Here is a 288,358-nt window from a genome sequence, read left to right as displayed (position 1 = left end):
TGTGCACATTTTCTGCTCCCCATTAATTAAGGGCCTCCTTATTGCCACCATAGAGCAGCGAGTTTCACAATACGTGGATGACACCTTGTTCTACCAGGCTGACACCCATGACTCGCTAAAAACGTTTCTATCCTAGATTAACATTTTTGGTGCAGGTTCACCCAGACTCCAGATTGCAGGTGGTGTCCTCTTTTAGATACCTGGGGGGGGTTATAGTGCTGTTACCCTTGTCCTCTTATATTAATAATAACCTGTGTCCCCTATGAACCCAGCTACAAATACAAACTAAGCAATGGATGGACCTACCTCTGGACCACATGGGAAGGGCTAATACCCTTAAAATTATATATTTACCCAAGTTATTATATGTTCTAGCCCACTCTCCTTGTAAAATCCCCAAATCTATCGTTAGGCAGAGAGATACAATCTGTACGGCGTTCCTATGGAATGGTAAGCCCCCTAGGGTGGCAATAGAAACGTTGAGGCTGCCGGCTCATCTGACGGGCTTGGCATTTCCTAACTTCTATTTGTACTATCTGGTCTCCCAATTGGTCCACAGTCATGACTGGCTGCACCCGTTTGTGGCGAACACCTGTACAACCACTGAGGGAGCTATTGACGCCTCTCTAGAGACCCTCATTAATATGATCTATAGAGGTCATGTCCCAGCTCGTCCGGGCACATCTATATTAGATAACTCACTTTCCCTAATCCAAATGATTGTATTAAAAAATTTCTAAAAAATCATGGTCGACCTCCCCTCTGTGATAACCCTCTGTGATTCAATCTCAACTTGAAAGAACTGTACTCTCTACCTGATCCACAACGTTGGTACTCCAAAGGAAATACCTATGTTACCTATATGACACGCAGGGATTTAAATCTATTCCACAACTGCGCATTGATTTTGACTTACCACGCTCAGACATGTTTTTTTTATTACCAACTCCATCATGCTATTTGTGCTCATTTTGGCTCTCTAGACAATCCTATCACAGTACCCCCGTTAGAGAAAATGCTACGACACCCTGACCCTACTAAGCTTATCTCCACATATTATGCTGCCCTCACGACTGATTGTAACCCTAGATTCCGAGTGGCCCAGATGAAATGGGACTCTATGGACATCCCCTTTACAGAAGATGACTGGTTAGAATTCAGTGACATATACAAATCCTCAGTGATATCTTCCAGGGACTGTATTATACACATTAAAATCTTTCATCTATCCCACCTTACTCCTGCTAGGTTACATAGAATGGGATTGTCTCCCACAGCTGAAAGTTTTAGAGGATGCGGTGAAGTGGTAGACTTCATGCACTGTTTTTGGCCCTGTCCAGCAGTCCAGGACTTCTGGGTGGAGATAGGTTCCTTCATGTTGTCGGCAGTAGGTCTCCCAAACATTATACATCCCAAAAACTGCCTCCTAGGCATTTTTTTGGTGACATACATATAGCATCCCATGCTAAGAGACTTCTTCGCATCCTGTACTTCTAGGCGAAGAAGTCCATTTTATGGTCCTGGAAATGATCACAGACACCTGTAGCACTTACCCCCGAAGGAGCTGCTGGTTTAGATTGGGCTTACCATTACCTCACTGTTACACTGTGTCCGTCAGAGGGGTCCCATTAAAAAAGAAAAGATTCATTGATGTCTGCACCAAACACTTAGTTTCTTTATTTTATTCTTCAATGTCAGGTAGAGGGAATGGAGGGATTCAGGCACCTTATATTGCGGATCAAGGTATTTCTTCTATCCAGAGGACAAATGGTTTCCTCAATTGGATATAGCATTTCCCAGATAGGTCTCTCTCACTGACCTAGCAGCCGGCGTAATGCTCGGACACAGTCTCTGCCACAGACTTAACGAGAAACAATCGTTGTGATCGTTACACAATCCTCTGCCACAGGATGGTGTAACCAAACTTTTGCTAGATTGAAAGCTTAGCTGCACAGTACCAGTTTCTTTCAGCCGATCCGGCGATATTGTGAGACAGGTGATCCAGGTTGCATCCTTCAATTGAGTTTCCGGGCTTCTCCTGAGATACCAGCATACTTTGCTCGATCACCTCCAGAAAAGTCCTCCCCTGGTCTCCTCCAACCGTTCGACTTCTCCCCGCAGGCAAGACAGCACAGGACCACCCTTTTGGATCAGCAGGCCCCAGAGCTCCTGGGCCTACTTCTGCAGTAGCAACACCTCGGGTCAGCCAGGCCCCATGGCAGCAAAGCTGCCACAACCCCCCTTTGGGCAGGAGGGCCTTCAGGTCAGAGACAATGATAAGAGACCCAAAAAAATGGCACCTGTACCTTAAATACCCTTACCCAGAATGCACAGCGAGTGAACCACTCCCACTGGGCTGTTTCTGAGTAAGAAGGGTACCCAATGCATTCAGCCTGTTGCATTTCCAACACTTACCGGCGGCCACAGCGACACCTACGGTCAAGTGGAAACTGACACAACCCAGCTGAACTGATACAGAAACCAGTAAATTTACCATAATTAATCTGAGCTAAACTACAGCTTCAGACAAACTTAAATTTACACAAATAGCACCTGCCCATCAGGAGCAGGGCGCTACACACATCTAAAATCCCTTTGATTAAAATTGATTAATGACTCTTTACCATTATATAAATTCACATTTGAGACTCGGAAGAGAACCAAAACCTTTCAAATATATATATATATATATATATATATATATATATATATAGCGCAGGTGGATTGATTGCCCTCTAATCCTTACCCCAGGGTAGGTACATTGTTATATACTATTTTTGATCATGCCATGCACTTCACCATTAGGGATGAGCCGAACACCCCCCTGTTCGGTTCGCACCAGAACTTGCGAACACCGTTAAAGTCTATGGGACACGAACATGAATAATCAAAAGTGCTAATTTTAAAGGCTTATATGCAAGTTATCATAAAAAGTATTTGGGGACCTGGGTCCTGCCCCAGGGGACATGGATCAATGCAAAAGAAGTTTTAAAAACTGACGTTTTTTCAGGAGTAGTGATTTTAAATAATGCATAAAGTGAAACAATAAAAGTGTAATATCCCTTTAAATTTCGTACCTGGAGGGGTGTCTATAGTATGCCTGTCAAGGGGCGCATGTTTCCCGTGTTTAGAACAGTCTGACAGCAAAATGACATTTCAAAAAGGAAAAAAGTCATTCAAAACTACTCGCGGCTATTAATGAATTGCCGGTCCAACAATACACATAAAAGTTCAATTGATAAAAACGGCATGGGAATTCCCCACAGGGGAACCCCGAACCAAAATTTAAAAAAAAAAAAAAAAAAAAGTGCGTGGGGGTCCCCCAAAAATCCATACCAGACCCTTATCTGAGCACACGACCTGGCAGGCTGCAGTATAAGAGGGGGGACAAGAGAGCGCCCCCCCTCCTGAACCGTACCAGGCCACATGCCCTCAACATTGGGAGGGTGCTTTGGGGTAGCCCCCTAAAACACCTTGTCCCCATGTTGATGGAGACAAGGGCCTCATCCCCACAACCCTTGCCCGGTGGTTGTGGGGGTTTACGGGCGGGGGGCTTATCGGAATCTGGAAGCCCCCTTTAACAAGAGGACCCCAGATCCCGGCCCTCCCCCCTGTGTGAAATGGTAAGGGCCTACCATTTCACAAAACAAGTGTCAAAAATGTTAAAAATGTCAAGACAGTTTTTGACAATTCCTTTATTTAAATGCATCTTCTATTTCTTCCTCCATCTTCTTCTTCTTCTTCCTCTTCCTCCGGTGTTCTCGTCCGGCATCTTCCTCCGCGGCGTCTTATCTTCTTCTCCTCGGGCCGCGCCACATCCATGATGGCATGGAGGGAGGCTCCCGCTGTGTGACGCTTCTCCTCTTCTGGTGGTTGATTAGAAGATACATTTAAATAAAAGGAATTGTCAAAAACTGTCTCTTGTCATTTTTAACATTGACAGTTTTTTTGTGGAATGGTAGGGGTACTTTTGTACCCTCTACCATTTCACACAGGGGGAGGGCTGGGATCTGGGGGTCCCCTTGTTAAAGGGGGCTTCCAGATTCCAATAAGCCCCCCGCCTGCAGACCCCAACCACCGGGCGAGGGTTGTGGGGATGAGGCCCATCAACATGGGGACAAGGTGTTTTGGGGGGCTACCCCAAAGCACCCTCCCAATGTTGAGAGCATGTGGCCTGGTATGGTTCAGGAGGGGGGGGCGCTCTTTCATCCCCCCTTTTCCTGCGGCCTGCCAGGTTGCGTGCTCAGATAAGGGTCTGGTATGGATTTTTGGGGGGACCCTATGCCATTTTTTTTATTTTGGCGCGGGGTTCCTCTTAAAATCAAAATAGATTGAGGGGGACCCCACGCCATTTTTTAAAATTTTGACCAGGGTTCCCCTTAATATCCATACCAGACCTGAAGGGCCTGGTATGGAATTTAGGGGGACCCACCCATGTCATTTTTTTTTAAATTTTGGTTCAGGGTTCCCCTTTAGGGAATTCCGATGCCGTTTTTATCAATGAACTTTTATGTTTATTGTTGGACCGGCAATTCATTAATAGCCACGAGTAGTTTTAAATGACTTTTTTTCCTTTGAAATGTCATTTTGCTGTCAGACTGTTCTAACCACGGGAAACATGCGCCCCTTTATAGGCATACTATAGACACCCCCCAGGTAAGAAAGCTAAAAGGAATATTACACTTTTATTGTTTCACTTTAAGCATTATTAAAATCACTGCTCCCGAAAAAAAACGGCCATTTTTAAAACTTTTTTTGTATTGATCCATGTCCCCTGGGGCAGAACTCAGGCCCCCAAACACTTTATGACAATACCATGCATATAAGCCTTTAAAATTAGCACTTTTGATTTCTCCCATAGACTTTTAAAGGGTGTTCCGCGGCTTTCGAATTTGCCGCCAACACCCCAAATTGTTCGCTGTTCGGCGAACTGCCGATGTTCTAATCGAACATGAGTTCAACTCAAACTCGAAGCTCATCCCTATTCACCATGTAAATCTGGAGAATTGTATGTTGGTAACTTCTCGTAATCTTGCATTTAATAATCACAAGAGGCATGTGTGTCGATATCGGTTTATTGAACATTCAAGCGTATTACCTGTTTATGCACTACTATGAATAACCAAAGTCTGGTTTGTTGATTTATAAAAACAGCGTTTTTTTAATTTTAAAGATATTTGAATAAATCTGTATGCATTGAAGATTTTTTTTCCCTTTAAACTTTAAAATATTGCTGTAGTCACACTAAGTTGCTGGATAGAGGCACAAAACACTGAAAGCACTGTTTTGTTTAGATAAAATATGATAAAAGTCCATCTTTAAAATTCCAGTATGCATAGTCAACTCAATTCATATGAGGTACATCCAATATAAAAAAAGTGCTCAGTAATTATATATATATATATATATATATATATATATATATATATATATATATATATATATTCTGATTTGTGGCAGATACACACATTACTATTTCTGTAGAGAAATTAATCACCAGACGCAAATTTTATTTCAGTTCTATTTTACTATTTCACAGAATTTCATATCCTAGCTAGCAAAGTACCACATCATTTTTTATTACCAATCCTTTATTATTTATTGGCTAATGTTAGCATTTCACTGTTTTTTTGTTGTTTTTTTTCCTTTTTGGCGCCTGGTGTTAATGACTTTTTTGAAAACAGATTTTCGGAAAACAGCTTCAAAAAGGCAAAATCTTAACAAAATAAGAAAAACCAATAGCTACTATTTTATCTTATCAGCCTATTATATTAGAAGCCTTCTGTACAGCTCCTATCTTATCGTTTCTTCAGGTTGGAGGCTCACAGTGCCAAAGATTAGATTTCATTTGTGATTAAGGCCGGGTTCACATATGTGTGGCCTTGGTTCCCAGCAGGGGGTCTGGTGCAATCCTGTTCACGGGTTCAGGAGCGAATCAGATCCAAATTTTTGCCTGAATTTGCACAGGACCCTTTTGGAATGCGGTCCGAGGCCGCTCCAGACCTGTGTGAACCGGCTTCATCTGGAGCCGGTCACACTCACAAGTCATGCAAATTGGATGCAGTGAAACCCGCATCCAATTTGCACATATGTGAACCCAGCCTAAAAAGGAGAACTCCAGGATCTAAAACAGGTAAGCAGAAGTTAAGCCTAGTACACACTATCAGCGTGGGAATAAAATCCATCACTTCCCTTAGTAAAAGCAGCACACTCTGCACATAAAAAATGGCTAGGCACTATGTTATCCCTTTGATGGCCCTAGATGTTTAACCCCTTCCCAGCCAGTGCCATTAGTACAGTGACAGTGTATATTTTTAGCACTGACCACTGTATTAGTGCTCGATTGCCTGCCGCAATATTGCAGTACCGTTATTAGTCGCTGATCTCCACCATTACTATAAATAAATTAACAAAAAAAACCCACATGAGATTATGCACACCTTTTTTTTTTTTTTGGCGCCATTATTGTAGCATAAGCCAATCAATATACACTTATTAGGATCTTTTTTTACCAAAAATATGTAGCAGAATACATATTGGCCTAAATTTATGAATAAATTTGACGCTTTAAAACTTTATTGTATTTGTTTTATAGCAGAAAGCAAAAAATATTGTATGGGTACAGCGTTGCATGTAATAAATTTTGTTTGGGTACAGTGTTACATGATCACGCAATTGTCAGTTAAAGTAGTGCAGCTGACCTGAATACATGCTCTTGTGTATTCGCATAATGCCGCATACACACGGTCGGACTTTTCAGCTACAAAAAGTCAGACAGCCTGTCCATGGACTTTCTAACGAACGGACTTGCCTACACACGATCACACCAAAGTCCGACGGATTCGTACGTCATGACGTACACCGAACTAAAATAAGGAAGTTGATGGCCAGTAGCCAATAGCTGCCCTAGCGTCGGTTTTTTTCTGTCGGACTAGCATACAGATAAGCGGTTTTCTGGGTTTGGTGGAGTTATGATGTAAAGATTTGAAGCATGTTCCAAATCTAAGGTCTGTCAGATTTGCGACTGGAAAGGTCCGGTGAAGCCCACACATGATCAGATTGTTCGCCGGATTTGGTCCGTCGGCGTCCGTAAGACCAGTCCGTCGAAAAGTCCGACCGCGTGTACGCCCCATAATGCCCCGTACACACGGTTGGATTTTCCGATGGACATTGTCCGATCGGAGCGTGTTGTCGGAAATTCCGACCGTGAGTGGGCGCCATCGGACATTTTCCATCGGATTTTCCGACACACAAAGTTGGACAGCAGGAGATAAAATTTTCCGACAACAAAATCCGATCGCGTCAATTCCGACCGCGTGTGGCCTGTTCTGAGCATGCGTGGCACTTTGTGCGTCGGAAGAAATTCCGACACGGGACAGCTCGTTCTGGTAAACTTAGCGTTCGCAATGGATACAGCACTTTCGTCACGCTGCAATGTAAAAAATGGTTTAATACAGCGCACTCTCTTCTTCTTTATAATGTGACAAGAATTAAGTAGTTTTGCTGCTCATATACACACTTCTCACAAAGTTTTATTTGTGTTTTTTTAGTGGGATTCCCTCAATATATTGTTATTAGATGTCACATCTGACAGTTTTATATTTTTTATGGTTTTTTTTTTGTTTTTAAGCCTTTTTTTTCTTTAATGGTTGGATTTTTTCCAAGGCTGATCTTTGTTCAATGTTATTTTTATTTTTACTCCAGAATATATTTTTGTCTGTGTTTTGTGTGTCAAGTTACCCCAACACCATTGATATCTTTTATTATTTAATCTCCAGGAGATTTTTTGTTGTTGGTGTACCTTGTTCATTTCACATTGTATATTTGAAATGTACCTGAATCCTCACAAACCAACTGTCATTTTTGAAGTAAAACACATAGGAGAGTATAATTCAAAACAAAAATCCTTTATTAAAGGGATCAGAACCAAACAAAGAGGGAGGCAACACTGGATCAACATGAGAAATTAGTGAAGCCTGGGACCCCCACGGCAGACATCAATTCTTAAACCTCAAAATTGGTGGCCTGAGGAGTCCATATGTAAGGGAGGGCAGTCTGGTCCGGGATTCACAGAGACTCGGATAGCAGCAGATGACAGTGTCCCCAGGCTGTGGTACCACAAGAGGCTGCATCTTTTGGCCGACCAGACTGGATCCAGGGCAATCACTCTCTGGTCTTCCTTCCACACTTCCTTCCGGGCTGTGGCTGTGCAGTTGGAGATGTGGGAGGAGGAGTAGGACCTGGAGGAGGAGTAGGACCTGCAGGAGGAGGAGAAGGACCATCCCAAAGCTGTGTGTGAGGTGCAATTTGGCCCCTCACACCTTTCGCCAGAGCCTCAGATATGAGGGCCTCACACATGGCTTTTTGGCCCTCCTCCATCCTCTGCATTTTATAGGCAATGAATGCAGCAATGTTCTCCTGCCTGGTGTGTGGTGCTCCCAGGACCTCTGTAGCCCTACAAAAAAAAAAAATCCGATAGCCGCCTCCTCTAGGGTACTCCTCCTACTGCCACTTTCTCTTTCCAGGGGGGGTGGAGGGACCTTGATATCAGCCAGCCGGCTCGGCCCGGCCACCTCCTGGCTGAGACTTCCCTGTGTATGAAAAAGGGACATGGTTTTAGTTTTTGCATCATCAATCACAATCATAAATTAGTACTCCCAACTAACACATAGTTCACATCATTGATTGGACAAGCAGAATTATTTAGAGGAATGCTATACCTGGCTCAATCTGGGCTCCTCTACATGTGGCCTGGAAGGCCCAGGTTGGGCGTCAGAAGCCTCAGCCAGGGTGGAAGGAAGCGTGGAAGGAAGACTTGAGAGGGATGGCCTGGGTTCATTCTGGCCTGCCAGAAAGTGCAGCCTGTCGTAGTACAACATCCTGGGGACATAGATATCTGCTGCTCCAGATCTCTGTGAATCCAGGACTTTATTGCACTCCCTCAGATATGTACTCCTCAGGCCACCAATGAAAATCTTTAAAAAAGTGATGTCTGCCGTGGGGATCACCTGCTTCACAATTTCACACAATTGCTCCAGTGCTGCCTTCCTCTTTGTTTGGTTCTTGTAATGGGGTGGGTAATCTCCCACAGACAGGGCAGCTCCCTTAGCATCTCTATGAAGACTGAAATGAAGTCCTGATCTTTCAGTACCATATCCATGTTCACTGCAAGACACAACACAAGACAAAGCCTAATGTCACACCAAACTCTCCTAATCTTGTTACAATATAGGCCTCAATCTATAGAAGCAGTATAGGCCCCAGTTTGTCTCTTACCTTCGTTCTTACGATCGGCGCGTTCAATGCTCCTTCCTCCGCTCACAGATCAAACGTAATACGCACGCGTGTTATGCTTTATATACACTGCACATGCGTGTAACTCCGCCCGCCCCTGACGTTCTTTCTAGTGTATTCCCGCCCCTTTTCGTTCGGCGCAGTGGGTGAAGAGCATGATGGCGGACATACAGCAGGTGCGGGCTAATTGTAGCAACGAGGAGGAAAGGGCGGATCCAGGCACGTCCCGATCCAGAAGGAGACGTTTTAAGGCCACAAATATGTCGTTTGGGGAGATGTTGGAGATGGTCGACATCATGAGGAAGTCCGACTATGACGGAAAATATGGGCCTTACCCCAACCCGAACATCCGAAAGGCCAAGATCATGGCGAAAGTGGTCAGGAGTCTAGAGCGGAATTTCGGGGTACGAAGGTCTAAAGATCAGCTCAGGAAGCGGTGGTCGGACCTGAAGTTGAGAGAGCCAGAGCAGTACCAAAAGATCCGGAGAGTGCTGCAAAAAAGTAAGTAGTTGTGCTGTGTTCATATTCTTTCTGTCTTTATTCCGTTCTGCTCCATATGCTTTTAGTAATTGTAACGTTTAAAAAGGTCAACTTTAATGTTCGTATCAAACATTTTTAAAGAAGAAAAAGAAGAAGAAAAAGAAGAAGAAGAAGAAGAAGAAAAAGAAGAAGAAGAAAAAGAAGAAAAAGAAGAAGAAGAAGAAAAAGAAGAAGAAGAAGAAGAAGAAGAAGAAGAAGAAAAAGAAGAAAAAGAAGAAGAAGAAGAAAAAGAAGAAGAAGAAGAAAAAGAAGAAGAAGAAGAAAAAGAAGAAGAAGAAGAAAAAGAAGAAGAAGAAGAAAAAGAAGAAGAAGAAGAAAAAGAAGAAGAAGAAGAAAAAGAAGAAGAAGAAGAAAAAGAAGAAGAAGAAGAAAAAGAAGAAGAAGAAGAAGAAAAAGAAGAAGAAGAAGAAAAAGAAGAAGAAGAAGAAAAAGAAGAAGAAGAAGAAAAACTGACACTTTGGCCCTTACCATTTCACACAGGGGGGAGGGCCGGGATCTGGGAGTCCCCTTGTTAAAAAGGGAGTTTCCAGATTCCAATAAGCCCCCCGCCCGCAGACCCCCACAACCACCGGTCAGGGTTGTGGGGATGAGGCCATTGTCCTCATCAACATGGGGACAAGGTGTTTTGGGGGGCTACCCCAAAGCACCCTCTCAATGTTGAGGGCATGTGGCCTGGTACGGTTCAGAGGGGGGCCACTGTCTCGCCCCCCCCCCCCCCCCCTTTTCCTGCAGCCTGCCAGGTTGCGTGCTCATATAAGGGTCTGGTATGGATTTTTGGGGGCCCCACGACATTTTTTTTAAATTTTGGCGTGGGGTTCCCCTTAAAATCCATACCAGACCTGAAGGGCCTGGTATGGAATTTAGGGGGACCCCTCCCCCGTCATTTTTTTTTTTTTTTTTAATTTTGGTTCGGGGCTCCCTGTGGGGAATTCCCATGCCGTTTTTATCAATGAACTTTTATGTGTATTGTCGGACCGGCAATTCATTAATAGCCACGAGTAGTTTAAATGACTTTTTTCCTTTGAAATGTCATTTTGCTGTCAGACTGTTCTAAACACGGGAAACATGCTCCCCTTTATAGGCATACTATAGACACCCCCCAGGTATGAAATTTAAAGGGATATTACACTTTTAGCATTATTAAAATCACTGCTCCCGAAAAAACAGACGTTTTTAAAACTTTTTTTTGCATTGATCCATGTCCCCTGGGGCAGGACCCAGGTCCCCAAACACTTTTAATGACAATACCATGAATATAAGCCTTTAAAATTAGCACTTTTTATTTCTCCCATAGACTTTTAAAGGGAGTTTCGTGGCATTCGAAGCAAATTCAAATTGTTCGCTGTTCAGCCAACTTGCGAACAGCCGATGTTCGAGTCGAACTCGAAGCTCATCCCTACTCGACAACAAAGAGTGCTAAAGGGGTGGCAATTGGATTTGCTGCTGGGGTAAGGTTCAAATTGGAGGAAAGGATGACTGACCCTGAAGGCAGATACCTCTTCTTGAGGGGCTGCCTAGGCGAAATGGAATGTACATTGGCAGATATTTATACCCCCAATAAAATACCTGAAAGAGGTCATGGAGAAATTAATAGATTTTAAGAAAGGTAATGTGATAATAACTGGAGATCTGAACTTTTGCATGGAACCCGGATTAGATAGCACGTCCCGTGTGCAGGGGACTTCTGTATCAACATCAATTGTTAGATGTATGGAGGATCATGCATCCTAAAACGCAAGATTACATGTTCTACTCCCCTGTACACGGGACGTATACTAGAGTTGACTACATAATGGTAAATCATAAAGCTTTGGAGTCGGTAACTGAAACAAACAAAAATATCTACGCTATCTGATCATTCCCCAGTAACTATTAAAATGAAAGTATCTGGAATACAAAGACCAACTTACACCTGGTGATTAAATGAATCATTAATACAAAATAAGAAAGTAGAAATAGTTCAAAAGGAGTTGGAGCACTACTTCCGGTCCAACGATACGAAAGAAATTTCATATGCTACTCTCTGGGAGGCCCATAAGGCCTACATTAGAGGTATCCTCATTTCCATAGGGGCGGGGGGAAAAAAAAAAAAAAAAAAAAAAAAAGAACAACAAAAAACATGAAATTAGCAATAGATGAAACACATAGACTAGAATAAGTACACAAAAAACATAAGGGAAACCACCAGGAAACATTTCATCGACTGGTAGTAAAGAGGGATGAATTAAAGGACCTTATGGCACAGGATACAAAAAGGACATTTAACAGAATCCTAAAAGATAGATATCAAAGGGGAAATAAAATGAATAAACATCTGGCCAAAATGTTAAAAAAAATCTCAATAAACTACACAGAAAAGATTCAAAACAAACACGGGGAAATGGTACACAAGACAAAGGAGATAGCGAATGTCTTCAATTGTTACTTTGAAGCATTGTATTCAGTAAACCAAATGGGGCAATGTGACAAGGATAAGGCAGGGAAAATAAGAGTTTTTAGAAAGAGCAGGACCTCCCCATATCTCTGAAGGTGATAGGGGAATGTTAGATAAACCTATAACTGAAGAAGAAATTAATAAAGCATTACAAGACTCTGCCCCGTGAAAGAGCCCTGGACCAGATGGGTTCACGACTTTTTACCTAAAAAAGTTTAAGGAAGTTTTAATACCAAGACTGTCAATACATGAACGGCCTGGGTGTAGAATATGACATGAGCAGAGAGGCTTTGTTGGCTTCAATAACAGTCATCTTGGAGGGGAAAGATGGCACACTCTGTTCAAACTAAATATATATATCATAGCATTACCGCACTATTGCTTTAAAACATTAAAAAAAAAAATCTAATAATGAAATTTGGCAAAACAAAAATCCTAGAATCTCTCTAGCAGTCCTGAGACAGGAAAAAAAAAAAAAGGGCGGCCTAGGAGTCCCCGATGTTAAAAATATATTACTATGCAGTGGTATTATCACGAGTGGTGGAGTGGGCAAGGGAGAAAAGTGAAAAACGATGGGTTAATATAGGAAGCAATCTGTGTGGAGCACGGTTAAATAGTTTAATATGGAATCCTTCACAACACAGGGTATTGGGAGCAAAAATGCACAAGATCACACGAAATGCACTTAAAATATGGGATTTGGCCCATAAACAAAGTGAATGGAAATATAATTCACCTTTAATTTCTTTGAAAGATAGTGATTATTTTACACCAGGGAAAAGGACAGTAGGAAGGAATTGGATAAAAAGAGATAATGCACAATTAAGGGATATAATCAATAAAGGGAAAATAAGCACATTTGAGCTACAACAAGACACAGATTTAATGTTGATTAATGAATGGCGCTACCTCCAGTTAAAGCATTTTGTAGAAAATTTGCCTCAACCAATAAGAACAGTTAACGAATTAACGCCATTCGAGCGGCTATGTATAGCTGGACATCCAAAAAAGGATATCTCTCGGCTTTATAAAATGCTACTGGCAAACAACGAGCTGGAGGTACCACCATTCTTTTAAAAAATTGGAAATGAAATGTATTATGTAGAGGAAAATTGTGTTGTGCAGTTTGTGATATACCTTTTGTACATTGTAATGTGATTTGATAAAATAAATATATAAATTACAAAAATAAATAAAAATGCAGTGAGGTTGGAAAATGGAAGCAAGTAGATAGAAAACGAATGCACGTGGGCTGAATGTTGGGAGACATCGACTGGTTCAATAAAAACCGGCCAACATTCTGCCCCTGTGTATGGCCGCCAGTCCGGCAGAAGCCGGACAAGCATGCTGGAAAACCAGCAGCTGACCAGCTCCCGATCAGCCCTCTCACAAAGTTCAGAGCATGAAATTGTCCAAAATGTCTTGGTATGCTGACGCCTTAGGAGTTCCCTTCACTGGAACTAAGGGTCCAAGCCCAACCCCCGAAGAAACACAAACACACACACAATTATCCCCCCCTCCACCAAATGATTTGGACCAGTGCACAAAACAAGGTCCATAAAGACCTATATTCATGCCACATTGGTATCTATGTGTTTTTTTGCAGATACGCACCTTGCATCTGCTCCTGAAGAAGTGGAGTGAATTCCACAAAATGCATGAGTCGAGCTTTTTTAGATGCATTATAATCATGCATTTACAGCTTAGATTATTATAAACTTTCTGCAATCATTAATGATTTTAAGATATATTTTATGATCTGAATTACAAGCCAGCCCACAACAATTAGGCTACTTTCACACTGAAGCACTTTACTGGCATTTTAGCACTAAAAATAGCGCCTGTAAAGAGCTTCTCCTGTCACTCCAGTGTGAGCCTGAGTGCTTTCACATAGGGGCAGTGCGCTTGCGGGATGTTAAAAAAAAACTCCTGCAAGCGGCATCTTTGGGGCGCTTTAGGAGCAGTGTATACACCACTCCTAAAACGCTCCTGCCCATTGAAATGAATGGGCACCGCTGTCAAAGCGCTTTGGCAGTGGCGCTACACAGGCACTATTAACCCTTTCTGGGGCCGCTAGCGGGGGGGGGGGGGTTAAAAGCGCCCCACTAGCAGCCAAAAAGCGCCACTAAAAACAAAGGTAAAGCTCTGCTAAAACTAGCAGTGCTTTATCGCTACTGCCCCACCCACCACCTCACTGTGAAAGTGCCTTTATACTGCAAAGTGTTATTTATGACATACAAATATTACATACATATTTTAACCTGGGGGACAGGTAGCAGGTACAAAGCTCCCTGGGATGGGCAGCCCTTCAGGCACAGATACCAAATCCAGCGAGGTAGCGACCAACAGTGCGGGGTTTGTCTGCGATATATACAAGTGCTGTACAGTGTTCCAAAAACAAATAGGAACAAAAATAGCCAAACAAAAACCTAGCAGTGTCTCAGAACCAACTATACAATATTTACAGGTCCTAACTACCAGGCCAAGCAAGCCTACAGCTCGTCAGCTTCCACATACATAGCTTTTACCAACCTGTTGCTCTCCTAGACAGAAGTTGTCTGCAGTTCTCAGGCCAAGAGCAAAGGCTGTCTGTCTCAGGTGAGTTTAAATTGGCCTGGGGGAGAGGACCATGGATCCGAACTGGACCATGGATCCGAACTGGATCAGAGATCCCTGAACATGTATGAGAGAAGCCTGGGAGATGTATAAACCCCAAACAGGACTATTCCTGGCTCTCTGTGGGATACTCTGCTACAATATATATATGAATTAGAATGATAATATGATATCATGATATCTATGTATATGAAAGAATGAATGTGCCATCATGCATTTGACCACGTTACCAGCTATATGTCACTTTAATCATTTAACGTCCCAGTCCTTTTCCTTTTGAATTTCAGATTCAGGGATGGAGGAGTATGGCTATAGCAGTGTTTCTCAACTCCAGTCCTCAAGGCGCCCCAACAGGTCATGTTTTCAGGCTGCCCATTATTTTGCACAGGTGATGTGATCAGTTTCACTGCCTTAGTAATTAGTTAGCTATTTCATCTGAGGGAAATCCTGAAAACATGACCTTTTGGGGCGCCTTGAGGACTGTAGTTGAGAAACACTGGGCTATAGAATGTCATGGGCCTCATTTAAAGTCCCAAAACCCCACTTGTACGACTTCAAAGTTGCGCTTACTTTGGAGTGCAAGTTTGGTGTGACTTTGATGCAACTTTGAATGGGTGTAACTTGGATACGACTTTAGCTTTGACCAATGATAATGGACAACTGTTGCACTCGAGCAGCATTGTATAGCATTCAAAGCCGCATGCAGAGCCTGCCTATGAAATGATTAGACATGTCTGCCTTCCATGTACATTTATAGTTATATATATATATATATATATATATAAAGCTGTACAGATAAAAAGGGATATTAAGACATTTTCATACGATAATAAGGTCATGCACAGCTGATCTCGTCCATTCATATTGTACATAAAAAGATAAAAGCATTACAAAGACTACAATTTTCTGTCAAGAGATCCTATGGAAAGCATGCACATGGATGGAAGTATATGTAATAAATGGTTATGCTCATCAGGAATTCAATTCAATGGGTAGAAGATACAGAATGATCGCCTCCAGAAGAGACCACGATCCTTACCTGCTATTTAATAGAAGAGGAACCTCTAAACGGTCAGTACTTTCCCTGTATCTTTACTGGTGACTTGGTGTGAATGATGCTGATTAGAGTCCAGTAGAGTTCATTCTAGATGACTGCTCGTTACAAATCCTCCCAATAGATCATGTTAAGGTTTAAGTCATCAGTACCTGTAAAAAAAAAAAGGTGTACGTGTTTCTGTAATATAGTCTTGTCTTACCTTATTTACCTGTCCAACTAGAACTTCAAGATCTAGGAATGAAGTTAATTGATTGTTCAACTCGTTTGTTGGGTATTTCATGTGATTATCGCCAGCGGCTATAGCTGCTACAGTGAGGGGAAAAAAATATTTGATCCCCTGCTGATTTTGTACATTTGCCTGCTGACGAAGAAATGATCAGTCTATAGTTTTAATGGTGTTTTTTTCTTTTTAACTGTGAGAGACAGAATAACAACAAACATATCCAGAAAAACACATTAAAAAAAAAAAGGTATAAAATTATTTGCATTTTAATGAGTGGAAGAAGTATTTGATTCCCTATCAATCAGCAAGATTTCTGGCTCCCAAGTGTCTCCTATACAGGTAACATGGAAAAATTGCATAACCCCCAATTGGGACTTTAAATTGGCAACAACACTATGGAATGTATAAAAAGTCCTTTTATTTATACAAAATGAAAAAATAAAAAATCACCACAAGATGATTGCTAAAACATACAAAAACATGAGACACGAATACAATAAACACAATGGGGGTCATTTACTAAGATGAATGCACTGTCCTGGAGAGATCCTTAATTCAGCATGTGAGCCAGTGCACACACAGGAGTACCTACACGTGAGAATGTTTCCAGCGTTATGGGATCGCGCTGGTTCTCGGCGAGGTACACCTCGCGCTCGCTGCAATAGGAAAAACACATCGTCCTATTAAAGCAGTGCGAGAAAAACCAGCATGGGTCCCCCCTCCGGGTGCATGCTAGGCCTTTCGGTCTGGTATGGATTGTAAGGGGATCCGCCTACGCCGAAAAAACGGCGTGGGGGTCCCCCAAAATCCATACCAGACCCTTATGCGAGCACGTAGCCCGGTCGGTCAGGAAAGGGGGTGGGGACGAGCGAGCACCCCCCCTCCTGAACTGTACCAGGCCGCATGCCCTCAACATGGGGGATGGGTACTTTGGGGAAGGGGGCACGCTGCAGGGCGCCCCCACCGCAAAGCACCTTGCCCCCATGTTGATGAGGACAAGGGCCTCTTCCCGACAACCCTGGCCGTTGGTTGTCAGGGTCTGCGGGCAGGGGGCTTATCAGAATCCGGGAGCCCCCTTTAATAAGGGGGCCCCCAGATCCCAGCCCCCCACCCTACGTGAATGAGTATGGGGTACATCGTACCCCTACCCATTCACCTGGGGGAGTAAAGTGTCAAAAAAAAAAAACAAACTACACAGGTTTTTAAAGTAATTTATTAGGCAGCTCTGGGGGTCTTCTTCCGACTTCGGTGGTCTTGTTCCGCGCTCTCCACATCTTCTCCCGGTGTCCGTTTTTTCTCCGTGCTGTCGGTTTCTTCTCCACACTGTCCGGCCTCTTCTCCCGGCCTCCCCCGCTATCTTCTTCCAGCTCTTTTGCTAGCATGGGCCCAGTCTTCTGCCGCTGTCCGGTTCTTCTCCAGTATCCTCTTCCGGATCCCCCGCTATCTTCTTCCAGCTCTTTTGCTAGCGGGGGCCTGCTCTTCTTCTACGTCGTCATCTTCTCACCTCTTCTCTTCTTCCGATATTGACACGATGCTCTCTCCAGCTGTAATGCCGTCTGCGCGGTGCGCTGCGACTTATATAGGCATGAGGCGTGGTCACCGTGTGATGTCACTGGGTGACCCCACCTCTTATGATGGCATAGTCCCGGGGCATGATGGGACTATGCCATAATAAGAGGCGGGGTCACCCGGTGACATCACACGGTGACCATGCCCCATGCCTATATAAGTCGCCGCACACCGCGCAGACGGCATTACAGCTGGAGAGAGAATCGTGTCAACATCGGAAGAAGAGAAGAGGGGAGAAGACGACGACGTAGAAGAAGAAGAGCCGGCCCCCGCTAGCAAAAGAGCTGGAAGAAGATAGCGGGGGATCTGGAAGAGGATACCGGAGAAGAACCGGACAGCGACAGAAGATCCGGACAGCGTCAGAAGACTGGGCCCCCGCTAACAAAAGAGCTGGAAGAAGATAGCGGGGTAGGCCGGGAGAAGATCCTGGACACCCGGAGAAGAGGCCGGACAGCACGGAGAAGAACCGGACACCAGGAGAAGATGCAGAGAGCGTGGAAGAAGGCCCCCGAAGTTGGAAGAAGATCCCCGAAGTCAGAAGAAGACCCCCGGAGCTGCCTAATAAATTACTTAAAAAACCTGTGTAGTGTGTTTTTTTTATTGACACTTTTCTCCCCCAGATGAATGGGTAGGGGTACGATGTACCCCATACTCATTCACATAGGATGGGGGGCTGGGATCTGGGGGCCCCCTTATTAAAGGGGGCGCCCGGATTCTGATAAGCCCCCCGCCCACAGACCCCGACAACCAATAGCCAGGATTGTTGGGAAGAGGCCCTTGTCCTCATCAACATGGGGACAAGGTACTTTGGGGTGGGGGGGCCCCGCAGCGTGCCCTCCTTCCCCAAATTACCCATCCCCCATGTTGAGGGCATGCGGCCTGGTACGGTTCAGGGGGGGGCGCTCGCTCACCCCCACCCCCTTTCCTGACCGGCCGGGCTGCATGCTCGGATAAGGGTCTGGTATGGATTTTGGGAGACCCCCCACACCGTTTTATCGGCGTAGGGGGATCCCCTTACAATCCATACCAGACTGAAGAGCCTAGCATGCACCCGGAGGGGGAATCCATGCCGTTTTTTCTCACGCTGCTTTAATAGGAAGATGTGTTTTTCCTATTGCAGCGAGCGTGAGATGTACCCCGCCGAGAACCAGCGCGATCCCATCACGCTGGAAACATGCGGCCTGGTACGGTTCAGGAGGGGGGGTGCTCGCTCGTCCCCACCCCCTTTCCTGACCAGCCGGGCTGCGTGCTCGGATAAGGGTTTGGTATGGAATTTGGGGGGAGATCAACGCCATTTGTTCGGCGTAGGAGGTTCCCCTTAAAATCCATAACAGACCGAAGGGCCTGGTATGATCTTGGAGGGGAACCCATGCCGGTTTTTTATTTAAAATTTGGCGTGGAGTTCTCCCTCAAGATTCATACCACAGTGCCTGGTATTGGTGGGGATCCAAGTCGGATCCCCGTGTTTGTCGCTCATTGGGAAAGGAAAAAACATTGCGCTGCGATTACCTGCGGTTATGTGCGGATAGCTGCACTAAATCGCTCCTGGATGCAGTCAATTCGATTTTTTTCTATCTGCACAAAACCACATGTAATCAAAACGCAGTGTAGGGGCCATAGGAAAGCATTGCGTGTGTTTAGCTGCTGTAGAAAATGCAGCTAAAAGCACAATTCTATCCATCCATGTGAAAGGATAAGGCCCCTTTCACACTGGCGCATTTTTCAGGCGCTAAAAATAGCGCCTGAAAAACGCCCTAAAGTAGTGGCTCCATTCACTCCAGTGTGAATCGGGCTTTCAGACTGGAGCGATGCACTAGCAGGACAGTAAGGCCCCTTTCACACTGGGGCGGTGGGGGCATCTGCAGTAAAGTGGTGCTATTTTTAGCGCCGCTTTACTGTCCTTTTAGCGGCATTATTCGGCTGCTAGCAGGGCGGTTTTAACCCCCCTGCTAGCGGCCGAAAAGGGGTTAAATACACCCGCAAAACGCTGCTGGAGCAGCATTTTGTTGGCAGTATCACAGCGCTGCCCCATTCATTTCAATGGGGAGGACCGGTGAGTTCACCGCTCCAAAGAAGCTGTTGGCAGGACTTTTTGTGACGCCCTGCCAGTGCACCGCTCCAGTGTGAAAGGCCTCATTGGAGTGAATGGAGCCGCTTCTCTAGGGCATTTTTCAGATGCTATTTTTAGCGCTGTAGCGCCTAGAAACACCCCAGTGTGAAAGGGGCCTAAAAAAAAAAGGCCTGCTAGCAGCACCTTTGGAGCGGTGTTTAAACCGCTCCTGCCCATTGAAATCAATGGGACAGCACGGCTATACCGCCGGCAAAACGCCACTGTGTGGCGTTTTTCCAGCGGATTTATATAAACCCCTTTTCGGCCGCTAGCGGGGGTTAAAACCGCTAGCAGCCAAATACCGCCGGTAAAGCGGCGCTAAAAAGAGCGCCGTTTTACCGCTGACGCCAGCACCGCCCCAGTGTGAAAGGGGCCTAAAGGCCCCTTTCACACGGACGGACCTTTCAGGACCTGCGGACTTGAACGGACACTACATAGACCTCTATGGAGGGTCAGATGTCAGTAGGGTTGCCACCTATCCGGGATTCACCCGGACAGTACGGGTTTAGAGTAATTTTGAATCACGTGTCCGAGGCTCCTGCCGCCTGGAACCAGGACACATGATCCAGACTGCACTGTGGCTCAAAGCTCCATCTGTTCAGCTGGGGGCCGGGCAGGAACATTACTGCAGGTTCTTATGCTAATACAGCTGTTCGGACTATTTAATCAGTCCCGACCCCCGCTTCTATACTATCCGCCGGGGATGGTAATTGAATCGCAGCTCACATGACTTTCTCAGACAATGCACAGGAGGAGAAGAGGTGCCCGGCAGACACTGAGGGCACTCGCACCCTGGACAACTTTACAGAGGATGAATTGCTATAGAAGAAAGAGTCTGTCCAGCAGTGCCCTGTCAGTATCCGGGTGTCAGTGGAATTGGAGGACAGCGCGCTGGATCGGGGATAGGAGCTCCATGATCGACCGATCAGTATGTAGTTTATCACACAGACAGTTGACCGGGAACAGACGTGCAGGAGACCAGCCGCAGAATCAGCTACTTCCACAATACTTGGCTGGGGAAGAAAAACACTGACCCAAGGAGGAGGGGGGATTCTTAGCTATCACCTCTGTGTTATATGTGCTGATCGGCAGTCAGGGCCGGTGCCAGCATAACACAGTGTCCTGTATATGACTAGTGTGTCCCCTCCACATGTCCCCCTGTCACTCTGCCTTTCCCCCTCTGTTATCCTGCCCCCCTCCTTGTCACTCTGCCTGCCCCCCTCCCTGTCACTCTGCCTGTCCCCCTCTGTTATCCTGTCCCCCTCCCTGTCACTCTGCCTGTCCCCCTCCATGTCACTCTGCCTGTCCCCCTCTGTTATCCTGTCCCCCTCCATGTCACTCTGCCTGCCCCCCTCCCTGTCACTCTGCCTGCCCCCCTTCATGTCACTCTGCCTGCCCCCCTCCATGTCACTCTGCCCCCTCCCTGTCACTCTGCCTGTCCCCCTCCATGTCACTCAAGTGTACATCCCCCCCCCCCCTGCTGCCTTTTCAGCTTAAGGGGAATGGTTGGTTAGCAGTTAAAACAGAACTCAAACTCTAATTTTTACTGTCCCCCAGCCACAAGTATAAACGGAGTCACAGGGCACTCTGAAAAGTGATACATAGTGGATCATGTTTTGAAGGTATTTGACAGGTGGAGCTCCTCACCACCTGTTTTAAATCCCTAACAACCCATGCCACTGTGCTGTAGCCATGTGCATTGCACACGGTGGTAGCACAGCCTCATTCAGGTGAATGGGTTGAGTTAAGCAAGCACAGGGCCGTGCACCACAAAAATGTTCGGGTTTGGCTTGAAGAAAAGGGGGCAACCCTAGATGTCAGTGGTGACATGTCCGCTGACATCCGACCCACTCGAATCCGAAAAAGTGTAACGGAGGAAACACCTATTTTTCCATCCGTCTGCGGATCGGATCGGGTGACGATGGACTCTACGGTCCGGCATCATCCGATCCCCCATAGAGGAGAACGGCACTCTGACAGGTCTGTCCCTGCACAGTGTGCAGAGACAGACCTGTCATCTGCCTGCCCAGCGGGGATCCACGGAGCGATCCCCCGCTGAGCAGAGTGGGCTCCGTACACGGACACGTCCGTGTGAAAGAACCCTAAGGCCAACGCCCTTTGTACAAAAGTCCACGGGAAAGTTTGTACAAAGTCCCATTGTGTGTGTGAGGCTTAAACACCAGAAATTCAACTTTTCATATCTTTAAAGGTCACCATACACTGGCCAATCAGTTAGATCTTCCATAAATTAGATTCAGTGCAAGAGCCTGTTTGGTTTTCTACAATTAGAAGTAATTCTTATGCCACGTACACATGGTCGGACTTTTCGGCTACAAAAGTCCGACGGCCTGTCCAACAGACTTTCAACAGACTTTTGGCGGACTTGCGGCGGACTTTCTAACGAACGGACTTGCCTACATACGATCACACAAAAGTCCGACAGCCTAGTACATGGTGACGTACACCAAGTCCGACGAGACTATAAAACGGAAGTTCAATAACCCGTACGACACCCTTTGGGCTCCTTCTGCTAATCTCGTGTCAGTAGAAGTTTGGTGAGAGACGATTTGCGCTTGTGAGACTCGTATTTTTCAGTTCGTTTTAACTGTTGTTCAGTCTGTGCTTGTGAGGTTTGTATCTGCTTTTCAGTGCGTTTGGTCAGTTGGCATTGAGCAATCTTTGTTTTATTGTCCTCTCATTGCTGATTTTCAGGTCGCTCTTCACAGGCCTTGCTGTTCTTCAGTGCGTTCTGTTAAGTGCGTTCTGACCAGCCGACCGTTTTGAAGCCATGTTGCATGTACGTACTCGTCGTAGAGCTCATGCATTGTATGTGCTAGGTGCTGTAGTTCATTCTTCAGCCCAAAACCAGTCCATGAACAGGGCGAGGAGGAGTTCATTGACAAAGAATTGGTTGCTCCAGCGTGACCAATTCTGTCACATGCCATTGCTCCGTGAGATCCGTGAGAATAATCCTGATGCTTTCAGGAACTTTCTCCGGATGACGGACCCCGTATTTCACCATTTGTTGGCTTTGCTGACCCCCTATATCAGCAGGCAGGATACCTGCATGAGGCAAGCCATCACTCCGGAGCAGAGGCTAGTCGCCACGTTGTGGTACTTGGCGACGGGGAGAAGCCTGCAGGACCTTAAGTTCTCGGCAGACATCTCCCCCCAGGCTCTAGGGGTTCATTATCCCAGAGACCTGTTCTGCTATAATTCAGGTCCTGCAGAAGGACTATATTAAGGTAAGAATTTTATCCTTTATTAGCATCACGTGTCATTTTATTTAATGTTTGATAATGTAACGTATTTCTTAACTCAAACACTACTTACCATCATTGCAATATAGTGTGAATGTCCCCTTTTTGTCCTCATGCATGCTGTAATTTTTTCATGTTCTTTTTTGTCCTGCATGTATATTTGCCTTCACTAACCTCCCCAGCATGCAATGCTGGGCCCATATCCACCTAGTCTACTCACTTTGAATGTATTTTGTCAGCTGCATTGTAGTTTTTTTCCCCTAAACTCCATCCAAATAGTGTGTGTCAGTAACTCTATTTCCAATCGCCTCCCCCCCCCTAAACTCCACCCAAATAGAGTGTGTGTCAGTAACTCTATTTCCAATCCCCCCCCCTAAACTCCATCCAAATAGTGTGTGTGTGTGTGTCATTAACTCGATTTCCAATCCCCCCAAACTCCATCCAAATAGTGTGTGTGTCATTAACTCCATTTCCAACGCCCCCCTCTAAACTCCATCCAAATAGTGTGTGCGTCATTAACTCTATTTCCACTGCCCCCCCTAAACTCCATCCAAATAGTGTGTGTGTCATTAACTCGATTTCCAATCCCCCCCTAAACTCCATCCAAATAGTGTGTGTCATTAACTCGATTTCCAATTCCCCCCCCCCTAATAATTTGCTATAATGTTCTGTGGTGTTGATTTTAAAAAAGCAAATATATGTTGCACTTTGTAAAATGCATTTGCACTCTGCAAGTGCATTTGCTCCAGGGCTTTAGTAAATGAGCAGAAGCTCTGCTGATTTCCATCATCCAATCATGTGTAAGCCACAAAGTGTTTGGATTAATTGCCCTTGCATGTGATTGGGTACTCCTTGCAACATGAAGCCTTTACCTTACCTCATTTACTAAGCTGTGGAGCAACTGCACTTGCAGAGTGCAACAACTGCACTTTTCAAACTGCACAGTCTTGTAGCCTTTAGTCAATCAAACCCTGCGTGTCCTTAAACCTAATTTCTAATTTCACCACCCCCTAAAATGTAACAATGTGCCATCAGAGGGGGTGAGCAATCTGATAAGTGTGACTTTCCATATTACCGTATTTATCGGAGTATAACACGCACCGGCGTATAACACGCACCCCAAGTTTAGGAGGGAATTTTAAGGAAAAAAAAACTTTTAGGAGGGAAGTTGAAGGGAAAAAAACTTACATTTAAATGCCCATCATTACAGCCTTCTCAGTGCAGCCTTGCCCCAGTGCAGCCATGTCAGTGCAGCCTTCCCCAGTGTCCAGTGCACCCTTATCCCAGTGCAGCCTTGCCCCAGTGCAGCCTTACAGCTCGCAGTTTGAAAATGGCCTGCGATCCCCTGCGATCCTGAGCTTCAAAATCGCCGACCACAATTTGAAAATGGCGCCGCCGGCGCCAAAATACACAGAGCCGGTCCTTGGCTCTTCTCGGCGGCTCTCGTTCACTTTCGGCTCCACTCATAGTCCTGCCCGGTAAGGCTATCCGAACCTATCCGAACCTAGCCGAGTACACTCGGCTAGGTTCGGGCGGCGCTCGAGTGAAGCTGAAAGTGGACGAGAAGAGCCGTGGACTGGCTCTGTGTATTTCTGCGCCAGCGGCGCCATTTTCAAATTGCGGTCGGCGATTTTTTTAGATCTGTCAGCTCAGGATCGCAGGGGATCGGCGTATAACACGCACCCGCGATTTTCCCCTGATTTTAAGGGGAAAAAAGTGCGTGTTATACGCCGATTAAATATGGTAATTATTCAAGTAGATTTCAATTATTTAATGTTATACTGATGCTGGGCAATAATGTTTTAAGTGTAATGTTCTTGCAATGTTCTTTTCCAAATTACTGATTTTTGGTTTCTTGTTTGATTCCCCAGTTTCCTTCAACACCACAGGAATGGCAGACTGTGGCATCCCATTTTGCCACCCGTTGGGACTTTCTCAACTGTGGAGGGGCTATAGATGGGAAACATGTCCACATCGTGCCACCACCCCATTCGGGGTCATACTATTTTAATTATAAGGGGTTCCATAGTATTGTCTTAATGGCGGTGGTGTCAGCACAATATGACTTTCTGTATGTGGGCATGGGGAAGAATGGCCGGATGTCAGATGGAGGAGTATTTGCCCAGATGGAGTTCTACCAGCGTCTCCAGAGTGGTGGCCTGGGATTGCCACCTGATGCGGATAACGTGGAAGGACTCCCCTTTGTCTTCATAGCAGATGAAGCCTTCGCTCTGAGCAAGCACCTCATGAGGCCATTCCCCCCAAAGGACCCTCACCCCAGAGAGCGGGGTTTTTAATTTCCGGCTGGCCAGAGCGAGAAGAGTTGTTGAATGCTTTTGGGATTCTGGCCAGACATCGATAAACCTTGCGGAATACAAACTTAATTACATCATTTTACCGTGCTGCATCCTGCACAACTTTTTGAACAAACATTCCCCAAATTATATTTTGCCAGTTGTGCCTGAGGCCGGACTTATTATTAGTGACATCCTGACGGGCCTGGATACTGACCGTACTGGCTTGGCCCCCCAAAGTGCCCGTCAAGTTCGTGATCAATATGTACCGTAGATTATTTTATGGGTAGGGGGGCCATTGCAATGCCCCACAATATTTAATTTGTTAAAATAAAAAATCTTGATCAAATCTTGAATTATATTTATTGCTTGCCTTTCTTTTTGGCTTTCTCCTAGGTTATTGTAGAGCACTTGTAGTGCCATGTGTATTTTCCTTTAGTAAATAAGCACCATTGCCACTGTAACCAACTATTAACTTTAAACAAACTGATACTAAGTATTGAAAGAAGAAACCACACATTTTGTTTTAATTACTAAACAGATTTTTTAATATTCGGTGTACATTCACTTATGCGTTTGTAAAAAATGTTGATAGTCAAAAATATATCTATATTTAGAAATGTTCAACAATATAATTAGGTCATTTTTTTTTTCATTATTTTTGTTTCTTTTTGTTTTAACAAACAGGCCTCTATTTTTTTTGTTTTTTTATTTTATAAAAACAGGCCTCCTATTTATTTATTTTTTTTTAAGAAAACAGGCCTCTATTTTGGGGGTTTTTTTTATTTTTATAAAAAACAGGCCTCTATTTTTTTTTTTTTTTGGTAATAAAAACAAGCGTCCTTTTTTTGGATTCTAATTTTTGGAAACAGGCATATAATTTTAAGAATAGAAAAGAGAAGGCCCAGAATGGGGTCAGCAAACAAGGAAATGAAGAACATGATCGATGTTTGTTTTTTTTGGTGGAAAAAGGGCTTTTAGATTCTCCCCAAAACATCAATCATGTTCTTCATTTCCTGCTGTATACGATCCAGCCGATTCCGTATTAAATCAATCTCCCCATTCCAGGCCATTATCTGACCAATTAGGCGTTGTGCACTGTCTGTGCTAAAATGTTCACCCAGACCTAAAACTGAATGAAAAAAATATGTGTTTAGAAATATGCAGCCATACATAGATTACCTTACCATAAGCTGGTGTCACAGACACTGACCTGGTGGGGTGCCCATGTCGCATACTTCTGAAACATCCTCGGGGGTGGCGCTGTTGCTTGATTCAAGCACAACCAGATCACCTAAAATAGAGTTGAAAATGTTATTTTCAAAATATGCAGTCATACATAGATTACCGTAAGCTGGTGTGTCAGACACCCACCTGGTGGGGTGCCCATGTGTGTATGTGTGTGTATATATAGATATAGATATAGATATAGATATCTATATATAATCTATATCTATAGAGATATATATAAAATATATAGATAGATAGATACATTAATAAAAGATATAGGTCTGTATATATGTAACGAGGTTTATTAAGATCGTTTCAAACTATATAAACTCGTACATTAAAGAAAAGCACATGGAGCAGTATACATGGTAATAAACAGAATATGAACACACGACAAGTACTTTACTTTTTTTCAGCACTTTACGGATCCGTCTGTACTGATCCGGCTCCCAGAGTTTGAGGTCGGACCATCTTTTCCGAATCTGATCTTTTGAGCTCTGTACCCCAAAAGAAAGATGTAATGACTTCACCACCTTCGCCATTATTTTGGCTTTTCTAAAATTAGGCCGGGCGTACGGTCCATACTTCCCATCATAGTCATTTTTTCTCAGAATTGCCACTATTTCCACCATCTCTTTAAAGGACATATTGGAGGCCTTGAATCTCTGCTTCCCAGATCGGGACGTTCCAGCCTCCGGGCTTTCGTCGCTACCTGAGGTAGTACACACCTGCTGTGTCTCCGCCATTGTTCATCCCACTACGCACCGTAGAAAGAATGGGCGGAGAATATTCGTTAAACTAGAACATCAGGGGCAGGCGACGCAGGTGGAGTTTCACACATGCGCAGTGTATAAAGAGAGGTATTACGCATGTATCGTACATACGTTCTGTGCGTAGAGACAAGGGGCGGAGAATATGAGTTAAAATAGAATGTCAGGGGCGGGTGACGCAGGCGGAGTTTCAAACATGCGCAGTGTATAAAGAGGTATTATGTATCATGTGTCATACATACGTTCTGTGCGTAGAGACAAGGGGCTGAAAATATGCGTAAAGAAAAAGAATGTCAGGGGCGGGCAAAGCAGGCGGAGTTTCACGCATGCACAGTGTATAAAACGTTATTACGTATTGTGTCGTACATACGTTCTGTGCGTAGATGATAGTGGACCGGGACGCTAGAAAACGAAGGTAATTTTACATTTTGAAATTTGGTAAAAACTTTGTAGCAAGCAGCCTATATGGCTTGACAGATTGATGAGGCCTATGTTGGGATAAGATGAGGGTTTAGCAGAAACATAAGTGTTTTTTGTCTTGTGTCTTTATCTTTTACAAAAATTATGAATGCAAAATTTAAGGAGCCTGAATTTGTCGGCTTTTATTGATCAGTACAGAGAGATGAGGAATCTGTGGGAGGTAAAACACCCTCAATATTATCTTAAGCATGTAAGGAAGTCAACGCTGGAGAGACTTCTGACATTTGTCCAGACGTACATCCCAGAAGCAACAATGGAGATGTTGTTATCGAAAATTGGGATCTTGAGGAACATGTATAAGAGGGAGCATAACAAGATCCAGAATTCCCTGAGATCAGGAGCATTAGCAGATGATGTATATGTACCCAGGCTGTGGTACTACAATAAACTACGTTTTCTTGATGACCCGACTGAAGCCAGGGCATCACTTTCAACCCTTCCCTCCACCCTTCCATGCACTCTTCCATGCACCCTTCCCTCCACCCGAGCAAAGGCTGCTGAGGACCAAGCTGGATCTTCAATCCTGGAAGAACCGGATGTGACCATCTGGAGTCAGGTAAATTAATTTAAAAAATATTTACTGTCCTAATATTAATGATGTTAACTAGATGTTATAATTGATTAAAAGAATTTTATCCTAAAAATGATGTATACATATCAATTGACAGTAGTAGCCAAATATGTTTGTCACCTGCTTTAAAAAGTTATGGTGTCTGATTTCTAGACTCTTTTATTAATAGATGTATTAACATTGAATTTGCAAGTCATGAGAAGCAAATTGTGTGTCATTGTCAACCAAAAACAAACAACTAAAACGATGTCCCTTTTTTATACACAGGATGAGGTCAGCCAGGGGGAAAGTGGGGAAAGTGGCAGGCAGGAGGAGGCTGGGCCCAGGGACAGCCAGGAGGAGGACGGACCCTGTGTCATCCAGGAGGAGGCAGGACCCTGTGTCATCCAGGAGGAGGCAGGACCCTGTGTCATCCAGGAGGAGGCAGGACCCTGTGTCATCCAGGAGGAGGCCGGACCCTGTGTCAGGCAGGAGGTGGCTGGGCCCAGTAGGAGCCTGACCCAATCCCAAGTGGCTCCCCTCCGCCTTCCTACAAAAAGGGCCAGGAAGGGGACGGTGACACAGGAGGCATCCCTGCGCCTCATGAGAGAGGCCTCCAATTTTTTGAAGAGCCCCCCCAAAGCTGAAGAGGTATATGGGTGCTATTTAGCAAGCAGGCTGCTTCAAATGGAGTGGGGCCAATGCCTCATTTGTGAAAAACTGTTTGCTGAAATGATACACAAGGGGCTGAATGGCGAGCTAACTGCCAACACACAAATAAATGAGGCAGCCCCCCTCCTCCTCCTCCTCCTTCTCCTGCCACAACTCAACCACCAGAGCCACAGCCTCCAAGGAAGGCTGCAGGGCAGCGTAGAGGGAAGGCTGCAGGGAAGAGAAGAAAGTGATGACCTGGGTTCAGTCTGGTCTGACAGAAGACGCAGGCTGGTGTAGTACCACAGTCTGGGAACATCTATGTCATCTGCTGCTGCTGTTGATCTCTGGGATTCCTGGACCAGATTGTGCTCCCTATTATATGGACTCCTCAAGATCCCAATTTTCTTGTCCACAGACTTTTGCTAGTGTTGACTTCCTCTTTATTTTCTTTTTACCATAAATAAATGGATATTTTAGTTTATGAAAAGACTTTATGGGGGTCATTTACTATAGCGCCAGGAAGTACTAGGCACTATGGCAAATAATAGCTCCCATTTTAGCCAAATAAAATTTCAACAGGCGAATGTGCAAATGAAAATTAGCGCTATTGTTGAGAAACATACATTGGTAAATTCCAAATCGGCGCTCATTAGCGCTTCCGCGTATATGCAAATGCCAATTCCTACCAAGTTATATAGTACTGCACTGTAACCATAATCCATGTATGTGAAAGAAACATTTTTATGTTAGATGTGCTCTACCTCGTGTGCATCTATTGATGTATGTTGCAATTAGTATTCCTAGTTTTTTTCCTTCTTTTGCTAACGAATGCAGATATGAATGATTATTACATAGTAATGTCTGCTATTCTGTAAAGTTACATGTATTAAACATTTAGGTTACCTATTTGTTGTATGTTGTTTTTTATTTTTTAATTTAGGTGACTATAAAGCGGTAATTATTTATATTCATTCTTTAAACAAACTACACTATTATGCAGGTTTCGTACTTAGCACAATGGCTTAGTGGTCTGCTCAGATGTCTCCACAGCACTCACGGTACAAGTTCAAATACCATCCACAAATAAACAAACAAAAAAATGTAATCTGCCTGTTAGTTTGTGTGTGGTGTTTGGAATTTCACACCATAACAGTATTGAATACTTACATATCATTGCATGCATTTGAAGAGTTAAAATAATAGAATCAGCCAAACTTAAAGTGCATTGGCTAATTGGCATTCACCTATTTTCAGCATATGCTGCTTTGGCTAATTGGCCAATAGTCATTTGCCTTTTTATTCACCAATTCAATCTTTTAGTATTTCTCTGTGGGATTTGAACCCATGAGTTCTTCAAGGTAGAAGTGCTGACCACTAGCCTATTGGGCGTAGCACAGTCATACATAGAAAATACATTCACTATTGTTGGATGTTTCTTCTCCCCGAGCTGTCTCTCCTGCTGCTGCCATCTTCTCCCGCTGATGTGTTCTTCTGCGCAGCCGGTTACCCACTAATAAAATAAAAGCCGCTCTTCTTGTGGCGGTCTTCTGTGGCCATCCGATAATGTCACCCGGAGAGTCCGCTCTATGGCTTTGTAAGAGACGCCACACAGCGGGTGACAATACAGCAGAGGAAGACCGCCATGGAAGAAGAGCAGCTTTTTTTTTTTTATTAGTGGGTAACCAGCGGTGCGCAAGAACACAGCAGATGGAGAAGATGGCGGCCGAAGGAGAGACGGCTCTTGGAGAATACAGCTCAGGGAGAAGATGGAGGAGGGAGAGACAGCGTCTGGAGAAGATGGCTCAGGGAAGAAGACAGCTCAGAGCTATTTTACAATAAAGGACTTGTCAAAAACCGGCTATTGATTTTTTTACATTTCACTGCTTTTTTTGGTGAATGGGTAGGGGTAAAATGTACCCCATACCTATTCACATAGGGGGGCAGGATCTGGGAGCCCCCTTTTTAAAGGCTTCCAGATTCTGATAAACCCCCTGCCCACAGACCGACAACCACCGACCAGGCCCCCTGTCCCCATTAACATGGGGAAAAGGTGCTTTGGGGTATGTGGCCTGGTAAGAAGGGGAGGGTGCTCACTCGTCCCCCCCTATCCTGACCTCCAGGCTGCATGCTCAGATAAGGGTCTGGTATGGATTTTGGGGGGCCCCACATCAAATTAATTTTACATTTTGGTGTGGGGTTCCCCTTAAAGTCCATACCGAAGGGCCTGGTATGTACTGAGGGGACCCTATGACATTTTTTTTCTTTGAATTTTGGAATTCCATACCATAATATTATTGAATAAGTACATACCATTTCATGCATTTGAAGAGTTAAAATATGGAATAAACCAAGCTGATGTGCATTGGCTAATTATGCTGCTGAGTACAATGCACACTTCCAGGAGGTGATGCTGTCAGTGGGATTTGAACTCATGGCTTGAACATTTGGGGGCAGCAGGGTATACCACTATGCTACAGAGCTGAGCACATACCTACAGAGAAGATACATTTACTAATGTTTGATTTTATACAATAATGTTTTGCATTTCAGGCATTAATATTATAGTAACAACCAGGCTTATGCTGATGTGGCATTGGCTAATAGGCATTCGCCTCTTTTCAGCATATGCTGCTGAGTCTAATGCAATCTTTCAGTAGGTGATACCATCTGTGTGATTTTCAGCCATTTGAGCACAATTATATTGAGAACATACGTTTACTAGTGTTTGATGGTGGGACTACTTTATATTCTGGGTATAATAGTACTCAGCACAGTGACTTAGGCCCCTTTCATACTCGTGCGACCTGAAAGTTGTGAGATTTTGATGCCACTTTAAGCAATGCCTGTGTAATCTTGAGGTCTATGGTCGCAGGGAAAGGCTTTCCTGCGATTTTGCATCAGCAATTTTGCAGCAATTCCAGGGAATGCCTTGTAAACTTGAGGTCTATGGACCTCAACTCGCATCAAAGTCAGACCAAAGTAGTACGGGGACTACGTTGAAGTCAGTGTTACTTGAAGTCGCACAGATATGAATGGTACACATTGAAAATCATGGGGTATGACTTGTCATGCAACTCTAATGTCCAAAGTCACACAAGTGTGACCCAGCCCGACTTTGTGAGCGATTTCAGAGACATCACTGCACTTTCATGCACAGATGTCTAGTGAAATCACATAGGTCCCAACTGTTCTCCTTTAAGAAGGTGTCCTATGCCTACCTACTTTTGCTAATAGGTGTCCCTTATACCCATCTCAAAAAGTTGGGAGGTAAGAAATCACCCCATGAAGTCGCCCAAAGTAGTGCAGGAACTACTTTTGGGAATCGTTGTGGCATCGCACCAATTCGGACAGTTCCATTGCCATCAATAGGCGCTGATTTGGCCCGCAATTTGACATGTCAATTCAGAGCTATGTGAACATGGGTGAAGTTGCATATTAGATATTAGAGCTGCACGGTTCTGGCCAAAATGAGAATCACAATTTTTTTGCTTAGAATAAAAAGATCCTGATTCTCGCAACGTAAAATCTTTCACATTATCCCCAAAAAAATTGGGCTAACTTTTTTTTTTTTTTATTCATTAAAGTAATTTTTTCCCAAAAAAATTGAATTTGAAAGACCGCTGCGCAAATGCATATATTGTATTATATTATACAAATATTGTAACAACCACAATTTTATTTTCTAGGGTCTCTACTAAAAAAATATATATATAATATTGGGGGGTTCTAAGTAATTTTCTTGCAAAAAAAAAATTATTTTAACCTGAAACCAACAAATGTCAGTGTTTAGTGTTTAAGTGGTTAAACTTTCCTTTCTTAGGCCCCTTTCACAAGATCAGACCGTTCAGGTCCGCCTGTCAGTTTTGACGGCGGACCTGAACGGGCGATCCATGTTAGCCTATGGAGCGTCGGATGTCAGCGGAGACATGTCCTCTGACATCCGATCCAGTCCGATCCGCTAAAAGCAGACGGATGGCTCTACGTCCAGGTCCATCGCTCGCGGATCGGATCGGGTGATAGCATAGCAAGAATCGTGAAACGCTTTTTTCAAGATCGCAAAGGGGAAAAAATCACGATGACGATTAATCGTGCAGCTCTAATAAATATGAATGGAAATCATGAGGGACAACTTTTCATGTGACTCTGAGGTTCAAAGCTGCATGAAAAGTCACCCAAGTGTGAAAGTAACCTAATGAGATTAATTGATAACACCTTTGAATAAGGCCCCATTTGCACTTGTGCGACCTTAAAATTGCACAGCTTTGCCATGACTTGAAGCAATGTCTGTGTAATCTTGTGGTGTATGGACCTCAAATTGCATCAAAGTCAAACCAAGGTAGTGCAGGGATGAATTTGCTACACTTTCAGTATGCACAAGTGACAATAGGGCCAAATTCAAAGGTGTTATCCTTGAATCTCATTCACACTTCTGCGACCTGAAAGTCACACTATTTTGCTGCCACTTTGCCACTGCAACTTGGCCCCAACTTCTGGACATGCATGTGTAATATTGTACCCGATATACCTCAAGTCACATGAAAGTCACACCAAAGTAGTACAGGGACTACTTTGAAGTTGGTGCGACTTAAAGTAGCACAGATATGAATGGTTATCATTGAGAATCATGGGGTACAACTTGTCATGCAACTCAGAGGTCCAAATTTGCTGGAAAATTCGCCCAACTGTGAAACAAGTCATAAATATTTTAATAAAAGGATTTCCCATTTATACTTGCATAGTCCTTACTGATTTACATCAGCAGAACAAATGCAGGAAGTGATGTGTGCACATGGGACGGAAGCAAATGTGTGGTGATGCCAAACAAATCAATGAACCCCACCCACACCAAGTCTAACTACCACATCCACCCCCACATTGATTAAATACAAGTACATATCCTACACTTACCCGGCCAATGAGCAGCACCTCGTCTTTGCTAAAGAGACCTCGCCATGTCCACCTAGATGGAGATCCTGACCAGCACAGGAACTTCCGGGTGATTACAATGACTAATTTCCGGGTCAGAAGGTGAAACCACGCTTTTGATTGCAGCTGCGAATATTTGATCTCAACCACGATTAGTATTTTTTATTTTCTGATATGCAAATCTGTATTTCTACATATATTTGAAGGTAAACTTAAGGGAGTTTGATAAGAAATGGTATCCCTGGATTAGCAGCAGGTGAATTACAAAGACAAAAGGCCCAGTTTGAGCCCTGGTTCACACTGACAGAGGGAGGAAAGCGTTCAGCTGAACTCACAAAATTTCATTCCTGCATGTCAGTCCCGACTGCAGGGGCAACATCAGAGACATTGGTGCAGGTTTCTGCACCAATATCAATACAAATCGCACCAATTAGAACAGTGCAATTGCCACCGATTTGACATGTCAAATCACACCAATGTGAACCTGCAATTCTCCACAGCTGTTATATATAAAGATTCCACCTTTATCACTTACTTGCAGGTGTGCTGAAGCCTAGGTTTACATTGGAGCGATTTGAGAGATCAAATTGCATGACAAGACACAGCCCATTAGCTGCAATGGCACTGTTCCAATCGATGCAACATCAATTTTGTGGCGCCACACCAATTTGCTAAAGTAGTTCCTGCACTATACTTTTGCCGATTTCAGGTGCGACTTCAATAGACATTTGTGTATGAAGCCACACGGATGTCTATCAAGTCGCACCTGAAATCACGCTGACCTTGCTACTTTGAAATCGTGCTACTTCAAGTGAAGTAGCGCGATTTCAAAGTAGCATCAATGTGAACCAGAGCAAAGATATTAGTTTTTTGGTGCACAAATACATATTGAAATAAAATCTAAGAGATATTGCACTTTCCCAAAACCACCCCCCACAAAAACTAAAGAGAAAGAAAAGTAGAAGAAAAAAAAAAACACAACAAAAGCTCAATAATGTACTTTTATTTTACCAGCAGAAAAAAAAATTACATTCATTTACTAATTTCAAAAAAATTTGGACAGGATATATGGTGCTACATTTAGCAATGGGATTTTAAGGGCCCTGCTCATAGGAGCTTACAATCTAAAATTTGACAAAACCTTAGAGTGGACACAGCTTTAATTTCAGTGTATAATGGGCAACACATCACATTGTTATCTGCAAGATTATAGAAACATACATAACAGGCGATCTTACAAAGCATTCCCACATAATATTACAAAAGACTTATTCAAAACACCCACCGCCAGCCCACAATCCACACATACATTGGTGACTAGGGATGAGCCGAACACCCCCCTGTTCGGTTCGCACCAGAACATGTGAACAAGAAAAAAGTTTGTTCGAACACGCGAACTCTGTTAAAGTCTATGGGATACGAACATGAATAATCAAAAGTGCTAATTTTAAAGGCTTATATGCAAGTTATTGTCATAAAAAGTGTTTGGGGACCCGGGTCCTGCCCCAGGGGACATGGATCAATGCAAAAAAAAGTTTTAAAAACGGCCGCGGAGGAGATGCTGGACGAGAACACCGGAGGAAGAACCAGAAGAATCAGAAGAACCAGAAGAAGATGAAGGAAGATAGAAGAAAGAAGAAGCATTTAAATAAAGGAATTGTCAAAAACTGTCTATTGTCATTTTTAACATTCTTGACAGTTTTTTAGTGAAATGGTAGGCATTTCACACAGGGGGGGCTGGGATCTGGGGGTCCCTTGTTAAAGGGGCTTCCAGATTCCGATAAGCCCCCCGCCCGCAGACCCCCACAACCACCAGCCAGGGTTTTGGGGATGAGGCCCTTGTCCTCATCAACATGGGGACAAGGTGTTTTGGGGGCTACCCCAAAGCACCCTCCCAATGTTGAGGGCATGTGGCCTGGTACGGTTCAGGAGGGGGGGCGCTCTCTCGTCCCCCCTCTTTTCCTGCGGCCTGCCAGGTTGCGTGCTCGGATAAGGGTCTGGTATGAATTTTTGGGGGGACCCCACACCGTTTTTTTTTTAATTTTGGCGTGGGGTTCCCCTTAATATCCATACCAGACCTGAAGGGTCTTGTATGGAATTTAGGGGGACCCCCCACATCATTTTTTTTTAAATTTTGGCCGGGGTTCCCCTTAATATCCATTCCAGACCTGAAGGGTCTGGTATGGAATTAAGGGGGACCCCCACGTCTTTTTTAAATTATGGTTCGGGGTTCCCCTGTGGGGAATTTCCATGCTGTTTTTATCAATGAACTTCTATGTGTATTGTCGGACCGGCAAGGCAATAGCCGCGAGTAGTTTTAAATGACTTTTTTTCCTTTGAAATGTCATTTTGCTGTCAGACTGTTCTAAACACGGGAAACATGCGCCCCTTTACAGGCATACTATAGACACCCCCCAGCTACGAAATTTAAAGGAATATTACACTTTTATTGTTTCACTTTAAGCATTATTAAAATCACTGCTCCTGAAAAAAACGGCCGTTTTTAAAACTTTTTTTTGCATTGATCCATGTCCCCTGGGGCAGGACCCAGGTCCCCAAACACTTTTTATGACAATAACTTGCATATAAGCCTTTAAAATTAACACTTTTGATTTCTCCCATAGACTTTTAAAGGGTGTTCCGCGGCATTCGAATTTGCCGCGAACACCCCAAATTGTTCGCTGTTCGGCGATCTTGCAAACAGCCGATGTTTGAGTCGAACATGAGTTCGACTCGAACTCGAAGCTCATCCCTATTGGTGACCATGTTCTGCTGGAAGCTGCGTTTCGGTGTAGATGATTAAACGAGATAAAAAAAGAGTAGGTCAGCAGATGCTTCCAAATGATGTTTGCATGATCAGACAGGAACAATACACACACAACATTGACAGCATGGCCACATAAACCCACTTTTGATTGAAAAAATGCACAAGAATTTCATCAAATCTCCCAATATCATTCCGTCTCCCCCACAAATCACAGCAAAAAAACCTGACCTTCTCAGGCCAAACGAACCCCCTACTGCAGGCCTTTATATAAGAGAGGTTGTATTGTTAGCACACTGACACACCCAATAGAAGTACACGCCCACCAGTATCTTTCAATCTGTCACTTCATGTATGAATAACGTGATTGCACCTGATGAGCAGGAACACATAATAGTATTCGCAACTGTGTTAGCCTTGGCTATGTGCATCAAATATCCAACTACAGGCCAAAGATCAAAGTCTATTTGCATCCACATAAACAAAGCAACAGTTTTCTAAGCATATGTACCCATACAGTGTAAACCCTAAATTTTGAAATGTCCAAGTCCCTGGGCATTATTAGTGCTAATAAACATTAACATCAGTCCCTGGCTGCAATGAGCTTCCAATCTAAAGTCCAAAATTAACTTTCTTACATTAGAACCTATTTCGACAGGAGACAAATAAAATGCCAGCATGTCTTTGGATTGTGGTGAGAAACCCACACAGGGAGAACATATAAACTTCAACACAAGTATTAGTATGTTGGGGAATTGAACCAACATCCCAGGTGCTGCTAGACAGAACTGCTACCCACTTAGCCACCAGGCAGCCCCACACATGTTCTCTGCATCTCTGTATCTCTGTGGTGTGAACCAGCCCTAAGTCCATAGCCATGCTCAGTGTCACAAGCAATATACAATATATTGGCCTAAGTATTGGGATGCCTGCCTTTAAATGCACATGAACTGTAATGGCATCCCAGTATTAGTATTGGGTTCAAACCTCATTTGGCCCACCCTTTGCAGCTATAACAGCTTCAACTCTTCTTGTCCACAAGGTTTAGGAGTGTGTCTATGGCAGTGGTTCTCAACTCCTGTCCTCAGGACCCACTAACAGGCCAGGTTTGCAAGATAACCAAAATAAATCACAGGTGATATAATTTGCTGCTCAGTGATTGCAGTATTCTAGTCTGCATCTCCCCAAGGTAATACTTAAAATCTGGCCTGTTGGTGGGTCCCGAGGACTGGAGTTGAGAACCACTGGTCTATGGGAATGTTTGACCATTCTTCCAAGTGCATTTGTGAGGTCAGGCACTGATGTTGGACGAGAAGGCCTGATCTACAGTCTCCTCTCTAATTCATCCCCAAGGTGTTCTGTTGTGTTGAGGTCAGGACTCTGTACAGGCCAGTCAAGTTCCTCCACCCCAAAATCACTCATCCATGTCTTTATGGACCTTGCTTTGTGCACTGGTCCAAATGATTTGGTGGAAGGGGGATTATGAAGTGGGGTTGTTTTTCAGGGGTTGGGCTTGGCCTCTTAGTTCTAGTTAAGGGAACTCTTAAGGCGTCAGCATAACAAGACATTTTGGACAATTTCATGCTCCCAACTTTGTGGGAACAGTTTGGGGAAAGCCCCTTGCTGTTCCAACACGACTGCACACCAGTGCACAAAGCAAGGTCCATAAAGACATGGATGAGCAAGTTTGGGGTGGAGAAACTTGACTGGCCTCCACAGAGTCCTGGCCTCAACCCGATAGAACACCCTTTGGCTGAATTAGAGTAGAGACTGCGAGCCAGGCCTTCTCATTCAACATCAGTGCCTGGCCTCACAAATGCACTTCTGGAAGAAGGATCAAACGTTCCCATAGGCACACTAAACCTTGTGGACAGCCTTCCCAGGAGCTGTTCTAGCTGCAAAGGGTGGGCAAATCAAATTTTAACGCTACGGACTAAGACTGGGCTGCCATTAAAGTTCATGTGTGTGTAAAGGCAGGCGTCCCAATACTTTTGGCTAAAAAGTGTATCTGGAAAAGACTTTCAGTGATGGTGGAACCCTCCTACACATAAATACTACATTTAGACATAGTTATAGGACCTGGGAGATTAGACAACTTCTCTACATGACGCAGCATGGTTGGGATTTGAACTCAGACCCTCAGGGATGCTAAGCAGAAGTTCTAATCTCTAAGACACGGAGCTGGCACAGGTGAGAACCTCCTACACATAAATACACATAAAAACACATAAATACTGCATTTCTATGGACATACAGGTGATGGAATTACATTACTCAAGAGTTATTCTTCTTGATTCATTCTGTGATATTTGGTGTTTTTTTGTGGGTGAGAGTAGAATATTACCCTCAAATTTTTGGGAATTACATTTTGATTTCTGATGTTGGTACACATATCACATTTTTTGGGCTCAAATTATGAATATTTGGAAATAATAAAAAGCACAAAAAATTGTCATTTTAAATTTGCATCAGCAATGGTATTGTTTGTGGATTATAAAGACACCTGTGTGAGTTTGGGGTGAAGATGGTTGTGAGATGAAGAGTAACGGGGGCGCATGCGCGGCAGCCTGAGGCGGCGGTAATGTCTCCCTAGAGCTCCGCTCCTCAGGATTACGAACCGGAGGACTACAGGTCCCAGCGCCACTCTCATTTGTAAGAAACGGGACACTGCTCACCCCAACACAGCCAGCGACCAAAATAATGGTCCTAAGAGGTCAGAAATCTAAATTTGAAACTGGTATTTCAAAGGAAAAGCTCCACAGACTGACGGCCAAGATGGCGGCATCCTCCTCTCCCTCACAGCACAGCAGTCCACACAGGACGCAGCCTCTGCCTCACAGAAAGAATACACAGGCTTCTATGGGTGAGTCAGCTTGTGACCACAAAGATTCCCAAATTACTACACAGCCTGAAATATTCAAACAATTTGAGTATATGCTCCAGAAAGCCCTTAAGCAGACCTCTGACCACATTACAGACATGTTAACTAGAGAAATTAGAGAACTAGGTCAGAGAACTGCAGATCTAGAATTGAGAGTTGATGAAATTGACACACGCACTCATAATTCTATGACTGAAATAATGACCCTGAAGGAAGAAAATCTCACACTTCAGTCACGTTTGGACGATCGGGAAAATAGAGATCGCCGATCGAATTTGCGTATCAGGGGGATCCCTGAATCTTATCTAGACTTGCAGACAACAGTCACAGCGTTGTTTCAGGAATTAATACCTGATATTCCCATTGATAGATTATGTTCCTCATGCTCCTCCTTAATGGTGTTCACAAACCAGCATGCTTCAGTTCTCTCCTGTGACCCCCCCACTTGTGCTTGCGCTCACCTCTGAGCTTGTGACACGGTAATTAAATGGTGTCTAAACACGCATTGGAGCCACCCCTTGGGCTCATACAGGGTATTATGGTATAAACTCCACCACTCTCAGATGTCATCAGATAGTCTCACATACAAGAAAGAAAAAGCTCCATAGTGTGATACAGTAGGGATTTATTTAAAATATATTAAAACTTCCCTCCAGAAGGGTACTCACAATATGTAGGTGCGTGAGTGCACCAATCTTTCCAGAGAGTGTTTGTATAAAACAAGCGTTTGTATGGCGTGCGGTGTGTCGTTCCTCATCTACCTCTGTTGCTGACAGCTCTGTCCTACCCCTCCCCGACGCGTATTCGGCACAGGGATCACGTGCCTTCCTCTGGGGGATCTAATTCCCATTGACAGGCTTGAATTTGACAGAGTACATAGAGCCTTAGCTCCACGCAAATCCAATGGCCCTCCTAGAGATATCATTACTAAACTGCACTATTACAGAACCAAGGAACAGCTTTTAACAGCAGCCAGAGGCAAAGAATTCCTCAGCTTTCAGGGCCATAGTTACCAGCTTTTCACTGACCTTTCCCCACTTACGGTGGCTAAGAGACGTGCACTCAAACCCCATTTACAGATTCTTCAGTGCAATCAAATTGTCTATCGTTGGGGATTTCCTTTTTGTCTTCGTTTCACACATCTGGAAACTAAATACGTTTGTCGCTCCTCAGAAGATTTACAATCGATCCTAATCGAAATAGGTGTAGCTGAAGAAACCTCGACAAAAAACCAGCCTCGCAGACGTTTCACCTCAAGATCATCACAGCAAAATAAAGCTACAGGTCCCAGTTCTGCAACCAGTGGAGGAATTATCAGGGTCGACTGGGCCCCTGAGTTCTGCCACTGTGGGGGGGCCCGCCGCCGCCCGGGAGATAGTCATTGACCTGGAGTCCCGATCATCCCGCCCATCCTCTCCTGCTGCTCCGCCCATCCTTCCCGCCCATCCTCTGCTCCCTCACTCACGGGGACAGTCCCCGCCCGCTTCGCCCATCCTCTCCGCCTGCACAGTCCCCGCCCATCGTCTCTATCCCGCCCGCTCTGCCCATCTTCTCCACCTGCACAGTCCCCGCCCATCTGTCTCTATCCCCGCCCGCTCTGCCCATCTTCTCCGGCTCTGCCTTCACTTAAGTCCCCGCCCATCTTCTCTGTCACACCTGCACTCACGGGCACAGTCCCCGCACGCTCCGCCTTCACTCACAGGCCCCGCCCATCCTCTCTGCTCGCTCAAGCAAGACGGAGCAAGGAGGGGGACCAAGTGATCTGCAAGTGAGTGGCACCCATCCCTCCAATATCAATACTGCCACTGATCCCCCCACACCACTGATCCCCCCACACCACCACTACTGCCACTCATCCCTCCCACACCACCACTACTGCCACTCACCCCACCCCCCCACACCACCACTACTGCCACTGATCCCCCCACACCACCACTACTGCCACTCACCCTCCCCCACACCACCACTACTGCCACTGATCCCCCCCCACACCACCACTACTGCCACTCATCCCCCCCACACCACCACTACTGCCACTGATCCCCCCCACACCACCACTACTGCCATTGATCCCAACCCCCACACCTCCACTACTGCCACTCATCCCCCCCACACCACCACTACTGCCACTCATCCCCCCCACACCACCACTACTGCCACTCATCCCCCCCACACCACCACTGCTGCCACTGATCCCCCCCACACCACCACTACTGCCACTCACCCCCCCACACCACCACTACTGCCACTGATCCCCCCCACACCACCACTACTGCCACTGATCCCCCCCACACCACCACTACTGCCACTGATCCCCCCCATCCCCCCCACACCACCACTACTGCCACTGATCCCCCCACACCACCACTACTGCCACTGATCCCCCCCACACCACCACTACTGCCACTCATCCCCCCCACACCACCACTACTGCCACTGATCCCCCCACACCACCACTACTGCCACTGATCCCCCCCACACCACCACTGCTGCCACTGATCCCCCCACACCACCACTACTGCCACTGATACCCCCACACCACCACTACTGCCACTCTTCCCATCCCCCTCCAACCATCACCCTTGCCACTGATCCCACCCCCCACCACCTCTGCCACTCATCCCATTCAACCCTCCCACCACTGATCTCACCCCCCAACCACAACCCTTGCCACTGATCCCATCCCCCCTCATCGTTGCTACTCATCCCATCCCCCCACCACCACCGCTGCCACTGATCCCATCCCCCCACCATTGCCACTCATCCCATCTCTCCCTCACCACTGCCACTCATCACATCCCCTGCCACTAATCCTATCCCTCCCCAACCACAACTGTTGCCACTCATCCCAGGGGCGTAACTACAGGGGTAACAATTGTAATAGCGCACATGTTGCCCCTGAACACCTGGATGTGGGGGGGGGGCATTTAGTAGAAAAAATCCCCTCAGTTTTTCTCCTGCAGCCACTAAAAGTCTGCTTCTCCTCCTCTCCCTCTGATAGGCATTAAGTGATTGCAGGAGGAAAATGGGGGGGATTTGTTCCCCCTCCTATCCAGGTCCTGCTGCCCCCACGATCAATGGAAAGGGCCCTGGCTGGAGGTCAGGGGGGCCCTCCATGGTTTCTTGCACCAGGGCCCTGAAGGTTCTAGTTACGCCACTGTCTGCAACATCATCATATCAAAATCTCAATAAGCACAGTCGTTATGAACATTCACCTCTCAATATTGTGGACTCAATGGACTGACTTTCCAGCTCAAACAATTTCCTCACACTATCTACAGGTTCCCAGATTTTTATGCTGGTTAATTCCCTTTTAGTGCCAAGCTCATGAATAAAATGAGCTCTTACTATATGGTTTAGTTATGGCAATTGTTTGGGGGAGGAAGAGGAAAGGGAAAAAATATAACTATTTTTTTATTTTTTATTGAATTTTTTCCTTTTTTCTTTTTCCTCTTTATTCCACCTTTTTTTTTGTTATAAAGAAAGGAAAAAAAATGAAAAAAAGATATCAGTTAGTTAACATTATATTAGTATTCTAATAGCTCCTGTGGTCCTCTGGTGTTGTTAATCCCATAGAAATTCTTTGCTGCCCTTTTTACCACCTAAAGGGACCCTCTAATTTTTTTATGGGGGACTCTGCGGGTGGTTCAGGATCCTCTCAGGGAGTATTATATACTCACCTGAGATACTCCCATACCCTATACTCTAGCTTTTGTCTAATGATACTTAATCTTCAAATGGGGTTATTGTTTTTGTACTGTCTTACTTCTTCATTTTCTAACTTTTTCTATTCCCCCTTGACCCTCCGGCTGGTCGTCCTGGCTCTTGGTAAGTACTTTATCTACTATGATATAATGTTTACTTTACTTGGTTTATGGCCCCTATAAATGTTATGTCATTAAATGTGCAAGGGTTTAATATTCCGCATAAACGAACAAAAGCATTACGCTCTTTTGCATTAAAGAAAGCTAACATTATTTGCTTACAGGAAACCCATTTCACTGATAAGATTTATCCCAAGTTTCTTTCATCCTCATATCCACAATTCTATACAGCCTCTGCCACAGTTAAACGGCGTGGAACTCTGATTGTTTTTCACCATTCCACTCCGTTTAATCTAGTATCACAATTATCTGACCCTGAGGGACTCTATATACTTCTAACAGGATTTATTTCTGATAATCCCATTACAATTGTTTCAAATTATACACCTAATAAACACCCAACTGCCTTCTTGTCTCATCTTTTACATGTAATAGAAGCTCATAGGACTGGTACAGTTGTTATTTGTGGAGACTCCAATGCAACTATTTTCCCATTTCTGAATAATTCTCCCCCAAAACCTAACACGGGTATTAAAAATTTGACTTTTCAACACTTACTTAACACACATGGCTTAGTTGACACTTGGCGAGAGATGAATCTTGCCAGTAGACGTTTTACTCATTATTCATACCCACATAAGTCCTTCTCACCAATAGATCATATCTTTACTCCATCCAGTATGTTACCAGAAATCATTTCACCCAAAATTGTTCCTCTTCCGTGAACTGACCACTGCGCAGTAATCACTACTATTGCCTCTACAATTCCCAGATCACATGACACCACTTGGTGTATAAACGATTCTATACTGACTCATCCCTCTCACCGTGTTGAAATTGAGAAAGCATTATCAGATTATATAATATCTAATGACACAGGTGATATCTCTGCTCTTACATTATGGGAAGCCCATAAAGTGGTTATTAGAGGTAGATTTATACAACAAGCTACTATTCTCAAAAGAGAACATAAAGTTATGTTTGCAAAACTTGAATCCACCTTTAATGACTGTTACCAGACTTTTCAATCCTCTCCGAATGCTAACAACAGCACTAAACTTGAAAGAGCTCGCCTGGATTTAGATCTCTTTTTGACCGATTCAGCAGACAAACTCATACACAAACGCCAGCATGTCCAATACCTTAAGGCAAATAAACCCGATACGCTTATGGCTAGAATCTTGAAGAATTCTCAACACAATCAAACACCTATAAGGCTAAAAATATCCAGAGAAGCATATACTAGTAATCCAGTAAAGATTCTCGAGATATTTCATTCTAATTTGGCTAAATTATATTCCTCATCTCCTAATTTTGATAAGTCCAAGGCAGATGCTTTATTTTCTAATATTACACTTCCTAACCTTGACCAGTTGCAGAGAGTTCATCTTGAAAACACGATCACTGACAATGAAGTGTTGAATGCTATAAAATCCTTAAAATTATGCAAGAGACCGGGCCCGGATGGCTTTTCAGCAGCTTATCATAGACAGTATTCACACATCCTAACACCAGTCTTAACCAAAGCCTTCAACTCGATCCTTGAAGGGCATTCTTTTAGAACAGAGACGCTTACTTCTATTATAGCAACGATTCCCAAACCACACTTTGATTCTACCTCCTGGACTAATTACCGTCCTATATCTCTTCTCAATCTAGATATACAACTATTGGCTAAAATCATGGCCACTAGACTAAACTCTATTATAGGACATCTAATTCATAAAGATCAGACAGGCTTCATGCCAAAACGTCAGGCAGGTAATAATATTAGACGTGCACTTTTACTTATTCATGCAGCTAAATCTAGACAGATCCCAGCTTGCCTTGTGTCTCTAGATATAAGGAAAGCATTTGACTCTGTCATATGGCCATACATGGAATATATTCTTCAAAAATGGGGTTTTGGTAATCACTTTCTAACATGGGTTTCCTCTTTATACAATAATCCCAGAGCATATATTAAATATTCAGGTTATAAGTCAACAATGTTTGACATCAAAAAAGAGGTACCAGACAAGGTTGCCCCCTTTCCCCATTACTTTTTGCCTTATTAATTGAACCTTTAGCACAACTAGTTAGGAATACCCCCGATATCAAAAGTATTGAATTAGGTTGCCATCATTATAAATTATGTCTCTTCGCAGATGATATTCTTGTATTTTTGTCACGTCCCCATATATCTACCCCTAACTTATTACTCACACTTGAAATCTTCGCTCAAATTTCAGGTTTATACATCAACCCTACAAAATCTAATGTGTTAAATATCTCTCTATCACAAACTGAACTTCAACCAGCCCAAACTTCCTTACCTTTCAATTGGGTTTCGAAACAACTCCCATATTTGGGAATACAAATCACAACTTCCCTTAAAGATCTTTTCGCAGTTAATTACTTACCTCTTCTGAAACAAATTACTGCTCTCATGAAACAATGGGCTTCTCTTCCGTTATCCTGGTTGGGAAGGATTAACGCTATTAAGATGTCAATATTACCAAAATTTTTATACTTATTTAGGGTACTTCCAATACCAATACCATCTTACTTTCTAAGACTTACTCAACGAAGAGTTATGTCATTTATTTGGGGTAACACCAAACCTCGCATATCTAAATCTACACTATATTTGAATAAACTGAATGGAGGTTTGGGGATACCCAATTTTTCTTCTTACTACAATGCTGTGCAAATTGCTCTTCTACCCAAATATCACGCTAAGGTTGAAACACCCCTTTGGGTAGCTGTTGAATCTGTAGACAGCGATCCTATCTCAGTGGCATATATATTATGGCTTAACCCAGCTGATAGGGTCCATCTTTCTAATCCAATAACAAAACATACCTTGACTATTTGGGATAAATTCAAGTGTTTACATAATCTTAAATCTCCACATAATCCTCTGCTTTCATTCCTCAATAATCCAGCCTTTTATCCTGCTTGGAAATTTCCAAAATCATTCTCTGCATGGTCCATGGTAAATCTTACCCGTTTGTATAATCTATCCTCCCCATCCAATATTCATACCTTTCCTGTATTATGTGAAACTTATGGCTTACCTAAAAAATAAATATTTCAATATTTACAGATTAAAATTTTTTATGAATCATTACTTAATACAGGTTCTATTCTCAATCAAATGACTCAATTTGAGCGTATCTGTATGAGTGACCCACACATCAGAGGACTTATCTCACTACTATATCATCAACTCAATGTGACTTCCGGAGAAACTCTACCCTCATATGCTATTAAATGGGCACAAGATATTAACCAAAAACTGGATGATAAAGATTGGTCTAATATATGGTTAGCCACTAAAACCTCCTCTCCTAACTGTTTTGCTGTAGAAACTAATTATAAGGTTTTAACACGATGGTACATGCTACCAGCTAGAATAGCTAAATTTGCTCCCTCATATTCTCCTAATTGTTTCAGAGGATGCGACATGCCAGGTACGCATTATCACATATGGTGGCAATGTCTTATTGTTAAAGTATTCTGGAAGAACATATTTCTTATGGCCTCTAAAGCCCTAGAAATCACAATTCCTCCAGATCCCACCATGGCTATTCTAAACCTAAAACCTACCAGGCTCACTCACACTCAGTGGCGTCTCCAGCTTTCATATTTAGGGGGGGCACATGGGGGGACAGGGACAAAAGTAGGGGGGCAACTATAAAATGCATATATATATATAGATATATATCTATCTATATATCAATCTATAGATCTATATATCTATATATAGATATATAGATCTATATATCTATATATCTATAAATATATACTGGGGCCCTTTACTACGACCCCACAACTGCCCTTTCACATGTTCTGCAGTGAGCTCCCTTCCTACTGTATTGGGGTCCCCCAGGGTGGCAGAAAACAAGATATATATGTCACCAGCATACCAAGAAAATATAAGGATCCAAAGCAGTGGGAGAACTATCAGGGTTTCAAAGGTTGTCTTGCCACCAGGCCCTGGTGTTCTGCCACTGTGGGGTTTCCCAGCCTCCTCTTGCTGTCCTGCCCCTGCTGTTGACTGCTCTGGTCTGGCATCTCTTGGAATTTACAGGCTGGTTCTCCTGTCCTAAGGATGGGAGAAATCAGTCTGTTTTTTCAGTAACTGAGAGTCCTGGTGGAGTCCTTCCTGCAACTCGCTCTTCTCCCTGCCAATGAGGATGCAGGGGAAGGAGCAGATCGGGCGGCCATGGTTGTGTGAGCACTCGCATTATGCAGTGTCAGCAAGCAGAGGGAGGGGGGAGGAATCACCCGCAGGAGCTGACTTGGGACTCTCTCCCTCTTAGACATTGATTTTTTGTAAAAAAAAAAAATTTTTATTGGGGGGGCACATGGTGGGGCACAGCATAATGGTGGGGGGGGGGTCAGGGCCCCCTCTACCCCCCCCAGGGACGCCATTGCTCACACTCAATTTCTTTTGTTTATCCAACTAAGTACTGCAGCCAAACAAACCATTGCCAAGGCATGGAAGTCTCAAACTCTAATTGTGAATGAAGCTAAACACAGAATGAATAAAGCACTCATACAAGCAAAGATGACAGCTATTGAAGACAATAAAATCGATAAATTTAGTAAGATATGGCAACCATGGGTCAAACACTACTTCCCTGCCGACTTCGACCAATCTTTGTTATTACCACACTAGGTTATATATTATATAATATATTCACTAAATATAACTGTATGTATGCCGTGAGTCAGGACGTCACCCTGGGTTCCCCTTTCCTTCTCTCTTTCTTCTCTCCCCCCCCCCTTTTTTTTTTTTTTTTTTTTTGGTAACATTTTCCAGGGTATATGCTGTTTGTATACATGAAATACTTATTCTTTATTATACTTTTTTATTGCTCATCTTACAACTAGGCAACTATATTCAGTCTAAACATTCCATGTTTCCTTTTATTTCTATGCCTTACTCAAAATGTGTATAGCATAACAGCAATTGTAAGATGGCTATATATATAATATTATACTGTAAAACATCTGAAAATATGCGATATGTAACCATGTATTATATTCTTTTGTTTTTTTTTTGTTTTCTTTCTTTCTGAAAACTCAATAAATACATTTAACAAGAGATGAAGAGTAACAAGTGAAAGTGACAGAGAAAAATATATTTTACCAAAACATCAAAACATTTGACATTGTTGCATTCTTAAAATCAAAATATTTTAAGTAGAAGCAACAATGTTGCAAAGGAAAATTTATTTCACAGAAATATACATTTCATCTCAACATTAAAAGGTTTTTTTTTTGTGAAAGTTAGAATTGTTCCATTAGAATCAATGACTGAAACTTCATTTGGACTAAAATAGAGCAGATTTTAACTTTCAAAAAAATGCTCTCTAATTAGCTGTCATTTTGGTATTTACTATAGCTCTGGGTAAAAAAGACACTTGAGTTAAAATGAGAGCTATTTGCAGGTCTGAGCATGCTCAGTTGTGTTGGCGCCTAGTTGTCCAAAACAGGGAATTTTTCACTTTTCAGACTTTTAAAGATATTTCAGTGTAGAAATCACTTTTTCACACAGTTTAAAAGCAGATTATCTTTAAATATTATACCACATAATTCAGGACTATTTAGGCAATTATATCATGCTCTAAACATTATTTCCATGTGCAATTCTCCAGATTTTAGCAGAGTAAGGGCTTGGGAGCTATTTGGTTTCAGGGAACTATAGTAAATTAGATTTTGGGAGTATTTTCTCACCAGCGCTATAGTGAATACCATTTTAGCGCAAATTAGCTATAGTAAATGACCCCCTATGTGTTTTAACCCCTTCCCGCCGACCGTACGCAGATATGTGTACTCGGCTTTCCGGGGTTATACCGGGATGATGCCCACAGCTGCAGGCATCATCCCGGTACCATTGTTCACAGCGGGCGATCGGCTACCCAATTATAACAACCGATGCGGCTAAAAGCCGCTCGGCTGATTATACCGGAGGAGCGGGAGGGGACTCCCTCCCGCAGCCTCCCGCCACCTCCCGCCGCTCTTACCGGGCCTCCCGTGCGATCGGAAGGCCCGGTGTCCAATCGTGTGCCTTCGGCGGCTGGGGGCGGGCTGGAACGAAGCTGTGGGTGGCTTCGTTCCAGCTTTCTCGTTGTAAACGCGGAAGCGACGTCATGACGTCACTTCCCGTTTACTCGGCTGTCAATGGCGCCGAATTTTAAAAAAAATACAGTATTCAGAATGGACGTTTTCGGCGATCTGAATACTTTGAAGTGCAAAGGAGGGATTGGGGGTCTTTTAGACCCCCAAAGAGTACCTGTCACAACCTATTACTGTCACAAGGGATGTTTACATTCCTTGTGACAGCAATAAAAGTAAAAAAAAAAAAAATTTTTTTAAACACAATTTATAAAGTAAAAAAATAAATAAAATAAATTAAAAAAAAATTTTTTTTAAGGCGCCCCCGTCCCCGCGAGCTCGTGCAACAAAGAAAACGCATACAGAAGTCACGCCCGCATATGTAAACGGTGTTCAAATCACACATGTGAGGTATCGCTGCGATCTTCAGAGCGAGAGCAATAATTCTAGCCCTAGACCTCCTCTGTAACTCTAACCTGGTAACCGTAAAAAAAAATTTAAAGCGTCGCCTATGGAAATTCATAGGTACCGTAGTTTGTCGCCATTCCATGAGTGCGTGCAATTATAAAGGGTGACATGTTTGGTATCTATTTACTCAGCGTAACTTCATCTTTCACATTATACAAAAAAATTGGGGTAACTTTACTGTTTGGATTTTTTAAAATTCATGAAAGTGTCCCTTTTCCAAAAATTTGCGTTTAAAACACCGCTGCACAAATACCGTGCGATATAAACTATTGCAACAATCTCCATTTTATTCTCTAGATTCTCTGCAAAAAAAATAAATAATGTTTGGGAACTCTAAGTAATTTTCTAGCAAAAAATACAGATTTTAACTTGTAAACACCAAATTTCAAAAATAGGCTTAGTCATCAAAGGGTTCATTAACATCATTGATTTAGAGAAAATGTCAAATTAACAAGGGACAACAACCTCCTTGAGGTTGCAAAAACACCAACAAAAAAAAAAAATATAATGTTCTAGTGGTAACTTTAAATAAAAAAAAAAAACATAACCAAAAAAGGTTCTTTGTGTTAACTTTATATACAAAGAAAAAATCCAAATAAACAAAAAAAATGGTTCTTTGTGGCAACTTTACAAACCCAAAAAAATAAAAAATGTAGATAAAGATAAAATAATTTCGACAATAATCATAAAAAAAAAATCTTGATGAAATCTAAAATAAAAGATGAATCCCCCCAAAAAAAAGTGTAAACATTGGTATTAGTATGGAGATATGGCTTTAAAAAAAAAAAAAATATATCATTCATGAGATCAAAGAGAAAAAGAATCCAGAAATCAGTTTGGGAGAACTCTGTGTGAATAGGAACAGCAAAACATCTTCGTTCTTATAGCATTATTAAAGAAGACATCAAATGCGCTGCATTCAACGATCACAGAATTTGCAGCGTGAGGAATGTGCTACCCACAATACGAACACTAGTTTTACTAGACCGAGTGCTTCCGTTTAGTTTTTGCTTCTGAGCATGCGTCATTTTTTTGTCCGCCAAACTAGCATACAGACGACCGGATTTCTGGGTCCAGCAGGGTCACGACGTAAAGATTTGAAGCAAGTTCCAAATCTAAAGTCCGTCAGATTCGCGGCTGGAAAAGTCCGCTAAAAGTCCGGGGAAGCCCACACACGAGCAGATTGTCCGCCGGACTTGGTCCGTCAGCGTCTGTCGGACTTTTGTAGCCGAAAAGTCCGACCGTGTGTACGCGGCATTACAGTGCATTTTCCTATTACCGCTTTAGCCTAATGCTCTCTTTCCACTATTTCAACCCCAAAGTTTGAGTGATTTACAATGTGCTTTTTCGCCTTGTTTTCCACTATTGCAACTTGTCATGCCACTAGGGACTGAAAAGTTGCATCACAAGTTCTACCCCATGATTTACAATGAGTACCATTCATATGTGTGCGACTTCAAGTTGCAGCAACTTCAAAGTAGTCCCTGCACTACTTTGGTCCCACTTTGATGCGACTTGAGGTCCATAGACCTCAAAAATACACAGGCAAAGTTGTGGGAAATTCGCGGCAAAAAACACGCAACTTTGGGCTTGCAATAGTGGAAACCGTGCCTTAATGCCATGTCATGCGACTAATTCAAAACATCGGAGAAAAAGTCGCACTGAAGTTGGTACAAAGTAGTGCAAAGACTTTTTTTTGGAGTTGCACCAGTTAGAACGGGGGAACATTGAAATACATGTGTTTTGACTTGTCCTGCGACTTCACATGTGTCAAGTCGCACAACAACTCACAGTAGTGGAAAGACAGCCTAAGGCCACTTGGGACTGAAAAGTTGCATCATAAGTTCTACCCCATGATTTACAATGGGTACCGTTCACATGTGTGCGACTTGCTTATGCCCATGCTGTATACACAGCAGGCACACATCTTTATTACAGAAATCCATATTTGGCATGGAAATTAACCACTTGCTTACTGGGCACTTAAACCCCCCTGCTGTGCAGACAATTTTCAGCACTGATGCACTTTGAATGACAATTGCGCGGTCATACTTAGCCAAATGTTTTTTTTTTTTAAGTTCCCACAAATAGAGCATTCTTTTGGTGGTATTTGATCACCTCTGTGGTTTTGTTTCTTTTGTTCGAAAGAAAAACAAAAAACAAAAAAAAGAAAAGACAGATTTTTAAAAATAATTTTGTATATTTTTGGATATTTTGATATTAAATTTTACAAGCAGGTAATTTGTCTCCTTCATTGATGTACGCTGATAAGGTGGCACTGATTGGTTACACTGATAGGCAGCACTGCTTGGGACCACTGGTGGGCATTGATAGGTGGCACTGGCAGTTGGTACTGGTGGGCACAGATGAGGCAGAATTGCCTCTTCGGGACCAATGTCCCTTGCACCTAAGCCAGTGATCAGCTTTTATTGTTATCCTCATGCTGTCAGCGTGAGGAGAAAAAACGGAAAATTGTATCATACTTACCGTAATTTTCCTTTCCTGCTGCCAATCCATGGCAGCATACTAGTGATAGGCTCCGCCTTTCTCCCCTCCCTCAGGACCAATGAAATAGCATAAATTAAAGGCCAGTTAGGCCCCTCCCCATTCTTCGTAATTAGCTAGATACAGAAACGCACAAGGGTGGGTCCGTATGCTGCCATGGATTGGCGTCAGGAAAGGAAAATTACGGTAAGTATGATTCAATTTTCAGTTTTTTTCAGTTAACAAACCAAAATAATTATATAATATATATTTTATATATATATATATATATATATATATATATTTATTTATTTATTTTTTTATTTATTTATTTATTTATTTTTTTAAATGGGACAGAAGACTGAACAGTCAATCCTCTGAAGCCCACTGATGACAAGGCACCCAGATCTATATCCTACCACTGAAGGAGGCTCACGACCTATTTGCCATCTACACAATCAATCTTGCTAAAGTCCAGAAGGCTTGCCTGATGAATTCCATCTGGAACAGTGAAAGACTTATCATATGAACTGAAAAGAGCAATTGTGGACAGAAACTTCTTTCAAGCTCTGGGAATGACCAATTTGTGTGGTCTTCTTGCTTGAACGTCTGGAAAGTTAGGCAATGGACAGATGATTGATAGATGGAGGGCTGTCGCTACCTCTGATATAAGCTGAACTACAGGATGCAGCTCTGCTCCTGTAACAAAAGCAAAAAGGCTTTTCTGAAGCTCTAAAGGGCTTGAAACTCAAACCGACTTCTGTTTGACGATTTGTACTAAATACTGGTTAGTAAGCGATGTCTTAAACCGAACACTGCCCTGTTGGAGTAAACAATTGAAATAAACCCCAACAGCATCGAAAGATTTTAATTGTGAAAGATTCTCTCTCGCGCGGTTGACGAAACCTCCTGACTGTCTTCAAAATTTTGCAAACTAAAGGGCCTTTGGCCAAATTAAACCTTGTTCTTGCTGACACCTGCAACCTCAAAAGAGTATAGGGTAAGGTTCATGTCCAATCTGACCTACAAGAAGACCAGAACAGCTGCCACCAGAGGTGCAGTAAGAATAATATCTTGCCATGCAAAATAGAAAAAATAAAACCAGTTTGTTCCAGATCTTGGCATAGGGGGCAAAAGAAATGGGACGTGAGGGAAGGTTCACGCCCCCATCCCTGGCAACATGAAAATGAAGGGGGAGGTTGGGACTTTAAATGAGGTGTGAAATGGTGGAACCAATCAGATTCACACAGGTTCAAACATGGATATGTTTATTGGTGAACCAATGATCAGCAATAACAACAAACAACGTAGCATAAGCAATGTATAAAAATAGAGCAAATAAATACCGGTATATGCAAAAACCTGGCATAAACAAATAAGGCATTACAACATAATCCCTCATGGCAGACAGCTCATGTAGAGCCAATAAAAGATGGTCACGAAGTGTTGGATGCCTCAAGGTGTATATAAAGTATATAAAATATAACACATGTAAAAATGCATCATTCGATCACATTACCGGTTGTATGTAAGTAAATCCTGGCATCTCCAATTATTTCATATACCTATCCCTCTACTCTCCCTATATGGGTGAATACACCAGATAAAATGGATCTTATATACTTTTTTATAGAACTTGGATGTTTCCTGGCTCCTGACGAGTGGATATGAGTCCACGAAACGCGTCGAGCCCACCTTGAGGCATCCAACACTTCATGACCATCTTTTATTGGCTCTTATGAGAACATTCTACATGATCTGTCTGCCATGAGGGATTATGTTGTAATACCTTATTTGTTTATGCCAGGTTTTTGCATATATTTATTTGCTCTATTTTTATACATTGCTTATGCTACGTTGTTTGTTGTTATTGCTGATCATTGGTTCACCAATAAACATATTCATGTTTGAACCTGTGTGAATCTGATTGGTTCCACCATTTCACACCTCATTTAAAGTCCCAACCTCCCCTTTCATTTTCAGATCTTGGCATAGAGGCTGTTAGTAGAGTGCCTTTCGCACCCCCCAAAGTAGAGCTCACTCTTGGAGCAACTCTGGAGCAATCTAGGTTCTGCGGCTTCCCCTTCCTGCCATTATGCTTGCATCTCTGGTCTGTGCATGTGTGAAGGGGAATCGACTTCAGTATTCTGAAGTAGATAGCCAGGGAGCACCAAGACTCCTATGGTCAGAATGGAGGGGTGGTCGTGACTACCATGCTCATTCTTGACAGCTTCCAGAGGAATTTCATTACGAGAGACGTTGGGGAAAAACATATACAGTAGGCTTGATTGCAGTTTTATGGAGAAACTCAGCTTCTGTTCTCTGCTTTGGGGAGCGGAAATTGAGTCAGACCTCTTCTTAAATTGGCATTTGCTGTGAGAAGCAAAGAAGCCTGTCTGTGGTAGGCCACCTGTGGACAAGCCTCCCCCTCATGCTCTGGCAAGCTTGGATGATGGACAGTATGTCCATGTATTCCAGTCCCCTAGGAGGTAAATTGCTTCCGGAATTTGCTGGTGATCTTCCTACCCAGACATTCTGGGTTCTATATCTCTCAATAGCATATTGCCGCGAGATCCTCTCTGGAGCTGAAAATACGCAATTGCTGTCCTGTTGCTCAACCACAAGATGACTGGTCACCCTTGATTCTGTGTAGCAAGGTCAAAGTGATAAAAAAGGCTGCCTGACCTTCCAGTGCTTTCGAGACTACCTTCCTTGGCTAGCAATCTCCGCTTGTCTTGACCGACAGACCCTCGCAGTGCACCTTCCAGGCTGTCTTGCCTCTATGATTCATCACATTGATCCAGTCAGCTGGTTCGTGACATCCTCAAGGTCTTTTCATCACCGCGGACCGCTATACATACTGCGTGACACTGATCATAGCTGCACCGGATCCGGTTTCCCCTGTTGTAGTTGAAACTAGCACCGGTGCCCATGCACCCAAGGAATCATCGGTATGAATGACAACATTACGGTCAGGAGGCTGAGACACCTAGAAGTCTTCCAGGAAGTAGAGGCATCTGATCTCAGAATTCTCCTTATGACCGTCACCATCCTTTTCTGATGGAAGCAAACCAGAGGAACCAGTAGAGCCCACACAGGCACTTTAACTGTTGGAAAGCAAAATTTGGCTTTTTTTTTTTTATGTAGAAAGGAATGACGCCCAGGTAGTGGCGAATCTGGAGACCTCGTTCTCCAAGAGGAACTGACACGGCACTGAAACCTCTGTGAATATTCTTATAAATATTCATAGGATAAAAGGCAGGCTGATAAAGGGGAGATGTGTCCAACCAATCGCCAAATTTACTTACTTTGGATTAAAAAAGAAAGGAAAAAATTTTGGCATGTAAGGCTAAGAATCCTGACGATCTAGCGAAAGCCTCCAGTCATCTGCTGCAAGCGAATGCTTCTATCCAACCCCTGCGCCCTACAAACAGGGGTGGTTAGGAAATCTACAATCTCTCCTGTGAGATGTGACCAGGACAGCTCCCCTCTGAGTCTGAAGTGTAAGTATTGTAAACACCGTGGATCTGGCAGCTCCGAAGGGGGAGAAAAAGGTCCGGAGAAGGAACAGCGAGGAATCCACTGAAGTGACCATGAGTGCCTATCCTCCAAGGATCTGCACAATCCACTGTCCAGTAAGCCGTGATGCGTGCCCACTGGGACTTACCTTAAAAGCCTGGGGATAAGCCCGGTAAAAGGGTTTTGTGGGTACCTGCGGTACACCCAAAGATTTTCATTTATGGACCTTATGAAAGGTTGCCCCTAGAGGAGCGGAACCTAGTGGGAGAAACATATTTCTCCCTTTATTTATTATTATTTATTTTTAGTTATATATATATTTTTTTACTTTCCTGCTTTCTGTTATGGGAGCCTCCTCCTGTCACTTCCGACATGGCTGTCTCTGGTTTCATATCAAACAGAGATCTTGCACTATAAAGTGACTATTCCAATTTCGTTTCTAGGAAGCCAAACACAGCCATGGGTCTCAACCATAGGGTACCCCTAGCTGTAACTGAGTATAGCATTGCCTTGGCCAGGCACTAGGTTGAGACTATTGCTGCTTCCCCAGTGAAATTTGCCAATATATCTTGGTCCCAAGATATCAGCCCTAAGGATTTCCTTCCCAACCATATCCTGGGAGCAGAAACACAAAGTACCCATCACCAAGCTAAGGGCCTCTGTTGAGTGGCAGGCCCTTCCCAGCCGCCACCCTATTGGACAACTAATGGAAAAGTGATTGCTCATTGAAAGGGTAAATATGACTTTGTCTTTTAACCCATGTAATGGTCTGCATGACTGCCTGGATACACAGTTCTCCAAAGAAAATCTGACACCAAGTAGCTCCAGATCTTCCTCTGGTGCAAGGGAGCTAAAATCATTTGCAGGCTGCGCCCCCTCATCAGGAGTACTGAGAGGATGAGTGATCCATGAGGCAGGTTGTTCTGCTAGTGACTAGACCCTCAACAAGGGGGCTGACTAGCTAGAGTAATTCCAGCGAGTTTAAAACAGAAGTTTCGTGCCACCTTTTAAGTAATAAAGACATTCGGTATTACCTGTCAGCTGCAAACTTCAACCAGGCCGACTTCACTCACCAGCCTCCTGGGCATAGGCACTGCGCCACAGGTCCTGCAGGACTCTTGTTGGGTTGCTGGGTTTGGGAAAGAAGAGCTAAGACGATTTCCTTGGAACCTCTCTCCTGAGTGGGAGCAGCATCCGAGCTATGCTTCTCTGAAGAACGTCCGCCTTTCTATGGCCTCTGGCTCTGGCCTTTGAGAGCGTGGGCACGCGGAGCTGAAGCAAATCAAAGCAATCCGCATGAGAGGACACTCTTTTCCTGAAAACTTACCGACACGGTGGTCCCCACCCTAAGTGTTGAGGGTCTTTTGTATGGGTGGTGACTCGAACCGTGGAGAAATGGGACGACCAGCTGAGAGAAGGACAACCACAGAAAGACAGAGAAGAGCAAAAATAGATAAGGCAACAGTGACTTTGCTTCTCCCTCTAATAATGTATATCTAAATATATACATCTACACACTCTCTCCTTTCCCTTTTTTTTTTTTAAACAATATGCATGCATATCTAAATACATGCACACACAGCTCCATATAACCCCCCCCCACATACATACATACCAACCAACCAACCAACATAAGAACACACACATCTATACACAAACATATATATGAACGTATATACATACCGCAGAGGGTCAGCCTGGGGCAGGGTCAAGAAAGGGTTAATCGAAGAGGGCAGGTATTTCCCCTTCAGACCTGCTTATTGTCAGCTGGGCTAAAAGTCTCAGAGAGGAGCTGTTTGAGTAGGGGAGAGAGAGAGAGACACAGCAGCATGTTGTGTGAAAATGTCCATTGCTGGATGGTGTGTTGGGTGAGCTTAACCACATAAAGACTGTAGCTCTGATTGGAGCCATGAACGATTATCTATAAGCCTGTGTGCTGCTGAACTGTGAGCTGTACCTGTGTGCACAACCATGTGACAAGACAAGTCTGTCTTATCTTATGTTTATTTTGCTGCAAAAAGCCACTTTTGCTTTAATGGACTGTCTCTGAGCCAGCTGTCCACCCCTCTGATCCCCAACAATACACACATCCCATATATATATGTATATGTATATATATATATATATATACAGACATACATACACACACACACACACACACACATACCCACCTGCCCCAAACCTATACATACACAACCTACAAACATAAGCTATACCTACAGCCGGCCTAGGACAGCAAAGGACAGAGAACCTGTCTAGGGGGAGTAATGTACCCAGACCAGTGCCACTGCAGGAGGAAAAAAACAGGAGGTGCAGAAAATGACAGACAAACAAAGGCAAAGGTAAGAAAAATGCAAAGCTGGCCTCCCCAAACCCAACAAGCGTTGCAGACACCAACCTTAAAGGCAAATTTCATTCCTAAATAGGAAAAACTGCTCCATCGAGACCCACAGAAGGAGCTCCCAAGCTACTCTAGCGCTTTTAGCAGCCTGATACTGGGACTTCGCACTGGGAGAGGCTTAACCCTGGAGGCAGAGGGGGGAACATAGTACTGCTTACTCTTCACTGGTGCGTGGAGGTATGAGGACAAAAAGAAGAATGGGGCGGGGCCTTTCTGGCCTTTAATTTATGCCAATTCATTGGTCCTGAGGGAGGAGAGAAAGGCAGAGCCTATCACTAGTATGCTGCCATGGTGGCGTCAGGAAAAATAAACAATTACAGAGCTTTAGTTTACATCATGTGATCAGCCGTCATTGGCTGACAGCTAATCGCGTGGTAAGGGGCTGGGATCGGCCCCTTACTCGGATCTGTGATCACCCGAGTCTCAGAGATTCCGTCCTATGACAGCCTTCCAGAAATTCAGGTCCATGCTGTGGCCGTCATTTGGCTATAGTACAGACACCAAGTGGTTAATAGAAAAACAGATGCTGATTTCTGGCCAAAAATAATGTTTAGAGTCAAAGGCAACTGATGACTTTCTATTAAAGGTCTAAATTGGGCCATTAACATGCATCACAATTGAACTTAGAAATGTGTCTTTGCAAAGTTAAACTAATTAAAATCCTTTCTTATTTTTGCTTGGGGATAGACTGCAGAGGGATTCGAAGTTATGGGGGATGTCTACACCCCTGATAGGGTGAAGACACCTCCCAAATTTTGCCAATGTCTCATTCAAAATTATTCACTTCCTGTCACATAGCCAAAGAGGAAGTGAGGGTAAAACCCCACCAATGTATGTCCTTGGGGACACACAGGTCAATCCAAATAGTTTCCCCATTCGGGAAATTGCACTCTAGCATTTTGCCATGTACATCCCAAATTATTATGTATCTTGGGGTTTAGTTACTAAAAGGTAAATCCACTTTGCACTACAAGTGCAGTTGCTGGAGATCCGAGGGGGACAAGCAAGGAAAAGAAAAAAAAAAAGCATCTTTGCCTCTACATGATTGGATGAGAAATCAGAAGGGTGCTACCCTTCTGATTTTCATCAACTACACTTGTATTGCAGAAAGGATTTGCCTTTAATAAACCCCAAAATACCTAATAATTTCGGGTGTACACAACAGAGTTCTAGAATGCAATTTGCATAATGGGGGCACTAGTTAGATTGACCTGTGTGTCCCCAAGGAAAAATATTATTAGGGTTTTACTCTCACTTCCTGTTTGGCTATGTGACAGGAAGCAAAGCCAATTTTAACCACTAGGCATCCACGCTATAGCTGAAAGACGGCTACAGTGCGGACACCAATTGCCGGGAGGCCGTCCCTGGACGGCCTCCTGTTTACTTCCACGTTGCGCGCTCCCACGGGCGCGCATCGGGGAAGTTCTGTGCTGGCCGTGTTTCTTGGACACAGGAAGTTCTGTGCTGGCTGTGTCCCTTGGACACAGCCAGTCACAGATCGCTGAAAACAGCCAATCCTAGCGGCCGTTTTCAGCGCGATCGGTGGTGCCAATGAGAGATGATCTCATATGTAAACATATGAGATCATCTCTCATCGCTAGTGTTCTGCGGCTCTCCCTCCTCACATAGAGACAGCGTGTGAGGAGGGAGAGCGAACCGCTGCGACGGTAAGTGAAAAAAAAAAAACGAAAAAAAAGTGTTCCCACTACCATCTGTCCCTGTCATCATGTCCCTGCTGTCACGTCCCTGCCATCTGTCTCTGCTGTCATGTCCCTGCTGTCATGTCCCTGCCATCTGTCCCTGCTGTCATGTCCCTGCCATCTGTCCCCACTGCCACGTATAAATTCCATCTGTCATCAGTGCCACATAGTGCCATCTGTCATCAGTGCCACTTGTCAGTGTCACGTGCCATCTGTCATCAGTGTCAAGTATCAGTGCCATCTGTCATCAGTGTCATTAGTGCCACGTATTAGTGCCATCTATTAGTGCCACGTATTAGTGCCATCTGTTTTCAGTGCCACGTATTAGTGCCATCTGTCATCAGTGCCACATAATAGTGCCATCTGTCATCAGTGCCACGTGTCATCAGTGCCACATATTAGTGCCATCTGTCATCAGTGCCATGTGTCATCAGTGCCACATATTAGTGCCATTTGTCATCAGTGTCATGTGTCATCAGTGTCACTGCCACGTATTAGTGCCATCTGTTTTCAGTGCCATGTATTAGTGCCATCTGTCATCAGTGCCACGTATTAGTGCCATCTGTCATCAGTGCCACATCAGTGTCAGTGCCACGTATCAGTGCCATCTGTCATCAGTGCCACATCAGTGCCACGTATCAGTGCCATCTGTCATCAGTGCCACGTCAGTGTCACATGTCATTGTCCTGGTGCTCCAGGGCCTTCAAAAATGGAAAATTGAATACTTACCTTTCTGTAATTTTCCTTTCCTGGTGCCTGCCCATGGCAGCATACCCATGGTTGGTTGCTTCGCTCCCTACCAACCCACAGGACCATTTTAACTCTATAAAAAAAAGAGTTCCTCCCCTTAGTCAGTATTCTTGTAACTAGATCATAACGCTAAGGATCATTGAAGGGAGGGTGTATGCTGCCATGGGCAGGCACCAGGAAAGGAAAATTACGGAACGGTATGTATTCAATTTTCCGTCTTCCTGGTGCCTCCCATGTCAGCATACCCATGGTAAATAACTCGCTTACAGGGAGGGTACTGCAATAAAGCAATTTAATTAAACAAAAAAGCTACAGTACAGATGACTGCAAAGTCCTTTCCCCAAACTCTCGGGAAGTAAGGACTGCTGGGTCCACACTATAGTGGGACATGAACGTGCTGAAGGACGACCAGCTGGCCGCTCGACAAATTGTCTCAGGGGAGACCCGCGCCAAAGCTGCCCAGGAGGAGGCTATTCCACGCGTTGAGTGCGCATTTACCGCATCTGGAACTCGGAGACCACTAGCCCGATATGCTCTTTGGATTAACCTTACAATCCAGCTTGCCAAGGTCGTCTTAGATGCTGCCATTCCATTCCTGGCACCCTTGGGGATGACAAATAGCCGTTGATCTTTCCTGAATTGCTGCGTCAAATTTAGGTAGTGACTTAGGGATCTGGCTATATACAACTCATGCAGTTTTGAGGAGGCTGGATCCTCCCCGAATGCTGGAAGAACCCACTCTTGGTTCAGATGGAAGACTGAAGGTACTTTAGGGATGAACTGATGAATAGGTTGCAACACCACCCTGTCCGGGAATGTAGGGTTCTTGTGACCCTAATGCTTGGATCTCTGATACCCTGCGACCTGACGTGATGGCAACTAGAAAGACTGCCTTCAGAGAAATATCCTCCAAGGTGCATTCTTCTGTGGGAGCAAACTGAGGTTTTGAAAGGATATTAAGCATGATAGTCAAATCCCATTTGGGGTATAGCGTCTTTCTAGCGGTCTCAATCTTAGAACTGCTTTCTAGAAACGTTCCACCAGAGGATCTAGCGCCCACCGGGTGTCTGTTAGAGCCGAAAGGGCTGAAACCTGGACCTTAAGCGTATTCAGGCCCAAACCTAAGTCCAATCCACTCTGTAAAAAGAGGAGTATGTTCTGGATTCCGGGGTTTAAAGGATCGAAATGGATCGGTTCTGCCAATTCCGTAAACTTTCTCCAAACTCTATAGTATGTGGAATTCGAAGATGCTTTTCTGGCCTGTAGTAGTGTTTGAATGACATTATGCGAACATCTAACTCGCCCAACAATTTCCGCTCAACTTCCAAACCCTCAAGTCTAGGATCTCCGGGTGCGGGTGACAGAACTTGCCTTGAGACAGAAGGTTGTCTATACGTGGAAGGTGAAGCGGTTTGCACAAGGTCATCTTGATTATCAACGTGAACCATGGTCTCTTGGGCCAGTATGGAATCACTGCCAAAACTGTGATCGCTTCTGTGGTTAGACGTTGGAGAAACCTCAGTATCAGTGGAGTTGGTGGGTATGCGTATGCCATCTGAAAGTTCCATGGCTGGGTTAGGGCATCCACCCCTGCTGATTTCGGAGATGGGAACCTTGAAAAGAAAAGCGGTGTCTTCGCATTGAGCGGGGAGGCAAATAGGTCTATTTGGGGAGTGCCCCATTGTTGGCATATGCAGGAGAAGACCCTCGGATTCAGAGACCACTCGTTGTTGCGGCTGAAAGATCTTGAAAGCTGATCGGCTAACTGGTTCTCTGGCCCTGGGATATATGAGGCCCGTAGGTTGACTAAATTCCTCTCGGCCCATGTCAGAATGGGTGTCACTTCGTTCAGAAGGGACCTGCTGTGCGTTCCTCCTTGATTCTGAACATAAGCTACTGCCGCTTTGTTGTCCATCTGGAGAAGGATGGATTTTCCCCTGAGGAAGGTGGCCAGAGACAGGATTGCTAACCAAGCCGCCCCTAGCTCCAAGGTGTTTGATACTACCTCTGTCGCATTGAATTGCCATCTGCCCTGTACCAACTGGTCTTGGTAATGTGCACCCCATCCTAACTGACTTGCGTCTGTCGTCAGAACAGTCCATGGGATGGGGCCAAGGGGACAGTGAAGCAGAAGGTTGGATGGTCTTGTCCACCACCAAAGACTGGATTTCGTTGTAGGTGTAATCAATATTCTCTGCTCTAGGCGATCTTTCTTCCACTGTGATAAGAAGCCCACCTGGAAAGTCCATAGATGCCATCTGGCCCATTTCACCATAGGTATGCATGAAGAAAGGGAACCTAGCAGGCTCGGACAGTCTGATGCTGCCATAGAATGGCTCGCTAGCGCCCTTTTCACTTTCCCTATCAATGAAGGGATTTTTTCTGCCGGGAGTGAAACTGCTCTTCCTGGAGTATTGAAGAATGCCCCTAGGTAAATTATCTCCTGTGTGGGCGTAAGTTGACTTTTGGCGTAGTTGATTAGCAACCAAACTTTATCAGTGTATCTAGGACCAACTGTACATGTATCACCAAGGTCTGCTTGTGCTGAGAAAGAACTAGAATATCGTCCAAATAGTGTAGTACTCGAATCCTCTTCTCTCGAAGAGGAGCCAAGATCGCTACTAGCACTTTGGTGAAAGTTCTGGGCGCTGTTGAAATCCCGAAGGGAAGGCATTGGAATTGAAGATGTAAGTCGCCTTTTCTGAACCGAAGAAAAGGTTGACACTGAGGGCGGATAGGTATGTGCAGATACGCATCCTAAAGGTCTATGAACGCCATCCAATCTCCTGGCTGAACAGATAGAATGACCGTGTTTAAGGACTCCATCTTGAAATGTTTCACCCGGATATACCTGTTCAGCCTCTTCAGGTCTAGCACTGGCCTCCAACCTCCCGATTTTTTTAGGGACCAAGAAGACTGGGGAATAAAAGCCTAAGTGCTTCTCCAAGTCTGGAACCGGTACTACTGCCTGCTGGAGAACAAGCATTTTGACATATTGAAGAAGGGCCTCCTTCTTCTCTCTGGAGGTTGGAATCTTGGTGGCCTGAAAGGAATAGAGGGGAGGCTGCCTATTGAATCCCCAGAAATGACCTTGACTGACCGTGGACACTGCCCACTGGTCTACGCAACCTTCCACCCAAACCCAGGCAAACGCCTTTAGACGGGCTCCTACCGAACCAGTTTGGGTGGAGAGGGCGTCAAAAGGACTTCTGGCCATCAACTGTGGATGTAGAGGCTTTTGGTTTAGCCGACCTCAGAAAGGTAGCTTGTGAACCTTTCCAGCCCCTTCTATACTCCCTTCCCGGATGGTAGGATCTGGAGTCCTTCCCTCTTAACTGGCCCGCTGGGCGGTTTGCAAATCTCTTCCTCCTGCTTCTGTCCTGGGGAATTAGCCCACTTTTCCCCCCTGTGACTCTGGTAATTGCCGTATCCATTTTTTCGCCAAACAGGGCTTTCCCAACGTATGGAATACGACACCATGATTGCTTAGACTTTAGACTTTGGGTAATTCATCCAGTGCCTTAATGATTTCTTCTGAACCTACCCCTTGTCTGAGGGCCGTTTCCACGTTTTCTGACCATACTCTGGTGGCCCTTGAGATCGAAGTCAGAGCTACCGCTGGCTTGCATGCTCCTCCAGCCACCTGATATGTTTTTTTCAGGTCTGAGTCAATCCTTCGGTCAAGGACATCTTTAAAGGAGACTGCGTCTTCTAGTGGCAAGGTCGAGTTTCTAGCCAACCTCATAACTGAGGCGTCCACAGTTGGTACAGCATCAAAAAGTTGCGCATCTGCTTCTGCCAGTGGATATAACTTAAGAAAACGATTATACGCCATAGGTCTTCTGTCTACCTTCTGCGATTCATCTGTTACCACCTCCTTGATTTCTTCCATCAAGGGAAAAGATGATACCTTCTTTTTCAGATGTAAGAAATATTTCTTTGTTTTAGAAGGTGGCTCCGGATTTTCCTCCCACTGGATTGCATCCTTGACCGTGGTCATGAAAGGCTCAACTAGAGCGAAGTCAAAAGCTGAAATATTGCTATCCACCCCTTCCGCCTCGTCTTCAGAATCCACCTCTGTGTCCGAATGTGGAGTGGACACGCTTACTGCTGCTTCAAGTGAGGGTGGGTTAATTTGGTCTTGGGAGAGGGCCAACTCCCTAATTGAATCCTTGATCAAGCTCTTAATTGATTCCAGAGACTGCTGCTTATCTTTCTCTTTATCCCCTGTAGCCTCTAGTAGACACTTCTCGCATACCAATTTTTCCGGCAGCGCTTGTCTTTCACATACCCAACAGGTCTTCTCTTTTGGATACACCGGTCTGTGGGATTCGTGTCTGCTAGGGGTATGTTGGGGTGGCCTCTGGCCACTGCGGGAGGCATGAGCTGAGGATGAGTGAGAGTGTCCTGAGCTCCTATGACCTTTGGATCTCCTATCTGAGGAGCTACGGTGAGATGATCTGCGGGATGATCCCCGGTGCGGACTGTAGAAACAAAAAATATGTTCTAATTTGCCCGTAGTGCTCTTTTTTTTTCCTTTAAAACTTACCTGATTGTTGCAGCCCTTACCTAGTGGTATGATGAGGATCTTTTTGTTGCGGTATCACATTACTAGGGGCAGCTTGGCAAGAAGAAGAAAAAAAAAGGATAGATTTCTTTCTGCTTTCCTTTTTAACCATATACATACATATACATATATATATATATATATATATATATATACATATATACACACATATATATATATATATATATATATATATATATACACACACATACATAGATACACATACCTACACAATACATATACATAACCCCAAACAAAAGTACCCATTTGCAAGCCCCTAAATACTTTGGCCAGGCTCCATTGCAAAAAATAGGGAAGACACTTAAGGAAGATGTCTTCACCTTGATAGCTGGCCCTGTAATGAATCCCAGGCTCTCCATTTATGCTGAGAGCGCTTTGGGAGTACCAAGATGGTGTGCCAACAGCTTCAGTTTGCTACTGGGCATGCGCCGTACTGCCACATGACGTCACGCTGTGACTCCGCCCCCCCCCCCGCTGAGTAAAACAGAGCCGATCGGCGCGCGCGGAGCACCGCACACTGCTACAGGAGGAGGGGGGGACATAATCCATGGAGGGATGCTGCAATGCAAGTAACAGCCTGCTCACATACGGATAAGAGACATACTATCAGGGAAGAGCATATAGGAGAGGCTAAGCTCCTGTTAATCTTCCAATATGGCCCAAAAAAAGATCCACAGAAAAAAACGGCCTCCCATACTTATCTGGCGCCTTTAGCAGCCCAAGCGATGGGACTCCATACTGCAGGAGAGCATGAACCTGCAACGGTTAGATCATAAAGCGGTGAGGTAAGGCTGATAATGATCCTGCTGGCATGAGGACAAAGTAAAGAATACTGACTAAGGGGAGGAACTCTTTTTTTATAGAGTTAAAATGGTCCTGTGGGTTGGTAGGGGGCGGAGCAACAACCATGGGTATGCTGATATGGGAGGCACCAGGAAAGTGTAATAGGTAATCAACAAGTTAGATGTGTAATTTATGCTCCTAGAACACCCGATGGAGCTCCCTGCACATTGGGCCTCTCTATGTGGCCAGGCTGTGAAAAAGTCCCACACATGTGGTATCGTAATACTCAGGAGGAGTAGCAGAATGTATTTTGGGGTGTTATTTGTGGTATACACATGCCATGTGAGAGAAATAACTTATTACAATGACAATTTTGTGGGGGGAAAAAAAATCTTCATTTTGCAAAGAATTGTGGGAAAAAATGACAACATCAAAAACCTCACCATGCATGTTACTAAATACCTTGGATTGTCTACTTTCAAAAAAGGGGTCATTTGGGGGGTATTTGTACTGTCCTGACATGTTAGGGTCTCAAGAAATGAGATAGGCCACCAGTACATCAGGTGTGATCAATTGTTTATGATTTGCACCATAGTTTGTAGATTCTCTAACTTTCACAAAGACCAAATAATATACACTAATTTTGATTATTTTTACCAAAGATATGTAGCAGTATAAATTGTGGCCAAAATTTATGAAGAAAAATTAATAATTTGCAAAATGTTATCACAGAAACAAAGAAAAATGCGTTTTTTTCTACATTTTCTGTCTTTTTTCATTTATAGCGCAAAAAATAAAAAGCCCAGAGGTGATCAAATACCACCAAAAGAAAGCTGTATTTGTATGAAAAAAAGGACACAAAATTTATTTGGGTACAGTATCACATGACTGAGTAATTGTCATTCAAAGTGTGAGAGCACTGAAAGCTGAAAATTGGTCTGGTCACGAGGGGGGTTTAAGCGCCCAGTTGTCAAGTGGTTAAGAAAAGGGACACAAAGCCCAACCTTAAAAAAATAAATAAATGAAAATAAAAATCTTGATTTCCCTCAAAATGTCCACAATTAGAATAGGATGGTCTTCAGCTTGATTTTAGTTCAGTGCTTCTCAACCCTGTCCTCAAGTACCCCCCAACAGGCCATGTTTGCAGGTTTTCCTTCATCTTGCACAGGTGCTTTAAATCAAAGTCAATGGCTTTGTATTTTGGACAGATATTTTAAGGGCCGTACACAGGATCGGACTTTTTGACAACAAACATGCAAATTAGCTGTTTTGGAGCAACATCCGACCGTGTGTACGCTCCATGGGACAAACTTTTTCTGTTTTCATCGGACTTTTGTTGGCTGTGCCAACGGACAAACTTTCCGGCAACAAAAGTCCAATGGAGCAAATTCCGATCGTGTGTACACAAAAACCATCGGACTTTAGTCCAAAGTACAGACGCATGCTCGGAAGCAAGGACCAGCACGAAGCGGTGGGTCTTGTAAAACTAGCGTTCGTAATGGAGATAGCATATTCTTGATGTGTCAAATTCTGAAATTTCTAAATGCAGTGCACCATTCTCTTCTTCTTTTTAATGGCTTAATAATAAATCTGCTTTGCTGGTGATACTGACAGAGTACAGACAAACATACATGTGTTCTAGTGATATAAATAAAAAAATGTTGTCTTTTTTTTGGCCATTTTGTTTATTGTGCATTCACAACAAATAAAATTACTAAATTATTAGACATATTCTCTGTCATCACAATTAAAAATGATAAATTATAAACAAAAAGAGCAAATGATACACAGAAAATAAAAAATATAGCCTATTAAATCATACTCAAATCAAAAAATACAACATGCTAAATTAGTAGCCCCTAAACTCCCCAGACCACTGGCCTTGTTATGGATCCTGGGGCTGATTTTGCCACTGACCACCATGCTGCTGAGGTGGGTGGGCTTGCTGGGGTGGGTAGGTTTGCTGAGGTGGGTAGGTTTGCTGAGGTGGGTAGGTTTGCTGGGGTGGGTAGGCTTGTTGTGGAGGAGGTGGAGGTGTGTGGTCCAAATTACACACATGGGATTTACTGGTTAGCTCTTGTTTCCTGGCCTTGCTGAAGAGCTGGATGATTAGCCCCTCACATAGCTCCCGTTGATCTACGTCAAGATCACGGAGCTTATTAGCAGTAAAACACTCAAACCCTTCAGCATTATCGGGTGCTGTGGTGATCACAGAAGTAGCCCTAGTTAAGAACTCAGCTGTGGCCTCATCCAGATGTTGGCTCTTCCTGACCCTTTTTTTGGGAGGATGCAGGGGAGGGATCCTGCACTCAGTTGTCGTCTGGCTGCTGGGCCCAGGCTCTTCTTGGCTCCAAAGTTCCTGTGTGTGTAAAACCAACATCATTTTAATTTTTGGACATCAGTCACAAACACTTTTCAGGTCATGACTTTTTAATTTGGAATGTGTCCAAATAGTAAAGACTATCATTCTGACTCCAGCATTTATCATTCTTGTCCTAATCCTTTTTGGCCACTACTGTCTATTGATATGGAACTCACTTTTTTAAGACAACAAATTACTATGCATTACTACCATCTAATTAAATCATTTATATTTTTAGGCAAGCTTTTAAACCATGCTATACCTGGGTCAAGCTGAGCTCCTCCTCCTCTTCATCCTGTGTAGGATCAGGCTCAGTATCGGTGGCCTCAGCTAATGCAGAGGGTAGTGTAGAAAGAGATCTGCGTGGTACAGTTTGATCCGCCAAAAAATGGAGGCTGTTGAAATACCACAGCTTGGGAACATAGACATCTTCAGCTGCTGCTCCTGATTTTTTGGAATCGTCAATCTTCTTTCGTTCCCTGTTGTACATACTTCTGAGACCCCCAATTTTGGTCTTTATCAAACTACAGTTTGCTCTGGGGTACACAGTCTTTGCAAATTCCACCAGTTTATCAATTGCTGCCATCCTCTTAGCTTTATTGCAATAATCTTTATTTTTTACTTGCCACAGACACGGGAGCTCTCTGTATTGTTCAATAAACATTCATGTGAATTCAAAGCTGACTTCATCATTTTGGTAACAAGTATCAGATGTCTGCAATACAGAACACAAGACAAACCATAATGGGTGGCGTATAGCTCATAATCTGGTCACAATATAGGCCTTTATTTAAGCAGTAGGGATGGGCTGTATGTTCGGGTCGAACATGAGTTTGACCTGAACATTGGCTGTTCGCCCGTTCGCCAAATAGCAAACCGTTTATGTTTTTTTATGCAAATGCTAAAGCCAGGGAACACCCTATAAAAGTCTAGGAGAGAATTCAAAAGTGGTAATTTAAATGGATAATATGCAAGCTAATTGCCATTAGGGATGAGCCAAACACCCCCCTGTTTGGTTCGCACCAGAACATACGAACAGTCAAAAAATTTCTTTGAACACACGAACACCATTAAAGTCTATGGGACTCGAATATGAATAATCAGAAGTGCTAATTCTAAAGGCTTATATGCATGGTATTGTCATAAAAAGTGTTTGGTGACCCGGGTCCTGCCCCAGGGGACATGTATCAATGCAAAAAAAAGTTTTAAAAAACGGTCTTTTTTTTTTGGGAGCAGTCATTTTAATAATGCTTAAAGTGAAACAAGAAAAGTGTAATATTCCTTTAAATTTCGTACCTGGGGGGTGTCTATAGTATGCCTGTAAAGGGGCGCATGCTTCCGGTGTTTAGAACAGTCTGACAGCAAAATGACATTTCAAAGGAAAAAAAGTCATTTAAAACTACTCGCGGCTATTAATGAAAAAAAAAAAAGTTTTTCTTTGTGTGAAAATTTTTAGTAAATAAGTACGTTTTCTTCTTCAATGACGGGTACTGATATGGCTGCACTGACGGGCACTGATACGACGGCACTGATGGGCACTGATGAGGTGGCATCAATGAGGTGGCACTGATGGGCACTGATGATGGGCACTGATAGGTGGCACAGATGGGCAATGACAGGTGGCATTGAACACACTGATTGGTGGCACTGATAAAACATATTGGGGGCATTGCTGGGCAGATCTGGAACATAATGGTGCCAATCAGTACCCATTTGTGGGCACTGATTGGCACAGATTGGGCACATTGGGCACATGTGGATGGCCATGGGGTACATACCTGGCCATCCACATGTTGCCCCTTCCCTGGTGGTCCTAGTGGCGATCCCTGGTGCTCCAGTGTGGTGATCTGAGGGGGGCTGCGCTGATAAATAATCAGCGCAGACCCTCCCTGTCAGGAGAGCACCCGATCGGCTCTCCTCTACTCGCGTCTGTTAGACGCGAGTGAGGAAAAGCCGATCAACGGCTCTTCCTATTGACAGCGTGATCAGCCGTGATTGGACACGGCCGATCACATGGTAAAGAGCCTCTGCTGGAGACTGACACACCGCTCCACCGCTCGCCGCGATGCACGCCCCCGCGGGTGCGCAGCGCCATGTTATCCTACTGGACGTCATAAGACACCCAGTCAGGATAACGGAACCACTTCCTGGACGTCAATCCACTATAGGGCGGGCGGGAAGTGGTTAAAGTCTTCTTTTTTACATCTTATTTCTTCTATGTTCCTTTGTTTTCTTCCTCCATCTTCTTTTTGCTCCGATCCTCTGCTTCTTGCTCCGGTGTTCTCGTCCAGCATCTTCCTCCGCGGCGTCTTCTTCCCTTCTTCTTCTTCTTCTCAGGCCGCTCTGCATACATGATGGGAGGCTACCGCTGTGTGACGATTCTCGTCTTCTGACGGTTCTTAAATAACGGAGGGCGGGACCACCCAGTGACCCCGCCCCCCTCTGACGCACGGGGACTTGATGGTGAATTCCCTGTGGCCTTCCCGGTGACGTCAGAGGGGGTCAACCGTTACGTAACGGGTGACCCCGCCCCCCTCTAACGTCACGCAGAAGCGTCACACAGCGGGAGCTTCCCATCATGTATGCGGAGCAGCCCGAGAAGAAGAAGAAGAAGAAGGGAAGAAGACGCCACGGAGGAAGATGCCGGAAGTAGAGGATCGAAGCAAGAACCAGAGGAAGAAGAAACCAACGGAAGAAAGAAGGAGGAAGACCCGAAGAAAATGGAAAGAAGAAGACTTGAAATTAAGGAATTGTTCAAAACTATCTCTTGTCATTTTTAACATTTGTGACACTTTTTTGGTGAAATGGTAGGGTTACTTTTGTACACCATTACCATTTCACACAGGGAGGGCGGGATCTGTGGGTCCCCTTGTTAAAGGGGGCTTCCAGATTCAGACACCCGCCCGCAGACCCCCACAACCACCGGCCAAGGGTTGTGGGGATGAGGACCTTGTCCTCATCAACATGGGGACAAGGTGTTTTGGGGGGCTACCCCAAAGCACCCTCCCAATGTTGAGGGCATGTGGCCTGGTACGGTTCAGGAGGGGGGTCCGCTCTCTCGTCACCCCCTCTTTTCCTGCGGCCTGGCAGGTTGCGTGCTTGGATAAGGGCCTGGTATGGATTTTTGGGGGGACCCTACGTCATTTTTTTTTTGGTTTGGTTTGGGGTTCCCATGTAGGGAAATCACATACAGTTTTTAGCAATGAACTTTTATGTCTTTTGTTGGACTGACAATTCATTAATATCCGCAAGTTCTTTTGAATGACTTGTTTGCCTTTGAAATGTCATTTTGCTGTCAGACTGTTCTAAACATGGGAAACATGCACCTCTTTACAGGGATACTATAGACACCACCCAGGTACGAAATTATAAGGAATATTACACTTTTATTTTTTCACTTTAAGCATTATAAAAATCACTGCTCTGGAAAAAAACGGACGTTTTTCACAGTTTTGTTTGGCATGTACATGTCCCCTGGGGCAGGACCCAGGTCCACAAACACTTTTTATGACAAAACCATGCATATAAGCCTTTAAAATTAGCACTTTTGATTTCTCACATAGACTTTTAAAGTGTGTTCCGCGGCTTTAAAATTTGCCACGAACAATCAAAAATTTTTGCTGTTCGGCGAACTGGCGAACAGCCGATGTTCGACTCAAACTCTAAGCTCATCCCTAATTGCCCTAAAAAGTTTGGGAACCTGGGTCCATGGACTTTAAAAATGTTCAAAAGTTAAACAATAAAAGTGAAATATTCCTTTACATTTCATAACTGGGTGGGGGTGTGGATGTCTATAGTATGCCTGTAAAGTTGTGCATGTTTCCCGTATGTAAAACCAGTTCAAGAGCAAAATTACATTTCCAAAGCAAAAAAACTGACAATTAAAAGTACTAATGGTAGCAACAGCATTTTTAAACATACCTTATTCTCACGGGTACTCTCGTAATGTTCGTCTCATGCCAAAACAGAACGTAACATTACATCACACGCTCATTCAATTTATATACACTATCTATAAGTGAAATCTCCGCTATCCGAACGTCATGACGCATTCGTTCGTACCGCGTGTTAACTTGACATAGACGGCGCATGCGTGAAACTCCGCTGGCGTCGTCCGCCCCTGACGTTCTTTTTGTATAATATTCCCCGCCCCTTCTCTCTTCTGTGCGCAGTGAGGAGCAACATGGCAGAGACACAGATGTGTGATGTGTCATCATCCAGTGGGGAGGAAAGGCCAGAGGCACAAATTGCACAATCCAGGAGGAGGAGGAGATGTAAGGCCACCAACATGGCCTTTGCTGAAATGGTGGAGATGGTGGACATTTTAATTAGGGAGGATTATGATGGGAAACATGGTCCATACGCCCATCCCAATTTAGTGAAAAACAAAATCCTGTCTCATGTCGTGAGGACTCTGGAGCGCAAGTTTGATGTAAGGCGAAAGAAGGACCAACTGAGGAAGCGCTGGTCCGACCTCAAAAACAGGGAGCCAGATCAGTATCTAAAAATTAGGAAGGTTCTTCGAAAAAGTAAGTACTTGTCATGTGTCCTATTTATGATCATTCACTTGCATTGCTGCTCCATGTGTTTTTCTTTTACTGTTGTACTTAATGTTCGTAGGTGGGAAATAACGTTCGTAGCTATGAAATAACGTTCGCAGGGACAAAAAGGGTCGTTTGCAAATAAATATGATGATTGTAGCAGATATAGGCTTATTACTGATTTGGACATGATAATTTGTCTGATTGAACGAAGTTTAAGACATTGTTGTCTAGATGTCTTTGAAATTTGAATTAATTGCTAAATAGATTCAGTGGAATGTAAGGAGAGGACACTCAGCAGCTGTTTACACATCTGGACTCAGGAGCACTAGTGTGGGACACCAGAGAAACTTGGCCAAATAAGGTAAGTATTGCATTTTGGGTAAAAGGGAATTTTAATCATGTCTTCAACTTCGTTCTCTTCCTAAACAGACAATTGTACACCACTTGAAAGCAATGTTTCATATTCCTATTTGTGGCCACAAATATGTGTGTGATAAGTATACCTTTTGTTTCTTTCTCAAAGGGGATAAAAGACGCAGACAACAGGGTCGCCAGGAACCCCAAACTCACCGGGACACCCAACCTCACCGGGACACCCAACCTCACCAGGACACCCAACCTCGCCAGGACACCCAACCTCGCTGGGACACCCAACCCTGCCGGGACACCCAACCCTGCCAGGACACCCAACCCTGCCAGGACCCGCTACCTCTATGTGAAACAAGCCCAAGCGTCACAGAGGATGTGGAAGAAAGAGAGGTGGAGGAAGTGGGAGAGTGTACCTCACCAGGTGAGTGTCTGACCCCCCAGCTTCAGGTAATCTATGTATGCCTGCATATTTCTAAATACATGTTTAACACAGTTTTAGGTGATGTTCTGGTTGTGGAAGAAGAATCAGACCGTTTCACGTCAGACAGCGCCCAAAGGCTAATTGGGGAGATCATGGGCTGGAACGCTGAAATCGATGCCATGAGGAATCGCCTGGACAGAATGCAGCAGCAAATGAAGAACATGATAGATGTTTTGGGTAGAATATAAACCCTTTTTACGTCACCAAACATTTATCATGTTCTTCATTTGCTGCAAAATTTTCGAAGTTGAACCTTGTAAGTTCCCTAGTTGTGTGTTATTTTTGTAAATATAGTTATTTTTAAAATATTTAAAAAAAAATAATTATATAATTTATTAAAATATATATATATATATATATATATATATATATATATATATATATATATATATATATATAATTAAAAAAAAAATCATCTATATATTTTCTTTAAAAAAATAAAAGAAACAACAAAACAAAAAAATAAAAATTATAATATATATATATTTATTTATTTGATAAAAAAAAAAAATAGATATATTTGCTTTAAAAAAAAAAAAAAAAAACGTGTGATATTTGCGGAATTTTGTCAAAGTTGAACTTTGTAAGTTCCAGTTATGCAAGTTCTGTTTTAGAACATGGCTGTTTGTTAAAAAATAAAAAATAAAAAAACGCACATGAATGTGCACAGATAATAAAAAAAATTTAACAAAACAATGTGTGGTTTCTTATTTCAATGCTCTATACCAGTATATTTGTTAAGTTGGTGTAGTTACATTGACAGTGTACTCTAAAATGTGTGTAGCCGAGACACAGCACAATATAATAGTTAGCTCAAAGCGAGATTGTCACCTCATGTTGCACATCAGGTTGGTTTGCACTAGTGGCAAAAATTATAAAGATCAAGGCTATTTGCAAAACTAGTAAACACACACAACAGTAGTTCAAAGGAAATATTATTTTATTACTAAGTCAAATAATTAATCAGCAAGTAAATTTTGCTGCCAAAGCACTGCCCCTCTACCGACAAAGTAGTCCATATATTGTTCACGGACAAGACGGTCATTCTGGGAGCCCAAACCAGCACGTGCACTTTCCAGAGCTGGCATCACAGCCTCTTCAGCTGGTCGGGAAAAAGGCTCATCACTTTGCCCTGAGGCAATGTAGCTGGAAGCATTCCTCCTTAAAAAATTGTGGAGGATGCAGCAGCATAAAACGACATGATTCATTTTATATTCTGCCAAGTTAATGGCAGTTAAAAAGAGCTTAAACCTACTTGAAAGAATGCCAAATGCATTCTCCACGACCCTTCGGGCACGGGAGAGGCGATAATGGAAGATTCTTTGTTTGGGGTAAGGTTCCTCATTGGAAACGGTTTTAGAATATGTTCCCCCAAAGAAAAGGCCTCATCTGCCACAAAGACAAAATTTAGTCCCTCAATATTGTCCTGTTCATTTGGCAAATGTAAGGTCCCTTTTTGTAGACGGTCATAAAATTCTGTGTGCATCATCACACCTCCATCAGAGTGGCGTCCATTCATCCCAACATCAACATAAAGAAACTCATATTTGGCTGACACCACAGCAAGTAGAACTATGCTGCAAAAACCTTTATAATTAAAATAATATGAGCCCGAGTTTGGCGGTGGGACTATCCTCACATGTTTGCCATCAGTGGCACCTCCACAGTTGGGGAAATCCCATAAATTGTAAAACTGGGCCGCCACATCCTTCCATTGCTGGGTGTTTGAAGGAAACTGTGGAGTCAAACAAATAAAAAAAATTAAGACTTGAGCACATACAATTGCAACCATATTTGACAGAAACATTGTGGGGCAACATAATATTATAACATTTAAATGTGTGTTTACAAAAAAACGATAAGTTATAATTATATGCTCCCTCACCCCCTCTGGTGGCACATTCTAAAAATGTTAGGGGGGGGATTGAATGGGTAGCTGTTTTTGACAAGTAAACCTCTACACTTCCATGAGAGCTAAATGCATTCAAAATTAAGTGTAATTTTACCTGACCATCCATCTTTAGAAGATTGTCAGGCCAGTGGACAGGTAAGAAGTGGCATAATACACAAATAAGAATGCACATTGTCCAAATCTATACACATTTTGAGATACATTGGACAAAATAATAACAATGTTCGTGAATTATGATTCTTCGTTATGATAAAATTAAAAACCCAGGAAGTCAGCACAGCACAGGGATGGTGGGAGCCCCTCATAATGAAAACAGCACAGGGATGGTGGGAGCCCCTCATAATGAAAACAGCACAGGGATGGTGGGAGCCCCTCATAATGAAAACAGCACAGGGATTGTGGGAGCCCCTCATAATGAAAACAGCACAGGGATGGTGGGAGCCCCTCATAATGAAAACAGCACAGGGATGGTGGGAGCCCCTCATAATGAAAACAGCACAGGGATGGTGGGAGCCCCTCATAATGAAAACAGCACAGGGATGGTGGGAGCCCCTCATAATGCTAAATAGATCCTAACAAATGTATAATTTGGACCTTTTGAAGGTAATCAGGCAGGCCCTTGCACTACATGCTTTCGAGAATTTAGGCAGCAATCTTAACTCAAAAAATAAGGTATACTGGGTATGCGTTTATCAAAATCAGCAGATAGAGTAGTTCTATCGGTTGACTCTGTTTTATTTTATTTTTTTTAGGGGGGGAATAAGTGTTTGCACCACCAAAAAGGGACTCTTGCACTCTGCATTAATTTAAAGGACAGGAATAAGATTGGGACACATTTTAGGGGGTGTTTGGGGTAAACATAAAAATGAAGCGTAAAAAATACAGTGTTAAGTTACTAGGCTAGGTGTGTATGGGCCCAGGGTAGCATGCTGGGGAAGTTAGTGAATAAAAATATGCATGTAGGCCACCAAAAACTTTACAGCATGCATGAGGACAAAGAGGACATTCATTTACAGCATATTACAAAAATGGGAAGGATGGAATACAAAATTAAGAAAATACATTAGAAAACATGAAGGTGATATTAAAGCAAAACACTTACACGAATATAGTCCTTCTGCAGGACCTGGATAATAGCACAACATGTCTCAGGAATAATCACTCCCAGAGCCTGGGGAGAGATACCAGAGGTAAACTTAATATCCTGGAGACTCCTCCCTGTCGCCAAATAGCGTAAGGTGGCTATGAGCCTTTGCTCTGCTGGAATAGCAGCCCTCATGCAGGTGTCCTGCTTCATGATATAGGGGGACAGCAAGGACAATAGTTGCTGAAAGCAGGAGTCCGTCATCCGGAGATAATTCCGATAATCATTAGGATTATTCTCCTGCAGCTCACGCAGCAAGGGCATATGGCTAAATTGGTCACGATTAAGTAGCCAAGTTTTTGTCCAAATACTCCTCATACTACTACTCCGATTATTCCTGGACCGGGCTGCAGTCACAGCAAGAACTCCAAGCCCATAAACAGCACGCTCTCTCCTAGGATTGAGCAACATGGCTGGTTGCCCACAAATGGTCGGAAATGCTAAGTAACGCACGGAACTGGAAACCGCGAATCTGCACTGACTAAACGTATACTAATTACAAATTAGCAGAAGGAGCCCGGAGGGTGACGCCGGAGAATTGAACGTCTTCTTTTGTGTCGTCAGTTCACACCAGTGCTTGCAGTTCCAGTGCGTTCCAGTTCCAGAAAAAAAGTAGAACATGCTGCATTTTTTCTGCACTGGACTGTACTGGAAAGCTGTAAAAAGCATCAAAAATGCACTGGAACGCACTTGTCCTTATTTAAGGTTAAGAAAAAAGAGGGGGGAAAAAAAGCACTGGACTGCATCAAAAATGCACCAAAAACGCACTGGAACGCAACCCAGATGAAGGCTTTGTAGCCGAAACATGTTGGGTGGACCCCTTACGATCACCGCGATTGATCTTTTTTGAGCTGTTTGCGATCTCCTATCATGTGAGTGTTTCTCTTATTGTTTTAATAAATTGATGTTTTTAAACAATATCATGCCATGTGAGCTTTATTTCTCGCATGGTATTTGAAACATCCGTTCGGCCTGTTGGCCCGTTTGGGGACGTTTGTAGTTGTGGTGAGACCCCTCCCTCTATTGGAAGCTGAGGATATCTGACGATTCATCTTGCCAGACCTGGTGGTCAATTAAGCTTCCTTAGACTTGGAAGACGTAGGTCTTTACAAGTCACTTGATTCTGGTAAGCCTCTTTTGATGCTCCGGTGATGGTCCCACCACCTATTTAGACCCTCCATCCATCCGTGGTTCCCTATCTATCCATCTATTCATCTGCCAGAAGTGATTAATTCTGTCTACGTGGGAGCTTGGGAGTTTCATTTTTCAACACACAACCCTCATAGACTTTTTGGTGGTAGTCTTCTACTCCACTAGTCACTATTAACTTATAATGTATGTATGTCACGTATGTATGATTTTTCAGATTTACCACACTATTTTTGTGTTATTGGTTTATTATATTCACTGGATCCCAAATGCGATTTTGAAGCACTTAGTGTTGTTTTTATATTTTTTTATATTATTCTAGCCCTGTAAGGGATGACTAGAATTTTGCTCACTGTCTAGTTATGTCAGATTTATCATTTACTTATACACATAGTGCTACACTATTATATAACAAGTTTACCCCAACCTATGTCTAGAGGTGTGTTAGCTGCTAATTGTATAACTATTGTTCTAGCACTTTCTGGCGCAGCGCTGTACTCATTTCCCCACGCATCAAAAACGTGCATGCAGAAAAGCACCTGGAATGCATCCAGACTGCGTTTCTATGGTGTGAACTAGCCCTAAGGGCCAGATCACACTATAGAAACGCAGTCCGGATGCGTTCCAGGTGCTTTTCTGCATGCACGTTTTTGATGCGTTCCGGTGCATTTTTGTTGCGTTTTTAAAGCAGTCCAGTGCTTGTTTCCCCCCTCTTTTTTCTTAAGCTTAAATAAGGACAAGTGTGTTGCAGTGCGTTTTTGGTGCATTTAGGTTCATTCCAGTGCATTTTTGATGCATTTTACAGTGTTCCAGTACAGTCCAGTGCATAAAAAATGCAGCATGTTCTACATTTTTTTCTGGAACTGCAAGCACTGGTGTGAACTATGCCATTGAAAATCATATAACCTACTTTCTGTGCGTTTTTGATGCAGAAAAAAAATGCACTGGACTGCATGTGGTGTGAACTGGCCCTTAAGGAATAAAAGTTATTTAAAAATACTCGCGGCTATAATGAAATGTCTATCCGGCAATACACATAAAAGTTCATTGATAAAAACAGCATTAAGAAAAAAACAAAATTAAGAACAAAAATATGTGTGGGGTTCCCCTGAAATTCCATCCCATACGCTTCAGGTCTGGTATGGATATTAAGGGGAACCCCGCGCCAAAATAAAACAAAACATGGCGTGGGGGTCCCCCTCAAAATCCATACCAGGCCCTTCCGGTCTGGCATGGATTTTAAGGGGAACCCCGCACCAAAATTTTTTTAAAAATGGCGTGGGGTCCCCCTAAAATTCCATACCAGACCCTTATCCGAGCACGCAACCTGGCAGACCGTAGGAAAAGAGGGGGGATGAGAGAGCGGCCCCCCTCATGAACCGTACCAGGCCACATGCCCTCAACATTAGGAGGGTGCTTTGGGGTCCCCCCCAAAGCACCTTGTCCCCATGTTGATGAGGACAAGGGCCTCATCCCCACAACCCTTGCCCGGTGGTTGTGGGGGTCTGTGGGTGGGGGGCTTATCAGAATTTGGAAGCCCCCTTTAACAAGGGGAACCCCAGATCCCAGCCCCCCTGTGTGAAAGGGTAAAGGGGGTACCCCTACCATTTCACAAAAAAAGTGTAAAAAATTTTAAAAATGACAAGAGACAGTTTTTGACAATTTTTTTATTTAAATGCTTCTTCTTTCCATCTTCTTTCTTCTATCTTCCTTCGGTTTCTTCATCAATCTTCTTCTTCCTCCGATCCTCTGCTTCTTGCTCCGGTTTTCTCATCTGGCATCTTCCTTCGCGGCGTCTTCTTCCCTTCTCCTCGGGCCGCTCCGCATCCATGGGAGGCTCCCGCTGTGTGATGCTTCTCGTCTTCTGATGGTTCTTAAATAACGGAGGGCGGGGCCACCCAGTGACCCCGCCCCCCTCTGACGTCAGGCTTTCCCCATGACGTCAGAGGGAGCAGTCAAGGAAGTCCCCGTGCATCAGAGTAGGCGGGGTCACCGGGTGGCCCCGCCCTCCGTTATTTAAGAGCCGTCAGAAGACGAGAAGCATCACACAGTGGGAGCCTCCCATGGATGCAGAGCAGCCCGAGAAGAAGAAGCCGCGGAGGAAGATGCCGCAGAAGAAGATGCCGGACGACCACACCGGAGGAAGAACCAGAAGAACCAGAAGAAGAAGAAGATGAAGGAAGAAACTGAAGGAAGATAGAAGATAGAAGACAGAAGATAGAAGATGGAAAGAAAAAGCATTTAAATAAAGGAATTGTCAAAAACGGTCTCTTGTCATTTTTAAGATTTTTTACACTTTTTTTGTGAAATGGTAGGGGTAGTACCCCCTTACCATTTCACATGGTGGGGCGGGATCTGGGGGTCCCCTTGTTAAAGGGGGCTTCCAGATTCCGATAAGACCCGCAGACCCCCACAACCACCGGGCAAGGGTTGTGGGGATGAGGCCCTTGTCCTCATCAACATGGGGACAAGGTGCTTTGTGGGGGACCCCAAAGCACCCTCCCAATGTTGAGGGCATGTGGCTTGGTACGGTTCAGGGGGGGCGCTCTCTCGTCCCCCCCTCTTTTCCTGCGGCCTGCCAGGTTGTGTGCTCGGATAAGGGTCTGGTATGGATTTTCAGGGGGACCCCACGCCGTTTTTTTTTTTTTTTTTTTGGCGTGGGGTTCCCCTTAAAATCCATACCAGACCTGAAGGGCCTGGTATGGATTTTGAGGGGCACCTCCACGACATTTTTTTTTTTTGGGGCGTGGGGTTCCCCTTAATATCCATACCAGACCTGAAGGGCCTGGTATTAAATTTTGGGGGAACCCCACGCATTTTTTTCTGAATTTAGTTTTTTTTCTTAATGCTGTTTTTATCAATGAACTTTTACGTGTTTTGCCGGACCGACATTTCATTATAACCGCAAAGTGAACCAGCGTAAAAAAAAAAGTCTAGTGGTGCACCCGTTCAACCTATGCAAATGCATTTACCTTGCTTGACATTTACTAAGATTTTGCCGGCGCACTGAACCAAAGCATTTGAACAAGCGCAAATGCCGTTTGAGTGTGTATGTGCAGTGTATAAATTCACCTCCCGCAGCTCTAAATGTATTTGCCGGCGCTGCTGGCTTGTTCAGAGAAAGTCACTTTCTCATTCTATTTTGGCCATATTTGTTACTTGGACAGTTAGTACTACACTTCCTACATCACCCCACATCACCCCCATATTATTGGCACTTCCAAATTGTTTAAATTTTAAGTTAAAGATGTCGTGCGCCATATCTAAAGATGTCGTGTGCCGGGAAGAGAATAGTAAATGGGGGATCGCGCTGTGTTACCGGCGCAAATGCATAGTAAATACGAAAATGTAATTTGCACATTGGCGTGCACCGCAAGTCATGGCGCAAATGCTTCGTAAATCAGCCCCACAGTTTCGGAGGCCATGAAATGCCCAGATAGCACAACCCCCCCAAATTACCCTATTTTGGAAAGTAGAAGGCGGTGATTGGTTTTTGGGGTCCTGTATGCGGCTAGACTGCCAAAAAGTCTCACACATATGGTATCCCCGTACTCAGGAGAAGCAGCAAAATGTATTTTGGGGTGCAATTTCACATATGCCTATGGCATGTTTGAGCAATATATCATTTAGTGACAACTTTGTGAAAAAAAAAGATATTGTCATATTCCTGAAACTTGTGGCAAAATATAAAATATTCCATGGACTCAACATGCCTCTCAGCAAATAGCTTGGGGTGTCTACTTTCTAAAATGGGGTCATTTGGGGGGCTTGTGCTATCTGGGTATTTCATGTCCTTTGAAACTGTGTAAGGTAGTGAAGAGCGAAATCCAAAATTTACACGCTGCGTACACATGAGCGGACTTTACGGCAGACTTTGCCCGGCGGACGGGATTTTGTCGGACAACTCGATCGTGTGTGGGCTCCAGCGGACTTTGTTTTCTCAAAAGTTGGACGGTCTTAGATTTTAAACATGTTTCAAATCTATCTGACGGATTTGAGTCCGGTCGAAAAGTCTGCTCGTCTGTATGCTAGTACGACGGACAAAAAGCCACGCTAGGGCAGCTATTGGCTACTGGCTATGAACTTCCTTATTTTAGTCCGGTCGTACGTCATCACGTACGAATTCGACAGACTTTGGTTGATTGTGTGTAGGCAAGTCCATTCATTCAGAAAGTCCGTCGTAAAGTCCGCTGGGCAAAGTCTGCCGTAAAGTCCGCTCGTGTGTACATGGCATTAGAAATCCTGAAGGCGGTGATTAGGGATGAGCCGAACACCCCCCTGTTCGGTTCGCACCAGAACATGCGAACAGGAAAAAAGTTTGTTCGAACACGCGAACACCGTTAAAGTCTATGGGACACGAACATGAATAATCAAAAGTGCTAATTTTAAAGGCTTATATGTAAGTTACTGTCATAAAAAGTGTTTGGGGACCTGGGTCCTGCCCCAGGGGACATGGATCAATGCAAAAAAAAGTTTTAAAAACGGACGTTTTTTCAGGAGCAATGATTTTAATAATGCTTAATGTCAAACAATAAAAGTGTAATATCCCTTTAAATTTCGTAGCTGGGGGGTGTCTATAGTATAACTGTAAAGGGGCGCATGTTTCCCGTGTTTAGAACAGTCTGACAGCAAAATGACATTTCAAAGGAAAAAAGCCATTTAAAACTACTCGCGGCTATTGCATCGCCGGTCCAACAATACACATAAAAGTTCATCGATAAAAACGGCATGGGAATTCCCCACAGGGGAACCCCGAACCAAAATTTAAAAAAAAAATGACGTGGGGGTCCCCCTAAATTCCATACCAGGCCCTTCAGGTCTGGTATGGATATTAAAGGGAACCCTGGCCAAAATTTAAAAAAAAAAATGATGTGGGGGTCCCCCTAAATTCCATACCAGACCCCTCAGGTCTGGTATGGATTTTAAGGGGAACCCCATGCCACAAAAAAAACGGCGCGGGGTCCCCCCAAAAATCCATACCAGACCCTTATCCGAGCACACAACCTGGCAGGCCGCAGGAAAAGAGGGGGGGGACGAGAGAGCCCCCCCCTCCTGAACAGTACCAGGCCACATGCCCTCAACAATGGGAGGGTGCTTTGGGGTAGCCCCCCAGAACACCTTGTCCCCATGTTGATGAGGACAAGGGCCTCATTCCCACAACCCTGGCCAGTGGTTGTGGGGGTCTGCGGGTGGGGGGCTTATCAGAATCTGGAAGCCCCCTTTAACAAGGGGACCCCCAGATCCCGGCCCCCTCCTGTGTGAAATGGTAAGGGGGTACCCCTACCATTTCACTAAAAAACTGTCAAAAATGTTAAAAATGACAAGAGACAGTTTTTGACAATTCCTTTATTTAAATGCTTCTTCTTTCTTCTATCTTCCTTCATCATCATCTTCTTCTTCTGGTTCTTCTGGTTCTTCCTCCAGTGTTCTCGTCCAGCATCTCCTCCGCGGCGTCTTCTATCTTTTTCTCCTCGGGCCGCTCCGCACCCATGGCATGGGGTTAGGCTCCCGCTCTTCTCTTTATCTTCTTCTCTTCTTCATCTTCTTCTCCGGGCCGCTCCACACCCATGCTGGCATGGAGGGAGGCTCCCACTGTGTGACGGCGTCTCCTCATCTGACGGTTCTTAAATAACGGGGGCGAGGCCACCTGGTGACCCCGCCCCCTCTGACACACAAGGGAAGTCCCGTCATGTCCCGTGCGTCAGAGGGGGGGCAGGGTCACCGGGTGGCCCCGCCCCGCCCCCCATTATTTAAGAACTGTCAGAAGAGGAGACGCGTCACACAGCGGGAGCCTTCCTCCATGCCAGCATGGGTGCGGAGCGGCCCGGAGAAGAAGATGAAGAAGAGAAGAAAAGAAGCAAAGAAGAAGATGAAGAAAAAGATGAAGAAGAGAAGAAGATGAAGAGAAGAGCGGGAGCCTCCCCCCATGCCATGGGTGCGGAGCGGCCCGAGGAGAAGAAGATAGAAGACGCCATGGAGGAGATGCTGGACGAGAACGCCGGAGGACGAACTAGAAGTACCAGAAGAAGAAGAAGATGAAGGAAGATAGAAGAAAGAAGAAAGAAGAAGCATTTAAATAAAGGAATTGTCAAAAACTGTCTCTTGTCATTTTTAACGTTTTTGACAGTTTTTTAGTGAAATGGTAGGGGTACAAACCCTTACCATTTCACACAGGGGGACAGCGGGATCTGGGGGTCCCCTTGTTAAAGGGGGCTTCCAGATTCTGATAAGCCCTCCGCCCGCAGACCCCCACAACCACCGGCCAGGGTTGTGGGGATGAGGCCCTTGTCCTCAACATGGGGACAAGGTGTTTTGGGGGGCTACCCCAAAGCACCCTCCCAATGTTGAGGGCATGTGGCCTGGTAGGGTTCAGGAGGGGGGCCGCTCTCTCGCCCCCCCTCTTTTCCAGCGGCCTGCCAGGTTGCGTGCTCGGATAAGGGTCTGGTATGGATTTTTGGGGGGACCCCGCGCCGTTTTTGTTTTTTTTTTTTGGTGCGGGATTCCCCTTAAAATCCATACCAGACCTGAAAGGTCTGGTATGGAATTTAGGGGGACCCCCACGTCATTTTTTTTTTAAATTTTGGCCGGGGTTCCCCTTAATATCCATACCAGACCTGAAGGGCCTGGTATGGAATTTAGGGGGACCCCCACGTCATTTTTTTTTAAATTTTGGTTTGGGGTTCCCCTGTGGGGAATTCCCATGCCGTTTTTATCAATGAACTTCTATGTGTATTGTCGGACCGCCAATGCAATAGCCGCGAGTAGTTTTAAATGGCTTTTTTCCTTCGAAATGTCATTTTGCTGTCAGACTGTTCTAAACACGGGAATCATGCGCCCCTTTACAGGCATACTATAGACACCCCCCAGGTACGAAATTTAAAGGGATATTACACTTTTATTGTTTGACTTTAAGCATTATTAAAACCACTGCTCCTGAAAAAACGGCCCTTTTTAAAACCTTTTTGCATTGATCCATGTCCCCTGGGGCAGGACCCAGGTCCCCAAACACTTTTTATGACAATAACTTGCATATAAGCCTTTAAAATTAGCACTTATGATTTCTCCCATAGACTTTTAAAGGGTATTCCGCGGCATTCGAATTTGCCGCAAACACCCCAAATTGTTCGCTGTTCAGCGAACTTGCGAACAGCCAATGTTCGAGTCGAACATGTGTTCGACTCGAACTCGAAGCTCATCCCTAGCGGTGATTGCTTTTCGGGGTCCTGTACGTGGCTAGGCTCCCTAAAGTCCCACAAATGTGGTATCCCCATACTCAGGTGAAGCAGCAGAATGTATTTTGGGGTGTCATTTCACATATGCCCATGGCATGTTTGAGCAATATATCATTTCAGTGACAACTTTGTGTAAATTTTTATTTTTTGTCATTTTTCAATCACTTATGACACAAAAATGAAATATTAAATGTGCTCAACAAGCCTCTCAGCAAATTCCTTGGGGTGTCTACTTTCCAAAATGGGGTCACGTGGGGGGGGGGGGTTGTACTGCCCTGCCATTTTAGCACCTCAACAAATGAAATAGGTAGTCATAAACTAAAAGTTATGTAAATTCCAGGAAAATGTACCCTAGTTTGTAGACGCTGTAACTTTTGCGCAAACCAATAAATATACGCTTATTGTATTTTACCTGAGACATGTGGCTGAATACTTTTTGGCCTAAATGTATGACTAAAATTGAGTTTATTGTTTTTTTTTATAACAATAAGTAGAAAATATCTTTTTTTTTCAAAACATTCGTTTTTTTTTCATTTATATTGCAAAAAATAAAAACCGCAGAGGTGATCAAATACCACCAAAAGAAAGCTCTATTTTGTTTGGGTACAGGATGCAGATTTCGTTTGGGTACAGCATTGCAATTAGCAGTTAAAGCGGCGCAGTGCCAAACTGTAAAAAGTGCTCTGGTCAGAAAGGGGGTAAAACCTTCCGGGGCTGAAGTGGTTAACCTACCTCTTTGGAGTGTGGGAGGAAACCCACGCAGGCACAGGGAGAGCATGCAAATTCCAGGCAGGTAGCGCTATGGTTGGGATTCCAACCAATGAACCCTAGTGCTGCCAGGCAGACGTGCTAACCATTAAAGAATATTCTCCAAGTGGATCTCAATACCAGCTGATACTAGACACCAATTCTATCACCTTGAACTGAGGAAGTGGCAATTTAAAGCCACGAAACACGTTTCATTTTCGTAAAATAAAGTAATTGGATGTTTTACTAAAGCAGACGACTCACGCCTATCCTTTGAACAACCACATCAGGTGCCTCTGTCAATTGAACTACCTACAGGCCCTTTTTTCTCTTTCTACTAAATCTCCTGTTTGAGAATAGTTGGAAGTTGTCAAATAGCATCATGACAACAATATACAAAATTCTAAGTAAACGTGTTTAGATTACATTTTCAGCTCTGGTGGTCTATATTTACAATGGTCTATGAGGCAACATTTCTATATTGATCCAACAAGATAAGATTTTAGGTGACATTACAATATAACACATGGGGTGGGGAATCTGTTTGCACCATATTTCTAATCTGGTTGAATTATCCTTGTAGAGTTCTATGGAAAATTTTGCTTATACAGGTCTTTGGATGGTGATTACCTGCCGTTTGATGTACATAACTTAGACTGAACATTTCACTAATAACATTTTTGTCTGGTCAATGGGCAAATTCCGAAACATGTCCATAATTTGTCTCTCGAGTAGAAGAGTGTAAAGCAGCTTTGCTATTACTTGTTCATGTATAAAACATAAATTGCCGCGCTATACAAGTGATAATGAAGTGCAACAACACATAAAATGACAAAAGTCAATCCAAAAAAATGTCCAAAGGAAGGTAGGTGATAAAGTCATTAAAATCGTGTCCAAAGGATGATAAACGTCCATACACCCAAGTGCACCTTTCACCATGATAATACAAGATGTACTGTTACTGAATCTATAGGCTTTACATTATAGGAGTCTAAACAGACATGGATTCACAAAACATGGAGGATCAAAGATGAGGCTGGTATGGTGTAGTAGAACATAGACTCCCCCCTACATATTTTGTCATATGCGACGTCATCGGGGGTATCATGGAGTCTATGTCCTACTTCACCATGCCAGCCTGGTCTTTGATCTGCAGAGTTTAACCTGAGAAACTTTTCATTTATATGCCGCATTTTACTGGACTTGTGTAAGTTTTCAGCAACGCTTTTCTTAATAAAACCACCACATGGTTTTACACTATGTGGACATTCTCCCTTTTCTTTATATGACACCTATGAGAAAGAATGAGAACCAGCACAGTCAGCCACGACACTATCCCCACCCACCTATATCCAATCAATGGATCCTCCATGTTTTGTGAATCTTATAATGTGGAGTCTAGAGATCCAGTAAGAGTACATCGTGTATTATCACGGTGAAAGATGCACTTGGGTGTATGGTCATTCAGGTCATTCATCATCCTTTGGACACGATTTTAAAGACTTTATCTTTATCTATCTTCCTTTGGACTTTTTTTGGATTGACTTTTGTCATTTTATGTGTTGTTGCAGTTCATTATGAATGAATGAATGAGTGACTTGTATAGTGCTACCTATGCAGTCTGAATTGCCTCAGGGCGCTTTTTTGCTGCCGGTGTCCATCTGCAGTATAGCACGGTCCTTTGCCCCATGAGGTCCTGACACGCTTACAAACACATACACATACAACATACACATATATGGCCAATTTTTCGACAGGATCTAATTAACCTACCAGCATGTCTTTGGAGTGTGGGAGGAAACCGGAGTACCCAGAGGAAAGGCACAGAGAGAACATGCAAACTCCAGGCAGATGGTGTCGTGATTGGGATTTGAACCAGCGACCCTATTGCTGCTAGATGAATGTGCTAACCACTACACCACTGTGCTGCCCTTATCACTTCTATAGCGTGGCAATTTATGTAGTATATGTTTTTTACACAAACTGTTCTGTTGTGTGATTGCCAAACGCTTTTTGGTCACTTGTATTTATTGTTTTCACCTGTGCAAATACCAATGTCCCACATACCACTATTAATTGTTAATGACAGCACATGTGTTTTGTATGTAACTATTTGTATGTGAGCGGGGCCCAACAAAATTCATTGATATTGTTTTAATTAGACATATAACAAAACATGCTAAAGTTTTAAATCATTATACTTCTGTATTGAGGTCCACCACAAAGAACCCCTAAGATGCTCTTTTCATAACAAGTTACTTAGTGGGTAATGCTCGGGGCACGCCACACAGCTGAGCATTAGACATAATGTCATGTTTATTAGCATTCAGCCATTTGGAGTCCCGACGTTCAGATCCCGGGGGCAGCTTGAAGGTGAATTTCTGGAGCAAAGCAGAGAGACAAAGGAAGAGCTCCATTCGGGCCAAATTCTCTCCGGGACAAACACGCTTTCCTGTAGAAAAGTTGAGGAAAATGTTTTACTGCATTCTGTAATATTTTGTCAAACACATCAAATGATTTACCTAGCCCAAATCAGTAACACTTATTTATAACTAGCATTATTCTGTTTTTTGTCAGTAATATTTTGCACAAGGTTAAAGATCAGTGCAGGACGAGAACTGAGGAGTGAATTCCTGGATCTATATATGGAATCTGGATCCACCAATCTTGGACAAAGCCCCCTTTTGCGCTGATCCTCTGGTTTCCTGCACAGCAGTGTTCTTCACTTATCCCACACCCACCTAACAACTATCCCCGAGCCACCCCCCCATCAAATCATTCCTTGCATCTATTACCTTTTGTACCACCACCCCCTCCCTTTAGAATGTAAGCTCTACAAGCAGGGCCCTCCTGCCCCTTCTGTATTGAACTGTACTGTAATTGTGCTGTCCCCCCTCTACATTGTAAAGCACTGCGTAAACTGTTGGCGCTATATAAATCATGTATAATAATAATAATCAGTCTCCAGTAAGGTTACAGTTCTGGAAATGAAACTTTCAGATAGCATCAGCCAGCTTTATGGAGGCCACTGTGAATCACATACTCGTGGCTTGAATTCTATGGAAACTGTTTTGAATCGGAGAGTGGGGATTGAATTCTACGGAGGTTACTTTGGATCGGAGAGTGGGGATTGAATTCTGTGGAGGTCACTATAGATCATTGTCTGGGGACTAATTCCATAAATCTATTCCATAGTTTGTAGACACTAATTTTTGTGCAATGTACCCTTACTGGGATTCTTTTTACCAAAAACATGTAGCAGAATAGATATTGGCCTAAATTGATGAAGAAATTCGATTTTTTTTTTCCCACTTTTTTATAGCAGAAAGTAAGAAATGCTTTTTTTTTTTTTTCAAAATTGTCGTTCTTTTCTTGATTATAGTGCAACAAATTAAAACCACAGAGGTGATCAAATACCACTAAAAGAAAGCTCCATTTGTGGGAAAAAAAGAACATACATTTTATTTGGGTACAGCGTCCCACGACCGCACAATTGTCAGTTAAAGTAATGAAGTGACGTATCACAAAAAATGGTCTGGTCATGAAGGGGGGTAAACCTTCCGGAGGGCAAGTGGTTAAAGAAGAATTCTAGGAGAAAAGAAATTTCCTCCCATTCAGTTGGGCTGTGCCCACGCTGCATGTGTTAACTTTTTTTGTCTAGGGGTGAGGAGAGCACAGCTATACTTACCTAAACCTCTGATCCTCCAAATGCAAGACTGGTCCCTGACATGCTTGCCCCCCCCCCCCCCCTTCCCCCGCATGCTAGTGGTCTTGTACATGGCTAGTTCCTGATGTCCTCACACCCATAGACCAGCTCTGGATGTGAGGATGGCCAAAAAAATTCTAGAGACAACACTTGATGGAGAAAATAGACCGTCCCTTATCACCTCAAGTTCTCTCTGTCATGCCTTCTCCCAGGAAAAACCCTTATCACCTAATGATCCCACAGCCTATAACAGAGATGGCCATCCTTGGCACCCCAGATATTTTGGAACTACATTTCCCATGATGCTCATACACTCTGCAGTGTAGTTGAGCATCATAGGACATCTGGGTTCGCCATCACTGGCCTATAACATGGAGATACAGATGGCCATAGATGGCCTAAAGGCTCTTCCAGAAGACTTTAAAACTCCATTTCCTGAAACAACCAAGTACAGTTATAGGTTTCTTATCCTTTCCCTTCATGGCGTTATGTTTACTGCAACAATATAGATGGACTTTCAGGATTGTCTCTGTTTTACCCAAATGTACAAACAATGACAGTCAACAAGGAGATTTTTTTGGTGCAAGTGGCCTGTAACATAGTTATATAGTAGGTGAGGTTGAAAAAAGACACAAGTCCAAAAAGTCCAACCTATGTGTGTGATTATATGTCTGTATTACATTGATTACCCCTGTATGTTGTGGTCGTTCAGGTGCTTATCTAATCGTTTTTTGAAACTATTGATGCTCCCTGCTGAGACCACCGCCTGTGGAAGGGAATTCCACATCCTTGCTGCTCTTACAGTAAAGAACCTCCTACATAGTTTAAGGTCAAACCTCTTTTCTTCTCATTTTAATGAGTGACCACGTGTCTTGTTAAACTCCCTTCCGCAAAAAAATTTTATCCCTATTGTGGGTTCACCAATATGGTATTTGTAAATTTCCCCTCTCAAGCGTCTCTTCTCCAGAGAGAACCTTTCCCCATTTGGCCGGGGTGCCTTTGGCCAATTATGGCTCAGGGGGTTAAGTACACCCCCCACACTATATAAGGCTGCCTTCACGTCGGCCCTGTGTAGTGTGTTGCTGGCATATAGAGAGATATATAGAGAGAGAGTGTGTCATTTCATTTACTTTGAGCAGTTTATTCAGTTACGTAGATCTCACTGCAGACCGTTCCTGCTGTACTATTTGTAATCTACTTCAGGCAGGCAGTTGAACCAGTTTAGTTAGATCTCACTGCAGACCATTCCTGTTTTTCTGTTCCTAATATACTACAGGCAGGCAGTTCATTCAGTTAGCTGCAGTATATTAAGTACTGTATCCTGTGCAGCTAGATCTCGCTGCAGACAGTTCCTGTTCTCTTCCTAATATACTACAGGTAGGCAGTTCATTCAGTTAGCTGCAGTATATTCAGTATACTGTATACAGTTTAGCTAGATCTCGCTGCAGACAGTTCCTGTTGTTCTCTTCCTAATATACTACAGGCAGGCAGTTCATTCAGTTAGCTGCAGTATATTCAGTACTGTATCCTGTGCAGCTAGATCTCACTGCAGACCATTCCTGTTGTTCTCTTCCTAATATACTACAGGCAGGCAGTTGATTCAGTTAGTTGCAGTATATTCAGAATTAGTATATATATATACATCCCAGATTTATCTCACTGCAGGCCATTCCTGGTGTACCTATTCAAATACATTACAAATAAATCAAATACAGTATGTCTGGAAGGCCAACAAGGAGAGGCAGACGCTCACAGGCCACTAAAAGAGGGCAAGCAGCCTGTGTGTCTGCAGCCAACATTGCTGGTCATGGACACGGTGCATCCTCAGCACATGGCTGTGGGGCACGCTTGTCCTTTTTTTGGCAGCTGGCCGTGTTGAGCCACAACATGCAGAAGAGTTGGTAGAGTGGATGGCCAAGCCGTCCTCATCCTCTGTCACCCAGTACTTTGGCTGCCAATGCAGCTGTCAAAGCGGCCTCTCCCATCTGCTCAATGTCATCAGTCACTCCTTCCCTAGCCCCACCATCATGCCCTGAGGAGTCCCCCAAACTGTTCAACCACAGTGTTGGGTACATGCTGCAGGAGGATGTGCAGCGTTTTGAAGGCTCTGATGATGGTACCCAGATTGAGGAAGGCAGTAACGTGAGCCCAGAGAGGGGGTGCCCAAGAAGGACAACAAACTGGCAGTCATGTTCCCCCAGCTGCAGCATACTGCCAGGTTTGCTCCAGTGACAAGGATGGAGGGGGATGATGAGGTCACTGACTCTATGTGGGTGCCTGACAGGAGAGAGGAGGAGGATGAGGAGGAGGCACATCTCCAAGAGGCAGGATGGCCTCCAGGGGCCAGCTTAAGGGCAGCCAACCAATTGCATCACACCGCAGAGCTCCGCATGTGCAGGGCACTGCTGACTCTGCACGTTTTTCCAAAAGTTCTTTGGTGTGGGCCTTTTTTGAGACGTGTGCAGCAGGTCGCACCGTTGCTGTTTGCAACATATGTCTGAAGCGTATCAAGCGTGGCCAAAACAGCAGCCGCTTGGGCACCACATGCTTGACTGCACATATGTCGAACTCCCATGCAGTCCGTTGGCAAGCGTACTTAAAAGACCCACACCAAAGAACAAGGCGGACCTCTCCTTGCTCCTCATCAGCTAGGATCTGCAACCCCACTATACCTTCAGTTCTCTCAGAAACCTGCACTGAGAGGAATGAAGGTGTAGAATTAGGTGTTCCAAGTTTTACTACTATCTACTATTGCTACACCAATGTCCGATTGAAGCAGGCAAATTTCCCTACCCCAGTTGCTAAACCGGCGAAAGAAATTTGGTCCCAGCCATCCACATGCCCAGCGGCTGAATGCTAGCTTGGCTAAATTGATAGTAGAGATGAGCTTCATATTCGAGTCGAACCCATGTTCGACTCGAACATTGGCTGATGATTGGCCAAGCATGCACTATGACCCGCATGCTTGGCCAATCATAGCGCCGTCAGTAGAGAGAGCTGTAATTGGCCAAAGCCAGGGTGACTTTGGCCAATTATGGCTCAGGGGGTTTAGAACACGCCCCACACTATATAAGGCCGCCTGCACGGCGGCCCTGTGTAGTGTGTGTTCCGGCGTTGAGATACATAGATAGACAGAGAGAGAAAGTGTAATTTCATTTGAGTTAGCTAGATTAGGCAGGACAATCAGTGAGTTAGCTGCATTTACAGTGTATTGTGTATATATATATATATATATATATATATATATATATATACATACATACATACATACACACATCCCAGGTGTTGCATATATATATACACACTGTATTCAGTTTAGCTAGATCCATTCCTGTTATCTTCTTACTGACAGGCAGGCTTGTCTTGTTACAGTATTTACAGCTACCTGAAGAAAATTGCTGGTGTTCTTTTGATCCTATTAGTACCACAGGCAGGCAGCTAGACTATTTACAGTTAGTGCAGTGCGTCCTGCTCACAGTGTTCAGCTAAACCTGCAAGTTAGTGGGGTGTGTCCTGCTCACAGTGTTCAGCTAAAACTACAAGTTAGTGTAGTGCGTCCTGCTCACGGTGTTCAGCTAAAATAACAAATTAGTTTAGAGAGACCTCTGCACAGTGTTCAGCTAAAACTACAAGTTAGTGCTGTGTGTCCTGCTCACAGTGTTCAGCTAAAACTACAAGTTAGTAGGGTGAGACCACTGCATAGTGTTCAGCTAAAACTACAAGTTAGTGCGGTGCGTCCTGCTCACAGTGTTCAGCTAAAACTACAAGTTAGTGTGGTGCGTCCTCCTCACAGTGTTCAGCTAAACCTACAAGTTATTTTTTTGCGAGCTCTTCACAGTGTTCAGCTAAAGCTACCTGTAGAAGGTTGGTGGTGTTTTCCTGATCCTATCACTACCGCAGGCAGCTAGAAAAGCTACAAGTTAGTTTTTTGCGAGCTCTGCACAGTGTTCAGCTAAAGCTACCTGTAGAAGGTTGGTGGTGTTCTCATACTACAGGCAGGCAGTTGATTTTGCTAGCTGCAGTATCAGTACATATATATATCCCAGCTTAGTGCAACTACAGGCCATTAGTATGTCTGGAAGGCCAAGAAGGAGAGGCAGACAGTCACAAGCCAATAAGAAAGGGCAAGCAGGCTCTGTGTCTAGTGCTGGTCGTGGAGATGGTGCATCCTCATCAGCACATGGCCGTGGGACACGCTTGGCCTTTTTTTCGGCAGCTGGCCGTGTTGAGCCGCAACATGCGGAAGACTTGGTCGAGTGGATGACCAAGCCGTCCTCATCCTCCTCATCCTCTCTCACCCATGCCCAGGGTACTTTGTCTGGCAAAGCAGCGGCCTCTTCCCTCGGCTCAATGTCATCAGTGACTCCTTCCCTAGCCCCACCATGTCCTCCTGAGGAGTCCCTCAAACTGTTTGACCACAGTGTTGGGTACATGCTCCAGGAGGATGCCCAGCATTTGGAAGGCTCCGATGATGATACTGAGATCGATGAAGGCAGTAATATGAGCACGGACAGAGGGGGTGCCCAAGAAGGACAGCAATCTGGCAGTCATTCTCCCCCTGCTGCAGCATACTGCCAGGTTTGCTCCAGTGATGAGGAGGGAGGGGATGATGAGGTCACTGACTCAACGTGGGTGCCTGATAGGTGTGAGGAGGAGGAGGAGGAGGAGGCGGCACATCACCTACGAGGCAGGATGCCCTCCAGGGGCCAGCCTAAGGGCAGCACATTGACTGCATCGCACCCCAAAGCTCCACATGTGCAGGGCGCTGCAGTCTGTGCGCGTTATTCAAAAAGTTCTTTGGTGTGGGCCTTTTTTGAGACGAGTGCATCAGATCGCACCACTGCTATTTGCAACATATTTCTCAAGTGTATCTCGCGTGGCCAAAACATCTCCCGCTTGGGTACCATATGCTTGACCAGACATATGTTGACCTGCCATGCAGTTCATTGGCAAGAGTATCTAAAAGACCCACACCAAAGAACAAAGAGGACCTCTCCTTGCTCCTCATCAGCTGAGATCTCCAACCCCACTATACCTTCAGTCCTCTCTGAGACCTGCACTGAGAGGAATGAAGGTGTAGAATTAGGTGTGTCACAGCCAAGTACTTGTGGGCAATCTGCTTTTGGTACATCGACGTCAGATTGTACCAGGCAAATTTCCCTGCCCCAGTTGCTGCACCGCCGAAAGAAGTTTGCTCCCAGCCATCCACATGCCCAGCGGTTGAATGCTAGCTTGGCAAAATTGCTAGCACTTCAACTGCTACCTTTTCAGTTGGTAGACTCTGCCCCCTTCCGTGAGTTCGTGGAATGTGCGGTTCCTCAGTGGCAGGTACCCAAACGCCACTTTTTCTCACGGAAGGCGATTCCGGCTCTTTACCGGCATGTGGAAGGCAATGTCCATACCTCGCTGGACAGGGCGGTCAGCAGTAAGGTGCATATTACTGCTGACTCATGGTCCAGCAGGCATGGACAGGGACGTTACCTAAGTTTCACGGCGCATTGGATGACTCTGCTGGCAGCTGGGAAGGATGCAGGACAAGGTGCAGTAGTGTTGGAGGTTGTTCCGCCACCACACCTCCAAAATGCTAATGATTGTGACACACCTCTCTCCTCCACCCCCTCCTCTTCTTCTTCCTCCATGGCCTCTTCCTGTGCTTTGTCCTCGGAACCAGCGGTGCTCCGTAGCTGTTCAAGGGGCTACGCAAGTACGCAGGCCAAATGATGCCATGCGGTGCTTGAGCTGGTGTGCTTGGGGGACAGGAGCCACACTGGGGCAGAGGTTCTGTCAGCTCTGCAGGGGAAGGTTCAGAGGTGGTTGACGCCACGCCAACAGGACGCAGGAATGGTGGTTTGCGACAATGGCACCAACCTCCTCTCTGCCCTCCGACAGGGACAAATGACCCATGTGCCCTGTTTGGCTCATGTCATTAACTTGGTGGTGCAGCGGTTCTTGGGCAGGTACCCGGGCTTACAGGATGTCCTGAGGCAGGCCAGGAAAGTCTGTGTGCATTTCCGCCGGTCATATAATGCCAGTGCTCGGGTGACGGACCTCCAAAAGGAGTTTAACCTGCCCAAGAACCGCCTAATCTGTGACATGCCCACCAGGTGGAACTCAACGTTGGCCATGCTGCAGCGGCTGCACACGCAACAGAGGGCCATCAATGAGTACCTGTGCGACTATGGCACCAGGACAGGGTCAGGGGAGCTTGGTTTTTTTCCCCATGCCAGTGGGCCATGATCAGGGATGCATGCACTGTCCTGTCACCATTTGAGGAGGCCACGAGGATGGTGAGCAGTGACAGTGAATGCATCAGTGACACTGTCCCCCTTGTCCACCTGTTGGAGCACACGCTGCGTGGAATAATGGACAGGGCACTTGAGGCAGAACAGAGGCAGGAAGAGGAGGACTTCCTTAGCTCTCAAGGCCCCCTTTATCCAGACAGTGTTCCTGCGTGCCCGCCGATCACACAGGAAGAGGAGGAGGAGGAGGAAGATTGTGTCAGTATGGAGGTGGAGCCTGGCACTCAGCATCAGCAGCAGTCTTTAAGGGATCAGTCCCAAGAAACACATGGACTTGTACGTGGCTGGGAGGAGGTGGCTGCGGACCATGTCGTCCTTAGTGACCCAGAGGACTCCGGACCGAATGCCTCAGCAAACCTACGCTGCATGGCCTCCCTGATCCTGCAAAGCCTGCGTAAGGATCCTCGTATTCGTGGTATCAAGGAGAAGGACCAATACTGGCTGGCAACCCTCCTTGATCTACGTTACAAGGGTAAGGTTGCGGACCTTATCTTGCCATCGCAGAGGGAGCAGAGGATGAAACATCTTCGGGAGGCCTTGCAGAAAGGTCTGTGCAATGCGTTCCCAGAGACTGGGAGGTTACAAACTCCTCTTTCTGGACAACGTGTTGCTGAGGCTTCGGTCAGTCAAAGAAGGAGCGGTGGAGAAGGTGGCTGTCTGACCGATGCGTTCAGACAATTTTTTGGTCCGCAGCCCCAAGGTATGATCGGTTCCAGCAACCATCGGCAGCGTCTGTTTTACATGGTGCAGGAATACCTAGGGGCAAGATCTGACTTGGACACCTTTCCCACCGAAAATCCTCTGGGTTACTGGGTCTTGAGGATGGATCACTGGCCAGAGCTTGCACAGTATGCAATTGAGCTACTGGCCTGTCCTGCATCTAGCGTTCTTTCGGAACGCACATTAAGTGCTGCTGGAGGCTTTGTAACTGATCACAGGGTGCGTCTGTCCACCGACTCGGTCGATCGACTGACCTTCATAAAAATGAATCAGTCTTGGATTACCACTAGCTACCAAGCACCTGATGCTGATGTAACCAAATGAGTAATTATCCTCTTCCTCCTCAATCATCACGCTGATAGCTTGTAAGAACGTTTTTGGTTCTGGGCGCCACCACCAGTGCCTAAGGCCCAATTTTTCAGCCCCTGTTTAACAGGGGCGTGTAATTACAATTTTTGATGCAATACTTTGCAGCAGGGCTCATTTCTGCGTTCCAACTAGAGTATCTGTGAGGGGTTGCAGTGTTGTGGCACCAAAACCAGTGCCTAAGGCCTAATTTGTCAGCCCCTGTTCAACAGGGGCATGTAATTACAATTCTTGATCTAATATTTCACAGCAGGGCCCATTTCTGCACCCACCAAGAGCGAGTGAGGACTTACAGTGTTGTGGCACAAGCACCACCACCACCACCAAAGGCCCAATTTTTCTGCCCCTGTTCAACAGGGGCATGTAATTACAATTCTTGATCTAATATTTCACAGCAGGGCCCTGTTAGGGCTTACAGTGTTGTGGCCACAACAACACCTAAGGCCCAAATTTCTGCTGAGTATATAGGGCAGGCCCCTACTTTCAAACATCTAACTTACAAACGACTCCTACTTGCAAAGGGAAGGAGACAACAGGAAGTGAGAGTTAATATGGGAAAAACATTTCTCCTTTCCACTGATGCTTTCCAATCCTTGTTCCACAAAAAATCCCACATTTTCAAAAACATTTGTCATTGGGACAAAAAGTGAGGTGAAATCTTCTGAAGAGGAGGACAGACAGCAAAACAAATGTCACAGGGGTGATAACCCTTCCCTATGTTTTCCGAAAAGCTTAAAAAAGATTTTTTGGCTGGAGCTAAACACGTTAAAAATGTACCCGTTCAAAATTACAAACAGATTCTACTTAACAACAAACCTACAGTCCCTGTCTTGTTTGCACCGCCTGTATGCTGCTGTTCAGAGTATATAGGGCCTGGTGGCCCCACACATTTCCTTATTTAAATTTGGGTGCGGGGTTCCCCTTAATATCCATACAAGACCCAAAGGGCCTGGTAATGAACTGGGGGGTACCCATGCCGTTTGTCTCACTGATTTTCATCCATATTGCCAGGACCCGACATTACATTAAACCCGCAAGCAGTTTTAAATTAGATTTTTTCCTTTAAAAATGACATTTGGTGCAGGGACTGTTCTTAACACGGGAAACACGTGCCACTTTACAGGCATACTATAGACACACCCCAGGTAGGATATTTAAAGGAATATTTCACTTTTTTTTTTTTTTTACTTTAAGCATCATTAAAATCACTGCTCCCGAAAAAACGGCCGTTTTTAAAAGTTCTTTTTGCATTGATACATGTCCCCTGGGGCAAGACCCGGGTCCCCAAACCCTTTTTAGGACAATACCATGCAAATTAGCCTTTAAAATGAGCACTTTTGATTTTGAACGTTCGAGTCCCATAGACGTCAATGGGGTTCTAACGTTCGTTCGAATTTTCGGTCCGTTCGCAGGTTCTGGTGCAAACCGAACCGGGGGGTGTTCGGCTCATCCCTACCCCTGTCCAACAGGGGCGTGTAATTACAATTTTTGATCCAATATTTCACAGCAGGGCCCGTTCCTGCGACCACCAAGAGTAACTGTGAGGGCTTACAGTGTTGTAGCAACACCACCACAGGCCCAATTTTTCTGACCCTGTTCAACAGGGGCATGTAATTACAATTCTTGATATAATATTTCAAAGCAATGCCCGTTCCAGCACCCACCAAGAGTAACTGTGAGGGCTTACAGTGTTGTAGCAACACCACCACACCACCACAGGCCCAATTTTTCTGACCCTGTTCAACAGGGGCATGTAATTACAATTCTTGATATAATATTTCAAAGCAATGCCCGTTCCAGCACCCACCAAGAGTAACTGAGAGAGCTTACAGTGTTCTGGTACCACCAACACCTAAGGCCCAAATTTCTGCAGAGTATATAGGGCAGGCCCCCACTTTCAAACATCCGACTTACAAACGACTCCTACTTACAAACGGAGGGAGACAACAGGAAGTGAGAGGAAATCTAACCCTAGGAATGGAAATTCTCTCCTGTAAGAGTTAATATTGGAAAAAGGTGTCTCCTCCACTGATGCTTTATCACCAATCCTTGTTTCCCTAAAAAACCCAAATTTTCAACATCCAATTATCATTGGGACAGAAAGTGCACCTGTTCCAAATTACAAACAGATTCAACTTAACAAACCTACAGTCCCTGTCTTTCTTGGGACCACCTGTATACTGCTGTTCAGAGTATATAGGGCCTGGGGGGCCCACGCCTTTTCTTTTTTTTAATTTGGGTGCGGGGTTCCCCTTAATACCCATACAAGACCCAAAGGGCCTGGTAATGGGCTGGGGGTCACCGGGTGATGTTGACCACGCCCCCTAAAATGTCACAGTCCCAGCATGCCCAGGGACTATGACGGCATAAGGGGGCGGGGTCTCCGCCTATATCAGCCTATATCAGTCACAGCGGAGCGCTCAGAGAGCATTCCAGCCTGAGAGACCGTCGTGTCAACATCTGGAGAAGAGGGAAGAAGACAAGAAGACAAGAAGCCAGAAGTCCGGGCCTCCGCTGGCAAAAGAGCGGCATGAAGACAGCGGAGGAGCCGGCAGTAGAACTGGAACACCGGTAGAAGAGGCCGGAGAGAACCAAGCGGATGCTGGGAGAAGAGGAACTGGAGGGACCCCCGAAGCCGGAGGAAGACCCCCCGAAGCTGTCTAATAAATTATTTTAAAAACCTGTGTAATGTGTTTTATTATTGACACTTTTTCCCTAGGTAAATTGGTAGGGGTACCATGTACCCCATACTCATTCACATAGGGTGGGGGGCCGGGATCTGGGGGCCCTCTTATTATAGGGGGCTCCCGGATTCTGATAAGCCCCCTGCCCACAGACCCCAACAACCAACAGCCAGGGTTGTTGGGAAGAGGCCCTTGTCCTCATCAACATGGGGACAAGGTGCTTTGGGGTGGGGGGGCCCGCAGGGCGCCCCCCTCCCCCAAAGCACCCACCCCCAATGTTGAGGGCATGTGGCCTGGTACAGTTCAGGAGGGGGGGTGCTCGCTCATCCCCACCCCCTTTCCTGACCGGCCGGGCTGCGTGCTCGGATCGGGGTCTGGTATGGATTTTAGGGGGGACACCACGCCCTTTTTTTGGCGTAGGGGGTTCCCCTTAAAATCCATACCAGACCTAAGGGCCTGGTATTCCCCGCGCTTGCCGCAATAGGAAAATTTGTTTGTTCTATTGCAGCGAGCGCGAGATGCAATACCCTGTCCGTCGGACCAGCATACAGACGAACTGACTTTCCGTCAAGAACGGAATCCGGCGGACAAAGGTTTGAAACATGTTTCAAATCTAGGTACGGTGGACTTTTGGGAAAAAAAGTCCTCCGGAGCCTACACACGATCGGATTGTTTGGCGGACTCTGGTCCGCCGGACCAAGTATGCCAGAAAGTCTGCTCGTGTGTACGCGGCATAAGGCCGAAATCTGTCCTTTAATGGTTCCTAAGGACAAGTTTAGGTCAATTCCTGCTTGCAGGAAGGCAAGAACCCTCCCAATTGTATACTTGCGAGGGTGCCATCTTCTCTTCTCACACCATGAGATGTATGACTTCCAGACTCTATGGTAAATTTTTCTAGACACTGGCTTTCTAGCATTTATCAAAGTGGCAAGAACAGAACCACTGATACCACGGTCTTTTAGTACTCTGGTCTCAATAGCCATGCCATCAAATTCAGCGACCGTAAAGAAGGATGGTATATTGGACCTTGGGACAGTAGGCAAGAAAGGAAGACACAATGGGTCCCCTACTGCCATCCTCACAATCTCTGAATACCAAGACCTCCTTGGCCACTGTGGGGCCACCAGAATTACTGTTTTCTGCTCCATCTGTATCCTGCGTAACAGTTGCGGCAGCATCTGGATCGGAGGAAAGGCGTAAATTAGAGAATACCGATCCCAGGGAACCACCAATGCATCCGTCCTCACGGCAAGTGGATCCCTGGTTCTGGACACAAAGCTGTCCACCTTGGCATTGAACCTGGATGCCAGGAGATCCACCTCTGGCATCCCCCAATGCTGGCATATTTGAAGGAAAACTTTGGGGTGGAGGGACCATTCCCCTGGCAACAACTGCTGACGACTTAGGTAGTCTGCCTGCCAATTGTCCACCCCCGGAATATAGACTGCTGACAGATGGCACGTGTCTCTCTGCTCAAGTCAGTATATGATTTATTTCTTTTTGGGTTGCCCGGCTCCGGGTACCCCCTTGGTGGTTGTATGCCACCACTGTGGAATTGTCGGCTGGACTCTGACCGGAGACCCCCGCAGCCTGGCTGTCCAGAATATGAGGGCCAAGCGAGCTGCTCGGATTTCCAACAGATTGATCGGTAAGGTTTTTTCTACCTGGGACCATTTTCCCTGTACGGAGGCCTCTTCCAATACTGCTCCCCAGCCGAGACAACTGGCGTCTGAAGTTACCACCTTCCAAGTTACTGGTGGAAAGGACTTCCCATTTTTTAAGTTGCTGGTCTTTGACCACCAAGAGAGGTCCTGTTTTACCTTTGGGGATAGAGATATTGGATGATCCAAGGCTAGGACAGACTTGTCCCAAGCCTCCAGGATCATTCTCTGGAACAACCTGGAGTGAAACTGCGCATAAGGAACTGCGCTGAAAGTTGACACCATCTTCCTCAGCAGTCTCATGCATAATCGAATTGAGGGTCTTTCTACCCTTTTGACTTTCCTGACCAGCTCCACTATTGAGCTGACCTTCAAGGGGGGTAAAAACACCCTTTCCTGGGTCGTGGCCAGGATTAAGCCTAGATATGTCAAGATTTGAACTGGATGAAGAGCTGATTTGTCCATATTCAGAATCCAACTTAGGCATCTCAGAACATGAACTGTAGTTGAAACGTTCTATAATCAGGGTGAAATAGGACTGGTCCTTCAACAGAAGGTCGTCCAGATATCCTATCACCGATATCTTCTGAGACCTTAGAGAGGCCAATACCGGAGCCAACACCTTTGTGAAGACTCGAGGGGCCGTAGCCAGACCGAATGGTAGTGCTACAAACTGGAAATGACACTCTTCCACTGAGAAGCGTAGAAACCTTTGATGTTGTCCGAAAATTGGTACATGCAGGTATGTCTATGGATGCTAAATAGTCCCCTTTTCTTAGAGATGCTATTACTGAACGAACCGATTCCATCCGGAAGATTCGGACTTTTAGAAAGGAATTGAAGGATTTGAGGTCCAGAATGGGCCTTACTTCCCCATTTGGCTTCGGCACTGTGAATAGGTTTTTCTTCTTTTCTAGATCCAAAGGAACTCTTGATCTCAGAAATTGATTTGGGGTAAAATCGCGAAACTCTATTTTGTAGCCCTGCGTTATAGTGGAGATAACCCACTTGTCCTGCACCCACCCTGCCCTAGCATCTGTGAACCGCTGCAGTCTGCCCCTCACTTGTAAGAGTGGGGGCGCCCCTTCACAAGGAGGACTTGGCATTGGCCTTATTCGGCTTCTGAGTCCAAGTTCTTTTCTGACCCTGAGGTCTTTTAAAGGCAGGTGGTTGAGGCCGTCGATACTTCTTGGGAGAAGATGCGCCTGGCCCAGGAGCGTTCGGAATCTTAAAGGAAGGCTGCTTATTCCTTCTTTTCACAGGAAGCAAGGAGCTCTTTCCTCCTGAGATGTTTTGGATATACTTATCCAGATCTTCTCCAAACGTTCCCCATGAAAGGGAAAAGCCACAAGTAGCCTCTTGCATGGCATCTCGGCTGACCAGTTCTTTAACCACAAAACTCTGCGCATATGCACTGAGAGTAGCGCAAAGCGAGACATCTGCTGGATTGAGTGTTTTAATGCGTCTACTGCAAAACAAAGCTCGAGAAGGTTCTGTTAATTCATCAGAATATTCCTCCTGAATAGGTAGGTTCCTGATCAGTCTTTTAAAACGGTCCTTCAGGGATTGACAGATCCCAATAGCCGCAACAGCTGGTTGTACTGCTGATCCGGCCACCGCAAAGGAGGCCTTTAGCAAAGATTCCAGCTTTTTATCTGCTGGGTCTTTAAACCCTTGGGCATTATCTACTGGACAGGTTAAGCTTTTGTTTACTGAAGAAATAGCAGCATCCACTAAAGGTGTATCCCACCTTTTTTTGAACTTTTCCTCCATCGGGTACAAAAAAGAAAACCTTTTAGGAGGTAAGTATATTCTGTCCAGATGTTCCCAATCAGCGTAAATCAATTGCTCCAATAATGGATGCACAGGAAACGCCTGAGAACCTTGCAGAGGTCGCAAGGATCCCAATGTAGAACAGGAAATTTCTGGCCCTTGTACAGGGGGCAACTTGAAACCTGCTCTTACCATTTCGGTTAAAGACTGGATAAACAGCTTTTGGGATTGCAAAGCTGTCAACGGTTCCTCCGAACCTGAGTCCCCTGCAGAGGACTCCTCTGCTTCAGCATCTTTATCCCCTATGGCCACCTCCTCGAAATCCTCTGCCCATTCAGGATCCAAATCACAAGGACCCAATTGGCTAAGGGAGTCCTGGTGCTCAAGTGACTCAGCACTGGGGCTAGGCTCAGGAGAGGGAGATCTATTTCGTTTCCTCCCTCCCTGCGTTACTGAGGCAATCATACCCACTATTTTGCCTTCAAGACCAGCGAGAGCTGACGTTAAGTCATCCTTAGTAACATAAGTCGAAGCAGGGATATTGGTGGTGGCCACAATGCCTGACAAATGCAATGGCTCAGCCAGGCCAAATGCCACAGGTCTTTCAGGGGAGACAGGTGCTGCAGTAGCCTGAGGTTGATCTCCTGTTTTCGAAGGAGTCACTTTAACCCCTGGATTAATCCTGTTCCCTGCACCTCGTTTTCTGGAAGACATGCTGATTTTTAGGAAATTTACTGTGCTATATGGCTGTATACAAAGCCTACTATAACCTCCTTACAGAGTTTGCAAATGCCCGACTCACGTGCCCCGCTCTGTGTCCCACTGTGACCGGCTCCCGGCTCCTCTGAGCCAAAACGAACAGCAATGACACACGCAGGCGCCTGACTTCCCTATGCATGCGTCGTCATGGGACGTATGCATGCCCGGGACTTACTGCGCATGCGCACGCCCGCAGGGAAACACGCGGCCGCGATGCCGCCATCCCGCACACTAGTGGGCGCGCAGGAGGGAGTGGGTTGCGCACGCATGCACCGTCTGCACGTGCGCGCTACCCGCATGCACGCGCCCGCGACCCTACACGCGGTCCCCAACAGGTAACCTAGTCTGTGCAACCGCACTCTGGAACCACACAGTGGACACAAAAGGCACTACAATCTGGCATGCAATCTGACATAACATTACTTATATAAATAATGTAATAAAATGGGGCCTCCAAAGGAAGCACTCACCGATCCTCGCAGCAGAGCCTGAGATAGGCCCAATCTTCCCCATCACCGCGGGTAATGCCACTGAGGACCTTTAGAGACTGGGTCCCCTTTTGTTTTAGGGTCCACACCCCTGGACCTGTAAAGCACCCTTTAGGTTTCCTTGGGCAAATAAAAGACCAGGAATACCATATCACAAGGGTCCAGCTCCATAAGGAAACATTACAGGCAAGACCCTGTTCTTGAACCAGGGCTCGGGTACCATCCACTTTAGCATGATATGCCATCCGAATGGATCCGATTATAACATCCTCACTGGGACATTATTTGAAGCAAGAGCTTTCACAGCCGTGACCATCACCTTCAAGACACTGACAAAAAAACTAAGGTACTTCCTGTATGGGAGGGGTTATATGGGAGGAACCTTCTTACTATTGGTTGCCATTGTCCAATCACCTAAAGGTAGCATATAAACCCAGATAGTCATTACTATGGTGCTCTGTGTCCCGTGATGTACGATAAAGAAAGATTGGTTTGGCAAGAACGATTCTTCATGAATCCATGCTGATTACTGCTAATGATACCGTTCTCATTACTAAAATCTTGTATATAGTCTCTTATCTCCTCCGCTATGTGTCTTTCGTGTTCTATCTTAGCTGCCCCAATTGCACCCTTACATTTCTTGTTGCATTCTTTATAAAGTCTGAATGCTGATGATGATCCCTCAACCTTGTATTTTCTGAAGACCTTCTCCTTTTATTTAATATGCATTTTTACATTGGAATTAAGACATCCAGGACTTTTGTTCACCCTTTTAAATTTATTACCCAATGGGATGCATTGGCTAATGCCCTTATTTAATATGCTCTTAAAGCAAACCCATCTCTCCTCTGTGTTCTTTGTTCCTAAGATTTTATCCCAATTCATGCCTTCTAGCAAGGTTCGTAGTTTAGGGAAGTTTGCCCTTTTGAAATTCAGTGTCTTTGTATTACCCTTATGTTTCCTATTTGTGCGATTTATACTGAAGCCTATTGACCTGTGATCGCTGTTTCCTAAATTTCCCTGTATTTCCACATCCGTGATCAGGTCTGTATTGTTGGTAATCAGTAGATTCAGTAACGCTTTATTCCTAGTTGGTGCGTCTACTCTTTGAACCATGAAATTGTCCTGCAAGACATTTAGAAACTGGCAAGCCTTAGACAAATGCATGGTTCCCTCCGCCCAGTCTATGTCTGGATAATTAAAATCCCCCATTATAACAACACTTCCCATCCTCGCTGCTAATCCAACTTCTGATGGGAGATCCGTCTCCCCTCCTCCCTCAGGTTAGGGGGCCTATAGCATACTCCCAGTATTATTTTCCCCTTAGCTTCATCCCTTTGGAGCTCTACCCATAAGGATTCCACCTCCTCCATGGCTCCCTTAGCTATGTCATCTCTCACATTCACTTGTGCATTATTCTTGATATATAGGCATACCCCTCCCACTTTCTTACCCTCTCTATCCCTGCAATAAAGGGTATACCCTTGAATGGTTGCCAGCCAATCATGAGAGGTGTTGAACCAGGTCTCTGAAATTCCCATAAAATCCAAATCCTCCTTGTACAACAGTATCTCTAGTTCACCCATTTTGTTCACCAGGCTTCTGGCATTGGAGAACATGCCACCTAGTTTAGACCGGTTGCATACTATCCTCTTATTGGGTGTTCCAAGATTGCAACTAGACTTGATACTATACTTACCTTGGGTTTATGTGCTTTAGTCAACCTACCACTAATGCCCTCAATACTACCCTCTGGAATATGTTCCGCGCTGACTATCTCTACCTCTGGACCCCCCCCCCCCCCCGTCTCCTAGTTTAAAAACCCCTCTAACTTTTTGGCCATCTTTACTCCAAGCTGATCTGCACCATCCTCATCAGTTTCTGGATGAGAAATAAAAGGCCTGGGTTGGGCTCTTTGCCTATCAGTTTAATTGCTTATTTTTAAGTGTTTATTCAAAGAGACCCTGGCTCCTTGTCTGTTGAGGACAATGTAACAGGTCTGTTTAAAGCCCAACTCCCAAAAATCCAATGCCCACCTCTACACAGTCCTCCCCTGCTGCTCCTTCTTCTGTTGACTTCCACCACAAAATACGCAGTACTTCCAAGTATAAGGGAATACATGACCTGTACCTATGATGCAGTGATTGTGAATAGAGACTAGGGATGAGCTTCGTGTTCGAGTCGAACCCATGAACATCGGCTGTTCGCCCATCGCCGAATTGCGAGCGATATGGGCCATTCGCGCCAAATTCGCGTGGCGCGTCATGTCCCATAATTCCCTGCGGCATCACAGTGCATTGCTGGCTGATGATTGGCCAAGCATGCACTATGACCCGCACGCTTGGCCAATCACATCACCATCTGTAGAGAGAGCTGTAATTGGCCAAAGCCAGGGTGGCTTTGGCCAATTATGGCTCAGGGGATTTAGTACATGCCCCACACTATATAAGGCCGCCTGCACGGTGGCCCTGTGTAGTGTGTTCCGGCGTTGAGAGACAAAGAGACAGTGTCATTTGATTTAAGTTAGATAGATTAGGCAGGACAGTCAGTCAGTTAGCTGCACTTACAGTGTTGTGTGTATATATATGCATCCCAGGTGTTGTATGTATATCTATATGATATATAGATATATAGATATATCTATATATATATAGATATATCTATATATCTATATAGATATATAGATATATCTATATATATAGATATATCTATATATACACTGTATTCAGTTTAGCTAGATCTGTTCCTGTTATTATCTTCCTACTGACAGGCAGGCTTGTGTTGTTACAGTATTTACAGCTACCTAAAGAAAATTGCTGGTGTTCTTCTGATCCTATTAGTACCACAGTCAGGTAGCTAGACTATTTACAGTTTGTGTAGTGCATCCTCTGAACAGTGTTCAGCTAAAGCTACAAGTTATTTTAGTGTGACCTCTGCACAGTGTTCAGCTAAAGCTACAAGTTAGTGTGGTGCGTCCTCCTCACAGTGTTCAGCTAAAGCTACAAGTTAGTGTAGTGCGTCCTCACAGTGTTCAGCTAAAGCTACAAGTTAGTGTAGTGCGTCCTCTGAACAGTGTTCAGCTAAAGTTACATGTTAGTGTAATGCGTCCTCCTCACAGTGTTCAGTTAAAGCTACAAGTTAGTGTAGTGCGACCTCTGCACAGTGTTCAGCTAAAGCTACCTGTAGAATGTTGGTGGTGTTTTCCTGATCCTATCACTACCAGAGGCAGCTACATTATTTTAACGTTAGTGTAGTGTGTCCTCTTCACAGTGTTCAGCTAAAGCTACCTGTAGAAGGTTGGTGGTGTTTTCCTGATCCTAACACTACCGCAGGCAGCTACATTATTTTAACGTTGGTGTAGTGTGTCTTCTGCACAGTGTTCAGCTAAAGCTACAAGTTAGTGTAGTGCGACCTCATCTAAAGCTACCTGTAGAAGATTGGTGGTGTTCTTCTACTACAGGCAGGCAGTTGATTTTGCTAGCTGCAGTATCAGTATATATATATACTTAGTAGAGCTACATCTCACTGCAGGCCATTAGTATGTCTGGAAGGCCAACAAGGAGAGGCAGACAGTCACAAGCCAATAAAAGAGGGCAAGCAGGCTCTGTGTCTAGAGGCAACAGTGCTGGTCGTGGAGACGTTGCATCCTCATCAACACGAGGTCATGGGACACGCTTGGCCTTTTTTTCGGCAGCTGGCCGAGTTGAGCCGCAACACGCGGAAGACTTGGTCGAGTGGATGACCAAGCCGTCCTCATCCTCCTCATCCTCTCTCACCCATGCCCAGGGTACTTTGTCTGGCAAAGCAGCTGCCTCTTCCCTAGGCTCAATGGCATCAGTGACTCCTTCCCTAGCCCTACCATGTCGTCCTGAGGAGTCCCTCAAACTGTTTGACCACAGTGTTGGGTACATGCTCCAGGAGGATGCCCAGCGTTTAGAAGGCTCTGATGATACTAAGCTAGATGAAGGCAGTAACGTGAGCACGGACAGAGGGGGTGCCCAAGAAGGACAGCAATCTGGCAGTCATGCTCCCCCTGCTGCAGCATACTGCCAGGTTTGCTCCAGTGATGAGGAGGGATGGGATGATGAGGTCACTGACTCAACGTGGGTGCCTGATAGGAGAGAGGAGGAGGCACATCACCGAGGCAGGATGCCCTCCAGGGGCCAGCCTAAGGGCAGCACACTGACTGCATCACACCGCAAAGCTCCGCATGTACAGGGCACTGCTGTCTCTGCGCGTTTTTCCAAAAGTTCTTTGGTGTGGGCCTTTTTTGAGACGAGTGCATCAGATCGCACAGCTGCTATTTGCAACATATGTCTCAAGCGTATCTCCCGTGGCCAAAACATCTCCCGCTTGGGCACCACATGCTTGACCAGACATATGTTGACCTGCCAGGCAGTTCATTGGCAAACGTATCTAAAAGACCCACACCAAAGAACAAAGAGGACCTCTCCTTGCTGCTCATAAGCTGAGATCTCCAACCCCACTATACCTTCAGTCCTCTCTGAGACCTGCACTGAGACGAATGAAGGTGTAGAATTAGCTGTGTCACAGCCAAGTACTTGTGGGCAATCTGCTTTCGGTACACTGACGTCAGATTGTACCAGGCAAATTTCCCTGCCCCAGCTGCTGCACCGCCGAAAGAAGTTTGCTCCCAGCCATCCACATGCCCAGCGGTTGACTGCTAGCTTGGCAAAATTGCTAGCACTTCAACTGCTACCTTTTCAGTTGGTGGACTCTGCCCCCTTCCGTGAGTTTGTGGAATGTGCGGTTCCTCAGTGGCAGGTACCCAAATGTCGCTTTCTCACGGAAGGAGATTCCGGCTCTCTACCGGCATGTGGAAGGCAATGTCCATGCCTCGCTAGACAGGGCAGTCAGCGGTAAGGTGCATATTACCGCTGACTCATGGTCCAGCAGGCATGGACAGGGACATTACCTAAGTTTCACTGCGCATTGGGTGACTCTGCTGGCAGCTGGGAAGGATACAGGACAAGGTGCAGTAATGTTGGAGGTTGTTCCGCCACCATGCCTCCAAAATGCCACTACTAATGATTCTGACACACCTTTCTCCTCGAACCCCCTCCTCTTCTTCTTCCTCCATGGCCTCTTCCTGTGCTTTGTCCTTGGAACCAGCGTTGCTCCATAGGCGTTCAAGGGGCTACTGTCAGGAAGATCCTGCCAGTAATCCGCGTCCCAGGCTCACTGGAGCGCGGACGCTACCGTGCACTGGCGCGCACACGCACATCCCTGTTGGCGCCAGGCGGGCTATTTAAACCTGCCTGTCATACTCAGTCCCCGCTGTCTGCTCTACAGCATTCTGTGTGCCAAAAACCTGATCTGATCCCTTCTATTACCTGACCCGGCTTCCTGTTTTGACTATCCAGCTATCCGCCTGCATCTGACCCTCCGGCTTGCTTAGACCACTCTCCTGTCTGATCCCTGGTACCTTTACTGTCCGCCTGATATCGACCACTGGCCTGTCTGACTATCCTTCTGCTTGATCCCTGTTACCAGTCTGTTACCTGCTGTTGTTCCTGGTTCCAGTCCAGCGTTCCAGTGTCCAGCCTACTACCTGCTGTTGCTCCTGGTTCCAGTCCAGCATTCCAGTATCCAGCCTGCTACCTGCTGTTGCTCCTGGTTCCAGTCCAGCGTTCCAGTATCCAGCCTGCTACCTGCTGTTGTTCCTGGTTCCAGTCCAGCGTTCCAGTATCCAGACTGCTACCTGCTGCTGTTCCTGGTTCCAGTCCAGCGTTCCAGTCGCCAGTCTTCTCTTCAGTTCCTGGTTCCCGAGTTCCCTCCACTCCTGGACTTCTGGGTGACTGTTGATCCTGCCAGGCATCCATACCACTCCTCACTCCTGTGTCCTCTGTCTCCATTCCAGAGGGCCGTGAGTGGGAGCCATAGGGGAAGTCTCTCTCTGCACTTCATGCTCAAAACCTACCAGGTACGTGACAGCTGCTCAAGTATTCAGGCCAAAAGATGCCATGCGGGGCTTGAGCTGGTGTGCTTGGGGGACAGGAGCCACACTGGGGCAGAGGCTCTGTCAGCTCTGCAGGGGTAGGTTCAGAGGTGGTTGACGCCACGCCAACTTAAGTCTGTGTGCATATTCGCCGGTCATATAATGCCAGTGCTCGGCTGGCAGACCTCCAAAAGGAATTTAACCTTCCCAAGAACTGCCTAATCTGTGACATACCCACCAGGTGGAACTCAACATTGGCCATGCTGCAGCGGCTTCACACGCAGCAGAGGGCCATCAATGAGTACCTGTGCGACTATGGCACCAGGACAGGGTCAGGGGAGCTTGTTTTTTTTCCCCACGCCAGTGGGCCATGATCAGGGATGCATGCACTGTCCTGTCACCATTTGAAGAGGCCACGAGGATGGTGAGCAGTGACAGTGCATGCATCAGTGACACTGTCCCCTTGTCCACCTGTTGGAGCACACGCTGCGTGGAATAATGGACAGGGCACTTTAGGCAGAACAGAGGCAGGAAGAGGAGGACTTCCTTAGCTCTCAAGGCCCCCTTTATTCAGACAGTGTTCCTGCGTGCCCGCCGATCACACAGGAAGAGGACGAGGAGGAGGAGGATTGTTTCAGTATGGAGGTGGAGCCTGGCACTCAGCATCAGCAGCAGTATTTAAAGCGGGGTTCCACTCAAATTTTTAACTTAATCTTACCCCCTTCAGTTAATTGCATAGATGTTCAAATGCCACACAAAAATTTTTTTATCGCTGCAATTACCTTTATATTGTACTTTATTGTGGCACTTCCTGTCTCTCCTCCCATGGTAGTAGGCGTGTTTATTGCCTTTCCCCGGCGCCGCACTGTCTCCTGGGAGCTTAGTGTCAGGCTTCCCAAGATTCAGTGCGGGAACAATGATCATGCACGTGAACAAGCTGTGAATGAACAGCATTCACCGCATCCAGGAAATCAATGCTTGTGGGCTTCACATGCCCACAAGCAAGATGGAAATTGCCAGCATCACATTTTTTAAGTTATTCTTCAGTACGAAAACAGACACCCAGACTGTATTATTTTGGGGTTAGCAAAGTGTCTCAATGACCTAAAAAAAAAAAAAAAAAAAAAAGGATTGGTTGCCTGACTCCCACTTTAAGCGATCAATTACAGTCCCAAGAAACACATGGACTTGTACGTGGCTGGGAGGAGGTGGCTACGGATCATGTCGTCCTTAGTGACCCACAGGACTCTGGACCGAATGCCTCAGCAAACCTACGCTGTATGGCCTCCCTGATCCTGCAAAGCCTGCGGAAGGATCCTCGTATTCGTGGTATCAAAGAGAAGGAACAATACTGGCTGGCAACAATACTGGCTTGCCGTCGCAGAGGGAGCAGAGGATGAAACATCTTCAGGAGGCCTTGCAGAAAGGTTTGTGCAACGCGTTCCCAGAGACTGGGAAGTTACAAACTCCTGTTTCTGGACAACGTGTTGCTGAGGCTTTGGTCAGTCAAAGAAGGAGCGGTGGAGAAGGTGGCCGTCTGACCGATGTGTTCAGACAATTTTTTATTCCGCAGCCCCAATGTATGATCGGTTCCAGCACCCGTCACCAGCGTCTGTTTTACATGGTGCAGGAATACCTAGGGGCAAGATCTGACTTGGACATCTTTCCCACCGAAAATCCTCTGGGTTACTGGGTCTTGAGGATGGATCACTGGCCAGAGCTTGCACAGTATGCAATTGAGCTACTGGCCTATCCTGCATCCAGCGTTCTTTCAGAACGCACATTCAGTGCTGCTGAAGGCTTTGTAACTGATCACAGGGTGCGTCTGTCCACTGACTCGGTCGATCGACTGACCTTCATAAAAATGAATCAGTCTTGGATCACCACCAGCTACCAAGCACCTGATGCGGATGTAACCAAATACATTTTTTTGAAATGTCAAGTCCCTTCAAAGACTGCCTATGCTGATGCTGATTGACTATCCTGTTATACTGAGTAATTACCCTCTTCCACCTCAATGATCATGCTGATAGCTTGTAAGAACATTTTTGGTTCTGGGCGCTGCCAGTCCCACCACCAGTGCCTAAGGCCCAATTTTTCAGCCCCTGTTTAACAGGGGCATGTAATTACAATTTTTGATGCAATTCTTTGCAGCAGAGCTAGTTCCTGCGCTAAAACTAGAGTATCTGTGAGGGGTTGCAGTGTTGGGGTACCAGCACCAGTGCCTAAGGCCCAATTTTTCAGCCCCTGTTCAACAGGGACATGTAAATAGAATTCTTGAGCTAATATTTCACAGCAGGGCCCGTTTCTGCGCCCACCAAGAGTATATGTGAGGACTTAGTGTTGTGGCACCAGCACCACCACCACAGGCCCAATTTTTCTGCCCCCTGTTTAACAGGGGCATGTAATTACAATTCTTGATCTAATATTTCACAGCAGGGCCCTGTGAGGGCTTACAGTGTCGTGGCCACAACAACACCTAAGGCCCAAATTTCTGCTGAGTATATAGGGCAGGCCCCTACTTTCAAACATCCAACTTACAAACGACACCTACTTGCAAACGAAAGGAGACAACAGGAAGTGAGATGAAATCTACCCCTAGGAAGGGAAATTCTCTCCTGTAAGAGTTAATATGGGAAAAACATTTCTCCTTTCCACTGATGCTTTATCACCAATCCTTGTTTCACAAAAAAAAACAAATTTTCAAAAGACATTGGTCATTGGGACAAAAAGTGAGGTTCAATCTTCTGAAGAGGAGCACAGACAGCAAAACAAATGTCACAGGGGTGATAACCCTTCCCTATGTTTTCCAGAAAGCTTAAAATAGATTTTTTGGCTGGAGCTAAACATGTTAAAAATGTACCCGTTCAAAATTACAAACAGATTCTACTTAACAACAAACCTACAGTCCCTGTCTTGTTTGCACCGCCTGTATACTGCTGTTCAGAGTATATAAGGCCTGGGGGCCCCACACCTTTCCTTTTTTAATTTGGGTTCCCCTTAACCACTTGCCGCCCGCCATATAGCAGAATGACGGCGGCAAAGTGGTTTCAATATCCTGACAGGGCGTCATATGACGTCTGCAGGATATTGAGCTGCTGCGCGCCCCCGGGGCGTGCATCGCCGCGATCGTTGTTGCAGGGTGTCAGTCTGACACCCCGCAACACTGATCTAGGTAAAGAGTCTCTGACAGAGACTCTTTACCATGTGATCAGCCGTGTCCAATCACGGCTGATCATGATGTAAATAGGAAGAGCCGTGATCAGCTTTTCCTCACTCGCGTCTGACAGACGCGAGTAGAGGAGAGCCGATCGGCTGCTCTCCTGACAGGGGGGTCTGTGCTGATTGTTTATCAGCACAGCCCCCCCTCGGATCCTACCCAGGACCACCAGGGATGCCGCCCAGGACCACCAGGGAAATCAGCTACACTGGACCACCAGGTATGCCCCCTAGACCCCCAGGGAAATACTAATCAGTGCTGCGGCAGCTGCCAATCAATGCCCAGGCAGCTGCCAATCAGTGCCCACTCCAATGCCTACCACTGCCAGTGCCACCAGGAATGCCTATCAGTGCCACGTATCAGTGCCACGTATCAGTGCCCATCAGTGCCACATATCAGTGCCCATCAGTGCCACCCATAAGAACCCATCTTTGCAGCCTTTCAGTGCCCATCAGTGTTGCCTATCAGTGCCCATCAGTGCCCACCAGTACCACCCAGTGCCACCCATGAGTGCCCATCAGTGCCGCCTATCAATGCCAATCAGTGCTGCATATCAGTGCCACCCATCAGTGCCCATCAGTGCCCGTCAGTGCCCGCTCATTGGTGCCACCTCATCGCTTCTGCCTTTTCAGTGCCTGTCAGTGACACCTTATCAGTGCCCATCAGTGAAAGAGAAAACTTACTTATTTTCAAAATTTTTAAACAAAAACAAAAGCAAAACTTTAAATTTTTTCAAAATTTTCGGTCTTTTTTTGTTTCGCAAAAAATAAAAACCGCAGAAGTGATCAAATACCACCAAAAGAAAGCTCTATTTATGGGAACAAAATGATAAAAATTTAGTTTGGGTACAGTGTTGTATGATCGCGCAATTGTCATTCAAACTGCGACAGCACTGAAAGCTGAAAATTGGTCTGGGCAGGAAGGTGTCTAAGTGCCCTGTATTGAAGTGGTTAATATCCATACAAGACCCAGAGGGCCTGGTAATGGACTGGGGGGTACCCATGCCATTTGTCTCACTGATTTTCATCCATATTGCCAGGACCAGACATTACATTAAAGCCGCAAGCAGTTTTAAATGACTTTTTCCTTTAAAAATGTCATTTTGTGCAGGGACTGTTCTAAGCACGGGAAACACGCGGCACTTTACAGGCATACTATAGACATCCCCAGGTATGATATTTAAAGGAATATTTCACTTTTTTTTTTTTTTTTTTACTTTAAGCATCATTAAAATGACTGCTCCCGAAAAAACGTCCGTTTTTAAAAGTTTTTTTTGCATTGATACATGTCCCCTGGGACAGGACCCGGGTCCCCAAACCCTTTTTAGGACAATACCATGCAAATTAGCCTTTAAAATTAGCACTTTTGATTTCGAACGTTTGACTCCCATAGACGTCAATGGGGTTCTAACGTGCCTGCGAATTTTTGGTCCGTTCGCAGGTTCTGGTGCGAACCGAACCGGGGGGTGTTCGGCTCATCCCTACTAGAAACCAATCACTAGGCTGAACACTGTCACATGATTAAGGGGTGACATCAGCATCCCACGTAAACTCCAACACCGGGTATTCTATAGCGTCCATGACAGTGGAAGGATTGTCAGGGGAGCACTGTAAAGGTGATATAAGGTGGCAGAGGGTGTCTCTTCCGGAGTGAGCAAGGTGACAGGGTCTCTTTAAAAACTCTACAAGAAGTCAGATCTGTAGACACATTTGTGAAAGAATATTTCTATGTACACTGCCTTGAAAAATATTCATACCCCTTGAAATTTTTCACATTTTGTCATGTTACAACAAAAAACATAATTGTATTTTATGTGATAGACCAACACAAAGTGGTACATAATTGTGAGATGGAAGGAAAATGAAAAAAATGGTTTTCAAAATGTTTTACAAATAAATATGTGAAAAATGTGGCGTGCATTTGTATTCAACCCCCTGAGTCAATACTTTGTAGGACCACTTTTCGCTGCAAATAAAATCTTTTTGGGGATGTCTCTACCAGCTTTGCACATCTAGAGAGGGACATTTTTGCCCATTCTTCTTTGCAAAATAGCTCAAGCTCTGTCAGATTGGATGGAGAACGTCTGTGAACAGCAGTTTTCAAGTCTTGCCACAAAGTCTCAATTGGATTTAGGTCTGGACTGGGACTGGGCCATTCTAACACATGAATATGCTTTGAGCTAAACCATTCCATTGTAGCTCTGGCTGTATGTTTAGGGTCGTTGTCCTTCTGGAAGGTGAACCTCCGCCACAGTCTCAAGTCTTTTGCAGACTCTAACAGGTTATCTTCTAAGACTGCCCTGTATTTTGCTCCATCCATCTTCCCATCAACTCTGACCAGCTTCCCTGTCCCTGAAGAAAAGCATCCCCACAACACGATGCTGCCACCGCCATGTTTCACGGTGGGGATTGTGTGTTCAGAGTGATGTGCAGTGTTAGTTTTCTGACACATAGCATTTTGCTTTTAGGCCAAAAAGTTCCAGTTTGGTCTCATCTAACCAGAGCACCTTTTTCCACGTTTGCTGTCCCCCACATGGCTTCTCATATGCTGCAAACAGGACTTATTATGGTTGTCTTTCAACAATGGCTTTCTTCTTGCCACTCTTCCATAAAGGTCAGATTTGTGGAGAGCACAACTAATAGTTGTCCTGTGGACAGATTCTCCCACCTGAGCTGTGGATCTCTGCGGCTCCTCCAGAGTAACAATGGACCTCTGGGCTGCTTCTCTGATTAATGTTCTCTTTGCTGGGCCGGTCAGTTTAAGTGGAAGACCAAGTCTTGGTAGGTTTGCCGTTGTGCCATACTCTTTCAGTTTTCAGATGATGGATTGAACAGTGCTCTGTGAGATGTTCAAAGCTTGGGATATTTTTTTAGAAACTAACCCTGCTTTAAACTTCTCCACAACTTTATCTGTGACCTGTCAGGTGTGTTCCTTGGCCTTCATCATTCGGTTTGTTCACCAAGGTTCTCTAACAAACCTCTGAGGGCTTCACAAAAAAGCTGTATTTATACTGAGATTAAAGGGGTTGTAAACCCTCATGTTTTTTCACCTTAATGCATTCTATGCAATAAGATGAAAAACCTTCTCTCATGCTGCAGCCCCCCAGACCCCCTGTTTTACTTACCTGAGCCCTGTCTCTCACCCCGGGGACAAGCACACCAGCTATAGCTGGTGTCTTGTGACCTGATTGGATAGATTTATAGCAGCGCAGCCTTTGGCTTCCGCTGCTGTCAATCAAATCCAATGACATGGGTGTCGGGGGACAGGGCTGAGTACTGCTGTCTGTGTCAATAGACGCAGCAGCAGGACACAGGTGCGCACCCACACGGATGTCCTGAAGGAGAGCACTTCTCCGACGGGGCACTCGAGAAGAGGAGAAGCCACCAGTGCCACTGAAGGACCCCAGAATAGGAGGATCGGGGCCACTCTCTGCAAAACCAACTGCACAGTGGAGGTAAGTATGACATGTTTGTTATAAAAAAAAAAAAAAACAACTAAGGTTTACAGCCCTTTTAAATTACACACAGGTGGATTCTAATTACCAATTAATTAGGTGACTTCTGAAGGCAATTGGTTCCACTAGATTTTAGTTAGGGGTATCAGAGTAAAGGGGGCTGAATACAAATGCAGGCCACACTTTTCACATATTTATTTGTAAAAAAAAAAATTAAAAAACATTTATCATTTTCCTTCCTCTTCACAATTATGTGCCACTTTGTGTTGGTCTATCACATAAAATCCCAATAAAACTTTTTACGTTTTTGGTTGTAGCATGACAAAATGTGGAACATTTCAAGGGATTAGAATCCTTATTTAAGGCACTGTATTAAAGAAGAAGAAATTATTTCGTTTGCCTCTGAAGACATCTGTTATGATGAAACATGTCAGGCAGGCTGACATCCGTACGCTGATTGCTGCAGCCGTTTCTTCCTATCATTGATGCATGCTGTTTTAAGCTTCAACTGTAAGTTACTACAATAAAAGTTTTTTTTATCCATCATTACGGGCTTCACTATGGGTCCTTCATTTTCTTTTCTCGGATATATGATGACTACATGCCTGAATGCCTAATTCTGAAGTGACCATTGGGAGATGTTTATATGTAAAGGAAATCCCACAGATGTTGTGGTCTGATGAGGGGTTCCAATGGGCTGGATTTGCTGGATGCTATTGAGAATTTATCTATGCCTAATCCTTAACACCTTCTGGTAAGCAGACTACATTACCACGTGGTGACGAGTGACTTTCTACATCTGCACAATATATTTGGTGATTGGATTCCTCCCACTCTTCAATTTCATTTTGAACTTTTCAGCGCCGCAATCATTTTTATGCATGTGACTTTTTGTTTGTTATCTACGAACTTTGCTGGCCGCTTGCTTTTTCAGTTCAGAGCAAATTTTTACTTGTTTTATGAAATTTTTTAGTTCACCCCAGTCTGACACTAACAGAATAATGTTATGGATTTCTCACCTGCTGAGAATGGCACGAAGGCCACCCGTTTGCGGAACTTGCCCTCCTCATCCAGGAAGTGCTCAGGATTGAACTGTTCTGGAGTCTCCCATTGAGAAGGGTCATTAAGCACTGATGTCAGGAATGGGAGGATAGTGGTACCCTGGTAAAGGAGAGAGAGACATGAACATTAAGTAAAAGCACATCATACAGGCTCAGTGCCAATTAAATCATGCGAATGTCTGTGACAAGCTAAATAGACAAAATTTAACTTATTTATCTGGCAGTAAATGTTGGAACAACAAGGAAGAGTATAATAATGCATAAATAGGAAGTATACAGGTGCCCGAACAGGACACTTGTTCCTTATTGGCTTTTGCACACTGTAGAACACGGGTTGGCAACCCATCGATCGCAACTGTTTGACAGGTAGACTGTGAACAAGATTGCGCCCGCGATGGCAACCACGCGACGTCGTTCCTGACTGCCCCTGCCACATCTCAGATCACAGCAGAATTCTAGATTACAGTCAAGTGCTAGGTAAGGGGCGGGCCAGATGGGAACAGGAGAGACCGCACCAATCACTGAGCAGAGTCCCTGCCCAGCAGATCCCAGAGCTGTGTCTATGTTAACCACTTCACGCAAAATCACGTACCTGTACTTCATTTTGTTGAAGTGGTTGTACCAGGGTGATGTCTGCAACCACAGGCATCACCCCGGTACCCCTTTTTTATAGGTGGTAGTTGGCTTAGAAGTGATAACAATGAGGACCTCCTCCCCCTCTCGCCACTCCGCCTGGGTCTCCCGTCCCACTGGGTAGACCAGAGCAACCAGCCGGCACGTCCACTGGCTGGCCTGAGTCCCGAACAATGCCGGAATCGGCTTCGATCGGGTCTCCGGTGTAGTAAGCCGGTAGCGATGTCACAATGTCACTTCCGGTTTACTCAGCAGACAACAGCGAAGATTTTTAAAAATCTAAGGTATTCAAAAACACAGACTTCGGCGTTTTGAATACTTTGAAGTGCAGAGGAGGGGTTTGGGGTCTTTTAGACCCGAGACCCGAGTACCTGTCACTGTCTTTTAGTGTCACAAGGGATGTTTACATTCCTTGTGACAGCAATAAAAGTGATCAGTATTTTCTAAAGGAACAAGGTAAAAATAAAAAATTAAAAACAAATAAGGGAAAAAAAATGTTAAAGAGCCCCGTCCCCGCGTGCTCGCGCAAAAAAAAAAAAAAAAAAAACGCATACGCAAGTCGCGCCTGCAAATGTAAACAGCGTTCAAATCACACGTAAGGTATCGCAGCGAATATTAAAGTGAGAGCAATAATTCTAGCAAAAGATCTCCTCTGTGACTCTAACCTGGTAACCGTTAAGAAATTGTAAACGTCGCCTGTGGAGATTTTTAAGTACCGTAGTTTGTCGTAGTTAAGTACTGTAGTTTGTCGCCATTCCACAAGTGCGTACAATTTTAAAGCATAACATGTTAAGTATCTGTTTACTCGGTGTAACATCATCTTTCACAGTATGCAAAAAAATGGGCTAACTTTACTCTTAATCCAAAAAAAAAAAACCCATCATGTTATTCTCTAGGGTCTTGGGTAAAAAATTATATATAATGTTTGGGGGTTCTAAGTAATTTTCTAGCAAAAAATACAGATTTTAACTTGTAAACAAATATCAAAGAATGAGAGATAAAAAACTATGTTCAGTATCCCTCCCTCAGCGCACACAGAGAAAATATTGGTAAAACAATAGTCAGCAGCTGCTATACTAAAATGAAATGCATCAAATATATGTCTAAAACATTAGCAGCGCTAGTGCAAAAATAGCAAATATTTAAAAATATCAATGAAATTACTTAAGAGTCCACTTAAAGTATCAAATAGTGATCCACTCAGTGAAAGTCCATTAAGAAAAGACAGGCGAGTATAAACTAGACGATCGTGGAAGAAAATATTAGCAGCGATCCCAAGTCTCCATCACCACACCACTTGTGCCACAGCCCTGTAGGTAATCCACTTACCAGACCCTGCTGGTTAACACGCTTATCAATCCAAGGGATAATCGCTGTTCACTGGACACTTTCCATCTGTATTTTGCTCATTGCAAGCAATAGATAAAAAAATTCCACATAGCGTAATCCAGTACAATAATGATTTATTAATTTAAAATTATCCCGCAAAAAAACACTCACAATGTTTGCATAATATAGGGGCATGTAACATCAATACTATGTCAGCCGTGCATTCCCCTCTAACCTCTCGCGCAGTGTTCCTGGGAAGGACAGACAAGGATAAGCCGACTCTGTAGATAGCTGCGTAGCAACGCCCTGACGCGGACGCTTTTCTGTCATCACTTTCGTCAGAGGGAAACGAGACGCCCTCTGATGAAAGTGATGACAGAAACGCGTCCGCGTCAGGACGTTGCTACGCAGCTATCTACAGAGTCGGCTTATCCTCGTCTGTTCTTCCCGGGAACACCACGGGAGTGGTGAGAGGTTAGAGGGGAATGCACGACTGACATAGTATTGATGTTACATGCCCCTATATTATGCAAACATTGTGAGTGTTTTTGTGGGATAATTTTAAAATTAATAAATATTGTACTGGATTATGATATGTGGAATTTTATCTATTGCTTGCAATGAGCAAAATACAGATGAAGTGTCCAGTGAACAGCGATTATCCCTTGGATTGATAAGCGTGTTAACCAGCAGGGTCTGGTAAGTGGATTACCTACAGGGCTGTGGCACAAGTGGTGTGGTGATGGAGACTTGGGATCACTGCTAATATTTTCTTCCACGATCATCTAGTTTATACTCACCTGCCTTTTCTTAATGGACTTTCACTGAGTGGATCACCATTTGATAACTTGTAAACAAGTGTCAAAAATAGGCTTGGTCCTTAAAGAGGAGGTCCACCCACACCTAGAGAAATTGAAAGTCAGCAGCTACAAATACTGTAGCTGCTGACTTTTAACATATGGATACTTGCCGATCGACTGTCTGGTACACCACCGCCATTAGCGGTAAGGGAACCCAGCAGTGAAGCCTTTCGGCATGAACTGCACGTTTGAGATCTCCCTAGAGTGGCTCAATGATATTGAGGTCAGGAGACTGAGATGGCCACCCCCAGAACCTTCACTTTCTTCTGCTGTAGCCAATGACAGGTTGACTTGGCCTTGTGTTTGGGATCATTGTCATGTTGGAATGTCCAAGTACGTCCCATGTGTAGCTTTCAGGCTAAGGAATGCAAATATTCCTCCAGAAATTTTTGATAACCTACTGCATTCATCTTGTTATCAATTTTGACCAAATTTCCTGTGCCTTTGTAGCTCACACATCCCCAAATCATCAGCGATCCACCTCAGTGTTTCACAGTAGGAATGGTGTACCTTTCATTATAGGCCTTGTTGACTTCTCCAAATGTAGCGTTTATGGTTGTGGCCAAAAAGCTCAATTTTGGTCTTGTCACTCCAAATCACTTTGTGTGAGAAGGTTTGAGGCTTGTCTCTGTGCTGTGTGGCGCATTGTAAGCGGGATACATTGTGGCATTTGCGTAGTAATGGCTTTCTTCTGGCGACTCGACCATGCAGCCCATCTTTCTTCAAGTGCCTCCTGATTGTGCATCTTGAAACAGCCACACAACATGTTTTCAGAGAGTCCTGTATTTCCCCTGAAGTTGTTTGTGGGTTTTTCTTTGCATCCCAAACAATTTTCCTGGCAGTTGTGGCTGAACTCTTAGTTGGTCTACCTGACAGTGGTTTGGTTTCAAAAGAACCCCTCATTTTCCACTTCTTGATTAGAGTTTGAACACTGCTGATTGGCATTCTCAATTCCTTGGATATCTTTTTATATCCCTTTCCTGTTTTATACAGTTCAACTACCTTTTCCCACAGATCCTTTGACAATTCTTTTGCTTTCCCCATGACTCAGAATCCAGAAATGTCAGTGCAGCACTGGATGAAAGATGCAAGGGTCTGTCAGGAGTCCAGAAACTCATTGACCTTTTATACACACACTAATTACAAGCAAACAGATCGCAGGTGAGGAAGGTTTACTTTTAATAGCCATTCAAACCCCTTTGTGTCCACTTGCGTGCATGTTATCAGGCCAAAATCACCAGTGTATGTAAACTTTTGATCAGGGTCATTTGGGTGATTAGGGATCAGTTTGCACCAGAACATCCGAACATGCAAAAAAGTTTGTTCGAACACACGAACACCGTTAAAGTCTAAGGGACATGAACATAAAAAATCAAAAGTGCTAATTTTAAAGGCTTATATGCAAGTTTTTGCCCTAAATAGTGTTTGGAGACCCGGGTCCTGCCCCAGGGGACATGTATCAATGCAAAAAAGAAGTTTTAAAACTGGCCGTTTTTTGGAAGCAGTGATTTTAAGAATGCTTAAAGTGAAACAATAAAAATGAAATATTCCTTTAAATATCTAGCCTGGGGGGTGTCTATAGTATGCCTGTTAAGTGGCACAGCTTTCCCATGTATAGAACAATACCACAGCAAAATCACATTTCTAAAAGGAAAAAAAGGAATTCAAAACTGCTTGTGGCTGTAATGTATTGTTGGGTCCCGGCAATATAGATGAAAATCATTATGAAAAATGGCATGGTCCGTCCCCCCCAGCCCATTACAAGACCCTTAGGGTCTGGTATGGATATTAAGGGGAACCCCGCACCCAAATTTAAAAAAAGATAGCGTAGGGGGGCCCCCAGGCACTATATACTCTGAACAGAAGTATATATACACTATACGGCCTGCCCTATATACTCTGCAGAAAATTGGGCCTTAGGTGTTGGTGGTGCCAGAACACTGTAACCCCTCACAGTTACCCTCGTTGGGTGCAGAAACAGGCCCTGCTGTTAAATATTATTTTAAAATATGCAATTACATGCCCGTGTTAAACAGGGGCAGAAAATTTGTCCTTGGGTGGTGGTGCCACAAAACTGTAACCCCTCACAGTTACTCTTGGTGGGCGCAGGAACAGGCCCTGCAGTGAAATATTAGATCAAGAATTGTAATTACATGCTCCTGTTAAACTGCTGACTTCCCGCTGATTTTGAAAAGTTCCTTGGTGTGGGCCTTTCTTGACACATATGCAGCAGATTGCACTGTTGCTGTTTGCAACCTATATGTCTTAAGCGGATCAAGCGTGGCCACAACAGCAGCCGCTTGGGCACCACATGCTTGACCAGACATATGACAACCTCCCATGCAGTCAGTTTCCCGTATACTATATTTGAGATCTAATCTCTCTCAGATATGATTTGGGTTAAATGAGAGTTCTTTGACCATGAGTGAAAGCTTTAACACAATAACAACATTTATTGGTGAGTAGTTGAAAGTATAATACTAATACTAATCTAATACACAACCATCTATCTATAGTCTACACCAAGGAAGAAAATATTAGGTTAAAATAAGAGAATTACATGAAGGAATACAGAAACAATTTGTGAAATTCACACAGGAATTCTTCAAAGGGGACAAGTCGGTGGTAAAGCTATAAACCATTTATTGATTATCCTTTTTAGAAAAAATATATCTTAGCCAAGATGATTAGCTCAAAACTTACAACAATTTAATAATACAAAATTACAAAAAGCGTGTACCTCTAATTCCAATACATGTTAAAAAGACCTAGTGTCTTGGGGGGGACAGCGGTGGCCACCATTAACAAAATCCACCTTTCAAAAACCTCACTTTCACATACACACACACACAGATCGCAATCGATCGATCAGATGTGATTACTGATATGGCTATCCTGAAGTACAAAAGAAAACACCAGTAATAGTATTAAATAGACCTCATAGTCAATGTATAAAGTATTCAGGGTAATTTGTCTTCAGTGTAGATTTTAAAGGATGACTAGAGACTGGTGCTGTTGTGATGTGAGAGTTCCTTATATATCCCGTTTTGCTAGCTTGTTGCAGAGACAACTCCCATGTTAGGAAATACACATATGGAAAGTTCGAAAATTAGTGACACATTGTATCAACTTGAGTGTAACAAAAATATTGTGTTGGTTGAATATAACTGGTTAGATTAGCAGCAGTGAAGGGACATCATACATCTCACCGTATCCTGTAGTTGAAAAGCAATTACCGCCGCAGGCATCTAGACAGGATCATCGTGATCCATTGATTTTCGTCACAGCCGCTGCAGGGGATCCACAAGTGGTGGGTGCATTAGTCAACCATTCCAGGAGATCTTAGTCTCAATAAAGCTGCATTTATATCTTCCACAGTAGTAGCTGCAACAGTCAGTCTCTGATATTCATTATCAGACCGAAGGGATTTAAAGGAAGGAGGGAGAAGAAAGGAGCCGTGGAAGGCTGTATGAACGGATGGCCATCCCGGTGTCCTCCTCACGGTTACCATATAGACCTGATGCTTACATGTTTTGTTTTCTAACAAACTTCTTCAGAGCATACTCTGAGGAAGTTTGTTACAAAACGAAACATGTAAGCATCAGGTCTATATGGTAACCGTGAGGAGGACACCGGGATGGCCATCCGTTCATACAGCCTTACACGGCTCCTTTCTTCTCCCTCCTTCCTTTAAATCCCTTCGGTCTGATAATGAATATCAGAGACTGACTGTTGCAGCTACTACTGTGGAAGATATAAATGCAGCTTTATTGAGACTAAGATCTCCTGGAATGGTTGACTAATGCACCCACCACTTGTGGATCCCCTGCAGAGGCTGTGACGAAAATCAATGGATCACTATGATCCTGTCTAGATGCCTGCGGCGGTAATTGCTTTTCAACTACAGGATACGGTGAGATGTATGATGTCCCTTCACTGCTGCTAATCTAACCAGTTATATTCAACCAACACAATATTTTTGTTACACTCAAGTTGATACAATGTGTCACTAATTTATGAACTTTCCATATGTGTATTTCCTAACATGGGAGTTGTCTCTGCAACAAGCTAGCAAAACGGGATATATAAGGAACTCTCACATCACAACAGCACCAGTCTCTAGTCATCCTTTAAAATCTACACTGAAGACAAATTACCCTGAATACATTATACATTGACTATGAGGTCTATTTAATACTATTACTGGTGTTTTCTTTTGTACTTCAGGATATCCATATCAGTAATCACATCTGATCGATCGATCGATCGCGATGTGTGTGTGTGTGTGTGTGTGTGTGTGTGTGTGTGTGTGTGTGTGTGTGTGTGTGTGTGTGTGTGTGTGTGTGAGAGAATGTGAGGTTTTTGAAAGGTGGATTTTGTTAATGGTGGCCACCGCTGTCCCCCCAAGACACTAGGTCTTTTTAACATGTATTGGAATTAGAGGTACACGCTTTTTGTATTTTTGTATTATTAAATTGTTGTAAGCTTTGAGCTAATCATCTTGGCTAAGATATATTTTTTCTAAAAAGGATAATCAATAAATGGTTTATAGCTTTACCACCGACTTGTCCCCTTTGAAGAATTCCTGTGTGAATTTCACAAATTGTTTTTGCTATTATATTTTCAATTCAGTGGACAACCAATCTGGGGGTCCCCCATAATCAATTAAGTTCTTGGAGACACCCCAATTAGACAGTGGAACCGGGTGAATCTCGGCAGGGCAAGGCTGATTTATAGCCAATTAGTGCCCATTAGAGAACACCGGATGCTATAAAGGAGGAGTTCTCTACACTCTCCTTTCTGGTTTTTGTTTATGTGAAGGAATACAGAGCATATTCTTTAAAACAATTATCTACAAATAAGGATGAGCCGAACACCCCCTGGTTCGGTTCGCACCAGAACCTGCGAATGGACCGAAAATTTGCACGAACGTTAGAACCCCATTGACGTCTATGGGACTCGAACGTTCGAAATCAAAAGTGCTCATTTTAAAAGCTAATTTGCATGGTATTGTCCTAAAAAGGGTTTGGGGACCCGGGTCCTGCCCCAGGGAACATGTATCAATGCAAAAAAAAAACTTTTAAAAATGGCCGTTCTTTCGGGAGCAGTGATTTTAACCGGTTCAATACCGGGCAATTTCACCCCCTTCCTTCCCAGGCCAATTTTTAGTTTTCAGTGCTGTCGCACTTTAAACATCAATTGCGCGGTCGTGCGACGTTGTACCCAAAAGAAATTGACGTCCTTTTTTTCACCACAAATAGAGCTTTTTTTGGTGGTATTTGATCGCCTCTGCGGTTTTTATTTTTTGCGCTATAAACAAAAGAAGAGCGACAATTTGGAAAAAAAACACAATATTTTTTACTTTTTGCTATAATAAATATCCCAATTTTAAAAAAAAAAAAAAAAAAAAAACACATTTTTTCCTCAGTTTTGGCCGATACGTATTCTTCTACATATTTTTGGTAAAAAAAAAAAAAAAAAAAAAAAAAAAAAAAATCGCAATAACCGTATATTGATTGGTTTGCGCAAAAGTTATAGCGTCTACAAAATACAGGATAGATTTATGGCATTTTTAAAAAAAAAATATTTTTTTATTTTTTTTAGCGGCGATCGCGATTTTTTTTGGTGACTGCGACATTATGGCGGACACATCGGACACTTTTGACACATTTTTGGGACCAATCACATTTATACAGCGATCAATGCTATAAAATTGCATTGATTACTGTGTAAATGTGACAGGCAGTGAAGGGGTTAACCACTAGGGGGCGGGGAGGGGTTAATATGTTTCCTAGGGAATGATTCTAACTGAAGGGGGAGGGGACGCTCAAGGGGAGGAGACCGATCTGTGTTCCTCCGTTCTGGGAACACAGATCGCTCTCCTCAGAGCTGGCAGGCTGTGGATCTGTGTGTTTACACACACAGATCCACATGCCGGCCCGGTTAACGGGCAATCGCGGGTGCCTGGCGGACATCGTGGCCGCCGGGCACCCGCACCGGGTCCCGAGGAACGCGGCGGGCGCGCGCGCGCGCTCCCCCTAGACGGCCGGGAATCCCAGGATGTCATATGACGTCCACCCAGGATGGGAGATCCCATCTGTGGACGTCATATGACTATGGGCGGGTAGGGAAGTGGTTAATGATGCTTAAAGTTAAAAAAAAAAAAAAGTGAAATATTCCTTTAAATATCGTACCTGGGGGGGTGTCTATAGTATACCTGTAAAGTGGCGCGTGTTTCCCGTGCTTAGAACAGTCAATGCACAAAATGTCATTTTTAAAGAAAAAAAAGTCATTTAAAACTGCTTGCGGCTTTAATGTAATGTCGGGTCTTGGCAATATGGATGAAAATCAGTGAGACAAACGGCATGGGTACCCCCCAGTCCATTACCATGCCCTTTGGGTCTTGTATGGATATTAAGGGGAACCCCGCACCCAAATTAAAAAAGTAACAGCAGTATACAGGCTCTGTACTCTGAACAGCAGTATACAGGTGGTGCAAACAAGACAGGGACTGTAGGTTTGTTGTTAAGTAGAATCTGTTTGTAATTTTAAACGGGTACATTTTTAACGTGTTTAGCTCCAGCAAAAAAATCTATTTTAAGCTTTTTGGAAAACATAGGGAAGGGTTATCACCCCTGTGACATTTGTTTTGCTGTCTGTGCTCCTCTTCAGAAGATTGAACCTCACTTTTTGTCCCAATGACAAATTTTTTTTGAAAATTTGGGTTTTTTTGTGAAACAAGGATTGGTGATAAAGCATCAGTGGAAAGGAGAAATGTTTTTCCCATATTAACTCTTACAGGAGAGAATTTCCCTTCCTAGGGGTAGATTTCATCTCACTTCCTGTTGTCTCCTTCCGTTTGCAAGTAGGAGTCGTTTGTAAGTTGGATGTTTGAAAGTAGGGGCCTGCCCTATATATTCAGCAGAAATTTGGGCCTTAGGTGTTGTTGTGGCCACAACACTGCAAGCCCTCACAGGGCCCTGCTGTGAAATATTAGATCAAGAATTGTAATTACATGCCCCTGTTTAACAGGGGCTGAAAAATTGGGCCTTTGGTGGTGGTGGTGCTGGTGCCACAACACTAAGTCCTCACTCGCTCTTGGTGGGCGCAGAAACGGGCCCTGCTGTGAAATATTAGATCAAGAATTGTAATTACATGCCCCTGTTGAACAGGGGCTGAAAAATTGGGCCTTAGGCACTGGTGCTGGTGCCACAACACTGCAACTTCTCACAGAAACTCTAGTTGGAACGCAGGAACGAGCCCTGCTGCAAAGTATTGCATCAAAAATTGTAATTACACGCCCCTGTTAAACAGGGGGTGAAAAATTGGGCCTTAGGCACTGGTGTCGGCGCCCAGAACCAAAAATGTTCTTACAAGCTATCAGCGTGATCATTGAGGAGGAAGAGGATAATTACTCAGGATAGTCACTCAGCATCAGCATAGACAGTCTTTGAAGGGATCTCAGATTTACAAAAAAATTATTTGGTACATCAGCAAGCATCAGGTGATTGGTAGCTGGTGGTGATCCAAGACTGATTCATCTTTATGAAGGTCAGTCGATCGACCGAGTCGGTGGACAGACGCACCCTGTGATCGGTTACAAAGCCTCCAGCAGCACTGAATGTGCGTTCCGAAAGAACTCTGGATGCAGGACAGGCCAGTAGCTCAATTGCATACTGTGCAAGCTCTAGCCAGTGATCCATCCTCAAGACCCAGTAACACAGAGTATTTTCGGTGGGAAAGGTGTCCAAGTCAGATCTTGCACCATGTAAAACAGACGCTGGCGATGGTTGCTGGAACCGATCATACCTTGGGGCTGTGGACTAAAAAATTGTCTGAACGCATCGGTCAGACGGCCTCCTTCTCCACCGCTCCTTCTTTGACTGACCGAAGCCTCAGCAACACGTTGTCCAAAAACAGACTGCTGCTGAGTGTTATCCTCCACCTCCATACCGACACAATCCTCCTCCTCCTCTTCCTGTGTGATCGGCGGGCACGCAGGAACACTGTCTGGATAAAGGGGGCCTTGAGAGCTAAGGAAGTCCTCCTCTTCCTGCCTCTGTTCTGCCTCAAGTGCTCTGTCCATTATTCCTCGCAGCGTGTGCTCCAACAGGTGGACAAGGGGGACAGTGTCACTGATGCATGCACTGTCACTGCTCACCATCCTCGTGGCCTCCTCAAATGGTGACAGGACAGTGCATGCATCCCTGATCATGGCCCACTGGTGTGGGGAAAAAAAACAAGCTCCCCTGACCCTGTCCTGGTGCCATAGTCGCACAGGTACTCATTGATGGCCCTCTGCTGTGTGTGCAGCCGCTGCAGCATGGCTAACGTTGGGTTCCACCTGGTGGGCATGTCACAGATTAGGTGGTTCTTGGGCAGGTTAAACTCCTTTTGGAGGTCCGCCAGCCGAGCACTGGCATTATATGACCGGCGGAAATGCACACAGACTTTCCTGGCCTGCCTCAGGACATCCTGTAAGCCCAGTTACCTGCCCAAGAACCGCTGCACCACCAAGTTAAGGACATGAGCCGAACAGGGCACATGGGTCATTTGTCCCTGTCGGAGGGCAGAGAGGAGGTTGGTGCCATTGTCACAAACCACCATTCCTGCCTTAAGTTGGCATGGTGTCAACCACCTCTGAACCTGCCCCTGCAGAGCTGACAGAATCTCTGCCCCATTGTGGCTCCTGTGCACCAAGCACACCAGCTCAAGCACCGCATGGCATCTTTTGGCCTGCGTACTTGCGTAGCCCCTTGAACGACTACGGAGCACCGCTGGTTCCGAGGACAAATCAAAGGAAGAGGCCATGGAGGAAGAAGAGGAGGGGGTGGAGGAGAGAGGTGTTTCAGAATCATTAGTAGTGGCATTTTGGAGGTGTGGTGGCAACAACCTCCAACACTACTGCACCTTGTCCTGCATCCTTCCCTGCTGCCAGCAGAGCCACCCAATGTGCGGTGAAACTTAGGTAACGTCCCTGTCCATGCCTGCTGGACCATGAGTCAGCGGTAACATGCACCTTACCGCTGACTGCCCTGTCCAGTGAGGCATGGACATTGCCTTCCACATGCCGGTAGAGAGCCGGAATTGCCTTCCGTGAGAAAAAGTGGCGTTTGGGTACCTGCCACTGAGGAACCGCACATTCCACAAACTCACGGAAGGGGGCAGAGTCCACCAACTGAAAAGGCAGCAGTTGGAAGTGCTAGCAATTTTGCCAAGCTAGCATTCAACCGCTGGGCATGTGGATGGCTGGGAGCAAACTTCTTTCGGCGGTGCAGCAGCTGGGGCAGGGAAATTTGCCTGGTACAATCTGACGTCGGTGTACCGAAAGCAGATTGCCCATAAGTACTTGACTGTGACACACCTAATTCTACACCTTCATTCCTCTCAGTGCAGGTCTCAGAGAGGACTTAAGGTATAGTGGGGTTGGAGATCTCAGCTGATGAGGAGCAAGGAGAGGTCCTCTTTGTTCTTTGGTGTGGGTGTTTTAGATACGGTTGCCAACGAACTGCATGGCAGGTCAACAGGAAGCCACTTCTGTCCAAAAAAAACATTGCTGCACGTTTACAGTTTGCACAAGGCACCTGGATGTTCCACAGCAGTACTGGCAAAATATTCTGTGGACAGATGAAACCAAAGTTGAGTTGTTTGGAAGAAACACACAACACTATGTGTGGAGAAAAAGACGCACAGCACACCAACATCAAAACCTCATCCCAACTGTGAAGTATGGTGGTGGGGGCATCATGGTTTGGGGCTGCTTTGCTGCGTCAGGGCCTGGACGGATTGCTATAATCAAAGGAAAAATGAATTCCCAAGTTTATCAAGACATTTTGCTGGAGAACTTTAGGCCATCTGTCCACCAGCTGAAGCTCAACAGAAGATGGGTGTTGCAACAGGACAACGACCCAAAGCATACAAGTAAATCAACAACAGAATGGCTTAAACAGAAGAAAATACACCTTCTGGAGTGGCCCAGTCAGAGTCCTGACCTCAACCCGGTTGAGATGCTGTGGCATGACCTCAAGAAAGCGATTCACACCAGACATCCCAAGAATATTGCTGAACTGAAACAGTTCTGTAAAGAGGAATGGTCAAGAATTACTCCTGACCGTTGTGCACGTCTGATCAGCAACTACAGGAAACGTTTGGTTGAAGTTATTGCTGCCAAAGAAGGTTCAACCAGTTAATAAATCCAAGGGTTCACATACTTTTTCCACCTGCACTGTCAATGTTAATTTGGTGTGTTCAATAAAAACATGGTAACATTTATTTCTTTGTGTGTTATTAGTTTAAGCAGACTATGATTGTCTATTGTTGTGACTTAGATGAAGATCAGATCACATTTTATGACCAATTTGTGCAGAAATCCATATCATTCCAAAAGGGTTCACATACTTTTTATTGCAACTGTGTGTTTGTAATTATATATATATATATATACATACATAAACACACACACACACACGCACACACACACATACACTAGACTGACTATATATAACTAACTATATATATATTTTTTAAATACACTGGCACTAACTGAATAACCTGCCTGCTTAATCTAAATCAAGCTATCTCGCTGTCCATGCCAACAACTCTACACAGGGCCGCCGTGTAGGCAGCCTTATATAGTGTGGTGCGTGGACTTGGTCCCCCTGAGCCATGACTGGCAAAAGGCACCCTGCCTGTGGCCAATTATGGCTCTCTTAGCAGAGGACGCTGGGATTGGGCAAAGCATGGTCAGGTGCATGCTTTGGTCAATCATCATACAGCAATGCACTGCGATCTCGCAGTGCATTATGGGGTGCTCGAATTGCCCGCGAATGCCCCATAATGTTCGTTCTTCGGCGAACGGGCGAACACCCAATGTTCGAGTCGAATTCATGTTCGACCTGAAAATCAAGCTCACCCCTAGTTGTGAATATGATTTAAAAGAGTAAATACAGTTGACTGATAATAAATGGCTTCATAGCCATATACCTTCGGGATGGTGTATCCATGGAACTCGATGTCTTTGGTCACAGCGTGAAAGAAAGCAAACGGTGCCAAATCTAGAACTCTCTGTATTTCATGGATGACGGCGTTGGTGTATGCCAGTTGTGGTCTGTCTTCAATCCCAGGTAGATGCAATGACTGCGTTACCTCATCAATTTCTTGTTGGACCTTTGCTGAAATATAAAAGGGAGTTACCTGTGAATTCCGAAAACTTCTATGTTAAAGGGAATTAGGACTTTTTTTAAATGTACATTGTGAATGTGTGCTTCCAGCATGGAGTTTGTTGGCCAGTGCACATCACTACTAGCTGGAGTCTGGAAAGAGCAAGGGAGCACAATATTGTAATGTTAGGAGATTATGGAATAATTGAATTATTGGAACAACTTGGGGTATTAGGAACAACTGAGTAACTTGGGGTATTGGGAGCAACTGAGTAACTTGGGGTATTGGGAGCAACTGAGTAACTTGGGGTATTGGGAGCAACTGAGTAACTTGGGGTATTGGGAACAACTGAGTAACTTGGGGTATTGGGAACAACTGAGTAACTTGGGGTATTGGGAACAACTGAGTAACTTGGGGTATCGGGAACAACTGAGTAACTTGGGGTATCGGGAGTAACTGAGTAACTTGGGGTATCGGGAGTGACTGAGTAACTTGGGGTATAAGGAGTAACTCAGGGTATCGGGAGTAACTGTGAGTAACTCAGGGTATTGGGAGTAACTGTGAGTAACTCAGGGTATTGGGAGTAACTGAGTAAATCGGGATATTGGGAGTAATTTGGGATATCGGGAGTAACTAAGTAACTCGGGGTATTGAGAGTAACTGTGAGTAACTCGGGGTATCGGGAGTAACTGAGTAACTCGGGGTATTGGGAGTAATTTGGGATATCGGGAGTAACTAAGTAACTCGGGGTATCAGGAGTAACTCTGAATAACTTGGGGTATCGGGAGTAACTCGGGGTATTGGGAGTAACGCTGGGTATCGGGAGTAACTGAGTAACTCGGGGTATCAGGAGTAGCTGGAGTACTGGGAATATTGGGAGTAACTGAGTAGCTTGGAGTATCAAGAGTAATTTGGAGTAAGTGGAGTACTGGGAGTAGTTTGCAGTGACTCAGCAACTTGAAATACATTGGAGTAGTTCAAAGTTAGAGTAGTCTGGGGTAACTTGAATTACTGGGGTAAATTGGAGTAAATTGAAGTACCAAGGTAATTTGGAGTAGCTTTGTACTGGGGATCAGTGAGACAGGAGCAAAGAGGAAGAAAAGGATTATCCCCATTAGAGTAGCAGGTAAGATGTCCAACAGAATTGATAATGCGACCCAGTGCACATCTTGCTTCATGAATGCTTTCCTTGAAGAGTTGTTCGAGAGCGAATACTGCTGTGCGAGATGTGATCTAGTCGTTTCTCTGGAAGCCCCGATCCTGGATCAGATCAGGTGGCAACGGTGAGAAGCATCGGCAACCTGGAAAGGAGCTTGGACATTATCCAATAGGTGCTGGCGGGTGGCCAGTATAGAGGGTAGGGTAGAGGGAAGAGCCTTAGGAAGGCTAGTTCTGAGTTGGTACATCCCAACAAATATGCCAAGTTGCGTGATGTTGGGGATATCAGCTCGGGTGTTGCATTGCTGGAGAAGCCTCCCACCTCTAGCTGCCAGAGGAATGACTGGTAAAGAGGGGAGCAAGGATACAGGCAAGGTTAGGCAGATTCTGGTGGTAGGGGACTAAATTATCAGAAGGACAGATAAGGAATCACGGTCTTTGTGACAGATTGCCCTAACGGTATGTTTACCAGGCACTCTGGTTTGGCACATCACGGATCGCATGGACAGATTATTGGTTGGGGCTGGGGAGGACCCAGCTGTCATGGTAGATATTGGTACCAATGACACATTTAGAGGAAGATGGAGTATCCTAAAAAAATATTTCAGGGGCTACATTGAAGAGAAGGACCTCCAAGGTGGTATTCTCAGAGATACTACCTGTACCTCGAGCCACACCAGAGCGCCTGGGTGGCGGAGGGGGAGGATTTAGAGGAAGCACTAGCCAACAGTGAGCGGAGGTCAGAGGGTACTAAAAGAGGCATCAGTGGTAATATAATACCTAAACCCTGGGTTAGTGGGTTGGCAATACATACTTACAGGCACGAAAAAACGAATAAGGAAATCATTTGTACCCATACAAGACCGAGAGGCATGTTCACAAATGCCAGGAGCCTAGCTAACAAAATGGACGAGTTGGAGCTGCTGATACACAAGGAGGATTTGGACTTATACCCACTTTGTGGGTATATCAGAAACATGGTTGGACAGCTCATTATTGCTTAGCATCTATCCAGGGGTATTCATTGTCCAAAGGGACAGGGAGGGTAGAAGAGGAGGAGGAGTTTGCCTCTATATCAGAAATGATTTGCTAGTGAACGTGAGGGACAACATTGCAAATGGCGAAAGGGGGGAGATGGAATCCCTGTGGGTGGAGCTTTAAAGGGAAGACAAGCAGGAAATTAATAGTGGGGTGTATGCTACAGGACCCCTAATCTGAAAGATTACAAGGAGTTGGCCCCCCTATAATGCCCCGTACACACGATCAGAAATGCCACCAGCAAAACTCAGATGAGAGGTTTTGGTCGGAAAATGCAACCGTGTGTATGCTCCATCGGACTTTTGCTGGCGGAATTCCAGCCAGCAAAAGATTGAGAGCAGGTTCTCTATTTTTCAGTCGGAAAAAGTTCCTATCCAAAAATGCGATCGTCTGTATACAATTCCGACGCGCAAAAAATCACGCATGCTCGGAAACAATTCGACACATGCTCAGAAACATTGAACTTCATTTTCTCGGCTCGTCGTAGTGTTGTATGTCACCACTAGGGATGAGCCGAACACCCCCCTGTTCGGTTCGCACCAGAACATGCGAACAGGAAAAAAGTTCGTTCGAACATGCGAACACCGTTAAAGTCTATGGGACACGAACATGAATAATCAAAAGTACTAATTTTCAAGGCTTATATGCAAGTTATTGTCATAAAAAGTGTTTGGGGACCTGGGTCCTGCCCCAGGGGACATGGATCAATGCAAAAAAAAGTTTTAAAAACGGCCGTTTTTTCAGGAGCAGTGATTTTAATAATGCTTAAAGTCAAACAATAAAAGTGTAATATCCCTTTAAAATTTCGTACCTGGGGGGTGTCTATAGTATGCCTGTAAAGGGGCGCATGTTTCCTGTGTTTAGAACAGTCTGACAGCAAAATGACATTTTGAAGGAAAAAACTCATTTAAAACTACCCGCGGCTATTGCATTGCCGACAATACACATAGAAGTTCATTGATAAAAACGGCATGGGAATTCCCCAAAGGGGAACCCCGAACCAAAATTTAAAAAAAAAAATGACATGGGGGTCCCCCTAAATTCCATACCAGGCCCTTCAGGTCTGGTATGGATATTAAGGGGAACCCCGGCCAAAATTTAAAAAAAAAAAATGACGTGGGGTTCCCCCTAAATTCCATACCAGACCCTTCAGGTCTGGTATGGATTTTAAGGGGAACCCCGCGCCAAAAAAAAAAAAAAAAAAACGGCGTGGGGTCCCCCCAAAAATCCATACCAGACCCTTATCTGAGCACGCAACCTGGCAGGCCGCAGGAAAAGAGGGGGGGACGAGAGTGCGGCCCCCCTCCCTCCTGAACCGTACCAGGCCACATGCCCTCAACATTGGGAGGGTGCTTTGGGGTAGCCCCCCAAAACACCTTGTCCCCATGTTGATGAGGACAAGGGCCTCATCCCCACAACCCTGGCCGGTGGTTGTGGGGGTCTGCGGGCGGGGGGCTTATCGGAATCTAGAAGCCCCCTTTAACAAGGTGACCCCCAGATCCCGGCCCCCCCCCCTGTGTGAAATGGTAAGGGGGTACATAAGTACCCCTACCATTTCACGAAAAAAGTGTCAAAAATGTTAAAAATGACAAGAGACAGTTTTTGACAATTCCTTTATTTAAATGCTTCTTCTTTCTTCTATCTTCCTTCATCTTCTGGTTCTTCTGGCTCTTCTGGTTCTTCTGGTTCTTCCTCCGGCGTTCTCGTCCAGCATCTCCTCCGCGGCGTCTTCTGTCTTCTTCTCCTCGGGCCGCTCCGCACCCATGGCATGGGGGGGGAGGCTCCCGCTCTTCTCTTCTTCTCTTCTTCTCTTCTTCTCTTCTTCTCTTCTTCTCTTCTTCTCTTCTTCTCTTCTTCTCTTCTTCTTCATTTTCTTCTCCGGGCCGCTCCGCAATCCATGCTGGCATGGAGGGAGGCTCCCGCTGTGTGACGGCGCTCCTCGTCTGACAGTTCTTAAATAACGGGGGGGCGGGGCCACCCGGTGACCCCGCCCCCCTCTGACGCACGGTGACTTGACGGGACTTCCCTGTGACGTCACGGGGAATGCCACAGGGAAGTCCCGTCAAGTCACCGTGCGTCAGAGGGGGGCGGGGTCACCGGGTGGCCCCGCCCCCCCCCGTTATTTAAGAACTGTCAGACGAGGAGCGCCGTCACACAGCGGGAGCCTCCCTCCATGCCAGCATGGATTGCGGAGCGGCCCGGAGAAGAAAATGAAGAAGAAGAGAAGAAGAGAAGAAGAGAAGAAAAGAAGAAAAGAAGAAAAGAAGAAGAGAAGAAGAGAAGAGCGGGAGCCTCCCCCCCATGCCATGGGTGCGGAGCGGCCCGAGGAGAAGAAGACAGAAGACGCCGCGGAGGAGATGCTGGACGAGAACGCCGGAGGAAGAACCAGAAGAGCCAGAAGAACCAGAAGATGAAGCAAGATAGAAGAAAGAAGAAGCATTTAAATAAAGGAATTGTCAAAAACTGTCTCTTGTCATTTTTAACATTTTTGACACTTTTTTCGTGAGTTACCATTTCACACAGGGGGGGGGCCGGGATCTGGGGGTCACCTTGTTAAAGGGGGCTTCCAGATTCCGATAAGCCCCCCGCCCGCAGACCCCCACAACCACCGGCCAGGGTTGTGGGGATGAGGCCCTTGTCCTCATCAACATGGGGACAAGGTGTTTTGGGGGGCTACCCCAAAGCACCCTCCCAATGTTGAGGGCATGTGGCCTGGTACGGTTCAGGAGGGAGGGGGGGCCGCACTCTTGTCCCCCCCTCTTTTCCTGCGGCCTGCCAGGTTGCGTGCTCGGATAAGGGTCTGGTATGGATTTTTGGGGGGACCCCACGCCGTTTTTTTTTTTTTTTTTGGCGCGGGGTTCCCCTTAAAATCCATACCAGACCTGAAGGGCCTGGTATGGAATTTAGGGGGACCCCCACGTCATTTTTTTTTTTTAATTTTGGTTCGGGGTTCCCCTTTGGGGAATTCCCATGGCGTTTTTATCAATGAACTTCTATGTGTATTGTCGGCAATGCAATAGCCGCGGGTAGTTTTAAATGAGTTTTTTCCTTCAAAATGTCATTTTGCTGTCAGACTGTTCTAAACACAGGAAACATGCGCCCCTTTACAGGCACACTATAGACACCCCCCAGGTACGAAATTTAAAGGGATATTACACTTTTATTGATTGACTTTAAGTATTATTAAAATCACTGCTCCTGAAAAAACGGCCGTTTTTAAAACTTTTTTTTGCATTGATCCATGTCCCCTGGGGCAGGACCCAGGTCCCCAAACACTTTTTATGACAATAACTTGCATATTAGCCTTTAAAATTAGCACTTTTGATTTCTCCCATAGACTTTTAAAGGGTGTTCCGCGGCATTCGAATTTGCCGCGAACACCCCAAATTGTTCGCTGTTCGGTGAACTTGCGAACAGCCAATGTTCGAGTCGAACATGAGTTCGACTCGAACTCGAAGCTCATCCCTAGTCACCACGTTCTTGACGGTCGAAAGTTCAGAGAACTTGTGTGACCGTGTGTATGCAAGGCAAGCTTAAGCGGAACTCCGTCAGAAAAACCATCCAAGTTTTTTTTGATGGAATTTCTGATCGTGTGTATGGGGCATTACAGTTTGAAATGGCAGCAAGGCAGGGCAAAGTCACCATAATGGGGGACTTCAACTATCCAGATATTTACTGGGTGGAAGGGACAGCTAAAGGCTCGTCATTTCTTAACCCCTTCCCGACCAGCTCCCCCTTTTGACCACTAGGGGGCGCGTGCGCGCACTCGACATGACGCTGGAGCGCGTACCCGCCGGTCACGATGACTGCAGGGCACCTGCGATCGCTCCACACAGAGACAGATTGGAGATCTGTCAATGTAAACAGACAGATCTCCAGGCTGTCAGGGGTGAGGAGAGCGATCTGTTGTTCATACCAAGTATGAACAACGATTGGTCTCCTCACCCAGTCAGTCCCCTCCCCCCACAGTCAGTCCCCTCCGCCACCACAGTTAACCCCTTGAACGCCCATAACCCCTTTCCTGCTAGTGACATTTATACAGTAATCAGTGCATTTTTATAGCACTGATCGCTGTATAAATGCCAATGGTCCCAAAAATGTGTCAAAAGTGTCCAATCTGTCTGCCATAATGTCACAGTCCTGATAAAAATCGCTGATCACCGCTATTACTAGTAAAAAAATAATAATAAAAATGCAGTAAATCTTTCCCCTATTTTCTAGGCGCTATAACTTTTGCGCAAACCAATCAATATATGCTTATTGTGATTTTTTTTACCAAAAATATGTAGAATACATATCGGCCTAAACTGAGGAAAAAATTAGCTTTTTTAAAAAAAAAAAAAAAAAAAAAAAAAAAAAATGGGGATATTTTTTATAGCAAAAAGTACAAAATATTGTGTTTTTTCAAAATTGTCGCTTTTTGTTTATAGCGCAAAAAATAAAAAATGCAGAGGTGATCAAATACCACCAAAAGAAAGCTCTATTTGTGGGAAACAAAGGACGTTAATTTTGTTTGGGTACAATGTCGCACGACCGTGCAATTGTCAGTTAAAGCGCTGCAGTGCCGTATCGCAAAAAATGGCCTGGTTATTGAGCAGGCAAATCTTTCAGGGCTGAAGTGGTTAGAGGTCTTACCGGACAACTTCATGTCCCAATTGGTGGATGCCCCAACTAGAAAGAATGCTTTGCTAGATCTAGTAAATTACAGATAACACAGATCTGGTCGCAGATGTGGAGATACAGTTCAACTTGGGATCCAGAGATTATAGAATAATTACATTCTGCATAAATCAAAGGAAAAGAAGGCACATGACCGGTACAAAACCACTGAACTTTTCTAGAGGCAACTTTTCTAAACTGTGCTCAACACTACAAGATATTAAATGGAATCAAATCCTAGCAGCAGTGAACACTGGGGAAAAATGGGAGTGCTTTAGGAACATATTAAATAAAGGTATCAAGAAGTGTATTCCAATGGGTAATAAATATAAAATGTAGCGCTACCCCAGTGAGGGCCGCTTGTTGAACCTGTACCCCATTGGTTGCCCCGACCATGCAAGTCCTCCGACACCTCTGACACTCTGGGTTCAGACATTTTCAATGATATTCAAAGAGTTAAAGACACACACAATGTAGGTGCAAAAGTTGAACAAGGTTTACTGAAAAGGTATGAGCATAAATTCCCCGTGGTCCAAACTTGACCCCTGAGGAAGTTTCACAGTAGAAAGAAAACAATAATAGCAATGATTTAAAACACAGACACAGAAGCAATACTGAGTGTAGAATATAAATATTTCTTTCAGTTACACTCTACTCAGCTGAAACCTAGGGATAAGTCAAACACCCCCCGGTTCGGTTCGCACCAGAAGTTGCGAACAGACAAAAAATTTGTGCGAACATAGTTAAAGTCTATGGGACACGAACGTGAAAAATCAAAAGTGCTCATTTTAGAGGCTTATATGCAAGTTATTGCCATAAAAAGTGTTTTGGGACCCGGATACTGCCCCAGGGGACATGTATCAATGCAAAAAAAAGTTTTTAAAACAGCCATTTTTTCAGGAGCAGTGATTTTAAGAATGCTTAAAGTGAAACAATAAAAATGAAATATTCCTTTAAATATTATGCTTGGGGGGTCCTCTTAGTCTGCCTGTAAAGTAGCGCATTTTCTCCATGTTTAGAAAAGTAAAAAAAAAAAAAAATTTCGAAAGGAAAAACGTCATTTAAAATTGCTCGCGGCTGTAATGTATTGCCAGTTCCCAGCAATATACATAAAAAAAAAAAAAAAAAAAAAAAAACACTGCCTTGCTAAAGAAGCTGAGGGTAAACGTGATGGACTGGACAAGCATGTCTCCAGATCTAAACCCTATTGAGCATCTGTGGGGCATCCTCAAAGGGAAGGTGGAGGAGCGCAAGGTCTCTAACATCCACCAGCTCTGTGATGTTGTCATGGAGGAGTGGAAGAGGACTCCAGCGGCAACCTGTGAAGCTCTGGTGATCTCCATGCCCAAGGGAGTTAAGGCAGTGCTGGAAAATAATGGTGGCCACACAAAATATTGACACTTTGGGCCTAGTTTGGACATTTTCACTTAGGGGTGTACTCTTTTGTGGATGTATGTTGAGTTATTTTGAGGGGAAATCAAATTGACACTGTTATACAAGCTGTACATGCATTACTTTACATTGTAGCAGTGACATTTCTTCAGTGTTGTCACAGGAAAGGTATAATAAAATATTTACAAAAATGTGAGGGGTGTACTCACTTTCGTGAGATACTGTGTGTGTGTGTGTGTGTGTGTGTACATATATACACATTATCAATCAACTCTTTTTAAATCATAATGGCAGAAACTACCCAAATGACCCTGATGAAAAGTTTACATACCCCAATCCTTAATACCATGTATTGCCCCCTTTAACATCAATGACAGCTTGAAGTCTTTTGTGGTATTTGTGGATGAGTCTCTTTATCTTCTCAGATGGTAAAGCTGCCCATTCCTCTTGGCAAAAAGCCTCCAGTTCCTGTAAATTATTGAGCTGTCTTGCATGAACTGCATGTTTGAGATCTCCCCAGAGTGGCTCAATAATATTGAGGTCAGGAGACTGAGATGAGATGGAAAAAAGGTATGGTTGGCGCTACCCTATTCAGCAATATGCACAAAAGATAGTGACTATATATCTTATACCCAATAGGCCTATAATGTGCTAGATCTATAAGCAGTGGCTAGTGGGTATATAAATGTACCTCTCTTGTGAGGACTAAGTGTGTGTGTGTGTGTGTGTGTGTGTGTGTGTATGTGTGTGTGTATGCGATTCACAGACTTGGACCAACTTGGGGAGCGATTTTCAGGACATATGCTGACCAAGTGCTTTACCCTCGAGCGTGTGGAGCCAGCCTCGGAAACCTGACAGTGTGGAGCCAACTACGGGAACTGATTACATCACCAGATAGGATACCGAGTTAGCTGAAGAGGAGTCTTATCCTAAGTTACCCACACATGCCTACTACCCCTGTAGGGGTTACTACGTCTGGTGAGTGGGAATCTGACGGGGGGAGCACTATAGTCACCTGACTGACGAGCACTGAAGTCACCTCAAGCAACTTTTTGTGGCTGCTTTAAATATAAATAACTTTTTATATATATATATTTTTTTTGGGAGTCGCACGTTGTTTTCATCACTTATTTGCATTTTTTTATATACTTTGAATCACTGTTGGACAGTTGGATAACCACATTTGCGTACACCTGCTACGCCTCCAGTCAAGTGTGTATAGCTTTACTGCGGACACTCCTTGACCCGATGGACATTGTTATGCACATTTATGGTTTACCTTAATTTATTTGCACAATTTTCTGTGTATACTAATTGTATTATCTATATTCGCTTAGGACCTTCTTTTATGGTTTAGCATTTGGTTTAATCAAGTGTGTAAGCAGGGTCATACCCATTACTGGAAGGTATACACACATACACTTAGTCCTCACAAGAGAGGTACATTTATATACCCACTAGCCACCGCTTATAGATATAGCACATTATAGGCCTATTGGGTATAAGATATACATTCACTATCTTTTGTGCATGTATATTGCTGAATAGGGTAGCGCCAACCACCCCTTTTTTCCATCTTTACTCACTGTAAGTCCTGGCTGGAACCTAATAGGGGGGCTGCAACTCGTTATCATCCGTAGCGCGGAGCACACGATATATTCAGGAGACTGAGATGGCCACTCCAGAACCTTCACTTTATTCTGCTGTAGCCAATGACAGGTCGACTTGGCCTGGTGTTTTGGATCATTGTCATGTTGGAATGTCCATGTACGTCCCATGCACAGCTTCCTGGCTGATGAATGCAAATGTTCCTCCAGTATTTTTTGATAACATACTGCATTCATCTTGCCAACCAAATTTCCTGTGCCTTTGTAGCTCACACATCCCCAAAACATCAGCGATCCAGCTGCGTACCTTTCATCATAGGCCTTGTTGACTCCTCTCCAAATGTACAAAAAAAAGGGGTCACTGTCCCCACCTAACTGGTCTTCACAGCAAGGAGCACTGGCAGGGCAAACACATGTAAAATAAAACCAAAGAATTTCCAAGCTCACCTTACCAACCAGCCTGCGACCAACTGAATTAACCTACCTAACAGTTTGAGTTAAAAACAGGGGTTTAGTTGCACACATTTGCAAATACATGCATAAGCTGCAGGCCACGGCAAGGCACCCTGTATCCTGCAGACCCTAACTCTAACTTTGAAGAGTCTCCACAGTGGGAGAACATGTATTCTAATGGATAGATGAAGGGCAGATGACTGGAGGGAGCCAAACTCTCCTTAAAGGCGCAGGAGCACACTGAACACCCAGCACATTGGCAGCAAAGGTGTCAGTGCGCTGCCTGACCAATATGTCAACAATACAAAAAAGGGTCACTGCCCCCACCTATAACTGGTCTTCACAGCAACACATCCTCTCCAAATGTAGCATTTATGGTTGTCGCCAAAAAGCTAAATTTTGGTCTCATCACTCCAAATCACTTTGTGCCAGAAGGTTTGAGGCTTGCCTGTGCTGTTTGGCGTATTGTAAGCGGGATACTTTGTGGCATTTTGCGTAGTAATGGCTTTCTTCTGGCGACCCGACCGTGCAGCCCATCTTTCAATTGCCTCCTTACTGTGCATCTTGAAACAGCCACACCACATGTTTTCAGAGAGTCCTGTATTTCACCTGAAGTTATTTGTGTTTTTTTCTTTGCATCTCGAACAATTTTCCTGGCAGTTTCAGCTGAAATTGAAGTTGGTCTACCTGACCGTGGTTTGGTTTCAACAGAACCCCTCATTTTCCACTTCTTGATTAGAGTTTGAACACTGCTGATTGGCATTCTCAATTCCTTGGATATCTTTTTATATCCTTTCCTGTTTTATACAGTTCAACTAACTTTTCCCGCAGATCCTTTGACAATTCTTTTGCTTTCCCCATGACTCAGAATCCAGAAACGTCAGTGCAGCACTGGATGAAAGATGCAAGGGTCTGTCAGGAGTCCAGAAACTCACTGACCTTTTATACACACACACTAATTACAAGCAAACTGATCACAGGTGAGTAGGGATGAGCTTCGTGTTCAAATCGAACGCATGTTCGACTCGAACATTGCCTGTTCAATCATTTGGCGAATTCCGAAAGATATGGGCCGTTCGCGCCAAATTCAAGTGGCGCGTCTTGGCCCATAATTCACTGCGGCATCGCAGTGCTGGCTGATGATTGGTCAAACATGCACTATGACCCGCATGCTTGGCCAATCACAGCGCCGTCTGTACAGAGAGCCATATTTGGCCAAAGCCAGGGTGGCTTTGGCCAATTATGGCTCAGAGGGTTTAGTACATGCCCCACACTATATAAGGCCGCCTGCACGGTGGCCCTTTGTAGCGTGTTCTGGCGTTGAGAGAGAGACAGATAGACAGAGAGACAGTGTCATTTGATTTAAGTTAGATAGAGTAGGCAGGTGAGTCAGTTGGCTGCACTTACAGTGTATATATATATATATATATATATCCTACGTGTGTGTGTGTGTGTGTGTGTATATATATATATATAGTGTGTATATATATATATATATATATATATATACACACACACACACATACACACACACACTGTATTCAGTTTAGCTAGATCTGTTCCTGTTATTCTCTTCCTACTACTGACAGGCAGGCAGGTGTTTTTACAGTATTTACAGCTACCTGAAGAAAATTAGTGGTGTTCTTCTGATCCTATTGGTACAGTACCACAGGCAGCTGCAGTATTTACAAGTTAGTTTAGTGCGTTCTCTGCACAGTGTGCACCTAAAGCTACCTAAACAAAATTAGTGGTGTTCTTCTGATCCTATTAGTACAGTATCGCAGGCAGCTGCAGTATTTACAAGTTAGTGTTGTGTGTCCACTGCACAGTGTGCACCTAAAGCTACCTGACGAAAAATAGCTGTGTTCTTCTCATCCTATTAGTACAGTACCACAGGCAGCTGTAATATTTATAAAGTTAGTGTAGTGCGTCCTCTGCACAGTGTGCACTTAAAGCTACCTGAAGAAAATTAGTGGTGTTCTTCTGATCCTATTAGTACAGTACCGCAGGCAGCTGTATTATTTACAAGTTAGTGTAGTGCATCCTCTGCACAGTGTGCACCTAAAGCTACCTGAAGAAAATTAGTGGTGTTCTTCTGATCCTATTAATACCACAGGCAGGCAGCTACAGTATTTACAGTTAGTGCAGTGCATCCTCTGCACAGTGTGCACCTAAAGCTACCTGGAAACAATTGCTGTTGTTTTGCTCCTATTAATACCAGAGGCAGGCAGCTACAGTATTTACAGTTAGTGTACTGCGTCCTCTGCACAGTGTGCACCTAAAGCTACCTGAAGACAATTGCTGGTGTTCTCATACTAATAATACTACAGGCAGGCAGTTGACTCTGCTAGCTGCAGTATCAGTATGTATATACATCCCAGCTTTGTGCAGCTACATCTCACTGCAGGCCATTAGTATGTCTGGAAGGCCAACAAGGAGAGGCAGACAGCCACAAGCCAATAAAAGAGGGCAAGCAGGCTGTGTCTAGAGGCAACAGTGCTGGTCATGGAGACGGTGCATCCTCATCAGCACGTGGCTGTTGGACACGCTTGTCCTTTTTTTCGGCAGCTGGCCGTGTTGAGCCACAACATGCGGAAGACTTGGTAGAGTGGATGACCAAGCCGTCCTCATCCTCCTCATCCTCTCTCACCCAGGCTCAGGGTACTTTGTCTGGCAAAGCAGCTGCCAACGCGGCCTCTTCCCTTGGCTCAATGGCATCAGTCACTTCTTCCCTAGCCCCACCATGTCCTCCTGAGGAGTGCCCCGAACTGTTTGACCACAGTGTTGGGTACATGCTCCAGGAGGATGCCCAGCATTTTGAAGGCTCCGATGATGGTACCCAGCTAGAGGAAGGCAGTAACGTGAGCCCAGAGAGAGGGGGTGCCCAAGAAGGACAGCAATCTGGCAATCATGTTCCCCCAGCTGCAGCATACTGCCAGCTTTGCCCCAGTGATGAGGAGGGAAGGGATGATGAGGTCACTGACTCCACGTGCCTGATAGGAGAGAGGAGGAGGAGAAGAAGGCACATCACCAATGAGGCAGGATGCCCTCCAGGGGCCAGCTTATGGGCAGCACACCGACTGCATCACACCGCAGAGCTCCGCATGTGCAGGGCGCTGCTGTCTCTGGGCCTTTTTTGAGACTAATGCATCAGATCCCACCGCTGCTATTTGCAACATATGTCTCAAGCGTATCTCTCGTGGCCAAAACATCTCCCGCTTGGGCACCACATGCTTGACCAGACATATGTTGACCTGCCATGCAGTTCGTTAGCAAGCGTACCTAAAAGACCCACACCAAAGAACAAAGAGGACCTCTCCTGCTCCTCATCAGCTGGGATCTCCAACCCCACTATACCTTCAGTCCTCTGAGACCTGCACTGAGAGGAATGAAGGTGTAGAATTAGGTGTGTCACAGCCAAGTACTTGGGGGCAATCTGCTATCATTACACCGACGTCAGATTGTACCAGGCAAATTTCCCTGCCCCAGCTGCTGCACCGCCGAAAGAAGTTCGCTCCCAGCCATCCACATGCCCAGCGGTTGAATGCTAGCTTGGCTAAATTGCTAGCACTTCAACTGCTGCCTTTTCAGTTGGTAGACTTTGCCCCCTTCCGTGAGTTTGTGGAATGTGCGGTGGCAGGTTCCCAAACTCCACTTTTTCTCACGGAAGGCGATTCTGGCTCTCTACCAGCATGTGGAAGGCAATGTCTTGGCCTCGCTGGACAGGGCGGTCAGTGGTAAGGTGCATATTACCGCTGACTCATGGTCCAGCAGGCATGGACAGGGACGTTGCCTATCTTTCACCGCACACTGGGTGACGCAGGACAGGGTGCAGTAGTGTTGGAGGTTGTTCTGCCACCACGCCTCCAAAATACTACTAGTGGTGATTCTGCCACACCTCTCTCCTCCACCCCCTCCTCTTCTTCTTCCTGCATGGCCTCTTCCTGTGCTGATTTGACTTCGGAACCAGCGGTGCTCCGTAGACGTTCAAGGGGCTACGCAAGCACGCAGGCCAAAAGATGCCATGCGGTGCTTGAGCTGGTGTGCTTGGGGGACAGGAGCCACACTGGGGCAGAGGTTCTGTCAGCTCTGCAGGGGCAGGTTCAGAGGTGGTTGACGCCACGCCAGCTTAAGGCAGGCATGGTGGATTGCGACAATGGCACCAACCTCCTCTCCGCCGTCTGACAGGGACAACTAACACATGTGCCCTGTTTGGCTCACGTCCCTAACTTGGTGGCGCAGCGGTTCTTGGGCAGGTACCCGGGCTTACAGGATGTCCTGAGGCAAGCCAGGAAAGTCTGTGTGCATTTTCGCAGGTCATACAATGCCAGTGCTCGGCTGGCTGACCTCCAAAAGGAATTTAACCTGCCCAAGAACCGCCTAATCTGTGACATGCCCACTAGGTGGAGCTCAACGTTGGCCATGCTGCAGCGGCTGCACAAGCAGCAGAGGGCCATCAATGAGTACTTGTGCGACTATGGCACCAGAACTGGTTCAGGGGAGCTTGTTTTTTTTCCCCATGCCAGTGGGCCATGATCAGGGAGCGTGGGGGTCCCCCCAAAATCCATACCAGACCCTTATCGGAGCACGCAACCCGGCAGGCCAGGAAAGGGGGTGGGGACGAGCGAGCGCCCCCCCTCCTGAGCCGTACCAGGCCGCATGCCCCCAACATGGGGGGTGGGTTCCTTGGGGGAAGGGGGGGCGCCCTGAGGGCCCCCCCACCCCAAAGCACCTTGTCCCCATGTTGATGAGGACAAGGGCCTCTTCCCGACAACCCTGGCCATTGGTTGTCGGGGTCTGCGGGCGGGGGGCTTATCGGAATCCGGAAGCCCCTTTTAATAAGGGGGCCCCCAGATCCCGGCCCCCCACCCTGTGTGAATGAGTATGGGGTACATGGTATCCCTACCCATTCACCTAGGGAAAAGTGTCAATAATAAAAAAAACACAGCACACAGGTTTTAAGAGTAATTTATTAGGCAGCTCCAGGGTCTTCTTCCGGCTTCGGGGGTGGGAGGGTGTTTTCTTCCGACTTCTCCCGGTGTTCCGCCTCTTCTCCCGGGCCCCTCCGCTATCTTCTTCTAGCTCTTTTGCCAGCGAGGGGCCCGGTCTGCTGCTGCTGTCTTGTCGCCACTGTCTCGCCACTGCTGTCTCGCCGCTGACACTTCTCCCTAGGTGAATGGGTAGGGGTACTATGTACCCCATACTCATTCACACAGAGTGGGGGGCCGGGATCTAGGGGCCCCCTTATTAAAAGGGGTTTCCGGATTCCGATAAGCCCCCCACCTGCAGACCCCGACAACCAGTGTAATCAGGAAGAGGCCCTTGTCCTCATCAACATGGGGATATGGTGCTTTGGGGTGGGGGGGCCGCAGGGCTCCCCCCTTCCCCCAAGGCACCCACCCCTCATGTTGAGGGCATGCAGCCTGGTACGGCTCAGGAGGGGGGCCACTCGCTCATCCCCACCCCCTTTCATGGCCGGCCGGGCTGCATGCTTGGATAAGGGTCTGGTATGGATTTTGGGGGGACCCCCACGCCGATTTTTCGGTGTAGGGGGGGTTCCCCTTACAATCCATACCAGACCTAAGGGCCTGGTATGCCCCTGGGGGGAACCCACGACGATTTTTTCATTTAAAATTTGGCGCGGCGTTCCCCCTCAGGATTCATACCAGACAGCTGTCAGGACTTCCTGTCACTCATGGGGAAAGGAAAACAAAGTTTTCCTTTCCCCATGAGTGAGCCAGCGTGACATGCACAGTACCCTGTAGCCGAGAACCAGCGCAATGGTATCGCGCTGGAAACACAATCTCGCGGTCAGGTACTGTACCCTTTAAAATTAGCACTTTTGATTTTGAGAGTTTGAGTCCCATAGACTTCAATGGTGTTCTAACGTTCGTGCGAATTTTCGGTACGTTCACAGGTTCTGGTGCGAACCGAACCGGGGGGTGTTCGGCTCATCCCTACAGGTGAGGATGGTTTACTTTAATAGCCATTCAAACCCCTTTGTGTCAACCTGTGTGCATTTTATCAGGCCAAAATCACCAGGGTATGTAAACTTTTGATCAGGGTCTTTTGGGTAGTTTCTGTTTAAATCGTCATTACGATTTAAAAAGAGTAAACACAGTTGATCAATAATCACGGCTTCAGCGAAACACTAACCATGAGTGAAAAATGTTTGTGTTTTCATTTATATTCTCTGAAAAATGGCCAAGAAATCATAAATTCTGCCAATGTATGTAAACTTATGAGCACAACTGTATATATCAAACACACCGCCTGAATATAGAGTTTACACTGTATATATAGGCTATGCTGAATGCAGAGTGAGATATAGATATAGATACACACAGTTGCAATAAAAAGTATGTGAACCATGTTTTTATTGAACACACCATGTAAATGTAGCAATAACTCTTGGTGGAGCTGCTGGTTTAAACGGGCTCAACGAAGGAAGTAGCAGGAAAGAGGCAGAAGGGAAACTGCAGAGGAAAACTCAAATACCTTTTTAGTAAGATTCTTGACAAATGTTCTTTGGGGTTGGATATTTCAGTAGAATGCACTCCCTTGGTGGGACACACTCCTTGCACGCCTGGATAGGCCTCTCTCACTAGCCTAGCAGCCAGTACGTAGCACGAACAAAAGTCTCTGCCACAGACTTGTTTGGGATGAACCCGTACGATCCTCTGCCACAGGATGTATTGGTTCTTTTGTGGTGAATGTCAGTCACAGTGCAACACTATGCCGTATAATCACTTTAGGATACGTCCTCCAACCGAGTCACCAGGCCCCTCTCCAGACCAGCACGTTGCATGATCCTTCCAAGACGGGTCCTCCCCTGGGATCTCCTCGGTTGTCCAGCTTCTTCACTCTGGATAGACAGCTCAGGACCATTCCTCGGCCGCTATGGTAGGCCCCAGACAAGCTTCTGGGCCCACCCCTGCACCGCAGCAACGTGGGCCTCCAGAACGGAGGACCACGAGATAGCTCTCTAACGCATACCTGTCGGCCAGGAGGGCCAGCAGGTGGCTGTAAAAATGAACCCCAAAATGTGGCGTCTGTCCCATAAATACCCTCGCCCAGAATGCAACTCGGAGGACCACCTCCACCGAGTTGTCTCCGGGACAGAAGAGCATCCATATGCTTAGACATGTTGCCTTTCCAACACTAGCCAGCGGTAACAGCGACAGCCACGGCTCAGTATGGAAGCACACGCAACGTCAGCCAAGCTGGAACAGAGGCAAATCTAACCTTCCTAACGAACAAGTTACTAAATTTACCGATCAGATGGTAGATCGCAAATCTACCAGCGATACGTACTCCCCCCACTACAGTAGACGTTGTCCCCAACGTCTGTCCAAAAACAAAGACAGTAACTCCCAAGCCTGGGAGTAGGTATTTGAGCTTTTAATAACTTGAATAGACAAAGAGAGAAAGAAAGACAGTGAAAAGATGTTATAAAACTTACATCTATAAAACATTATGTTTACATCTGCAAACAAAACCATCCTACGACTGTACATAACCTCACTATCTATCTAGCTGAAAAGCGTCCCAGCTGGATAGGAGATCCAATAGTTCCTGAAAAGGAAAACATATTAAACACACAAATATACTGTACAATATCAATATCAGGAGCAAAGCCTCATTTTTAGAGGAAATGAGCCTCTCTTCCCATCACCTAGTATCAAAAAGAAAAAGAAAATCTTAAGGAGTCCATCCCTGTATAATAATCTCTTTAAATGAAGAAAATCCGGCTAGCATAAAAGAAGTCCTTGGATTTGAAACACTGAACAGTATATGCAGATCTTGACCACGAAGACTGACACTAACTATCTAACTTCAAAGTACTTTTGTCCAGAATCACCAATAAAACCGGGGATCCGGCAAGGTCAATGTCTTTCCCATTTTATCCACTGTGGTAATGAAATAGACAACGTTATCTTTTCCGAGCCTGCAGATGACTACTTTGTCAGCATAGATGTGCCGACCGAAGTTCCAGTGCAGGTACAAATAGTCCCAAACAGCTTCACTGTACCAAAGTTCCCGGTTAAGTTCAATTACTTGCATTATATCCTGAGGCACATAAGGGAACTCCAAACCATACTCTGCAGCTACACGCTTGTTTAACATTCACTGCAAACGTGCAAGTTTGGACAAAGATCTGTCCTTCCCCATACCAGGCGGCACACAGGAATCCAATGATTTGCTCACAATAGACCCAGCCGGTGTCCGTAGTGAACTAGCAACTTTCGATAAAGCCTCGGTAACAGTACTGTGCAGCTCCACACAGGGTGACGTCTTCCCAGAACTCAGGGCTGTCCATTCAGGGAAAGTCATAGCAGAGGCGACATCTTCACCTTGTGACCATAACAGCTCTTGTGACATAGTCTCAAATAAGTCATCATCACCAGAAAGATCCAACATGGATTCGATTTCCGAATCTACTAACTCTTCCGCTGGCAGATATTTATTTACAGTCCCAGAAACATTCCCCATCAGTGGTTTACCCGTTCTCGACGTGGACTTTGGTAGCTCTGGTTCAGGTAACCTCTGGGGTAGGCCTCGACCATGGCCGCAGGAAGCCATCACATATCCCACCTTCCTTTGAACAGGTACAACAGGAGTAGGTGTAGTGGATGCAGAAATCACTGTAATGTCCGCTGAGGAGACAGCAGCAGCAGTGTCTCTCTCTGGAACATTGTCAGTAACAGACGAAGTGACGGCCTGCCGTTCTCTCTCTGTAGCAGTAGCAGCCTCTACTGTGGCGATACCTGTTGCCCAATCCATTCGATAAGCACGGGGCGACGTGGTAGGTTGCTCCACCACAAACAAGTACTCTCCACATTGCAGACATCGGCCAAATGGACGAAGATGTACAGCCAGTCCTTCACATCGGTGGCAGATCATGCCCAGTCCCTCAATATCCCCTGAGGTATACAGAACAAACCTCCCCTGCGGCTTCAAACGAACTCCAGTATCCGTAAGCAGGGCTCCGGTCAACACAGTATTCAATACAGTGCTTGCAGGGAACATTCTTGGTCCCATAATTGGCTGCATCACCGGAAAAGACATGGCCACACTCTGATCTTCTCAGCACGATCACGAGGCCTCTCCCTTCCTCTGGCACCAAACACATACACACGTCCCACGTGGTATCAAGTAGGGTAGGCTCCTCCCACTTGTTCTTCTGATCGCGTAGTTCCCGGGCCTTCACTGGCGCCCGCCGTCTACGCACTCAGAAATAAAGTCCTGCAGTTTAACCACTTCTCTTCCTGTAAGATTTTTTTTTTCAAAGTCCAGCTCTCACCATAAACTCCCGATGAAACACTTCTCTGGGTTGCGAGAATTGACAGTCAACAAATCCCGGACGAGCCCCCACGTGTAGCAATTACTCTCGGTGGAGCTGCTGGTTTAAACGGGCTTGTTACCTTTACTCTCCTTCCCTCCGTTTCACCGGCACCGGGTCTAGGGTTCCATTGAGTTTACCTCTGGACAACACACGCATCAACACTTGAGTACGTTTTCAATGCTTTATTTAACCATCAACGAAGGAAGTAGCAGGAAAGAGGCAGAAGGAAAACTGCAGAGGAAAACTCAAATACCTTTTTAGTAAGATTCTTGACAAATGTCCTTTGGGGTTGGATATTTCAGTAGAATGCACTCCCTTGGTGGGACACACTCCTTGCACGCCTGGATAGGCCTCTCACTAGCCTAGCAGCCAGTACGTAGCACGAACAAAAGTCTCTACCACGGACTTGTTTGGGATGAACCCGTACGATCCTCTGCCACAGGATGTATTGGTTCTTTTGTGGTGAATGTCAGTCACAGTGCTTGAACCTTTAAGCCAACCCGGCAACACCATGCTGTATAATCACTAGGATACGTCCTCCAACCGAGTCACCAGGCCCCTCTCCAGACCAGCACGTTGCATGATCCTTCCATGATGGGTCCTCCTCTGGGATCTCCTCGGTTGTCCAGCTTCTTCACTCTGGATAGACAGCTCAGGACCATTCCTCCGCCGCTGTGGTAGGCCCCAGACAAGCTTCTGGGCACACCCCTGCGCTGCAGCAACGTGGGCCTCCGGAACAGAGGACCACAAGATAGCTCTCTAATGCATACCTGTCGGCCAGGAGGGCCAGCAGGTGGCCGTAAAAACGAACCCCAAAATATGGCATCTGTCCCATAAATACCCTCGTCCCAGAATGCAACTCGGAGGACCACCTCCACCGAGTTGTCTCCGGGACAGAAGAGCATCCTTACGCTTAGACACGTTGCCTTTCCAACACTAGCCAGCGGTAACAGCGACACCCATGGCTCAGTATGGAAGCACACACAACGTCAGCCAAGCTGGAACAGAGGCAAATCTAACCTTCCTAAAGAACAAGTTACTAAATTTACCTATCAGATGGTAGATCGCAAATCTACCAGCGCTACATAAACATTCACAGTGCAGGTGGAAAAAGTATGTGAACCCCTAGACTAATGAGATCTCCAAGAGCTAATTGGAGTGAGGTGTCAGCCAACTGGAGTCCAATCAATGAGATGAGATTGGAGGTGTTGGTTACAGCTGCCCTGCGCTATAAAAAACACACACCAGTTCTGGGTTTGCTTTTCACAAGAAGCATTGCCTGATGTGAATGATGCCTCGCACAAAAGAGCTCTCAGAAGACCTACGATTAAGAATTGTTGACTTGAATAAAGCTGGAAAGGGTTATAAAAGTATCTCCAAAAGCTTTGCTCTTCATCAGTCCACAGTAACACAAATTGTCTATAAATGGAGAAAGTTCAGCACTGTTGCTACTCTCCCTAGGAGTGGGCGTCCTGTAAAGATGACTGCAAGAGCACAGAGCAGACTGCTCAATGAGGTGAAGAAGAATCCTAGAGTGTCAGCTAAAGACTTGCTAAAGTCTCTGGCATATGCTAACATCCCCAGCTAATCTACAATACGTAAAACACTAAACAAGAATGGATTTCATGGGAGGATACCACAGAGGAAGCCACTGCTGTCCAAAAAAAATTCCTGCACTTTTACAGTTTCCACAAGAGCACTTGGATGTTCCACAGCAGTACTGGCAAAATATTCTGTGGAGAGATGAAACCAAAGTTGAGTTGTTTGGAAAAAAACACACAACACTATGTGTGAAGAAAAAGACACACAGCACACCAACATCAAAACCTCATCCCAACTGTGAAGTATGGTGGTGGGAGCATCATGGTTTGGGGCTGCTTTGCTGTGTCAGGGCCTGGACGGATTGCTATAATCGAAGGAAAAATGAATTCCCAAGTTTATCAAGACATTTTGCAGGAGAACTTAAGGCCATCTGTCCACCAGCTGAAGCTCAACAGAAGATGGGTGTTGCAACAGGACAACGACCCAAAGCATAGAAGTAAATCAACAACAGAATGGCTTAAACAGAAGAATATACGCCTTCTGGAGTGGCCCAGTTAGAGTCCTGACCTCAACCCGATTGAGATGCTGTGGCATGACCTCAAGAAAGCGATTCACACCAGACATCCCAAGAATATTGCTGAACTGAAACAGTTCTGTAAAGAGGAATGGTCAAGAATTATTCCTTACCATTGTGCACGTCTGATCTGCAACTACAGGAAACGTTTGGTTGAAGTTATTGCTGCCAAAGGAGGCTCAACCAGTTATTAAATCCAAGGGTTCACATACTTTTTCCACCTGCACTGTGAATGTTTACATGGTGTGTTCAATAAAAACATGGTAACATTTAATTATTTGTGTGTTATTAGTTTAAGCAGACTGTGATTGTCTATTGTTGTGACATAGATGAAGATCAGATCACATTTTATGACCAATTTGTGCAGAAACCCATATCATTCCAAAAGGGTTAACATACTTTGTATTGCAACTATATATATATATATATATATATATATATATATATATATATATATATATATATATATATATATATATATATATACACACACACACACACACAGTGGGGACGGAAAGTATTCAGACCCCCTTAAATTTTCACTCTTTGTTATATTGCAGCCATTTGCTAAAATCATTTAAGTTCATTTTTTTCCTCATTAATGTACACACAGCACCCCATATTGTACACACAGCACCTCATATTGATAGAAAAACACAGAATTGTTGACATTTTTGCAGATTTATTCAAAAAGAAAAACTAAAATATCACATGGCCCTAAGTATCCAGACCCTTTGCTCAGTATTTAGTAGAAGCCCCTTTTGATCTAATACAGCCATGAGTCTTTTTGGGAAAGATGCAACAAGTTTTTCACATCTGGATTTGGGGATCCTCAGCCATTCCTCCTTGCAGATCCTCTCCAGTTCTGTCAGGTTGGATAGTAAACGTTGGTGGACGGCCATTTTTAGGTCTCTATAGAGATGCTCAATTCGGTTTAAGTCAGGGCTCTGACTGAGCCATTCAAGCAGTGGCGTAGTGTGGGTTGTCAGCACCCGGGGCAAGGCAAGTATTTTGTGCCTTCAAATACAATAGTACTGACCTACCTGATTCCTGTACTGACCACTACATTAACCTACCTGATTTCACACTGACCAACCTGATTCCTTTACTGACCATTACACACTACACTGACCCCTATAGTATACTGTCCACTACACTACACTGACCACTACACTAAAATGTCCACTACAGTGACCACTACACTGTCCACCATACTACACTATACTGACCACCATACTACACTACACTGACCATTACACTACACTATACTGTCCACTACACTGACCATTACACTACACTATACTGTCTACTACACTGACCATTACACTACACTATACTGTCCACTACACTGACCACCTTACTATACTACACTATATTGACCACCACACTATACTACACTGTCCACCATACTACACTGTCCACTATACTACACTACACTACACTGTCCACTACACTATAATGACCACTATACTGTCCACTACACTACACTGCCTCCATACTAAACTACACTATACTGACCACCATACTACACTACAATGACCACTATACTACATTGACTACTATACTACACTGACCCCTATACTGACCACCATACTAAACTACACTGACCACCATACTACATTGTCCACTATACTACACTATACTGACCACCACACTACACTGACCATTACACTATACTGTCCACTACACTGACCACCATACTGACCACTACACTGACCTCCATACTAAACTACACTATACTGACCACTATATTAACCACTATACTACACTAACCACCATACTGACCATTATACTACACTGTCCACTATACTACACTATACTGACCACTATACAGGCTACACTATACTGTCCTGCCTACAGTCTCTCTCTTGCCCACCCTCCCCCCCCCCAGGGCCAGTAACATGACTCTCACAAGGGAGTCTCACTCACCTTCTTGTCCTGGCCTGCATCGGTCGGGAGGAGGAGAAGACAGCGGCGGCTCACATTTTTGCTTCTCTCCCCCGCGCTCTGGCTGCTGCCATGTCCAGTGCACTGTGATTGGGCGTATGGGGGTCATGTGCGGAGGCGGGACTTCAGGAGCGATCGAGGACAAGCCAGCCCTACGCCTCACATGACCCCCATACGCCCAATCACAGGGAGTGCAGGGAGTGGCCCCGGGCGCGACATTTAGGGAGGCGCCAGTATGTGTCACTACTGGCTGCCTCCTCCTAATTTCAAGTTCCTGTGTCCCCCGCTCCAGCCGCCATGTTAAGTGTCCGGCGCCCTGTGATTGGGCTTATGGGGGTCATGTGCGGAGGCGGGACTTCAGGAGCGATCGAGGACAGGCCAGCCCTACGCCTCACATGACCCCCATACGCCCAATCACAGGGCGCCGGACACTTAACATGGCGGCTGGAGCGGGGGACACAGGAACTTGAAATTAGGAGGAGGCAGCCAGTAGTGACACATACTGGCGCCTCCCTAAATGTCGCGCCCGGGGCCACGGCACTCCCTGCACCCCCACACTACGCCACTGCATTCAAGAACAGTCACAGAGTTGTTGTGAAGCCACTCCATTATTTTAGCTGTGTGCTTAGGGTCTTTGTTGGAAGGTAAACCTTCGGCCCAGTCTGAGGTCCTTAGCACACTGAAGAAGGTTTTTTTGTCCAGGATATCCCTGTACTTAGCTGGATTCATCTTTCCCTCGATTGCAACCAGTCGTCCTGTCCCTGCAGCTGAAAAACACCCACACAGCATGTTGCTGCCACCACCATGCTTCACTGTTGGGACTGTATTGGACAGGTGATGAGCAGTGCCTGGTTTTCTCCACACATACCGCTTAGAGTTAAGGCCAAAAAGTTCTATCTTGGTCTCATCAGACCAGAGAATCTTAGAGAATCTTATTTCTCACCATCTTGGAGTCCTTCAGGTGTTTTTTTTAGCAAACTCCATGCGTGGTTTTATGTGCCTTGCACTGAAGAGAGGCTTCCGTCGGGCCACTCTGCCATAAAGCCCCGACTGGTGGAGGGCTGCAGGGATGGTTGACTTTCTACAACTTTCTCCCATCTCCCGACTGCATCTCTGGAGCTCAGCCACAGTGATCTTTGGGTTCTTCTTTACCTCTCTCACTAAGGCTCTTCTCCCCCAATAGCTCAGTTTGGTCGGATGGCCAGCTCTAGGTAGGGTTCTGGTCGTCCCAAATGTCTTCCACTTAAGGATTATGGAGGCCACTGTGCTCTTAGGAACCTTAAGTGCAGCAGAATTTTTTTGTAACCTTGGCCAGATCTGTGCCTTGCCACAATTCTGTCTCTGAGCTCTTCAGGCAGTTCCTTTGACCTCATGATTCTCATTTGCTCTGACATACACTGTGAGCTGTAAGGTGTTATATAGACAGGTGTGTGGCTTTCCTAATCAAGTCCAATCAGTATAATTAAACACAGCTGGACTCAAATGAAAGTGTAGAACCATCTCAAGGATGATCTGAAGAAATGGACAGCACCTGAGTTAAATATATGAGTGTCACAGCAAAGGGTGACCAGGCAGGAGAAGGGCAGAGTGGTGACCATTCTTGTGTCAAACCTCTCCCTTCTGTGCCTCAACACCACAGGCCAAATGGAGCAGCAAGATATAACAATGTCCTTACATTAATAGACTTATTAATTCTGAAATACTTAAACCCACTCTGTCAGCAAATAGAGTGCTGGGTGTAAGCACTTGTACTCAGGGCCGCTATTAGAAATCATGGGGCCCCGTACAGCCTACCTGACAGGGCCCTTTGGTCCCGCCCACAACCCCACCCCTGGCGCCGCCACTGACCCCATGCTGTCATGAAATCTGGGGGAATGGTGGCAGGAGCTGAAACATGTAACATGTTCCAAAAGGTGAACCTTTAATAACCATTATTATTCAAAGCTTTTTACACTATCATAAAGCAGCAGAGATGTCTTATTTTAGAACTTTTTTGACAACAACGAATTAGTTGGGATGAGCTCAGGCGTGTTCGGACCGTAGTCTAAACCCACCTTAGCTCTACAGCACCCCACCAATCATAACTGGGGCTGAATGGGAGAGATGTCAGTGTTTTGACATCTGTGCCCATTCAGTTTGTGTCCTCATACACCACAGACTTGTGCCCATTTAAATCAGGCAACCGCTGATCTGTCACATTTAGGTCTGGAAAAATATTAAAGAATGTTCTTTTCCATTTATTTTTTTTGACCTGAATGCCCACAAGTCAATTCATATCTGGACTCCTGTAGATCACATGGATCTTTCAGTCAGGTCCACATCAGTGGCGGCTGGTGCTCAAAATTTTTGGGGGGGCGCAAACAAACTGAAGGATTAAAAAAAAAAAAAAAAAAAAAAAAAACACATCAATTGCTGCCACTGTGCCATCAAACACAGCTACTGTGCCCATCAATTGCCGCCATTGTGCCATCAAACGCAGCCACTGTGCCCATCAATTGCTGCCACTGTGCCATCAAACGCAGCCACTGTACCCACTGGTCCACAGGAAAAACTGACAGGAGGACCATAGTTGCCAACATTGTAAAAAAATTCTCCGGACACTTTTTTGGCTGTAGGTGGAGTTTTGTTATATTTAGGGGCGGGGCATGCATTTGTGGGTGTGGCACAGGGGGAAAATAAAAATGTGGTGCAAATTATGGGCGTGGTTTATGCTAAATAGTGGGTGTGTCTTAAATGGGCGTGGCTCAAAGGGGTATGGTTAGAGTCTGAGATGAATGAGGGATGGAGAGGGAAAGGGGGGGAGAGGGATGGCGGGACAGCAGCCCCAGATCCTACACAACAATGGAAATATGTGTATTCTAGAAAGTTTAACAATCAGCAGATAAAGATACTCCAAACACCTGGTGTTAGTACTTCAATGATACTGGCACCATGGTTGTTATGGTGTCAGGATGATTGAACTGCATTATTTCTATTAATACATTGTAATATAAAATGAAATCATTCAACTCACCATAATGCAGAATCAGTGGGATCCCTGAGCGTGTCACTAGCCACGTCGCCTGCCACCAGCCGTCTGTCCTTGCATCAGGTGTCCCAGCAGAGCCCCCCCTCACATCAGGAGTCCCCAGCGGAGCCCCCCCTCACATCAGGAGTCCCCAGCGGAGCCCCCCCTCACATCAGGAGTCCCCAGCAGAGCCCCCCCTCACATCAGGAGTCCCCAGCAGAGCCCCCCCTCACATCCAGAGTCCCCAGCAGAGCCCTCTCACACCAGGAGTCCTCAGCGGAGCCCCCTTCACATCAGGAGTCCCCAGCGGAGCCCCCCTCACATCAGGAGTCCCCAGCGGAGCCCCCCTCACATCAGGAGTCCCCAGCGGAGCCCCCCTCACATCAGGAGTCCCCAGCGGAGCCCCCCTCACATCAGGAGTCCCCAGCGGAGCCCCCCTCACATCAGGAGTCCCCAGCGGAGCCCCCCTCACATCAGGAGTCCCCAGCGGAGCCCCCCTCACATCAGGAGTCCCCAGCGGAGCCCCCCTCACATCAGGAGTCCCCAGCGGAGCCCCCCTCACATCAGGAGTCCCCAGCGGAGCCCCCCCTCACATCACGTGTCCCCAGTGGAGCCCCCCCTCACATCATGTGTCCCCAGCGGTGCCCCCCCCCTTACCTCAGGTGTCCTAGGAGGATAATGTCTCCCTCCGCCGGCCGCATGGTTACATTAGAACCCCTGTCTCTTTCCATAACAGACTGGCAGCGGTGCGGGGGGGGGTAGGCGACGCAGGAGCTCCGTCTAGCCCCCCCAGCCGTCTTTCTGGTCTTCTTAAAAATGGCGGCGTCTCCACCGGCCGCGGACCTCTAGCGGCGACAGGCGGTGGCTAAAATCCGTGAAGAACCGGGATTTCTCGGGACATTTCCCGGGAAACAATAAAATCGGGAATAGAGTCTAAATCCTGGGAATGTACCGGGAAATCTGGGACAGTTGGTAACTATGGACGACCTGATTGGCACTTACTGAGGGAAGGGAGCCGCATTACAATTGAATCCATCCACGGAGGAAAGCATACAGTGAGCACAAGGTACACTGATGCAGAGAAGGGATTTATGCCTCCACCCGAAAATGGAGAAAAAGTCCCTCTCTTCTTCTCTCACCTCCTGGGCCCCTCTCTTAACCTGATGGGGCCCAGGAAGGTACTATATACCTTTCCAATCAACTAGGTGCAGGTTAATAAAGTTATTTAGCGAATTCATTTTTTTTTAGCTAGAAATCTGCTTAAGCCCCCCCTTCTGGCCGGGCCCGGTACAACAGGGCTGGTTGTACTGCCCTATCAGCGGCCCTGCTTGTACTTATGTTACTAACTGAAAAGTCCCTTAGAGGGAAGAGGATATGTTGTAGTCTCTCAGGGAAGAAAGAAGCCTTTGGACTTCAGCTAGCGATTTTTGAATAGACTACTTGAGATAAGAAGATGAAGTAGCCTGGTGACAACTTAAATGTGTAGCAAAGGGTATTTATGATGTTCTGTGGAAAAGGAGAACTGCGGTTGCTTTGCAAAATGTCACTGTACTAAATGCTTTCTTCTCCTCAGTTTTTACACAGGAAAATAGAGGGTTATAACACCCATGACTGTATTGATAGTACCATGTTACAGGATCTATCCTTGTGGCTAATAAAAGCCGGGGTTCAGAAAAAGACTAGAAAAGCTTAACACAAATAAATTACCAGGACCGGATGGCTTACACCTGAGAGTCCTTAAAGAACTCAGATTATAGCCAGATCGCTATTCTTACTGACAGGAATGGTACCAGCCGATTAGTGAAGGGCCAACGTGGTACCAAAATTGGGAAGAGGGCCGAAACATATACATGGAAACTATAGACCAGTAAGTCTAACATCGATCGTATGTAAACTATTGGAGGGGATGATAAGGAACTATATCCTGGAAGTTGCTGATAAAAACACTATTAGTAGTAATCAGCGTGAGTTTATGAAGGGTCATTCATGCCAAACCAACCTGTTATCATTCTACGAGGAAGTGAGCTGCCGTCTAGATAAAGGAAGACTGGTGGATGTGGTATATCTGGATTTTGCAAAAGTCTGTAGATATGTAGGTCTGTAGGCATGGACCATAGGGTTTGTACATGGATAGAAAACTGGTTACAGGGGCGTGTCCAGAGGGTGGTGATAAATAGCAAATACGCATATCGCTCTAGATTGATAAGTGGGGTGCCCCAAGGCTCTGTCCTGGCAGCAATTCTGTATTTTTTTCAGAAACGATATAGAGGTTGGTATAAATAGCTTAATCTCAGTGTTTGCTGATGACACAAAGCTAAGTGGGGAAATAACTTCACAGCAAGATTTAGAAACTTTACAATAGGGCCTCAAAATAATGGGGTGGGCAACTACATGGCAAATGAGGTTTAATGTTGAAAAATGTTAGGTAATGCATTTGGGAGCTAAAAATGCTAATGCAAGTTACTCGCTAGGGGGAGAACCACTGGGGGAATTCAGGATGAAGAAAGATCTGGGGGTCCTAGTAGATCACAGACTCAGCAATGGCATGCAAGACCAAGCTGCAGCAAGCAAAGCCAGCAGTATATTAGAATACATAAAAAAATAATTTACTCCAAAGACAAAACAATAATCCTGCCACTTTATAAAACTTTGGTTCGGCCACATCTGGAGTATTCCATCCAATTCTGGTCACCAATCCTCAGGAGGAAGGTGCTGGAACTAGAGAGAGTTCAGAGAAGGGCAACAAAGTTAATAAAGGGACTGGAGGACCTCAGTTACGAGCAGGGCTTTTTTTCAGCGATAACGCGGGGGAACGCAGTTCCAGCACCTCCAACAGTGAATGTATTTTATGGCTAGGTGTGCTGAAGGGTCTATTGATGTTGGCTGCTGAGGGATCTATTGTCGCTGGTTGTGATCTTTTTTTTTTTTTTGTGCGAGGGTCTGTTGCACGGTAGGTCTATTTATGTTGACTGGGGGTCTTATGTTGCTGTGGGGTCAATTGTTGCTAGAAGGGATCTACTATTGAGGAAGAGGTCTATTGTTGCTGGCTGCTGGAGGGTCTATTGATGCTGGCTGCTGGGGGATCTGTTGCTGCTGCTGGGGGTCTATTGTTGCTGGGGTGGTATTTTTGTTGCAGGGGGTTCATTGTTTCTGTGGGTAGGTCTGTTACGTGGGGGATCGATTGTTGCTGAAGGAGCCTATTGTTGCTGGGGTGAGGACTTTCAAATTTCATCCAAAATGATACTTGGTCCTGTATTCTCTAAAAGGGGCGGTACTGGGAGGTGGGTAGGGGGTGAAACCAAGAGACAATGCTCAGAGGTGGGTAGGGGGCAGAGAAAAGGGTGACTAAGAAGGTGGGGGTTCCTGGACCTATTCTCTGAGAAAAAAAGCCCTGGTTACGAGGAACGACTACAAGCACTATAGTTATTATCTCTGGAGAAGAGACGATTGAGAGGGGATATGATAGCAATATACAAATACCACAATGGTGATTCTGGCATAGGGACTAAACTATTCAGTCCCTGGGAGTGTAAGAAGACACAGGGCCACTCAATGAAACTGGAGGAGAAGCGGTTTAACCATTAACGGCAGAGGGGGTTGTTCACTGTCAGAGAAGTAAGGATGTGTAATTGACTTCCACAATCGGTGGTGTCAGCGGGAAGTATTGATAGCTTTGAAAAACTCTTGGATGTGTATCTTAGCAAGCACAGTATACAGGGATAAGGAAACGTACACCTACACAGGTTGAACTGGATGGACTGGTGTCTTTATTCAACCTTACCAACTATGTAGGTAAAAAATAAAGTTCTCAAGCTTCATTTAAAATGTCTTTTTAGAGCACCTCCTAGTATCAACTTAAAAGTTGAACTGCCATAATTTTTTATTTGTGGTGTAGTGTTGGATAAAGTGGGCAAATTTTCGAATATCTGACAGAAAAACAAAACATATTACCGTATATACTCGTGTACAAGTCAAATTTTTCAGCCCTGCTCGGCAGCAGCTCTCGCAGTTCAAAAGCCACGCCTCCTCGTCTGTGATAGGCAGTCAGTGTACAGCCTATCAAGGACATTCTCTCATCCCCGTCCATGGTATAAGGATTAGAGAATGCCCGTGATAGGCTGACCGCTGACTGCTGGGAAATTGAGTTTTCTGCCTATCATGGACGAGGAGGAGGCGCGGCTTTTGAACAGTGAATGGCCGCCGAATAGGAATAGCACGTGCTGATCAGTGCAAAACGGCACCTGGAGGCATGCACAGAACACAGGTAGGATGCACACAGACACATACACAGGACCAAATGCACACAGACACATGCACACAGACACATACACAGGATCAAATACACATGCACACATACACAGGACACAGGTACATATACAAATGACACATGCACATATACACAGGACACAGGTACATGACACAGGTACATATACACATGACACCGGTACAGGACACATGACACATGCACATATACACAAGACACAGGTACATGGCACATGAACAGGACACAGGTACATGACACATACACATATACATGACACATACACATGTACACAGGTACATGACACATGCACATATACACAGGACACAGGGAGGTATACAGCTGCAGATGGGCATTGTTGACCCTTTTTCCACTTACAGTAGCTGCTGCATTTCTCACCCTCTTATACTCGGGTCAATATTTTTTTCCCAATGGTAAATTAGGGCCTCGACTTATGCTCGGATCGACTTATACTCGAGTATATACGGTATTCTGAATTACGTATGCCAGGGTTAATATGGATCTTACCCTGGACATCAGGATAGTGAGCCAAGAAGACCAGGCAGAATTTCAGAGTGTTAGCGGTGGTCTCAGAACCTGCTGCTAGCAGACCCACCGTCACCGCCACCAGGCTGTCCTCACAGAAATCTGGGTCCTTCTCATGCTCCACCTGAGAAGACAGAGGGAGCAATAACAGCAGAAATTAGCAACAAACATGAGCCGAATGCTACGGGCATTACAGTATATATTTACATATTTATTTTTTAGAACCCTGCAAAAATTATGATTAATATTTACTTGTTCAATGGGTGGTGAGTTTTTCTTTCTATTGAAAAGCTATGAGCTGCATTAAGTCATGTGCCTGGTCCCTTACTGCATGCTGTGGTTCCTGCAGTAGGACTCTGGGCAACCAAAACCCCAGATGTGTGCCAGAAGCTGAGAATTTTGAGCCAGTGGCTGCAGTTCTTTAACGGAGTAAAGAAAGGACTCATTGCCCACCAGGCAAGTATTGATCTTTTATTTTATTTTGCAAAGTATTTTTAAAAAAGGCGACAAATTTGTGGAGAGAAGAAAAGGAAGGCAATTTGTTGACATGAGGAAAGGGGATAAACAGGTAGGAAATGGAAGAGAAAATGATTAGATGAAAGGAAAGAATAAAAAGAAAGGGGAAGATGAGGAGTGGAGAGTAGGAGAATTGGAGAAGGAGGGAAAAGAAAAGGAAAAGTAAGGAATGGAGAGGCAAATAGAGAAGAAAGGGGAGAAGAGGAGAAAGGAGAAGAGAGAAATGGAGAGAAAACAAATAAAAAGGAGGTAAGAGAGAGTATAGGAAAGGAGATAAGGAGAGAAGAAAAATGGGGAGGAGAGGAAAAAGAATTGAGAAGAGGAAGAGAGGGATAGAGAAGAGAGGGTGTTGGCAGTGCAGCAACTGAATTCTGTCAGACAGAATGTATTTGCTTGAATGAGAAGTGGGTTAGCAGCCCTTAGTGGTCAATAGGGATGAGCCGAACACCCCCCCGTTCAGTTTGCATCCAGAACATGCGAACAGGCAAAAACTTTGTTCAAACACCGTTAAAGTCTATGGGACACGAACATGAAAAATCAAAAGTGCTAATTTTAAAGGCTTATATGAAAGTTATTGTCATAAAAAGTGTTTGGGGACCTGGGTCCTGCCCCAGGGGACATGTATCAATGCAAAAAAAAGTTTTAAAAAGGGGTGTTTTTTTGGGAGCAGTGATTTTAATTAAAGTGAAACAATAAAAGTGTAATATTCCTTTAAATTTCGTACCTGGGGGGCGTCTATAGTATGAATGTAAAGTGGCGCATTGTTTCCTGTGTTTAGAACAGTCTGACAGCAAAATGACATTTCTAAAGGAAAAGAAAGTCATTTAAAAGTGCTAGCGTTAGTGCCGGCTATAATGATAAATTGTCGGTCTGGCAATACACATAAAAGTTCATTGATAAAAACGGCATGGAGTTTCCCCACAGGGGAACCCCAAACCAAAATTTAAAAAAAATAAATAAAAAAGCGTGAGGGTCCCCCTAAATTCCATACCAGGCCCTTCAGATCTGGTATGGATATTAAGAGGAGCCCCGCGCCAAAATGTAAAAAAAAAAAAAAAAAAAAAAAAAATGGCGTGGGGGTTCAGGTCTGGTATGGATTTTAAGGGGAACCCCGCACCAAAATTTAAAAAAAAAAATGGTGTGGGGGTCCCCCCAAAAATCCATACCAGACCCTTATCAGAGCACGCAATCTTGCAGGAAAAGAGGGGGGCACGAGAGAGAAGAACACCGAAGGAAGACCAGAAAAAGAAGATGGAAGAAGAAACGGGGAAAGAAGAAATTAATAAAGAAATTGTCAAAAACCGTCTCTTGTCTTTAACATTTTTGACACTTTTTTGTGAAGTGGTAGTGGAACATTTGTACCCCATTACTAATTCACACAGGGGGGGCGGGATCTGGGGCTCCCCTTGTTAAAGGGGGCTTCCAGATTCCGATAAGCCCCCCCGCAAACCCCCACAACCACCGGGCAAGGGTTGTGGGGATGAGGCTCTTCTCCCCATCAATATGGGGACAAGGTTCTTTGGGGGGCTACCCCCAAAACACCCTCCCAATGTTGAGGGCATATGGCCTGGTACGGTTCAGGAGGGGGGGCTCTCTAGTCCCCCCTCTTTTCCCGCGGCCTGCCAGGTTGCGTGCTCGGATAAGGGTCTGGTATGGATTTTTGGGGGACCCCACACCATTTTTAAAAAAAAACTTTGGTGCGGGGTTCCCCTTAAAATCCATACCTGACCTGAAGGGCCTGGTATGGAATTTAGGGGGACCCCCCTTTTTTTTGGTTTGGGGTTCCCATGTGTGGAAATTCCATGCCATTTTTATCAATGAACTTTTATGTGTATTGCCGGACCTTTTATGTGTATTGCCGGACCAACAATTCATTATAGCCAGCGCTAGCACTTTTAAATGACTTTTTTTCCTTTAGAAATGTCATTTTGCTTTTAGACTGTTCTAAACACGGGAAACATGCGCCACTTTACAGGCATACTATAGACACCCCCCAGGTACGAAATTTAAAGGAATATTACACTTTTATTGTTTCACTTTAAGCAATATTAAAATCACCGCTTCCGAAAAAAGGTCCATTTTTAAAACTTTTATTTTGCATTGATACATGTCCCCTGGGGCAGGACCCAGGTCCCCAAACTATTTTTATGACAATAACTTGCATATGAGCCTTTAAAATTAGCACTTTAGATTTCTCCCATAGATTTTTAAAAGGTGTTCCACGGCTATCGAATTTGTCGCGAACACCCCAATTTGTTCTAGGTGAGTAAAGTGATTTTGCGCAAATTGTAATGAAATGTTCTAAATAAATCGTCCCAAATGGGATATATAAAATAAAATTTTAAAAACGTGTATTTAAACCATCTATCTGAAGTGACAATATATAATATACAAAATTACACGTATAGGTCATATATTCTTAATCATGCCGTGTATATTCCAAATGTGTCCTTATATAAACTCATGTGAAAATAGGTGTGTACCACCTTGTGTGAAGGAAAAACAAAAATCAAAAACTAAAAAATAAAAATTCAAAATATCAAAAATCTAAATAAAAATAATAATATAAATGTCAATAAATGTCCAAAACCTCCTAAATTGAATAAAAAGTGATGAAATTCTGTGGCTGTTAGGATTGATGGAGATGATTAATCATACATGATCCTGCTATGGCTTCTTCAATATTAAATATTAATTATTAAATAACCCCAAATTGTTCGCTATTCTGCGAATGGGCGAACATAAATAAATATGTGACAGCAACGTCCTAACATGCAAACGTTGCAATTAGAGTGCTCAGAGTGGGTGACATCAAATGTGTCTTCCTGTGCATACACACAAGTGGGTAGTGGCCCCTTACCTTAGGGTAATAGGGCAAAAGCATATGACCAGAAAAGCCTTTGGGGTGTCCACCTAGGGGCTCCAACACATCCCTCACGGTCCTAGATCCGAGATATGGTTCCCTCAGATGTAGTGCAGGGCGGTATATAAGATAATAAAGCAGGAAGGATCCCAATAGTGTAATACCGTTTGGTCAAATAGTAAATTTTATTAGGAAATAAAAGTACTCACATCAGAGATAAAAAACAGCGATTGTATCCAACGAGCGGCGAGCTCGTAAGCCTCTATCAGTGTCTGCAGCCTGTCTCGTCCCTACGCGTGACGTCACACCACACGTGACTTCATCAGCTTCCTGTGAAGCACTTTGAATACAACTGTTTGGGACATTTTTGTTGTATTTATTTGGATGGACGTTTTTCACATTTGTCACTTTATATGTAGCATGGTGTATGGACTGATATCCATACAGGTCTGATTGGAACACACCATTGCACACTGTCACTTTTTTTGAGCAATTTTTGCACAGTCTAAATTATTTTTTATTATACTTATGAAGGAATATTTTTTCACCGATTGCGAGTTCACTAAATTGCTAGGAGGATATGGTTTAAATATTTGTGTGTCATCATGAATATGTTTTTCACGTATATGATATATATTTTCTAGTATTAGTATTTATATTTATTTTGATTAGCTATATTTGCTGGCTAGTGTCACATATCACGGTATTTGTTTTATTTATTATTATATCTGTTTTGTGATGTAATTTTTGACCATAAGCCCCTGACTCACTCTTAAGGCACATGTTTTTTAATCATTTATCTTATATTGAGGATTAGCGCAGCACCACCCATTTATATATATTTACTGTTAAGGTCAGGTGTGTACCCGAATCAGTGTAAGCAGCTTTTCCACTCTTAGCCGCCTTCCATATTTGATAGCGCGGGAATAACCTTATTATCTCCAGCTTGCCCAACACATTATCTTGTTCAAATCTTCTTGCAAGCTTTCCACATCCTGCAGGGAAATTATTGCTCTGCTTAGTTTAGTATCATCCACAAATAGTGAAATTGAGCTGTTTATCCCATCCTCCAGGTAGTTTATGAATAAATTAAATAGGATTGGTCCCAGGACAGAACCCCGAGGGACTCTGCTTTCCCTGGACCATTCCGAGTTCTCCCCATTTATCACTACTCTCAGAACTCGCCCCTGTAGCCAGTTTTCAATCCATGTACTCGCCCTATGGTCCATGCCGAGAGACCTTGTACAGTAAACGTTTATGGGGAACTGTATCCTTTGCAAAATCCAGATACACGTCTATGGGCCTTCCTTTAGATGGCAGCTCACCTCCTCATAGAAAGTTAATAGGTTGGTTTGGCAAGAACGATTCTTCATGAATCCATGCTGATTACTTCTAATGATAGTTTTCATTACTAAAACCTTGTATATAGTCCCTTATCCCCTCCAAGAGCTTGCATACTATTGATGTTAGGCTAACTGATTTGTAATTCCCAGGGATGTATCTTGGTCCTTTTTTAAATATTGGAGCTACATTGGCTTTTCTCCAATATGCTGGTACCATTCCAGTCAGTAGACTGTTCGTAAAAATTAGGAACAATGGTCTTGCGATTACTTGACTGAGTTCCTTAAGGACCCTAGGGTGCAAGCCATCTGGTCCAGGTGACTTATTAATGTTAAGTTTTTCAAGTCTATTTCTAAATCTATCCTCTATTAGCCATGAGGGTGCTTCCTGTGACGCGTCATGAGTATAAACATTGCAGTTTTGGTTACTGAAGTCCCCCCCGTTTCCTTTGTGAAGACTGAGAAGAATAAATTAAATACCTTCACCATCTCTCCATCCTTAGTAACCAGATTCCCTTCATCATTCTTTATGGGCCCAATATGATCTGACCTCCCTTTCTTTCAATTTATATAGATATTAAAGAATTTCTTGGGATTTCTTTTACTCTCCCCTGCTATGTGCCTTTCGTGCTCTTAGCAGCCCTGATTGCACCCTTACATTTCTTGCTGCATTCTTTGTAAAGTTGGAATGCTGTTGATGATCCCTGAAGGCCTTCTCCTTTGCTTTATATGTATTTTTACATTGGAGTTAAGCGACCCAGGACTTTTTAGCTCTTTTAAATTTATTTCCCATTGGGATGCACTGGCTAATACCCTTATTTAATATGCTCTTAAAGCATACCCATTTTTCCTCTGTTCTTTATTTCTAAGATTTTATCCTATTTAGTATCTTCTAGCAAGGATCGTAGTTTAGGGAATTTAGAGAATCATGCTGCCTGAAATTGGTGGTATATTTTGAAGCACCTGATTAGAGCCAGAGGGTGGGCAGCCACTTGCCCATTGTGGCTCTGGCACCCCCCCTCGGGTGCCAGAGCCATGATCCGCGCAGGGGGGTGCCAGAGCCACAAACTGTACGGGAGGTGGGGATGCAGCCAGAGCTGCAAACCCTGCGAGTAGGGGGGTGGTGGGCACATTGGCTGCATTTGGTGGGCACAGGTGGCTGCATTTGATGGGCACAAGTGGCTGCATTTGGTGGGCACAGGTGGCTGCATTTGGTGGGCACAGGTGGCTGCATTTGGTGGGCACAGTGGCTGCATTTGGTGGGCACAGTGGCTGCATTTGATGGGCACAGTGGCTGCATTTGATGGGCACAGTGGCTGCATTTGATGGGCTCAATGGATGCGTTTGATGGGCTCAATGGATGCATATAATGGGCACAGTTGCTGCATTTGATGGGCAAGTGGCTGCCTTTGGAGGGCACAAGTGGCTGCATTTGATGGGCTCAATGGATGCATATAATGGGCACAGTTGCTGCATTTGATGGGCAAGTGGCTGCCTTTGAAGGGCACAAGTGGCTGCATTTGATGGGCACAGTGGCTGCATTTGATGGGCTCAATGGATGCATTTGATGGGCCAGTGGATGCGTATGATGGGCACAAGTGGCTGAAATTGGTGGGGGAGGGGTTTCAGTATTTTTCAGTTTGTTTGCGCCCCCCAAAAATTTTGAGCACCAGCCGCCACTGAGTCATAGGCATACATATTATTTATTTTTCTCGGTTTTTATGTAGCCAGGTGCTGACTAAACTTACGTGTGTTATCATGGACTTTCAGTAACAACATCTGCAGTGAGCTTATTTCCCTCCAGTGCTCAGTCTGAGCATTGTGTCATCATTTCCTGAGGGCAGCTGCAAGCAGAGACCTCACATGAGAACAGAAGCTCTTGGGACCTGTAGTCTGAGGAGCCAGGAGATTCTACTACAACTTCCAGCCGGCTGGGAGGAAGAACAGAATGCTGGGAGAGGTGTTATATAGCATGACCGAGGAAGGAGTCAGTCTCTTGGGACCAAATCCTTCAGTTGTAGGCAGAGCCCCAGTCAATCAGAGGAGTACAAGCCAGCGCTGCAGCCTAGGCAGCGGAGAGATCATTTGGCGTGTGTATGGGTGCATCCATCCCTACCAGCTTCCTGTTGGTTCGGTGACAGTTGGGGGTTACCTTCATTGTCCTCAGTGCAGATCCTACTGCATCACGACGCATCAAGATGTGAGTCTCCATCTGAGCACAGATTCTGCAGGAGCCTGCTCCAGAATTCGTCCCTTCTTACTGCCTTCAGCCTGCTGTTTGAATTAGTAATGTGCAAAAGCCCACCCTCTATTCATTGTAAAGACACTGCATGAAGACACCTTTACCCAATTGTTTGGAACCAAAGTTCTAAAATGGAGACACTTTGCACATGCTATTTACAGTATTGGAACTATTATACCAGAGTCTCTTTCTGGGCCCTTGTTAAGCTAGCTGAAGACACAGAATCTCTACGCCACAGGGACTTGTCCACTCCTCCCCCGCTTAAAGGGCTTGGTGCAAAATGTCTGCACCCATTAAAGGGGAAACCTTCCCAAAAGTACCAGTGTTACCTTTTTGGCTGGTTCTATATTGGTGTCACAGAGTTTATTGGGCCTGTGGCGTCAGGGGTTGAAAGTGAGTAGAATATATAAAAAAGGTCACTCTTCTTCCTGTTCACACCTGTGGTCTCAGCCTCACTTCCAGATTTAACTGATTACATTTTTCAACTTAACATAATTTTACTTGCAATACATTGCTGTGTTAGTTGTGAGTGTAAAACTAGAAAAATATTATCTGCCACATTATTACACCGGAGCCCAAGTGACATTGCTATACTGGAACTTCTACGATAAATACTTGTAGCATATTCCTCTGTACAAACTGGAAGAGCTGGAGATCTGGGGAATTGGGTCTGAGAAATTCCCCTATGATAGCTACATCCCAATCAAGATCACCTTTGAGCCATCTGTGGCCAGGAAGACAGACATTTGACACATTGGCTGTGGTGTTCCCTCGACCCTTCCATGGGCTGAACAAAATTCTATGCTCATTGGCACCAACACCGACTTGGTGAGGAGGCTACTGATCCCGTTGGCAGAATGTCAGGGCTGGGCTCAGCCCTTCCATCTCAAAGCTGGCCGTTCAGCTGTCGGCTAATTGCCAGCTCTTTTCTCTCCACAGTGACTCACCTGTTGATAGTCTGCTCATCAGTCCTGACAACTTAAAGGGGTTGTAAAAGGTAAACGTTTTTTCAACTTAATGCATTCTATGCATTAAGGTGAAAAAACATCTAAAAATACCAGCCCCCCCCGTTTTACTTACCTGACCCCTCGAAAGTCCAGCGCTCACCCCCGACATCCTCTTCACTTCTCAGCCTGGCCGTTGATTGGTTACAGTGGATGGATTGAAAGCAGCGCAGCCAATCACATCCAATGATGCGTCGCGCTGGGGGCGGGGCCCGAGTGATACAGTGAGAGGCTATAGCCGCCGGCTGTATCACGGGAGCGTGCCCGCAAGCACTCGACACCATGCGAGGGAGTTTGCATGAAAGTGTTGAGTCCTTGCGGGGGGGAGCAGAGACAGCCGCCGAGGGACTCCAGAAGACCAGGTTCGGGGCCACTCTGTGCAAAACAAGCTGCACAGTGGAGGTAAGTATAACATGCTTGTTATTTAAAAAAAAAAAAAAAAAAAAAAAAAAAAAAATGTATCTTTAGTGATCCTTTAAGCCGTCCAGCCCAGATGATCTCTGCCTTCACCTTGGTCACATATCTAGAGACATCTCTAAAGACTTGCTTGGCTGACATTCCTTCTGGCAGCAGATCCTGCTTGCTGTTCTACTATGCTCATCTCTGGCTCCCTGACGTTTTGGCTTGCCTGACTATCCGTTCCGATTCCTGAACTTTGGCTATGTTTTGACTACGTTTACTCGATTTATTAATAATAATAATAAAAAAGGTAAACAAGTGTGATTTAACTGTACTTCTGTCTCGGTCTGATTCATGGTTTCTGACAGTAGGCGAAGGCCATACATTCAGAAGATGCAGTCAATCCACGGCTCACCTGGAATCTCCCACTGTGGCTGCTCTGGTACAACCTGTGTTGCAGGCCATCCCTGCTGCTGCTCCAGTCTCTGTGCAGGCACCCGCCTCGAGTATTACCTCTATAATAGGTATGTCTGGTTCTACTCCGCTTCCCCAGTGATTTTGGGGGCGATCCAATCCAATTCAGAGGCTTTCTCAACCAGGTTGAGACATACTTTCAGATGCTGCCCCAGGCGTTTCACAAACAGAGGGTTTTGTGATATCTTTGCTTTCTGAGAGAGCCTTGGCCTGGGCAAACCCTCTATGGGAGGCACAAAAACCTGTTGTCTTGAGTTACCCAGAGTTTGTGGCTTCTTTTAAAAGGGTATTTGACGTTCCCGCATGCTCCGCTTCTGCTGCCAAGTGCCTTAGGTCCATCAAACAGAGTACGAGAACTGTTGCTGATTACGCCATTGAATTCTGTACTGTGGCAGCAGAGGTTGCTTGGAACAATGAGGCCCTCATGGCTGCTTTTTCTCATGGTCTCTCGGATACCATCAAGGATGAGATAGCAGCCCGTGATATACCCACTGAGCTGGAGAAGTTGATAACGTTTGCCATCCTCATTGACTCCAGACTCAGAGAAAGACTTCCTTTTTTAGGAGCACTTGCGGAAGCCTCCTGTACATTTGTCTCCGAACTTTGCAGTCCCACCCTTGCCTCCATCACTGCCCATGCCTCCTGGTACAGAGTCGGTCTGTGAAGGTGAACCCATGCACTCGGGCTTCATGTGTCTCTGCGGATGAGAGAACCTTTAAGAGGAGGGAGAGTTTGTGCCTTTATTGTGGCCAGGCAGGTCACTTTTTGAAGTCTTGTCCTACCCATCCAGGGAACGCCCGAACCTTGAGGTGCTGTCACGGACAGACATTAGGTGGCGTTATTTCATCCCCAGTTATACAGAAGGATAAGTTCCTGTTTTCGGGCTGAGTCGTCTGCCGAGATACAGGCTCTAATCGACTCTGGGGCTGTAGGCCTGTTCATTGATGCTGCCTTTGTATCGAAGCACTCGATTCTGCTGCAGCTGCGCGACACTCCACTTGCCATTGAGGCTCTTGACGGGAGACTTCTACAGCCTGCCCATGTGACTCATGAGACTGTTCCGTTGTCCAGTGCCGTAGGGGCTATTCACCATGAGATAATCCAATCCAAGTTATATCCTCACCTAAGTTTCCGCTGGTTATTGGTATCCTTGATTACAGAAGTACAACCCCTCTTTTTATTGGCTCCATGCTGAGGTTCTCTCCTAGTTGCCACAATGCAGCAAGACATGCTTCCAGAAGGTAGCCAAGGTCCTGTGCACCTCTTCACTCTCCTCCCTATCAGAGTAGTACTGCCTAAGGTCAAGCCGGTAGTTTGCCTCCACACCGGTCGTATGATTGCGCAATTGACCTTCAACCTGGTGCCGTACCCCCTTGTGGCCAGGTTTACCCTTTGTCAGTCTTGGAGGATAGGACCATGGAGGAGTATGTTGCACATGCACTTTCTTGAGGTTTAATTTGCAAATCCTTGTCTCTTGCTGGTGCCGGTTTCTTCTTTGTGAAGAAGAAGAGTAGTGAACTAAGACCTTGTATTGATTATAGGGGTCTCAATCGTTTCACGATAAGAATACTTATCCGATTCTGTATATTACGGAGTTATTTGACCGCCTCAAGAAAACAACGGTTTTCACAAAGCTTGATTTGAGAGGGGCATACAATCTCGTGAGGATTAAGGAGGGCGACGAGTGGAAAACTGCGTTTAATACCAGAACAGGCCATTATGGAGTACCTCGTAATGCCTTTTGGCTTTTGTAATGCCCTGGCAGTTTTCCAGGAATTTATTAATGATGCCCTCTGAGATTTGTTGCAGTTATGTGTGGTGGTTTATCTCGACGATAACCTCATATTTGCCAAGTCCCTGGAGAGCCACCACACAGATGTCGGTCGTGTGCTTCAGAAACTAAGAGAACAAATCTCTATTGTAAATTGGAGAAGTGTGAATTCCATTGTGAACAGGTTAAATTCCTGGGCTATGTAATTTCCACGGCTGATTTTTCGATGGACCCAGAGAGACTTGCTATCACGTACCTGGTAGAAGAGCCTGAATGGACGAGCAAGGCCTCCCTTACCACTCTGACTTAGGGCCCCTGATAGAGCAAACAGAAGGCACCAAAGTACCAGCGTTGCACGAGTGCCAGAAAGTCTTTGGTGGCAGCAGGGCGGCTGGTTCCGGTCATGCTGGAGAGACACAGGAAAGCTTCCGCAGAAGACTAGCAGATGGCAGCAGGTGCAGATGACAACGACAAGTAGCAGGGTCAGACAGGCAGGGTCATACACGGCAGATCAAATCGGGTACTAGGTGCAGGCAGGATCGTAGTCAGGAACAAGCCGGGTCAAACCAGATCAGGGAGAAAAGGGAGAAAACAGAAGATTAGTCACAGGACAAGCCGGGGTTGGTACAGGCAGAGTTCAAGGGAAGGTTACAAGACAAGCCAGGAATCAGGATACAGGTTCACAGGGTGCTAGATACTCAGAAGCTGAAGACAAGGCAGCACCAGGCCAGGTACTAACTGGACTTAAATAGACTGTTTGGCACCAACGTGGGCACGCGCTGACGCACACGGGTGCGCGCAGGTGCCGATCGTGCACGGGGATGCGCGACGGCTACTGTTTGCACTCCTGTTCGCGCATGCGCACATCTATGTGCCAAAGCCCGGTTTCTGTGTGCAACAGGAATATGTCTTCTTCTGTGCCTTAGACATCTTCGAGGCTGTCTGCTGATGGGTGTATCCTGACACTTGCAGCAGTCCTACAGTGGCCCCGACCCATGGGTATACATCCTCTGCAGTGTTTTCTTGGCTTTGCCAACTATTATCCAAAGTTCATTCGTAACTTTTCATCTCTGGTCAAGCCCCTGACTTATATGACCAGAAAGGACGGTAACCCACAGAGTTGGTCTCCGGAGTCCATTAAGGCCTTTGAGAGTCTCAAGGCTGCCTTTGTTTCTGCTCCTGTGTTGGCACATCCTGATCCTATGTTACCTTTTATTCTTGAGTTTGATGCTTCTGAGACTGGAGTTGGCGCCCTTCTGTCTCAACGTCCTACCTCAGAGTGCTTTGCATACTTGTGGCTACTTTTCCAAGAATTGTCACCTGCGGAGTGCAATTACGAGATTGGTGACAGAGAGCTGTTAGTGATCATTTTAGCCCTGAAAGAATGGAGACATCTCCTCGAAGGTACCACTGTGCCGGTTCACATTCTTACTGACCATAATAATCTCACATTCTTGTATGAGGCTAAACGCCTCTCTCCCAGTAGGGCGCGATGGGCTCTTTTCTTGTCTAGTTTCAATTACATTGTCTCATTCTTGCCCAGCACTAAGAATGTAAGGGCTGACGCTTTGTCATGACAATTTTCCTCCACTTCCAAGATGGAGTCGGTTCCAGTGCCTATGATTCCACCTGATCGTATTCTGGCTTCGGTTCGCACCAGCCTCACTTATCCTTTGGGTGACAACATTCTTCCCGCTCAGGTCCATGCTCCTCCTGAGAAACCTTGTGACCGCTGCTTTGTCCCAGAGAGTCTCCGTACTGCCGTGCTCCAGACTAGGGATGAGCCGAACACCCCCCGATTCGGTTCGCACCAGAACCTGCGAACGCACCGAAAGTTCGCACGAACGTTAGAACACCATTGACGTCTATGGGACTCGAATGTTCGAAATCAAAAGTGCTCATTTTAAAGGCTAATTTGCATGGTATTGTCCTAAAAAGGGTTTGGGGACCCGGGTCCTACCCCAGGGGACATGTATCAATGCAAAAAAAACTTTTAAAAACGGCCGTTTTTTCGGGAGCAGTGATTTTAATGATGCTTAAAGTAAAAAAAAAAGTGAAATATTCCTTTAAATATCGTACCTGGGGGGTGTCTATAGTATGCCTGTAAAGTGGCGCGTGTTTCCCGTGTTTAGAACAGTCCCTGCACCAAATGTCATTTTTTAAAGGAAAAAATCTCATTTAAAACTGCTTGCGGGTTTAATGTAATGTCCGGTCCTGGCAATATGGATGAAAATCAGTGAGACAAACACCATGGGTACCCCTCAGTCCATTACCAGGCCTTTTGGGTCTTGTATGGATATTAAGGGGAACCCCGCACCCAAATTAAAATAAGGAAAGGTGTGGGGCCACCAGGCTCTATATACTCTGAACAATAGTATACAGGCGGTGCAAACAAGACAGGGACTGTAGGTTTGTTGTTAAGTAGAATCTGTTTGTCATTTTGAATGGGTACATGTTTAGCTTCAGCCAAAAAATCTTTTTTAAGCTTTTTGGAAAACATAGGGAAGGGTTATCACCCCTGTGACATTTGTTTTGCTGTCTTTCCTCCTCTTTAGAAGATTTCACCTCACTTTTTGTCCTAATGACAAATGCTTTTTGAGAATTTGGGTTTTTTTTGTGGAACAAGGATTGGAAAGCATCAGTGGAAAGGAGAAATGTTTTTCCCATATTAACTCTTACAGGAGAGTTTCCCTTCCTAGGGGTAGATTTCATCTCACTTCCTGTTGTCTCCTTCCGTTTGCAAGTAGGAGTCGTTTGTAAGTTAGATGTTTGAAAGTAGGGGCCTGCCCTATATACTCAGCAGAAATTTGGGCCTTAGTTGTTGTTGTGGCCACAACACTGTAAGCCCTCACAGGACCCTGCTGTGAAAATATTAGATCAAGAATTGTAATTACATGCCCCTGTTGAACAGGGGCAGAAAAATTGGGCCTTTGGTGGTGGTGGTGCTGGTGCCACAACACTGCAACCCCTCACAGACACTCTAGTTGGAATGCTGGAACGAGCCCTGCTGCAAAGTATTGCATCAAAAATTGTAATTACACGCCCCTGTTAAACAGGGGCAGAAAAATTGTACCAAAAATGTTCTTACAAGCTATCAGCGTGATGATTGAGGAGGAAGAGGATAATTACTCAGGGATAGTCACTCAGCATCAGCATAGGCAGTCTTTGAAGGGATCTGAGATTTCACAAAAAATTATTCGGTTACATCAGCATCAGGTGCTTGGTAGCTGGTGGTGATCCAAGACTGATTCATTTTTATGAAGGTCAGTCGATCGACCGAGTCGGTGGACAGACGCACCCTGTGATCGGTTACCACGCCTCCAGCAGCACTGAATGTGCGTTCCGAAAGAACGCTGGATGCAGGACAGGCCAGTAGCTCAATTGCATACTGTGCAAGCTCTGGCCAGTGATCCATCCTCAAGACCCAGTAACCCAGAGGATTTTTGGTGGGAAAGGTGTCCAAGTCTGATCTTGCCCTTAGGTATTCCTGCACCATGTAAAACAGACGCTGGCGATGGTTGCTGGAACCGATCATACCTTGGGGCTGCGGACCAAAAAATTGTCTGAACGCATCGGTCAGACGGCCACCTTCTCCACCGCTCCTTCTTTGACTGAACGAAGCCTCAGCAACACGTTGTCCAGAAACAGGTGTTTGTAACCTCCCAGTCTATGGGAACGTGTTGCACAGACCTTTCTGCAAGGCCTCCCAAAGATGTTTCATCCTCTGCTCCCTCTGCGATGGCAAGATAAGGTCCGCAACCTTACCCTTGTAACGTGAATCAAGGAGGGTTGCCAGCCAGTATTGGTCCTTCTCCTTGATACCACGAATACGAGGATCCTTCCGCAGGCTTTGCAGGATCAGGGAGGCCATGCAGCGTAGGTTTGCTGAGGCATTCGGTCCGGAGTCCTCTGGGTCACTAAGGACGACATGGTCCGCAGCCACCTCCTCCCAGCCACGTACAAGTCCATGTGTTTCTTGGGACTGATCCCTTAAAGACTGCTGCTGATGCTGAGTGCCAGGCTCCACCTCCATACTGACACAATCTTCCTCCTCCTCCTCCTCCTCCTCGTCCTCTTCCTGTGTGATCGGCGGGCACGCAGGAACACTGTCTGGATAAAGGGGGCCTTGAGAGCTAAGGAAGTCCTCCTCTTCCTGTCTCTGTTCTGCCTCTAGTGCCCTGTCCATTATCTCACGCAGCATGTGCTCCAACAGGTGGACAAGGGGGACAGTGTCACTGATGCATGCACTGTCACTGCTCACCATCCTCGTGGCCTCCTCAAATGGTGACAGGACAGTGCATGCATCCCTGATCATGGCCCATTGGCGTGGGAAAAAAAAAACAAGCTCCCCTGACCCTGTCCTGGTGCCAAAGTCGCACAGGTACTCATTGATGGCCCTCTGCTGCGTGTGCAGCCGCTGCAGCATGGCCAACGTTGAGTTCCACCTGGTGGGCATGTCACAGATTAGGCGGTTCTTGGGCAGGTTAAACTCCCTTTGGAGGTCCGTCAGCCGAGCACTGGCATTATATGACTGGCGGAAATGCACACAGACTTTCCTGGCCTGCCTCAGGACATCCTGTAAGCCCGGGTACCTGCCCAAGAACCGCTGCACCACCAAGTTAAGGACGTGAGCCAAACAGGGCACATGGGTCATTTGTCCCTGTCGGAGGGCAGAGAGGAGGTTGGTGCCATTGTCGCAAACCACCATTCCTGCCTTAAGTTGGCGTGGCGTCAACCACCTCTGAACCTGCCCCTGCAGAGCTGACAGTACCTCTGCCCCAGTGTGGCTCCTGTCCCCCAAGCACACCAGCTCAAGCACCGCATGGCATCTTTTGGCCTGCGTACTTGCATAGCCCCTTGAACGGCTACGGAGCACCGCTGGTTCCGAGGACAAAGCACAGGAAGAGGCCATGGAGGAAGAAGAAGAGGAGGGGGTGGAGGAGAGAGGTGTGTCACAATCATTAGCATTTTGGAGGCGTGGTGGCGGAACAACCTCCAACACTACTGCACCTTGTCCTGCATCCTTCCCAGCTGCCAGCAGAGTCACCCAATGCGCCGTGAAACTTAGGTAACGTCCCTGTCCATGCCTGCTGGACCATGAGTCAGCGGTAATATGCACCTTACCGCTGACTGCCCTGTCCAGCGAGGCATGGACATTGCCTTCCACATGCCGGTAGAGAGCCGGAATCGCCTTCCGTGAGAAAAAGTGGCGTTTGGGTACCTGCCACTGAGAAACTGCACATTCCACAAAACTCACGGAAGGGGGCAGAGTCTACCAACTGAAAAGGCAGCAGTTGAAGTGCTAGCAATTTTGCCAAGCTAGCATTCAACCGCTGGGCATGTGGATGGCTGGGAGCAAACTTCTTTCGGCGGTGCAGCAGCTGGGGCAGGGAAATTTGCCTGGTACAATCTGACGTCGGTGTACCAAAAGCAGATTGCCCACAAGTACTTGGCTGTGACACACCTAATTCTACACCTTCATTACTCTCAGTGCAGGTCTCAGAGAGGACTGAAGGTCTAGTGGGGTTGGAAATCTCAGCTGATGAGGAGCAAGGAGAGGTCCTCTTTGTTCTTTGGTGTGGGTCTTTTAGATACGCTTGCCAACGAACTGCATGGCAGGTCAACATATGTCTGGTCAAGCATGTGGTACCCAAGCGGGAGATGTTTTGGCCACGCGAGATACGCTTGAGACATATGTTGCAAATAGCAGTGGTGCGATCTGATGCACTCGTCTCAAAAAAGGCCCACACCAAAGAACTTTTTTGAATAACGCGCAGAGACTGCAGCGCCCTGCACATGTGGAGCTTTGGGGTGTGATGCAGTCAATGTGCTGCCTTTAGGCTGGCCCCTGGAGGGCATCCTGCCTTGTTGGTGATGTGCCTCCTCCTCCTCCTCCTCTCTCCTATCAGGCATCCACGTTGAGTCAGTGACCTCATCATCCCCTCCCTCATCACTGGAGCAAACCTGGCAGTATGCTGCAGCAGGGGGAGCATGACTGCCAGATTGCTGTCCTTCTTGGGCACCCCCTCTGTCTGTGCTCCTGTTACTGCCTTCATCGAGCTCAGTATCATCATCAGAGCCTTCCAAACGCTGGGCATCCTCCTGGAGCATGTACCCAACACTGTGGTCAGGACTCCTCAGGAGGACATGGTGGGGCTAGTGAAGGAGTCACTGATGACATTGAGCCGAGGGAAGAGGCCGCTGCTTTGCCAGACAAAGTACCCTGGGCATGGGTGAGAGAGGATGAGGAGGATGAGGATGGCTTGGTCATCCACTTGACCAAGTCTTCCGCTTGTTGCGGCTCAACACGGCCAGCTGCCGAAAAAAAGGCCAAGCGTGTCCCACGGCCACGTGCTGATGAGGATGCACCATCTCCACGACCAGCACTAGACACAGAGCCTGCTTGCCCTCTCTTATTGGCTTGTGACTGTCTGCCTCTCCTTCTTGGCCTTCCAGACATACTAATGGCCTGTAGCTGCACTAAGGATAGAGAGATAGAGAGATATAAATGTACTGATACTGCAGCTAGCAAAATCAACTGCCTGCCTGTAGTATGAGAACACCACCAACCTTCTACAGGTAGCTTTAGCTGAACACTGAGGTGGACGCACCCCACTAACTTGTAGGTTTAGCAGAACACTAAGCAGGACGCACTGCACTAACTGTAAATAGTCTAGCTGCCTGACTGTGATACTAATAGGATCAAAAGAACACCAGTAATTTTCTTCAGGTAGCTGTAAATACTGTAACAAGACAAGCCTGCCTGTCAGTAGGAAGATAACAGGAACGGATCTAGCTAAACTGAATACAGTGTATATATATATATATATATATATATATATATATATATATATATATATATATATATATATATATATATGCGCAACACCTGGGATGCATATATATATACACACAATACACTGTAAGTGCAGCTAACTGACTGACTGTCCTGCCTAATCTAGCTAACTCAAATGAAATGACACTGTCTCTCTATCTCTCAGCACACCGGAACACACTGCACAGGGCCGCCGTGTAGGCGGCCTTATATAGTGTGGGGCGTGTACTAAATCCCCTGAGCCATAATTGGCCAAAGCCTCCTTGGCTTTGGCCAATTACGGCTCTCTGTTCAGGCGGCGCTGTGATTGGCCAAGCATGCGGGTCATAGTGCATGCTTGGCCAATCATCAGCCAGCAATGCACTGCGATGCCGCAGTGAATTATGGGCCGTGACGCGCCACACGAATTTGGCGCGAACAGCCCATATCGTTCGCAATTCGGCGAACGACCGAACAGCCGATGTTCGAGTCGAACATGGGTTCGACTCGAATACGAAGCTCATCCCTACTCCAGACTTACCATTCTCCCAAGGCTGCTGGCCACCCTGGGAAGAATCAACTATTTTGGGCCATTTCCCAACAATTCTGGTGGCCTAGTCTATGTGCTGATGTAACCGAATTTGTAGCTGCCTGTTCCATGTGTGCTCAGAGTAAGACTCCACGACACCTTCCAGTGGGCCTCGTACAACCCATACCCAAATGGAGAGAGGCCCTGGACCCACCTGTCTATGGATTTTATTGTGGAGCTACCCAACTCCCAGGGCAACACAGCTATCCTTATGGTGGTTGACCGGTCCTCAAAAATATCCCATTGTATTCCACTTAAGAAGTTGTCCACTTCTAAAGGAATTGGCTTCCATTTTTGCTTGGGAGATCTTTTGCTTACATGGGCTACCCAAGGTCATTGTCTTGGACAGGGGTAGTCAGTTTGTGCCCCGGTTTTGGTGAGCTTTTTGTGCAGTTTGGGAATTCAGCTTGCTTTCGCCTCTGCGTATCACCCGCAGAATGAGCCAATCAGTCCTTGAAACAATTCCTACGTTGCTATATTTCTGACCATCATAACAACTGGTCAGACCTCTTACCGTGGGCGGAGTTTGCTCACAATAGTGCCTTGAATTCTGCTTTCTGATTGTCCCTGTTTATGGCGAACTATGGTTTCCAACCTTCCATGTTGCCTGACTCGATTGTTCCGCAGATTATTCCTGCGTTAGAGGAGCATCTCCGTGGTCTTCGTTCCCCTTGGGCACAAGTCCAGGAGGCTTTACAACATGCTAATGATAGGTACAGACTTCATGCTGACCGCAGACGACTGCCTGCACCTTCCTACCAGGTTGGGGACAGGGTCTGGTGGTCATCTCGCAACCTCCAACTTAGTGTTCCTTCTCTGAAGTTCACACCTCGGTTTATTGGGCCTTTCCTTATTCTTTGCAGGATTAACCGAGTGGCTTACACATTTAGACCTTTCTTCTAATATGCATATCTCAAATGTATTTCATGTCTCCTTATTAAATTGGTTGTAAACTCACTTTGGAAAAAAATAAAAAAACTAACACCTGCAAGACAAAGGCATAATGAGCTAGTATGCATAGCATACTGCCGCGTCCTGTCTAGGGCGCCATGGGCGGCTTTGTTTCATCTGCGTGCAGTACGTTTGGTGGCAATCGATGGGTGCCTTTGATGCCCGGGTGGTGGCACCTCCCTTCCCACATGCACGTCACGTGACGTTGGGGGTGTGGCTTGGCTGTGCCCATATAGTCCTCTCCTTACCGGCCCTGTGTCCTGGTCGGATTCACTTACACACATTGCACTCCACTGGATCATGACATCTACATTTCTAATTTGAGGTACTATCACTTGTTTTGGGTTTACTTATTTGACGGTTTAATCGTACATCCTTCCCTTTATAATTCCTTACATGTTAATGTAACTACTCATTATATCCACTTACTCTCAACTCCTCTGTTATGAGGACTCTGTCACATTTACTAGCACATCACATTTTCCCTATTCCCATTGTCAATATAAGAAATTCCGTTATTATGGAGGCTTATATAATTGCTATTACTGTTATTGTTTACACAGCCCTCAACAGATGTTATTTACACATATCCCCAGCCCTGAATGGATTTTGTGTCGATGGATGCCTATCCACATTGGGTGAGGTTTTGGTGTGGGTCGCGGTCATTCTACACGCTGACTCAGTTCCCGTGCCTGACATTACCGGTGAGCCTTCGGCATCCAGTGCCACACCATGCCTCCTATGCACAGCAGAGCATAGCAAACAGCACAGCACAGCAGTCCTGTTTGTAAGTACTACTATGGGATTGGTTTCATTCCAATATGCATATAATTTCTTTTGCTATATGCCAACTATTGGACAATTATGTATTTCATTTCAGATCATTATCACGGGCTTGCTCCTAAAGAGTGGTAACACCAAACCACGAAACGTGTCGAGCTAGTTTTTAATGATTATGTCATATTTTATATCAATTTTGGGGTATAGGATCCAGGGTCTCTTTCCCAATACACCTGGCAGATTAGAGAGTTCGGAGGTCATTTAAGTTATTGTAGTTATTGCTTTGATATGTTAATAACCAACATGTATGTGTATATAGATAAAACTTATGGGTTATACTACCACTATCAATTATTGTTCCTATCTTGCTAATCATGGTCCTATTGTACCCAAATAAACAGATTTATATTTTTACTATTGATAGTTGGTTATCCCTGAGACTGCATATTTTATACGTGTGTGTGTGTGTGTGTGTGTGTGTGTGTGTGTGTGTGTGTGTGTGTGTATAATATATATATATATATATATATATATATATATATATATATATATATATATATATATATATATATATATATATATATATATATATATATATATATATATATATATATCTGAATTTGTGGGTTATATTACCACTATCAATTACTGTTCTTATCTTGCTAATTATGGTCTTATCGTACCCAAACAAGCATATTTATATCTATACTATTGATAGTTGGTTGTCCCTGAGACTGCATGTATCATAGCAAGTCCCTCCTGGTCCCATTGTCCCCCTTTCCCTGCATTCCTCACCCTGTACAAAGCTTTCTGAGAGAGAGCCCGGTGAGTGCCACTTAGTGACCTAAAAGACCCCAGGGAGCAGCTGGCTGAGCTGAAAACGTCAGGAGTCATCTAGGAGTCCAGAAGCCCTCATCCTTCAACTATCATGGTGGTGAGAAAGAAGAAAGGAACGCTGTGCATTGACTTCCAAACCTTGAACAGAAGGACTATCCCTGATCAATACACCAACCCTCGTATTGAAGATGCCCTTCAGTGCCTGACCAGGGCAAGGTGGTTTAGTATGCTGGACCTAAAGAGCAGTTACTACCAGATCTCTATGCACCCCGATGATAGGGAGAAGATGGCTTTTATCTGGCCACTGGGGTTCTATGAAATCAACAGGATGTCCCAGGGATCATCGAGGGCTCCAGCCACATTCCAGCAGCTGATGGAGCATACAGTCATTGACATGAACTAGATTGAGGTCTTGGTGTACTTGGACAACATTGTCTTCAGGAGAACCCTGGAAGAGCATTTAGCAAGGCTTGAGAAAGCCTTTGAGAGGCTTCATAAGAAGGGCTGAAGTTGTCGTTAGAAAAAGTGCCAGTTATACCAAACCTCTGTCACATACCTGGGACATGTCATCTCAGCGGGGCATCGCTACAGACCTGAAGAAGCTGGAGGTGGTCACTACTTGGCTCCGGACGAGGACTGATGGAGCTGCGATCTTTCCTCAGATTCTGCTCCTATTACCAGAGGTTCGTGGTGAACTTTGCGAAGATTGCTCAGCCACTTAACGAGCTGCTCCAGGCTGAGGTGGAGAATAAAAGGCCGAAAGCTGAGTAAGGTAAGGCAAGGGGCTTGGAGGCCAAAGGGAGTCTATACAAGAGCAACGGACTCTCCACTGTGAAAAGCTTTTCAAAACCTCAAGAGAAGCCTCACAGAAGCACCAGTGTTGGCCTATGGAGACCAAGCCAAGCCCTATGAGCTTCATGTGGATGCTAGGGACTGAGTGGAGTTCTGTACCAAGAACAGGAAGGTGGACTCAGGCCCATAGCATATGTGAAAAGCACCCTTATGGACTCCAAAACAGTGCGCCTGGAATAGAACCGATTGCAAATGAAAGACAGACTGTTGTACATAAGGAGCCTCTCTGAGGGTCCTGATGAAAAGTGGCAACTATTCCTTTCGGAGAAACACCAACAGACTGTGCTGGCTGCACTCCATAATGAACATGGCCATCTAGGCCCAGATAGGACCTTTAGTTTTGTCAGGAATAGGTCCTATTGGCCTAATATGAGTACTAAAAGTAGAGAGCTACTGTCACCCCTGTCTGCCATGCATCCAGAGGAAGACTTTGCCAGTCAAAGCGGCACCCATGGGACACTTACAAAGTCTAGGGCCTATGGAGTTAGGTTGCATTGATTTTCTGTGCCTGGAACCCGATGCTGGTGGGAGAAGTAATGTTTTGGTGGTGACCGATTACTTTACTCGATACGCTTAAGCCTATCCCACCAAGGACCAACAGGCCACCACGGTGGCGAAAGTATTAGTGGAAAGGTTCTTTGTGCACTATGGCCTGTCTGTGCAAATACATTCAGATCAGGGCAGAGATTGCGAGAGCAAACTTGTGCACCAGCTATGCCAGCTGCTGGGCATAAAAAAAATCCAGAATCTCTCCATATCACCCACAGGGAGACCCTCAGTCTGGAAGGTGTAATCACACCTTACTGAACATGCTGGGAATCCTACCACCTGGGAAGAAGCAGCACTTGGGTAACCACATTGCTGCCACCTTTCATGCGTACAACAGCACAACGAGTGATGCCACCGGGTACTCCCTCTACAGACTAATATTTGGAAGAGAGGTCTTCCAGTTGACCTGGCTTTTGAAATGTCCACAGACCATACATCCCCAGCTTCCTACAAGGGATACTTTGACAGACTGCGGAAGAACCTGAAAACAGGCTTAGAAGAAAGCAGCAGAGAATGCTACAGTTCGAGAGCAGAGGAACAAAAATAAATTTTAACCTGAGAATGAAAATGTAGGTCCTCCAACCGGGAGATCGTGTATTGTTTATGAACCTGGGGGGTGCCTGAAAAACACAAGTTGGTAGATCGCTGGTGACCTAAACCCTATATTATCGTAAGAAACTTCCCGGGCTGCCAGTCTACCAAATTCGTCCTGAGGGGACAACAGGCTCTTTGAAGATGTGGCATCAAAATCATCTGCTTCCTCTGTCTAAGGCTGTCCGAGTACCTCAGTCCACAACCCCCCACCCTGGGTGCTAAAATGCCACCTCTTAGAACCCGAGTGCACCGGGGGAGTCAGAATAACCAAGCAGCCGTGACAGAGGATGACAGTGATGAGGAGGAGATAGTCCCTTGCTGGCTATGGTGAACCAGGAAACCAGCTCTGGCTGCAGGGTCAGAAGTAGAAATTCTACCTCCCACTGAAAAGGCAGGAGAGGTCAAAATTGAGACAGTCCATCTCAAGAGGAGAGCTATGAAGACCTGATCAACTTCAATGATGAAGATCTTTTGCAGCCCAGGTAAGACAGTTCTTTGGCAGCTGGAATCCCACTTGCAGAAGATGAGATAGACTCCCATGAAGGCAGGACTTTTACAAACCCTGGTGGCGATATCACGGTGCTCTTTCCCTGAACTGGATTTAATTCGGCCACCTTTGGACCCTTTCAGTCCTGATGATAATACCAGAAATATGGACTTGATAACTGAAATACATCACAGGTGATATAATTTGCTGCTTAGTCTAGTCTGCATCTCCCCAAGGTAATACTTCAAATCTGGCCTGTTGGTGGTTCCTGAGGACTGGAGTTGAGAACCACTGTTCTAGGGGAAAGCTCAGATGAACTAACACCCACTATTCAATGACAAAAGCTCATGCCAGATCCCACTACTGTCCATTGGGTAGGGGGTGACCTTAACCTGCCCTCTGACACTACTGGGTGGGCCACAGCAATAGCCCTGGTCTGTAAACAGACCGATTATGAGCTAACTCAAGGTATATATAAATGGTTTCAACAAAATCCAGAAGTATGCAAAAAGCTGTTGAGTTTAAGTTATGGGAAAGAAAAATGCAGCTCCAGGTTGAGTGATTCCAGGTGAGCTGGGGAGAGGACTCCTCCCACGGATGCAAGCCCCGGCTCGCCTGCCATGTAAATTATATAGAGGAAGAAATTGGTGGCTGCACAAACATGATGTAACATCACAGGAGAGTTGCATCGGGTAGACATGTATCACACAGTTACATTGTGCTTATTCATTATTCATGTATATATATGTTTCAACAAAATCTGGAAGTATGCAAATACCTGTTGAGTTTAAGTTATGGATGATGTTACAATTTGTGTGTGATAACTTTAACTTTGATTATCAACTAAGTAAATGTTCTGTGAAGCTATTGCCTCTTTGGAGGACCAAAGATTTTAAGTGGGGGGGAGGATGTAGCCAGGTGCTGAATAAACTTAGTTGTGTTAGTGGAAATTCGGTAACAACATCTGCAGTGAGCTTATTTCCCCTCTAGTGCTCAGTCTGAGCATTGTATCATCATTTCCTGAGGGCAGCTGCAAGCAGAGACCTCACATGAGAACAGAGGCTCTTGGGACCTGTAGTCTGTGGAAGCCAGGATTCGCACTGAAACTGGACTATTGGGGACTACAAGTTTCAGCCAGCTGGGAGGAAGAACAGAATGCTGGGAGAGGTGTTATATAGCCTGACCAAAGTCTCTTGGGACCTGGGCCTTCAGCTGCAAGCAGAGCCCTGGTCGGTCGGAGGAGTACGATCTGGCGTTGCTGCCTAGGCAGCGGGGATGGGCACTCGGCGTGTGTGTGTGTGGGTAGATGCATCCAGCTTCCTGTTGGTTTGGTGACAGTTGATGTCACCTTCATCGTAGATCCTACTGCATCACAGCGCAGTAATGTGTGTGGCCGGGAGTCTCCATCTAAGCACAGATTCTGCAGGAGCCTGCTCCAGGATGTGTCCCTTCTTATTTCCTTTAGCCTGGTGCCGTTTGGATTGGTGAGCTGGCAGAAGCCCACCCTCTATACACTCTAAAGACACTGCATGCAGATACCTTTACTAAATTATTTTGCACCAAAGTTCTAACAAGGAGACACTTTGCACTTGCTATTTACAGTATTGGAGCCTTTATACTGGAATCTCTCTTTATGAGCCTTTATTAAGCTATCTGAAGACACAGAATCTCTACATCACAGGGACCTCTCCACCTGCCCCACTTTAAAGACCTGATGCATAATATCTTCACCCAATGAAGGGGAGCCCTTCCCAAACATATCTTTTTGGTTGGTTCTATATTTGTGTCACTGTGTTTATTGGGCCTGTGGCGTCAGGGGTTGAAAGTGAGTAATTTGATATATAAAAAGATCACTGTCTTTCCTTTTCACACCTGTGGTCACAGCCTCACTTCCAGGTTTAACCAATTACATCTTTCAACTTAAAGTGGAGTTCCAACCATATTGCAGCCCTAAAAGGATATACATTTTTTTTTTATTCTGTGTGAATACCTTTATTTTATATGTGTCTGCGGCACTTCCGGTACGTAGGCATCGTCGTCAGACGATTCCCTTATCGTCATCATCAATCCCAGAAGTCCATGGATTATCTGATTCTCTTTTGATTGACAGTTCGCCACAACTATGGTGCAGGAACTTCCATCGCCATGGCAACCTGCAATCAGCAAACTGCACAGGCGCAACATCCCAGCATGCACCTAATCCCGGAAATAGACACAAGCGGGATTCAGATGCCCAGAACCGCGATGACCCCTGCCTGCTTCCGAGATCAGGTAATTTTTTACAGATTAAAATAAAAACCACACATAGTCACATTTGCAACAGTATCCAAATAGGACTGTACAATCTGTGCCAATCATGGGGGTGCTTTTAAAAAAAAAAAAAATGATTATTGTGACTGGAGCTTTGCTTTAATGTAATTTTACTTGCAATACATTTCTGTGTTAATTGTGATAGTGTAAAACTAGAAAATAGTATCGGCCAAGTTATTACTGCTTTATATGCTTAAAGATATCTAAAGTAAATCTATTTGGTAACTTTATTGCAGTTTGATCTGTGTGATTGCATTACTAACTTTGAAAACATGTCTGAACCCAGGGTGTCAGAGGTGACGGGAGCATTGGAGGGTTAGGACAATCTTTGGGGTCAAATAAATTTACAAAAAAAAAACAGCGCTGGCAACTAGCAAAAATAAAAAGGTGAAAAAAGTCGCTACATAAATGCGACTATACAAATTGCATTTGGTGAAAAATATGTGATAAAAATATTGTTTCTATTTATCATAAACCCTCTAAAAATATACAATATGTATAACCATAAACAATCAAAAAAGTGTTGGTGATGTTCACCTCAATAAACAAACCATTGTGAGTTCAAAAATGAATAGAAATGTTCTTTCAGAGAAACAAAAACAACAATGACGGCAGACTTCCACCTTCTCATCCAAAAGGTTGATTACAGTCACCTGGAATACTGCGGTGGATATAGAGAGATGGGATAAAGCTTGGACTGCTGATGCTATAATAGAATAACCTTGGGAGCCGCGGGCATCATTTTCCACCCAAAAAACAAGAAGAAATATATATGGTGTAATACTGTGAGATAAAAGATCAATTGCGCATGATAGCGCTACTCACGAAACGTATATGCAGAGCAGGCATTCAGAATTTGTCGGTGATCACCGCTGTGATAGCGTGCGCTCCACTGACTACAGGAAACAGCGTCACTGGTTTTCAGACGTGAGCCGGATATTGCGTCAACGCGTTTTACACCATATATATTTATTCTTGTTTTTTGGGTGGAAAATGATGCCCGCGGCTCCCAAGGTTATTCTATTATAGCATCAGCAGTCCAAGCTTTATCCCATCTCTCTATATCCACTGCAGTATTCCAGGTGACTGTAATCAACCTTTTGGATGAGAAGGTGGAAGTCTGCTGTCATTGTTGTTTTTGTTTCTCTGAAAGAACATTTCTATTCATTTTTGAACTCACAATGGTTTGTTTATTGAGGTGAACATCACCAACACTTTTTTGATTGTTTATGGTTATACATATTGTATATTTTTAGAGGGTTTATGATAAATAGAAACAATATTTTTATCACATATTTTTCACCAAATGCAATTTGTATAGTCGCATTTATGTAGCGACTTTTTTATTTTTGCTAGTTGCCAGTGCTGGGTTTTTTTTGTATATTCATTCTAAGTCACAGTACTTGTTTCTAGCAGCTGCAATAAGGCTTGTGGTGCACTTATTAATTTTGCGAGCGCTGCTTTTCTACATATTTAATCTTTGGGGTCAGTCATCTCCCAGTAGTCCTCATGGTGGTAGCGCTACATATATAACATTGGCATATCTGGCAGGGTCGGCTTATTATATTTAAGCACCACACAGAACCATTTGCAGCAATCCCTGAAATCTCATCCTCTCCACTACAACCAATTACATTCACACGGCCATTCTCCAGAGCAGTGCTGATTGTGATTAGCTGGGTTATGGAAATTTTGCCAATACTTATCAAGGGCACTTCAAAAGATGAGGGTCAGTGTATTTACCTCTTTTATCCTCAGCAGGAAAGAATCGATCAAATCTCGGGGGGCCTCAGGCTTCAGGGTGCGTTTGTGCTCCTTCATGTATTCTAGCACAAAGTTATACAGGTAGGAGGCTTCCTTTAAAACAATCTTTGGTATTAATGGCAGCTTGAGCAGGAACGGGAAAATGTTGCAGAACTGTCCGTCAGAAACACAAGTAGTAAACAAAGTTACAATGTATGTCAATGAAAAATAAAATTACACAAATGTAACATTTTCTATGTTTTAAAATAGAAGTTGGCTTTACATTAGTTAATTTACTTTAACCTTAGTCTAAACTCTAAACCTAGCCAATAAGTCTAAAATACGATATATTTCTAAAACTGGCATATCATTGAATTCCAGAACAACTATAAAATACAATACAGTAATAAAACTTTGCCAAAAATAGCACTGTCATTTTGAGCCAAGTTTAAGTCATTCAAGAAAACTTAGAAATGTACACTACTGGTTTCCTCCACTAACCATGTAGTAGACTATGTATGTAGTCTATGTGACCATGTAGTAATGTGACCATGTAGTAGGTGCTAGTGGTAGGAAGGAAGACAAATCCACCAATGATAACCTACCATGTGCAATAGGGATGTAATATTCTTATGGTGTCGGGAGGTGCGAGACAACAGATCATGTAACTTTGGGTCTTCGTAGTTAAAATGTTCGCCAAACAACAGTGAACTCATAATATTCCCAACAGCTCTGCCCAGGATCAGAAGTGGATTGAATGGTTTTCCTGAAAAAAGGAGAAAATGTTTTACTTTTACAGCTAAAATATATATTTCTTTTACAATTTCTTTACACTTTTGAGATTAAAAAAATTAGTGCCATAAAAGTTGTCTGAAAAAGGACAGCTGTGCCACTTGGCCCATTTGGGCCTATGGAGATAGACTTTGCCATCAGGCCTATAATTTTGAGGCTCTGTAATGCTTTTAAATGAGAAACCTCTAGAGCTAAGCGCACTTAGACTTGACTACTGCAATCTTTTTTTGTGGAAGAGAGATTGTGTTTAACTACATATTTAGTCTAGCTCTGAGGTAGACCAGATCTTGAGGATGATCTAAGGTTGACTATCAAGCCAAAGTCAATCAGGGTCCAAATGGTTACTTCTCTGGACATGATTAGATTTCTTTTGAAATGAGCCAGATGTAACAGATCGAGGAAATGATGGATTTCCATGTTCTATTTTAATTTTAAATTTCCATGAATGCCTCTAGGAAATAGTTTAGAGTACCCACAGTTCAGAAATGTTCTCCATCCAGACCTGCCTGAAATCTGTAAGTCTTGTCTCATCTTGCAGGCCTGGATGGACATCCCTTCAAATGAGCTTGGTGGATTCAGGCACAGCACAGTAGGTAGGTAGCCTTAGAAAGGTTTTCACTGGAATGCCTTTCCAGGTTTGTAGGATTTTCCAGCTTATTCTGGGGCTCAGAAAAATGGTATTCTCCGCACTCAGGATACTAGCGGGATGCAGCCTCCCCTAATCATTTTCCAAAGGGAACTTACAAATAATAAAAACAAAAAGTGGGGTTAGTGGCACTACCCTAGTAGCAAATGGGTAGGAGGGTAATGGGGTATTAGTGACCTACCCTAGTGTGTTACCACACCTGAACTGTACCCAAAAGAACTAAACAAACATGTGTGATAGATAAAACAATAGTGTAGCAGGTATACACATCAAACCATCAAATACCATCTAAATATAAGGGTATCTACATCTAAAAGGTTGAGATGCAGCACCACATGAACAAAGTGAATAAAGGTTAAATTCCAACACCACATCTGCAGAGTGAATAAAAGTTACAACTCGTGTGTATCAGTAGATACCAAAAATCAAATAGTGTGAGTCATATATATGTGCTAGAAAAAAAAACAAAAGTATATTTATGCACAAAAAATTCATAAATACGTTAATTGTCCCATGTATATGATGTAAAGAAAAAAAAAAAAAAAAGAGGGTTGCCATAGTCACATGTGTATAATGTGAAAAAATACGGAAAAAAATGCTGTAAAAGGATGTCAGAAATTCCAAGGTGACCACAGTGCTCAGCAGATCAAGTGACTCTTGTGCTCCCCCTTAAGGGTCCCCACTCACCAGCTCCCCGCACCCCTGCAGGGGTAATGGGCATATACAGATAGCCGAAGGGTTCAGTATTTCCTCATGTGTCCTCCACCCGATTCACCTAGCACGGTGTCTCCTCTGATCCGTCCTCCAAAATTAAGATCTCCAGGCACAATTTCCCAGTCAGAGCTCTCCAATGTCAATATCCAGGAAAGGAAATCCAATAGTTTTCCGGGGATTGATCCTCATGAAAAAAGATCTCCCATAGTGCAGTATAGGTAGTTTATTAAAAAATAATATTAAAAACAATAAGCTTCCCACCATGTGGGTAAGCCCTAAAAAACTGCCACAGAAAATTAATGCGTGCAGGGACCAGTTCGCAGTGTGCACTCCAACTGCATTCCAGCGCCCTGCTCGTATACCGGAAATAGCGTGAGTGCGTGGCTCCGTCTTACACGTTTCGTCATTGACATTCTCAAAGGCAGCGCCATCTTACTGCACCTCACGCCTAATAAGGCGAGCGGCCGTGCGAATGGAATGTTTAGTTATTTTGCTAACAACTCTGCTGCCATAACCCTTTGTGCACTTGATGATTTGTTTGTATATGCTAAAACTACTTTATGTCATATTATAGATATGGTTCTCCTGAAGAAGCGGTGTTAACCGCGAAACCGGTCGAGAAATAAAGTTGTACACATATCTGCCATCTTAAGTGTGCGGAATCCACTTGTTCAGACTATGTGGTACCTTCCCCTTTTTATGGTCATATGTAATGTTGTTACTTTTGTCGTTTACGATCGTAATTGTATACGACATTGTAATTTTTATAAACATTGTTTCTATTAAAATTGTACTTTTATAAAATATTTCAATTTTTGTCTTTCACTCCTTACCTTTATTGTATACCTATACTCAGTACCCTAATAGTCCCCTTCTTTCCCTTGCTGGGGGGCGGGGACGCTGGTTGGCAGTAGCAGCAACTGCGACCATCGCCCTACCCTCCCCTTTTTCCTTGATCTTGACATTTTGGGATGATGGTACTTATACTTACTGTAATCTTATTGATATCTTAGGCCGCTCGTTCTGTAGTATACATAGGGTGGACAACACACCCACTTTTGTTATGTATCCTTGGGTGGACAGCAACACCTTTCGATACATTCCCTTTGTGCCTTTATCTGCCTTTTGATTTTCTTCATTGTATTTACCCACTTTGCAATTCCTTACCCCTTGTCACCATAACATAACTTTAGGGTCTGCTTGTTGCAGTTAGACATAACATGGACGAGTTAGGCACGGATTGGACGGGCTTTATGTCCAATCTTAAAACCGCATGCTTGAATGAACATAAAACTGAAGATGACATCCAAATGTTCTTTGCCCGAATGTGGAAACTTCTTAAACGTAAGTCACACTTACATTGGCATATTGAATATTTCAAACTATACGTCAGTGAGAAAATCTGCCCCCTTGGTTTAAGGGGCCAGATATTCCCCACGTTAAAAGATCCTGCAGTCGACTTCAGGAAAGCATGGGAAGACATTTTGACAAAGAATAGTCTTGAATTAATAGGACTCCTTATTACGCAGTATACTCATGACATGACCCTCCTTGACAGCGACATCGAGCGACTTAACATAGAATACTCTTATCTAACAGACAATACGATCTTTAAAAATAAATGGAAAGAGCTCAGAGAGCGCTTGGAAAGCATGAACAAGGATATCATTATTAAGAAACAAATCAAATTTGGAAAGGATAAATCAGCCTTTGCGGAGGGCCTAGCCTACCATTGGCCCGGAAGGAGCCGGGGTAGACGAGGCCCCCCCCGGACCAATAATAATAGAAATTTCACCACGGATATTGAATCGGATTCCTCCCTTTCTTCTACTATATCCTCCTTAAGCACTACTCAACCAAATACTTCATCGGCACTTAATTCTTCACGTAAGAGACTTCGTTTTGGAGGTAACACTCCACCAACGAACCCTAAAAAAGATAAGAAAGGCCCAAAAGGCCCTAGATCCACACATGCACCCCCCACTAGAAACCACTAGATACCAACGCCCCCCTAGAAGGGGCAACTGGTCACTCCACACTGCACGGTACGATTCCAAAAATTCTAAACTCGGCTTTAATGACAAACAAATATACTAAAATTAATGAGGATGCTATTTTTTTAGATCTGAAAAAGCAACAAAGCAACCTAGATGCCTACGTCCTGAAACCCTCACTACCCCAACAGAATCTTCCTCCTCACGCCACACCAACCTCAATGTCATAAACCTCACCCCATATACACTCAATGGCGAGGAAATCTCGGTATTGCAGTTAGGATTGGGTTTTTGTCCCCTTGATTCATTAAAGGTTACTGAGGCAATTAAGGACTTGTACCTGCTTGCACGCAACCTAACTTTTAGATACATCTATGATAAGGATCACGTTAACCTCGGCCTGGAGCGTGAGCTCGCGGAGCGGCCCAAGGACTTCTCTATGGAGGAGTTTAGGGCGCTCCGTGACCTCATGCTCCTGTTCGATGAGTGTGATACCGGGGACCCCTTGTCATCACAGGATCATGGATCTTCTGATGATACCTTTCCTCTTGAGTCCGCTAAAGGACTGCTCCCCGTTGCATCTCCTTTACCCGATACGTCTGGCCCAATCGTTGCCCCTAAGCAAACAGCATTGCCCAAGTCGTTCCGCCTGCGATCACGCAGGTTTCCTGACCTCAATACCTGCCCGGAGATATGGGCCTTCCTCCGAGCAACAATCAGTGACCTTAAGAAACAGAAATGGCCTGATTTTCCTTCGAACCTTGACCCAAGCCAAACCCGAGCTCTCCGATCTTTGCAGCAACGTTCAGATGTCGTTATAAAACAAATCGGACAAGGGTGGGAACATTGTCCTTATGACAAACCACCAATATCAACTAATGTGCCTGACCATCCTCAATAACAAAAACTGGTATAGACCTATCACCCCCACCCACGTATCCTCCTTTGCACAGGAACTCCAGGCTCTTTGCACTGAGGCCTACTTCTCAGGCCTCATTGACAAAGACACCTTGGAGTTCCTGGTCCCCAAATTTCCTCACATCCCCACTTTCTATTCCCTACCCAAAACCCACAAGAATGTGCAAACCCCTCCAGGAAGACCCATAGTTTTGGGGATAGGCTCACTAACTGACAACGCCAGCAAATTTGTTGACGCATTTTTGATGCCTCATGTCCACAGCCTCCCGTCCTACATTAGAGACACCATGGACCTATTGCAACGTCTTGAGGGAATCCAGATTCCTTCGGACGCCCTGCTCATGGCTGTTGATATTGAGGCCTTATACTCTAGTATCCCCCACAAGCAGGGCGTACGGACGGCTGGTTCCTTTTTGTTTGAGCAGGGCACAACTACTTGGCCCTTAAATCAGTTTGTACTTGCATTATTGTATTTCATACTAACGAAAAATTACTTTACATTTAATAATCAATTATTTTTGCAAATACAGGGAGTTGCAATGGGGACGTCCTGTGCCCCAGCTTATGCAAACTTATATTTAGGCGGCTGGGAGAGACATATCCGTGCTCATGACCAATAGTCGGAATTTTTAAACGATATCCTTTTATGGTATCGTTATATTGACGACCTCTTTCTGGTGTGGACGGGTTCCAGAGACAAATTATTACAATTTCTTCGTGAACTTGATACTAATGATCTAAACTTAAAATTCACTTTTAAGATTGATGCAGAACAGATCTCTTTTTTAGATCTGAAGATCATTAAGCAACCGGATGGAACACTGGGTACCGACCTCTACAGAAAGCCAACTGCTGGCAACACCCTTCTATTCGCTACCAGTGCACATCCGCGTTCTCTGGTGCGGAGCATACCATATGCTCAGTACCTGCGTTTACGTAGAAATTGTACACGAGACAGTGACTTTAAACTTCAGGCCGGGGCATTACGGGAACGCTTACTATTGCGTGGTTATTCCCCTACAAACCTACGCAAAGCATACAACAAGGCCATGTCACGCTCCCGGACCTCCCTACTCTTTAAATGTAGGGAACCTCCCTCCTCAGAGACTGTAAGATTCATCACAACCTACTCTGCACATCATAACCTACTCCGTAACATTCTAACCAAAAATTGGCACCTCTTGGCTGAACACCACACGCTGGCCAAATACATTCGACCCACCCCGGAAGCTGTCTTTCGTAGGGCTCGGTCGTTACGGGATCAATTGACCTCTAGTCACTATATCCCCAATAGACCTTTGAGGAGTGGTCCTAATGGCACATTCAAATGCGGGGATTGTCCCCGGTGCCCTTGGGTCCACGAAGGTAGACATTTTATTTTACCTAATGGGGAAACTTTGGTCTCACGTACGTTTGCCAACTGCGGCACAAAAGGGGTGATTTATCTAATGAAGTGCTCTTGTAAAGCATTTTATGTAGGCAAAACTATCCGCGAATTCAGACAAAGAATTGGTGACCATCTCTACGACTCGGAAAATGGGAAGATGACCACCATTGGCCGACACATTGGCCTATACCACAGATTTGACAACTCCGTTGTCAAGTTCCTGGTATTGGAGGTAATTCAACCCAACCCCAGGGGTGGCGATTGGGATCGCTCGATACTCCAAAGAGAATCCCTTTGGATCGAGCGACTCAATGCCACTACTCCCCCTGGCCTCAACGAATCAGTATCCTATAAGGCCTTCCTGTGAGGTTTTGCACTTCTTTCCCCCACCTTTTCCCTCCCTTTTGTCCCCGTTGCCCTAGTTTTTCCTCATGCTTCCCTCCCGCTCCTTCCCTCCCTACCCTTCCTTGTCTCCCCCCCCTTCCCTCCTCGTTCCTCCCCCTCCCTGCCTTTCCCACCACCTTTTCCCTTCTTCTTCCCCCTCTTTTCCTCTCTAATTTTCCTCCCCCACCTTCCCCCTTTTCCTCTTTTTTTAGGAATATTAACATGTAATATGTCTTTTCTGTTAGCAACTACCCTTGAAGCTGTTACTAGTGATTTGTGTAATGAGTATGCACTGTAAATTTATTGCCCCTTTTTTTTCGTATGTTTATGAGATGTTCTTATGAGGTTTTGTATTCTTCGCTGTAAAAGGACAATCTCTCCCTCCCCATTCGGGAACTGTCGGCAACCAGCGGACCTCGGTTCTCCTTTCTGCGGCGGACGCATGTTTGCCCTGGCAGCCCCAGCGCTGCTTGTGTCTCTGTGTCTGGGAACTTGTTTCCCTTTGACAGGAGCGCACGCTTGCGCAGTAGCACGTGCCCGTGCACCGGTGCAGAGCGGGTGAACAGACCCGGTGATGGCAGGGACCGCCTATCTTGCCCTCCCTGACTTCCGGGTTGGGGAGCTCTTATAGCAGCCAGCAATGGCCGCTTTACAAGCCTTAGAGCCTCCAGACGCTGAGCCGGCTGAGGATCGCTGCATACAGGTCAGTCTCTTCCCTCCCCCCTCTTCCCCCTCTGTCTGCTAGCTGGTCGTCTCTCCTTCTGGATCCGCTGTCCTGCATGGCTGCAGCGCTGCTGGACGTCCCCTGCACAGCCATGTGCATGTGTTTCATTTAGACAATCTCTATCCCTGTTGCAAGTGCGCCTTCAACTTTGATATAGCTGCTACACACTCAGCTACTGTTTCCTTCTTTCATTAACCAGTACCCCCTGTAAGCGCCCTCTCTATTTTGATAGGGCTTCTTTTTATCTTTGCCCCTATATCTTATCATTTCTCCTTTCCACCTAAGTAGAACCCTCTGTTTACTTCCTATTGATCTTGATAGTTCTCAGCTGTTTTATCATCATCTTTATCATTATCCCTGTAAAACAACTCTCTAATTTTTACATCAATTTTTCTTTTAGCCATTGTGACTGCCTTGTTACGTATTCAGGATCCCAGTCTCAGGGATGCTTGAAATGCGAACATCTCTCATGGCTCTGTATGACCCTTTTGACCTACGGTCCTGTTAACCGGAAGTTTTCTTACATCCCAGCTCACGCGTCACATACTATTTTAATCTTTAGGCGGTGAGTGCCAGCCTTATTATTGGCAGTGTGCAGCCTTTCCACCTTATTTCTTTTCCTTGCACGGTATGGGATTTCCTGGGTTTCTCTCCTCCCCCCCCCTTCCCCCCCTTTTTCTCCTTCCCCACCCTTTTTCTCCTTCCCCTAGGCTTCCTTTCCCCTCCCCCCTCCTTCCCTCCCCTCCCCCCCCTGCCCTTCCTCTCCCTCCTCCTCTCCTCCTTTCCCCCCCTCCTCCCTCCTTCCCTCCCTCCCTTCTTTCCTTCCTTCCTTTCCCCCCCCTCCCCATTCCTTCCCCCCTTTCCTTTCCCCCTTCTCCCCCCTTTTTTCCCCGCTTTCCCCTCCTTCCATCACCCCCTCTCCTCCCGCGCCATTTCTTCCCCCATCCTCGCTCACACCTCCCCTCCCCTCCCATATAACCCCTCCCCCCTCTCTTCCCCCCCCCTTTCCTTCCCCTCCCCCCCTTTCTCCTTTTCCCCCCTATTCTCTCTTTCTGGTTCTCTTCAATAATTTCAACCTCACACCGCTCCCTCTACTGCACCACTACCCTGGGCTATCTCAAGGACATGGCGTTGGCACTTACACCCCTCCTTTCCTTATGATATCACAGTATGGTGATATATATACTTGATTAATCTAAAATCTATCTGAGGCTGTCTGTCATCCCCTGTGTCCGCCGCAGGGGGAATTTTATGGGGTTCCGCATGCCCACAGATCACTGGTGCTCATCAAAGGTAGTCTCCCCAGGTTACCTGATCACTTTTCACTTCAACTCCCCAACAACAAAAACGGTCAGACGGGTCAGGGTTTAGTTATCAATTATTACAAAACCAATGCTTTCTGGTTGTCCAGTTGATTTCTTGGACCAGCTCTCCTCCATGGTGGCTCCTCTTGACAGCCCATTACTCCCTTTCCCTATGCAGCCTCTTGCTTCCAGACAGTTCATCCCACATGTTAGAATTTTGCTTGGTAATTTGGAGTTAAATCCGAAACAGTTTTTGGATCATTCCTTCAGGATTGGGGCGGTGTCCGCAGCATCCAAGCAAGGGGTCCCATCCCGTGTCATTAAATACATGGGACGCTGGCAATCGTCCTGTTACAGTGGATATATTCCTGATCGCCATGTGGAAGTTAACAAGCTTTTGTAACTTTGCTGGACTAGTCGTTTCTTGTGTTCCTTTAAACTTCACTTTACTTTACCTAGTTCATGTGTTTTTTGCCCTCTTTGAAGCATACTGTTCTAGGTGACAATGGCACACCTCAGGTCGCTGTAGTTGGGGTAAAGAGTTTCCTCATTATTCAGACTCTGAATACAATTTAGAAGGCATGCCATTGGCTAGCCTGAGTTTGTAGGAGGAGTCTGGGGCTTATAATCCCCCCTCCTTCTCCTTACATTTGTCGGCTAGCATTTCCGGGTTCCCTCCCACTCATATATATAATATATATTATTATAAAGTATATATATATATATATATATATATATATATATATATATATATATATATATATATATATATATCTCAGGGTATGCCCTTTTTCAAGCATACTGTTCCATGCGACCATGGCTAACCTCAGTTCACTGTAGTCGAGGTAAAGTATCCAGACTCTGACTGAAAATTATTTTCTCTTTAATTTGCCATTTTTTTCCCCACGAAAGTGAGCTCACCCTTTACGAGTTCCCTTCACTGGAACTAAGGGGCCAAGTCCAACCCCTAAAATACAACCCCACACCTAACCCCCCCCCCCCCTTCACCAAATGATTTGGACCAGTGCACAAAGCAAGGTCCATAAAGACATAGATGAGCGAGTTTGGGATGGAGGAACTTGACTGGCCTGCACAGAGTCCTGACCTCAACCCGATAGAACACCTTTGGGATTAATTAGAATAGAGACTGAGCCAGGCCTTCTCATCCAACATCAGTGCCTGACCTCACAAATGTGCTTCTGGAAGAATGGTCAAACATTTCCATAGTCACACTCCTAAACCTTGTGGACAGCCTTCCCAGAAGAGTTGAAGCTGTTATAGCTGCAAGGGTGGGCCAACTCAATATTGAACTCTATGGACTAAGACTGGGATGCCATTAAAGTTCATGTGCGTGTAAAGGCAGGTGTCTCAACCAGAATTCCAATGGATTTGACACATTTTTACGATTAAATTAATACCTTTGATACCTTTATAATTTGATAGTTATGGGAAATCATTTTCCATGATTAATTTGAGGTTTTGTTATCTTTATTACCCTATTGATTGCTATGCGATATGATGTCAATCATTTTACAATAGTCTTCTGTTTGTTTAGTTGTCCTGCCCATTATTGGAAATCTAGGATGGGACATGAACGTATAATACATTTTTCATTTTCTTATTGGTGTGTGTCAGGGCTGGGCTCAGCCCTTCCTTCTCTGAGCTGGCCGCTCAGCTGTCGGCTAATTGCCAGCTCCTATCTCTCCACAGTGACTCCCCTGTTGATGATATCCTGCTCGTCAGTCCTGCCTACTTAAGCCGCCCAGTCCAGGTGATCTCTGCCTTCACCTTGGTCACATCTCTAGAGACGCTCTCCTGTGTTCCTGTTAAAAACTTGCTTGGCTGACATTCCTTCTGGCTCCAGACCCTGCTTGCTGTTCTACTATGCTGTTGTCATGACCTCGCAATAATACTTGACCTGTCTGTCTCTTACCTGGTCTGTGTATCAGCCTTGAGGCTTGTACTCTCACACCTGCATGCTTAAGTAATCTTCCCTCAGTGTGGCTCCACCCTAGCCTCAACAGGAACCACTATTTAACACCGTATTCTCCAAGCCTGCCTTGCCGCGCAATATTGTGTGTTTGGCTTCCTGTTTCCTGCTTGCCATGTGCTCTATTTATATATTTATTTATTTCAGGTACTTATAGCGCCGTAAAAAGCGCTTTACATATGCATTGTACATTCACATTAGTCCCTACCCTCAAGGAGCTTACAATCTAAGGTCCCTAACTCACATTCATACATACTAGGGACAATTTAGACAGGATCTAATTAACCTACCAGCATGTCTTTGGAGTGTGGGAGGAAACCGGAGTACCCGGAGGAAACCAACGCAGGCACAGGGAGAACATGCAAACTCCAGGCAGGTAGTGTCATGGTTGGGATTCGAACCAGCGACCCTTCTTACTGCTAGGCGAAAGTGCTACCCACTACACCACTGTGCCGCCCCTCTATGTTTGTCTGTTACCGATCTTGGCATGTTCCCGACTATCACTGTCTGCTTGTGACCCTGACCTTTGGCGTGTTCTCGATTATCCCTGTTTGCCTGTGACCCTGACCTTTGGCCTGTTCTCTGTTATCCTTGTCTGCTAGTCGCCCCAACATTTGGTTACCCACTTACTATCCCTTGCTACTGGACTGCTGTTTCCTCTCCATCCTCCTGTAGCCTACCGTGAGACCCTGGGGGCCGCGACCTAGAGCCAGTTGCAGCGCAGTCCATCCTCACCACTAAAGGCTCTGGTGAACACCTGCTGGCCCTTAGACTCCGCGCCCTGGGGAATCTATGTTCTAGCTCCCTGTGGTATCCGTGTTGGTGCTCCAGGGGACCTGCCTTCCTTAACCACCCCGAGTTCCATCTGCAGCAGTCAGCCTTAGGGTCCACTACCTTAGCAGTGCACTCCTGACCCCAAAGGGATGCATCTGTCACCTGGTCCCAGGTGACCTGACAGCTGTTCTCTGGCTCCCTGACGTTTTGGCTTGTCTGACTATCCGTTCCGGTTCCTCAACTCTAGCTATGTTTGACTACGTTTACTCTGTTTAACTTTTTTATTATTATTATTATTAAACAAGTGTGATTTAACTGTACTTCTGTCTCAATCTGATTCATGGTTTCTGACAGTGTGTTGGGTTTTAGTTAAGATTTTTTGTTATATATCTTTTTTTTATCTGGTTTTCGTTTTTTAGTTTTCCTTTCTTTTGTTATTAAATTTGTTCATAAGAATGTTTATTCTTCCTTTACAGATACTTCTTTATTTTCGATTTGAGAATTTAATGTTCCTTTTGACATGCTTGGAATTAAATGTACTGTATTTATTGGCGTATAACACTCACTTTTTCACCATGAAAATCGTGTGCAAAGAGCGTGTGCGTGTTATACGCCGATACTTTAATTTTAGCTGCCTCGGAGGGGACAGGGAGGGGGGGCGGGACGAGTGCTGTCAGATTACAGTGAGAATCTTCTGTTTACTTGGCTGCCTCTGTAATAAGAAGCCCTGTCTCCTGGGCCGCCATTGGACCATTGTTCTGTCTATCATTAGGAGATTCTCACTGTATGTAAATTGGTCGGCGCTTGTCCCGCCCCCCTCCCTGTCCCCTCTAGGCTGCAGATGGGCATCGATCAGGCTGCACTGATGGCAATGGCGAGGCTGCTGCATTGATGGAAATGGCGAGGCTGCTGCATTGATGGCAATGGCGAGGCTGCTGCATTGATGGCAATGGCGAGGCTGCTGCATTGATGGCAATGGCGAGGCTGCTGCATTGATGGCAATGGCGAGGCTGCTGCATTGATGGCAATGGCGAGGCTGCTGCATTGATGGCAATGGCGAGGCTGCTGCATTGATGGCAATGGCGAGGCTGCTGCATTGATGGAAATGGCGAGGCTGCTGCATTGATGGCAATGGCGAGGCTGCTGCATTGATGGCAATGGCGAGGCTGCTGCATTGATGGCAATGGCGAGGCTGCTGCATTGATGGCAATGGCGAGGCTGCTGCATTGATGGCAATGGCGAGGCTGCTGCATTGATGGCAATGGCGAGGCTGCTGCATTGATGGCAATGGCGAGGCTGCTGCATTGATGGCAATGGCGAGGCTGCTGCATTGATGGCAATGGTGAGGCTGCTGCATTGATGGCACTTGAGAGGCTGCAGATGGGCACTGACCCTTATTTTGCTTCAAAGTTCCTTATTTAAAATGTAAGTTTTTTTTCCTGAAACTTCCCTCTTAAAATGAATGTGCGTGTTATACGCCGATAAATACAGTATTTTTCTGTGAATGAGGATAAAGGTTGGAAACAGCAAGTTCAATCACCTAATTGGTTAATTGATTACATGTGATGTTTTAACATATATATGGTGATTGATTTTTGCAAGGTTCTGACAAAGCACACTAGTCGTGTGAAACACGTTGCCTGCTTCCCCCTGCCTGTACTATTTCAGTGCTGTTTTTATTACTTTGGAAATAAACCTTATTGCATCATCATGTATGGGAGTGCGGCCATCCTTCATTTACATACGCAGGCGGCCCAATACTTTTGACAATATAGTGTATATAAATCCAATCTTATTCTTCCACCATCAATCTCCCCAAACAGCGAAGCCCAGTCGATATTGTGGGAAATGATTGCCAATATGGATTTTCATGTGTGCGTGCAATAGACTCGTGCACAAGCTAGTCCTCTGTTGTTGGAGTAGTTGAGTAAAGCAGCCAGTGGGCCTCGATTACTAGACAATCCGGTTCCCCTTTACATTTTCTGAACATGCAAGCCTTTACATTTATTACCAATTTTTCAATAAAAATAAAATGAACATATTTTCACCCACCTTCCGTCTCGGCAACTGCCTGTGTTAAATAAGTTGTCTCCTCCTGAATGCGGGATTCCATGGTCTTCTTCCCCATCCCAAAGTTCCTCAGAGAGGAGATGGTAAAGCGCCGCAATGGACGCCATCGGGGGCCAATAAAACCTAAAGAAGAAACGAATCATCAGCGATAAGTTACAAACCAACTATAATAAAGGCAAACCAAGCCACATTCTACAGGGGGGCATTTATGATGGTTCTAAAATAACATTTCTATTACAAAGTATGGCAAACTTGTTTACAAAGTAAATAAAGATTTTTCTAAGGAAAACAAACAAATGGGCAAAAAAAAAAAAAAAAAAAAAAAAAAGTTTAACCACTTGCCTAGTGGGCACTTTCACCCCCTTCCTGCCCAGACCAATTTTCAGCTTTCAACACTGTCACACTTTGAATGATAATTGCGCGGTCATACAACAGTGTACACATATGACATTTTTATATTTTTTTTTCACACAAATAGAGCTTTCTTTTGGTGGTATTTAATCACTGCTGGGTTTTTATTTTTTGCTAAAAAAGTGAAAAGACCTAAAATTTTCTGATGTGAGCTGATGAGGCTGCACTGATGGGCACTGATGAGGCGGCACTGAAGGGCACGGATTAGGTGGCACTGATGAGGAGGTACTAATATGCGACACTGAAAGGCAGCACTGACTGGCATCACTAATAGGCATTGATTGATGTCACTGATGGGCACTGCTGGGGCTGTACTGTAGTCAGGGCTCTGATGATCAGTGCCCTGATTACCTGTATAGGTCTCCCCTGCGAGGAGATGCTGCTGATCCTTGTTTACATGTGATCCAAGTCATCGGCTTTTTACCGAGATCAGGGTCACGCCTTCTCATAGAAACACGCATGGCCATGATCGCAGCGCTGCGTGCCCCTATGGGCACTCGAGAGCGGCGGTTCTCGGGCGCCGTCATATAACATCGTCGCAGAACGAGAGTGCATAAGAAAATAGGAGATCTTTTTGCTAGTTTCTATAATGTAGAGTAGGGATGAGGTTCATGTTTGGACTAATGTAAGATTAGATCCCAACTTTAAGTGTTCGGTATTTGGCGAACTAAATGGAGGTGCCCACCTGTCCACTAAGCCAAACCTCCAGCAAGAAGCCATATATTTAGCAGCAGTATTACTACTGCTACTAAATATGACAACTTTCCTCTCAAGGCTCCTTGTTGCTAGGAAGCCAGCAGCCACTGGCGTCCTAGCAACCGGTGACACATTCCTGATCCCAGCTATCTGCTGGCCAGAAGATTCCAGGCCAACAGCTGAATGTAAAAAAAACAGGGTGGGGTTGCTGGCTGACAGCACTGATCAAATGCACACACCGGCCACTTTATTAGGTACATCTGTCAAGCTGCTTGGTAACACAAATTGCTAATTAGCCAATCACATGGCAGGAACTCAATGCATTTAGGCATCTAGACGTGGTGAAGACAACTTGCTGAAATTCAAACTGTTGTGTTACACTATGATTTATTATCATTCTGTGACTTTAAGCTCTGTTCCCTTCTGTCTAACTGAACTCTCTCTCCCACCATAGTTCTGTATATTCCCCTCCCCTTCCTCTCTCTGGTTCTTTACTCAGTATACCATTATTGCTGTAACATCTTTAAATGTGGCTTACAACAACGTTTTTCTACCTATGAATATCCATCATTAAACGGAACATTCAAAAGGATTCATTGTCTGTCTCTCCATACAGTGAGTTATTGAGTTAAGCTGTCTGAATTGATGCAAGGGATGAATAGAACACCAGGTCATGTAAGCCCTATATGAAGCTGGAGATAAAGTTTATGGCCTTGTAGATGAGTCAGAACACAAACCAAGCATCAGAATGAGGAAGAAAGAGGATTTAAAGAGGGATTTTTTTCCCCTTTTTTTCTTCCCTGCAAAGTAATTGCATACTAGCACATGATGTGACGCTTACCTGCAAACAAAGCCTGCGTCATCCCCGCTGCATCCATCTTTGCCCGTTTTCCTTCCGGGGCCAAGGACTCCGGCTGTGTGACTGGCCGAAGCTGCGCGGTGTCACTCCCACGCATGCACACGGGAGCCACCGGTCACGGCCCACGCTCCTGAAGAAATGGCATGGGTGGCCGTTCATTCAGAGCACACACGCCAATGAGATCATCAGCGCAGTATACAATAAATATCTCCTAAATGGCACACATTTAGGAGATATTTACAGTCCCTATTAGGCAAGGTTTATTCTAGGCTTACCTATAAGTATAAATCATAAAAGGAAGGTATGCAACCTCTTTAAGTGACTTTGAAAGTGGCATGGTTGTTTGTGCCAGATGGGCCGGTCTGAGTTTTTCAAAAACTGTTGATCCACTGAGATTTTCATGCACAACCATCTCTTGGGTTTACAGAGAATAGTCCGAAAAAGAGAAAATATCCAGTGAGCGGCCGTTGTTTGGACGAAAACGCCTTGTTAATGTCAGAGGAAAATGGACAGGCTGGTTCCAGATGATAGAATGGAAACAGTAACTCAAATAACCACTCGTTACAACCAAGGTATGCAATCACTGAAAGCACAACACATTGAACCAGATAGCTGACAAGTGGCACCCGGTGTGGTCTTCTGTTGCTGTAGCCTAAGAACAGGAAACTGAGGCTACAATTTGCACAGGCACAAACGTTGCCTGGTCTAATAAGTCTAGATTTCAGCTGCAACATTCCGATGGTAGGATCAGAATTTGGAGTAAACAACATGAAAACATGGATCCATCCTGCCTTGTATCACCGGTTCAGGCTGGTGGTGGTGGTGTAAAGGTGATGGGGATATTTTCTTGGCACACTTTGGGCCCCTTAGTACCAATTGAGCGTCATTTAAACACCACGGCCTACCTGAGTATTGTTGCTGACCATGTCCATCCCTTTATTACTAAAGTGTACCCATCTTCTGATGGCTCCTTCCAGCAGGATAATGCAACATGTCACTGAAGGAGGAGAAAGAGTCAACATGACTAAAACTTTAAAATAGCTGACAGAGGAATATCTTTATTTTAGGGTCTTGTTTGTCACGATGACTACAGGATAGATAAGGTCTGGTAAGAATGGGTTTTAAAACGATGTCTTCAGACAAATTCAGAACACCAGCATTAAATAGTTTAAATTATGTTATTAGATAATATCCCCTGTCAGCTAAAATACTAGTTTAGACTATGTCTGTGAGGCTATATGTTTGTATAGGAATTATGTGTCATGTGATGAACTCTGTCCTCCCTCCCTCCCTCCTTTCTCTTTAAGTTGTGCAATATTCTTTGTCCGTAATTTGTATAAAGATGTAATTCTTGCCATTAAAAGCAAGCATTCATTGAACGACTCTTGTCTGCATTGGATGCTTCCGGAGCTCTAAAAGAATTCTACTGATTGTCCAGGTCTAAGCAGATTTAACTCCTTCAGTGGTGGCAGCGTGTGGAATATGGTGTTCATCTGAGATAATGTAGAATGTGTCTGCTTTGTCGACCCTGCTCTTCTTGCCTTGGCTCTGACAATACTGCATCCTTGTATAGTGCAAAGTTGCAAACTGCCATGCTTTTGGCAAGCACATTAACCACTTAACGACCGTGCCATAGCCGAATGATGGCTACAGCGCGGCTCGATAACTCTGGGAGGGCGTACATTGACGTCCTCCCATAATCTTGCTCCCGCTCGCCCTCTGGGTCATGCACCCAGGAATATCCGCTCATCACGGTAAATGGCCGCTGGCAGCGGCCGTTTACCATGTGATCGCTCCGTCAAATGACGGAGCGATCACTTATAAACAAACCGGCGTCATGTCTGGTTCCTCTCTCCCCTCTCTGTACCGAACGGTACAGTCCGAGGGGAAACATCGAGTGCCGCAGCGCTGTGGGCTGGATGTCTATTGCCCACAGCGCTGATATGTGCCCAGGGCCGGTGCTACCACTAGGCGGTGTAGGCAGCTGCCTAGGGCGCACTACTCCCTAGGGCGCAGCCGCGGTCTGAATATACAGAAGTTAAAAAGCTTCTTCGCGAGTACCATCCTTGCTGGATTCACCTTTGCGGGGCACCGTTTTGGCTGCAATAACACCTAAATCCCCTCTGCTGCAGCCTTGGCGAGGTTTCAGGGCAAGTTAGTGGACCAGCCCTGTCTTAGGCCTGCTGTTCAGGCCGAACCACGGACACCCATCGCCATCTTGCGGCCTTCAGCCTACACAGGGACCTTAGCTTCTTACCTCCGGAGGCAGAGCATCCTACACCAGCTTGTCAAGGGCGAAGATCCAGAGGGAGGGGGACCACGTCTGTGACGGTGGAGAGTCGTCCGGAGCTCTGTAATACCGGCCTCATTCACCCGCGGCCTGACGCCACATTGCAGCCTGCGGATCCGGTCTGTCTAATCCTCTGGACGCAGTGAGTAGCTGGGCAGCTGTCTGCCTCTCCCATCCTGACTACCCCCTAGCAGTGACTGTACCTCGCTATACCACCGGGGGCCGCTTCCTGCATCACAGAACCTTTCTAGGCCTACACAGTGAGGTGATCACACGGCCGGCTAGCTCAGGAAAGTCCGCGGCTTCGGCCTACAGTGGAGGCCGGCGGCCATCTTGCTGCTCCCAGTACACCCTATCTGGCTCTATCCAGCTCCACTTGTCACACAGCTGGCCTACTCCTGCAGGACGGCGGCCATCTTGGTACTCCAAGTACTCCCTATACCAACCTGCTTCATACTGATCACACAGCCCCTGTTCCTTTAAGCCTGGAGCAAACTGAGTCTTCTATTTCTTTGTTACAACTGCTAATGAAACCTCCTTTGTAACTGCATAAGATTCTTAACGATTCATAATTGTGATATGAGGGGCGTGGCCTAGTGATGGCTACATGAAGATGCATTTATAAGGAGCTCCTGGCTTCCCCCCCTATTCCTCACGACCAGAAGACACTTACTCATTAATACAAATGCGGCATGAGCAACCCAAATCGCTATAGAACCAGATCGAGGACCAGTGGGAACCCCTCTCGCACCTTACAAACTGATATTCAGAGCTTTCTCAGAAGCCCGATACAGGCCCCAACGGGGGCCATTACAGGATCCCCACGTGTACCTCCTATGGCGGTCAGAGTGCCTGCACAGCTTCCCTCCCCTGTCTCACTCATAGAACCAGAAAACCTTTCAGAGACTCCAGCAGCCTTTAGATCGGACATGGCTGGCCCCTCACAAATCCCGGGGCGCTTGGAAGAAGACCTTCGCAACATGCTACAGGCTCTCCCCACGAAGGCTGACATTGAAGCCCTGATCCTCCGCATCGAGGAGGCACACAGCAGGGATATCACTGAGGTGAGGTCAGATCTGAATTCCCTTACAGAACGGGTAGACACGGAAGAGGCTGCAATCTCCGCTCTGGAACTCAGAGTGTCAGCTCTGGAACACTCACAGACCTCACAAGCTACCTTGGCTGGGGAGATGCAGCTACACCTGGAGGAAATGGAGGACCGCAGTCGTCGAAACAACCTAAGGCTGCGGGGACTTCCAGAAGCGACAGGGACGGAGGATTTGGCGGCCACGGTTACTGCTATATTTCACATCATTCTGGAGACCCCCCCACCGACGCTTGAAATAGATCGGGTGCACAGAGCACTGGGACCCAAGTCTACAGATCCTGACAAGCCCCGAGACGTGATATGCAGACTGCACAGATACTCACAAAAGGACATTATCCTTCGCAAATCCTGGGATCATGGCCCGATTGAATTCGACGGTGCTTCTATACAGATCCTCCCTGATATGTCGAGAGCGACACTGCAGAGAAGAGCCCTTTTGAAGCCTGTATTGGAAGCAGCGAGAAGAAACGGCTTCACCTACAGATGGGGGTACCCACTGGCAGTAACCTTCCGAAAGGCACAGATGTCGTTCACAATCCGCTCTCCTGCTGATCTGCCAGCACTCTTCACATTTATGAATGTTGAACCTGTCCAGGTACAAAATTGGCTGCAGACCTTGCATCGATCGGCTGGCCGAACGGGTCCTCCGTCAACGAACCGCCAATCACAGCCTTCCCGCTCTCAGAGATACAGGAGGCATTTGCGAGACCCGTCGAGAGAACAAGCACATGAGTCTTAATCATCCCTCACCCACTGAGCACAGACTTCCAACCCTCTGTTGACTAGTGCCTACCTCCCTGCTTCTTTCTCTCTCACACAACACCGTTTACTATACTATACCCAATGCCCGCTTGCTGCCATCCGCCGCAGTAATTATGACTATCCAGACATTCTGATGCCAACGCCAAATCCAAAAGGTGCCTATACCCCCCTGATTAGAGAAGTGACTTTCTCCATCCCTCTGGGGGTGTTGCCCTCCCCCCCCCCCACAGTCTGTATTGGAAGGAACTTTGACACTTGCAAAGCAACATCGAGGGTTCAGATAATGCCAGGAACTTCAGTGACCCTTCCTCCTTAGGAACAGGACTAGAAAAAACTTATCCCATGAAGACATAACGGACATAAGGGAAAACAGAGATTATATCTCTGAGACAGGCAGAATAGGTGACGCTGCATATAAACATTAGATGCATAATACATTCAATGTTCTCTAACTAATGCTGCATTCCTTTTCAGATTAGCGTTGACACGGATAATATCCCCTTATTGACGACATAGCAAGGTGTCTTAGTGCCCTAATTTTCTCTCTCTCTGTGCTGGCATATCCCGGGAGGAGGGGGTATATTGCCCTTTAAATTTAGGGGGGGGAAACCCAGCGGTTACAGTTAGGGGGGCTGATGAACCCAGTCCCCCTCCAGGAGGGAGTGGATCTCGGGAACCCATCTATACGCACATCTTCTCCAGCAGATGAATGTGGAGCTTTAAAGCCTCTATGGGTCTGATGTAGATTGATACGGGGAGTGGCGGTGAGCTGGTGGGCATTGTTTCACCCCCCCGGGGACTGGTTACTCCCGGGGTGGGGGAAAAACAGAAGCGGAAGTGGGAGGGGACCGGTAATATACATTCCTTCGGAGGGGGAGGTAACTGGTGAGCAGGTGATTGGGTTAAGGACTTCGCATTGATTTTTCCTTCCAATCAATATGTATGGTTTAGGTACTCAGGGAAATATTTACATCCTATGATCGCATGCCACTGATTTTTGATTAATGTATAGATGTTAACATTGTTTGTTCATTTACGCATGTACCATCGGAAGATGTGCAGTCTAACATTGCTAGCTTAAGTTCACATGCTCTGGATAAATATGTGAAAGCTAACCTAATATGCTCAGGTTTACATGTTCTAGATTGGTATTTGCAGGTTAGCAAGGATTGATTAGGGTTAGATGATATAGACGAAACAGATAGGGGGCAAAGGTTGTTCATATACTCCTATGGTAGATGATTTCATAAAGGTTAGCATTATTTGCTCAGGATTAGATAAATACGTGAGACTTGGCACTGTTTGCCCACATTTATTTTGTTCATGCCCGCAAGAGATTTACCTATTTTGGTCGGGGGGTCGGGGGGGGAGCGGCTAGCTGCCTTCCGGCTCCCGCTAAACACACTCCCAAATAGGTTAACGCTTTCCCCCGGTTTGTAACTGGGAAGCGTTTAAGCAGTTTTTTTTTTTACTGCATTTAGTTTTGCCTTTTTTTTTTTTTTTTTTTTTTTTTTTTTTTTTCCTCTTCCCCAGAGGTAGGGGTGCCTAGTTTTTAAGGCAACTGCCGCCTTTCAGCACTCTCTAAACCGAGGTGTCTTTTTTTTTTTTTTTTTTTTTTTTTTTGTCTGAGTTTAGTATTTTCTCCTCTCTCTTTTCTCCTACTTACTTCCTTCCCCTCCCCATTTCCCCTACTTTCCTCCCCCACCCCCCACCCCATCCTCTCCCATGGAGGTCCTGAATGTGACCTCGCTTAACGCCAGGGGCCTTAACACACCCGAGAAAAGACGGATGCTTTTACATGATTTGTATCGTCTTAAATCCGATGTGGCCTTTATACAAGAGACACACTTTAGGGATGACAAATTACCCATCCTTAAAAACAAGTCATTCCCGCTGGTATATCATTCTACCAACCAGACAGCTAAATCAAGGGGGGTTTCTATTCTCCTCTCCGGAAGAGTGCCATGGTTACTTATAGATTCCATTACGGATCCAGGAGGTCGCTTCCTGTTTGTGAAGGGCTTGATCGGAAATATCAAAGTCACATTTGCAAATTTATACGCCCCAAATGAACAACAAGAAACTTTTCTAGGTAGGACTCTAGCGAAGCTGACCAATTTTTCGGAGGGCCAGCTGATTGTAGGAGGTGACCTAAACGTCCCACTAATTCCAACAGAAGACACATCGTCGGGTCTCTCATCTATCTCCCAAGGTTCTCATAAACGTATTACCCATTCACTTCATAGTAGCCAACTAATTGATGTATGGCGTCTCCTACACCCCACAGAGAGGGATTTCACCTTCTATTCCTCCCCTCACAAAACGTATTCACGTATTGACTATTTCCTCATCCCCCATGCTCAGCTACACGCAGTTCGCACCTCCTCCATAGGCTCCATCACCTGGTCCGATCATGCTCCTATTTTCCTGTCCTATGCGCTTCAAGACTCCATGGCCACCAAAACTAACCAATGGAGACTAAATGAAAGTCTCTTGCAAGACAAGGACGTTTTGGAAGACGTCACTAAAGAACTGAACTACTACTTTATCACTAATGATACCCCAGATTGCGATCCAGGCATTATATGGGAGGCACACAAAGCGGTTATTCGCGGTGTGTTGATTAAACACGGGGCTAGGATCAAACGGAAACGTACAGAACAACTTAATTCCCTACTTACAGATCTTGCAGTCCTGGAACTACGTCATAAAAGAACACAAACCCCATCTTTAGAGAGGGAACTCCGTGTTAAACGGACACAAATTACGGATATCTTACAATTCAAAGCCAAGGCAGCGCTGCAGGTTTGTAGGAGATTCTCATATGAGTCCGGGAATAAATGTGGGAGGTTGTTAGCCAAAACTTTGCGAGATCAGAGACTGGTGACATATATCCCACATTTGATACCCCCCAATAAACCAAAGGTTACTAAACCACAAGAGATTACAAGAGAATTCCGGGAATTCTATAATACATTATACAATCTTCCGACCAAAATTCCTTCTCGAGACCAGATAGCCTCATATCTAACATCATCTCATATGCCTCAATTATCAGAAGCAGACATTGACATCCTTGAAGACCCCATCACCATAGAGGAACTCCAGGGGGCGGTCGGGGCCTCTAAACAGGGGAAGGCACCGGGGCCAGATGGCCTTACAGCCCAATACTACAAAACCCTTCTCCCCTCTCTCGCCCCATACATGGTCAAGTTGTTCAATGCAGTGGGCTCGACTGCAACGTTCGCTGCCGATACCTTACTCGCACACATCTCGGTGATCCCTAAAGAAGGGAAAGATCCAACGGCCTGTGGAAGTTACCGACCGATCTCTCTCCTCAATCTGGATCTCAAACTCTTTACTAAGATACTTGCAAATAGGATTCAACACCTCATCCCAAGGCTGATACACTTAGACCAGGTCGGCTTTGTCCCTACCCGAGAGGCTAGGGATAACACCATAAAGGTACTGAATCTGCTCCAGGTAGTAAACAATTCACAGACACAATGTGTATTTCTTGGCACCGATGCGGAGAAGGCCTTTGACAGGGTGAACTGGAATTTCATGCTTGCTGTCTTACGACATGCTGGCTTCGGCACTAAAATGATGCAATGGATTTCAGCGATCTATTCCCGACCAGCAGCAAGAGTTCGGGCCAATGGTGTTTTATCAGACACCCTTGGAATCAACAATGGGACACGCCAGGGGTGCCCATTGTCGCCCCTCCTTTTCGCCCTGTCATTGGAACCATTTCTCTGCACGGTCCGAAATAACCCAGATATTGAGGGAGTTAGAGTAGGGGATTCCCAGCACAAGGTTTCGGCATATGCCGATGACATGTTATTCTCCCTTACGAAACCCCTGATTTCGCTCCCTAACCTGATGAAGGAGTTTGAGAGATACGGAAACCTCTCAAATCTTCAGATTAACTTTTCTAAGTCTGAGGCAATGGGAGTTAATTTCCCACAAAAATCGATTGCACAACTACAAAACAACTTTAAATTTAAGTGGACTGATAAAGCACTAACGTATCTAGGAACATTGATCCCTGCCAAATTAGCAAAAATCTTTGAGCTAAACTTCCCACCATTACTTCGGAGCGTCAAACAACTCCTAGACAAGTGGACCACCGGTTTTCATTCTTGGATAGGACGTTGTAACATTATTAAAATGAGCATCCTCCCCAAGTTTCTATATCTCCTACAGGCACTTCCAGCCCGTATCCCGGCTAGTTACTTCAAACAAATTCAATCGTTATTCTTGGATTTCATCTGGGCACATCGACGCCCACGATTACAGCATAAACAGTTAATGTTACCTAAGCGATATGGGGGTTTAGGAGTGCCGGACATACGCAAGTATCACCAAGCTATACATCTGAGTAGGATGGTAGATTGGAACAGACATGCAGATTATAAGTTATGGGTTCGTATTGAACAGGCCCAATCAGATGTTCCTCTTGGTGGGGCTTCATGGTGTTACACCTCCCTCTCACAGAAGATGAAAAATCACCCCTTAATAGGCAATACAGCTAAAATATGTTCAGTTCTACTTTCATCCCCCAGTATCTCATCAAGTACATCACCCCTATACCCAATTATGGGGAACCCCCTTTTCCCTCCGGGAAGTGGTGGTCCCAATTTTCGAAACCTAAGGGACCTGGGCCTTACACAGGCTTCCAGATTTGTACAGGAGGGGGCGTGGCCGACGATCCCGAGGCTGGTGGACCGGTCAGGTCCCTTCCGGCTGGATTTCTGGGGTGCCCTTCAGCTCTCCCACTTTCTCAGAACTCTCCCGGCTCCGGGGTTGTTTGCCAGGCCCCTTACCATCTTTGAGGAAAGCTGCTCTGAGACGGGGCCAATGCCCCACATACTTTCAGCCAACTACGAGTTGCTAACTACCCCTGCGGAACCGCACGTGTTGAACTGCATACAAAATTGGGAGCGGGACCTAGGTAAAAATTTCAGCACAACACAGCAACAACATATCATAAGGTTTACATACAAATCCTCTATTTGCGCAAAAACACAGGAAACCAACTACAAGATCCTAACCAGGTGGTACAGAACCCCGGTGAAGCTGAAAAAAATCTTCCCAGACGCCTCTGATCTGTGCTGGAGATGCAAGGAGGACAAGGGCACCATCCTGCATATTTTCTGGTCCTGCCCTAAATTACAACACTTTTGGACGGGTGTCCAACACATCCTCCAAAAACTCACAGAACGCGAAATACCCAATGACCCAGCATTCTTTCTCCTACACGCCACTAATATACCAGGGAAAATCTACAAAAGATCTATTATCCGGCACCTTCTTGATGCTGCTAAAGCATGCATCCCCCTTAAATGGAAATCATCGCACCCCCCAACAGTAGGGATGTGGCTCCGAAAGGTTAAGGAAATAGGCAGATTGGAAGATCTTGTTCTAACTGCACGAAACCAACAGGAGCGATACTCCAAGACTTGGGCACCATGGCACGTCTTTATCTTCTCGGATGAGGGAAGAGACCTCCTGGACAGCGATCCGAATGACTAAATGACACCATACTAACTAATTAACTGACTAACTAAATATTGATCTCACCAGTTTCAGAAGATTTGGGTGTTTTATCGGATTACCCCCGCGGCAGGCGGGCTTACACAAAGATATCCTCCAGATTACTTCCCCACTCCTCTTCCCTACCTACCCCTCTCTCCCCCCCCCTCATACCCCTCCTCCCTATGTCCCTCCTTTTTTTTTTTTTTTTTTTTTTTTTTCCTCCTCTTCTTTCCTACATGTTTGCTTACTATACTTCTCTCTATTATATATATATTTTTTTTTTTTTTTTTTTTTTTTCCTTTCTTCTTTTCCCGGTTAGGTAGTCTCGAATTTTTGGGACCTAAACTTTTCTAGTATATAATTTTTTAAAGAAAAAAAAAAAAAAAGAACTGGAGCCGGTCGGAGACTGGACGAAGGGTAACACGTATGCACCATTAATACTGCTATCTAATGTACACCCAGAGGAAAGACGCCGCCTATAGCAACTGTCACAGAATTTGACAGGGACGTTTCAGATAACAAAATGTCATATTGTCCTTAACAGTTCATGAAAAGCTATAGTGTATAACATATTTGTGCAATGTGATGTAAGATAACACACTGTGATTGCTCAGATGTCTGTGTTCGACTGCGTTCCTTGAATAAATAAAATAATTGTAAAAAAAAAAAAGCTTCTTCGCAAGCTTCAAATAATTTATGGAATGTTATGCCAGTCTAAACTGAGGATCATTGTCAAGGATGAGACAATCTTTCTTGACAACTCTAAAAAAGCCTCAATATGGCTGGACAAAAATGAGCAACACCTGTCTTCTAATTGCAGAGACATATCCAGTTGATAAGAGGCTATTTATTCATTTTTTTTCTGTCCTAAATACTAAAGACAGGGGGAGTGTGATATAGCTGGATGGGTGTTCACATTCAGGCCCGGAATTATTTGGTTTTTTTTAACTCCCTTTTTTTCCCTTTGGGGAAAAATGTTTTAGGATGAGGGTGTGTGCGTTTTTGGGAGGTGTTGGTTGTTGTGGCGTTTTCTCTCTTTTTTTCTCCCTCTCTCCCTCTTCCCCCCGTTGTGGGGCTTTCATATACCAATGTCATGTTGGGTTTACTATGTGGTCAAGATGAGCTATCATTTATTCTTGAAGATCCTTGTTATGTTTTTTTTTCTCCTTATATAGAAAAAGCAAAATGGAAATACTACGCGATAATGGCTAACGAGTTAGTATTAATATCCTGGAATGTGAGAGGATTGAAGGATCCGGTTAAAAAAAAGAGCTATTTTCTCCATTATGACACAACATAATTCATCAATAGTCTGTCTGCAGTAAACTCATCTTACAAAAACTACTATGCCTCTATTACAAAACTCAAAGTTTTCTACTCAGTATCATTTGGTGTTCTCTGCTAAGGATGAGCCAAACACCCCCTGGTTCGGTTCGCACCAGAACATGCAAAAAATTTGCACATGCGAACACCGTTAAAGTCTATGGGACATGAACATGAAAAATAAAAAGTGCTAATTTTAAAGGCTTATATGCAAGTTATTGCCATAAAAAGTGTTTGGGGACCTGGGTCTTGCCCCAGGGGGCATGGATCAATGCAAAAAAAGTTTTTAAAACTATTGTTTTTTTGGGAGAAGTGATTTTAATAATGCTTAAAATGAAACAATAAAAATGAAATAGTCCTTTAAATATCATGCCTGGGGGGTGTCTATAGTATGCCTGTAAAGTAGCATCAGTTTTAAATGACTTTTCCTTTAGAAATGTCATTTTGCTGTGGTACTGTTCTAAACACGGGAAAATGCGCTACTTTACAGGCATACTAAGCACAACCCCCAGGGTTTTTTGCCTGTTCACATGTTCTGGTGCGAACTGAACCGGCAGGTGTTTGGCTTAACCCAACAGTAGGGATGAGCTTCGCGTTCAAGTCGAACTCATGTTTGACTCGAACATCGGCTGTTCGCCGAACAATTTGGGGTGTTCACGGCAAATTCGAAAGCCGCAGAACACCCTTTAAAAGTCTATGGGAGAAATCAAAAGTGCTAATTTTAAAGGCTTATATGCATGGTATTGTCATAAAAAGTGTTTGGGGACCTGGGTCCTGCTCCAGGGGACATGGATCAATGCAAAAAAAGTTTTAAAAACGGCCATTTTTTCCGGAGCAGTGATTTTAATAATTCTTAAAGTCAAACAATAAAAGTGTAATATTCCTTTAAATTTCGTAGCTGGGGGGGGGTGTCTATAGTATGCCTGTAAAGGGGCACACGTTTCCCATGTTTAGAACTGTCTGACAGCAAAATGACATTTCAAAGGAAAAAAAGTAATTTAAAACTACTCGCGGCTATTGCATTGCTGGTCCGACAATACACATAAAAGTTCATTGATAAAAACGGCATGGGAATTCCCCACAGGGGAACCCCGAACCGAAATTTAAAAAAAAAAAAAAAAAAAAAAACACACGACGTGGGGGTCCCCCTAAATTCCATACCAGACCTGAAGGTTTGGTATGGGTTTTAAGGGGAACCCCGCACCAAAAAAAAAAAAACGGCATGGGGTCCCCCCAAAAATCCATACCAGACCCTTATCCGAGCACGCAACCTGGCAGGCTGCAGGAAAAGAGGGGGGACGAGAGAGCAGCCCCCCCTCCTGAACCGTACCAGGCCACATGCCCTCAACATTGGGAGGGTGCTTTGGGGTAGCCCCCAAAACACCTTGTCCCCATGTTGATGAGGAGGACAAGGGCCTCATCCCCACAACCCTGGCCGGTGGTTGTGGGGGTCTGCGGGCGGGGGGCTTATCGGAATCTGGAAGCCCCCCTTTAACAAGGGGACCCCCAGATCCCGGCCCCCCCGTATGAAATGGTAGGGGCCTACCATTTCACTAAAAAACTGTCAAAAATGTTAAAAATGACAGAAGACAGTTTTTGACAATTCCTTTATTTAAAGGCTTCTTCTATCTTCCTTCATCTTCTTCTTCTGGCTCTTCTGGTTCTTCCTCCAGTGTTCTCGTCCAGCATCTCCTCCGCGGCATCTTCTATCTTCTTCTCCTCGGGCCGCTCCGCACCCATGGCATGGGGGGAGGCTCCCGCTCTTCTCTTCATCTTCTTTATCTTCTTCATCTTCTTCTCCGGGCCACTCCGCATCCATGCTGGCATGGTGGGAGGCTCCCGCTGTGTGACGCGTCCCCTCTTCTGATGGTTCTTAAATAAATGGGGGGCGGGGCCACCCAGTAACCCCCTCTGACGCACGGGACATGACGGGACTTCCCTGTGGCATTCCCCGTGACGTCACAGCGAAGTCCCGTCAAGCCCCGTCAAGTTTTTTAAATTTTGGCCGGGGTTCCCCTTAATATCCATACCAGACCTAAAGGGCCTGGTATGGAATTTAGGGGGACCCCCACGTCTTTTTTTTTTTTTATTTTGGTTCGGGGTTCCCCTGTGGGGAATTCCCATGCCGTTATCATCAATGAACTTTTATGTGTATTGTCGGACCGGCAATTCATTAATAGCCGCGAGTAGTTTTAAATGACTTTTTCTTTGAAATGTCATTTTGCTGTCAGACTGTTCTAAACACGGAAAACATGCGCCACTTTACAGGCATACTATAGACACCCCCCAGCTACGAAATTTAAAGGGATTTTACACTTTTATTGTTTGACTTTAAGCATTATTAAAATCACTGCTCCTGAAAAAACGGACGTTTTTAAAACTTTTTTTGCATTGATCCATGTCCCCTGGGGCAGGACCCGGTCCCCAAACACTTTCTATGACAATAACTTGCATATAAGCCTTTAAAATTAGCACTTTTGATTAACGGTGTTCGAACAAACTTTTTTCCTGTTCGCATGTTCTGGTGCGAACTGAACAGGGGGGTGTTCGGCTCTTCCCTACCCTACAGGGGAATGACGCATTGCTAAAGGAATGGCGGGCATATAAGAATTGGGGTTTAGCAAATATGTTTAGTGAAATGTGGGAACCATGGCTGACGTTACCAGGTTTGACACCATTTATCTTGGGATCAGATGGAAGCATAGGGGTTAACAGACTAATTACCAGTTATAGAATAATTAAGGTAAGATGACTCAAGAAGGTAGGAATGATGTGGGGGGCTTGTGGGTGGGATGTAGAAAAAAAATGATCCGCTCTGCGTCACCCAAGTAAGCTACCCTTCCCAATGTTGATAGCAGGTGGCCTGGTTTGGTTCAGGACAGAGGTCATACACTTAATGCTCCACCTTTCCTGACCAGCCTGACTACATGATGGGATAAGGGTCTGGTATGGATTTTGGGTGGACTACACACATTTTTTTTTTCTTATTTTTTTTGTGTGGGTTCCTCCTTAACATTGCTAATAGACTCCCATTTAGGATAAGATACCCAGCTTTTCATGCCCTTGTTTGATTTGGGGGTCCATATGCTGTTTTTTTTTTTTTTTTTTTTACAAAAAAAAAAAAAAAAATATATTAGTCCAATAGGGAAATATCATTTAGCCCCAAATGTAATTTTTTAATATGTAAATGTCACTTTAGTTGTAGTAGATCATACAGATCCATCACTTTACAGGCAGATTTATGGCATCCCATTGACACTAAAGGAATCATGCATTTTTAAATACTTCCCACCTAACCTATTGTCAATTGACAGCTGGGCGGGACATTCGTCGTTTCGGGTGGATGTCATATGATGTCCTCCCAGGAACATGCCTCACACGCGGCCATGGGGCCACGCAATCTGTCACCCACTGTGTGATGACTGATCAGTGTACCGATTTGCGGCTGGTACCATGCGATCGCTGTAAACAATCACAGCAGATCACATGACAATAGTAAATAGGGGATGGCTTCCTTTCATGTCATCCATTGTGTACAATTGTATTGCTAGCTGTGATTGATCACAGTTATCACATGGTACAGACAGGGCCAATCACAGCCCATCTGCTGTACCATGTAATTAGCTGTGACCAATTGCAGCTAATCACAATAATGCAAACTCAATTAAATCAGTTGCATTCAGTGAAAAGGTTGATAATACCAATGAAATTCACTGGTATAAGCAATCATGATTTGTAAAAAAAATAAATAAATTCCTGATCACTTCCCCAGAGTAGTACAGTGTTACATAGGGTAACACTGCATTGCTCTGCCCACAGTGTGTTAGTAAAAAAAAAAAAAAAAAAAAAAAAAAAAAGGGATTAAAAAAAGAAAAACAAATCATTTATTTATTTTACATACTGCCACTAGTTAGTGGGCTCCATTCACAGAACCAGATCGTATGTGGTATTTTTTGAAAATCTTTTTATTGAGTATAAGACAAACAGAAAAACAAACCTGCTACAGATTTGGGCCTAGACCCACGCCGGGGCCAGTGCCAGCCGGCAAATAGGCTGCTTCCATTATTAGTGACATACAGCTGTAGCACGTCCACAAGAAAAGAACAACCTAGTGCTGTATTGGCTCCTGCTCAATTGAAATATCTAAGGATCAGATCATTCAGTCGAGACCCAAGGGACAATAATAGATATCAAATAAACCCATATCAAAGATTACAATACAAAAAAAGTCACCCAAAGTATCAAAATCACATCCACCCGTAGTGTGGTATTATGTACATGCTCAATCAGTCTGCAGTTGCCGTGGAGGCCTCAGTCAGCCATTTGGCCCACACTCTACCGTATTTTTTGGGGCATCCTCTATTTTGGTAGGTTTCCTTATAGAGTGGTAGTACTTTATCGACATGTGTTTTCCATAGCAATATTGACGGCGTGGCACGTTTTTTTCCAGCAGAGAGTGATAATTTTTCTGGAATAGAAAATCAGGAGTCCTATCAGAGTTCTCTCCGCTATCCTGGGGGCTAATTCTTCTACTAAGCCTAGAAGACATATCTGCGGAGTTGGGGCTTTAGCTATTCCCACCACTTCTTGTATTACAGATAGTACTTGTGACCAGTAGTTTTGAATTGCTGGGCAGGACCAGAAGATGTGTATAAAGTCGCCCGGATCCCCAGTACATCTCCAACACTCCGAGGACAGGGAGGTTCTCATTTTATGCAATCTATACAGGGTAATATATGCCCGGTGTAGTATTTTGTATTGTATGAGGCAGTCACAAAGCGAGACCAGGATTTTGAAGGGGAAGTCCCACATGTCCTCTCAATCCTCGGAGTCCAGTCCCGGGATGTCTTGTGTCCATCGCTGACGGAGCTTTGACAGATCTGGAGAGGAAACTAAGGAGATGTGCATACAGGACCGAAGTCGGTTTCCTGGTGCATTCATATCTTGTGACCCTCTCCAGATCGGATTGCACTATTTGCGTGTCATTGGGTAATATTTGGGCTTTAAACGCATGAGACAGTTGCATATAGCGAAATAAATGCGAGGGGGGAACTTGTGGCATATTAGATGATTGAAGGGGTGTATTGCCGTGCCGGTGGTGTGGTCAGATATCAGTTTATTACCACATTTGGCCCATATTTTGGGGTCTGGTAGCGAGTAAAGATGGGGTAAGGTCAGGTTGTTCCATAGGGGGGGTGTGGGGAGACTGCATTCCGTGGGAACTTCTTAAGTCCCAGTCCTGCCTTCCAGGCCTTCAGAGTCGTGTGCATGGAGGTGGTCAAGTCATATGGAGCCTTGGGACCTCGAAGGGGTAAATGTGTTAGGGCCTCCACAGAACAGACCACCGCAGCCTCCAGAACTGCTGTGGGGTTGGACGCGTCCGGCACTAGCCACCAAACTACCGTGACCAGCTGAGCTGCCAGAAAATATTTCAGGCAGTCCGGAAACGCCAACCCCCCCCCCCCCCATGACTCGCATGTGGTATTTAGGCGTTTTCCCAAATACCGCAAGCGATCCTGCAAATACAGCAATTCATTACTATTTTATGCTGTATTTACAGCATAAAGCAAAAACACCCGGTAAATACTGCATAAAACAGGAGTGAAAGTCAATTCACAAAAAGAAAAACTACATGAGGTAAAGAAGAAGTGGTCCCAGCATGGGATATTTAAGGAAGCGACAGCCGCCGACATTGACACGTACCTTGTATGTGAGCCTGACATGCAGAGGGAGACCTCTCATACAGCCCTGGTTCCCAGGTCACTGGCATTGAGGACAGTGACCGTAGGAGCACAGTGGAGTACGAGTGCCTGGTGGATTCTCTGGAACTGGAGATGTCCACTGGGAGGCACTGGAACTGGCTGAAGTGCCGGGTGCAGGTAAGCTGGATGCAGGTCAGCAGGGTGCAGGTAAGCTGGATGCAGGTCAGCAGGGTGCAGGTCAGCAGGGTGCAGGTCAGCAGGGTGCAGGTGCGCCAAGAAGCAGCAAGCGCACATGGGTGCGCACAGCAGGCAGAAGCAAGGTCAGACAAGCCGGGTCATACACAGAGGATCAGTTCAACAGAATTGGCAGGCAAGGAATGGTCAAGTTCAGGCTGGTTCTGGTAGCAGGAGATCAGGCAGGCAGGTAAACAGGATCAGTGACAAGGAAAGCCAAGGTTCAGGATTGGAGACAGCAGCGTAGTCAGAGCCAGGTCGGAAGGTGATCAGATGCAGATTGCAGGAACAAGTCACAGGTGAAGCTGCAGATCAGACAGCAAGAGCTGAACAGTAGAAGCCCCTCTTAAAGGCCACTGGGCACCAAAGCCACGTCACTGTGTGGGCGCACGCCATCTCCACGATCGGCGCACGCGCATGCCTGTTCGCTACTGGGGACCTGTTGGTGGGGATGCGCCTGAGCCCTGTTGCAGGTCTGGAAGTAGTATGTCCATGACAGACATCCTTAACAACCAGTAAACAACTAGGTTGTTAAGGACACAGTGGATGCCTGCTCCTTAACAGCTGATGAGTTATCAGTTGTCAGCGGGATTCCCCGCTGACAGCTGAATGAATAAAAAAAAAAAAAAAAAAAAAAAAAAAGTAGGAGTTTATCAATTTTCAGATATATACCATAGTTTGTGGGCTCTATAAAACTTTCCTACAGACTAAATAATATACACTGATTGGGTTATTTTCACCAAAGAAATGAAGCAGAATTTCATCTTGGCCTAAATGTATGAAGAAAGTTTATTTATTTGCAAAATTTTATAACAAGAATGAAAAAAAGCGTAGTTTTTTTCCCAAAATGTTCTGTCTTTTTTTGTTTATTTATCAATAAGATTAAAAACCCAGTGGTGATAAAATACCACCAAAAGAAATCTCTATTTGTGTAAAAAAAAAAAAAAAAAAAAAAAGATAAAAATGTAATTTGGGTACATTGTTGCATGACCGCGCAATTGTCATTCAAAGCACGACAACGCTGAAAGCTGAAAATTGGCCTGGGCAGGAAGGGGGTGAAAGTGCCCGGTATTGAAGTGGTTAATGTTTCACTTTAAACCCTATTAAAAGAGCTCCTGTATTTTTTAAAGACTTTGGTACACGCTCCCCTGGCAGTGCCCAGCTCCCTATGCCCATTTGTCTCCAGTTGACGTTGATGGGGTTCAGAATAACGCTCGTACTTTGGTTCATTTGGCAAACCTCCTATAAACTGAACCCAATGTTTGACTCATAACTAATGTACAGCAGAGTGGGCTGAGTTCTGAGAAGTGTCCTGAAAAACTTACTGTATCCTTTGGTGGTCATGATTTGAGTTGGTATAAATGGCCGGCCGCTGAATTCCTCTGCATGGTTCAGCAATGCATCCTTCACCGTCTCATAACCGCAGAGGACCACCATCGGCTCCGTCAGTTTCCAGATGGTGAAGATCGAGCCGTACTTTTGGCTGAGCTGTCATAGGTAAAAGAAATATAGAAAGACAAAAGGTCAAAATTGTCAGGAATTCTCTGCGAGATCAGAGATTTACAGTGCATCCCCAGCTCAGGCCTTGTTGCCAAATAACATGCAGCAGCTGAACCCATTATTTAATATAAAGTATCTCACAAAAGTAAGTACACCCCTCATATTTTTGTAAATATTTAATTCTATCTTTTCATGTGACAACACTGAAGAAATGACACTTTGCTACAATGTAAAGTAGTGAGTGTACAGCTTGTATAACAGTGTAAATTTGCTGTCCCCCCAAAATAACTCACACATCCATTAATGTCTAAACCGCTGGCAACAAAAGTGAGTACACCCCTAAGTGAAAATGTCCAAAATGGGGTCAATATTTTTTGTGTGGCCACCATTATTTTCCAGCACTGCCTTAACCCTCTTAGGAATGGAGTTCACCAGAGCTTCACAAGTTGCCACTGGAGTCCTCTTCCACTCCTCCTTCACAACATCACGGAGCTGGTGGATGTTGGAGACCTTGCGCTCCTCCATTTGAGGATGCCCCACAGATGCGCAATATGGTTTAGGTCTGGAGACATGCTTGGCCAGTCCATCACCTTTACCCCCAGCTTCATTAGCAAGGCAGTGGTCATCTTGGGGGTGTGTTTGGGGTCATTATCACGTTGGAATATTGCCCTGTGGCCCAGTCTCCGAAGGGAGGGGATCATGCTCTGCTTCAGTATGTCACAGTACATGTTGGCATTCATGGTTCCCTCAATGATCTGTAGCTCCCCAGTGCCGGCAGCACTCATGCAGCCCCAGACCATGACACTCCCACCACCATGCTTGACTGTAGATACACACTTGTCTTTTTCCTCCTCACCTGGTTGCCCCCACACACACCTGACACCATCTGAACCAAATAAGTTTATCTTGGTCTCAAGAGACCACAGGACATGGTTCCAGTAATCCATGTCCTTAGTCTGCTTGTCTTCAGCAATTTTTTTACGGGCTCTCTTGTGCATAATCTTTAGAAGAGGCTTCCTTCTAGGATTCCAGCCATGCAGACCAATTTGATGCAGTGTGCAGCGTATGGTCTGAACACTGACAGGCTGACCCCCCCACCCCTTCAACTTCTGCAGCAATGCTGGCAGCACTCATATGTCTATTTCTCAAAGACAACCTCTGGAACCGCTGAGCATGTGCACTCAACCGTGGTGAGGCCTGTTCTGAGTGGAACCTGTCCTGTTAAAACTGCTGTATGGTCTTGGCCACTGTGATGCAGCTCAGTTTCAGGGTTTTGGCAATCTTTTTATAGCCTAGGCCATGTTTTGGAACTACATTTCCCATGATGCTCTTCCACTCTGCCGTGTAGTTGAGCATCATGGGAAATGTAGTTCCAAAACATCTGGAGTGCCAAGGTTCGCCATCTTTATGTAGAGCAACATTATTTTTTTTTTTCAGATCCTCAGAGAGTTCTATCCCATGAGGTGCCATGTTGAACTTCCAGTGACCAGTATGAGAGAGTGAGAGCGATAACACCAAATTTAACACACCTGCTCCCCATTCACACCTGAGACCTTGTAACACTAACGAGTCACGTGACACAGAGGGAGGAAAATGGCTAATTGGGCACAATTTGGACATTTTCACTTAGGGGTGTACTCATTTTTGTTGCCAGCGGTTTAGACATTAATGGCTGTGTTTTGAGCTATTTTGAGGGGACAGCAAATTTACACTGTTATACAAGCTGTACACTCACTACTTTACATTGTAGCAAAGTGTCATTTCTTCAGTGTTGTCACATGAAAAGATAGAAGAAAATATTTACATAAAATGTGAGGGGTGTACTGACTTTTGTGAGATACTGTAGATGTAGCTGAATCTCCCTGTTCCCTGGCTGTTTCTGGCTTTTAGACTTGCCGAGTTCCTGAGAAGCATGCAGCAAAAGGAGGGAGCACAGTACACAGCCTGCGATTGACAGCCCCAGCTCTGTTCCTGTGTGGTTTGTGAAGGAAGGTGCGTCTCTTCCCTCCAATTAGCTCCCAGAGCTCTTCTCTCTGAGCTCTGCAGAGTGTAACTTCAGTTCCCCGCCCCTGCTTTCTGAACGCTCAGACAAGCTGTATAAATTCTGGACGTAGGGAAGAAATGGCTGCAGATAAACAGGTACAACTTTAGTAGGATGATTTGTTTCATCCCTTTGTATCACCTGAGGCCAGTCACTTCACTGCATATTTGTAAGGGTTTAAAACCATTTTAATGTTTATGTACCTGAGGGGAACCTGCATGTTTCCTGGCTCTCTCGGGCTTCAAAACTTTCCGAGTCCCTGTCAGGCATGCTGGGGCAAAGTCCAACTCCTGGGTTGCATGCATGATTTGGTGTTGGCTCAGAGAAAGCATTGAAGCCAGAGGATCAGAATGACAATGGGGGGTAAAAAGACACTTTTAACCACCTTCCACCCACGCTATTGCCGAAAGATTGCTACCGCGCGAGCTTCCAGTGCCAGGAGGGTGTCCATAGACGTCCTCCCGTGACTGCGCTGTTCGTGAGCGGTGCGCTCTGTGATCATTGAGTCCTTTGGATGCGGCTGATCGCAGATCGGGGTAAAGGGCCAATCACAGTGGCCCTTTACCACATGATCAGCTGTCAGCTAATGACAGCTGATCATGGAAGAAAACGCCAGTTATTGGCTTTTTTCTCCTCGAGCTGATAGCATGAGGAGAAAAGAAGAAAGCCGATAACCAGCTTCTGTTAAAGGGACATCGGTCCTAACAGTGCCACCAGTGCTGCTAAGCAGTTCCCACTAGTGCCACCTTCCAGTGCCCATCAGTGACACCCCCATTAGTGCCACCTATCAGTGCCCATCGGTACCGCCTCATCAGCAGACATCAATGAAGGAGAAAAATTCCTTGTTTGCAAAATTTTATTAAAAAAAAAAAAAAAAAAAAAAAAAAAACACACCACACTATGAAAAAACTTTTTCAACATTTTCAATCTTTTTTAGTTCCTTTAGAAAAAAAAAAAAAACCCCACACACAACAGTGATGATTAAATACTACCAATAGCAAGCTCTATTTAAAAAAAAAAAAACTTTTGTTTAGGTACAGTGTTGCATGACTGAATAATTGTCAAAGTGTGAGAGCGTTGAAAGCTCAAAATTGGACTGGGCAGGAAGGAGGTATAAGTGCCCGGTAGGCTGCAGCCAAGTGGTTAAACAGAGAGGTCAGTGATGGCAAAGTGTTTTTTTTGTAATAACAGACCTCCCTTATATTATTAATACAGGATTTATATAGCATAACAGTTTACGCAGCGCTTTATAATATAAAAAAGGGAGACAATACAGTTATAATAATATACAAGAGGATTAAGAGGGCCCTGCTCAGAAGAGCTTACAATCTAATAGGGTGGGGCAGGTGGTACAAAAGGTCATAACTATGGGGAATGAGCTGATGGAAGTGGTAGGAGATTAGTTGGAGACGTGATAGGCTTCCCTGAAGAGATGAGTTTTCAGGGATCACCTGAAGGTAGCAAGAGTAGGGGATAGCGAGTTCCAGAGGATAGGAGAGACTCTGGAGAAATCCTGAGGAAGAGGAGGAGGGAGAGCTTGAGAGTAGGAGGTCTTGAGAAGAGCGGAGAGGACAATTTGGGCGATATTTGGAGACAAGATTGGTGATGTAGCTCGGGGCAGAGTTGTGAATGGCTTTGTATGTTGTGGTTAGTAGGAAGAGGAAGTAAACTCCCCTGGTGTTTTTGTACCTATAGGTGAGCTTTATTATAGGTTTTACTATCTACTGTATACTGCACCATTTACGTAATCGGCGCATGCACTCTAAAGAAACAGCTGCCGTTTTTTTCAGGGCCCGTGCCGTGACCGGCGACTCCCGCGCAAATGCGCTGGAGTGATATCATCGCAGCCAATCACAGCACCGGAGAGTGCGAACCCAGAAGTAACTCCAGGAAAGAGCTATGAGACCGCAACTTTTTATCTTTTTCTGTTCATGCCTTGTTGGCATTTTGTTCTTTTACTATTTACAAATAAACCAAGCGGGTTTTACCTATGGCCTTCCATTATTTTTTCTTTTGGAATCATGCTTGCACCACCATCGGTTGAGCTGTATGCAGGCTTCCAACGGAGGATTTAACCTGTTGGAGTCTGGACCAGGAGATCCCCAAGTGATGTGGTGATCGGACCGACATTTGGAAACCTCACTGGGGGAAAAGGCCTTAGATGGGCGTTAGCCACAGGCAAATCTTGTCTGTGCAGCTGGTAAGCGCACACTTCTTCTGGTGGTGGGTTTGATAAGAAAAGTCACCTTTGGAATTTATCACGAAATATTCACTAACTTGCCACTTATATTTTGACTGGATATCAGACTAATTGTCTTTCTACATCAACAATTAAACATTCATTTTGATTTTTTTTATTCATTTTTTTGGGGACAATTTTTAGTGTTTATTACAACTTTGATCACTGAATATCACATTTATGTGGTTTTGGGTATAGAGCGCAACCATATTTGTGTTGCAGCTTTCTTAGGTTTTTATTTCCAGCGCAGTTTTCTCTTTTTTACTAAATATACATGTAGCACTTACCCCCGAAGGAGCTGCTGGTTTAAATTGGGCCTGTACCCTGCTCTTACACCCCCGATACTTGGCTCAATCCCCTTGACACAGCTGTGGTGCAGTGTTGGTGTGAAGCTAGCAACAAAGGATAATCACACAATGCACAATATAACGATAGTGTACCCTTACTATTACCTTGGGTATCCGTTGTTCCACCTGTAGGGAAAAGGAACAACGCTTCACACCAAATGTAATTAACCAGAAGGTGTTCTTTACTGGAACTGGCATAAAACAATAATTACAATGCTGTACCGTCACACAAACGTAATGCGACAACACAGTGGGTATTCACAAGATTTTTGACATAGAAGGAACTCTAGGATGACCCTTTCAGGCGCGTCTCCAAGTGGGACCAATGTTTAGAATGACAATGTTTTGACTCCGAGTACCTTCCCACTACCAGCACGCTGTAATAAACACAGTAATGTAAAGTTATTCACCCAGGACAACACAGTTGCTATGGAGCTCCTCCTGCCTTACAATACAGTCCTCCCTTATGATTACATGCAAGGCCTTGCGATAAAAGATGTAGTCTTCTGTCTTCTGCTAGCTATTGTATTGTAATCCAGGAGGTCTAACAGACAAAGAATAGTGTAGAGCAGGGGTAAGGAACCTTTTTGGCTGAGAGAGCCATGAACGCCACATATTTTAAAATGTAATTCCATGAGAGCCATACAATATGTTTAAAACTAAATACAAGTAATGTGTGCATTTTATGTAAGACCAACACTTTTAAAGTACAATAAGTCTCAGAATTCTTTTTAATAACGTTGTTATGCTGTTGCCAACCATTGATGAATAAAAGTACTTCTTACCATTAATGCGACTTCTGGTGCTGCATGGTTTTGCTGATGGCTTTGTAGTCTGGTTGATACGTGGTGAGGACATCCCCCCCCACTGTAGTAATATCCACATCTCCCCCCCCCCCCACACTGTAGTAATATCCACATCTCCCCCCCCCCCCCCCCCGCCACTGTAGTAATATCCACAATTCCCCCCTCCCCACTGTAGCAATATCCACAATTCCCCCCTCCCCACTGTAGCAATATCCACATCTCCCCCCCCCCCACTGTAGCAATATCCACAATTCCCCCCTCCCCACTGTAGTAATATCCACAATTCCCCCCTCCCCACTGTAGTAATATCCACATCTCCCCCCCCCCCCCCACTGTAGTAATATCCACATCTCCCCCCCCCCCCCCCACTGTAGTAATATCCACATCTCCCCCCCCCCCCCCCACTGTAGTAATATCCACATCTCCCCCCCCCCCCCCACTGTAGTAATATCCACATCTCCCCCCCCCCCCCCACTGTAGTAATATCCACATCTCCCCCCCCCCCCCCCACTGTAGTAATATCCACATCTCCCCCCCCCCACTGTAGCAATATCCACATCTCCCCCCCCCCCCCACTGTAGCAATATCCACATCTCCCCCCCCCACTGTAGCAATATCCACATCTCCCCCCCCCACTGTAGCAATATCCACATCTCCCCCCCCCCACTGTAGCAATATCCACATCTCCCCCCCCCCACTGTAGCAATATCCACATCTCCCCCCCCCCACTGTAGCAATATCCACATCTCCCCCCCCCCACTGTAGCAATATCCACATCTCCCCCCCCCCACTGTAGCAATATCCACATCTCCCCCCCCCACTGTAGCAATATCCACATCTCCCCCCCCCACTGTAGCAATATCCACATCTCCCCCCCCCACTGTAGCAATATCCACATCTCCCCCCCCCCCACTGTAGCAATATCCACATCTCCCCCCCCACTGTAGCAATATCCACATCTCCCCCCCCACTGTAGCAATATCCACATCTCTCCCCCCCCACTGTAGTAATATCCACATCTCCCCCCCCACTGTAGTAATATCCACATCTCCCCCCCCACTGTAGTAATATCCACACCCCCCCCACTGTAGTAATAGCCACATCCCCCCCCCCCCCCACTGTTGCAATAGTCACATCTCCCTTACGATGTTGTTTACCACACAAGCAGGCAGATCCACGAGCAGTTGAGGCAGGTGATGATGACGTCAGCGCACCGCTCACCTAGGCCGCTGCCGAGTGTACCAAGATGGCTGCCGCTCAGGAGCTAGGCCGAAGCCGCGGCCTTTCCTATGGGCTCAATCTGCGGATCGGCACACCACGCGATCCGCGGATTGAGAGGCGAGAGCAAGATGCAGCCATTAAAAGAGCCACATCTGGCTCACGAGCCATAGGTTCCCGACCCCTGGTGTAGAGTAATTGTAACTGTTCTTGTGGTATAGCACACTTAAACCTGCTTCCGATGTAGTTGTCTCTAAACCCTGCAGTGTCAGTTCTCAGGGGAGCATAGGCTTGAGGTCTGCTTAAACTCAGTCTAATAGGATGGGACCTTTTCCGTGGAACTGCAGGTTCCAGTGACACTGATGTATGGGTCTAAGTGTACAAAAGTACGTTAAAAATTATGGGCGACAGCCCTCTCACCAAATCAGGCCTGGAAGAGTAGGAAACCTACACTCCTGTTGTCTCTGTCCTGCTTGCAGCCAAAACCGTCACGCTGTCTCTGTTCCGTAAGATGACTGGGACCCTCTGATGGCTCCATCAGGTGTCTCTGGATCCTGCTGACCCGGTCACACTGTCTCTGCAGCACACGTGTGAAACAGACACTGGTCGTTCCGCTCTGCAGTTGGTGTAGGCCGCGCTCTCTTGAACACCTCCTCCGTGATCCTGGCAGGCAGGCCACGTGTCCAGAAGAGAAAGAAAATGGCCCCGATCCTCCTTTTATACCCTACCCAGCATGCACTTCAGTCACTATGTGTTCTTGGGTAGGTGAGTGAGCATTGTGGGTAAGTCAGTCTTCCCACAAAGTAAACATCAGGTCACTTCCTGTTAGGCTCTGCAAAGTCTTGAATGTGAAATTAAAGAAGTGTATTCACATTTTTCGCCACTGGAGGGAGCCAAATATCAATATATGCATTGTCCATACTTTCACATTACATTGCATTAGTAGGCAAAAATGCCAGCGCTACATACACATGGTGTGAAACATGTCAGCTGTGGATTTCATCTTTTGCTGTATGGTTTTTAACCAATAAAGAAATCGTTGTGGGAGTGCGGCCATCTGGATTGAATTATTTTCTATATGCTACTTTGCATACTGATGAAAAGAAAGGGGGGGGAAGGACACCTTAAAGTCGTCCAATAGTAGGTTCTAGGGTGACAAACGGGGGGAGGGGAATTCCCTCCCACTGTGGTAATTAATCAGATTAATATGTCTCTCATGTCACCCGTATCATTAATCATATAACTCAGTGGTATGTAGCTGACTAGCTGTCAAACGGTTGTTCAATGGACCATAAAGCATATGTAAGAAAGGGAAGGAAGGGGTCAAGAGGAGATCCCCCCAAAAAAAAGATGGTCCGCTCAAGAACAAACAGTTGAACCTACAAAAACTTTATTGTGTCACAATATGTAGAAACATAATCCAACAACCATGTGTATTTAAAAAATAGGGCAGATAAAAGTCCTATTGTGTGCTGGTGGCCACCACAGACATTACACATATATCTCATGCATTCATGCACTCACACTCATCAATTAAAGTCACTAGAGACCCGGGTCTATACTATTTCACTGGAATTCCAGAGCTGGATTGGCTACATGAGTGGGTAGACTAGGTCCTTGTAGGTAAAGTGCAAGTGCTAATACACAACAAAAGTCCCCTCGGATGTGAACCAATGGCTGGTTAGACATATGTATGTGTCATTCAACCAGAGCCAAGGAAGGAAACGGTGTCCTGATTGTGTGGTGAACAATTGCAACTCAAGCAACCTCACATAGAGGGCTTTTAAGGATGGACGGAAAATGGCCATAAACAAAATGCCTCATGAATGTGAGGGTACATTTTAGCTCACCGTCTGACGTCTTCAGTGAAGAAGGAGTAGAGCCCAAAGGAGTTGCTGATGGCCGCGTTCGTGTGGGTTTGAAAACACGTTCATGCGGTATTAGCTTGTTGTGGGCATGAGCGGGTTACTTCCGGGTATCCTCCGGCAGAAGGTAAGGTGAGTCACAAGGGTCAAGATTGTTAGTGTCCCATATCCAATGGTATAAACAATCCGGAGAGACGCTCGGCGTCCGTGTTCACCGCAGAGGTTTCACCTGATATCCCAAATCTTGATTGATCCGATCAGGATCGTTAGGGATGTTCACATCCAATTTGGAAGGATATTGTAGTTAGAGTGTGAGAGTCTGTGTGCCACCTGCACATGGGTCAAATGCTGAGCGCTTTCGCTTGTTGCCAAGCTTCTTCAGAGCTCTGAAGAAGCTTGGCAACAAGCGAAAGCGCTCAGCATTTGACCCATGTGCAGGTGGCACACAGACTCTCACACTCTAACTACAATATCCTTCCAAATTGGATGTGAACATCCCTAACGATCCTGATCGGATCAATCAAGATTTGGGATATCAGGTGAAACCTCTGCGGTGAACACGGACGCCGAGCGTCTCTCCGGATTGTTTATACCATTGGATATGGGACACTAACAATCTTGACCCTTGTGACTCACCTTACCTTCTGCCGGAGGATACCCGGAAGTAACCCGCTCATGCCCACAACAAGCTAATACCGCATGAACGTGTTTTCAAACCCACACGAACGCGGCCATCAGCAACTCCTTTGGGCTCTACTCCTTCACTGAAGACGTCAGACGGTGAGCTAAAATGTACCCTCACATTCATGAGGCATTTTGTTTATGGCCATTTTCCATCCATCCTTAAAAGCCCTCTATGTGAGGTTGCTTGAGTTGCAATTGTTCACCACACAATCAGGACACCGTTTCCTTCCTTGGCTCTGGTTGAATGACACATACATATGTCTAACCAGCCATTGGTTCACATCCGAGGGGACTTTTGTTGTGTATTAGCACTTGCACTTTACCTACAAGGACCTAGTCTACCCACTCATGTAGCCAATCCAGCTCTGGAATTCCAGTGAAATAGTATAGACCCGGGTCTCTAGTGACTTTAATTGATGAGTGTGAGTGCATGAGATATATGTGTAATGTCTGTGGTGGCCACCAGCACACAATAGGACTTTTATCTGCCCTATTTTTTAAATACACATGGTTGTTGGATTATGTTTCTACATAATGTGACACAATAAAGTTTTTGTAGGTTCAACTGTTTGTTCTTGAGCGGACCATCTTTTTTTTTGGGGGGGATCTCCTCTTGACCCCTTCCTTCCCTTTCTTACTTTGCATACTGAGCCAGCACCATTATTTGAGGAGGAGAAGATTTTTTGTGACCCAGACACCTGGAGCGGGTTCTATTCCCTGTAACTCCGGGAAAGATGTCGGCCATATCAGCGGTGTGCGGGTGCCAATACAGAGCTTCGTTCTAAAGTGAGTATTTCATAATGAGCTAGTATGTGATGCATACTAGCTCATTATGCCTTTGTCTTGCAGGGTTTTTTTTGGAGGTTTACAACCTCTTTAAGCAGATAAGACTGCTGGGTGGAGGAACCGAACTGCCGAGTCATTGCTGGGAGGGGAAGATGAGCTGCTTAGCCTCTGCTGGGAATAAAAAGGGTGAGATGAGCTGCTGAACCACTGCTGGTGAAGGGGGAGGTGGAGTTGGAGGATTTCAGTGCTTCTGCTTTGAAGAATGGAATGCTCCACAATACCCGTAGTCACATAGGTCAGTGAATACCTTGGTTTTTTTTTTTTATAATGTTCACTTAGTGCTTGTAAAGAATATATAAAAACTTAAATGTTCCTACCCTGACCACTGCCTAATCCAGTTTAAAGTGATAAAAGTTTGACCAGCAGACATTAAAAATTCTACAAATATATTAATAGTAAAAAAGGTCAGGTCTGAGCATGTAGGCCCTTTACAAAATAATCTAGAGTGGGTGACTGGGGACAAAAAGAAGGCAAAATGTATTAAATACATTCTTCAGTTCTGTATACAAAAGGAGCATGGTGGGAGTTCATGTCTATAATGGGGGTGGTATTGCCACAGCCCCAAATGATCCACAAAGGCCTAAAAGTGATATGGTCCAGAAATATTTAGACAGAATAAAAGGTGGATAAAGCACCTGGACCAGATGGCATCCACCCACATATCCTAAAAGAATTGAGCTCTGTAATTTCAAAGCCATCTTTTCCAATTTTTAGGGACTCATTAATGAAGGGAATAGTACGACTGGATTGGTGCAGGGCCAATGAGGTGCCTATATTTAAAAAGGGAACAAAGTCTTTACCAAGTAACTATAGACCTGTTCGTTTAACATCTATAGTCGGGAAGATACTGGAGAGTTTATTTCACATAGATGAATTCTTGCTGGAAAAAAACATTTTAAGCAACAGACAGCATGGATTCACGAAAGTCAGAAGTTGTCAAACAAACCTGATTTCTTTTTATGAAGAGGTAAGTAAAACCTTGGACAGAGGCGTGGCAGTGGACGTGGTATACTTGGATTTTGCAAAAGTGTTTGACACAGTTCCCCACACACGGCTCATGTATAAGGTAAAGACTACAGGCTTGGAAAGATCAGTTTGTAAATGGATAGAAAACTGTCTAAAGCCCCATACACACGATAGGACTTTGTACAAAAGTCCACAGGAAAGTTTGTACAAAGGGTGTTGGCCATAAGTTTGTATTGCATACAGACAGCAGGACTTTTCCAGCCAACTTTCACCAAATCACGTGGTTTTTCAGCTCTTTACCACCACCCTTTGGTCAACTTCTGTATTGTTGTCTGATATTGTGTCAATCTCGCTACTTCTATCAGCGAGATTGACACCTTGCGAGCCGGGTTCACACTGGTGCGGGGATCCGACTTGGATCCCCGCCAATGCCATGCCAGGCACCGTGTTTGGTATGAATCTTGAGGGGGAACTCCACGCCGAATTTTAAATAAAAAAAAAGGCACAGGTTCCCTTCCAGGGGCATACCAGGCCCTTAGGTCTGGTATGGATTTTAAGGGGAACCCCTACGCCGAAAAAACTGCGTGGGGGTCCCCCTAAATTCCACACCAGACCCTTATCCGAGCACGCAGCCAGGCCAGTCAGGAAAAGGTGTGGGGACGAGCCAGCGCCCCCACCTCCTGAGCTGTACCAGGCCGCATGCCCTCAACATGGGGGGTGGGTGCTTTGGGGGAGGGGGGGGCGCCCTGGTTGTCGGGGGTCTGTGGGCGGGGGGGGGGCTTATCGGAATCCGGGAGCCCCCTTTAATAAGGGGGCCCCCAGATCCCGGACCCCCACCATATGTGAATGAGTATGGGGTACATTGTACCCCTACCCATTCACCTAGGGAAAAAAAAAAAAAGCGTCAATAAAATAAACACACTACACAGGTTTTTAAAGTAAATTTATTAGGCAGATCCGAGGGTCTCTCCGGCGTCTTCTTCTGGTGTCTGGTTCTTCTCCGCTCTCTCTGGCCTCTTCTCCTGGTGTCCGGTTCTTCTGCCGGGCTCCTCCGCTATCTTCTGCCGCTCTTTTGCTAGCGGTGGCCCGGACTTCTACGTAATCTTCTTCCCTCTTCCGATGTTGACACAACGCTCTCTCCCGATGTAATGCTGTGTAAGTGCTCTGTAATGACTTATATTAGGCATGGGGCGGGGTCACCGGGTGATGTCACCCGATGACTACACCCCCTTATGACATCACAGTTCTCCGGGACTGTGACGTCATAAGGGTGCGGGGTCACCGCCTATATAAGTCATTGCGGAGCGAACACACACCATTACAGCGGGAGAGAGCGTCGTGCCAACATCGGAAGAAGAGAAGAGGGGAGAAGACACAAAAGTCCGGGCCACAGCTAGCAAAAGAGTGGTAGAAGATAGTGGAGGAGGAGCCGGCAGAAGATCCGGACACCGGGAGAAGACACCGGAGAGACCCCAAAAATCGGAAGAAGACCCTCGAAGTTGGAAGAAGACCCTCGGAGCTGCCTAATAAAATTACTTTAAAAACCTGTGTAGTGTTTTTTTATTGACACTTTTTTCCCTAAGTGAATGGGTAGGGGTACGATGTAGCCCATACTCACATAGGGTGGGGGGGCCGGGATCTGGGGCCCCCTTATTAAAGGGGGCTCCCGGATTCCGATAAGCCCCCGCCCGCAGACCCCGACAACCAACGGCCAGGGTTGTCGGGAAGAGGCCCTTATCCTCATCAACATGGGGACAAGGTGCTTTGGAGTGGGGGGGCTGCAGGGCACATGTGGATGGCCATCCACATGTTGCCCCCTTCCCTGATGGTCCTAGTGGCATCCCTGGTGGTCATCTGAGGGGGAGCTGCGCTGATAAACAATCAGCGCAGCCCCCCCTGCCAGGAAAGCCGCCGATCAGCTCTCCTCTACTCGTGTCTGTCAGCGGCTCTTCCTATTGACATTGTGATCAGCCATGATTGGACATGGCTTATCACGTGGTTTACCAAGATCGGCGTGTCAGACAGGGATACCCACGATTGCCTCACGGAGAGGACGAATGGGGAGATGCTGATGTAAACAGCGTCCCCCCGTTCTGCCTAGTGACACTGGATCTCTGCTCCCTGTCATTGGAGCAGAGATCAGTGACGTCACACACACAGCCCATCCCCCCTACAGTTAGAAAACACTCCCTTGTACTGATTTAACCCCTCCCCACCCCCTAGTGGTTAACCCCCTCACTGCCATTTACACAGGAATCAATGCATTTTTATAGCACTGATTGCTGTATAAATGACAATGGTCCCAAAAATGTCCGACATGTCCGTCATAACGTCGCAGTCACAATAAAAAAAAATTGCTGATCGCCGCCATTACTAGTAAAAAAAAAAAAAAAAAAAAAAAAAAAAAAAAAAAAAATTTAAAAATTATTAATAAAAATGCCATAAAACTATCCCCTATTTTGTAAATGCTATAACTTTTGCGCAAACAAATCAAACGCTTATTGCGAATTTTTTTTACCAAAAATATGTAGAAGAATACGTATCGACCTAAACTGAGGGAAAAAAAAAAAATTTATATATTTTTTGGGGATATTTATTATAGCAAAATGTAAAAAATAATGCGTTTTTTTCAAAATTGACGCTCTTATTTTGTTTATAGCGCAAAAAATAAAAATCACAGAGATGATCAAATACCACCAAAAGAAAGCTCTATTCGTGGGAGAAAAAAAAACTATGTCAATTTTATTTCAGAGCCACGTCGCACGACTGCACAATTGTCAGTTAAAGCGACGCAGTGCCGAATCGCAAGAAGTGCTCTGGGGTAAATTCCTTCCGGGGCTGAAGTGGTTAAGAAAGGCCTGGATACTTTCCTAAGTGCACACAATATAACTGAATACTGACATTTATAGGAAAAGTTGATCCAGTGAATATCCGATTGCCTATTATAAAAAAATAAATAAATAAATAAATAATATTTATGATTTATTTTTAGATCTATACATTTCAAGGGCTCTGGGGCACATAAACAAGGCAGATCACCGTTTTGCCAATCTTCCTATAGTGCAACCATCCCCCACACAGTGAAAAAGCACTCCCAGGAAACGGTTAACCCTTTCCCTGCCAGTGTCATTTATACAGTCCAGTCCATAAATTTATCCCATAGTTTGTAGACGCTATTAACTCTTGCGCAAACCAACCAACGTACACCTATTGGGATTTTTTTTATCAAAAATATATATAGTAGAATACATATTGGAATAAATTGAAGAAATTCGTTTTTTTTACATTTTTTTTTTTTGTATATGTATTATAGCAGAAAGTAAAAAAAATAATGTTTTTCTTTTTTAAATTGTCACTCTTTGTTTATAGCACAAAAAATAAAAACTGCAGAGGGGATCAAATGCCAAAGGAAAGCTCTATTTGTAGGGAAAAAAAAAAAAAAAAAAAAAATTTATTTGGGTACAGCGTCGCATGACCGCGCAATTGTCAGTTAAAGCAACGCAGCGCCGTATGGCAAAAAATGGCCTGGTCATAAACCTTCTGGAGCGGAAGTGGTTAAATCCCCTTTCTTTCCCCTTATGATGCTCGGTTTAAACTTCAGCAAGTAGTCTTCATCACGTCTAGGTGCCTAAAAGGCATTGAGTTGCTGCCATGTGATTGGCTGATTAGCAATTTGTCTTACCAAGCAATTGAACCGGTGTACCTAATAAAGTGGCAGGTGAGTGTATTTTTGCACAAGCACTTAGTAGAGTTTCTCAGAGGTTGGTTAGATTCCAAAGGTCACTTACCAATGTGAAATTTCTATCGGCTTTTCGCAGATCCATATACTTCGGGGTTCCCAGGAAGGGCAGCGGGGTGGGTCCGGGGGGCAGTGACTTGTACTGTCTGTGCTGTCTCCACCATGATAGGATAAAGTGGAGGGTGATGAGGACGGTGACCAACAGAGCGAGGATTGCCGAGAATTCCATCTTCCTGGAAGAGACAAATAGATATGGTCTATGACAGCGGCCAATATTCCTGTACAGCCTGCCCCTTCACATTGAAGAACGGAGATATGACTGACTCTGTTTAAATTCATTACTTAAAGTGGAAGTAAACCCTCCTATCGTTTTCAGCCAAGGAAGCCGCCATCTTGGCCTCTGTTTAATCTACAACTGCCATGATGCTGCACATGTGATCTGTTATGACACCAGCCATTGGATGGTTTGACAGTTTGGTTGAGAGCACAACCAATGGGAGTGTTACATTTCTGGCACGTGCCGGAAAGGTAACGGTTTTATGAATGGGTTTACTTCCGCTTTCACATTAACCTTTTGGCTCTTCCCGTATTGCGGTTGCACAGTGATCATAATCAGCAACTTTGTGCTCCTGCTGCATGTGTATCCCCCTTGGAGAGATTTCCATTCACTTCCTACCTTGACAATCTCTCCAGCTGGAACACAGACACCTTTGGGTTTTTTTTAGTGTAGCCACCCAAGAAAAATTAAAATTACATAAAAAAAAAAAAAAAAAAAAAAAAGAAGATTGTTTTTACAGGAGCAGTGATTTTAATGATGCTTACAACAATAAAAATGAAAAATTCCTTTAAATATAGTTGAACCTAGTCTGCCTGTAAAGTGGAGCATCTGTAGCATGTATAGAACCTGCTGCAGTAAAACTGGCATTTGTAAAGAATACAAATTTGAATGAAATGACATTTAAATTGCCGGCAATACAATACCATTGAGAAAAAATACTTAGCGCCAAAGAAATAGTGAAAACATAAGATAAGTGCACAAAATGAAGGAAATAAAATGAATTCCACCAACTGCAGTAAGAACTTGCTAAATAGCTAATAAATACATATATATGAAATCACCGCGCTAGGTGATAACAAATGTGATCTTAGACAAAAACACATACGCACACAATACCATTGCCGGCAATTGAAAAATGTTAAAGGGGGCTTCCAGATTCTGATAAGCCCCCTGCCCGCATACAACCACAGCCCAGGGTTGTGGGGGGTGAGGCCCTTGTCCCCATCAACAGGCTGCATGCTCGGATAAGGGCTTGGTATAGATTTTGGGGAGACCCCATGTTTTTTTTTTATGTTGGCATGGGGTTCCCCTTAAAATCCATACCTGAACCAAAGGGCCGGGTGTGGATCGGGGGGAATCTCACACCGTGTTTTTTTTTCACTTATTATTGCCGGCAATGTTTTGGCAATGTCAGCGGGGAAGCCCATTGACCGCTCTTACCGGCCCGCTCCTTAACAACCAGCTATTCACTGGGCCCTGATTGGGCACAGCTTTGCCCAATCAAGGGCATAGAATGCACTGTGCAGCGCGAAGTGCATTGCAGGGCATTCAGCGGGGCGAACACCCGCCAAACGGCCTGCAAATTCAGGTGTTCACCAACCGAACAAACAGGCGATGTTCGGGTCGAACTTTTGCTCGTTTTAAACTCAAACTGTTGGCCCAACACTACTGAGGACCATCTGGCTGGATAGGGGCTTGGACATGAGACCTAGCTTGTGTAACATGGGGATCAAGTGCCATGAAGGAACTCCAAATGTCTTGAAAAGCTGAAATGAAGCTTGGACCTCAGTGGAGTATGGTGGCTACTCCCCAGGGTGGTTGGACCATGTTGTACTTAATAGCCAAATTCACAGAGTACCGGAGTGGCTTCAAAGTCTTCTTTCTGTGAAGTCTCAAAGTACCATTTGTGTCCCCTTATTTGGAGTCTGCCTAGATCAGGAGTGTTGTGTGCCACCAGGAGTATTGAGTAAGGGCCTTCACCTTGCAGGCAGGTAAGCAGGTACAGTTAGCGGACTGGTCACTAAATAACTTTGTTCCCATTATAGCCCGTATAGAGAAAAGTTATAAGCAATGATAGCTTCCCTTTTAGCTAGAACCCTCCTGTAGTGATATCATGGATGTGCTCATAAATAAGCCAGGTGGGGAGAAGCCCCAGTGCAGTTGGGGAATGGGAGCTAAACACCCCACATCTATGCAGGCTGAGACTAGGTAGACCTGCACCCAGGAGAGCTGGCTGTGGACTTCCTGGCCCTTATGGAGGTGGGGCTAGGGTGGGCTGCAAAAGGTTTTTCAGACCAGGCCAAGAATTTCCCCAAGGAAGGCTACTTTCCCCTGGATAGACTGCAGAGATCCAATCGAGTACTAATGACCACAGGTGGAGAGAGACTGAGAAAAGATGGCTTATTTTAATGCTTGCACAATGTTTCACATGTGACCGTCCACTAAATGTGATTAGCCATATACAGTAGTGTCAAGTGACTCCGGATACTAGGTTGATATGATGTGACTGTTTATGCCAGTACCACCAGTAAAGTGCACAATGCTGTTCATGTGTGGACCTACCTTCCTTTGGGGATATAAAGGTCAATGGACAGGAATTTCAGGTGGAGCCCCCCGGCGTGGAGCGGGGCACAATATGATGGAGGGTATAGCCTCAGCAAGAGGGTCACTGTTCTAGCAAGCAGAGGAATGAGGCAAGGACTTGTGTTTTTGGTGCCAATACCTAGCTAATTGCAAGCCCCTACTTACAAGCCCATCCTGTCCCTGGGGGTGCCACATGCCTTTGGGGGCCTGGGGTTGCTACAGTAGAATAAGGAAAATATTAGAACATCTGATGTTGTATTCCTTGTTGTCTTTGATCTTCTTTCACCCCCCCCCCCCCCATTTCCTGTTCTTTTGTGACAGAGACAGAAATTGAGGGAAAATCTCCCCAAAGGAGGTAACAGAGAGAAACAGTTGTCCCCAACACATGCATTTAGGTTCGTATGTGCGCATATCCCTCCAAAAGAACCTGTAGTTCTAAAAGACCCTGCGTGTCTCCTTTGGGCTCCACTGAATGTCTTGCAATGCAGATCGCATCGTAAGACATACTTTCCTGGCTATGCTAGCCGGGGACCCCAAGAGGTTGGAAGTGACATCACAGACGTCCCCTTCCTGCTGTGACCTGGAAAGGGAGGAGACGTCGCTTTCCAGGTCACAGCAAGACGTGTGTCCACTCTTCTCCGTGCACTTCACCTGCTGGCACCTGCCATCTTGCTCCCGAGCATGCAGATGAACACACGGAGATCGGAAAACATGGCGGGGCAGCGTGGGCGCCGGTACCGGGGGTGTGTGTGAGCAATCGGGTGGCAGCGCAGCCACCCAAATGCTTTTTACCTGACAGGCAGGAGTCTGCCTGTCAGTTTTACACACAATCCCGCTGGCTGCAGCCATCAGATTGTGTGCGATACCACAACCCCCATACATAACCCGCCCCCCCTCCTCCCTGCTGTCAGGTCCATTGGATGTACGGACCTGGAAACAAAAGGGTTATTAGTAATAAATCTACACTGCTTACACAACTAAACAAATTCACCTTACTGCACAGCCTGCCAAGAGGGATCTATTTGCGTGATAGAATATCCCTGCTAAATGCCGATACGAAATTGTATGCAAAAGTTTTAGCTACAAGGATACAAAATTTGATGAATAAACTTGTCCACCCGGACCAGGTCGGTTTTATCCCGGGGAGAGACAATGGAGTGAGAACTTTGCTCCTCCTTCAGGAAATAAAGAATGTTAGGTCTATTCCTGTCGATAGATGCTGAAAAGCCTTCGACAGGGTAGACTGGGGACTCATGATAAAAACACTGGAATTCATGGGACTGGGCCCTAGAATGATCCAGTGAATCCCAGTACTGTATAAACAACCGACTGCAGTTATAAAAATTAACGGGGAGCCTCCCCCCTCCTTCGAAATGAAAAATGGGACAAGACAAGGGTGTCCCCTCTCTCCGTTACTTTTTGTATTATCCTTAGAACCCCTTCTCGCATTGATCCGGGCCTACCTAGACATAGGTGGCATTAAGATTGGGAATGAAGAACACAAATTGGCAGCATTTGCAGATGATGTGTTATTCTATATATCCAATCCTAGGATAACTCTACCAAATTTACTTAAACAATATGGAGATCTTTCAAATTTTAAAATAAACTCGAGATCTTAAATATAAACATAAGTAAACAGGAAGAACAGAGTTTGCAAAAGGGTTTCCAGTTTCCATGGAGGAAGGAGGGTTTAAAATACCTAGGAGTTAAGTTGGCGACTTCCTTTAAAAAAATATACAAATAAGTAATAAGTAAAATATATTCCTTTATTGGATGAAATTAAAAGCGAAATTAATAAAATGTCATCCAGACCCCTTTCCTGGATGGGGCGAATCAACACGGTCAAGATGGTTTTACTTCCGAAGATCACATACAAGTTTCAAATGCTGCCCATAGCATTACCGCACTATTACTTTAAAACATTAAAAAATATAATGAAATTTATTTGGCAAAACAAAAATCCTAGAATCTCTCTAGCAGTCCTGAGACAGGGGAAAAAACAAGGCGGCCTAAGAGTCCCCGATGTTAAAAAAAATATTACTATGCAGTGGTATTAATCACGAGTGGTGGAGTGGGCAAGGGAGAAAAGTGAAAAACGATGGGTTAATATAGAAAACAATCTGTGTGGAGCACGGTTAAATATGGAATCCTTCACAACACAGGCTATTGGGAGCAAAAACGCACGAGATCACACAAAATGCACTTAAAATATGGGATTTGGCCTATAAACAAAGTGAATGGAAATATAATTCACCTTTAATTTCTTTGAAAGTTAATGATTATTTTACACCAGGGAAAAGGACAGTAGGAGGGAATTGGATAAAAAGATAATGCACAATTAAGGGATATAATCAATAAAGGGGAAAAAAAGCACATTTTTTGAGCAACAACAAAACACAGATTTAATGTTGATTAATGAATGGCGCTACCTCCAGTTAAAGCATTTTGTAGAAAATTTGCCTCAACCAATAAGAACAGTTAACGAATTAACGCCATTCGAGTGGCTATGTATAGCTGGACAAAAAAAAAAAAAAAAAAAAAAAAAAAAAAAAGGATATCTCTCGGCTTTATAAAATGCTACTGGCAAATGACGAGCTGGAGGCACCACCATTCTTAAAAAAAAAAAAAAAAAAAAAAAAAAAAAAAAAAATGGGAAAAAGAATTAGGGTCACTTGAGTATAAACACAAGATTGGCAAGATTTTGGACTTAACACATAGCTCTGCTATCGATATTAAGATGGCCGAAATTAACTATAAGTGTTTGACAAGGTGGTACGCTACCCCTGACAAACTAAGTAAATATCCACCGGAGAAATCACAGGAGTGCTGGAGAGGCTGCAGAGATGTCGGAACGATGGCCCACCTGTGGTGGAACTGTCCCAAAATTAAAAAATATTGGCAAGAAATTTTACAATTAATGGAAATCACTGGTAAAGTCGTTCCCGAAGACCCATGGATATGCTTATTCCATGGAAAAGAGGGGTCAGTGAAACAATACAGGGATTCAATAACCCCCCACTTGTTGAATGGGGCGAAAAGCCTTATACCTAAAAAACGGCAGGAGGAAGGAAGCCCCACAATGCGGGACTGGGTCAATGCCATAGAAGGAACATACAAAATGGAGGGCTTAAGCTCTAGTGGGCTGGAAGTAAGAGAGGGTTCAACGAATAAGTGGGAATGTTGGCAGGAGTTCAAGAAGACGTGGAGGTATGTTGAGGTTATCACTTGTGGAGATTAGGGAGAATAAGTAGTAAGGACGAAAATAAACAGACTTGACTGAGTGAGAGGAGGGCTGGGGGGGGGGGGGGTTTGAATGTATTATGTAGAGGAAAATTGTGTAGTTTGTGATATACCTTTTGTACATTGTAATGTGATTTGATAAAATAAAATATACAATTTAAAAAAATAAATAAAAATGCAGTGAGGTTGGAAAATGGAAGCAAGTAGATAGAAAACTAATGCACGTGGGCTGAATGTTGGAAGACATCGGCTGGTTCAATAAAAACCGGCCAACATTCGGCCCCTGTGTATGGCAGCTGGTCCGGCAGAAGCCGGACAAGAACGCTGGAAAACCAGCAGCTGACCAGCTCCCGATCAGCCCTCTCACAAAGTTCCCACAAAGTTGGGAGCATGAAATTGTCCAAAATGTCTTGGTATGCTGACGCCTTAGGCGTTCCCTTCACTGGAACTAAGGGTCCAAGGCCAAACCCTGAAGAACACACACCATAATCCCCCCTCCACCAAATGATTTGGACCAGTGCACAAAACAAGGTCCATAAAGACCCATATTCATGCCACACTTGGGTTGTGGTTTTCTTCCACTTATTTTCCCCACATGTTCTCCATATTAATAGTCATAGGTTTTGTTATTTTAGCACCACTTACTAAATTCATTCACTATTCTTTACAGAAATTCACTAGAGCTGTCACCTGCGTTTATAACGACTATGACACGGAGACCCATATCCCTCTGGGGGTTTGCCCGTGTGTACCTTGGTTTTCCACAGGCGACTTCCACAGCTCCCGGGACAGACACATCCCTGGCAGCCCTCAATTAACAACACCGCATGCTGAATCTGGGGCTGACTTTTTCCTTTTTTGAATTAACCATCAATCTACCTTGGTATCTATATTTTTTTTTGCAGATACGCACCTTGCATCTGCTCCTGAAGAAGTGGAGTGAATTCCACGAAATGCATGAGTCGAGCTTTTTTTAGATGCATTTACAGCTTACATTATTATGAATTTGGCACTGCGTCGCTTTAACTGCTAATTGCGCGGCCATGCAATGCTGTACCCAAACGAAATTTGTGTCCTTTTCTTCCCACAAATAGAGCTTTCTTTTGATGGTATTTGATCACCTCTGCAGTTTTTATTTTTTGCGCTATAAACGGAAAAAGACCGAAAATTTTGAAAAAAAAGATATTTTCTACTTTTTGTTATAAAAAAAATCCAATAAACTAAATTTTAGTCATACATTTAGGACAAAATGTATTCGGCCACATGTCTTTGGTAAAAAAAAATGTCAATAAGCGTATATTTATTGGTTTGCGCAAAAGTTATAGCGTCTACAAACTAGGGTACATTTTCTGTAATTTACACAGCTTTTAGTTTATGACTGCCTATGTCATTTCTTGAGGTGCTAAAATGGCAGGGCAGTACAAAACCCCCCCAAATGACCCCATTTTGGAAAGTAGACACCCCAAGGAAATTGCTGAGAGGCATGTTGAACCCATTCAATATTTATTTTTTTTGTCCCAAGTGATTGAATAATGACAAAAAAAAAAAAAAAAAAAATTTACAAAAAGTTGTCACTAAATGATATATTGCTCACACAGGCCATGGGCCTATGTGGAATTGCACCCCAAAATACATTCAGCTGCTTCTCCTGAGTACGGGGATACCACATGTGTGGGACTTTTTGGGAGCCTAGCCGCGTACGGGGCCCCGAAAACCAAGCACCGCCTTCAGGATTTCTAAGGGTGTAAATTTTTGATTTCACTCTTCACTGCCTATCACAGTTTCGGAGGCCATGGAATGCCCAGGTGGCACAACCCCCCCCCAAATGACCCCATTTTGGAAAGTAGACACCCCAAGCTATTTGCTGAGAGGCATGGTGAGTATTTTGCAGCTCTCATTTGTTTTTGAAAATGAAGAAAGACAAGAAAAAAAAACTTTTTTTTTTTTCTTTTTTCAGTTTTCAAAACTTTGTGACAAAAAGTGAGGTCTGCAAAATACTCACTATACCTCTCAGCAAATAGCTTTGGGTGTCTACTTTCCAAAATGGGGTCATTTGGGGGGGGGGGGGGGTTTTGTGAAACCTGGGCTTTCCATGGCCTCTGAAACTGTGATAGGCAGTGAAGAGTGAAATCAAAAATTCACGCCCTTAGAAAGCCTGAAGGTGGTATCCCCGTACTCAGGAGAAGCAGCAGAATGTATTTTGGGGTGTAATTTCACATATTCCCATGGCATGTTTGAGTAATATATCATTTAGTGACAACTTTGTGCAAAAAAAAAAAAAAGTGTCTCTTTCCCGCAACTTGTGTCGCAATATAAAATATTCCATGGACTCGACATGCCTCTCAGCAAATAGCTTGGGGTGTCTACTTTCCAAAATGGGGTCATTTGGGGGGGGTTTGAACTGTCCTGGCATTTTATGCACAACATTTAGAAGCTTATGTCACACATCACCCACTCTTCTAACCACTTGAAGACAAAGCCCTTTCTGACACTTATTGTTTACATGAAAAAGTTATTTTTTTTTGCAAAAAAAATTACTTTGAACCCCAAAACATTATATATTTTTTTAAAGCAAATGCCCTACAGATTAAAATGGTGGGTGTTTCATTTTTTTTTTTTTCACACAGTATTTGCGCAGCGATTTTTCAAACGCATTTTTTGGGGAAAAAACACACTTTTTTAAATTTTAATGCACTAAAACACACTATATTGCCCAAATGTTTGATGAAATAAAAAAAAGGATGATCTTAGGCCGAGTACATGGATACCAAACATGACATGCTTTAAAATTGCGCACAAACGTGCAGTGGCAACAAAATAAATACATTTTTAAAAGCCTTTACAGGTTACCACTTTAGATTTACAGAGGAGGTCTACTGCAAAAATTACTGCCCTCGATCTGACCTTCGCGGTGATACCTCACATGCATGGTGCAATTGCTGTTTACATTTGACGACAGACCGCCGCTTGCGTTCGCCTTAGCGCGAGAGCAGGGGGCGACAGGGGTGCTTTTTTTTTTTTTTATTATTTTTTTGCTTTTTTATCTTATTTTTAAACTGTTCCTTTCATTTTTTTTTTTTTAATCATTTTTATTGTTATCTCGGGGAATGTAAATATCCCCTATGATAGCAATAGGTAGTGACAGGTACTCTTTTTTGAAAAAATTGGGGTCTATTAGACCCTAGATCTCTCCTCTGCCCTCAAAGCATCTGACGACACCAAGATCAGTGTGATAAAATGCTTCCCCAATTTCCCAATGGCGCTATTTACATCCGGCGAAATATAAGTCATAAAATGCTCGTAGCTTCCGGTTTCTTAGGCCATAGAGATGTTTGGAGCCACTCTGGTCTCTGATCAGCTCTATGGTCAGCTGGCTGAATCACCGGCTGCATTCTCAGGTTCCCTGTTGAGACAGGCGAGCCAGAGAAAAACACGGAAGATGGTGGGGGGGGGGGGATTCCCTCCCACGGCTTGTAAAAGCAGTCTAGAGGCTAATTAGCCACTAGGATTGCTTTTACATGAAAGCCGACCGCTGGCTGAAAAGAATGATACCAAGATGATACCTAAACCTGCAGGCATCATTCTGGTATAACCACTCAAAGTCGTGAATGGCGTACCTGAAGACAAAAATAAAGCACAGTAAACGGTAAAGTATAAAAAATTGCATACCTGAAAAGCAAACATGATAAAACATAACAATAAAACATTGCAGAATAGAATACAGTAAAAAAGAGCAGAACAATAGAGAGAATAGAGAGAGAACAATGAAACGACAACTATTTTTTTTTATATATATTTTTTTTTTTACACTTTTTTTGTAACTAACTTTTATAACTGTAACCGGTTCCAGGTTCGGGTCTCTCAAAATGCGATGACATCTTGGGAGACCCTGTGAAAGTGTGCCTAGTCTGTGCAATGCTGTACCCTACGCTAATACTCAACTAGTGAATGGTAGCGTTCAAAACATTCACCAATGCAAAGACCAGGATTGTCAGGACAGGAGGGACAATAATAGCGGGTGTCACGCCTATATCCGCGCTTGCTGCAGACACATCTTTTTTGGGGGGGTTCGTTGGGTAGGGGTACTCGGGAGGACATAAAGAAAATGCCTCTCATGCAGCTGACTGCATTTGGTTGGGGATGTGAATGGGGGAAGTACGAGCGCTGCAGAAGCGGTGGGTTCCCAATTAGGATTGGCGAATGCAGCAGGAAGGGCATTATGGGCACGACGGGCCTGTGTTTGTCTTTTTGGTGGCAGCGGGACACTACTTGTGCTTGCCACCTCACCAGCTTGAACTGCACTTATGGGACTCGCCACGTCACCAAGTGTTGCTGCAGTGCTGGTTTGACTACGACCGGGGTGTACTAGGCCGCTGGCGCTTGCCAGTTCAATAAAAAGCTACCAAAAAAAACTGTTAGCGATTGCAGGGATCAGGCCTAACTCTGCAAACGCTGCAGTTATGCGTTAAGTGTTTTGTAAGTGACAGTGATCGATCGATACTGCACTTGGGTGGGCTGGGCCGGGCGGAGGGGCAAAATGCAGGTGCTAGCAGGTATCTGGGCTGATCCCGCTAACACTGCGTTTTTGGGAACCCTAAACTGCTGGGGACGCCAGTATAGATCTGATCGGATCAGATATTGATCCGTTCAGATACTATACCACTAAGGGAGGCGTATGCTGCGTGCGTGGGTGTTAGCACTACTGGCGCTAACCTGACGCTGCTTGGGGCTGGTGCTTGCCAGTTCACCAAAATACTACCAAAAAAACTGTTAGCGATCGCAGGGATCAGGCCTGACTCTGCAAACGCTGCAGTTATGCATTTAGTGTTTTGTAAGTGTCAGTGATCGATCGATACTGCACTTGGGTGGGCTGGGCTGGACCGGGCGGAGGGGCAAAACGCAGGTGCTAGCAGGTATCTGGGCTGATCCCGCTAACACTGCGTTTTTGGGAACCCTAAACTGCTGGGGACGCTAGTATAGATCTGATCGGATCAGATATTGATCCGTTCAGATACTATACCACTAAGGGAGGCGTATGCTGCGTGCGTGGGTGTTAGCGGTACTGGCGCTAATCTGATGCTGCCTGGGGCGACGCATATCACCGCCGGGCGATCAGGGGGCTAAACCTTTATTCGGTAATAAACGGCGGGTGCCCTGACACTATAAAAAATAAACGAACTAATCAGCGTCAACCGTAACAGTTATACGGTGATCAGTGGTGAAAGGGTTAACTAGGGGGCAATCAAGGGGTTAAAACATTTATTAGATAGTATATGGGGGTCCCTGTCGCTATAAAATGCTGACGGCGAACCTAAATATTTACCTCCTTAACTAGCGTCACCAGCGACACTAATACAGTGATCAGAAAAATGATCGCTTAGCGACACTGGTGACAGGGGGTGATCAAGGGGTTAAAACTTTATTAGGGGGTGTTAGGGGGGTATCCTAGACCTAAAAGGGGCTAACAGTAACTGTCCTAACACTGTAACGGTCACAAACTGACACCAATACAGTAATCAGAAAAAAAAAAAAAAAAACCTGCTTGGTGTCAGTTTGTGACAGGGGGGGGGGGGGGGGGGGAATCGGGGTGTTTTGTTTGCCTGGCATGTTCTACTGTGTTTTCACTCACAGTGATGTCTTCTCTCCTCGGCGCTGGAACGGAAACTACCGAGCCGAGGAGAGATGACATCATTTCCTTTGCTGCTGTTTAGCATACAGCAGCAAAGGAATGTTCCCATTGGCCGGCGGCGATCGTGAGGGGGGGGGCCACGAACGGATGGCCTCCCCCTCACCTCTGATCGCCGGGGAACAAAAGACGACCGCCTCGGGCACCGGGGGGGGGGGGTCCGATCGGACCCCCCACCCGCGGAAGGCAAATCACGTACATGTACGTGATTTTGCCTGTCCGTGCCACCTTGCCGACGTACATCGGCGTGAGGCGGTCGTCAAGTGGTTAATATATATTTTATGATCTGAATTACAAGCCAGCCCACAACAATTAGGCTACTTTCACACTGAAGCGCTTTACTGGCATTTTAGCGCTAAAAATAGCTCCTGTAAAGAGCTTCTCCTGTCACTCCAGTGTGAGAGCCCGAGTGCTTTCACATTGGGGCGGTGCGTTTGCGGGATGTTAAAAAAACTCCTGCAAGCAGCACCTTTGGGGCGCTTTAGGAGCAGTGTATACACCGCTCCTAAAACGCCCCTTCCCATTGAAATGAATGGGCACCGCTGTCAAAGCGCTTCGGCAGCGGCGCTACACAGGCACTATTAACCCCTTCTTGGGCCGCTAGCGGGGGGTTAAAAACGCCCCCGCTAGCAGCAAAAAAGCACCGCTAAAACGACGGTAAAGCTCTGCTAAAATCAGTGCTTTATCGCTACTGCCCCACCCACCACCTCACTGTGAAAGTGCCTTTATACTGCAATGTGTTATTCATGACATACAAATATTATACATATTTTAACCTGGGGGACAGGTAGCAGGTACAAAGCTCCCTGGGATGGGCAGCCCTTCAGGCACAGATACCAAATCTAGTGAGGTAGCGACAAACAGTGCGGGGTTTGTCTGCGATATATACAAGTGCTGTACAGTGTTCCAAAAACAAATAGGAATAAAAATAGCCAAACAAAAACCTAGTTGTGTCTCAGAACCAACTATACAATATTTACAGGTCCTAACTACCAGGCCAAGCAAGCCTACAGCTCGTCAGCTTCCACATACATCGCTTTTACCAACCTGTTGCTCTCCTAGACAGAAGTTGTCTGCAGTTCCCAGGCCAAGAGCAAAGGCTGTCTGTCTCAGGTGAGTTTAAATTGGCCTGGGGGAGAGGACCATGGCTCCGAACTGGACCATAGATCAGAGATCCCTGAACATGTATGAGAGAAGCCTGGGAGATGTATAAACTCCGAACAGGACTATTCCCGGCTCTCTCTGGGACACTCTGCTACAATATATATATGAATTATAATGATAATATGCTATCTGTATGTATATGAAATAATAAATGTGCCATCATGCATTTGACCACTTTACCAGCTAAGTGTCACATGCTTCATTTAAAGTCCCAAACCTTTTTCCCTTTAAATTTCAGATTCAGGGATGGAGGCGTATGGCTATAGCAGTGTTTCTCAACTCCAGTCCCCAACAGGTCATGTTTTCAGGCTTTCCATTATTTTGCACAGGTGATGTGATCAGTTTTACTGCCTTAGTAATTACCACAGCTATTTCATCTGAGGGAAATCTTGAAAACATGACCTGTTGGGGCGCCTTGAATACTGGAGTTGAGAAAAACTGGGCTATAGAATGTCATGGGCCTCATTTAAAGTCCTAAAACCCCTCTTGTACCCTAAAGCTGCGCTGACTTTGGAGTGCAACTTTGAATGGATGCAATTTGGATATGACTTTGGCTTTGGCCAATGATAATGGACAACTGTTGCATTGTATAGCATTCAAAGCCGCATGCAGAGCCTGCCTATGAAATGATTAGACATGTCTGCCTTCCGTGTACATGTATAGTTATATATATATATATATAAAGCTGTACAGATAAAAAGGGATATTAAGACATTTTCATACGATAATAAGGTCATGCACAGCTGATCTCGTCCATTCATATTGTACATAAAAAGATAAAAGCATTACAAAGACTACAATTTTCCATCAAGAGATCCTATGGAAAGCATGCACATGGTTGGAAGTATACGTAATAAATGGTTATGCTCATCAGGAATTCAATTCAATGGGTAGAAGATACAGAATGATCGCCTCCAGAAGAGACCACGATCCTTACCTGCTATTTAGTAGAGGAGGAACCTCTAAACGGTCAGTACTTTCCCTGTATCTTTACTGGTGACTTGGTGTGAATGATCCTGATTAGAGTCCAGTAGAGTTCATTCTAGATGACTGCTTGTTACAAATCTTCCCAATAGATAATGTTAAGGTTTAAGTCATCAGTACCTGTACAAAAAAAGGTGTACGTGTTTCTGTAATATAGTCTTGTCTTACCTTATTTACCTGTCCAACTAGAACTTCCAGATCTAGGAATGAAGTTAATTGATTGTTCAACTCGGGTGCAACCAGTTTCTTGTGTTTTTCATGTGATTATCGCCAGGGGCTATAGCTGCTACCATGAGGGGAAAAAAGTATTTGATCCCCTGCTGATTTTGTACATTTGCCCGCTGACAAAGAAATGATCAGTCTATAGTTTTAATGGTCATTTTTTTTTTAACAGTGAGAGACAGAATAACAACAAACATATCCAGAAAAACACATTTAAAAAAAAAAAAGGTATAAAATGATTTGCATTTTAATGAGTGGAATAAGTACCGTATTTATCGGTGTATAACACGCACCCCAAGTTTAGGAGGGAATTTTAAGGAAAAAAACTTTTAGGAGGGAAGTTTAAGGAAGAAAAACTTACATTAAAATGCCCATCAATGCAGCGTTATCGTGTCCATCTGCAGCCTTGTCAGTGTCAGTGCAGCCTTGCCCCAGTGTCCATTGCAGCCTTTTCAGTGCAGCTTTGCTCCAGTTCAGCCTTTTCAGTGCAGCTTTGCCCCAGTGCAGCCTTTTCAGTGCAGCTTTGCCCCAGTGCAGCTTTGCCCCAGTGCAGCCATGTCAGTGCAGCTTTGCCCCAGTGCAGCCATGTCAGTGCAGCTTTGCCCCAGTGCAGCCTTGCCCCAGTGCTCGCCGCGATCCCTGCCGACATACACAGCCGTGTGTAAATTCAAATATGGCGCCGAGACTGCAGTGACTCGGCGGAGCGGAGACACACATACCCGAGAGTCCTCGCCTTTTTTCGGCGCCGCTCACAGTCCCGCCCAGTCCTGCCCTATGATGGACATAACACAAGTCCAATGGCGGGACTGGGCGGGACTGTGAGCGGCGAGAAAAGCCGAGGACTCTCGGGTATGTGTATCTCCGCTCCGCCGAGTCTCTGCAGTCTTGGCGCCATATTTGAATTTACACACGGCTGTGTATATCGGTGGCGATCACAGCAAAAGCCGCGATCGCCCCGATCCGAACAAAAACTGACGGGGATCAGCCTATAACACGCACCCACGATTTTCCCCTGATTTTCAGGGGAAAAAAGTGCGTGTTATATGCTGATAAATACGGTATTTGATCCCCTATCAATCAGCAAGATTTCTGGCTCCCAAGTGTCTTCTATGCAGGTAACATAGAAAAATTGCATAACCCCCAATTGGGACTTTAAATTGGCAACAACACTATGGAATGTATAAAAAGTCGTTTTATTTATACAAAATGAAAAACTAAAAAATCATCACAAGTTAATTGCTAAAACATACAAAAAACATGAGACACGAATACAATAAACACAATGTCTTGCAGTAGAGCATAGAAGTACGTATGTTAAGTAGTTTGTCTCCAATATAAAAAAAACACTTTCTGGTAGCCAACGTCCAAGAAAAGCTTTTTGGTACCCAACGCGTTTCAGGTTCAAAGCCCTTTCATCAGGGGTATTTGTTTCGGAGAAGTTAGCTTTCAAGATATGGTGAATGGCACAGCAACCAAGTGCACAAAATGTTCAAGCAAATATAGAATTATCATTGTCAGTGGATGGCGTACATGGAGGTCTAATTCAACCTCCAGATAGAGAGCATCATGGCCCACAGGCAACAGCGTATCCCCAATCCCTCATATAAGGAGATGTACAGCTGGGAACAGGAGCTTTAAGGCTCTAATAGAGATCTCACAGTAAGGGTCAGGTCGTGCTTTAGTAAAGGTCCTCTATCAATGATAGAAGCTGCATTGAGATGATGTCTGTCGTTCCTTCTGCTGTGTAGAGGGGGGGTCCATAGGGTGCACCATCTAATCTGGCAGAGTCTGTTACAAGTAACAAGCTGAGATTAGGAGCACTCTCTTAAAGGGAGTGCTCCTAATCTCAGCTTGTTACCTGTATAAAAGACGCCTGTCCACAGAAGAAATCAGTCAATCAGATTCCAATCTCTCCACCATGACCAAAGAGCTGTCCAAGGATGTCAGGGACAAGATTGTAGACCTACACAAGGCTAGAATGAGCTACAAGACCATCTCCAAACAACTTGGTTAGAGGGTGACTACAGTTGGTGCGATTATTCGCAAATGGAAGAAACACAAAATAACTGTCAGTCTCCCTCGGTCTGGGGCTCCATGCAAGATCTCACCTCGTGGAGTATCAATGATCATGAAAATGGTGAGGAATCAGTCCAGAACTATACTGGAGAATCTTGTCAATGATCTTAAGGCAGCCGGGACCATAGTCACCAAGAAAACAATTGGTAACACACTACACCATGAAGGACTGAAATCCTGCAGCCAATTCCAGGTTTATGTAGGTCTATAGTCTTGTCCGTGACATCCTTGGACAGTTCTTTGGTCTTGGCCATGGTGGAGAGATTGGAATCTGATTGATTGATTTCTTCTGTGGACAGGTGTCTTTTATACAGGTAACAAGCTGAGATTAGGAGCACTCACTTTAAGGCTCCATTCACACTAGCACACTTTTTTGATGCATTTTGCATTTTGCAGAAATGCACGGGAATTTTTTAACATGGGTTCCTATGGAACATGTTCACATCAATGCCTTTTTGTTTCTCTGCATTTTTGGAAAGGGTCAGGGACTTTTTTCATGCAAAATGCAGCGTTTTGCATGTAATAGAATTCAATGGACAAGCATCAAAAACGCAAGTGCACCGTTTTTGCTGCGTTTTTGATGCGTTTTTGGTGCGTTTTTGCCATTTTTTTTTTGTTTGTTTTTTTTTTTTTTTAATTTTTTTTTGTTTTTTTTTAAATTTTTTTTAAGACTGTAAAAAAAAACTGTTAAAAAAAAAAAAAAAAACGCAAAACGCAAATCGCGGCAAAATCGCGGCAAAAACGCGGCAAAAAAAGCTGCTCAAAAACGTGGCAAGCATGAAAAAAAAACGTCCAAAAACGCTCAAAAGCAACATGCATAGGTGTGAATCGAGCCTAAGGAAATGCTCCTAATCTCAGCTTGTTACCTGTATAGAAGACACCTGGGAGCTGAAGGTTCGAGTTACCAAACGTCAGCCTCGAAAACCTTAATGACTTGGAGATGATCTGCAAAGAGGAGTGGGAGAAAATCCCTCCTGAGATGTGTGCAAACCTGGTGGCCAACTACAAGAAACGTCTGACCTCTGTGATTGCCACCAAGTACTAAATCATGTGTTGCGAAGGGATCAAATACTTATTTCACTCATTAAAATGCAAATCAATTTATAACTTTTTTTTAAATGCATTTTTCCGGATATCTTTGTTGTTATTTTGTCTTCTGTCACTGTTAAAATAAACCGACCATTAAAATTATAGACGGATCATTTTTTTGTCAGCGACCAAACGTGCAAACTCAGCAGGAGATCACATACTTTTTTCCCTCACTGTAGCAATAATCACTGTGTTCTTCCAATGGCAATGGCTTTCCGCTGTTGCAGGGAAAAATAAATAATTTGCTCCATCCATGGTCAACTTTAGATAGGGGAATCGTGGGGGATTGGCTATGTGCCAGCCCCCTTGGTGTAATGAAAATTGCTATAGGGGAAGCTGACAAACTGCATAAGGAAAGATTAGGGTCAGATAAAAAAACTGTATTTTACACTAATTCTGATTGTTAGCGCTTTGTGAAAACCACATCTTTGCTGCCTTTTGCTCTTATTGGGGGCTTCTTTGTCTTTAATTTAATCTTGTGGTTGATTTAACCCATTTTGCTGCCAGGTCCGTTTGTCGCATGGGCCTGACAGTGGAGGGTTTCACACACAATCTGGTGGCTGCAGCCCCGATTGCTCACACACACTCCCAGTACCGGGGACCCCACCCCCCCCCCGGTCCTCGACTGCTCACACATACTTCCGTTACCGGTGACCCCCCCCCGCATGCCCCGCCATACTTTCTGGGCTCCGCTTGACTATTTGCAGCGAGATGGCTGGTGCCAGCGACCAGAGGGGAAGGAGTAGAGTGGACACGCATGAGTGAGAGCAATAATTCTAACACAAGACCTTCCCCATAACACTAAACTGATACTTAAAGGGGGCCTTTGAAGTGTCGCTTATAGAAAAAATATAAGGTACTAAAGTTTGTTGCCATTTAAAGGACACATTCAAATTTAAGGTTTGACATGTTAGGTATCTATTTACTCCGTGCAACCTAATTTTTAATATTTTAGTGTAATGGAAAGTATAGTGGTCAGTGTAGTGTAGTGGTCAGTGTAGTGGTCAGTGCAGTGTAGTGGACAGTATAGTGGTCAGTGTAGTGTGGTGGACAGTATAGTTGTCAGTGTAGTGTAGTGTAGTGGACAGTATAGTGGTCAGTGTAGTGTAGTGGCGTTAATCTGGCAGTAACGGACGTAAAAAAATATGACGTTAAACTGGCAGTAACGCACACAGAAGTAAATGGCATCACAGTATAATGGTCAGTGTAGTGTAGTGTAGTGGACAGCATTGTGGTCAGTGTAGTGGACAGTATAGTGGTCAGTGTAGTATAGTGGTTAGTATAGTGGTCAGTGTAGTGTAGCGGACAGAATAGTGGTCAGTGTGGTGTAGTGGACAGTGTAGTGTAGTGGACAGTATAGTGGTCTGTGTACTGAAGTGGACAGTATAGTGTAGTGGACAGTATAGTGGACAGTGTAGTGTAGTGGTCAGTATAGTGGACAGTATAGTGGTTAGTGTAGTGTAGTGAACAGTATAGTGGTCAGTGTAGTTTAGTGGACAGTGTAGTGTAGTGAACAGTATAGTGGTCAGTGTAGTATAGTGGTCAGTGTAGTGGACAGTATAGTGATCAGTGTAGTGTAGTGGTAAGTTTAGTGGTCACTGTAGTATAGCTGTCAGTATAGCGGACAGTGTAGTGTAGTGGACAGTATCGTGTAGTGGACAGCATAGTGGTCAGTGTAGTTGATAGTATAGTGGTCAGTGTAGTGTAGTGGACAGTATAGTGGTCAGTGTAGTGTAGTGGACAGCATAGTGGGCAGTGTAGTGTAGTGGACAGTATACTGGTAAGTATAGTGTAGTGGACAGAATAGTGGTCAGTGTAGTGTAGTGGACAGTATATTGGACAGTACAGTGGTCAGTGTAGTGGACAGTATAGGGGTCGTGGTAGTGTAGTGGTCAGTGTAGTGGACAGTATAGTGGTCAGTGTAGTATAGTGGTCAGTGTAGTGTAGTGGACAGTATAATGGTCAGTGTAGTGTAGTGGAGAGTATAGTGGTCAGTGTAGCATAGTGGACAGTATAGTGGACAGTGTAGTGTAGTGGACAGTATAGTGGTAAGTGTCGTGTAGTAAACAGCATAGTGGTCAGTGTAGTGTAGTGAACAGTATAGTGGTCAGTGTAGTGGACAGTATAGTGGTCAGCATAGTGTAGTGGACAGTGTCATGTAGTGGACAGCATAGTGGTCAGTGTAGTGTAGTGGACAGTATAGTGGTCAGTGTAGTGTAGTGGACAGTATAGCGGACAGTATAGTGGTCAGTGTAGTGGACAGCATAGTGGTCAGTGTAGTGTAGAGGACAGTGTAGTGTAGTGGACAGTGTAGTGTAGTGGACAGTACCGTGTAGTGGACAGCATAGTGGTCAGTGTAGTATAGTAGACAGTATAGTGGTCAGTGTAGTGTAGTGGACAGTGTAGTTTAATGGGCAGTATAGTGGTCAGTGTAGTGTAGTGGACAGTGTAGTGTAGTGGACAGTATAGTGGTCAGTATCGTGTAGTGGACAGCATAGTGGTCACTGTAGTGTAGTAGATAGTATAGGGTCAGTGTAGTGTAGTGGACAGTATAGTGGTCAGTGTAGTGTAGTGGACAGTGTAGTGTAGTGGACAGTATACTGGTCAGTGTCGTGTAGTGAACAGCATAGTGGTCAGTGTAATGTAGTGAACAGTATAGTGGTCAGTGTAGTGGACAGTATAGTGGTCAACGTAGTGTAGTGGACAGTGTCATGTAGTGGACAGCATAGTGGTCAGTGTACTGTAGTGGACAGTATAGTGGTCAGTGTAGTGTAGTAGTGACAATGTAGTGTAGTGAACAGTATAGTGGTCAGTGTAGTGTAGTGGACAGTATAGTGGTCAGTGTAGTGTAGTAGTGACAATGTAGTGTAGTGGACAGTATAGTGGTCAGTGTAGTGTAGTGGACAGATCATTTTTTTGTCAGCGAGCAAACGTACAAACTCAGCAGGAGATCACATACTTTTTTCCCTCACTGTAGCAATAATCACTGTGTTCTTCCAATGGCAATGGCTTTCCGCTGTTGCAGGGAAAAATAAATAATTTGCTCCATCCATGGTCGACTTTAGATAGGGGAATCGTGGGGGATTGGCTATGTGCCAGCCCCCTTGGTGTAATGAAAATTGCTATAGGGGAAGCTGACAAACTGCATAAGGAAAGATTAGGGTCAGATAAAAAAAACTGTATTTTACACTAATTCTGATTGTTAGCGCTTTGTGAAAACCACATCTTTGCTGCCTTTTGCTCTTATTGGGGGCTTCTTTGTCTTTAATTTAATCTTGTGGTTGATTTAACCCATTTTGCTGCCAGGTCCGTTTGTCGTATGGGCCTGACAGTGGTGGGTTTCACACACAATCTGGTGGTTGCAGCCCCGATTGCTCACACACACTCCCGGTACCGGTGACCCCACCCCCCCCCGGTCCTCGACTGCTCACACATACTTCTGTTACCGGTGCCCCCCCCCCGCATGCCCCGCCATACTTTCTGGGCTCCGCTTGACTGTTTGCAGCAAGATGGCCGGTGCCAGCGACTGGAGGGGAAGGAGTAGAGTGGACACGCATGAGTGAGAGCAATAATTCTAACACAAGACCTTCCCCATAACACTAAACTGATACTTAAAGGGGGCCTTTAAAGTGTTGCTTATAGAAAAAATATAGGGTACAAAAGTTTGTTGCCACTGACCACTATGCTGTCCACTACACTACACTGACCACTATACTGTCCACTACACTACATTGTCACTACTACACTACACTGACCACTATACTGTCCACTACACTACATTGTCACTACTACACTACACTGACCACTATACTGTCCACTACAGTATAGTATAGTGGTCAGTGTAGTGTAGTGGATAGGGATGAGCTTCGTGTTCGAGTCGAACCCATGTTCGACTCGAACATCGGCTGTTCGGTCGTTCGCCGAATTGCGAACGATATGGGCCGTTCGCGCCAAATTCGTGTGGCGCGTCACGGCCCATAATTCACTGCGGCATCGCAGTGCATTGCTTGCTGATGATTGGCCAAGCATGCACTATGACCCGCATGCTTGGCCAATCACAGCGCCGCCTTAACAGAGAGCTCAGGGGATTTAGTACACGCCCCACACTATATAAGGCCGCCTGCACGGCGGCCCTGTGCAGTGTGTTCCGGTGTGCTTAGAGAGAGAGAGACAGTGTCATTTCATTTGAGTTAGCTAGATTAGGCAGGACAGTCAGTCAGTTAGCTGCACTTAAAGTGTATTGTGTATATATATGCATCCCAGGTGTTGCATATATATATATATATATATATATATATATACACTGTATTCAGTTTAGCTAGATCCGTTCCTGTTATCTTCTAGACTATTTACATTTAGTGCAGTGCGTCCTGCTCACAGTGTTCAGCTAGATCCGTTCCTGTTATATTCCTACTGACAGGCAGGCTTGTCTTGTTACAGTATTTTGAAGAAAATTACTGGTGTTCTTTTGATCCTATTAGTACCACAGTCAGGCAGCTAGACTATTTACATTTAGTGCAGTGCGTCCTGCTCACAGTGTTCAGCTAGATCCGTTCCTGTTATCTTCTTACTGACAGGCAGGCTTGTCTTGTTACAGTATTTTAAAGAAAATTACTGGTGTTCTTTTGATCCTATTAGTACCACAGTCAGGCAGCTAGACTATTTACAGTTAGTGCAGTGCGTCCTGCCCACAGTGTTCTGCTAAACCTACAAGTTAGTGGGGTGCGTCCTGCCCACAGTGTTCTGCTAAACCTACAAGTAAGTGGGGTGCGTCCTGCTCACAGTGTTCAGCTAAACCTACAAGTTAGTGGGGTGCGTCCTGCTCACAGTGTTCAGCTAGATCCGTTTCTGTTATCTTCTTACTGACAGGCAGGCTTGTCTTGTTACAGTAAATACAGCTACCTGAAGAAAATTGCTGGTGTTCTTTTGATCCTATTAGTACCACAGTCAGGCAGCTAGACTATTTACAGTTAGTGCAGTGCATCCTGCTCACAGTGTTCTGCTAAACCTACAAGTTAGTGGGGTGCGTCCTGCTCACAGTGTTCAGCTAAACCTACAAGTTAGTGGGGTGCGTCCACCTCACAGTGTTCAGCTAAACCTACAAGCTAGTGGGGTGCGTCCTGCTCACAGTGTTCAGCTAGATCCGTTCCTGTTATCTTCTTACTGACAGGCAGGCTTGTCTTGTTACAGTATTTTAAAGAAAATTGCTGGGGTTCTTTTGATCCTATTAGTACCACAGTCAGGCAGCTAGACTATTTACAGTTAGTGCAGTGCGTCCTGCTCACAGTGTTCTGCTAAACCTACAAGTTAGTGGGGTGCGTCCTGCTCACAGTGTTCAGCTAAACCTACAAGTTAGTGGGGTGCGTCCACCTCACAGTGTTCAGCTAAACCTACAAGCTAGTGGGGTGCATCCTGCTCACAGTGTTCAGCTAGATCCGTTTCTGTTATCTTCTTACTGACAGGCAGGCTTGTCTTGTTACAGTAAATACAGCTACCTGAAGAAAATTGCTGGTGTTCTTTTGATCCTATTAGTACCACAGTCAGGCAGCTAGACTATTTACAGTTAGTGCAGTGCGTCCTGCTCACAGTGTTCTGCTAAACCTACAAGTTAGTGGGGTGCGTCCTGCTCACAGTGTTCAGCTAAACCTACAAGTTAGTGGGGTGCGTCCACCTCACAGTGTTCAGCTAAACCTACAAGCTAGTGGGGTGCGTCCTGCTCACAGTGTTCAGCTAGATCCGTTTCTGTTATCTTCTTACTGACAGGCAGGCTTGTCTTGTTACAGTAAATACAGCTACCTGAAGAAAATTGCTGGTGTTCTTTTGATCCTATTAGTACCACAGTCAGGCAGCTAGACTATTTACAGTTAGTGCAGTGCGTCCTGCTCACAGTGTTCTGCTATACCTACAAGTTAGTGGGGTGCGTCCACCTCATAGTGTTCAGCTAAAGCTACCTGTAGAAGGTTGGTGGTGTTCTCATACTACAGGCAGGCAGTTGATTTTGCTAGCTGCAGTATCAGTACATATATATATCCCAGCTTAGTGCAGCTACAGGCCATTAGTATGTCTGGAAGGCCAAGAAGGAGAGGCAGACAGTCACAAGCCAATAAGAGAGGGCAAGCAGGCTCTGTGTCTAGTGCTGGTCGTGGAGACGGTGCATCCTCATCAGCACGTGGCCATGGGACACGCTTGGCCTTTTTTTCGGCAGCTGGCTATGTTGAGCCGCAACATGCGGAAGACTTGGTCGAGTGGATGACCAAGCCGTCCTCATCCTCCTCATCCTCTCTCACCCATGCCCAGGGTACTTTGTCTGGCAAAGCAGCGGCCTCTTCCCTCGGCTCAATGTCATCAGTGACTCCTTCCCTAGCCCCACCATGTCCTCCTGAGGAGTCCCTCGAACTGTTTGACCACAGTGTTGGGTACATGCTCCAGGAGGATGCCCAACGTTTGGAAGGCTCTGATGATGATACTGAGCTCGATGAAGGCAGTAACACGAGCACGGACAGAGGGGGTGCCCAAGAAGGACAGCAATCTGGCAGTCATGCTCCCCCTGCTGCAGCATACTGCCAGGTTTGCTCCAGTGATGAGGAGGGAGGGGATGATGAGGTCACTGACTCAACGTGGGTGCCTGATAGGAGAGAGGAGGAGGAGGAGGAGGCGGCACATCACCAACGAGGCAGGATGCCCTCCAGGGGCCAGCCTAAGGGCAGCACATTGACTGCATCACACCCCAAAGCTCCACATGTGCAGGGCGCTGCAGTCTCTGCGCGTTATTCAAAAAGTTCTTTGGTGTGGGCCTTTTTTGAGACGAGTGCATCAGATCGCACCGCTGCTATTTGCAACATATGTCTCAAGCGTATCTCGCGTGGCCAAAACATCTCTCGCTTGGGTACCACATGCTTGACCAGACATATGTTGACCTGCCATGCAGTTCGTTGGCAAGCGTATCTAAAAGACCCACACCAAAGAACAAAGAGGACCTCTGCTTGCTCCTCATCAGCTGAGATTTCCAACCCCACTAGACCTTCAGTCCTCTCTGAGACCTGCACTGAGAGGAATGAAGGTGTAGAATTAGGTGTGTCACAGCCACGTACTTGTGGGCAATCTGATTTTGGTACACCGACGTCAGATTGTACCAGGCAAATTTCCCTGCCCCAGCTGCTGCACCGCCGAAAGAAGTTTGCTCCCAGCCATCCACATGCCCAACGGTTGAATGCTAGCTTGGCAAAATTGCTAGCACTTCAACTGCTGCCTTTTCAGTTGGTAGACTCTGCCCCCTTCCGTGAGTTTGTGGAATGTGCGGTTCTTCAGTGGCAGGTACCCAAACACCACTTTTTCTCACGGAAGGCGATTCCGGCTCTCTACCAGCATGTGGAAGGCAATGTCCATGCCTCGCTGGACAGGGCGGTCAGCGGTAAGGTGCATATTACCGCTGACTCATGGTCCAGCAGGCATGGACAGGGACGTTACCTAAGTTTCACGGCGCATTGGGTGACTCTGCTGGCAGCTGGGAAGGATGCAGGACAAGGTGCAGTAGTGTTGGAGGTTGTTCCGCCACCACGCCTCCAAAATGTTAATGATTGTGACACACCTCTCTCCTCCACCCCCTCCTCTTCTTCTTCCTCCATGGCCTCTTCCTCGGAACCAGCGGTGCTCCGTAGTCATTCAAGGGGCTACGCAAATACGCAGGCCAAAAGATGCCATGCGGTGCTTGAGCTGGTGTGCTTGGGGGACAGGAGCCACACTGGGGCAGAGGTTCTGTCAGCTCTGCAGGGGCAGGTTCAGAGGTGGTTGACGCCACGTCAACTTAAGGCAGGAATGGTGGTTTGCGACAATGGCACCAACCTCCTCTCTGCCCTCCGACAGGGACAAATGACCCATGTGCCCTGTTTGGCTCACGTCCTTAACTTGGTGGTGCAGCGGTTCTTGGGCAGGTACCCGGGCTTACAGGATGTCCTGAGGCAGGCCAGGAAAGTCTGTGTGCATTTCCGCCGGTCATATAATGCCAGTGCTCGGCTGACGGACCTCCAAAAGGAGTTTAACCTGCCCAAGAACCGCCTAATCTGTGACATGCCCACCAGGTGGAACTCAACGTTGGCCATGCTGCAGCGGCTGCACACGCAGCAGAGGGCCATCAATGAGTACCTGTGCGACTATGGCACCAGGACAGGGTCAGGGGAGCTTGGTTTTTTTTCCCCACGCCAGTGGGCCATGATCAGGGATGCATGCACTGTCCTGTCACCATTTGAGGAGGCCACGAGGATGGTGAGCAGTGACAGTGCATGCATCAGTGACACTGTCCCCCTTGTCCACCTGTTGGAGCACACGCTGCGTGGAATAATGGACAGGGCACTTGAGGCAGAACAGAGGCAGGAAGAGGAGGACTTCCTTAGCTCTCAAGGCCCCCTTTATCCAGACAGTGTTCCTGCGTGCCCGCCGATCACACAGGAAGAGGACGAGGAGGAAGAGGAGGAGGAGGAAGATTGTGTCAGTATGGAGGTGGAGCCTGGCACTCAGCATCAGCAGCAGTCTTTAAGGGATCAGTCCCAAGAAACACATGGACTTGTACGTGGCTGGGAGGAGGTGGCTGCGGACCATGTCGTCCTTAGTGACCCAGAGGACTCCGGACCGAATGCCTCAGCAAACCTACGCTGCATGGCCTCCCTGATCCTGTAAAGCCTGCGTAAGGATCCTCGTATTCGTGGTATCAAGGAGAAGGACCAATACTGGCTGGTAACCCTCCTTGATCCACGTTACAAGGGTAAGGTTGCGGACCTTATCTTGCCATCGCAGAGGGAGCAGAGGATGAAACATCTTCGGGAGGCCTTGCAGAAAGGTCTGTGCAACGCGTTCCCAGAGACTGGGAGGTTACAAACTCCTGTTTCTGGACAACGTGTTGCTGAGGCTTCGGTCAGTCAAAGAAGGAGCAGTGGAGAAGGTGGCCGTCTGACCGATGCCTTCAGACAATTTTTTGGTCCGCAGCCCCAAGGTATGATCGGTTCCAGAAACCATCGCCAGCGTCTGTTTTACATGGTGCAGGAATACCTAGGGGCAAGATCAGACTTGGACACCTTTCCCACCAAAAATCCTCTGGGTTACTGGGTCTTGAGGATGGATCACTGGCCAGAGCTTGCACAGTATGCAATTGAGCTACTGGCCTGTCCTGCATCCAGCGTTCTTTCGGAACGCACATTCAGTGCTGCTGGAGGCGTGGTAACCGATCACAGGGTGCGTCTGTCCACTGACTCGGTCGATCGACTGACCTTCATAAAAATGAATGAGTCTTGGATCACCACCAGCTACCAAGCACCTGATGCTGATGTAACCGAATAATTTTTTTTGAAATCTCAGATCCCTTCAAAGACTGCCTATGCTGATGCTGAGTGACTATCCCTGAGTAATTATCCTCTTCCTCCTCAATCATCACGCTGATAGCTTGTAAGAACATTTTTGGTTCTGGGTGCCACCACCAGTGCCTAAGGCACAATTTTTCAGCCCTTGTTTAACAGGGGCGTGTAATTACGATTTTTGATGTAATACTTTGCAGCAGGGCTCGTTCCTGCATTCCAACTAGAGTGTCTGTGAGGGGTTGCAGTGTTGTGGCACCAGCACCAGTGCCTAAGGCCCAATTTTTCAGCCCTTGTTTAACAGGGGCGTGTAATTACAATTTTTGATGCAATACTTTGCAGCAGGGCTCGTTCCTGCATTCCAACTAGAGTGTCTGTGAGGGGTTGCAGTGTTGTGGCACCAGCACCAGTGCCTAAGGCCTAATTTTTCAGCTCCTGTTCAACAGGGGCATGTAATTACAATTCTTGATCTAATATTTCACAGCAGAGCCCTGTGAGGGCTTACAGTGTTGTAGCCACAGCAAAACCTAAGGCCCAAATTTCTGCTGAGTATATAGGGCATGACCCTACTTTCAAACAACTAACTTACAAATGACTCCTACTTGCAAACGGAAGGAGACAACAGGAAGTGAGAATAAATCTACCCCTAGGAAGGGAAATTCTCTCCTGTAACAGTTAATATGGGAAAAACATTTCTCCTTTCCACTGATGCTTTCCAATCCATTGGGACAAAAAGTGAGGTGAAATCTTCTGAAGAGGAGGAAAGACAGCAAAACAAATGTCACAGGGGTGATAACCCTTCCCTATGTTTTTCAAAAAGCTTAAAAAAGATTTTTTGGCTGGAGCTAAACACGTTAAAAATGTACCCGTTCAAAATTACAAAGAGATTCTACTTAACAACAAACCTACAGCCTGTATACTGCTGTTCAGAGTATATAGGGCCTGGTGGCCCCACACCTTTCCTTATTTTAATTTGGGTGCGGGGTTCCCCTTAATATCCATACAAGACCCAAAGGGCCTGGTAATGGACTGGGGGGTACCCATGCCGTTTGTCTCACTGATTTTCATCCATATTGCCAGGACCCGACATTACATTAAACCCGCAAGCAGTTTTAAATGAGATTTTTTCCTTTAAAAATGACATTTGGTGCAGGGACTGTTCTAAACACGGGAAACACGCGTCACTTTACAGGCATACTATAGACACCCCTCAGGTACGATATTTAAAGGAATATTTCACTTTTTTTTTTTTACTTTAAGCATCATTAAAATCACTGCTCCCGAAAAAACGGCCGTTTTTAAAAGTTTTTTTTGCATTGATACATGTCCCCTGGGGTAGGACCCGGGTCCCCAAACCCTTTTTAGGACAATACCATGCAAATTAGCCTTTAAAATGAGCACTTTTGATTTCGAACGTTCGAGTCCCATAGACGTCAATGGGGTTCTAACGTTCGTGCGAACTTTCGGTCTGTTCGCAGGTTCTGGTGCGAACCGAACCAGGGGGTGTTCGGCTCATCCCTAGTAGTGGACAGTATAGTGGTGAGTGTAGTGTAGTGGACAGTGTAGTGTAGTGACAGTATAGTGGTCAGTATCGTGTAGTGGACAGCATAGTGGTCAGTGTAGTGTAGTAGACAGTATAGTGTCAGTGTAGTGTAATGGACAGTGTAGTGTAGTGGACAGTATAGTGGTCAGTGTAGTGTAGTGGTCAGTGTAGTGGACAGCATAGTGGTCAGTGTAGTGTAGTGGACAGTATAGTGGTCTGTGTATTGTAATGGACAGTGTAGTGGACAGTATAGTGGTCAGTGTAGTGTAGTGTAGTGGACAATATAGTGGTCAGTGTATGTAGTGTAGTGGACAGCATAGTGGTCAGTGTATGTAGTGTAGTGGACAGTAAAGTGGACAGTATAGTGGTCAGTGTATTGTACTGGACAGCATAGTGGTCAGTGTAGTATAGTGGACAGTATAGTGGTCAGTATATTGGACAGTATAGTGGTCAGTGTAGTGGACAGTATAGGTGTCAGTGTAGTGTAGTGGACAGTATAGTGGTCAGTGTAGCGTAGTGGTCAGTGTAGTGGACAATATAGTGGTCAGTGTAGTGGATAGTATAGTGATCAGTGTAGTGTAGTGGACAGTGTAGTGTAATGGACAGTATAGTGGTCAGTGTAGTGTAGTGGACAGTATAGTGGTCAGTGTAGTGTAGTAGACAGTGTAGTGTAGTGGACAGTATAGTGGTCAGTGTAGTGTAGTGGACAGTGTAGTGTAGTGAACAGTATAGTGGTAAGTATCGTGTAGTGGACAGCATAGTGGTCAGTGTAGTGTATAGGGATGAGCCGAACACCCCCCTGTTCGGTTCGCACCAGAACATGCGAACAGGAAAAAAGTTCGTTCGAACATGCGAACACCGTTAAAGTCTATGGGACACGAACATAAATAAACAAAAGTGCTAATTTTAAAGGCTTATATGCAAGTTATTGTCATAAAAAGTGTTTGGGGACCTGGGTCCTGCCCCAGGGGACATGGATCAATGCAAAAAAAAGTTTTAAAAACGGCCGTTTTTTCAGGAGCAGTGATTTTAATAATGCTTAAAGTCAAACAATAAAAGTGTAATATCCCTTTAAATTTCGTACCTGGGGGGTGTCTATAGTATGCCTGTAAAGGGGCGCATGTTTCCTGTGTTTAGAACAGTCTGACAGCAAAATGACATTTTGAAGGAAAAAACTTATTTAAAACTACCCGCGGCTATTGCATTGCCGACAATACACATAGAAGTTCATTGATAAAAACAGCATGGGAATTCCCCAAAGGGGAACCCCAAACCAAAATTTAAAAAAAAAAATGATGTGGGAGTCCTCCTAAATTCCATACCAGGCCCTTCAGGTCTGGTATGGATATTAAGGGGAACCCCGGCCAAAATTAAAAAAAAAAAATGACGTGGGGTTCCCCCTAAATTCCATACCAGACCCTTCAGGTCTGGTATGGATTTTAAGGGGAACCCCGCGCCAAAAAAAAAAAAAAAAAACGGCGTGGGGTCCCCCCAAAAATCCATACCAGACCCTTATCCGAGCACGCAACCTGGCAGGCCGCAGGAAAAGAGGGGGGGACGAGAGTGCGGCCCCCCTCCCTCCTGAACCGTACCAGGCCACATGCCCTCAACATTGGGAGGGTGCTTTGGGGTAGCCCCCCAAAACACCTTGTCCCCATGTTGATGAGGACAAGGGCCTCATCCCCACAACCCTGGCCGGTGGTTGTGGGGGTCTGCGGGCAGGGGGCTTATCGGAATCTGGAAGCCCCCTTTAACAAGGTGACCCCCAGATCCCGGCCCCCCCCTGTGTGAAATGGTAAGGGGGTACATAAGTACCCCTACCATTTCACGAAAAAAGTGTCAAAAATGTTTAAAAATGACAAGAGACAGTTTTTGACAATTCCTTTATTTAAATGCTTCTTCTTTCTTCTATCTTCCTTCATCTTCTGGTTCTTCTGGTTCTTCTGGCTCTTCTGGTTCTTCCTCTGGCGTTCTCGTCCAGCATCTCCTCCGCGGCGTCTTCTATCTTCTTCTCCTCGGGCCGCTCCGCACCCATGGCATGGGGGGGAGGCTCCCGCTCTTCTCTTCTTCTTTTCGTCTCTTCTTCTCTTCTTCATTTTCTTCTCCGGGCCGCTCCGCAATCCATGCTGGCATGGAGGGAGGCTCCCGCTGTGTAACGGCGCTCCTCGTCTGACAGTTCTTAAATAACGGGGGGGCGGGGCCACCCGGTGACCCCGCCCCACTCTGACGCACGGTGACTTGACGGGACTTCCCTGTGACGTCATGGGGAATGCCACAGGGAAGTCCCGTCATGTCCCGTGCGTCAGAGGGGGGCGGGGTCACCGGGTGGCCCCGCCCCCCGTTATTTAAGAACTGTCAGACGAGGAGCGCCGTCACACAGCGGGAGCCTCCCTCCATGCCAGCATGGGTTGCGGAGCGGCCCGGAGAAGAAAATGAAGAAGAGAAGAAAAGAAGAAGAGAAGAGCGGGAGCCTCCCCCCCATGCCATGGGTGCGGAGCGGCCCGAGGAGAAGAAGATAGAAGACGCCGCGGAGGAGATGCTGGACGAGAACGCCAGAGGAAGAACCAGAAGAGCCAGAAGAACCAGAAGATGAAGGAAGATAGAAGAAAGAAGAAGCATTTAAATAAAGGAATTGTCAAAAACTGTCTCTTGTCATTTTTAACATTTTTGACACTTTTTTCGTGAAATGGTAGGGGTATAAGTACCCCCTTACCATTTCACACAGGGGGGGGGCCGGGATCTGGGGGTCACCTTGTTAAAGGGGGCTTCCAGATTCCGATAAGCCCCCCGCCCGCAGACCCCCACAACCACCGGCCAGGGTTGTGGGGATGAGGCCCTTGTCCTCATCAACATGGGGACAAGGTGTTTTGGGGGGCTACCCCAAAGCACCCTCCCAATGTTGAGGGCATGTGGCCTGGTATGGTTCAGGAGGGAGGGGGGGCCGCACTCTCGTCCCCCCCTCTTTTCCTGCGGCCTGCCAGGTTGCGTGCTCGGATAAGGGTCTGGTATGGATTTTTGGGGGGACCCCATGCCATTTTTTTTTTTTTTTTTTTTGGCGCGGGGTTCCCCTTAAAATCTAGGGGGAACCCCACGTCATTTTTTTTTTTTAATTTTGGCCGGGGTTCCCCTTAATATCCATATCAGACCTGAAGGGCCTGGTATGGAATTTAGGGGGACTCCCACGTCATTTTTTTTTTTTTAATTTTGGTTCGGGGTTCCCCTTTGGGGAATTCCCATGCCGTTTTTATCAATGAACTTCTATGTGTATTGTCGGCAATGCAATAGCCGCGGGTAGTTTTAAATGAGTTTTTTCCTTCGAAATGTCATTTTGCTGTCAGATTGTTCTAAACACGGGAAACATGCGCCCCTTTACAGGCATACTATAGACACCCCCCAGGTACGAAATTTAAAGGGATATTACACTTTTATTGATTGACTTTAAGCATTATTAAAATCACTGCTCCTGAAAAAACGGCCGTTTTTAAAACTTTTTTTTGCATTGATCCATGTCCCCTGGGGCAGGACCCAGGTCCCCAAACACTTTTTATGACAATAACTTGCATATTAGCCTTTAAAATTAGCACTTTTGATTTCTCCCATAGACTCTTAAAGGGTGTTCCGCGGCATTCGAATTTGCCGCGAACACCCCAAATTGTTCGCTGTTCGGCGAACTTGCGAACAGCCAATGTTCGAGTCGAACATGAGTTCGACTCGAACTCGAAGCTCATCCCTAGTAGTGTAGTAGACAGTATAGTGTCAGTGTAGTGTAGTGGACAGTGTAGTGTAGTGGACAGTGTAGTGGTCAGTGTAGTGTAGTGGACAGTATAGTGTAGTGGACAGTATAGTGGTCAGTGTAGTGTAGTGGAAAGTATAGTGGTCAATGTAGTGGACAGTACAGTGGTCAGTATCGTGTAGTGGACAGCATAGTGGTCAGTGTAGTGTAGTGGACAGTATAGTGGTCAGTGTAGTGTAGTGGACAGTGTAGTGGTCAGTGTAGTGTAATGGACAGTATAGTGGTAGGTGTAGTGTAGTGGACAGTGTAGTGTAGTGGACAGTATAGTGGTCAGTATCATGTAGTGGACAGCATAGTGGTCAGTGTAGTATGTTGTAATATGTTGTAATGTTCACCGATTTATGTGGGACATTGTTGTGTGTATGTACACATGCAGTCAATGTTGACCAGGCCAGAATGGCAATGACAGAATGGTTGATTTGTCCAACTGAATTTTAACAGCTGAAGACTCTTTGATGTGTTAATCTTATGCAAGTCTATTTGAACATCTCAAAGGGTATTCAGGTGGTATACACATATCTAAAGGGGACTTGTTGATGTTGATATGCGGGAGTGCAAATTGGGGTGGTTCACGGCTGTTCACGGCTGGGGGTTGTTGTCTGTTTGAAAGACTAAAGCTAATCAAAGTCCTAAATTGAAACGGCCAATCAAATTGCTCAGCCATTCAATATTTAGTGAATATAACACGGCATTCAGTCTTTAGGTTTGGGGGGAGTGAGGCTTGTCTGTGTATATGTGAGGCTTGTCTGTGTATGCACACTCAGACCTAAGACATGGGCTTCTGAATTATATCTACTCTGTCTGGTTTTTTTGTCATCTGTGGACTTTGGACTTTGTTCTGTGTTGGAAGTCAATAAAGGGCGTCTCTCTGGAAGAATTGGGTTGCTGCGGAAGAGTACTTACTAATTCATCATCATAACCACGATACCACTATACCACAATATATTATATCACTACATTGGTGCCGTGACCCGGATGTGGGGGTATATGATGTAGAGTGGGTATGATAATTAATATGTAGGTAATTATAATGATGATGATGTAAGTACTCTTCCGCAGCAACCCAATTCTTCCAGAGAGATGCACTTTATTGACTTCCAACACAGAACAAAGTCCAAAGTCCACAGATGACAAAGAAATCCGACAGAGGAAATATAATTCAGAAACCCATCTCCTAAGCCTGTGTGTTCCCAGCCATGCACAGACAAGCCTCACTCAATACACAGACAAGCCTCACTCCCTACAAAAAACCTATAGACTGAATGCCGTGTTATATTCACTAAATATTGAATGGCTGAGCAATTTGATTGGCCGTTTCAATTTAGGACTTTGATTAGCTTTAGTCTTTCAAACAGACCACAACCCCCAGCCATGAACAGCCGTGAACCACCCCAATTTGCACTCCCGCATATCAACATCAACAAGTCCCCTTTAGATATGTGTATACCACCTGAATACCCTTTGAGATGTTCAAATAGACTTGCATAAGATTAACACATCAAAGAGTCTTCAGCTGTTAAAATTCAGTTGGACAAATCAACCATTCTGTCATTGCCATTCTGGCCTGGTCAACATTGACTGCATGTGTACATACACACAACAATATCCCACATAAATCGGTGAACATTACAACATATTACAACATAGTGTAGTAGACAGTATAGTGGTCAGTGTAGTGGACAGTGTAGTGGACGGTATAGTGGTCAGTGTAGTGTAATGGACAGTATAGTGGTCAGTGTAGTGCAGTGGACAGAATAGTGGTCAGTGTAGTGTAGTGGACAGTGTCATGTAGTGGACAGCACAGTGGTCAGTGTATTGTAGTGGACAGTATAGTGGTCAGTGTAGTGTAGTGGACAGTGTAGTGTAGTGGACAGTATAGTGGTCAGTGTAGTGGACAGTGAAGTGTAGTGGACAGTATAGTGGTCAGTGTAGTGGACAGTGTACTGTAGTGGACAGTATAGTGGTCAGTGTAGTGTAGTGGACAGTATAGTGGTCAGTGTAGTGTAGTGGACAGTGTAGTGTAGTGGACAGTATAGTGGTCAGTATCGTATAGTGGACAGCATAGTGGTCAGTGTAGTGTAGTAGACAGTATAGTATCAGTGTAGTGGACAGTGTAGTGTAGTGGACAGTATAATGGTCAGTGTAGCATAGTGGTCAGTGTAGTGTAATGGACAGTGTCGTGTAGTGGACAGCATAGTTGTCTGTGTATTGTAATGGACAGTGTAGTGGACAGTATAGTGGTCAGTGTAGTGTAGTGGACAATATAGTGGTCAGTGTATGTAGTGTAGTGGACAGCATAGTGGTCAGTGTATGTAGTGTAGTGGACAGTACAGTGGACTGTATAGAGGTCAGTGTAGTGTACTGGACAGCATAGTGGTCAGTGTAGTATAGTGGACAGTATAGTGGTCAGTGTATTGGACAGTATAGTGGTCAGTGTAGTGGACAGTATAGGTGTCAGTGTAGTGTAGTGGACAGTATAGTGGTCAGTGTAGCATAGTGGTCAGTGTAGTGGACAATATAGTGGTCAGTGTAGTGGATAGTATAGTGGTCAGTGTAGTGTAGTGGACAGTGTAGTGTAGTGGACAGTATAGTGGTCAGTGTAGTGTAGTGGACAGTATAGTGGTCAGTGTAATGTAGTGAACAGTATAGTGGTAAGTATCATGTAGTGGACAGCATAGTGGTCAGTGTAGTGTAGTAGACAGTATAGTGTCAGTGTAGTGTAGTCGATAGTGTAGTGTAGTGGACAGTGTAGTGGTCAGTGTAGTGTAGTGGACAGTATAGTGTAGTGGACAGTATAGAGGTCAGTGTAGTGTTGTGAAAAGTATAGTGGTCAGTGTAGTGTAGTGGACAGCATAGTGGTCAGTGTAGTGTAGTAGACAGTATAGTGGTCAGTGTAGTGTAGTGGACAGAATAGTGGTCAGTGTAGTGTAGTGGACAGTGTCATGTAGTGGAAAGCATAGTGGTTAGTGCACTGTAGTGGACAGTATAGTGGTCAGTGTAGTGGACAGTGTAGTGTAGTGGACAGTATAGTGGTCAGTGTAGCGTAGTGGTCAGTGTAGTGGACAGTGAAGTGAAGTGGACAGCATAGTTGTCAGTGTAGTTTAGTGGACAGTGTACTGTAATGGACAGTATAGTGGTCAGTGTAGTGTAGTGGACAATGTAGTGGTCAGTGTAGTGGACAGTGTAGTGTAGTGGACAGTATAGTGGTCAGTATCGTGTAGTGGACAGCATAGTGGTCAGTGTAGTGTAGTAGACAGTATAGTGTCAGTGTTGTGTAGTGGACAGTGTAGTGTAGTGGACAGTATAGTGGTTAGTGTAGCGTAGTAGTCAGTGTAGTGGACAGTGAAGTATAGTGGACAGTATAGTGGTCAGTGTAGTGTAGTGGACAGTGTACTGTAGTGGACAGTATAGTGGTCAGTGTTTTATTTAGTGGACAGTATAGTGGTCAGTGTAGTGTAGTGGACAGTGTAGTGTAGTGGACAGTATAGTGGTCAGTATCGTGTAGTGGACAGCATAGTGGTCAGTGTAGTGTAGTAGACAGTATAGTGTCAGTGTAGTGTAGTGGACAGTGTAGTGTAGTGCACAGTATAGTGGTCAGTGTAGCGTAGTGGTCAGTGTAGTGGACAGCATAGTGGTCAGTGTAGTGTAGTGGACAGTGTCGTGTAGTGGACAGCATAGTTGTCAGTGTACTGTATTGGACAGTATAGTTGTCTGTGTATTGTAATGGACAGTGTAGTGGACAGTATAGTGGTCAGTGTATTCTACTGGACAATATAGTGGTCAGTGTATGTAGTGTAGTGGAAAGCATAGTGGTCAGTGTATGTAGTGTAGTAGACAGTATAGTGGACAGTATAGTGGTCAGTGTAGTGTACTGGACAGTATAGTGGTCAGTGTAGTGTAGTGGACAGTGTAGTGTAGTGGACAGTATAGTGGTCAGTGTAGTGTAGTGGACAGTGCAGTGTAGTGAACAGTATAGTGGTAAGTATCATGTAGTGGACAGCATAGTGGTCAGTGTAGTGTAGTAGACAGTATAGTGTCAGTGTAGTGTAGTCGACAGTGTAGAGTAGTGGACAGTGTAGTGGTCAGTGTAGTGTAGTGGACAGTATAGTGTAGTGGACAGTATAGTGGTCAGTGTAGTGTAGTGGATAGTATAGTGGTCAGTGTAGTGTAGTGTACAGTACAGTGGTCAGTATCATGTAGTGGACAGCATAGTGGTCAGTGTAGTGTAGTGGACAGTATAGTGGTCAGTGTAGTATAGTGGACATTGTAGTGGACAGTATAGTGGTCAGTGTAATGTAGTGGACAGTATAGTGGTCAGTGTAGTGTAGTTGACGGTATAGTGGTCAGTGTAATGTAGTGGACAGTATAGTGGTCAGTGTAGTGTAGTGGACAGTATAGTGGTCAGTGTAGTGGAGTGGACAGTATAGAGGTCAGTGTACTGGAGTGGACAGTATAGTGGTCAGTGTGCTATAGTGGCCAGTGTAGTGTAGTGGACAGTGTAGTTTCAGTGTAGTATAGTGGACAGTGTAGTGTAGTGGACAGTATAGTGGTCAGTGTAGTGTAGTGAACAGTATAGTGGTCAATGTAGTGTAGTGACAGTGTAGTGTAGTGGACAGTATAGTGGTCAGTATAGTGTAGTGGACAGTATTGTGTTCAGTGTAGTGTAGAGGACAGTATAGTGGACAGTGCCCTGTAGTGGACAGTATAGTGGTCAGTGTAGTGTAGTGGTCAGTGTAGTGGACAGTATAGTGGTAAGTGTAGTGTAGTGGACAGTGTAGTGGTCAGTGTAGTATAGTGGTCAGTATAGTGGACAGTATAGTGGACAGTGTAGTGTAGTGGACAGTGTTGTGTAGTGGACAGCATAGTGGTCAATGTAGTGTAGTTGACAGTATAGTGGTCAGTGTAGTGTAGTGGACAGTATAGTGGTCAGTGTAGTGGACAGTATAGTGGTCAGTGTCGTGTAGTGGACAGCATAGTGGTCAGTGTAGTGTAGTGGACAGTATAGTGTCAGTGTAATATAGTGGACAGTGTAGTGTGAATGAATGAATGAATGATTTGTAAAGCGCTGCAAATGCGAACTGAATCGCCTCAAGGCACTAGGTGTAGTGGACTGTATAGTGGTCAGTGTAGTGTAATGGACAGTATAGTGGTCAGTGTATTGCAGTGGACAGAATAGTGGTCAGTTTAGTGTAGTTTACAGTGTCATGTAGTTGACAGCATAGTGGCTAGTGTACTGTAGTGGACAGTATAGTGGTCAGTGTAGTGTAGTGGACAGTGTAGTGTAGCGGACAGTATAGTGGTCAGTGTAGCGTAGTGGGCAGTGTAGTGGACAGTGAACTGTAGTGGACAGTATAGTGGTCAGTGTAGTGTAGTGGACACTGTACTGTAGTGGACAATATAGTGGTCAGTGTAGTGTTGTGGACAGTATAGTTGTCAGTGTAGTGTAGTGGACAGTGTAGTGTAGTGGACAGTATAGTGGTCAGTGTAGTGTAGTGGACAGCATATTGGTCAGTGTAGTGTAGTAGACAGTATAGTGTCAGTGTAGTGTGGTGGACAGTGTAGTGTAGTGGACAATATAGTGGTCAGTGTAGCGTAGTGGTCAGTGTAGTGGACAGCATAGTGGTTAGTGTAGTGCAGTGGACAGTTTCGTGTAGTGGACAGCATAGTGGTCAGTGTACTGTAGTGCACAGTATAGTGGTCTGTGTATTGTAATAGACAGTGTAGTGGACAGTATAGTGGTCAGTGTAGTGTAGTGGACAATATAGTGGTCAGTGTATGTAGTGTAGTGGACAGTATAATGGTCAGTTTATGTAGTGTAGTGGACAGTATAGTGGTCAGTGTAGTGTATTGGAATGCATAGTGGTCAGTGTAGTATAGTGGACAGTATAGTGGTCAGTGTATTGGACAGTATAGTGGTCAATGTAGTGGACAGTATAGGTGTCAGTGTAGTGTAGTGGACAGTATAGTGGTCAGTGTAGCGAAGTGGTCAGTGTAGTAGATAATATAGTGGTCAGTGTAGTGTAGTGGACAGTGTAGTGTAGTGGACAGTATAGTGGTCAGTGTAGTGTAGTGGACAGTATAGTGGTCAGTATAGTGTAGTGGACAGTGTAGTGTAGTGGACAGTATAGTGGTCAGTGTAGTGTAGTGGACAGTGTAGTGGTCAGTGTAGTGTAGTGGACAGTGTAGTGTAGTGGACAGTATAGTGGTCAGTGTAGTGTAGTGGACAGTGTAGTGGTCAGTGTTGTGTAGTGGACAGTGTAGTATAGTAGACAGTATAGTGGTCAGTGTAGTGTAGTGGACAGTGTCGTGTAGTAGACAGCATAGTTGTCAGTGTAGTCTAGTAGACAGTGTAGTGTAGTGAACAGTATAGTGGTAAGTATCGTGTAGTGGACAGCATAGTGGTCAGTTTAGTGTAGTGGACAGTACAGTGGTCAGTATCTTGTAGTGGATAGCATAGTGGTCAGTGTAGTTTAGTAGACAGTATAGTGTCAGTGTAGTGTAGTGGACAGTGTAGTGTAGTGGACAGTATAGTGGTCAGTGTAGCATAGTGATCAGTGTAGTGGACAGTAGAGTGGTCAGTGTAGTGTAGTGGACAGTGTCGTGTAGTGGAAAGCATAGTGGACAGTGTATTGTAGTGGACAGTATAGTGGTCAGTGTAGAGTAATAAACAGTGTAGTGGACAGTATAGTGGTCAGTGTAGTGTAGTGGACAATATAGTGGGCAGTGTAGTGTAGTGGACAGTATAGTGGTCAGTATAGTGTAGTGGACAGCATAGTGGTCAGTGTAGTGTAGTGGTCAGTATAGTGTATTGGACAGAATAGTGGTCAGTGTAGTGTAGTGGATAGTATAGTGGTCAGTGTAGTGTAGTGGACAGTGTAGTGTAGTGTAATGTAGTGTAGTTGACAGTATAGTGGTCAGTGTCATGTAGTGGACAGCATAGTGGTCATTGTAGTATAGTGGACAGTATAGTGTCAGTGTAGTGTAGTGGACAGTTTAGTGTAGTGGACAGTATGGTGGTCATTGTAGTGGACAGTATAGTGGTCAGTGTAGCGTAGTGGTCAATGTAGTGGACAGTATAGTGGTCAGTGTAATGTAGTGGACAGTATAGTGGTCAGTGTACTGTAGTGGACAGTATAGTGGTCAGTGTAGTGTAGTGGACAGTGTAGTGTAGTGGACAGTATAGTGGTCAGTGTATGTAGTGTAGTGGACAGCATAGTGGTCAGTGTATGTAGTGGACAGTATAGTGGTCAGTGTAGTGTAGTGGACAGTATAGTGGTCAGTGTAGTGTAGTGGACAGTATAGAGGTCAGTGTACTGGAGTGGACAGTATAGTGGTCAGTGTGCTGTAGTGGACAGTATAGTGGCCAGTGTAGTGTAGTGGACAGTGTAGTTTCAGTGTAGTATAGTGGACAGTGTAGTGTAGTGGACAGTATAGTGGTCAGTGTACTGGACAGTATAGTGGTCAGTGTACTGTAGTGAACAGTATAGTGGTCAGTGTAGTGTAGTGACAGTGTAGTGTAGTGGACAGTATAGTGGTCAGTATAGTGTAGTGGACAGTATTGTGTTCAGTGTAGTGTAGTGGACAGTATAGTGGTCAGTGTAGTGTAGTGGACAGTGTCCTGTAGTGGACAGTATAGTGGTCAGTGTAGTGTAGTAGACAGTACAATGTCAGTGTAGTGTAGTGGACAGTGTAGTGTAGTGAACAGTATAGTGGTCAGTGTAGCGTAGTGGTCAGTGTAGTGGACAGCATAGTGGTCAGTGTAGTGTAGTGGACAGTGTCGTGTAGTGGACAGCATAGTTGTCAGTGTACTGTATTGGACAGTATAGTGGTCTGTGTATTGTAACGGACAGTGTAGTGGACAGTATAGTGGTCAGTGTAGTGTGGTGGACAATATAGTGGTCAGTGTATGTAGTGTAGTGGACAGCATAGTGGTCAGTGTATGTAGTGGACAGTATAGTGGTCAGTGTAGTGTAGTGGACAGTATAGTGGTCAGTGTAGTGTAGTGGACAGTATAGAGGTCAGTGTACTTGAGTGGACAGTATAGTGGTCAGTGTGCTGTAGTGGACAGTATAGTGGCCAGTGTAGTGTAGTGGACAGTGTAGTTTCAGTGTAGTATAGTGGACAGTGTAGTGTAGTGGACAGTATAGTGGTCAGTGTACTGGACAGTATAGTGGTCAGTGTACTGTAGTGAACAGTATAGTGGTCAGTGTAGTGTAGTGACAGTGTAGTGTAGTGGACAGTATAGTGGTCAGTATAGTGTAGTGGACAGTATTGTGTTCAGTGTAGTGTAGTGGACAGTATAGTGGTCAGTGTAGTGTAGTGGACAGTGTCCTGTAGTGGACAGTATAGTGGTCAGTGTAGTGTAGTAGACAGTACAATGTCAGTGTAGTGTACTGGACAGTGTAGTGTAGTGAACAGTATAGTGGTCAGTGTAGCGTAGTGGTCAGTGTAGTGGACAGCATAGTGGTCAGTGTAGTGTAGTGGACAGTGTCGTGTAGTGGACAGCATAGTTGTCAGTGTACTGTATTGGACAGTATAGTGGTCTGTGTATTGTAACGGACAGTGTAGTGGACAGTATAGTGGTCAGTGTAGTGTGGTGGACAATATAGTGGTCAGTGTATGTAGTGTAGTGGACAGCATAGTGGTCAGTGTATGTAGTGGACAGTATAGTGGTCAGTGTAGTGTAGTGGACAGTATAGTGGTCAGTGTAGTGTAGTGGACAGTATAGAGGTCAGTGTACTGGAGTGGACAGTATAGTGGTCAGTGTGCTGTAGTGGACAGTATAGTGGCCAGTGTAGTGTAGTGGACAGTGTAGTTTCAGTGTAGTATAGTGGACAGTGTAGTGTAGTGGACAGTATAGTGGTCAGTGTACTGGACAGTATAGTGGTCAGTGTACTGTAGTGAACAGTATAGTGGTCAGTGTAGTGTAGTGGACAGTATAGTGGTCAGTATAGTGTAAGGGACAGTATTGTGTTCAGTGTAGTGTAGTGGACAGTATAGTGGTCAGTGTAGTGTAGTGGACAGTGTCCTGTAGTGGACAGTATAGTGGTCAGTGTAGTGTAGTGGACAGTGTAGTGGTCAGTGTAGTATAGTGGTCAGTATAGTGGACAGTATAGTGGACAGTGTAGTGTAGTGGACAGCATAGTGGTCAATGTAGTGTAGTTGACAGTATAGTGGTCAGTGTAGTGTAGTGGACAGTATAGTGGTCAGTGTAGTGGACAGTATAGTGGTCAGTGTCGTGTAGTGGACAGCATAGTGGTCAGTGTAGTGTAGTGGACAGTATAGTGTCAGTGTAATATAGTGGACAGTGTAGTGTGAATGAATGATTTGTAAAGCGCTGCAAATGCGAACTGAATCGCCTCAAGGCACTAGGTGTAGTGGACTGTATAGTGGTCAGTGTAGTGTAATGGACAGTATAGTGGTCAGTGTATTGCAGTGGATAGAATAGTGGTCAGTTTAGTGTAGTTTACAGTGTCATGTAGTGGACAGCATAGTGGACAGTGTATTGTAGTGGACAGTATAGTGGTCAGTGTAGAGTAATAAACAGTGTAGTGGACAGTATAGTGGTCAGTGTAGTGTAGTGGACAATATAGTGGGCAGTGTAGTGTAGTGGACAGTATAGTGGTCAGTATAGTGTAGTGGACAGCATAGTGGTCAGTGTAGTGTAGTGGTCAGTATAGTGTATTGGACAGAATAGTGGTCAGTGTAGTGTAGTGGATAGTATAGTGGTCAGTGTAGTGTAGTGGACAGTGTAGTGTAGTGTAATGTAGTGTAGTTGACAGTATAGTGGTCAGTGTCATGTAGTGGACAGCATAGTGGTCATTGTAGTATAGTGGACAGTATAGTGTCAGTGTAGTGTAGTGGACAGTTTAGTGTAGTGGACAGTATGGTGGTCATTGTAGTGGACAGTATAGTGGTCAGTGTAGCGTAGTGGTCAATGTAGTGGACAGTATAGTGGTCAGTGTAATGTAGTGGACAGTATAGTGGTCAGTGTACTGTAGTGGACAGTATAGTGGTCAGTGTAGTGTAGTGGACAGTGTAGTGTAGTGGACAGTATAGTGGTCAGTGTAGTGTAGTGGACAGTGTAGTGGTCAGTGTAGTGGACAGTGTAGTGTAGTGGACAGTATAGTGGTCAGTGTAGTGTAGTAGACAGTGTAGTGCAGTGGATAGTATAGTGGTCAATGTAGTCTAGTGGACAGTGTAGTGTAGTGAACAGTATAGTGGTAAGTATCGTGTACTGGACAGCATAGTGGACAGTTTAGTGTAGTGGACAGTACAGTGGTCAGTATCTTGTAGTGGACAGCATAGTGGTCAGTGTAGTTTAGTAGACAGTATAGTGGTCAGTGTAGTGTAGTGGACAGTGTAGTGTAGTGGACAGTATAGTGGTCAGTGTAGCATAGTGATCAGTGTAGTGGACAGTATAGTGGTCAGTGTAGTGTAGTGGACAGTGTCGTTTAGTGGAAAGCATAGTGGACAGTGTATTGTAGTGGACAGTATAGTGGTCAGTGTAGTGTAATAAACCGTGTAGTGGACAGTATAGTGGTCAGTGTAGTGTAGTGGACAATATAGTGGTCAGTGTAGTGTAGTGGACAGTATAGTGGTCAGTATAGTGTAGTGGACAGCACAGTGGTCAGTGTAGTGTAGTTGTCAGTATAGTGTAGTGGACAGAATAGTTTGTTGGTGTAGTGTAGTGGATAGTATAGTGGTCAGTGTAGTGTAGTGGACAGTGTAGTGTAATGTAGTGTAGTTGACAGTATAGTGGTCAGTGTCGTGTTGTGGACAGCATAGTGGTCATTGTAGTATAGTGGACAGTATAGTGTCAGTGTAGTGTAGTGGACAGTTTAGTGTAGTGGACAGTATGGTGGTCATTGTAGTGGACAGTATAGTGGTCAGTGTAGCGTAGTGAACAATGTAGTGGACAGTATAGTGGTCAGTGTAGTGTAGTGGACAGTATAGTGGTCAGTGTACTGTAGTGGACAGTATAGTGGTCAGTGTAGTGTAGTGGACAGTATAGTGGTCAGTGTAGTGTAGTGGACAGTGTAGTGTAGTGGACAGTATAGTGGTCAGTATCGTGTAGTGAACAGCATAGTGGTCAGTGTAGTGTAGTAGACAGTATAGTGTCAGTGTAGTGTAGTGCACAGTTTCGTGTAGTGGACAGCATAGTGGTCAGTGTACTGTAGAGAACAGTATAGTTGTCAGTGTAGTGTAGTGGACAGTGTAGTGTAGTGGACAGTATAGTGGTCAGTGTAGCGTAGTGGTCAGTGTAGTGGACAGTGAAGTGTAGTGGACAGTATAGTGTTCAGTGTAGTGTAGTAGACAGTGCACTGTAGTGGACAGTATAGTGGTCAGTGTGGTGTAGTGGACAGTATAGTGGTCAGTGTAGTGTAGTGGACAGTGTAGTGTAGTGGACACTATAGTGGTCAGTATCGTGTAGTGGACAGCATAGTGGTCAGTGTAGTGTAGTAGACAGTATAGTGTCAGTGTAGTGTAGTGGACAGTGTCGTGTAGTGGACAGCATAGTTGTCAGTGTACTGTATTGGACAGTATAGTGGTCTGTGTATTGTAACGGACAGTGTAGTGGACAGTATAGTGGTCACTGTAGTGTGGTGGACAATATAGTGGTCATTCTATGTAGTGTAGTAGACAGTATAGTGGACAGTATAGTGGTCAGTGTAGTGTACTGGACAGCATAGTGGTCAGTGTCGTATAGTGGACAGTATAGGTGTCAGTGTAGTGGACAGTATAGTGGTCAGTGTAGCGTAGTGGTCAGTGTAGTTTTCAGTGTAGTGTAGTGGACAGTGTAGTGTAGTGAACAGTATAGTGATAAGTATCATGTAGTGGACAGCATAGTGGTCAGTGTAGTGTAGTAGACAGTATAGTGTAGTGGACAGTATAGTGTAGTGGACAGTATAGTGGTCAGTGTAGTGTAGTGGACAGTATAGTGGTCAGTGTAGTGTAGTGGACAGTAAAGTGGTAAGTATTGTGTAGTGGACAGCATAGTGGTTAGTGTAGTGGACAGTATAGTGGTCAGTGTAGTGTAGTGGACAGTGTAGTGTTCAGTGTAGTGTAGTGGACAGAATAGTGGTCAGTGTAGTGTAGTGGACAGTGTAATGTAGTTGACAGTATAGGGGTCAGTATCATGTAGTGGACAGCATAGTGGTCAGTGTAGTGTAGTAGACAGTATAGTGGTCAGTGTAGTGTTGTGGACAGTGTAGTTGACGGTATAGTGGTCAGTGTAATGTAGTGGACAGTATAGTGGTCAGTGTAGTGTAGTGGACAGTATAGTGGTCAGTGTATTGTAGTGGACAGTATAGAGGTCAGTGTACTGGAGTGGACAGTATAGTGGTCAGTGTGCTGTAGTGGACAGTATAGTGGCCAGTGTAGTGTAGTGGACAGTGTAGTTTCAGTGTAGTATAGTGGACAGTGTAGTGTAGTGGACAGTATAGTGGTCAGTGTAGTGGACAGTATAGTGGTCAGTGTACTGTAGTGAACAGTATAGTGGTCAGTGTAGTGTAGTGACAGTGTAGTGTAGTGGACAGTATAGTGGTCAGTATAGTGTAGTGGACAGTATTGTGTTCAGTGTAGTGTAGTGGACAGTATAGTGGTCAGTGTAGTGTAGTGGACAGTGTCCTGCAGTGGACAGTATAGTGGTCAGTGTAGTGTAGTGGACAGTGTAGTGGTCAGTGTAGTATAGTGGACAGTATAGTGGACAGTGTAGTGTAGTGGACAGCATAGTGGTCAATGTAGTGTAGTTGACAGTATAGTGGTCAGTGTAGTGTAGTGGACAGTATAGTGGTCAGTGTAGTGGACAGTATAGTGGTCAGTGTCATGTAGTGGACAGCATAGTGGTCAGTGTAGTGTAGTGGACAGTATAGTGTCAGTGTAATATAGTGGACAGTGTAGTGTGAATGAATGATTTGTAAAGCGCTGCAAATGCAAACTGAATCGCCTCAAGGCACTAGGTGTAGTGGACTGTATAGTGGTCAGTGTAGTGTAATGGACAGTATAGTGGTCAGTGTATTGCAGTGGATAGAATAGTGGTCAGTTTAGTGTAGTTTACAGTGTCATGTAGTGGACAGCATAGAGGTTAGTGTACTGTAGTGGACAGTATAGTGGTCAGTGTAGTGTAGTGGACAGTGTAGTGTAGTGAACAGTATAGTGGTCAGTGTAGCGTAGTGGGCAGTGTAGTGGACAGTGAAGTCTAGTGGACAGTATAGTGGTCAGTGTAGTGTAGTGGACAGTATAGTGGTCAGTGTAATGTAGTGGACAGTGTAGTGTAGTGGACAGTATAGTGGTCAGTATCGTGTAGTGGACAGTATAGTGGTCAGTGTAGTGTAATAGACAGTATAGTGGTCAGTGTAGTGTAGTGGACTGTATAGTGGTAAGTGTAGTGTAGTGGACAGTATAGTGGTCAGTGTAGTGTAGTGGACAGTGTTGAGTAGTGGACAGTATAGTGGTCAGTATCGTGTAGTGGACAGCATAGTGGTCAGTGTAGTGTAGTAGATAGTATAGTGTCAGTGTAGTGTAGTGTAGCGTACTGGTCAGTGTAGTGGACAGTATAGTGGTCAGTGTAGTGTAGTGGACAGTATAGTGGTCAGTGTACTGTAGTGGACAGTATAGTGGTCAGTGTACTGTAGTGGACAGTATAGTGGTCAGTGTAGTGTAGTGGACAGTGTAGTATAGTAGACAGTGTAGTGTAGTGGACAGTATAGTGGTCAGTGTAGTGAAGTGGACAGTAAAGTGGTCAGTGTAGTGCAGTGTACAGTATAGTGGTCAGTGTAGTGTAGTGGACAGTGTCCTGTAGTGGATAACATATTGGTCAGTGTACTGTAGTGAACAGTATAGTGGTCAGTGTAGTGAAGTGACAGTGTAATGTAGTGGACAGTATAGTGGTCAGTGTAGTGTAGTAGACAGTATTGTGTTCAGTGTAGTGTAGTGGACAGTATAGTGGTCAGTGTAGTGTAGTGGACAGTGTTGTGTAGTGGACAATATAGTGGTCAGTGTAGTGTAGTGATCAGTGTAGTGGACAGCATAGTGGTCAGTGTAGTGTAGTGGACAGTGTAGTGGTCAGTGTAGTGTAGTGGGCAGTATAGTGGTCAGTGTAGTGTAGTGGACAGTGTAGTGTAGTGGACAGTATAGTGGTCAGTATCGTGTAGTGGACAGCATAGTGGTCAGTGTAGTGTAGTAGACAGTATAGTGTCAGTGTAGTGTAGTGCACAGTTTCGTGTAGTGGACAGCATAGTGGTCAGTGTACTGTAGTGGACAGTATAGTTGTCAGTGTAGTGTAGTTGACAGTGTAGTGTAGTGGACAGTATAGTGGTCAGTGTAGCGTAGTGGTCAGTGTAGTGGACAGTGAAGTGTAGTGGACAGTATAGTGTTCAGTGTAGTGTAGTGGACAGTATAGTGGTCAGTGTAGCGTAGTGGTCAGTGTAGTAGACAGTGCACTGTAGTGGACAGTATAGTGGTCAGTGTAGTGTAGTGGACAGTATAGTGGTCAGTGTAGTGTAGTGGACAGTATAGTGGTCAGTATAGTGTAGTGGACAGTATAGTGGACAGTGTAGTGTAGTGGACAATATAGTGGTCAGTGTAGTGGACTATATAGTGGTCAGTGTAGTGTAGTGGAAAGTATAGTGGTCAGTATAGTGTAGTGGAAAGCATAGTGGTCAGTGTAGTGTAGTGGTCAGTATAGTGTAGTGGACAGAATAGTGGTCAGTGTAGTGTAGTGGATAGTTTAGTGGTCAGTGTAGTTTAGTGGACAGTGTAGCGTAGTGTAGTGGACAGTATAGTGGTCAGTGTCGTGTAGTGGACAGCATAGTGGTCAGTGTAGTATAGTGGACAGTATAGTGTTAGTGTAGTGGACAGTTTAGTGTAGTGGACAGTATGGTGGTCATTGTAGTGGACAGTATAGTGGTCAGTGTAGCGTAGTGGTCAATGTAGTGAACAGTATAGTGGTCAGTGTAGTGTAGTGGACAGTATAGTGGTCAGTGAACTGTAGTGGATGGTATAGTTGTCAGTGTAGTGTCGTGGACAGTGTAGCGTAGTGGACAGTATAGTTGGCAGTGTACTGTAGTAGACAGTATAGTGGTCAGTGTACTGTAATGGACAGTATAGTGGTCAGTGTAGTGTAGTATAGTGGACAGTGTAGTGTAGTAGACAGTGTAGTGGTAAGTTTCGTGTAGTAAACAGCATAGTGGTCAGTGTAGCGTAGTGACCAGTATAGTGGTCAGTGTAGTGGACAGTATAGTGGTCAGCGTAGTGTAGTGAACAGTGTCATGTAGTGGACAGCATAGTGGTCAGTGTACTGTAGTGGCCAGTATAGTGGTCAGTGTAGTGTAATATTGACAATGTAGTGTAGTGGACAGTATAGTGGTCAGTGTAGTGTAGTGGACAGTATAGTGGTCAGTGTAGTGTAGTATTGTCAATGTAGCGTAGTGGACAGTATAGTGGTCAGTGTAGTGTAGTGGACAGTATAGTAGTCTGTGTAGTGTAGTGGTCAATATAATGGACAGTATAGTGGTCAGTATAGTGTAGTGGACAGTTTAGTGGACAGTATAGTAGACAGTGTCGTGTAGTGGAAAGCATAGTGGTCAGTGTACTGTAGTGAACAGTATAGTGGTCAGTGTAGTGTAGTGGACAGTGTAGTGTAGTGGACAGTATAGTGGTCAGTGTAGCGTAGTGGTCAGTGTAGTGGACAGTGAAGTGTAGTGGACAGTATAGTGTTCAGTGTAGTGTAGTAGACAGTGCACTGTAGTGGACAGTATAGTGGTCAGTGTAGTGTAGTGGACAGTATAGTGGTCAGTGTAGTGTAGTGGACAGTGTAGTGTAGTGGACACTATAGTGGTCAGTATCGTGTAGTGGACAGCATAGTGGTCAGTGTAGTGTAGTAGACAGTACAATGTCAGTGTAGTGTAGTGGACAGTGTAGTGTAGTGAACAGTATAGTGGTCAGTGTAGCGTAGTGGTCAGTGTAGTGGACAGCATAGTGGTCAGTGTAGTGTAGTGGACAGTGTCGTGTAGTGGACAGCATAGTTGTCAGTGTACTGTATTGGACAGTATAGTGGTGTGTGTATTGTAACGGACAGTGTAGTGGACAGTATAGTGGTCAGTGTAGTGTGGTGGACAATATAGTGGTCAGTGTATGTAGTGTAGTTGACAGCATAGTGGTCAGTGTATGTAGTGGACAGTATAGTGGTCAGTGTAGTGTAGTGGACAGTATAGTGGTCAGTGTAGTGTAGTGGACAGTATAGAGGTCAGTGTACTGGAGTGGACAGTATAGTGGTCAGTGTGCTGTAGTGGACAGTATAGTGGCCAGTGTAGTGTAGTGGACAGTGTAGTTTCAGTGTAGTATAGTGGACAGTGTAGTGTAGTGGACAGTATAGTGGTCAGTGTACTGGACAGTATAGTGGTCAGTGTACTGTAGTGAACAGTATAGTGGTCAGTGTAGTGTAGTGACAGTGTAGTGTAGTGGACAGTATAGTGGTCAGTATAGTGTAGTGGACAGTATTGTGTTCAGTGTAGTGTAGTGGACAGTATAGTGGTCAGTGTAGTGTAGTGGACAGTGTCCTGTAGTGGACAGTATAGTGGTCAGTGTAGTGTAGTAGACAGTACAATGTCAGTGTAGTGTAGTGGACAGTGTAGTGTAGTGAACAGTATAGTGGTCAGTGTAGCGTAGTGGTCAGTGTAGTGGACAGCATAGTGGTCAGTGTAGT

General features: G+C 45.2%; 1 protein-coding gene across 1 annotated transcript; it reads right to left on the bottom strand.

The window, feature by feature from the left end:
• Window positions 1–88,459: 88,459 nt before the first annotated feature.
• Window positions 88,460–253,645, bottom strand: LOC141145581 (cytochrome P450 2C20-like). The gene is made up of 10 exons (XM_073632407.1): window positions 253,537–253,645; window positions 239,915–240,098; window positions 224,940–225,102; window positions 204,674–204,814; window positions 191,600–191,760; window positions 190,995–191,168; window positions 163,862–164,003; window positions 132,173–132,360; window positions 118,326–118,467; window positions 88,460–88,669 (listed from the first exon to the last, which is right to left on the bottom strand). Exons 2-10 carry the CDS (start codon window positions 240,092–240,094, stop codon window positions 88,473–88,475), a joined length of 1,488 nt encoding a protein of 495 aa, XP_073488508.1. The 5' UTR covers window positions 240,095–240,098; window positions 253,537–253,645; the 3' UTR covers window positions 88,460–88,472.
• Between the last annotated feature and the right edge of the window lie 34,713 nt (window positions 253,646–288,358).

This window comes from Aquarana catesbeiana, linkage group LG05 (assembly GCF_042186555.1).
Source record: "Aquarana catesbeiana isolate 2022-GZ linkage group LG05, ASM4218655v1, whole genome shotgun sequence".
Taxonomy (NCBI): Eukaryota; Metazoa; Chordata; class Amphibia; order Anura; family Ranidae; genus Aquarana; species Aquarana catesbeiana.
Note: the sequence above shows the minus strand (reverse complement) of the source record. Positions and strands in the feature narration are given on the sequence as shown.

Excerpts from the sequence above, each read along its gene's own strand:
- LOC141145581 (XM_073632407.1), bottom strand. The coding sequence starts at position 240,094 with ATGGAATTCTCGGCAATCCTCGCTCTGTTGGTCACCGTCCTCATCACC. Across the intron at positions 191,761-204,673 it reads GGCAGTTGCCGAGACGGAAG|GAAAACCATTCAATCCACTT; the intron begins GTGGGTGAAAAT and ends TCCTTTTTTCAG. Across the intron at positions 191,169-191,599 it reads TTACATCCCTATTGCACATG|TTCTGCAACATTTTCCCGTT; the intron begins GTAGGTTATCAT and ends TCTGACGGACAG.